Genomic DNA, 237,501 nt, shown 5'->3' with positions numbered 1-237,501 from the left:
TCTTTCTTTCTTTTTTTTTTTTTTTTTGTCTTTTTAGGGTCAAACCTGCAGCATATGGAGGTTCCTAGGCTAAGGGTCGAATCGGAGCTGTAGTCGCTGGCCTACACCACAGCCACAACAACACCAGATCAGAGCCGAGTCTGTGACCATAGCTCATGACAACACTGGATCCTTAACCCACTGAGAAAGGCCAGGAATCCAACCTGCGTCCTCATGGATGCCAGTCAAATTCGTCTCCGCTAAGCCATGACGGGAGCTCCCAGAGCTTTAATGAGATTATCAAAGGCCAACATGAAGAGCTGGCTTTTCTTTTCTTTTTTTTTTTTTTTTTTTTTTTTGTCTTTTTGCTATTTTTTTGGGCCGCTCCCACGGCAGATGGAGGTTCCCAGGCTAGGGGTCCAATCGGAGCTGTAGCCCCCGGCCTATGCCAGAGCCACAGCAACTCAGGATTCGAGCTGTGTTTGTAACCTACACCACAGCTCATGGCAACGCCGGATTGTTAACCCACTTAGCAAGGCCAGGGATTGAACCCACAACCTCATGGTTCCTAGTTGGATTCGTTAACCACTGCGCCATGACAGGAACTCCAAGTGCTGGCTTTTCTAAGATAATGGTGAATATTGAACCTGACTGAACTGCTTTTTCAAAACTGAGACCTTGTACTGCCTTCTTGAATGTTTTCAATATAAGATGTAGAATCTGCTTTCCAGCTGTCTTATATCAAATGACGTTGAACCCATGGGGATTACCATAGATAGAAAATACTGATCAAACTTTAGTTTATATCATCCTTCACGTCCCAGAAATTGTAGACCCCTTTTCCCTCCCAAGAAAGCCCTATTTCTGAGACCACAACAGAGGCTGTCCCAAGCTCTGTCACAGAGAGTGAGCTCACGGCCCTGTTGGGGACCCAGCTGTCACATGCTCTTCTCAGAGCCAGCCTCAGCAGCCCCTGTTTGTCCAGGGATGGAAAGCTGCTCATTCTGGGTGAAGAACAGGCTCTTGGGGAATTAATTCTCTGTCATGATTCCAAGGCCTCATGCAGGCTGATATTTTCCTGCTAATCCCAGGCCAGGTGCATTGTTGACACCAGATAATGTTAGTCTTCTGGTTGATACAGTGGCGGATGAGCAAACACTGGGCGGCTGGCAGAATCTCCGACTTCCTGAACATCCACAATCGTAGATTCATTGAAGTTTAAACACACAGAGACCTACTCTGCCCTTGCCCTTTGCGTTTGCCAGGAGATGAGGTTATCCGTGAGCAATTGCTGTAAATAGCCGCCCCTCATTTCCCCCTCTCACTTGCACTTTGGCTTTTAATCATGTTCAAAGCCTTGCATTTTGCTGATTTCCCCCGTTCATAACCCATGGGCTAGCCCAGGGATGCTTAGACTTTAATGTGTCCACGAATCACCCAGGGGTCTTGTTTAAATGCAGATTCCGATTCAGCCGATCTGAAGTGGGCTTGAGATCCTGCATTTCTAACATGGTCCCAGTGACACCCATGCTTCTCCAAGGTCCACACATCTCAGAGCAAAGGGCTAAGCCAATGGGTCTCAACCCTGGCTGCACACTGCAGGCACCTGGGGAGTTGTAGAAATACTGGTGCCTGAGCCCTACTTTCAGATGTTCGGATTTACTTGGTTTGAGGTAAATCACATCCCAGGTGATTCTGACATGCAGCCAGGGTTGAGAACTGCTGGGCTGACCCCTTAACCTTCAACATCTGCCTGCTACCTCTGGTCACTGCCAGCCTGGCCTGCTCACACAACCTCTCCACGGTGCTCAAGGATACCCTTCTCTGTTGTCCTTGACATTCACAGAGAGCTTGTTATGGACTAGAACTTTCCACACAACCTGATGAAGTCAGCACTACTTCTACCCGTCTCCTGCAGGCAGAGAAACTGAAGTTTGGAAAAGGATGTATCTTGCCTTATGTCATATGGCTATTAAACAGCAGCATCAAGACCCACCCAGATCTTTGGTCCCTGGAGCACAAAACCAGCAGAGTGTGGGTTTAAGAGGATGGCCTCTGGAGTCAGAAAGACCTGGGGTCTACCACCTACCCAGATTCAGCATGTTACCCGGATTCTGCCAAATGGAGGTGAGGAGGAGATACCCATTTCTCAGGGCTGGCAGGAGCATAAAATGGCATGACCTGTATAAGCCGTGCCCCTAGAACCTGGGCCCTGGGAGACATTATCATCGTTTCCCTAGCACTTCCCATGGGCCCCTCTTCTTTGGCACTAGGCAGATTTCTGAATGCAACTCATCTTTTCTGTGCTCACATCAACTCTTCAAGTGGAAAGTAATTTCCTTCAAAGCAGAAAGGTAGAAGTCTAAAAAGTGTGTGAATGTGATTTTTTAGATTCAGAGCCTCAAATGGGTTTACTTTGCCCCAAGAGTTCTTGTTATGGGAGGTAGTGGATTCACCAGTGTTTATCAATTGACAGAATTTATTTTATTTTATTTTTCTCTTTTTAGGGCCACACCTGCAGCATATGGAGGTTCCCAGGCTAGGGGTCCAATCCAAGCTGTAGCTGCCAGCCTATACCACAGCCACACCAATGCTTGATCCTTAACCCATTGAGCAAGTCCAGGGAGCAAACCTGCATCCTCATGGATGCTAGTCAGATTCATTTCCACTGAGCCACGACAGGAACTCCCAAATTGATGGAATTTAAATGTTGGTCAGTGGAAAATAATTATTGGAAACAGAACTGTCGTATAGGTAATTACCCTGTTGGAGTCATCCATTCCTTTAATTATTCATTCATTCATTGCCTCTGTTCACTCAGACCCTTTGGAGTGACTGAAGATAACTCAGCCTGAATCCCCCAAACCTAGGTCAGGCTGGCTCTGCCCCTTATTTCCCCCTATGCTGGGGGCTGGAGGGCTGAGGAGGTAGAGGCTTCATCTTGTGTGCAAGGAACTACTATTTAGAAGCTCCACACCCAGGACTTTCCCAGTTTTAACAAAATATCCCTGGGGACCCCTTAATCCCAGACGGCTGGGGTCAGTTGGTTGCCCCACCCCAACCACATGGGTCTGGGCAATGCCCTTCCTTACGCAAGCCCAATAGCTCTGTGCCTTTCAGCTTTCCTTCTTAGTGGACAGCCATTTGATGTGAGGTGGTTCCTGCTGGTTTTTCTCATCCTCTTTGCGATGGGGGCCCACATGCCCCAGGATGGGAATGTTTGCTGTCACTTGCCCCCCATGCCAGGACTCAAGGTTGTGATGGGTCTCCTGCTTGCTCCCTGCTCAGCATCTCTCTTGGCACAGCCTGAGGTCTTTCTCCTTCGATTTCAGTAGCTGAGGGAGGCTTTGTTCTATATGGGCAATAACAAGAGTGTTCATAAAAGAAAAACACCTCCTCTTCTCTCCCCCTTTCTCAGGGCTGCAAACACCCTTTGCCTCAGACAAGCACTCAGTGAGTACACAAAAAGGGGGGCTGTTTTCTTTCTGATGACATTTCAGATGTAGTTGAATATTTTTAAACTAGGCAAGCAACACCACAGCTAAAAATGCTTGGATTTGAAAATAAACGTGTGGCAGATTTACACAAATCCCTTGAATCCGTCAGAGATGCTTTCAGCAGCAAGTACAATGTGTGAATAAAGGGGGCTCACACCACAGCCCCCTTCCTTTTTCTTGCATAAGAAGAAGTCTGGAAATGGGCGGCTGTTGACAGTGATTCAGGGATCAGGAGTGTCAGGCTCTGATTTGGCATCCGTGCATCCTCTGGGTCCCTTCCTGTCAAATAATGGTAACAGAAACCCCAAACATCGTGTTTTATGGGGCTGAATACAAAGAGGAAGCAAGATGGCCTTGAACAGGACTCTCTCCTTCCTTGCCTCTCTCTTTCTGGGAGGAACTCATCCCCAGGAGCCCTCTCCCCAGCGCACCTCTCCTTACATCCTACTGGCAAGAACTGGATCATATACCTTTCTTTACAATTCAGGGGTCTCTGCCCAATACCTAAACACTAGTGAGGTCCTTTTGGGGAGGGGTGTCTTTGGCTGGATGACCAAAAATGTATTCCCAGACCTCTTTCTTTGGGCTCAGAAACCCTGAGTTCCAGTCCTGGTCTTGTTTCTGTCTTGTTCGGGTATAAATAATATGATGAACAGGATGCATCTTCCTCAAGCCTTGATATGGCCCCTATGGGCCACTCGCAAAAGAAGCAAGAAAGGTGAGCTGGCAGTGAGGGTTTCTGCCTGAGACTGGCTCCATGGCAAGAAACGCTTTTGAGAACAGGACCGTTTCAAAGGAAACTTCTACCTTTGATGTTTTTGAGTGTCTGCAGGATTGGCTGGCAAGCATATTTTCTTGTCTCCAGGCATTTTTTTTTTTCAGACACTGTACAGATATATATGCAGATATTGACACAGATACAAATGTAATTATAGATTGTGTTATCGGGTGATATCTGAGAGCAGATGGTGATCCATCTGTTGGGGAAAGCTCAGGAGAAGTCCAGCTACGCTCCCAGGACTGGGGCAAATGGAGAGGCCTCAGCCTTGGGAGAGCAGGTGAGACTCAGGGATTCAGGGGTGGCTTCCCATCCCCGAGTTAGAAATGGCAGAGGCAGGATCCAATTCAGGGATCCTGGCTCTTTAAGGGACTTGGAACTTGAAACAGCCAAATCTATCTCACTGAAAGATGGTTGACAAATGATCTCTACAAAAACTAAAACTTTGATGGAACAGCTGGCCGGGTCCCCCTTATGTGCACATCTCTGCTTTCTGGAGCCAAAGGTGACCTTCCTGTGGATGCAGGTATTCTCCACTTGTGGGAGGAGGGATCCTAGCAGCTTTGCTGTGAGACTCGAGAACAGGGACCTTAGTGATTGATGTCTCCTCTGGGGTCACCAGGCCTGAGGATAGAAGATGAGTGGCCATTGTGATATTTCATAGCTTTTTCTATAGGACATCAGAGGCATATCATGTCAGGCCATCCCACTACTGTCGGTGCTGAGCCTGAGGCCTTGGTTAAAGTGGTGCCCTCCAGATTTCTCCACACAAAGCACATTTTCCCCTCTGTAATGAATACAGGCCAGGGAGGGAAGGAGACTACATCAGGCTCGAGGACTACAGCAGAAGATGGTTGCAGCAGTGCCCCTTCCTGAGAACAAGCATGTCTCCTCCCATTCCCAGGACATGGAGAACGTCCAGATAATAATAAGCACATATAATATCAACTCCCAAGGCCACACATTTCTCCCCTCACACAAATTTGGTTCAGGTCATGGCCATTGAGGAGTGGGTGCTGATGCATCACACCTTAGAGGAAGCGTATGGCATCAGAGCTTCTGGGAATCACAGACCAGCCAGGGCTGCTCCCCTGGGAAACCAGAGGCCTCCCAGAAGCAGCCATGGCTGTCCTATAACAGAAATGAACATACTCTTATTCCTCCAGTCCAGGCCTACTGGCAGAAGTTGTTTGGGGCTAACTCATCTTCCCATGACATAAATGGGGAGATTGGAGTTTCCCATCATGGCTCAGCAGTTAATGAACCTGACTAGGATCCAAGAGGATGCAGGTTTGATCCCTGGCCTGTATCAGTGGGTTACGGATCTGGTGTTGTGGTGAGCTGTGGTGTAGGTTGCAGACGTGGCTCAGATCTGGCGTTGCTGTGGCTGTGGCATAGGCCGGCAGCAACAGCTCTTATTAGACCCCTAGCCTGGGAACCTCCATTTGCCATGGGTGTGGCCCTAAAAAGCAAAAAAAAAAAAAAAAAAGTGGGGGGGAGATTATCCTGGATTGTTGGGGTGAACCAAACTAATCACATGCGTCCTTAACACTGGGAGAGGAAGCAGAAGGTGAGTGCATGAGATACAACAGAAGGAGAGGTAGGTGAGATCCAAGGTGAGAGAGGGTTTGACACACCCTTGCTGGCTAGAGGATAGAAGAAGGGGGTAGAGCCAAGAAATGCAGATGGCCCCTCACAGCTGGGAGTGACTCTCAGCTGACAGCCGATAAAGACACAGAAATCTCAGTGCTATAGCTATAATGACCATATTCTGCCAATAACTTGGATGAGAAAGAGAATGGCTCCTCTTCTAGGGCCTGGAGAAAGGAGTACAGTTCTGTCAACACCTTGCTATTAGCCTGGTGAGGTCTATTGGACTTCTGATCCATAGAATTTGAAGAAAATACATTTGTGTTGTTTAAGCTGCTAAGTTTGAGGTAACTCGTTATAGCAGCAATAGAAAACTAATACACACATGGCGGTGACTGACCCTTCCCTGTTTCGGAATATCCTGGTGCCTGGCAACTGATGTCATAGGAAAGATTCTAGAAGAGCAGGTCCCAAAGAAGGACTTAGGGTTTAGAAGCTCTTGAGTGAAGGCAAACAGGCATCAAGGAAGTGGCATCTGAAAAGCCCAGGGAAAAGAGTTAGACAGAAGAACTTTCCTGCAATAAACGTCTAGGCTGCCAACAGTGGCTGCTCTTTCCCACCCTGGGGAGTCACCAAGGGCCTGAGGAAGGACGGTAAGTGAGAGTATGTGGGCAGGAGCTAGGACAGGCGTGACGATCTCCAGCTGCAGGAAACACTCATCAGCGGATTCACTTATTGCTCATCTGATGACAGTTCTTTTGAGAAGAGGAGGTTTCATCCATTCATTCATTCGTCAAAGATTTCCTGAGGCCCTACCATGCCCCAGGCTTTAAGTTCTGAGGATAAAGCAGAAAACAAGTGAATGTGGCAGCATGAAGGTGAACAAAGGGGAGAAAGGTGTGAAATCAAACTCCAGAAGGCTAGAGTAAGAAGGGTCTTGTATCCAGGTTGAGGAGTTAGGACCTTAAAGTGCAAGGGGAATTCATTGGAGGCAGGTGGTGTGACTGGATGCATGGTTTTTTATTTTTGTTGTAGTTTTTTTACAGCTGCACTTTCGGCATATGGAAGTTCCCAGGCTAAGGGTTGAATTGGAGCTACAGCTGTGGTCTACACCACAGCCACAACAACACTGGATCCTTAACCCACTGAGGGAGGCCAGGGATTGAACCTGCATTCTCATGAACACTATGTTGGGTTCTTAACCCACTGAGCCACAACAGAAACCCTGGATGTGTGTTTTCAGAAAGGCTTTTCTAGCTGCTAGGTGGAGAGTGGGACCAGGAGAGAAGGGTGACTTACAGGAGTATAGTTAGGAAATCTCTACAGAAGTGAGCGATGATGCTGATCTAGACAAGGGTGGTGGTGGAGGAGAAGGGGAGAGATGGATAGGATTTGGAAGAAGGGACAGAGTTCCTGATGAACTGGCTGCTGGGAAAGAGGAAAGGAGAGAGGACTCAGCCTGGCTTTTATGAGCTGAGAAAGGGGTCTGCCCTCTAGGAAACAGACACCACATGACAATACTATTGACTCTGCTGGGAAGTGTAAACATGGACTTCTCTCATGTATGGAATTCAGTCATTAAGCTAAGGCCGTGGAGCGCAACCACAGCTCAAAAAAACGAATGTCTACAGGGGATAGAGTGCATTGCAGATTTAGCTCATTTACTCTTTAAATCAACCCAATTAGATAAATAGTATTTTAACCTCTACTGTAGATGAGAAAACTGAGGCACAGAGAGGTTAACTGTCTTAGATTACTTCTGGGATCATTAAGATCCCAGCTCCTGAGGAAGCAAAGCCAGGATTTGGACCCAGGCAATCTGACTCCAAGTCTTAGCACGTAAATGCAGGCCCTCCTTGACAATAAACTTGGTGTCCTAGTCATGTCTGTAACTAATTATGCAGCTTGAAAGTTTAAACAAATGTCTGAAAGTGCAATTCTTCTAGTTCATGGAGAGACTTATTTATTTCCAACATTTTTCCAGGTTAGACATTACGTCATTGGTTCTCAATAGAAGGGAAAGTTTGTGCCCCAGGAGACATTTGGCTACATCTGGACACATTTTTGCTTGTCACAACCAAGGGGGTGGAGTTACTGGCATGTAGAAGTCAGGTTTGATCCTTAACAATCTTCAGTGCATGGAAGAGCTCTCAGAACAAGGAATTTTCCAGCCCGAGTGCTAAGGTTGAGAACGGCTGCAGGTGAATATATGGGCTGGAGCAGGTGAATATATCTGTGAAGGATGACAAACTAGCAGGTGCAATTAAATATCCAATTGATATCTTTGCAGTGTCAGGGGCTACGGGGCGTGTGAGAAAGAAGACATGTTGTGATTTCCAATTGTGATTTCCATTCTATTCTGAGAGTAGGACATAGCACAAAACTGGCTTAGGTGTTCTAGAGGTGATTCTGAAGGTAATAGGGGCTCAGAGAGGAAACGTTCCTAGAGGATTGCATTAGCTTTCAAGAAGATGGCACCTGGGGGCAGGGGAAACCTGAAGATGGAGCCCTATTTGGGTGGGGAGAGGCATGGTAGGGCCTGTGCATTGGGAAGAACCATGTGTGAAGACACCAGGTAAGAATTAGCAGGATTGTGGGTGCTGGGGAAGTGAGGGGGGGCGTGCAGAGAGGGCCTTCCCTTTTGCTGAACACACTGAATTGCTCACCTCCATCCCCACAGCACCCTTCTTTTCCCCTAGAGTCCCTGTGATCTTGGTGGAAATTATCTGTGACCCTGTCCGATCACCTGGCAGCTATCCTCCCGAGCGGGAGGAGATGAAGGCGTCTGTGGTGCTCTCCCTCATTGGGTACTTGGTGGTTCCAAGTGGTGCTGCTGTCTTGGGGCGCTGTGTCGTGGCCAAGAAGCTCCACGAAGGAGGCCTGAGTGACTATGAGGGATACAGCCTTGAAAACTGTGAGTAGGCCCTGTCAGCCCTCACCTCCTCGCCTCTTTCCCTACCGGCCCTCGCTCGGGCTTCCTCAGCTCTCCTTCAAGCCACACCCCTCCTGTTCTGTCTTAGGGGTGTGCCTGGCTTATTTTGAGAGCAAGTTCAACCCCACGGCCGTCTATGATAACCTTCGTGGTGACTACACCGGCTATGGCCTCTTTCAGATCCGCAATCATGACTGGTGTGACCATGGCAAGAACCGCTGCCATGTGTCCTGCTCTGGTAGGTCCCTCTCCCCCTCCTCCATAGGGTGCTGGGGCTGATGCCCTGGGCTCAGAGGGCTGCATTCCCAGTGGCCAGAGTTTACAAGTTTGGCCCTGGTTGGGGGGTGGGGGCGGTGCTGGCAAAGGCTGGGCTGAGCCAGATCCCAGGTGGAGCCTGGGAAGGCTAGGTGCTGCACTGCCGAGGGTTCACAAGGGAAAAGGGCTGTGGTGAGTCAGGCACAGTGGTCTGGGATGCAGCGATGGAGACCCGCATCCAAATGGGCAGAGGAGACAGGAAGGAGTCAGGAGGAGCCTGAAGGGTGAGAATGGCTGCACCTAATATAACCCACTCTTCTTCAAGGGGAACAAAGGCTGCCACTTTGACAGGCAGGAATGATCACTGGAGAAGACAGGTCCATACTTTATTTATTTATTTTATTTATTTATTTTTTCCGTCTTTTTGCCTTTTCTAGGGCTGCTCCCGCGGTATATGAAGTTCCCAGGCTAGGGGTCGAATCGGAGCTGTAGCCACTGGCCTATGCCAGAGCCACAGCAACGGGGGATCCGAGTCGCGTCCGTGACCCACACCACAGCTCACGGCCACGCTGTATCATTAACCCACTGAGCAAGGCCAGGGATCGAACCTGCAACCTCATGGTTCCTAGTCAGATTCATTATCCACTGTGCCACGACGGGAACTCCCATACTTTATATTTCATAAAAAGATTGTGTATATATCTCCCCAGAATTCAAAGGAGAAACAGACAATTATCTATCCTAGAGGTAGTATTGGGCACTGTGATGAAAATATGGTGAACTATATATTCTGAACCCCCTCAACTAGAAAAATGTAAACCCCTCCCCCCACATCTTTTAAGGTACTTGGCTGAGCTGGCAAGGAAGTAAAGAAATCCCTAGAGGCTAAAAAGAGGAGCAAGAATCCAGATAGATAAGGGAAGACTGAAGCAGATAATGACCCTGGGGGTTTGAGGTCACAGTGTAGACAGGGCCTGAGCAGGGCGAGGAGGTGCACTGGAGACCTCCACAGAGAGCCAAGACCCCTGTGAGCTGAAACGGATCAGCTAGAAAATCCTCAAAGTGAAGCTGTTATAAAGAAAGGAGGAGGACCGTCTTCCCTGGGAATTTGTAACCACAAGCCTGCCCTCTGACATGTCTTGAGTGGTGGGGTCATGGAGGAAAGCAATGAGAGTGGAAAGCCAGGTTGGACAAAGGTGGACTAAGTGAAGGATTTGAGGCTGTTCTGCAAACAACAAGGGGGCACTGAAGTGATGATTTAGGGAGAAGCAATCAGACTAGATTATGGAAGTGGGGAGACTTGTCATACGGGCAAGAAGGAGGGGGGTGTATTGCAATGGTCTCAGGTGGTAAGGCTTGGTTTCAGGTTTCAGCTTTCCAGGAGGAAATAGGAAGATGGATACTTAGACAGGTTGGTTCCTCAAGGGCACCTCTGGGCCCTCTCACCTACAGTTCCTTCTGCCTGGATCAGTTTTCCTTCTGTCATGTCCCCAATTTCCTTTCCTTACCTAATCCACTAGTTGTCATTTGGCCCAACAACCCTTCCCTGACCCTCTATTCAAGTCTGAATTAGATGCCCCCCAATTCTGCATTCCCCCATCATTCCAGGTATCCTTTGTATTATAATTATAAGATTTATCTACCCCCTTCCAGACTGTAGGCTCTATGAAGTCAGGGACAGACTGATTGTGTTTCTCACTCTGTCTCCATTGCTTCTTATATTGCCTAGCACATAATATTCACTCCAATATACAGTTTTAATGAAAATAATGTTATAAGAACTATTGGGAAAAATAATTTAATAAAAGGTGACCACATCTTGCTACTTCGCAGTGTCGTCTGAGAAAAATCGAGGGATAGATTTATTTTTGCAATCATATGGAAGCCTATCTAATGTGAACACCTGGTACCTTCCTTGATATCAATCTGACTTAGCTGCCAAGTGGTGGCATGTTATCATTCCACTTAATTTTCTTCACAGCTTTACTGAATCCGAATTTAAAGGAGACAATTAAGTGTGCCAAGAAAATTGTACAAGGAAAAAGAGGGATGGGAGCATGGTAAGTGGTACCTTTTTTTTTTTTTTTTTTTTTGCTTTTTAGGGCCACACTCATGGCATATGGAAGTTCTCAGGCTAGGGGTCTAGTTGGAGCTACAGCTGCAGGCCTACTCCACAGCCACAGCAACACCAGATCCAAGCTGGGTCTGCGACCTATATCACAGCTCATGGCAATGCCTGATCCTTAACCCACTGAGTGAGGCCAGGGATTGAACCCACAACCTCATGGTTCCTAGTCGGATTAGTTTCTGCTTCATCACAATGGGAACTCCAAATGGTACATCTTTAAATAGCCTGTATTAATGACTTTCACCTACTTATCAAGTCCCATTAGTTTGGGACTTTAGATGTGTAGCAACCAAGATTAAGCCAAGATTAAAATTAAAGACTGTAAAAAAATCAAGCCATGTTTTCCTCTGTATTAGCAAGTGCCTGGCTCAAAGTACCCTATGTTAAGCTTTTCTTAAATAAATTAAAAAATAGAATTTTCATGTTTTTATACTTAAATATTGGAACTTCTTGGAATTTATTTTGGTATAAAAAGTGAGCTAGAGTGTCCAGCTTTCTATTTTCCAAATGGCTGGTCGGTGGTTTCAACACTTACTCATTAACCCATTTTTTTTCCTCATTAATTTAAAAGATTGCATTGTAAAGTGGGAATCCTTTTGTTAATGTCAACTGTCTTCTGAGTGTTTGAAATATCTTTCATACATAGTCTTGACTTTCCAATTAATCTGGAAGCTTGGCTGGCCCCCTAGGATAAGCACTAATGAGCTAAAATCATCTTCATCATACGGCACTAAGTAGAGACATGCTGGGCCACGCTGATCAAGGCCTCTTATTTGCTCAAGATTCCCAGTGAAGTGAGCTTTTATTAAGCTAATAAGACGCCAAGGCCTTTCCAAAACTCAGATCAGGCTGGTCTGTAGAGCTGGGGTAGACAGGATGAGAGAAGACCCAGGCCCCAGCACACCCCCAGGAGTCCGTTTTGCAATGCCTGACTGAGGCTATGGAGGGCGCTGTGATTTCTGAAATATGTGTGTGTGTTTTCCTGCAGCTCTGTAGCTAAGAGGGAGGGGCCAGGGGGGCCACAGCCTCTCTTCCTGTGGTGGGACACCCTACCCTGGAAGACCTCCCCATGGAGCTTCATGCTTGGCCTAGGGATAAGATGAACTAACAGGATTTCCAATGGCCTGCAGCTGGCCTGGTGACTCCTGCAGCTTCTAGGAGGGGATAGGAGGACCTGGGGTCTGGGTGCCAGCCCACAGGCTGGGAATCTTAAAAAGGTTGTGATTTGGGACACCAGGAGAAGAGGTTAGAGAAACTCAGTCCAGTAGACTGGGGTAGGGTTGAGGAGCTGGAAAGAATTTGTGAAGGTGAGGGGTGAAGCAGGTGCATGGAAAGGTGGCAGAGGCCCTGCCTGGCCAGGGTCAAGGATTCCCATTTCAGACCTAGGGTCTGCCAAGTACTCACCATACACGTCTTAAAACTTCTCTGATGCTCACTTCAGAGAAGTTAAAAATACTTACCTTGCAGGGTTGGAGAAGGATTTCACAGCTCACAGCTCAGCCTCCCCATCTCACAGTGTGGGGTTTGGGGGAAGAGGTGGGGCTGTTGTGAGCAGGAGGATGGAGGAAGTGCCAGCACTCATGCCAGCATGTGGTGGAGACATCAAGAGAGGCATGCTTGGGATGCGCAAAAGGCTTCAGAAATGCACCCACTCAAATGCTCCAGGGCCAGGCAGGGGGTGTAAATGGGTTAGCGGGGGCTGAGCTCTCTGGAGATGCCGAGCTGTGTCTGTGGGGAGCCCCCTCCTGCTCACTCTCCCTGGCCTTCCTCTCCACAGGCCTTCCTGGACCCTGAACTGCCAGAACTCTGACACTCTGGCGCGGTGGTTGGACGGGTGCAAGCTGTAGCTGTCTGGCAGCCCTCACCACACTCGCCACTGGCATCTTCTGAATGAAGCTGCTTTCCTGTTCACTGCCTTCACTCAATCCCATTGATTAGCTCACTGCTTGACAGCTCCTGATGGAAAAGGGCAAAAGTTTGCTTCATCCAGGGATGCAGGATGCAGAATAAACCGCTAGTTATTCAACCTGAACCAAAGGTCTCCATTTGTCTTAGTCTACTGTGATTGTTACAACGATAATCATTATTTACCTCAATCATGCTTCATTATTGCTTAATCTCAGGTGGAGTATTTGAAGGAAGGAAACTATCTAGAAAACACGATGTGTCCATGAATGTCAATGTTAAATAGGGAAAGGATGAAAAGATACAGGGACGTGAAGGGGAGTCTAAGAAGGGAGGAAGATAGGCTGGTGCCAGCCCATCCCCAACACCAGCTTGTGTCCACACTGGGACACACAGGTGGCAATGAGACCACCACCTTTTCTCTTCACTTCTGTGGAGAGAATCCAGTGACAATTGCTCTTTCTTATAAAAAGTTGTTTTGTGAGTTCCTTTTGTGGAACTGGGAGTAATCTGATTAGTATCCATGAGGATGCGGGTTTGATCCCTGGCCTCGCTCAGTGGGTTAAAGGATCTGGCATTGCCCCAAGCTGAGGAGTACATCACAGAAGCACCTTGGATCTGGTATTGTTATGGCTGTGGCCTAGGCCTGCAGCCACAGCTCTGACTCCTATCCTGGGAACTTCCGTGTGCCACAGGTGTGGTTGTGGAAAAAAAAGGGGGGGGGGCAGAAATTTGACTACATTATGTACTGACTGATGAGCTTAATTAGTTTTTTTAAAATTTTATTATAGTTGATTTATAGTGTTCTGTCAATTTCTGCTGTATAGCAAAGTAACCCAGTTATACATATATATGCATTCTTTTTTTTTCACATTATCCTCCGTCATGTTCCATCACAAGTGATCAGATATAGTTTCTTGGGCTATGCAGCAGAATCTCATTGCTTATTCATCCCAAATGCAATAGTTTGCATCTACTAACCCCAAACTCCCAGTCCTTCCAGCTCCCCCGCTCCCCCTTGGCAACCACAAGTCTGTTCCCCATGTCCTGGAGTTTGTTTCTTTTCTGTAGATAGGTTCATTTGTGCCATATATTAGATTCCAGATATAAGTGATATCATATGTTATTTGTTTTTTTCCTTCATCTCTAGAGAAAAGGGTATTTGGTGGCTCCCAACCACACATGAATCATACAGTAAAATTCCTGCTGGCGGCCTCACTTGCTGCTGTGGTCAATGAGAAGGTTTTGAGACCCTGAGAGTAGCTTCCTTATTGACCTGGGAACCCACACTGTTTCCGAGGCTGGGCCTGAGTGCGATAATGTAACCAACCTCAACCCAACCTTATCTCAGACATTAATGACCACCTACAATTGATTAAAATGCTATCTCCTCAAGTGCCACATCCAGCGTGCTGCCGCCTCCTTCCAGCCCATTACTTCTGCCACGGCTCATCACCGTCCTCTAATGGCCACTTATGTCAACATGGACATGAGGCTTGAGGACAGAACAAATGTTAGTGTATTGATTGGACTGGCCTCTCTGGGGTTTCCCAACATCAGCTTCTGGCATGATGTTCTCAAAGCCACTGATAACGGGCGTTAGAATGAGCACTCATCCCAAGCCAGATCTCCCTGTCTGGTTTACAGAACGATCAAAGCTAGATTTAAAAATCTCACTAATAGTGACTTGTGTTACTACTATTTCTATAGCCAGCAGCTACCGTATCGACTCCAGTTTTACAAATATTATGCATAGGCCTTTACATACAATATTTTCAGACCTTGCAAATCTTACAAGGTAGTTATCAATCATAGCCATGTCACAGGTGGAGAAATTGAGGTCTGCAGGGGCTAAATAACTTGGCTCCTGGCTTTGCTCCAGCCTGATAAGTTATGGAGATGGAATGGGTATCTCCCCAAAACCTACAGCTTCCCCACACATCCCCTCCAACCCCTGGTACTGTATTGGTGTTACTTTTCTATTCCATTCATTAGCTGGAAAATCGGGTCTCTAGTTATTTATTTATTTTTTCTTTTAATGGCCTCTCCTGTGCAGAATGAATGTTCCCAGTATAGGGGTTGAACTGGAGTGGCAGCCGAGGCCTAGGCCATAGTCATGGGTCTGAGCCACATCTGTGACCTAGGCCACAGCTTGCTGCAACACCGGATCCTTAACCCACTGAGTGAGAGAAGCCAGGGATCAAACCCATATCCTCATGGAGACTATATTGGGTCCTTAACTCACTGAGCCACAGTGGGAACTCTGGGTCTCTAGGTTTTTAATTACAGACTTTGCATTGAAGAAGTTTTAGGCAACTAGCACAGAACAGTGGGTCACTGCCATAGTGTCCAATCTGAAGGCAAGAATTTGAAGACCTAGGAGATGAAATAACTTTCTTGGTTACAGAAGATCAATGGAGAAGGCAGTGGGGTGACTTGCAATGTTTCCACACTTCTGTCATGAAAATCACCTGGGGTGGCTGTTTTAAATGCTGATTCCCTGGCCGCGCCACTATCTACTGAGTCATGGCTGCTTCAAGAACTCTGGCCTTTGGTGTCTCGATGTGCACCAGTTTCTGCGAGATGGAGAATGTCTATTACCTCTCTCCTGCCTTCTAAATTTCTGCAAATGTAGGGAAGCTAAAACTGCACCTCCCAGGGCTCCACTTCCTCCCTCCCAGGGGACAGAAGAGAAGCAGGTGTATTGCTCTTAAAGCCATCTCTTCCTCAGTAGGAGAGTCATTTCCTTAAAAAGAGACAAAAAGGACTGTCCAAATCCTCAGAGAGGTCTGATTTAATTAGGTTAATTTGTTAAGTGAAAAACTTTGGAGTTAATGCAATTTGTTTCTTTTAATTATTCATTTTTACATCATTATATAAGCTCATAATATAGAGAGCAAAACAGGTTTTGTTGTGAAAATTAACACTCATCTTTCTCACTTTCCTCTCCTTAGGAAAAAAAACACAACCCACTCTTTCGGCTGATGCTTTTGGGAGTTCCAATTCTCTGAAGAATATCCTCTTATTTCTTAGTCTGTGTTAAAATTGAGGGTTCCCCTGGACTAAGAACGTGGAAGTTCAGCTCTTTTTTGCTCCTTTATCTCCACCGCACACATGGGCCCTGATGGCCCCCATCCTACATACAATATAGTCCAGTTCTAATTTAGGTTCTTATCAATGTGTGGTCTCCACCGTGGCTCTGAATATGCTCTTCACAGCTGAGCCTTGGAGGATCCTCTTTGATTACTTCCCTTTCCTGAACGACACAGTCTCCTCCTCCGTGAATCATTGTCTGGTTTTGCTTCTTTTTTTGCTTAGTTTCCTACATAATTATCACTCCTTTAGCCCCAAATGTTTCTCCAATTGTCCACTTCTCCTCTTAGAATATTCAGATAAGTTAGACTTTCTTCCAGTTCATTTTCTTCAAGAAGTCTCCCTTCTGATTGCTTCAGTCTTCACTGGTCTTTTGCCTCATGCGTACTTGTTGTTCTGGACTCTTCCTCTGCCACCATCACCTTTGTCTTCCTCCTGGGTTAGATCCCTTGCTGCCTAAAGTGCATACCTTACTCTTTCCTGGCTCACTCCCTTGTTTCATTGGCGTACATCCTCCACAAACTTTCTTAGAACTAGTGCATGGGAACTTTTTGAAATTTTTTGAGATTTTGTATGTCTGAAAATGTCTTTATCCCACTTAACACTTGGCTAATACTTTGGTTGGGGTATCATTTTCCAGAGTTCCCATCATCTGACATGAGGATGCAGGCTCGATCCCTGGCTCAGTGGATTAAGGATCCGGTGCTGTCATGAGCTGCGGTGTAGGTCGCAGACACAGCTGGGATCTGGCGTTGTTGTGGCTGTGGTGTAGGCAGACAGCTACAGCTCTGATTCAACCCCTAGCCTGGAAACCTCCATGCACCGCGGGTGAGGCCCTAAAAAGACCAAAACAAAACAAAAAAAAATCATTTTCCTTTAAAGAATGTTGATTACATTGCTCTTGACTAGTCTGAAGACATTCTGATTCTTTGTATATTACCTGTCTTTCCTTTCTGGAAGATTGTAGGATGACCCAGGATTCTGAAATTTCACTATAACATGCCTTAATGTGCTTAAAGTTCCAATATAATGGGAACTTTCAATCTGGAAATCTATGTTCTTCAATTCTGGGCAATTGTCTTGGATTATTCTTTTCTGATTTCTCTCTTCTCTCTCTCTCTCTCTCTTTTTTTTTTTTTTTTGTCTTTTTTTCTATTTCTTTGGGCTGCTCCCGCGGCATATGGAGGTTCCCAGGCTAGGGGTCCAGTTGGAGCTGTAGCCACCGGCCTACGCCAGAGCCACAGCAACTCGGGATCCGAGCCGCGTCTGCAACCTACACCACAGCTCACGGCAATGCCGGATTGTTAACCCACTGAGCAAGGGCAGGGACTGAACCCGAAACCTCATGGTTCCTAGTCGGATTCGTTAACCACTGCGCCACAACGGGAACTCCTCTCTTCTCTCTTTCTGGCATTCCTATTAGATGGATGCTGTGCATCTTGTTTTTCTCATTCATTCATTTAGTATTTTCTTTCTCTTAGATTTTTTTCCTTTATTTTCTGGGAAATTTGCTCACCTTTTTTTTCCTGATCTTCCATTGATTTTTTAAAAATTTCTATTTTCATGCTTTTTAACTTCTAAGGGTTTTATTTGCCCTCTGAATTTTTTTTTCTTTCCTTTTTAAAGCATCCTGTTATATGTGTTTTCTTTTCATAACGGATTTTTTGGCTGAGTCCTTGGCATGTGGAAGTTCTCAGGCCAGGGGTCAAACCGGTGCCACAGAAGTGACAACACCAGGTCTTTAACACACTGAGCCACCAGGGAACTCCTCAAGATAGGCTTTGTTGTTGGTTTCTTCTCGAAGCAGAGTCTCTCTTTAAATTTTTTTCCTTTTTGTTACTTATTTTATTTAAAATATTTTCTCAGATGTCTATTGATCCCTGCTAACTGGTATATATTTAAGAGTGGGACAGTAAGATTAGGAGCTGTAGGCCCCTGGAATAGAGATGATGGGAGAAGCTTAAAGAGACAAGGATGTCGATTTGGTGCCCAGCCCCAGCACTTCCTGCTGGACCCTGGGGACCTTACCGTTTCTGCATCTCTGGGAATAGCTCACAAATCCTGTGTGGATGAGCCCTCCTAGGTTTTGTCTACTCTTCCCTGCATATTCCCATGTCCTTGACCATCCCTGACAGGTATAAGGGAGAATGCAATTTTGGCCAAGGTCATCCATCATATCCTCTGTCCTAGCCTGGGGGCTGGAGCTTGCATTGCTGAGTCATGGACAAGTCAGTTCACAAGAAAGGCCATCAGCAAACTTACTGCTGAGTCCACAGGCCTGCCACTGGCTCCCGCCCTTCTCTAGCCTTGGTTTGGCTGTTCCTTTTTACTGTGTGAGATCCAGCAGTATTTATATGGTAAGTACTGCTTTTTATTGAAGCCAGTCAGAATGGGCTTCTCTCATTTGCCACCCTAAGAAACAATATAATTGAGATTAAAACAAAACAAAACAGAAGTTCCCATGGTGGCTCAGTGGCTGACTAATATCCATGAGGACACGGGTTTGATCCCTGGCCCTGCTCAGTGGGTTAAGGATATGAAGTTGCTGTGAGCTGTAGTGTAGGTCGAAGATGCAGCTTGGATCTGGCGTTGCTCTGGCTGTGGTGTAGGTCAGTGGCTACAGCTCCAATTTGACTCCAAGCCTGGGAACCTCCATATGCCTCAGGTGCGACCCTAAAAAGACAAAAGCCAAAAAAAAAAAAAAAAAAGAAAAAAAAAAGAAATGATTTACACTGTGACATTTCAAAGATTTGCTACTATATAGTTAAAGTTGCCAGTCCTGTGTCTGCACAAAGTAGGTCATCAGTACACACAACACACATTCCCCTCTCCCTTCCCCCTTCCCTTGGGTGCAGACTCGGGAGACACACTCATTTCCATAAGAATCCAGAATGCCCTGGACTATTGTCCTGTCGATTCAGGAGCCCACAGGCCTCTGCCTATGTCATCTACATACTAATGTAATTTCTGAGCATGATATATTGTAAGCATGGCTAAAAATCCTGGAAGATTTATTAAGTTCTCTAGTTCTTATAGATCAGGGACAATTTTTTATAACTTTTTGCTTTTGCTAAACAATTTAATAATATACCATTGTCTAGGCAACAGAATTTTCCTCAATTAGATTTTAAGGCTAATACAGGGAAGAACTTTCCCCCTTCCTCTCCAGCACTATTAGGAAAGGCCATAAGTCCTGATCAAGAACAGAATTTGCTGGTGCCTCACAGGGAACTTCAAACCTGATTCTGTTTTGCAGCAGTCCAATCTCCTGCACCAGACCTGATTTCTTGTCAAAGTGGTTGAGGCTGCCAGAAGGAGGAGGCTTTAGTCACAGTGGGTCTCTGTCCCAGCCATACAGAGAGGCCCCCTCTAGGGAACATTGACCTTGGGGAATGAATCAGTCATTCAATTCTGGCCTTCACCCATGTAAGCTCAGAATTTCAATCTTTTAAGTCCTAGAAGTTATTGATGCTTGAGTAAACATAACCGCTAAGGGAACTGAGAACAAGCCAGAAAGAAAATTACTAATTTCAAGGAGCCTGGAAGTTGACAACAGCAAGGCGAGAACATTGTCTCTCTGGAGGCATGGCTCATCAGGAAGCCAGGTTATCTGATGTTACTTTGGTGAACAGGAACTCAGAAGGTGAACTTTTAATGGCTCAGATCTCTTGGGGCGGAGGGCGGGCAGACCCCACCAAGTGTGAGCTCTGCCCCTCCTTCAGGCTTTCTGGTGTATCAGCCTTCTCTGAGGCATGCCTTCTCCCCACCAAAGTTTGAGTCCCTCGTGGGGGCGGGCCTGGGGCCTCTCTGTTCATTCGATCTCGGGCTGATTTCCTGGCTTAACTCTTCAGACATCCTTAATTCCTTCCTTTCCACATTCTTGGGGGTCTCTTTTAGTCACCATGCAGATAGAATTTTGGTTTGGACTGACCTGAGGGTGGGCAGGAGGGAGAAGTTAAGGTTGACTCAAGTTGTAGATTTGGGTGGCAGGCTGGACGGTGGCACCAACCTGAGAAGCACTACAATAGTTTCTGTGTGCAGAGCCCTGTACACAGACCTCAGAATCTTCAGCTCATGTAATCCTCCCAGTGTACCAGTATATTTCCCAACAGGCTGAATGGAAACAAAAAAAAAGAGACAAAATTCACTTGCTTTATTTAATTTTTTCTTTTTTTTCTTTCTTTTTTTTTTTTTTTTTTTTTTGGTCTTTTTAGGGCCACACCCGTGGCATATGGAGGTTACCAGGCTAGGGGTTAATGAGAGCTGTAGCTGCCGACCTACGCTAGAGCCACAGCAACAAGGGATTCGAGCCGCATCTACGACCTACACCACAGCTCAAGGCAACGTTGGATCCTTAACGCACTGAACGAGGCCAGGGATTAAACCCGCCACCTCAGGGTTCCTAGTCGGATTCATTTCTGCTGCGCCACGACGGGAACTCCTAATCATTTCATTTTGATTGAAGTTTTCGTTTTGTCTTCGAAACAACACTTAAAAGGAATACTCAGTGTATTCTTGCTCCTGTTTACTACTATTGCTGCTGGAGCCTAAGGGTGGAGAGATGGAGGGAAAGAAGAGTAACATATTCTTTATAATAAAGACAATTCTTATGAGCATATTCTTCTTTCATGCTTTCTTCACACAGATAACATATTTATGAGTCTTAAAAAAAGAGACTGCATATTCTCCTTATGCATCTGCCCCCGGCCCCACCCCAGCCTGCCTTTCTTTAGCTTCTTTTATCCCCTTCAATCTCCTTGCTTCAGTCTCCAGCCGCAACAATAGAGGGCTAGGGAAGACAAGACCTAAATATCCCGTAAAATCCTGGTATGGAGAAAAGACCAGAGCTGATCAACAAAAGCAGTTACTTTAAAGAATCACATGATTTGGTGAGTTACTCATTTGGCAGATGGCTCTCAGTGTTTTGGGTGAACTGGCCATTTGGTTTGGCCTTTGATTAACCGCCCATGTTAAGCGACCTGGAGTCCCTTCCCTTATTAAGAAAGTTGAGGCTGGGGAAGTGGAGAAAGTTGCCTGAGGTCACAGTAACAAGTATGAGATCCAGCAATAAAAAGAGAGATCCAGTGTTAAAAAGGCTTGTTAGAGGGTGTGTTGGTATCTTTGTGCCATTTACCAGGATAAGAGCACAAGAGGAAGGACACAAGGGAAAACAGGAATGGTTTCCTGGTATCTCTAAAAAATCAAACTGGAGAAGCTGATTTTCCTTTTTTTTTTTTTTTTAACTGGTGAAGAAGAATGTGTTTATTCATTTTTTTTGGCTCTGTCTGTGGCATGGCATGCAGAAGTTCCCATGCTAGGATTGATTCCATGCCACAGCAGCAACCTGAGCTGCAGCAGTGACAACACTGGATCCTTAATCTGCTAAGCCACCAAGGAAGTACAGTTTTTAAATGGCTAATAAAGAGTATCAAACAACAATTCCATTGAACTCATCTAAGGAAATCAATTTTCTTTTTTTTTTAATGGCCACACTTGCGACATACAGAAGTTCCCAGGCCAGGGATTAAATCTGAGCTACAGCTGTGACCTATGCCACAGCTGAGGCAATGCTGGATCCTTTAGCCCATTGTGCTGGGCTGGGGAATCAAACCTGCATTCTTCACAGCAACCCTGATTTTTAACCCACTGCACCATAGCAGGAACTCCAGAAATTGATTTTCAAGTGTCAAAACCTCAAAGGACTTCACAGGCCAGGAGGTAAAACAGTTGAGGGGGTAAAGGAATTAGAAGAACCTAGCTTGGAGTTCCTGTTGTGGCTCAGTGGGTTAAGAACCTGACGTGGTGTCAGGATGTGGGTTTGCATTGCTGCAAACTGCAATATAAATCACAGATGAGGCTCAGATCTAGCATTGCTGTGGCTGTGGCATAAGCCTGTGGCTGCAGCTCCAATTTGACTCTTAGCCTGGAACTTCCATGTACTGCAGGTACAGCCCTAAAAAGAAAGAAAAAAAGAAAAGAAAAACCTAGCTTACCCTAAGATAAAACACAGTGCAAAGTGTAATTCCATGTGGCTTCTGTCATTTGGCACTAATGACAGGGAGGCAATAGAGACAGGTGGGGACTGCAGTGAACAGAAGCGGGAGCCACAATCAGTGCTTTAGACACCTCAATTATTCAAAAAGAGCAGAAAATCTTGATTTTGATATCAATTCTCCCAAGTAGTAAGTGTAAATTCAAATTACTTTTAAACACTGTGTAGGCCAATGTAAGCAAATCTGCATGTAGGATCTGGTCTATAAATTTGCAGCCTTGTCAATTGCTTGTCATGGAAGTTGAATCCAAACCATGGATTCCATGTGACTGTGGGGATTCTGTAAGTTCTGTGTATGATAAACTATAGATGAAGAGGTCAAGAAATGACCTCAATGCTTATAAGAATACCATTTTACCACTAAAAGGAAATCAATTTCAAGCATATCACCTTGTACATGGAGTGAAGAATTTAAAAAGCAGGCCTTTGAACCCTGAGAAATCTGGAGTTCCCATCGTGGCACAGTCGTTAATGAATCTGACTAAGAACCATGGGGTTGCGGGTTTGGTCCCTGGCCTTGCTCCGTGTGTTAGGGATCCGGCATTGCCATGAGCTGTGGTGTGGGTCTCAGACGCTGCTCGGATCCTGCATTGCTGTGGCTCTGGAGTAGGCCGGCAGCTATAGCTTCCTAGCCTGGAAGCCTCCATATGTCATGGGTGCGGCCCTAGAAAGGGAAAAAAAAAAAAAAAGAAAAGAAAAGAAACCTGACAAATCTGGTGCTAAATCCCAGCCCAACAACGTAACCTTCTGTGCAAACTTGGGAAAATCGTTTACCTTCTTGGTGCCTTCATTTCCTCATATCTGAATTCTTGTGAGACTTCAATGAAATAAGATTTGAAAATCAAGATAACTAGTAGATGTAAGATTCTCAAGAAATGGTGCTTGCTGAAATAGCAATGGTGATCATTATTATTGATAATAATAATGATTATTCTCAGCACATGTATTTATAAACTCTCAGAAAAACTCTGATGAAACTTGTATTCTAAAAGCTCTTTTCTGGAGTTCCCGCTGTGGCGCAGTGGTTAATGAATCCAACTAGGAACCATGAGGTTGCGGGTTCGATCCCTGCCCTTGCTCAGTGGGTGAAGGATCCGGCGTTGCCGTGAGCTGTGGTGCAGGTTGCAGACGCGGCTCAGATCTCGCATTGCTGTGGCTCTGGCGTAGGCTGGCGGCTACAGCTCCAATTCGACCCCTAGCCTGGGAACCTCCATATGCCTCGAGAGCGGCACAAGAAATGCCAAAAAGAAAAATAAATAAATAAATAAATAAATAAAAGCTCTTTTCCCGGGTGATTTTTCCATGAGAATGGTGAGGCATTTTGATGTTACTCTCTCATTTCATTATACTTACATTGGGAAGTCACAAAGCCTAGCACTTTTTTGGTAAATCTATCTGCAAAGCATTCAGGGAACTCAAGTAATCCATTCAAATCCAAGCCCCGTAGGAATTTTTGACACTTGACTCACACAGCAAAAGGCATCTCCCAATACTGCTACCCACTGGCCTTTCAGGGAGGCTGTGCCTCAGAAGGAGTCACACACAACTCAGCTGCCTTCTCCAGCACAGGGCTGCTTAATTCTGTTCTCCAGCCCTTCCATGTTGCCCATCTCTATTGTGCTATTCAGCTCTGCCCAGTTTGAAATCACTTCATTTGATGAGAGAAGTGGCCGTCCCCCCACAGTCCTCCCAGGACCTGTACACACACATTCACACACCCCTGCTCTCATGTTTGGGATGAATCTAAAGAGCTGGTACTGAGTGCTGAGTGAGGGTATGTATGGGAAACAGGGACCCTTATGTTTTGAAAGAGTGAGGAAAAATCTCAACATAGTCCCAGGTCATTCTGGCAGAGCAAAAACTGATCTGCCTCACACTATGGCCAGCACCCAGGAGCATAGGGCTTGGGGCTCCAGGACAGTTTATGGACAAATGTCCAGGACCCCTTACCTCATTCCTGACTCACTCCCTACCTCCCAGGGCCACTGCACCAGCTCTTGACGTTTAGGTTTTGCATCCTAATTCTAGCACAAGCTCAGAACGGATACGACAGATTTGACTTCTCCTGTTGAGCTGTGTTCCCTTGAAGCAAATACTGTAGGTGGCCTGCCCTGACCATTCCCATGCACTTGAGCCCTGTAATATTCAGTTCCCAGCAGCTGTAACTTGCTACCCTAAGAAGGCTTTCTTTGGCTATTTATGCCCACTGGCACAAGAAGCAAGCTGTGCTGGGAAATTAGCCCCATCACTCAGAAGCCCTCAACCAATGGTGGACGGTCTTTGGAGTGAGTAAATATTTCCACTTTCTCACCCTTTGCTGGATCTGTAGTGTGTTCCACCTGTCTCCCAGAGATCCCAAAGGGCTGAACTCTGAACTTAATTGTTCACAAGGGGAGCCTACACTTTAAAACATTCCCTAACCTAATTCTCATACTGGTGTTTCCTAGGATCACCTCCTAAATAAACTTGATTTAGGGTCTGCTTCTGGGGCCTGAGTCAAAGACAGCCTCCTTCTTATCCTGTAGAGTAAGATAATACTCATTGACCACTTTTTGTGTGTGAGACACAATATTCACCTCATGTCAGCTCCCCAAGGTGGATGCTGTTTTTACTTCCACTTTACAAGTGAGAAAATGAGGCCACAGGGCCAGCAAGTGGCAGAGCCAGGATTTGAACTCAGATCTTTCTGGCTCCAAAAGTCCTGTTGGTCCCATCACATGACACTCACCTGGTTCCTTCCATCCTGGATGTCTCTCCTGCCTGTTCAAGCCTCGGCTACCAGGATAGGAGTCAGCATGGCTGACCAGTTACTGTGACACCAATTATCACCACAAGTAAAGAGCAGGAAATTGTAATTCAGGAACAGAGTGTACCAAGACAGCTGGCTCCAGCCCACAGAGGCAGGCAGCACTATTATTTTGAGAATCCTCCTGGGCACAGAATAGCAGCCTTTGTGTCTGTGGAGGTTGGCATGGGGATGCTGATGCCCTCCCCAGAGACAGGCTGTGTAGGAAGACCCAGTGGAAAAACCCAGCTCAGACCCTTTCTGGTCTTCTACCCCTTGGAAGAAATAGAGGACTAACAATTTGGAGTCTGGGCTTCTAATTCCCACCCTTCTCTTCACTGTCTGTGTGAGTTTTGGCTTCCTGCTTCCCCACAGTTGACCTCGGTATCATGGGTTACATACGCTGAAGCTATGAGCACAGGATAACACAGTCCCCTCAACAGCAGCAGGAAGTGTTGAGTGAATGTTAATTGGTGGGTACTTCATTTGGATGTTTTCCCATAACGTTTGGCCTGTGGTTGACTCCAGATCCAACTTTATCCTTGGACAGGGTAAATAAGATGGTAGCCATGTCCCATCTAAGGATTGAAGGAAACACATCATCGGCCAAAAATGCATTTCTATTACACAGTGATTCTGGCCTGAGATTCTAGAAAAGAGGGACATTTGTTCATGCCTGCATTCAAATGGTCAACAGCTCTTTAGAGTTTACCTTTGTTCTGAGCCCTGAGCTTGACACCATGGATACAAAAATAGACCCTAATCTCAAGTGTTCTGAAATGTCACTAAAAAGTGATTAACAGGGATGAGTGTGATGGAAAAGGACTTGGGCTTTCTGCTTCTGCCGAGCAATGGCCTCGGTGAGTGATGGCCTCAGTGAGTTCCCCCCACCCTGCCCCCCACATAGGGCAATAAATAGCAGCTCACAGAGGAAGGTAAGCTCCCTTCAGACTAGGGGCAACTGCTTCCGGTATTGCAGGGGGGAGAGGGGGTGTCCAGACAGCCAGGAATGGCTTCACAGAGGACATGGTGTTTGGGTGGAGTCCTGAGAGGTGCACAGGCCGTCAGCATTTGGGGATGGAAGAGGATGTTTCAGGCAAAGCAACTGTATGAAAAGCCCCTAGACATTGTCTAGGGCACGCACTATTTCAGTTGGATGCAGCAGAGGCCACTGGAAAAGAAAAGGATGGTGGGAAAAGGCTGGAATCAAGCATTTAGATCATATGAGAGAGCTTCTGAATTTAGACCAAGAAGTGGGCAGCTCTGCAGAGACTTGGCTGCTGAGCTCTACCAATCATGATTGTGTTAAAAGCCACAGAAATCAATTCCAACTAACTTTAGCAGAGAGAAGAATTTATTAGGAGGATATGATAAAGCCTGCAAAAATGAAGGAAAAGCTGACCAACCAGGTCTCAGAAAATACAGGAACCACGACACTTAGAAGTAAACAATGGTAAGAGTAATGGACAGTGTATTAGTCAGGTCTTGCTACAATAAAGTCTCTCAACAAACAGTCCTTGAATATCAGTGACTCACAACCTTTCATTTCTCTTGTTCTGGACCTGGCAGCTGGCTAGGATGCCTCTGTTTCAGGCTATAGCTAAGTTCAAGTATGTAATACCTATCTCCTCATTCTCCTTGGACCTGGGGCTACCTGGGGCTTATCTTCTTGTAGCACAGGGCAGAAGAGCAAACCAAACCACATGCAGGACATTTAAGACCTCTGCTCCTGACATGCTCAGAAATATTCCAATGGCCAGAGCAAGTCCCATGGAGAAAGAGAAGGAAAAATAAGAAAGTGGGGATCCACGAGAAATGTAGGTAAGTGTCTAGGAGAGGAGGGCTGTTGTTTCAAGGAAAGATGCTATGACTACTAAATAGGCAATTTGCCAGTAGGAATACAACACTGGGGACGAGCAGCCAGAGCCCCCTACTTGCCTCAGAACCTCAGCAGCTCCAGCTTTTCCCTATTTCTGATGCAGAGATGTAGAACACCCTGGAGTGTTAATATCATCTCCTAGCCTCATGGTGTGGGAAACCCTTGGGTGGTTTTACACATTCCTGCTCAAATTCAGACAGTAGGCCTGAAGCCTGAACCCCCAGGGAGCATCCTTCATGCCCAAAGTTTTGATGGAAGCCTTGAGCCTAGTGGCCCCCCAGTACTGACCACTGAGGAGCAGCAGGGGTTCCAAGAACCTAAGCTACCTGCATCAGATCACTCAGGAGTTGTGGCACCCAAGTTGAAAGCACCGAGCTTCTGGTCACCCCTCAGGGTGGAGAACAAAACTCCCAGAGGTCGTCGTACTTAAAGCTACCCCCCAACTCCAACTCTGCATCAGGGCTCCATGAGCCTGGGGTTCCCCTGGGACGACGCCTTGGCTCTTGCATCCCACTTGGTGCTGGGCTTCTGGCTGCTCTCGAGTTGAAAGCTAAAACTTTTCATTCCAGTGGGTGATTTTCCTCTCTTGGCTGGCCACAGCTTAGGTTTCTATAAGCAGAGAGCTCGTTGCTAGGTGACAGCCTCACTCCTGGTTCTGGAGGCAGCCAAAGCAGATACGAACCCAAGGATCTGCAACTTCCTATTTCAAGACAAAATATGAAAACTGAAAGAGGAAATAAGACCCTAAATTAATTGGAGGGTTATGTAACAGGCAGACATGGTTCTCATGCCCTTCTCACCACCCTGCTAAGACTAGTGGGATATATTTAAATGTATTTTTCAAAATAGGAAAAAAAAGTAGGAAGTTGAACTGACAAATATAGTTGCTCTTTTGATTGGGAAAGGAAACTTCTAATTACATCGCTTTTCTAAGCTCCATCAATCAGATCTACACCTTCATTAGCCTCTGAGTCATTAGTGGAACTTATTAAAACAATTAGATCTGCAGAGAACTGCAGTCATAAGCTGTTCTGACAGCTGCGTCGAGGATTTAAACTTTTCATTAAAATTGGATGGAGGCTCTTGCAAATCAATACAGAATAGACAAGCTTTGCAAGTGAAAAATTAGCAGAGAACATGAATAGGCAATTCACAAAAGAACCACAAGTGGCCAATAAACAAATCAAAATTATCCCAACTCATTAGCAACTGAGGAAATATATTAAAACAATAATGAGAAAGCATTTTTAATCTATTAAATGGCAAGTATTTTTTAAATGATATTATACACGATGGGCAATCTATAGAATAACTGCTATTTTGATACACTGTTGGAGTGTGGATAGAGAAGACCTTTCTGGAAAGCTGCTTGGCCACATATTGGAAGTGGGAAACATATTAAGTGTCTTTTGACCCAGCAGTGTGGTGTCCTTATTTACAAAGACATTCATGCAGCAATATGTATAAAAAGGGAAATTTCGAAAAAAAATCTAACAATGGGATGTTTGGTAAAAGGAAAGCATTTAATCACATGCAGAAGTATTCTCAAAATTGTGAGGGGAAAAAACAGGTTATAAAATTGCAGACACTTTATGAGTCCAGTTTCGTATAATGAAAAAGAAAATCATCTATACTGGCAAAGAATATTCTACACTGGAGGTTTCCCAGACTTTCTCAGTTCATGGAATTTTCAGTTCTCAGTAATTCTTTCACAGGTACCTAGACACTGTCCCCACCTCCCCGCAAATGAAAACCCAACAGTTTGGTTTATTAAGAAGTTGGGGGAGTTCCCTTTGTGGCTCAGTAGTTAATGAACCCTACTAGGATCCATGAGGCTATGGGTTCGATCCCTGGCCTCACTCAGTGGGTTAAGGATTGGTGTTGCTGCGAGCTGTGGTGTAGGTTGCAGACACAGCTCAGATCCCCAGTTGCTGTGGCTGTGGTGTAGGCTGGCAGCTGCTGCTCTGATCTGACGCCTAGCCTGTGGACCACCCTAAAAAGCAAAAAAAAAAAAAAAAAAGCAACAACTTAATAGTACTAGTTTGTACTGTGTCCAACAAATGTTGCTATGCACCCACAGTACCCCTGTGAGGCTATGCAGCACCCGGGGGTTCCTTAGCACATACCCTGGGCCTGCAGCAGCTATAAACCTAAAGGTTACTTGTGGTTAACTTCTGGAAGCCAGATTGCCTGTGTTGGAATGTGGGCTCTCTCGTTTGCCAATAAGTGATTCTGGGCAGATTGTTTCTTTCCTGAGCCTGAGTTTCCTCACCTATTAGATGGGAATAATAATAGTACCTACCTCTCAGGGTTCTTGTAAGGTCTGTGAGATACTGTGTGCCTGGCTCTTAGCAAGAACTCAGTCAATACTAGCCACCGTTATATATCCTCACAGGGTATACTTTTCTGCATTTTCCAAATGTTACATCTGTGAACATGTTACCTGAAGTGGCCAAAGAGACTTTGCAGATGTGATTAAATTAAGGGTCTTGTGATGAGGAGAATGCCTTGGATAATCTGGGTGGGCTCAACATAATCCAGGGGTTCTTATAAGTGAAAGAAGCCAGAGAAAGAGAAAATGGGATAAAAGGAAGCAGAGATGAAAATGATGCTATTGCCAGCTTTGAAGACTAGATGAGCCACAAGCTAAGGAATTCATATAGTCTCTAGAAAATAGAAAAGTCAAGAAAATGGACTCTAGAGCTTCCATAAAGTAATGCAGCCCTTCTGACACCTTGATTTTAGCCCAGTGACATCCATTTCAGAATTCTGACCTCCAGAATTTTAAGGTAGTAAGTGTGCATTTTTTTTTTTTTTTTTTTTGATCTTTTTGCAATTTCTTGGGCTGCTCCTGCGGTATATGGAGGTTCCCAGGCTAGGGGGCGAATCAGAGCCGTAGCCGCTGGCCTACACCAGAGCCACAGCAACGCAGGATCCGAGCCACGTCTGCAACCTACACCATAGCTCATGGCAATGCCGGATCCTTAACCCACTAAGCAAAGCCAGGGATCGAACCCACAACCCCATGGTTTCCAGTCAGATTCGTCAACCACTGAGCCACGACGGGAACTCCTGCATGGTTTTAAACCACTACCTTTGAGGTAATTTTTGCAGCAGCAATAGGAAAATAATACAGTACCTCTGCTTTATGCAGCTTCCTCCTGTGGAGGATCCCCCTGACCCCTGTCTTAAGAAAGCCTCGAGCTTCCCCCTCTGGCCATGGACTTCACTTTTCCTGCCTCTGCCTCCTGTGATCATCCTTGCCTTGGGAATTTTGCAACATAATCCCTGGCTCCCTCAGTCCCAGGCCTCAGGTTGCTCTATGACCTTCAAACACTGCAGTCGATAAAAACTGTTTGTTTTTTTCTCTTTAGCACAATCTATGCAGACTAACATTTTGAAGAATTTTACTAAAAACGAAGGGGAAAAGGAAATGAACTCTCAAAACTCCAACATGAGAAAAATTAGCGATATACTCGAGGACAGGTTTTTAACCCTCAAAATCCAGGAGAAGCAGCAAAAAGCTGCTTGAGGGTCCTGGATTTTCTGCTTGGAACAACCCCGAGGCAATATCCTGGTTTCCTGCCCTCCCCCTCCCTGCCTGGTTCTCCCAGGCAGTATCTTGCTACCAGAGGCCTCTTTCTGGGCTCACACATCCAAGACCACATTAACTCACTTAATTCCACTCTGGGGGGCTCAACCAGGGCGCAGCTCTGGAAGGCTTTCAGTGGCAGGGGGTGGCAAGTTATGTGACTCAGTGTCCAAACTGGGTCACTTTTGAGAGTGAAAGAGATGATTACAATTGTGCTTGGAAACATGGGTGTAAACCCAACTGTCTTGGACAAACCAGGCCATTTGGTCATCCTGACAATGAGCAGTCTGACTCCTCCTGGCTTGGGTTGTTTGAGGACCCACCTGGAAGCAGTCAGGGCTATAATCCTCCTCTCCCTCTGCCCATCTATTAATGCTGACAGAGGGAACCACCCCTGACCTCACAGAAACCACCCAGACATAGGAGAGTGACTGACAGCTAGACACAAACAGCAGAGTCAAGTCAGCAGAGGATTAACCAGCATTCTAGGGAAAAAATTGTCCTCTGTGCTTAGATAAGTCTGGAGAAACTGGCTGACATAAATGTGAGCACATTTTTTTTTAGATTTTTTTTTAAACTTTTTTCTTTTTGGCCATGCCCATGACATGTGGAAGTTCCTGGGCCAGGGATTGAACAGGTGCCACAGTAGCAACCCAAGCCACAGCAGTGGCAATACAGATCTTTAACCCATTGTGCCCCCAGGGAACTCCACATTTTTGTCTTTAGTTGCAGGACTTCTCAGAACCTTTAATCTCCTAATGTGGTTATGAAGCTCTAAGAAGAAAATACAGTATGCCATGCTTCCCAAATTTATTTTCCCCTGGCACATGTCCCCCTCAGAATACACATGGCTACCTTCCAGAAATCCCATATGGCTCCCTGAGGGATAGTTTGAGGCAGCTCTGAAGTATCAGAGTGGCTGGTATTCTCTGACTTGGGAAATCCCAGTTTCCCTTCACTTGGGAAGGCTCCAGAAATGGGTGGCCCATCCTTGAAGAGTCCTTAGAATCCTGCAAGCCATCCTTTTCCAGATGTGCTAGAAAAGAGTGCAGGGAAGGGGAGAGGCATCTCTGATGAGGTGAGTGCACACGTGCCCTGGGTAAACGCCCGCACAGTCAGGGTGGGGCTCCTTGCCTCCTGGGTGATGGCTGCTTTAACAGTTGCTTTTCTCTTTTGCTAAGAAACCCAGGGGATTGCCAAATGTGAGGTGATAACCCAGGGTGGGGTTCCTACCTTCAGCCTCACCCTTGGACCTGAGGCCCTGAAGATAAGCTTGCCTCTTATCTCAGATTCATTATTACCATCTTTCAAGCCCTGGACAACAGCTGTTGGTAGGTAGTGGTTGCATGGAGTGTTGATTTTGCTTTGGAGGAGCCATGTCCCTGAAGTCTGCGCATCGACAATCTTCATCCATAATGCATGAAGCTGGAGACCCAAACAAAGAGTACATTCAGGCGATGGCCTGTGGGAGTTGATTATCCATACAGAAAAATAAGGAACATTTTCTCCTGTCAGAGTTAGCATTTATCATCACTCTGTTTCTGTCATCATCCTAGGCTTTTCTTCCTATGCAATTTTGTACCTTTCAGTGCTTCATGATTAGAAACGAATCAAACTCACAGAGTTCCCTTCCTGGTGCAGCGGAAACTAATCCGAATAGGAACCATGAGGTTACGGGCTCCATCCCTGGCCTCGCTCAGTGGATTAAGAATCAGACGTTGCCTTGAGTTCGCAGACACAGCTCAGATCTGGCGTTGCTGTGGCTGTGGTGTAGGCCGGCAGCAACAGCTCCAATTAGACCCCTAGCCTGGGAACCTCCATATGCCGTGGGTGCAGCCCTAAAAGGACAAAAGACCAAACAAACAAACAAAAAAGAAAACAAATGAATCAAACTCAACACACCACATCACCCATGAACAGTGTACCCCCAAAGATTCAGAGAATGGACATGTGATGTGGTGAAGGGAGCACTGGTCAGAAAATTAGAAGATCCAGACCTGTCTCCAATTTTCTGCCCCTTAACAGCCTTGGGTCTCAGCTTATTTTTTTAAACTTATAAAATAAGATATTTCTCAGTTCCTGTTGTGGCTCAGCGGTTAACAAACACGACTAGGATCCATGAGGACACAGGTTCAATCCCGAGCCTCGCTCAATGGGTTAAGGATCCAGCATTGCCGCCAGCTGTGGTGTAGATTGCAGACGTGGCTCAGATCCCATGTTGCTGTGGCTGTGGTGTAGGCTGGCAGCTGTAGCTCTGATTCGCCCCCTAGCCTGGGAACCTCCATATGCCATGAGTGAAGCCCTAAAAAAGATGGAAAATATTAAACGAAATAAGGTATTTGAATGATATTATAATAATCAAGTGTCTGGCATATCTTTTGCATCAAATGTATCTGCATCAATATTTACCCACCAAAACTCAGACGGGCACCAAATGTAATTTTGTGTGTGTGTGTGTGGTGTGGGTGTGTGTTTGTGTGTATGTATGTATGATATGTGATTTTTTTTTTTTTGTCTTTTGTCTTATTGTTGTTGTTGTTGTTGTTGTTATTGTTGCTATTTCTTGGGCCGCTCCCGCGGCATATGGAGGTTCCCAGGCTAGGGGTTGAATCGGAGCTGTAGCCACCGGCCTACGCCAGAGCCACAGCAACGCGGGATCCGAGCCGTGTCTGCAACCTACACCACAGCTCACGGCAACGCCGGATCCTTAACCCACTGAGCAAGGGCAGGGATCGAACCCGCAACCTCATGGTTCCTAGTCGGATTCGTTAACCACTGCGCCACGACGGGAACTCCGATATGTGATGTTTTAAATGACAACATCTTGCTTTAGAGTAATTTTCCTCTGAGGGCAGAAAACATCTACATTTATCAATTAAAAGTAATTCTGTCTCTTCTGATTTGAATACCCCTTTTGTGTAAATATTCGGTTAATTCTAAGTTCAAACTTCATGTCTGAAATGATGATATTCACCACTCAAGGAGTCCCCTTACCTCCTTTCCTTCCAAGGGAAACACAGATCAAAACCTTAATGAGGTACCACTTAACACCCACTAGGGTGGCTACAATCAAAATGACAGATAATAAAAAGCTTGGCCTATCCCACTAGGCCACCAGGGAAATCCCAGGGTAAGCTGTTTAATACATGAGTTATATTTCAAGAAAGCTCTTACAAAAAGTGAAGAGTTGGTCTCTTTCCTCTGAAGTTAAGCTGTAGAATAAAAACTTGAAACAGCAAGGGGCCATAGTTGCCTATTTCTAAATGAAGTAAACACAAAAGAGAGCAAAGACAAAAAATGCAGAGAAGGTTTCTTGTAGCTATTATCTGAGCTTCTGATTCAGCCACGCCTAAAGCCATATACTCCCAGGACTTTTTGGTTATAGGAACCAATTAATTCCTCTGTATTATTCAGAGATTCGATTGTGAGTCACTCTCTCACAATTGAAAATATCCTGACTTGAATAGCAAGATGAGCAGCCTGGTTTTGTAGGGTTTACCTTGTCTATGATTTGGAACATGACTTCCAGAATTTTCTCAGCTATATAAACCCCAGGATGGGTAAGAGGTGCCCGACTCTGCCCACAGGTATGCTGGGCCCTGAAAAACACTTCTACTGAGCCCACTCCTCACCTCGGCTGAGCAGGGCTGGAACCCCAGTGTCCCCAGGGCTTGTTGTCACAGGCCAGCCTGTACATAACACAAGGCTGATTTTGCTGCAGGGGTAGCTCTTCCAATCTCCATGGCTTCTTACTTGAAAATATCTCAGATGCTCAGACAAAAACTGTAGGGTAAGAGAACTCATTAAAGCCACAGAACATTTGAACTGGGGATAAAAAGTTACACAAAAGCCAGTTTGTTTCTAAAAAGCTATGTGAAATTTATTCAAGTTATTCAATTTAGCAAAAGCAAGATGATAAAAACAAATGTTTAAGGTGGAAGAAATCTCAGGCATTATCTGGCTCAGGGGCTTCTGTTTTCCAAACTGAGTTAATAAAGAAAAGAAAAAGAAAAATACTTCCCTTCCTGTTCATTTGAAATAACAGTATTAAGCTCTGATTCCACGCCAAAGAAGACTAAGGTGGTGCAGAAAGCCAGATCCATGTGGTTGGCTGTCAAAGGCGCCATGGGTTGACCATGTGGGGACCATTCAATGAGCCCATTTTTTCATTCACACCAAACACCATCATCTGATTAAAATTGACTTTAGAGCAGATTTCATGTTAAAATGTAATTACACAGTTTGGATTTGTCAGGGAGTGAGGATGAGGTGGAAGTATGACTGCAGCCTGACAGGCAGTGGTCAGGCTCAGAGAAGACAAAAATAGAGTGAAAAGGCAAAGTGTCCGAAGCCCAGAAGGTGAGAGGAGGGGTCCGAGGCCACTCAGGGATCGAGGAGAGGAAAAAAACGGAGGAGAGGGGAGCACTCAGTCAATCAGGTCTCTATCCAGGGCTCCCACGAGCACAGGGGCCAGAGGTGAAAGGTGGGAGACTGGAGAGCAAGAACCTAGGGATTTGGACAAAAGTCTGGGTCAGCAAAAGTCAGAGAGGGGGGTGGGGCCTGAGAACCCAGTGGAACTCAAGGCCAGCAGGAAGGGCTCCCAAACCCACCACCTTGGGCTGAGGATCACCCATCAGGGCAGGCTTTCCTGGTTGGGTAGAGAATCAGGGGTTCTTTCTGCACCCCACCCTAGCTCTCTGGAGGGCTCTCTTCCCCCCTTGACCTGATCTCCTATCCCTAGTTGCTGGACTCTGCATGCTCTGACTTTGGACTTGGCTCCTGTATTCAGAAGCTGTCATCTGACCTCCAAACCGTCACTCTGCCTGCCAGAGCTCTGGTCTCCACCATAACTGTCCTCACAGCTTGGAGGCTGGAACCCACCACCTATTGCCCATCTCACTGTCGCTGTCCGTGGTGTCTGTCATCCCTCTCCTCCTCCCATGCCCTCTATGCTCCCAGCAGATGGTCCCAGACTTCTAGGCACAGTTCCCTCCTCCAGGAACCCGTCCAGTCCACTGCAGCTTGAGGGAGCAATACTTGGACCGTGATCCGAGCTGCTACTTTAGCCCCTAGATTGACCATGAGTGTTAGTCACTTTTTTGTGCAAAACTTTTAGCTCTCAACTAGAGTGGAAAGTCCCTGAAAGCACTTTCCTCACAGCCCTTATGCAATGCCAGATATGCATGTCATTGATGCCCAGTATAAGTTTCAACGGAGTGAATGAGGCCACTGGGTAGTGTTTTCTTTTCCAACTGGCTTCTCAGCCTGATCACAGGAAGCTTTTGCTAACAAGCTGTTCTAAATAATGCTGGTTTTGTATTGCAGCGTTTGGAACTGCTTATCGGGCTGTTGGTAGAAACAAAACCCAAGGGTGCTTTTTAAATAAAGGACCCAGTGTTTAAAGCTTACAGTGAAAATAAAATAATGAAGACCCTGGAGGGATCTTGAAGTCGAGGCTAGAATATCAAAATGGTTATAATTTTTTCTGTCCAGCTTGAGAGCTATGAAAGAAACTCAGAAATTTCCCTTAAATATAATAAACAACCTCAAATAAGGAAAGACAAGACTGTCCCTGGACCAGAGTCACATGGAGAGAGATGTAAATGGGGACACAGGTGTAGCTGGGTTGAGGTGGTTTACCTGAGCTACAAGGGGCTGCTTCAGGAGAGGGAAGAGAAGGATGGAAATGCAATGCTTGTTTTGTAGAAAAGTACCAATTAGCAAAATAAACAAATAAAATGTGATGGTATTAGGTCATTATTGAGAATTTTGGGGTGTTGATAACGGTATTGCGGTTATGCTTCTAATGAAAGAATCTTTATATTTTAGAGATGTCTACTGAATGATTTATTAATGAAGTGATAAGCACTCTGGGATTTGCATACAAATAAAAGATGGATGCGGGTAATGGGTAAATGGGAATTTGTTATACTATGTTCTCTACTTCTATATGTGTTCAAAAATTTCCATAATGAAAAGTGAAAATGGAGCTCCCCTGTGGTTCATCAGGTTAAGAACCAAACAGAGTGTCCATGAGGATGCAGATTGGATCCCTGGCCTTGCTCAGTGGGTTAAGGATCCAGAGTTGCCGCAAGGTGTGGCATAGGTTGAATATGTGCCTCTGATCTGGTGTTGCTGTGGCTGTGGAGTAGTCCAGCAGCTACAGCTCCAATTTGACCCCTAACCCGGTAACTTTCATATGCCGAGGGTGCAGTTGTTAAAAAAAAAAAAGTTAAAATGAACGATAAAATACTCCTGAGCCATCCCAACTTTCTAACTCCTACCATTCATTGCTGTGGCTTCAGAATTTCTCCAGGAGTTGACTCGGGTGGTGGGTGGGGAGGAAAGGGAAAAGCCAGCAATTTGGTTAGCATGTAGTAAGAGAACTTGTGTGAAGTGTATTTGCATAACCAGGTCATTCTTTTTACCTAGATGGTTTATTTGGAATGACCTGGTGAGGGGCTGGTGGCAGTTATGCGAGAGGGGAAGGTAAAGTCCCCCAAACACTGACTAATCCTGGAGACCTCTTGGTGAGTTTTTTCTTGAGGTCAGAAACCTTCTGGAACATTTGACCCGTGTCTGCAAGTTTGGAGACTTCTAAGAGGAAGAGGAGCAGCCAAACCACAGATGCCAATTCTTCCAGCTGTAGTGGGACTTGGTCTGCTCCTGTGATAGAGGCTGATCTTGTTCTATATGGCCATGCACTTGCTCTGAAATGCCATAGTGGGAACTGGGTCTTTATCTATGCTCTTTCCACTATCTTTGCAGGAGAGGGGAGGGGGCATATAATGTCCTTAGCCAAGAAAAGGGCACCATGGCACTGACCTAGACATCACAGACAAATCACCTTGGTCCTTGATTTCAGATATCCGAATGGGCAAGTTAGCTCTGTTCAAATTAGGAAATCTTGCTGCAAACAAGTCTGGGAGATGTTAGTTTTTAGTTTTCCAGAGGCGGCAGGACAAGAAGGCAAGCAGAAGAGGAAAGCCTGTGGTGGGTATTGAGTGATTCTGCCTATAGTAGCTGCCCCTATAAGAGTGGCTCCCCAGATTCTTCCAGTGAAACTTTCAAGAAAGATGGTAAGAGGGGAATCAAATAAATAGTATGTAAGTTCCCATCCTGGCTCAGTAGTTAACGAATCCGACTAGGAACCATGAGGTTGCGGGTTCGATCCCTGGCCTCACTCAGTTGGTTAAGGATCCGGCATTGCCTTGAGCTGTGGTGTAGGTCGAAGATGCGGCTCGGATCCCGCGTTGCTGTGGCTATGGTGTAGGCCAGCGGCTACAGCTCTGATTAAACCCCTGGTCTGGGAACATCCACATGCCGAGGGTATGGCCCTAGAAAAGACAAAATAAATAAATAAATAAATAAATAAATAAATAAATAAATAAATAAATAAAAGCTGTGAAGACAACGAGTCCTAAGCCACTTTCCACCATTCTAACGTCTGTCTGACATCTCTTGTTTTACCTTAAAAATTAATGGTACAATTGACTTCTACTCCATAACATGTCTACGTTTGTTTGCTTACATAAAAATGTGAAGTTTTCCCCTGAAGCTTTCTGGAAAAATTGATACTCCAGGTAAAAGCAGTACTTTCATGTAATGACTGCTCATATTGCTGGGATGCTGCAAAGCTTCATTGGGGTAGGTCCACCTGCCCTGGCCTGAGAAGCTTGAGATGAAGCCATTGTGACAAAAGTTAGAGACATGAAGGTCCCTAGAGTTCACCCAGGCCCCTCCGCCATCAGCAAATGAAGTCAGGAATTCCTTAGTGCTGTGGTTTCCACTCTTACTGTCTGTAGGGTCAGGAACCAGGCAGGAGAGGCCCATGGGTAGTGGGCAATGCCGTTTATTGCTCCTTCTCAGAGGAGCTGGGGAAGGTAGGCTAGCTTGAGCATTCTTATTACTTCTATTGCTTTCATGGGCCATTTCTCCTCTATCACAGAGGTCCCTATCACTTTGCAAATAAATTTAACCTCTTTCCACCATGACTGCTTCCCATGTGTGATTCTCAAGTTCTTACCTACAAAACATTGAATATTCTTATTAAAGTGTGTTTAGGAGTTCCCCTCATGACACAGCGAAAACGAATCTGACTAGGAACCATGAGGTTTCGGGTTCGATTCCTGGCCTTGCTCAGTGGGTTAAGGATCTGGCGTTGCTGTGAGCTGTGGTGTAGGTCACAGACGCGGCTCAGATCTGGCATTGCCGTGGCAGTGGCTTAGGCCGGCGGCTACAGCTCCGATTAGACCCCTAGCCTGGGAACCTCCATATGCTGAGGGTGCAGCCCTAAAAAAGACCAAAGAGAAGAAAAAAAAAATTTGTTTAAATATGTCTTCCTTTGATAAAGTGGCAATTACCAGGTATATGGATTTGTGCCTTGGGATCATTAATCACCTTACAATCAATGGGATTGATTTAGCTCTAAACACTATAGATCTGAATGTTTTCCAGACAACAGTAGCATCATCAAATAGTGACCAAGTCATTGTTATTACAGTGGATAATAGATAAATCCTTGACGGGAATGGGATTCGAGAACCCCATGATTCCCTAGGGTCCTTCCTTGGCAGTCTTAGGATCGTTAATAGGAAACAGTCCAGATCCTAATTTTGCAGTTTCCATTCCTGCTCTGGGAACCCAAGGACATCCTCAGCAATGCTGTCTAATTGCCTGGTTATACTTTTTCAAAAGTACATCTCTTGGATCAAGAGAATCATATATAGTCTCCCCATTTAAATCCCCAGAAATGTAAGAAAATGTATCTTTTAAAAATTCATAATCATTTTGGAAAACAAGAAATGGTACCTTTAGTGGAAATTGTGAGGGATGCCTGAAAGTCAGAAGGCAAATGGGATCAATTTGAAGGAGGAAACCAAATTCTAAAATATGAGAAGGAAAGGACTCATAAAAAGGAGGAAGGTAGTTTAGGGAAAGCTCCGAGTTTGGGAGAGGTGGGTACAGAGATCTGAAGGGGTCCGGTTGGGATATGGCAGGAGAAGCAGACAGGTGCTTCAGAACTTCTCACACCTCCCACTGTTTATGTCAGCACTAGGTGAGAAAAGTGTCAGTGTTCAGGTGGGAATAGTAAGTGTAGATGTTTAGGTCACCGGGCAGGCACCACACTTCATGGCCACTGACTCAAAAAGAAATGAGTGGTCCCCACATCCAGAAATCTGGACCCTTCCCAGGCAGCTGCCTGTTGCCCGCTGCCTGCAGCAGTGATGGTAGACTATGGTAAATAACAGCACACACACAGACAGGCTTTCAGGACCACTCGATTGCAAAAATGAACACACAACCAAGATTTACAAAACACCTGAAGAAAATCAAGATTACACAAGAGAGGCACTAATGAAACAAAGAGCAGAATTAACACCCGAGGAAGCATAGTTAACCAAGAGAGTAAAACTTCAGATGGAATAAGACAGAGTTTCACATTAAGCAAGAACAAGTTAGCTTAAAAACCAGCTTCAGGTTTTTAAAGGAATCCATCCATGAGTTCCCGTCGTGGCGCAGTGGTCAACGAATCCGACTAGGAACCATGAGGTTGTGAGTTCGATCCCTGCCCTTGCTCAGTGGGTTAACGATCCGGCGTTGCTGTGAGCTGTGGTGTAGGTTGCAGACGTGGCTTGGATCCCATGTTGCTGTGGCTCTGGCGTAGGCCGATGGCTACAGCTCCGATTCGACCCCTGGCCTGGGAACCTCCATATGCCGTGGGAGCGGCCCAAAGAAATAGCAAAAAAAAAAAAAAAAAAAAAAAAAAAAAAAAAAAAAAGACAAATAAATAAATAAATAAAGGAATCCATCCATATTATCTTTAGTACTTGTGATTTCATTTTTCACATGTAGATCTCTGATCAATTTGAAGTTTATTTCAGTATTCATTTCTTGTTCAGTTTATTTCTAGATATTTTATCTCTCTGACACTAAAGAGTAGTGGCAATAGTTTCTTCCTTGCCTTGTTCCTATCATCAGCAGGAATGTCTTCAGTATTTCCCCCTTGAATAAGAAGCTGGCCTTTGGGTTGAAACATATCTATTTTATCAGAACTTAACCTAACTTTTGAAGTACCCTTTTAGCCAGCAGGAGAATTAAAGGAAATTGTGTTCCAGGATTTTGTAAAAGAAAGGCACACTTGGAGATCCTGTTGTGGCTCAGCAGGTTAAGAACTCAACTAATATCCATGAGGATGTGGGTTCAATCCCTGGCCTCTATCAGTGGGTTAAGGATCTGGCATTGCCACAAGCTGTGGTGTAGGTCATAGATGTGGCTCAGATCCTGAGCTGCTGTGGCTCTGGTGTAGGCTGGCAGCTGCAGCTCCAATTCAGCCCCTAGGCTGGGAACATTCGTATGCTGCAGATGGAGCCCTAAAAAGGGGGAAAAAAAGAAAAAAAAAAAAGAAAGGCACACTCAGAGCACAGCCAGTAAGTAATTTTAATTGTGAGTGGCAGGAGGGTAGGTTGCCTGTCATAGAACAGGCAGGAAATGCGGATGGAGACCATTAGGGGGAGATCACGCAGACCTCACAGGCTATGTTAGAAATCCTGGACTTTCTTCCATGGTGTAAAAGACCACCAAGAGGCTTTAAGCAGGGGAATGGCATGATTAGATTTATATTTTAGTAAGATTCTTATGAAGGCAATGGCTATTGAATTACATTGACAAAACATTTCATTCCTTTTTTTTTGCCTTTTGCTTTTTAAGGCTGAACCCTCAGCCTATGGAAGTTCCCAGGCTAGGGATCAATTAGAAGCTGTAGCCTACACCACAGCCTCAGCAACGCCGTATCTGAACCCCATCTGCGAACTACGCCACAGCTTACGGCAACACCGGATCCTTAACCCACTGAGCAAGTTCAGGGATCGAATCTACATCCTTGTGGCTCCTAGTCGGGTTCGTTAAACGCTGAGCCACGAAGGGAACTCCTGACAAAACATTTCAAACACAAGTGTAAATCAGACCAGATACCACGCCACTGAATAAGCCTGGAGGATGAACAGATGAGGTCCAGAAAAGAAAAAAATTCTCAGACATATCGCTTTTTTTTTTTTTCCTTTAATGGCTTAAAAATTGGGGAGTAAGTAAATCTATTTTTGACTAAATGTGAAGGCTATTTTCTAATTTTTTTCCTCCCGCTTTCAAACCCTGAAAGTCTTGCTAAGGAGATTCAGGTTCAAGAGACTGTGCTGGGTCTTCAACCAACCTCAGTGTGAGCTAGAGGGGGCAGACCTAGTCAGGAAGTGGCCCCCCAGCACCATGGCCAGGGCCTGAAGGACACTTTTCTACCCCAGAATCATTTCCATTTGCTGAGGACATGACTCTCTTCTCTCCGTTTCTATTTTCCTGAGTGGAGTGCTGGAAATAGTCAAGCACAAAGCACGGCATAGTGGACAAAGAATATGATGTTTGTGTTCATGAAAAATTCAACTCTAATTATACCTCTGGGAGCCAGTGGGAGTTATTGAAAGAGTGTGCCCAGGATGTTCATCTTGTTAATAGATGCTGGCCAAGGGGTACTTATTTCCCATGCCGTTTATAAAGCCTTTTGACAGACAGAAAGAAGCTACTTGCGTCAGCCCATAAAATTATAAGATATGAAGGAGATTATGATAATTCTTTGGGATGATTTTCATTTAGTATCTGGTCTATGAGAATGCCTTTTCTCCCTTTAGTGCAATATTCCAGCAAATGTGATAGTCAGTTTAGCAGGAGCTCTCGAAAGTATGCACACTAACTTTGGCTCAGACACCAAGGATACATTTTGCTGCCACTTGACAGTAATTATTTTTAATGTTTGTGAAGGAAATCGTCTTTAAATTTTATTTCTGACTCTCAATTTAGGAGTGATAGCTCTAAGATTTCATCACATGGACTCACATACAGAAACCATTCAATCACATGGTTTTTGACCCAACTGAGATGGGAAAAGCTCAAAGAAAGTTTTCCAAGGATGAAGGCAGATGCATTTATTCCAACATGACAACCAGTTTTCTGAAAGCAAATAAGAAGTCAGGTAAGGTAAACACAAGCGAGTGAAAAGAAAAAACTAGCTGGTCCTTTTGTTAGAAGGACAGAGCATATACGAACAAGGGTCTTCAGCCAGAAGCCAGGTTTAGAAACTACTTTAGCAGCTCCCATTGTGGCGCAGCAGAAACGAATCCGACTAAGAACCATGAGGTTGTGGGTTTGATCCCTGGCCTCGCTCAGTGGGTTAAGGATCCAGCATTGCCGTGAGCTGTGGTGTAGTTGGCAGATGCAGCTCAGATCTGGTGCTGCTATGGCTGTGGTGTAGGCCAGTGGTTGTAGCTCTGATTAGACCCCTAGCCTGGGAACCTCCATGTGCTGCAAGTGTGGCCCTGAGAAGCAAAACTAACAAACAAGAAAACTCTACTTTAGTTGACTTCCACCGATACCTATGTAGGTTGAACCGTACAAAGCTCCTGATGTTCTACCACTTTTGACCTACAAAATCAGTCATTTCATATAGTTCACCCTAATGCTTTAAGAACATCATGTCCACATGCTAGAACTCAGCATAACCTGCCATTGCTCTAACTCTAGAGCCTTAAACTCCCTGACTGCAACCTCCTGTCCTTCTAAGCTTCTCAGGATCTGCCTTCTATCACAAATCCATGCCTGCAGCTTAGACCAGTTTGTAAGTCTTCAGGCCCCTGGAGCCAAAAGTCCCCTGGGTGTCTCCATAAGGAACTCCCACAGGTAACTCAGGGTGATTGTTTTAGAAAGACATCCACATTCTTTGAAACGCTTTCCTTTAAAGAAGGAGTCTAATTGCTCTCACAGGAGTCAGGGAACACAACATTTATGCATGATTATAAAGTCCTGATTGAAAAAATCTTTGCTAGCATAGTTTTTATCTCTTTATTTAATGACATCCACAATTTTAGATTAATATGGTCGTTCCTTTTTAAAATTTGCCTTTGGTGTTCCTTTCGTGGCTGGGCAGTTAATGATCCCGACTAGGATCCATGAGGATGTGGGTTTGATCCCTGGCCTCACTCAGTGGGTTAAGGATCCAGCGTTGCCGTGAGCTGTGGTGTGGGCCGCAGATGTGGCTTGGATCTGGTGTTGCTGTGGCTGTGGTGTAGGTTGGCAGCTGTAGCTCCTATTTGACCCCTAGCCTGGGAACCTCCATATGCCAAGAGTGCAGCCCTAAAATAGCAAAAAAGAAAAAAAAAAAAAAGAAAAGAAAAAGAAAAAAGGAAAAAAAAGAAAGAAAATTGCCTTATGTGCTAACTGGGGCCTTGCTTACATGGTCAGAGGACCGTGGAGGAGAGGGACCAGGCATCAGGGGACTGTCATGGTCATCATTATGTCCATGCCCCTCATCCATGAAGGCTGGGGTTGTCTCCTCACATGTGAAACAGCCAAGGTTAAACAGACTGTTTGAGCTTGAGGGAATCCAAAAATCGTCCTCTGCTTCCAGAAGACACGCTGGTCAAATTACAGTGGAAACCTGGGAGGTCCTTAGTGGCTCAGCAGGTTAAGGACCTGATGTTGTTTGTCACTGCTGTGGTGCAGATTTGATTCCTAGCCCAGGATCTTTTGCATGCCATGGACATGGCCAAAAAAAAAAAAAAAAAAAAAAAAGTGGAGACCTGAAGAGTGTTGCCAGATTTCTGTTTTGGAAAAGGAGGTGGTGTCTCCTCTTCAGCAGATAGAAGGCCTCCAGGGCCTGCGGGGAGGAAGCATTTCCAAGTTCCGAGCCTGGGCTTCCCACAGGTACATCTCCATGGCTACCTCTCTAACATCCCCAGAGGGCTCACCCTTGTGCATTTTCTCCTCTTAGGCATTCTGTCACTAATAGAAGCTATCCTAGTAACCCAAGACTCCATTCTTTGCCTCCCCCACCTAGCAAGACCCTTGTGTTCCATTTGAAGTCAGGTTTGCTATGCCAGTCTGGAAAGTGCTCTCAGCATAGGGCCAGGGCAAATGTGAATTTTTCTACTCTCAAGAATCAGAATTTTTCACTGGCTGCTGTCTTGTGCTAAAAGTAATTGTTTATATATTTTGTAGTTCTTAGTTTTAGAATTGTTTACAGGAGGGCAAAAGAACAGCAGTGTAGTTTTTTTGGAGGGGTTTCCATTATTTGCTAATCATTGCAAAATACTAAACATATTTTCTAGGTAATGTCAGTATTTGACACTAATGATTTTCATTTTCAACACACCATGTTTCATGGACTCTTAAGACTCTGTTGAGGGAGTTCCCCGGTGGTCCAGTGGTTAGGACTTGGTGCATTTTACCACTAGGGCATTGATTCAATCCCTGGTCTGGGAACTGAGGTCCAACATCAAGCCACAGCACACAGCAGCCAAAAAGAGAGAGAGAGAGAGAGAGAGAGAGAGAGAGAGAGAGAGAGAGATTCTGTTGTCATTTTAGGAACATTGAAAGGAAAATGTGCTGTTGGTTAAACACAATTCCTTGATAATCATCCTGTATGATCATATATCAGTCACACCCACCTCTTGCTGCTTTGAAATTTCTTTTATTCGTCTCAGAAATTTGGCCATCTTTCTTGCCTTCAGTTGCACGGCTCAGAGGGTACTGGGCAATCTTTTTGCAAGTATCTTGATTCAAAATGCAGCACAGTTTCCTCTGCTTGTGGGGATCTTCCTTTTTATGACCTATATAAAGTACCTGACTATTGTTTGCTGAGAAAATATGGAGTTACAGTCCTTTCTCCAACAATGAATGTTTGCTTCACTGACAATATCTCTAGGTTTTGCTCTGTTTCTAGGTCCTCTGCACAGAACAACCTTTCATTATGATGCCAAATTGCAGTGTAACCTTTCTAAAGACATTTTAAATAGTGTTTAAAGTCAACACACAACAACAATGCCATTATTATGGAACGAAATGATATCAATATCACCACAGCCATTTAGTCTCCAGCAATTGTAAGGTGCCTGATTTCAAGTGTTAAAAGGTGAAAAAAATTATATAAATGATGGCAAACATAAATTATATATACACACATACACTTACATGAGATAAAACCATGTCCAAAAGGAAACAATTTGTTCACGAAAGGTCTTCTAATTGCTGTTCCCATTTGACATCTTCAAGGGCTCTCCAAAGTTGCATCGCTTATTGACCTGCTCGTTGGCCTAGTTTTGCAAACAGGACTGCAATTCGAGCACACTTCTCATAAAATGAAAGTAATTACAGTGTGGGCATGCTGAAGGACACCCCTTGCTCTCACCGCACACTCCCTGCTGGGAGAGTGTCAATCATCTGTGGCCGCAGGAACTGACTTCAGCCAAGAGTCGCCCTTTCGGACTCAGTGATGAATTTGAATGCCTCGGTCTCAAGCATATGGGGGGAAGGACATTGCTCTGGACTTGTAGCCTCTCTTGGGAGCAAGACCAAGGCAGTTCCCAGACTCTATCTGTGTCCTGAGGGAGGGGTGGCACAGATGAGTGAAATACCACACCGTCCTCCCCACCCTCATCCCTGGAAACAGACGTGAGTGATACAACCTCCTTAAAACACACGAATTTTAGGAGTACATATTGTGGCTCAGCAGTTAAGAACCCAACATAGTGTCTGTGAGGATGTGGGTTTGACCCCCCGCCTCATTCAGTGGGTGAAGGGTCCAGTGTTGCCGCAAGCTGTGGTCTATGTCACAGAGGTAGCTCGGATCCCACGTTGCTGTGGCTGTGCCATAGGCTGGCAGCTGCAGCTCCGATTCTGCCCCTAGCCCTCAGAACCTCCATATGCTGCAGGTGAGACCCTAAAAATAAAAACAAACAAACAAATAAACACCCCCCCCCTTTTCAGGAGTTCCTTTGTGGTGCAGTGGGTTAAGGAGCCTGCATTGTTACTATGGTGGCTTGGGGTGCAGCTGTGGCACAAGTTTGATCCCTGGCCCAGGAACTTCCACAAGATGTGGTCACAGCCAAAAACAAAACAAACAAAAACTAAAAAACACCTGACTTATAAAGCATTTAACTTTTCTAGCATTATAAGCTACTTAGGCAGGGTAAGAGTTTATATCCCAGGGCTAATCCTGAAAATGAAACATCTTTTGTTGGTTTGTCTTTTTTTTTTTTTTTGGTCTTTTTGTCTTTTAAGGGCCATACCCTCAGCATATGGAGGTTCCCAAGCTAGGGGTCCAATCAGAGCTTAGCCGCTGGCCTACACCACAGCCACAGCAATGCAGGATCTGAGCTGTGTCTGCAACCTACACCACAGCTCATGGCAACGCCAGATCCTTAACCTACTGAGCGAGGCCAGAGATCGAACCTGCATCCTCATGGATGCTAGCTGGATTCATTAACCACTGAGCCATGACGGGAACTCCTGTTGGTGGTGGTTTTTGATTTTCCAATATTCCAAGAATTTTGTCTAAAAGATGTAGGAAATCCCAACAAGCACAAGGTATGTTTTAATCTTCAGGGTGATGGCAATAGTTGGCATATGTGATGTACCATGTATGTGTTAGGACTTCATGTGCACATAATCCTGACAGCTGTCAAGAGAAGGAGGTGCCATTGTTATGCTCCTGTTGTAGGTGAGAAAATTTAGAATCAGACAGGCAAGGTCACACGGCCGATGGGGGCAAAGCAGGGATTTAAACTTGAGATTGTCTGACACCAAATCTTATGACTCAAAGAAGATCCTCCTTAAACTCCTCAGCCTCTCCATTCAACCCCCTTCCAAGTATCACCTGCTGTCTCAATCAAAAATAGTGCTCCATCCAAAAGACTGTCTGGGAAAGTAAGTGAAGATTAAATGTTAAATCCACACCCATGACTGCACAGAAAGCCCACAATTGGCAGTAAAAGTCCTGTCCTGGAGAATGGGGGAGAGGCTCAGCCAGCATCCCGTTTTCCAAACACAACAGGCTTGGTCCACACCTGGTTTGCTAACATCCCCCAAAGTGAAGATTATCAGCTTTCCAGTACTTACTCAGTCCTTTAACTAATGTTAGCCTTAAAAGGGGGTAGGAGAATATGCCCCCAGGTATTCTTGAGCCACATTTGGCTTCAGGTGTGAAAGGTAAAACTTAGGAGGGAGAGGCTCCAGGGTAAAAATGAGGAGCCTCTGGTCAGAGAAATATTTTCCCTCAGATGCCCTTACTCTGGTTTGGTCCCAGATGTTGCCCAGACAGGGGACAGATGCAGGTGGGGAGACTGGGATATCAGGGGGATGTGGAGATCACTGCCCAAAAAACCCTTCTGTTCAGTTTGGGGAGTTATCTGTCATGCAGCGATTGATACCAGAAGGGAGGGAAGAGGAGGAGGGAGGGTGAGATCCAGAGGCTATAATAACAGCCCAGGTATGAGCCCATGAGAACCTGAACTCTAGACTGAGAGAGAGAGAGGAAAAAAAAAAAAATCACTTTCAATTTGACCCAGAAAGCTCAGAGCCTCTAAGTCCAGATAGACATGCACATAATCCAGCAGCCAGAATTTTCTCTGTCCAAACCTTCCAGATTGAATAACAAACCATCAAATAATTTCGGTCACTGCCCCAGTTAAAGTTCTACTCTAAAATTTCCCTGAAAGCAAGAATGTGTTTTCATTCGAAGTGATGATCAGGTTCTAGCCACACAGAGGCTTCATTGACCTCAATGTCAAGTCCTTCTAAAGAGTGTTCTTGAGAGGTGGCTGCTGTGGGCGACAAATAGAAAAGCATGTGAGGGTGGGGCAGGTAACGAGGTCCAGCAGCTTCTGGCACCCCCCCATCCTTTCCTAGCTATATCCACTCGTATTTCCTTCTCATCATGATACAAAAATGCATATACTTTATGTGGACATAATCCTCCGCCACCCCAAAGAAATACTAATAAGCTTGGGAAACCAGGAGAGTCCTAGTGCTTGACACCAAGGCAGCTGCTTAAAAACAACACTCAGTGAAGTGACTCTCTCCCACGTTTCAGGTAATTACACCCACCTCTGCATTGGGAAACCCCATGAGGGATTGGGGTGTCCTTTGTGGTATCTTTGGGAAGGGGAGGAACTTGGCAAAACCCTGAGGAGCCTCCTTCCCTTCCAGCAGAGAGAAGCTTCCCAACTATGATTACTAAACAACATGGGTGTGCACACGCTCGTGCACTGAAAGTTAACCATCAGACAACCAGGAAGAATGATCAGGCATGTTTGCACATCTCAGTGGTGGGGGCATGTCAAAAGGAGCTGGCTTAGAGAGCCAGGCCTACCTGGAATTGTCCAACACAAACACCCCCTACAAACCATACACACATTCACACACACACTGTCCAACCCCTACCGCCATCTCCGCTCCATGGAGTTAATTTTAGTCCAGGAGCCTGATTTCAAATAAGCATTACCAGCCTCATGGACACAGTCTGTATCCATTTTGCTTCTTCTCTGCTCCCTCCCCCAGCTTTTATTGGCTCCCACTTATGATTTTATCTAGAAGGCTGTGCTCAGGCTACTAGAGTCTCTGCCTTTACCTACAGAGAAACCAAAGTGCCAGTGAGCTCACCTGTCCAAGGCAGCTCTTAGCCAATGACTGGCGGGTGTCGGACTACAAAAGCTCAGCCCCTCTCCTCCCTCAGTCTTTGACCATTCTCCCCTGGAAACACTGCCTGGTGTATCACTCAGATGGACTTCTGGGGAGCTGAACTTGTTCAAAAGAAGACCCCTGACCCATCTCCAGAGGTTCTAAAGCAGTAGGTGTAAGAGGAAGCTAATTCCCTATTTATTTTATTTTTGCTTTTTTATGGCCATACCTGTGGCACATGGAAGTTCCCAGGCTAGGGGTCAAATTAGAGCTGCAGCTGAATGTCTGCACCACAGCCACAGCAACACTGGATCTGAGCCACCTCTGTGACCTACACCACAGCTTGTAGCAACGCCGGATCCTTAACCCATTGAGCAAGGCCAGGAATTGAACCCATATCCTCACGGATACTATGTCAGATTTCTAACCCGCTGAGCCACAGTGGGAACTCCCCATCTCTGCCTTCTTAATAGGCAACTTGATGATTGTGAAGTAGGGGATGGATCTATAGATTCCACTCTGAAAATGATTGGTTCAGAATGAGTGATTCAGATGCAAGGAAAGGTACACTTAGGGTTATCATGTGGTTTGATGATCTTAAATACACATGACAGTCTGGATTCTGAAGTGAGACCACTCCTGTGGATTAGGGGCCATGAAACATTCAGCAAATACTTTGCCAACTTATACAAAAAGAAGTTTCCACAATTTGCCTAGATAAACCCTAGTGTTCACATCCACACGTCAACCCCTGGCCACTGGGAGAAAATGACTCTTCAAAGATAACACCACATCCTACTCACCACAGCATCCTAGGACAGTGTGGGTCTTTTAGCTACATGGCCAGCAGGAGTTTATAGCCCATGCATAAGGTAATACGCAGGAGGCACACATTTAACCCTGGAATATGACCCAGGCTAAAGGAAGCCGAAGAGTCAATCATAATTTGGGTTTTTCCCAGAAGTAGACTGTAAGCAAAGGCTTTGAAGACAAGTTGTTTATTTGGGAGGTGATCCCAGGAAGCCCAGGGATGGAAAAAAGGAAGTGAGACAGGTTGGGGAAGGATCAATAAAGGGTTCATTACTGAGCACAATACCATCAAGGGCCTTTAGGGCTGAACCCTGCTAGGGACCTATGGAAGCCAGCTCCCTCCTTGACATTCATCCCTCAGCACTTGAAGCAGCCTCCCCTCTACCAGACAGAACACTCCGGCAAAGAGCCATGGGGGCTGGGAGCTGAAAGTCAGAACGACCCACACAGGAAAGTAAGTGCCAAAGAGACACGGGCAGGGCACCCCTGGCATCTGATGAAGCATCTCCACTAATATGTGGGAGTCTGCTCTGTGAAGGCAAATTCTTTCCAATCACAGTGCCTATTGCATGGGCCTGTTTAAAGCAAGAAAGCAAATTGTTATGGGCAGAAGAAAAAGAAACACAACCATAGCCAAGAAACCAGCAGCATTTTCTCAAGACAAATCCTTAAGACCCATCTGTACCTTCCCAAGGAGAGCAGATTGCCTTGTGAGTTCCAGGGCTTTGGCTGGTAACAAACCCAGCTCCTTGCTTCTGATTTCCCAGCTGTGTGTACAGCACAGGCGAATGCCTTTAGCAGCCTGGCAACTCTGGTGGCAGTTAGGGTTGCCAAGAAATAGCTGCACGTTCACTCCTGCTCTTGGGATGCATGATCTCCTGTTAAAATTAGCATCTTCTTATACAAGGGGGTGGCCTCAGGGAGCAGAGAATAAACCTCCTAAAACTTGATGGTGTCAGTGGACTTGAGCCTGAGTGTTGTTCTCTCCCCACTTTGACATCAATGGAGCCTCTCTTCTCAGAACAGAGAGCAGGTGATAAAATTCTGGAATCTTGGCCGGGATCTGTAAAACTGGAACAATCCCAAGATGCCTCTCACTTCTGCTCTCTCCTCTCAGGGGCTGTCTCCTCCTCAGTATCTCATTCTGGGATCAATCTTTTTGTTCCAAGAATTTCTGCGTGTGGAAAAGGCTGGAGGCGCAAGTTTTCTTGTCCCCAAGCCCTCACCTCACAGGCTAAGGTTTATCCCATTGAGCGTTGACAGCTTTCTAGGAAGTGATTCCTCCTTGCCTTGTTGGATGGTTGGGCAAATGCAAGGTGTTGAAACCAAAGTGGCTTGCTCTGTGTGACACAAATTGTGGGTGTGAGACCTAGGACTTAGATCTGGTATCCTTTTCACTACGAAGTTCCCAGTGTCAGAGAAGAAAGAAAACAGTGCTTGGCGTAAGAAAGACGACATGTTTCTTGAACATTACTCCCCAAACAACAAGAACAAAATAGGGAGACGTGTATTTTTACAGTTCATGAAAGCAATGGAGTCTTTCCTGAAGGCAGTCTTTGTACCAAATGATGGCTTCCCAAACCCAATACCTGTATCTCTCTTTCTCTGCTTGTATTGGGTCCCCCTCTTTTGCACCTGCCATAGTAACCCTCAAACAACAGGACATAGGAGTCATGGATAAAGACTCTAGTGAGAAAATTCTGAAGTGTTTTCTATACAGCTTCTCTAGGCTCCAGTTGCCCCAGGACTCACCTGTTCTTTAACCCACAGTGTATCAACTTTTCTCTCTTCCCCACCTGGGTTGCCCTCCCAAACATACTACCTGCAACCAGACTTTCCCAAAGGAACCAAAATATAAGCCAACGTTCCTGCTTGAAGGCTGACTGAATCTCTTTTTCCTCCCCACTCCAAGCTCCAGAAACTTACATAAGAAACACAATCTGGCAGCTACCATCATATTCTCACTCCTCTGCAAGTCTATGGCGCCCCTGGGCCCCGCACCCTGACTCTCCCTGCTCAGCTGGAGGCCTGTCTGTTGCCAGCATCTCCCGGGGAGTCTCAGAAGCTGGTAAACAAACTTGTTCCTTCTCTCATCATCCCCAGTGCCTGGAAAATCTATGCACAGATCCCTCATTTCCGGGCTGCCAGTTTCTGCACATGCTGTAAGTTTGTGCCATTCCTTAAGGAATAGATGTGAAAATCTAAATAGAACTTTTGCTTTCATGGTAAAATTCCCACTGCTTTTTAACATGAAATGATTTTCTCTGTTCCTTTTGGCTACCTTTCCATCAACATGCTCTTTGCACGTTACCCAGCCTTATCCCTAGCTAGGCAAATAGCACCAAACTCGCTTTTCCTAAAACCCCAAACCTCAGGAGCAGCTCAGCTGGCTCTGCCCACCTCTGTGCTAAAACCTGGGACATCCCTTTCCATCCTCAGGTCTCTGGAGAAGCTAGTGCAGATGGGATGGTGTGGTCAGGCCCGACAGTCAGTAGCGTGGTGAGGAGGAAGAAGAAATGTATACTCAGTGCTCTTTCTGAACCATCTCTCTTTTTTGGCAACTGCATCCTGAAACCCCTCCTCCCCCATCCCACCACACACTCTCATGCTCCATCTCATCTTTCTGGAGTCCCTGCCTTCAATCCCTGCTCCTAATGTTTGTCCTTCTACTTTCCCAGGTTGAGTTAGACTAGCAAGAGACAGGTGGAGCAGTAGTAGGCCGGAAGCATCCATGCTCTGAAGGTCTGGGTTCCCATCAACGCCTGACTCCACATCTGCTTTAGATCATAGATATTTCACATCCTCCCTTTACTGGCCTAAAATACCATTTATAACACTTGCAATATATACCTATACACATAGTATTATTTTAAAAGCAATATAATGCCCCCAATATAACATAATAAGCATATAAAATATATTCTATAATAGAAAAGGAAGGCAATTTAGAATACAATACTATGTATCTCACTATGTAAATGTCCAGGCACAGCTACTAGAAGACAGTTGTCAGATGTTTGCCTACTTAGAAGAAGTCTGGGTTTAAAACAAGCAGCACAGTTTGCAACTGAATTTTATAGATCTTTTTCTTTACATTTGATAACTTGAAATAAAGGTTAAGTAATATAAACACAGGAGTTTGTGAGTAGGACAGCTAGATACATGGACCAATAGAAGTGTGTCACAGAGGGAACTCAAATACCATAGTGTGAAAATTCCTTAAAAATCTAAATATAGAACTACCATATATGTGATCCAGCAGTTCCACTCCTGGCATCTAACCAGAGAAAATCATAATTTGAAAAGATAACATGCACGTCATGTATCTTTGGAATACCAAAGCTGTCTAGGAACCATGAGGTTGCAGGTTCCGATTACCCCAAAATTGCTCATAATTTTCCATAATGTGACCTAGAGAGCAGTACCAGCCACATTGAGAAGCATCACCCACCTTTTGCGCTCTACATGCACAGGCCACATTAATTGAAATAGAACGGTGACCCAAAGATTAACCCCAGTGGCTCAGTGAGGCCAGTGCTCTACCACTTCAGAGATAATGTTTTCAGGCTGTGAAGCTTGCTGAGCAGTCGGCCAAGTAGTTGGAGCTGAAGCATTACTAAGCAAGAGAAGATAAACATGCTGTCCTTGACAGCAGGGACCAGTCGCCCAAAGGGTAACTTGGTAATACCTAGCAAAATTTTAAGCGTACATACTCTTTAATTCAGCAACTCCACTTCTAGAAATTCATCCCAAAGGTAAACCTGTGCATGGACATAATGATATATAGTCAAGGAGCCTCATTTATAATTGGAACATGCTGGAAGCTATTTAAGTTTTTATCAATAGGGTATTGGCTAGATGAATTAAGGTACATCCCATACAATGAAGTGTTCTCTATATCTATACCTATGTCTACATCTATATCTGTATCTATATCTATATCTTTACACTGAGGTAGAATTATGCCATGACAGGGGTAAGGGGGACACTTAGTTTTAACCACATACCCTTTTCTACCTTTAAATTTTTGAATTATATTTATATTATATTTAATACCTATTCAAACCACTTTAATTTGTAAAACTAAGAACCTTCCCTGGGAGGGGGTATTTGAACAAGCCCTTCAGGTGATTCTGCTGTAATTAAATTTATGTTCTCAGACATGTCTTGGCCAAAGTCACAAAAAAAACTTGTTTCTCCCACCTAATTACATGAACAGCAGCCTCTGGGAAAACATCTAATCTGCAGCTCTGTTTCAAAAATGTTGCCTTTGGGTTGCAGAAATGCAGCCGCCTCTAGAGTTTAGAAAGGGGAGGGCAACCAGAGGCTTCTCCTGACCAAGCTCCTCTGACTCCCATAGTCCCATAGCTGATTCTGATTTTGAAAGAAGAACTTCCAAATCTTTCTCCAGAAGATAAAAAAGGGGGAGGATTAGAGGGCCTTGGGATGGGACAAGGGATGGGTAGAGACCTCCAGGTCTCAGGCTGGAAGGAGGCACCAGGGGTTTGAGGCAGAATCATGACTAGGCACTGCTCCTGTTCTGCCTCAGTTGCCCATGGTGAAATGTGGCTGCCAGTGACTTTTGCATGAAGTGGAAAACTGGAGTGAACTGGAGTACCAACCAGTGGATTCTAACGCAGATGGCTTCTGGGTGGAGGTCAGTGTAGACCCCTGTGGCCCAGTGGCTGGCGGTCTCCCCACTCCAGGGCCTAGGCACACAGTGGCCCCCATCAGGCAAATGAGTGATGAGGGGAGAGGTCCTGATTTCAACTCCGGTTTGGACTGGGCCAGGTGTGAGAGCTTGGGTACTCTGGAGAAGGTGGGAGGGGCGGATGCCAAAGCCAGAGGAGAACAGGAACCGGAGAGCTCTTTGGGATACTCGCTGGCGCCACTTGGCGACAAAGAGGGCGCCACCGCCAGGAGGTAGCTCCGCCCAGAAGAAAGCACAGCCCTTTCCCAAACTCCCAGCCAAGCTCAATGGTGTCATCCTCATTTTACAGCTAAAGAGGAAACAGGGTCCCAGGGTGCAAACTGCCAGCCCTTTCACTAACCTGGGAACCCTTGCCCTCAGGATCCTGAGGCTGAGAATAAAGTGAGGACCCCTCCTGCCACCCCCAGAGGAATCCACTCTCGGGTCAAAAGACCAGAGCAGCCTTGATGCTCCTAGAGGGGTGGACACTCTCTCCATCTCAGAATTAGACTTTACTGACACCCAGCCCTGTCTAGTTCCTTCCACTCCCGACCAAGTTTCCTCTCTGGCTGCTCTGGTCCCCAAAGCGGACTACATGTGTATGTGGGCAGCTTCTCTCCATCCCAGAAGAGAGACCCCATTCCTAGGCATCCCATCCTGGAGACCGGGAGCTCCGCACTCTGCGCTGGAATGAGCAAGGGAGAGGGGGTGCACCCAGCTGGGTGAGGAAGCTCCTCTGAAAAAGACAGAGCTGACGCCAGACACCCTGCCTGGGAGAGGTTCATCTGGCTATTGACCCCTTTGTCCTGACAGCCCCCCAATCTTTTGTCACCCCAGTGGCCGCCCTCTGAGCACGTGTCATTGCCCTTCTGCGTCAGCACTGGGTAAACAGATGACTGGCCGACGGCTCAGGCGGGGCTATTTAAGAGGCAGCCTATGCCCGCCCACCCTGAACTTGACTCCCCCACTGCTCTGGCGGAACACGAAGCCCGCTGCGTCCTATCTCGAAGGTAGGTTCTCTGCTCTTGGGGATCGGGGGTGCCAAGTGTCCTTGAAGAAGGCTGTCTTCACTTTTGCGCCACTTCCATTTCATTTTTATGTTTTCTCTGTCTTCTTTCCCACCACTCGAAAGATGTTTTTTGAAGTCAGAAAGGACATTTCGGGCTGGGTGGGTAGAGCTGCTTTACAGACTTCTACTCTCAGGCTTTGTTCTTCTCTCCTTCTCCCAGTATCTATTTGCTGGGATTAACATGCAAATTGTGATTTGCTAGATGTCACGGTGGAGCAGTGTACTTTGCAATCTTTTCAAACAAACTACCGAGAGGTTTTAAGATTTAAATGCATTTTCTAAATAATGCAGAAAAATTCAAGGCTTTGGGGACAGAAGCATGGGAATGTTTTATCTGTCCTAGGATCTAGAATGAAATGTTTGGTGGAGGCAGAGTACCAGGGCATATTTTTGACTTTTTCAAACCCTGCCCGTGTTTTGCATAGTTTATTACCATTTCCCGTGTGCACATTGAAGAAACTTGAAAATTACGGCATTTATTTGTTTCTAATCGTGCTTCTTATTTTTTTTTCCCCACCATGTGTTTCCCTATTGGAAGCTTCTTATCTCTCTGAAAAGGTGCTTCCTTCTATTTCTCCCATACAGTCTTACCTTTAGGATAATTTTCACTTACCCTTAATCTTTTGCTTTTCCGGTTAGGAGAAGAGGGACGAAGCTCTAACATTTCCTCAAACTAAAGGAAAGCAGAAGACATTCGGTCTGCTAAACAGGGCAGAAGACAGGGTCTCTTCCCCGCCTCCCCCTACTCCCCTTCCCCCTCCCCCCGCACCACTCTGAGGACTCAGGCGTGGTTCAGCCCAAAGGAAAATGCGGCGCGCTGGGATGCGAGTGCTGGAGCCACTAGCTCCCTGGTGCTTGCACCCGGCTGGCGTGTCCGGAGCCCCGTGCGTTTGGGCTGAGCCCCCTTTCTCTGTACCTCGGTGCCAGACTCTTCCATAGAGCCCTTGAATGCCCTGCCTTTTCGTTCACATCCCCTCTCCTCTGCTCCCCGCAGCCATGAACGGCGGCTTGTGCCTGTGTGTGCTGATGGCGGTCCTGGCGGCAGGCACCCTGGCGCAGCCGGTGCCTCCCGCGGACTCCGCGGTCCCCGGGGCACAGGAGGAGGAGGCGCACCGGCGGCAGCTGAGGGCGGTGCAAAAGGTAGACGGCGAGTCCCGAGCGCACCTGGGCGCGCTGCTGGCCAGATACATCCAGCAGGCTCGAAAAGGTACACATATCCCGTCCCTGCCCCTCACTTCTGCCCTCATTCCTGACCCTCTTCTTACCATCAGGCTGATGGAGGTGGGTAACCCCTTGGGAGGAAACACAGGTCACATATAAAGCTGAAAGATTTTTCACTTTCTTCTCCCGAGTTATCCTGCTCTGGACAGTGCAGTTTTCTGGGCATTCTTTGTTGCAAACTGAGAGCCAGCGTGGAGGACTTAATTTATTAAGGGAAACCTTTTTAAACAAGCTTTCTTTAAACTAACTGTTGGCACAATGTTGCTCTTTAAGTTCAACACAATATTATGAAGATATTAAAAGATAATTACTGAACAAGTTACTGACTCAAAAAGGGTTTGTAGATCTACTAAACACCCTCTACTGTAAATGCAAAGGACCCAGGAGCCACCCAGGTAACACTACCTTTGGAAAACCTCTGTCGGGCAGTGGTCAGTGCTGAGAATGCTTGAAATCTGACCACAACGGTTTAAAAAGTGACAGTTGTCAATTTCTGCGAAAGTGGGTAAGAGGAGGAAAGAATCAGGAGCAGTTCTGAGTTCTCCTTGGCAAGTAATTTAAGATGATTACCCAACAAGAGATGTGTTTGTTTTCATTTTGCTGTTGGAAAGACGGTCCCAGTTGCAGCAGGAACTAAATAAGCCACACTTTTCTCAGCGTCAAAGTCTTTCTCCAGGAATAACGTGATTCAGCATCTCAGTAGCTAAGTGGCATATGGACAGCCCTGTCCTGGGCCTGATTGCCTCATCTATAAAGATGTCATGAAGATAGGGTTCCCCTTGGCCCCTTCCAGCTCTTTTTATGATGCAGGAAGAGGTTCGTTCATCTCTACGGTCCTTGGAAATCGTGAATTAGAGCGGGATCAAAATTTTTCCTACCATTTTTATCCACAGTGACACTGATGGTGAACACATTGGCTGTGGGGCAGTGTGTTAAACTGGACCAATGCAGCTGGACAATCAGCCACAGCAAATAATGGGAAGGGTGGAAGCTGGGCTCCTTTCCCATGAGGCTCTCTCACCCTACTGTTGTGCCAGGGCCTGGATTCGAACCAGCTCTCATGGCTTGCCTAGATGGGGAGAAAATAGAGGGCTTAGCTCTCCAGAATATCCTATAATTCCCTGTGAAGGTGAGATGGGACCTTTTTGACCAGGGAATTTCAGAAGGAAAGAACAGAAGCTGATTTTTTATATTCCATCCTCTCTTTGGCAAACTGTCCCAATTACTGTCTTCTCTTTTGCTTTCCTGCTGATTAAATTGAATGATGTGGAAGTATTTGTCAGATGACAGAGAAAGTCTGAAAACTTTTGGGGTTCCTGCTGATTGTCTGAAAGTAATTTAATATCTGTCCTTGGATATGGGTTGAATTTCAGCCAGACCAGTCTGAAATATCCTAGGGTTTCCATTGACTGTAATCTGGAAATCCTTCCCCACCATCAGGAAAGTACCACCAGAAACATTGCTGGGAAAGAAGCCAGTTACCGAAAGATTTCCCCAGAACTGGCGCTCCACAGTGGCTTTATACCACAAATCTTAGCTGGAAGGTCCTTCCTGGTGCCTCTTCTCAGCCCCTTTCTCACTTTGCCTTCCGCCTGCAGTGACAAACCCATCTGGGAATAACTGCCACTTGGAACTTTAGCTGCCAACACCCAGGATCAGTGCTAGCTAGAACACAATCATGCTCTTCTATTTGACAAATATGAACTAGGAATAAATATCTACATCTATACAGTTTCTTTGAATATTTTACACATTTTGAGATTACAGCAAATATTTACTCTGCTGTAGTATATATTATGCTTAAAGAGTCTAAACAAGATAATGCACCCTTTAGGGAATGCTCAAGAGTTTATCATCAGGAACTCTCTGTGGAGCTTTCTTTCCTTTTTTCTTTTTTTTAAAGTTTTATTGAAGTATAGTTGATTTACAAGGTTGTGATAATTTCTGCCATACAACAAAAGTGGTTCACTTACACGCAGATACATGTACACATATCCATTCTCTTTTAGATTCTTTTTCCACATAGATTATCAAAAAATATTGGGTAGAGTTCTCTGTGCTATATAGCAGGTCTCTGTTGGCCAATCATTCCATGTACCTCAGTGTACATATGCCAATCCCAAACTCCCAGTCCTTCCTCCCCCTCTCCTACCTGTCCCCTTTGGTAACCATAAGTTTTTCAAAGTCTGTGAGTTTGTTTCTGTTCTGCAATTAAGTTCATTTGTGGCCTTTTAAAATAGATTCCACACATAAGTGATATCACATGTTTGTGTTTCACTGTGCGGAGCTTTCAATCATCTGAGAAGCAACTGAGGGCAAAGAGGGGTTTCTAGCATACACCTGCCCAAGCCCAGCAAAGCCCAGTGCTACATCTGTATTGTCTCTTTTCATCCTCACAACAGCCCAGCACAGTAAGGTCTATTATCCTCACTGTGCCACTGAGGCACAGTAGGTGGTCCCAATGTGGAAGCTGGGATTCCAGAAGACTGAATGACCTACATGAGGTGGCACATCTACGCAGCATCAGAGCTGAGAGTCTCTTCAAGTCCTGCCCTCCCCAGAAGGCCTGGAAGCCATCCAGCTTCCTGGCTATACTGCCCATTCAAGGTTTTAAAATTTCGAGGAGCCAGGACTTTCAATTCTATAAATTGGTTGTAAGTGCTAACTCTGTGTTCACACTGGAGAAGTGAGTGAAAACTCTGGTAAATGCACAGAACCATGTGTAGAAGGGGGAAATTATGGCTGTAACAGGTGCAGATTCCAAGGCTATACAGAGTGTCCCTACCAGCCACTGAGATTGCTGCTCACTTTGCTTTCGCTCAGTAGAACTTCTGGCTGTGCCCAGCCCTTGGAGCAGGCATTCAGCAACAACAGGCAGGAGGATGGGGCATATTTCTGTGTGACTGTGCACAGATATGCAAGTTTTGCTGAATAGGAGGACTAATATTTTCCCTGAAAGCCGTAGAACAATTAAACAGCAGGAGCGGTTTTTCTTCTGCACAGGCTGGAAATACCTGCAAAAGGGCTGGAATGTGCTGGGGTGACACTTAGTCCCAAGACTGGGAAGGGATGGGGGGATGGGAAGGGAGAGGAAGAAAGGGTGGGGACATTGTTTTGTGCGGTTGTTTCTGGTTTCTAATTTAGCCAGCTTTATTGGATTATCCAACAAGACAGAGTACCGGCTCCTGCAGTGTCATCAGTAAATAAGCCGTGATCTGACTCGATGCAGCCTATGGGCAGGAGTTGGCAAGAGCAGCCTCATACAGACGGGCTCAGTGCCAGCATCATGAGCAGTGGGGGTCCCCAATACAATAGGAATCATTGAGTGACCCTCCACCCCACCCCAGCCCCCTTTCCTTCCTCTCTGCCCCATGTAGCACCTTCTGGCCGAGTATCTATGATTAAGAATCTGCAGAGCCTGGACCCCAGCCACAGAATAAGTGACCGGGACTACATGGGCTGGATGGATTTTGGCCGGCGCAGTGCAGAGGAGTATGAATATACCTCCTAGAAGACCCCGCCTTGGTCAGCGCCACTGGAAGCCACCTCCTGACTCAGAGGAGGCAGAAGAAAACAATCACACTCACAACTCTGGTCTCTGACGTCTGACATTTAAAGTATCTATTTATTAAGTTTTCAATGTGAAAAATCTGTCTGTAACATTGTCCAATGCAACCACGCACCTCAACAAAAATGTACAAATGGAAGATAAAATGTTTCCCTCATCTGTGACCCCTGGTGTGAAAGTGTCCCTATGCTATTAAAGTGATTTTGTTCTGCCCCTTGTTCCCCTTGTCTGCCAAGGGCAAAGGATCCATGTAGTCCTCGGAACATTCAAAGAAGGGTTCCTGATGTGCCGGGCCCAGGGATGAATCCCTGTGGTACATGGTCCCAGAAAGGGCCTGAGAAATGAGGGTCGGGCATAGAGCTGGCTCCCTGCTGCAGGCCAGGTTGCCAGTGTCAGCGGCACAGCCCCCTGGCCACCCTGGGCCCCAGTGGGGCTCCATTGCAAAAAAGAACCAGGCTAGCTTGTAATGGGCACTCGTTTGTCTGGGTGAAGCCAAGAGAGGCAGTTGGGAATGGAGTCTTCTATCTGCCCATCCCCATGAGTTGTCCTCATCTGCTAACTCCATCCCATACCAGGGTTTCTTTAGGATTCTTTTGGCCTTTGAACAAATTATGGGGCGCCACTGGTCTTGAGGGCGTGTTGCTCCTAGGTTAGTGTGACCTCTGTTGGCATGTCTCAGATTCTGGAGTAGGTATGAATCACCTGGGAATCTTGTTAAACCACATGTTCTAACTCAGTGGCTCTGGGCTGTGGCCTGAGCAAGCCCCTGGGTGATGTCTGGCCCTGGACCACACTTGAAGACAGGGCAGTGTAGAGAAGAGTCTGTGATTACAACCGCTTGGATCTCATCGTATTCCAGAGATGTATTACAGGGTGTTGGGGCCAGGTGGAGGGAGAAGGGGGCCCTCTGGTAGTGAGCCAGGGCAGAAGCTCTCCTTTCATTGTCTGCACCCTCTGCTGGGTCTCCAAAGGGATCAGCAAAGAGGTCAAGTTCAAGGATGATCTAACACTAGTTACCACAGAGCAGCCTTTCTGTGCCTTGTGGCTGAGGCCTCTGGGAATCCTGGGTTCTTACATAGCAAAGGCCCCAGGTGGCTCGATGCAACAGGACCCGCAGCCCCAAAGGGGACAGACATGGGAGAGAATGGTAGTCAGTTCAGTTTTCAGAGAAGTCGTACTGTTTTTTGGTTCCACATCAGTTGTGGATCACCCAGGGACCAGTCTGGGAAGTGGATGATGGTCTGTGTATTACTTCAGTTCTCAATGTCTTTGATATGCTAATTAGGACCAGATTCATGCATGCAGGGCTGGGGGTGAGCCTCGGAGTTCGCCATCAACTATACGGGGTAGCTTTCCCAAGCTCCTCCCTCTCTGCAACCTCCCTAGTACTTTCCAGCTCCCTGGTGCTTCCCTTTTTGATCTTCCACCCCAAATCTTGGGGTTCTGATTACCCTGTTCTGCCACACAATCCTATGTTTGGGCCCAAGTGCAGGTCCAAGTAGCAGAAGAACAGAGAATAAAAAAAGCAATGGGGGTTGACTCCAGCATCTTAGGATCACAGGTCCTCTGATCCAAGAGCAAGATTCCCCTTCCTCAGAGTTTCGGCTCTGGCCAGTCTCATGACTGACTCACCACTGTGGCTATGTGTTTGCCTGGGGACTATGGCACAGAAGAAAAAGAAGAAAGAAAAACACTAGGGAAGGTTCATGGTCTCTGGCCATTAGGAATTCCTTTTTTTCACTCCTTCAGCTAGAACTTAAGCGCAGCTCCTGGAGCTCTCTGTGCCCCAGACCCCACTGCTAGTCTTCAGCCGTGTCTAGGTTCAAGGAAGGCCCCCCTGCCCCATGGCCTTTAGGATTCCCTCTTGTTTCCTCTCTGCTTGCCAGGGCCTGGTAGTTTCTGCTGGAACTCTAGAATCTTCATAAACTATTTCAAGACATGGCTAAAATTTAAAAACCCAGTCATTCATGATATCAGGCTATTCTCTAGGAGTGGGTGGCTTATTTTATTATCTTAAACTTGAATCCTTTTATATGACTCCCACCAGGCTTCTGGTTTGAAAAAATCTCAAAAGAGTGGAAGAGTGACCAAGGAGTGGGATGTTTCATTGAATCGAGCTGCAAGACTAGCAGGTTTTCTACCTTCCCTTCCCCTGGCTCACATGCACATAGAAGCAGGTAGAATTGGCAAGAGTTCAAGCCTTACCTACGCTAACACCTCTGGAGTCACAGCCAGAGCGACTCCAATGTGTTGGATCATTTTTCAAGTTCCATTCTGGAAAGCATTCATCTGCTCTCTTGTATCAACTTGTGGGGAGCCCTCCCCTGGTTCAATGACATACAGGGAAATGCACCTGAGTGTAAGGCACTGTGCTGATGCGGTGAGTATAGCCACAAAGAGCCCAAGTGGGAGATTCACAAAATCGTGGTTTGATGTTCCAAGAATGATGGCAGGTAACAGGCAGAGGCAGAGAGAGAGAACAGAGCAGCTGCCTGAATTAAGGGGCAAGGCAGCCAAGCAGCTGCCCTGGGGTGCCAGTCTCCAAGGGACACCTAAGAACCACTGCAGCTAATTGGAATCCTGGTGTCAGTGAATTTCTTCATACTTAGTAACTTACCTAACTGAAGAAATGAGCATTAATTCCTCCCCTGTAGAAGACGACAATGACCTCAAGTGAAGAGTTTTTTGCTGTTGTTTTTTAAACCACACCCCTGTGGGAGCCAGCTTCTCTGCACAGAGAAATAGCTGTGCACACATGTTCACACGTTGAAGCTGCAGGATTCAGACCCACTTCTTGCCAACCTGCTGGTTGTCCTACCCAGTCTGCTGAAATTTTAAAACCAGATAATTCAGGATCTGAGACTGTTTATTTTGAGTGGATAATTTATTTTATTTTAATGTTAGAACTTTAATATGGTTGCCAAAAGGCTCCCGGGCTTGGAAAATCATCCAATGAAACTGAAAAGAGAACAAAACTCACTGACAAGTGAAATGCTCTTTGTAGAATTAAAACCAAGAGGGAAAAAAAAGAACACTTACGTGTATTTTGAAGACAACTTGGTAACTATGGTTACCTCTAATTAGTGAACACCTTATGCTTTCTAGATTTGAGTGGAGGAAAACTGAAATGAAAAACAATTCCAAATTAGTAAAAATGTTAGGTTCCACTGAGTGCGTGTAATGTACTTTTGAAATGTAATTTAACCTCTATTGAATCTAGTAATTAAAAAGTTGGTCTTGGGAGCTCCTGCTGCGGCTCAGTGAACAAACCCGACTTGTATCCATGAAGATGTGGGGTTGATCCCTGGCCCAGCTCAGTGGGTTAAGGCTCTCATGTTGCTGTGAACTGTGGTGTAGGCCAGCAGGTACAGCTCCGATTTGACCCCTAGCCTGCGAACTTTCATATGCCTCAGGTGTGGCCCTGAAAAGCAAAACAAACAGAAAAGTTGGCCTTGCCTTTTGTATTTTTAAATTTTATTTTTTTCTGTGACTTATCATAAATATTGGTCCATGATAGATCAAGTTAAAAAACAAAACCAACCAACCAATCCTTTGCCACCAGGGGTTGAGAAATACCGTGCTGCATGTTCTTGACGTCCCAGGGGCTTGGCTGGAGGTGGACACCCGGCTAAGCTCCCTGTATTCATCCCTGTTTTATCTGCTGATCAGAACTCTGGCCTTGAACAGACAGCCTCAGAAGGGGCCAGAGACTGAATATCAGCTGAAGGGGGTGAAGGTACCTTCCCACCCAGTTCCTGAGACAGGCAACCATTTCTTCGGTGGATCGGCCACTCAGATCAGGTGAGAACACAATGAAATTGCTTCTCCAGTCAGTCACATACTAGCGGCCCAAGGGGTAGCTGGAAGTCAGGTAACCAGTAGCTGCCACTGCTACTCTGACTTAGTGTCACCGGTGACTAAGAGAGGTCCCTGGGAGGACCAAGCGTTTATGTCTTGGGAGGCTTGGGAGAACAACACGTCTCTGGCTTTTCTCTTCTGAAAAAAAAAAAAAAAAAAAAACGTCCCTGAGCTTTGGCCTGCATTTGTGAGTGTCCACTTCGAATGGCCCCCCAGTGCTGCAGCTGCCTGGCCCTAGAAAACCCTGCCGAATAATGCTCTGCCCTACATTCGTGGGATGGGGCTGCTTTCCTGTCTTGCTTTCTTTGCCTGGGTCTCTTACATCTACTCAGGCATTGCTGGGCCTCCATGCTGCTGGTCCAAGCTGAAGGCCCCCCGTTCCATCTCTGGTTTTCAGCACTTTGGGACTTTAGAACACAATCAGCCTGAACCTTAGCATTTGCTGAGGTGAGTTCCCAAGGTCCACTGGACCAGTATCTCCTCCAACCCTGAATTCAATCTAAAGAATAAGAATTATTTTTAAAGGATCCGCATTGCCGCGAGCCGTGGTGTAGGTCGCAGACGCAGCTTGAATCCCGAGTTGCTGTGGCTCTGGTGTAGGCCAGTAGCTACAGCTGCAATTAGACCCTTAGCCTGGGAACCTCTATCTGCTGCGGGTGTGGGCCTAAAAGACCAAAAAAAAAAAAAAAAAAAAAAAAAAGAAGAATTATTTTTAAAAGAAAGATGTATTAAGGGGGGGTGGATGGATTAATTTCCAAAGGTGGAAATAGCTTGATATAGAATATATTTTGTATATAATTTTTAAAGATGCTTTCCTCTGTCTGCTGGGTGTAGCAAGAGGATATCTGAGTTGGTTTCCTCCCCATTCTATGCTCAGCATTTTCACTAATACCCCAAGCCTGTGTGTATGATTCCTCCTTGGCTGTGAATGCCTCCCTCGAGTTCACCTGGTGAACATGGACCTGGCCTCAGGACTCTCCTCAAAGTGTCTACTAGGACAGCGCCTGCCTTAAATTGCTTTCCAGGGAAAAGCACACCCACCTGATTTTAGGATTGTATCACATCAGGGCAGGTTCCTTCAGGTCACCTGCTGCCTCCAAGTGCCCTCTACTGGACGTAGAAAATAAATGAAAAAAATAAATCCTCCCAGGATATGGTGTTTTCCAGCCAGAAGCCCAAATGTGCAAAAAATAATTTTATTTTTTAAAATCTTGACTTAATCCTTATTATGATCTCAAATCAATTCAGGTAGGTCAGAATAACTTTCCATTTCCAGCAGCTTCTCCCCAGGAAACATCTCAGTTCTGCATGCTGCTTCCATTAGATCCTAGGGGGAGGACCCTGTCCACTTTCTTTGTCCAGTCAGAAAGGCCCCCAGGGCATACCTGCCTGGGCTCCCAGACAATGTTTGGAAGTGAGTCCCACATTTCTCTGGTGCTAGAGACTTGGGAATCTCCTGGGGAGCTCTCCATTGAGATCCCCTTGCTGCCATTTCCTCTCTCCCTGCCCCTTGTGGTCACTGCCTTGTGATGAGAGGTAGGCTGAGGTTCTGGAACAGCTCCACTTTCTCAGGTTTTCCATGGGAAACTGGCTTATCCTCTGATCTCCAGACTCATCCAAGGCTTTTCCTAGGCCCTGGACTCGGCCAGCTCCCTCATTCCTGCACCACTTTGGTGAACTTGTTTGGGCCCTGGGAGGGGTGGAGGGGAGCATAGGGGAGGAGGGTAAGTAGTAGAAACACTGGTTCAGTAAATTTTCAATCCAAATCTTTTGGTCTTATACCAAAATGCATATACTCAGCCTTTTCTTTCTTCATAACTAAAAACCAAGACTTTGACATCTTTGCTCTCTGGTCCCATCAACCCCCTCTTTGACAACTTCCCTTTGGGCCATGGTGCCCTCTGCAAGAACTTCCTGGGCTGGGGCCAGGGCTCAGATATACATAAATTCATACATGCAAGGTTTTTCATTACAGTGTTGTGATAGCAAACGTATAGAATTAACTTAAAGCTCCATGGGAGTGTGCTTGTATTCAAACACAGTGTGTTCATGTGACAGAATAGTATACAGCCCTGAAAAGGGAGGAAGGACTTCAGGTTCTGATTGGAAGTTTATCTAAGGCACAATATTTCATTAAAAAGGGGGGACATGACAGAAGTATATGTCTCTCATTTTATTTCCCTGAAGAGTCAAGTCTTTTATGAAGAGATCATCTTCTTGATGAAAGGATAAGAACAAAATACAAATCTGAGTAGCAGTGTGGTTTCCATCATTTGAACTTATTTTATTGGTACTCATTAGCAAATAAACTTTTGTTGATTTTGGATGCATTACAACACACTTTTTGGTAGTGGTTGCACAATGTTGATCATTTATTGACTATGCTAAATACTGACACCTCCAAATTGCCAATTTTTATACAGGTATTTCCTTTGTGATGGTGGGTGGCTCCTCTTTCTGAAAACATAAAATGGTCCATTCAGTCCGTGTTTTTTATATTCCTTTGTTATTCTACTAACTGCTTTGAAATACATTCAAATAAAAAGATATAAGTCCCTTGCAGTGAGTGCACATATACCACAGCGAGGAGACTTAAAAACATAATTAACCAACACCTTCGTGTCTGGAGAATAAATAGTCTGAAATTGTGGGACCGAAGCTTGCTCCAGGGGACTTTCTCAAAGTATCTTCAGCGGACATAAGGTCACACTTACTTAATTGAAGGATACATCTTTTGCCAAGGTGGGGAGAGAAGAGGAATGGTGTGTATGTGTGTTTGTGTGTGTGCATGCATGCGTGTGTGTGTGGGCGGACACGTGCGCACACACATAAAATAATTATTTTGCTTGCATATGATGCTATCCTTCCATCAGTGTCTAGAACAAATGGCTACAGGGCACGGTGATGTGAATTGCGGTCCTCAGATCAGAATAAATTAATGACCTGCTTGGACTGGAAAACTGCAGACGCACGGTGACCAAGCTGGAGAGGACAGAGGATGTTTGTTTAAAATATGACACACACAAATAATAAATAAAAGTTCAAAACTTGGCGACAGCGATGAGACCAGGCTTCCTGTTTGTTTGTGGTTCTTCTTGCAATGCCTCTACATTTTCCTAAGGATAAAAAGTGGCACAAGGACAGAAAGGCTTTGTTGGGACCACTCTTGTTCTGAAACAAGAAGGCAAAACACATGGGCATTGAATGGCTGCAGCGGAAGACCACAGGCGTGAAAGAACACTCACCGGTTAGGACCAGAGACAGCGGATCACCAAAGCCTCATTGCTCTGTGAACCGGTTTGGTATCACCTTTGGCCGTGGTTCTTTTCTTTTCCCTTTACTGCTGACAAACTTACCACCTTTCCCCAAACCCCCTTTCCTTATGATCCTGTTGTTGAAATCGTCTTAGGTCTGATCTTAATTTGGTTATGACACTGGATCCCAGCAAAAAAAGCTGCTCTCTCATTAGCGGCTTGGTATATCTGAAACTTGTGTTTCAGTGTCACGGAACCACAGAGAGAACATCCACTGTGACGTCCCATCTAGTACCATTACCTCCCTGCATATAAAAAAAAAAAAAAATACACAAACAAAAACTGGAAAAACAAAACAAATCACACAAAACATACAGGGGCTGCCGAACAGTGCAGCAGGAGTGTAAATACATTCTCTTTTGACAGTGGATTAAAAACATGAAAGGACAACTTCGGGTTGAAGGCATGAGAAGAAAAAGTCACAGCTGAAAAAAAGAAGTGACCATCTGTTGGGGCCTAGCAGTGAAGGTCTTGAAGAAGCTGGGACCCGAGAAAGAACAGCTCTCCCACTGTGAAAGCTACAGCAGCTGCACGTGGCTGCAGACGGAGGCCCCTTATGCTCTTACAGGGCGGGCGCGGTGAGGTGTCCAGTGATACCGGGCGGCAGAGCCACTGTGCCACGTGACAGCTCGGGATGTGTGGCTCTGGCAACCGGCCACATATTCACTGGTTTCCTATCCATGGGATAAGAACACATTTTTCGGGGGAGGGGGGTTCAGTGCTTCTCAAAAGAAAGGAGAGGGAGGCGACCCGACTGCCCCTGCCCCCAGCTTACACAGGCCAAGTCCTCAAGAGAGCAAAGCCAGTGCCAGGGCGCTTCCCACGGGGGATTCGAAGGAAGAGCAGGGTGGAAACAGGTCTCCAAGTCCTATGTACACATTTTACAGAGTCTCCGTTCTGCCCCCATTAGGCACGAGGTTGATTTGTCTGTCTAGCTCAGGAGGGGATGGGCAGAGGAGGGCAGAGGGAGAGCGCGCAGTGCAGGCGAGGAGAGAGGGAGGCGGGAGCAAGGTTGGTCTTGTCTGGGGCAGGGCCCCCTCCCAGCCTCACCGTAAGCTAGTTTGTTTGGGGAGCTTAGCACCCATCAAGATGCCCGAGGTGAGTGTCACAGGGGCTTTCATCTGCATGCTGGACCCCACCATGGTGGGGAAGCTGCGATTCCGTCGGATGCCACTGTTGAGCTGGAGCCCGCCGATGGCACTGGTGACAGTGGGGCATCCGAGGGGCAGCCCCTCGGGCACCAGGCCTCCGGGGACAAGGGCCTGCGCGGGGCCTGGGGGCCCACAGAGGAGAGGTCCCTGGTCCTCAGTCAAGGTGGGGACGTGGGCTCGCCCCGAGTTCACCACTTTGGCCACGCCAAACCTCCTGACTTTGTCCACGAGGTTGAGGTTGGACACAGACACGTCGGTCTGGCTCTCACTGCTCCGGACCACCTTCTTCTCCCTCACCTCCCTCAGGATGGAGCTGGCCGGCTTGGAAGCCAGGAAGTTGTCATAGGGAGGGCTCGTGCACTTGAATTCGAAGGAGGGTGAGGAAGACGTGGGTGTCTGCATAGGCGAGTTGGGCGGGGTAGAGGGGATCACGGCCATCCTGGGAGTGCCAGAGCGCAGGAGGGAGCCCCGGCCGGCCCTATCCCAGCTCTGGGGATCGTACACAGCCGCAGAAATGCCCCGCTCCTTCAGCAGCCACACCAGCCCCAGGGATGTGCTCATGGTGGTGGTGGACTCACGGACGTTAGTGAAAGACTCTGCCAGGCTCAGTCTCCGGGGAGTGCACGGCGTGGCCACTGGTGTGGACTTCAAGTGGCTGGCGCTGCCACAAGCAGGAGTCGGGGCCGAGTTAAGGCTGATAAGGAAAGACAACAGGTCATTTATCAGAAAATGCCCACGAACACCAAGAAAAGGGTCCGTGGCCAGCCCCCTGCAGGGGCACAGGGCAGGCCTGGGACATGCTGAGGGGACTCCCCCAGACTAAGCTGAAGAAGTGGGGGGGGGCGTTTTAAATTAACAGGAAGCTGCATGTGATTCCCTTCTCTCAGCCTGGAGGATGGGTACAACTGTCCCCTTTGCAGATGAGGAAACTGAGGCTCAGATTAGGTGGCTTCCCCAACATCACAGTTATTCAGTGGAAGACGCTGGATTTGAAACCAAGTCTCAGCAACCTCAAAGGCGGGGAGGAAGCCCTTTAGCAGAGAGGCTTTACATCCCTACCAAATTTACTTAAACTCCTGTGTCCCTTCCTAAGAATCACTTCCCTGAGGCAAGAAGTTAAGCAGGACTATGGGCTATGACAGTTTATCCTGGGCATGTCTGAAGCTGGTGCAATATCCAGGTTGAGGGCCTTTGGGTGATGGGGAGACTGAGGCTGAAGGTGCACATCAAGGCAGGAACAGACCCCAGCCTCTTGACTCCCACCACAGTGCTCTTTCCTCTGCACCCCACTGCCCCTTAGTCCTCTTCCCCTGGGTGTCCAAGTCCATCCTGATGAATGGAGTTACAGGGTCAGCAGAAGACACATCATGTACTACCCATCTTCACCTAGGGAGCCACCTAGAAAGAGATCCACTGGGTGTGTGAAACCTGGCTACTAAGAAGAAGTGGCAAGATTCCTTCACCTATCCACGGCATACTGACTGAGGACCCACTATAATCCAGAATCTGGAGTCCAGTAGTGAGCGGAGTTAGGGCAGAAAGTAGAGTGGGCAGCAGTGGGGAATGCACTGCTGTCTGCCTGAGCACCAGGGGAAACTCTCTTTTCACAGCTGCTACAAGGATGGGGGCTGAGGCCACACAGCCAGCTGGCTGGTCCCCAGGAAGTGGGGCAGGCCCTCTCTCCCCAGCCTGACAGGCGTGGGGCCAGATATCCTGGGCAAAGCACCAATTTAGGGAAAGGGGAGGAAGGGGGTGGGCTCTGGAGCAGGTTCCCCCCCCCCCGCCCCGCCCCCACAGGAGGGACAGGTCGAAAGCCAAGTACAAGCTGAAGCATCCCTTGGTGCCACACTCAGGTGACCTCACCACTGGCCAGTCAGCACAGGGTGAGGAACCCCGAACAGGCCCGTTCACATAAGCTCTGGGTGAGGATGCTGGTGGGTGGGGAGCACTGCGAGGAACATGGGATTAGAAACCACAGCAGATGCCTAAGGTTCAAAGGTGGATTCTTCAAAAGACACAGGTGGAATCCTACAAAATGTTGCTGCACAAGCAATAGAGGGCCCTAAAAATCTGGACTTAAAATCTTTTCCTCAGAGCCATTCCTAGGGATATCTTCCATTTTGCTTCAAGCCACCATTCTCGCAAACTCAGGCAAAAAGCTTCTCTTGCTTTCTCATCCCTGACTCAAGGCCAGAGGACTTAGAGAGGAGGGCAGGTGTACGGTTTTGAGTCCTATGGCTACAATCAGAAGAGCACAGGGATGCCAGCCTCTCCCGGGGGGGAGCTCTGTCCCGTGGTCTCCAAACACAAGGCGAGGGATGGGGAAGCCGGGTCCTCCAGAGGCAGGAAGGGAGACAGAGAGACACTTAGAGATCCCCTTCCGGTAAGAACCTCGGTTAGGCCTGGATTAGTGCTGGTGCTCGGCTCAACTGGGGTATTTAGACAGGTTAGGGGTATCCACTGTCAAGGCCGAGTTAGCCAGGCACAACCACAGAGACACATCCAACGCCTCCGTCCCGGGTTAGTGGCGGCCACGCGTGCACACACAGCTCCTTCACGGGCCGTGCCAGGCAGACCCTGCGGGCGGCGTGCTCACCCCCTGCCTCGCCTGTGGGCTCACTCTCTGCCCTACATCTGCTCTCAGCTCAACGGGGCCTGGGGCTGCTTCGTCGTCCTCCTCACATGACCTGCGGAGAATTATTCATAGTTGAAGGTGCTCCTGGGGCGGGGGGGGGGGGGGGTGCTCCCTCCGCGCTGGCCCTGCTCGCCTCCCTCCAGTCTGCTTTACCACTCACTCAGGCACCTCGCACCACAGAGAAAAAGGCTGAGTGGGTCACGCCACCATGCCAGGGGAGACCAGGTTCCTCTTACTGGAAGCTCCGGTGGAGGCCTGACATCCAGCCACGCAGACCACCCCAGGCCTTACAAGTCCCCTAGCCAGAAGGTGCCAACTTGGATGGCTTCTTAGAGGTGCCCGAGGGAAAGTGAACACGCTGGGCATGTGGTTCCATTCAAGTTTTATCATATTGGTCATTATAGTGTGGCCGGGATGCATGGTTCCTGGGGCCATTTCCAGAGGCATAAGGGCTCAGGGACTCCACTCTGTGAAACAACTCCACACTCTCTGGCAAACTTTGGGGCAAAAAACCAACAGACTTGGCCTCAGGGCCTGTGGAAGTGTCCTAAGCTTTAGCTGGTGAAGGAGGAGCGTAAGAATTTCCACAGCCAATAAAAGGGCAACTAAAGGTGGGTCCAGGTGTCTCTATCTGTGCTGGATCTGAATCAACAGAAGTTTTGATTCCAAAAAAAACAAAAAGATGGGACTCAGAACAGGTGACTGCAATCTTGCAAGATGCCTCTGCTGGCTAGAGCTGATTTTGTTTTGTGGTTGTTGCTTGTTGCTTGTTTTTTGCTTTTTGCTTTTCTTTTTTTTTGGGGGGGGGGCCGCACCCACGGCACATGGAGGTTCCCAGGCTAGAGGTCTATTCAGAGCTACAGCTGCTGGCCACAGCCACAGCCACAGCAACACAGGATCCGAGCCGCGTCTGCCACCTACAGCACAGCTCACGGCAATGCCAGACCCTAAACCCACTGAGTGAGGCCAGGGATTGAACCCGCCACCTCATGGTTCCTAGTCAGATTTGTTTCCGCTGCATCACAACAGGAACTCCTAGAGCTGATTTTGAATGCGCTTCTCTACTTCAGCTTTCCTTGACATTAAGTCTCACAGGGATGCAACTCCACCCTCACCCCACCTTGCCCACCCCACCGGGGGAGTCCCTTACCTTGGTGTGACCCGCGTGAGCTCGTCTGAAGGATGCAGGATGCGACAGGTGGTGAAGGTGAAGGTGGAGTTGGTCTGTGACATGCACTTCCCAGGGTGGTGAGCTAAATTGGGGGGAGGGGCAGGGAAGGAACAAAACATAGTCCTTGCATCCAAGTACACCCATGAGAGAAGTCCAAATCCCATATGGCCCTCGACAGATGCAAGAAGCGATGAGCTACCTTGTGAACTGGATCTGGGCGAGGAAGGTGAAAGGCAAATGTTCTGGATCGAAGGTGGTCCCTCAAAAATAACCACACTTTTGAGCACTGGTGTGCAGAGCATCGAATTCCAGCTTCCAACCCAATCCAGACAGGGTTTCCCCATCAGCGTTCTTTGGCCAGTAGTGGATCCAGTTTGAAGGGCTAAAGGGCCCCTGGGGGTAAATTTGGGTTCCCTCCTCAGAGGTCCGAATCTGCTTCCGTCTTTTGTTGCTTTACATTTCTTTCCATTGGCAAACAGGTGCCAAACTCTGCCGCGGGGGGGGGGGGGGGGTGCGGGATGGAGAGAGGCACTTGCACCTGGAAACAGGGCAAGGCTCACAGGCTCCCTTTTCAGTTTACACAAAAAGGGGCTTGAGGAAGCTGGCTCCACTACTGCCTATCTGTGGTCGGCAGAAAGGGAGATGGGGCCTCAGCTGCCTCAGCAACAATGTGGCAGGGATCCCAGAGCCCAGGTTCTCTGCAGGGCTGAGGCTCCAAGGCCAGGGCTGGGCTGACACACAGCAGTGTGAGCAGCACCAGTCCCTCTGGGCTGCTTTCTTGCCATCTCCAGGATGTCTGGTTTCTAATGAAAACGAATCAGAACTGTCCTCAACTTATTCCCTTTGAAAGCCCTAAAGAGTTGTTAAGGCAGCTGAAGACTAGGATGTAGAGCAAAGTAAATCACAGAAGTGTTAGGACCATGCATCAGAGAGCTGGCAAGTGATAAATAGGAAGAGAGGCTACAGGAGACATCATGATTGTAGAGGTCATCCTCATTCATAACTCAAATGTAAAAAAGAAAAAAGTAAAAAAAAAAAAAAAAAAAAAAAAAAAGACGCTGCTCCCAAAAGCATGCACGGTGAAGTCCAGGATGGCCCCTCTCCACCCACTCCACCCCTGCTGCAGCTCAGCCCCCAGAGACCTCCTGGGAGAAAACGGATATCAACGGCCACGAGCACGCTGAAGATTCAGAAGGCTGGGAACTAGAATCTTCTAGCTCTTTGTGGCGAGTTTTCTCTTGGATTGGACAAAAAGGAAAAGGAAAACAAACCAGAAGAGATCCGTGCCCCAAACCTACAGATCCACACACAGGTGATAGTGTCTTTAAAAAACAAAAACAAAAACAAAAAAACCCTAGAAACCAGATGAAACAAACAAACAAAAAATATCAGAGAGACGCAAATTGAAGGCAGGCAGGACAGAGCCAGAGCACAAAAAATGGTGGCGGTGACTCAGGAGCAATGCAAGACTTGTTTGCCCTGATTACTGTCATCTGACCCATCTCTCTGTGTCAAGGAAGGCTGCCGTGGGCCCTGGTATGGCAGCCAGCACCAGGGCCACAAGAGCAAACTGCCAGCCACAGGGAGCTCCAGGCAAAGCAGGAGGAGGGTCAAAAACGCATGTAAAAATGGCCTTTAGGCATCTTTGTTTCTCAACCAATAAAGGTCATAGTTTAGGAACTCAGATAACTAAAAACTGCTGCAAGCAAAACAAAAATGGAAGAAGCTATGAAGAAAAGGCAACCAACCAATCACGATTCTCTGACTGCAATAAAATCTAAAAACAAAAACAACAAAAAACCTGAGAAAAGCATCCCAAATAACAGGTATGAAGGGTTATTTGCAAGGGAGGAAAGAAAAATGCAGGAAGTAGAAGTAATTAAGACAGAACAGGTGAAAGAGAGTATTTTTTTTTTTTAAATCAAAGGCAAGGCTGGATTTCAACTTAGAAGCATACCCCATTTAAACACAGGGCCAGAACATCAAATCAAAAGGTCACACAAGTTCACTTCCTCCTCCACCCCATTATGTACTGGATCTCCAATTGAAACAGCTAGTGTGAGATGGACATTTTAGAGACACAGTTGCATCAGCAGAAGCAAAACCCATCTTACGCAAATGGGTTTTGGGAATAGGAAAAGGCTGCTAAAATTCAGAGGTCATCATTCCCCAGAAGCAATGGACAGCTTTAGAAGACCAAAGAAGATCAACGAGTATCAAAAGTGCCAAAGCCAGAGGTTCAGCCCCTCTGAAATACCACTGGGACGCCTGGACCCGCCAGCTCTCCGAGTCACCACTGCCCGCCGGGCCGCTGCAGCATCTCCCTTCCTTGGGACACAACACAGAGAGAATGAGTCGCCCAAGGCTCCTTGTGCTGCCACAGAGCTGCCAGGGGCTGATTCCTACAGCTCTGTGTACAGGAAGAGAGCACATTCCCAAAGCACGAGGCACCAGGAGTCTTCTGGGCAGGGAGCAGGGGCTCATTGAGGGCTCACTGCCACAGTCCCCACCACACCCCAAGATCCTGCCTTAGGTGCTGTGAGTTCACCTCGTGCTGCTCACCTGGGGCCTCCAAGGACTGTGTTTCTTGAATTCAGTGCTCTGACTTACTACTTAAATCCTCATTCTTTTTCTCAGTCTGACCGAAGGACAGCAGTGTGTATTTAACACTGACAAGCGTGTTCGTCAAGTATTTTATTTAGGAATGAACTTGTACTCCCCCAATCCCTGATCCTTTATTATTTTTATTTGCTTCTCCCTCAGGTTCTTACTGTTCCACAATCCTAATCTATCAAAGAGAATACTTAAATTTAATTACTTCTGGATTATTCAAGATCTGCTACATTGGTGAACTACATACAGTATGCTATCTCGTAGATTTTTTTGTCCTGAAAATGAGCCAAGTGTAAGCACACATCCTTCAGCCAAGGTGGGGGCCTCAGAGGGCTTTGTATGGGGGAGAGTCACTCTGCTCACTTTCTCCGTGACTGACCCAGGTGCACTTGGTAAATGGTTCTAACTGGCTGTGCTCCCCTGGGGGTGTGTGGTACCTGATTCCAACTGGAAAATTGGGTGCTTGGGATCTGGCTCTGCAGCCAGTCGTGGGGGACTCCTGGGCCGGCTGCCAGTCTCCAGTGAGCAGGGGCTTCCTCCCTGGATGCCCCTGAAGATGGCGCTGCGGATTATCTGCATGTGTGCTCCGTAGGATAACTGCAGCTTAGCGGAAAGCTCCAGGGAAGATGGGCAGGAAAATCCACTGCTCTCCCCGCACCCCAAGGCTCCAAAGGTGAGAAGAGGAAAGGAACACGGTCAAGGCCAGACACACTGATGGGGACCTGCAGGATGACTGAGCTTTGCAGCCTGTCTGTCCACGTGATGAGATAGATCCGCATACACTACTCACGCATGTCACTCAATCTGAAGAGTGCCTCCCTTCCCCTATCCATGGGGAAGGCCAAGCAGGAGTGAGCTGGGGAGACCAGAAACGTTTCTCTCTAAAGGCCACTGTAGCACACAGTCCTTAAAAGGACCCTCCCCTGAGCCTGCACAGCTGTCAGGGTGCAGCTGGGCCACCGAGCTCTAGCAGGTACTGTGACACCCTCTCCCCACCCAGGCTGCTTCCCCGGGAATCAAAGAGGACAGAGGAATGCTGGACATCCAAGCTATGTTTTTGCTCACAGAAGTAATTTACTAAAATATTTTTTTAAAATTACAAAGATGACCCAAAATCTTGGAAAAAGGGTCTGTCTTTACGACACACTGAGAGCCCTCCATATTTTTTCTCATACATCATGGGAAGTGGTCACCTTGAGTAAAATAAAACAAAATGCCACTTGAACATGTCATGCGAAGCTGCTGTCACACAACTTGGATCTACTCTGCCATTTCTATAAACTCATTCACCAACACACACACACACACACACACACCCCACTGGGGAGGGGGGTGTATCTTTACCTGTCAACTATATGCCCATTCATAAAAGCAAAAAACAATGATTTAGAATTCTTCCTAAAAAACTAAACTCTCGGGGCATAGAAAATGCTCTAAAGACTTTTTCTATCACTTCTGTGCATGAACTTCTCTCAAAAAAAAAGTTCTATGATGAGTTCATGTGGGAAAAGCTCATGATCAAAGTCATTTCAACAAGAGTTCTTCTTTGGGGGGTGGGGAACCAAGCGCTATTTCAGATACAGTAGTACAGCTTTTCTTTTTAAAACAATAAGATGAAAGTGATTTTTAAACTACACAGTGTTATAAGGACATCTTTAAAGCCTTTAGTTCCAGGACTGACATGGACCTGCAACTATTTTTCTCTGCTTCTTAAGTATTTCTTCAACACAGTCCTTGTCTGCTCCTGCAGCTCTAAGGACCTCTGAATCCCCTTTGCAGACATCCAGCCCATAGGCCTTTGGGAGGTTTCTGTTACAGAGAATGTGAACCACATCACAAGATCTTTTTTCTGGTTTCTGCACAACTTATTTTTGGTTTCTGCAAAAATTTTAAAAATGAAAAGTCTACTCATCCTACTATACTAAGCTGTCTAGTCCGTTTCATCTAAAAAGTATACGAGTTACCAGAGGGACAATCTCATAGTTTTGCACAGAGAGGACAAGAAATTCCCTCAAGTGGCTGCAGGAGATAAAGGGATTTTTCAGAAGGCTGTTAAAATGTCAAAAAGGAAAAATGCAAAACAAATCTCTCTGGAGCCTTCAGATGCCAACAAAGCTGGACCACATGCTCTCTGCCTTTCTCTCAGTCTTTCTGTGGTGACACCAGGAAGGGGCCTGGCTAAGCTGCATCAAGACCATCATCCAGTGTGATCCAGGAGCCAGCTCAAAAGTGCACTGCTCCTATGAGCCACTAGGCGGCGCAACCGGAAACCGTATCTGAGCCTCTACACCCACCCGCGTACTTCCTCAGGGGCCCTCGGAGCCTGAAGAGGGGGTGGAAAATGGGCGGAGTGCAGGCGCCCACTCAACAGTCCATGTCGTGCCCCTCGGAGTGTGAGAGGGCTCTCCTGTGGTTTTCAGAGGTGAGGTTCCATAGAGAAAGTGCTTCCAGCAAGTGGGCTTGTTCTGGAAATTTTAAGCAGGGTTGACTCCAAGCTGTCTTGAAGAAGTCCGTTATCTGGTTCTTCATTTATTTTTCCACTTTGGGCTGCAGTTGGCCTGTTCCGGTTTAATATATATTTTGATGGAAGAGCACAGGGATTCCTCACCACCTCCTAATACAGGGGAGTAGGAGCAGACCCCTGCTCTGTCCATAGTGAGCCAACTCCTGTAACCGCTGCACACCGGGGCTGGCTTGAAAAGTCTCACAGAGTGGGAACTCGTTGTCAACTCTCTTTGTGGGGACCAGAAGGAAACCTTCTCAGACCCGACGGTCTCTGAATAGAAGGTGCCAGATTTTTCCTTCCAGATCCGTCAGGTTCCACAGCCAATGTTTCCTCACAAGCTCACCTGAGTCCTGCTTCTGCAGCGGGGCTGGCAGGGTAGCAGGATGCCCGTGGTGGGAGGTGGGGGGAGAGGGGGGTAAGGGGCTGTGCTTACACCCATCCTGAAAGAAGCTGGAGTAATCCTCAGCTCCTGAGCTTTTCCTCTGCCTCCTTTCATCCACCAGATGCTCCCTTCCCTTCAAGTAACTGCTCCTGAACAGAACCTAGCTAGACCCATGTATCAAAGAAAGCTACAAAAGAAGCTAGCTGTTGGCTTTTGCTTCTGGGGACCCATGTGCTGCAGCATCAGAGATTTTCAAGGGCACTGCTGACCAAATGTGATTTTTGCCTTCAACACTTACTTTAGGATCTTAGCCCTAAATATGACACAGCTTCCCTGCAGGACCACTGTCAGAAAGGCTGCCATGATTTGTAGACTATTTTAGGAGATTTTTCTTACTGGAAATGGTCTCCACATGCATGAGTATTAAACTGACTTTTGCTTTTTTCTATGTTGCTTTAATCCTGCCTCTGCCTGCCCTTTAAGAATTAAGGTACAACTATAAATGTAATAAAATTCGTTGAATAATTTAAAAAAAAACCTCTTTTTGGCTGGCCTTTTAAACTCAAAAAAAAAAAAAAAGAATTAAGGCAATAATAACTGAGATAATTCAACTGGACTGTCCATCCAGTCAACCATCTACCAGCATAACTGTGTGACTTTAAAAAAACGCTGATCTTAATCCTTCACCACATGCAGGCTCTTCTCTACACATGAAATACCTAATATTCAGAACACTGGTAGTATGAGATTATATCTATTTCTGATAAAAGTGTACTTTCTATATGAATTAAAACATAATAGTCACTGAAATAAAGTAAAACTATAATCTAAAAATTGTTTTAAATAATCCATTTTAATCATCTAAATTATTTACAAATAGAACAACAAGGATTCATCCTTCTTAAAGACATGGGATTATAAAAATCAAATGATGATAACAATAATACATTAAATATACTAATAAATTTTTTCAGTACTCAAAATTTTTTGTCCATGAGAGATCAGGCTCTAGACAAAGTGCCTAATATACAAAATTTTCCCAATTTCTTTTCATAAGACCAGTTTTTTTTTTTTTTTTAAAAAGGTTAATCACCTTCTGTTTTCAGAGTTTCTCCCAACTACTTTTTCCCAGGCACATGGCAGCTCCTGGAATTGTGCTGTTTGGCACCAGGAAAGAACAGACCAAGGCAGGGATCAGGCCATCCCAAGACAGAGGATGCCCCAGGCCTTCCCACTGAAGCCTCTCTGTCTTCCTGTGACTCCAAGATTGTGTGCATAGTGCCACTCGGGGCCTCTGAGATGTTTTATGTAGAGTGATGTGCTTCTCACATTCCAAGACTCAAAACGGCCCTGTCATTCCACATAGAGGGAAAACAGAGCCAAGTCACTGCTCGTGCCTTTCCCTCCTGTGTTGAACTTTTAATAAGTTCTACCCAGAAAACAAGCTTAAAAGAATCCAGGTCTAGTTGATCAGACCTTCCCTAAATTACCTTGAGCAATCCCTAACATTCTTTTTTTCTTCCTTCCTTTCTTTTATTTTTTATTTTATTTTGCTTTTCAGGGCTGCACCCGCAGCATTTAGAAGAGCCCTGGCTAGGGACTGAATCAGAGCTACAGCTGCCAGCCACAGCCACAGCAACTTGGGATCTGAGCCGTGTTTGTGACCTACACCACGGCTTATGGCAACACCAGATCCTTAACCCACTGAGTGAGGCCAGGCATTGAACCCGAATCCTCATGGATACTAGTCAGGCTTATTACTGCTAAGCCACAATGGGAACTTCCTATATCCATTCTTTTTGGTCATGCAGTTCCAGCATGACCCCTCCACAGTACGTTTGTGTGCCTCTCCTCAAAGTTGCTGGAATGGACTTGCTACAGGTTTGAGTAAAGAGAGAAGTGACGGATAACGCCTTTTTGTGTTGTAAGGAAAGTGATTGGGACTTAGCTCCTTGTATCTGGTACCCTCACTCCCTCTGTCCTCAGAGAGATGGTCTTAGCTGACCTGATAAGGTTTATTCCTTCTCTTCAACTTCTCAGAGAAGAACCTAATGGTGCTTCTTTAAATTTACAGGATTCACCTTCTATTCCACCTGTAGGGCTGCAGCGAAGCCTGCAATACAATGCCTGCCCCTTTGGCTATAACATCAGCAGACATGGTGTCTTCTGGAAGCACACCAGTGCTGATGACAAAGACAGGTAACAATGCTAAAGCTGGTTTCCTTTTCTTAAGTGAGAAGATCCTAAAGAATAAGGATTTTCATTCCCTTGCAAGCTTAACCTGGTAACTTAATAGCTAAAAAATAAAAATAAACCATAAATAAACCTAGGAGCTAAACAATTCTTTTTACATGATGATACCTCTAAAGTTCACTCGAAGCAAAAAGTCCCTTGGCCACAGGTGTGTGAACTTAGCCAGGGGAGGGGAGATACCACCGTGAACCTCAGCTCTCCCCTGCCCTGTACTTTGTGGGGAGTGTTGGGCTTTTCATGAATGAAAATTACCAGCCACAAAGACAAACGTCCTCTCCTCAAACCAGGTGACTTGAGAATGTCATGAAGATGATGACACTGAGTTAATTCATCTTTTTCTGGGTCTCTCCCCTCAGCCCAAGCAACCAGGAGGTCCAGGAAGTCTGGGATACACAGTAAAACCACATGACCCTGTGATCCCAGGGCCCTGATCACAAAGCTTTTCATCTCAGAGATGCCTAGGATGTGTGAGTAATTCTGCAAACTCATGGTCCTGTATTTACTATGGGGAAGAGGTAGGTGCACAGAGATCTGTCAAGGCTCTTTCCAGATTCATCTAGAGTTCTCTAAAAGAGCTGACCGACATCCTCTGAGGGCTTGTTGGATTAAGGAACATTGCTAAAACACTTTTAAAAAATCCATTTTGAACACATGTAATAAGCTGGAGCGAAAACTCATACGCCTTCACTGCAGTTAGGAAAGGGAACAGGCTGATGTATGATGTGTTGTCTGAAATCCCAAACCCTTTCTGGGCTTCTTCCAATTTTAATGCATTGTGTAGGTAACAGATTCTGCCTTTCACCTTCTGAACAATCCGGCACTCATAAAACTGCCCAAGTCGGCTCAGCTCAGTTTGGAAGCCACCAGGGGACTCGAGAAGCTGCCTGTTAGACATGGCGAGGGACCCAGACCAGGAACGGGGAGCTGATGTTCTGGGGGCGATGTGTGTGTGTGAGGGGGTAATAACCCACGTCTTTTTAGCAGCCTTTCCTGCTCCCCTTCGAGAGCCCGCTGGGCCATGCACCTCCAAGATGGGCAGGGAGCCAGACCTACTTGTTACAAAAGGAGGCATCTGACTCTATTAAAAAACAGACCCGCACGATGGGAATGCTTCATCATCACCCACACAGACGAGCGGAAGCTACAGACAGAGAGGCACTACGGATGGTGCTCGGAACAGAGGTGAGAATGGCCCGGAACTCTGCCTCCGGGAGAGGCGCCAGGTTTACAGGACTGATCGCGGTGCCCTCACCAGACCCCTCCTCCTCCTCCTCCTTCTCGGCCGCTGGCGGCTCCTGCATCTCCTCTGGGGAAGCCTGAGGCCGGCTCGGGTAACTTCTGCTGCCTGAGACAGTCACGCGTGCTCGGGACCTCTCACCTGAGGTCTCTGGGTGCTGAACTGGCGTGGAGGTAGCTAGGCCCGGGAGGGAAATGTGGTCACCTGTGTCGTCTTCCTCAAAGTCGTTAAGGCAGTACACTTCGTCCAGGTCAACGTCCAGAGTCCGGAAGCCCTTGGTGACCACACCGGGCCGGGGGTCCAGGATGCCCCCAAGGTGAGGCTGAGCCAGCTGCTGCCAGTGGTGAAGGGTGGCAGAACCTTGTGGAAGAAAGGGCAGAGGGGGCGACAGGGAGAAGAGAGGGTTAGGACGGGAGTCTGAGCCCATGGCTGTTCACCTCCCTCCAGTGTGGAGTGGGAGCCCCGAGGGCCCGGGGCACCGCAGGTGGGCTCAGGTAGGGCCACCCACACAGCTGCCCTTGCTTGCTAATCCCCCTTCCATGCCCGCAAGGGGTGTCAATGTAAGGCCAGCAATCAATTTTTTTAAAAAAAGAAAAAATTAATGTCATCCTATGTTTGGTGACAAACTATTTTAATCAACTGATGTTAATCCCCAAATCCAACGCAGGATCACTTTAGAACAGAAGAGGAAAAAATACGAGATGCAAGCACAGAAGGGGGGCGGGGGGCGGCAGGCGGTGGATATGTACAGATTCTATGCCAAGTACACACTTCCCTGCTAGGAACAGGGAAGACACAGCAGAAGCAGCATAAGATGATGTTAAACCATCTCTAGGGCCCACAACAAGAAGAGCAAAAAGAAATTAAAGTAGCACATACATAAGTAAGTGGTAGGCATGGCCTCACCTTCACCTAGGTTTTCTGTATCCTGGCAGCAACCTTGACAGGCTGCAGGTTTGGGGAGTGGGAATTGGCTTAAAGAGATGTGATTTAGGAACACGTAAGTCCACACAGAGGTCAGAAGCAGAGGAACCCATCTCCTCAGTGACACTAGGCCCCAGGACTCAGATGTCACCGTACAAGGTCTGTAATAAGACCACAGTATGTCTCTGAGGATGTGTATCAGGTGTTCATCAAGAGATGCGTTCCAAGACCAAGACCGCTTAGGAAACATGGGCCAAGAAGTGTATTCAGTGAGGAACAACATCTCAGAACCTTTAGCAGATTGCTCTGTACCAGGATTCTGCCCACTCCACCTGCCAGAGCAACCCTTTTCCTCTTGGGACACTTATTACTGCTCCCACGGCCATGGTATTGGGGGTACCCGGTCCATGAGGCTGGGCGTTCTATCCCAATTCCACAGATGAAGAAGCTAGCCACACGAACAGCAGTCCACACTCAAAAGACAGACTTTGAGAGTGGTTCCCAGCCATGAAAAAGCTCCTGCCCAACTGGCCTCCCAGACTGTCACTGCTGGTTTCCAGAGGGCGTCCTCTGAGGGGAGGACAAGAATCCCTGTGGGCTATCAGGCTGTCCTGGGGGACATCCGAAAAGGGAACCAGGGATGCCAGGAGCCAGCAGCTCAGGAGTCAGGGTGAAAGAAGGGAAAGGCAGTGGAGCGGTGGGGCCAGGAAGTGAGCCAGGAATGTGATTGAGTTCCCCAACCCTCCTCTCAGTGAGGGTACCGCCTCCACAGCACAGCTGAGAAGAAACTTCTCACGGGACAGCTCCCGCTTAAAAAGGATTTTGTAAACAGGCAATTTCGAATCCACGTAAAAGAGAAAAAACTTTGGGGTCTATCCCAGTTTGTACTGAAGGGTCACAAGTACAATAGCAACCTACTTAACCTGACTCTACTGAATGTAAATAGAAAATATTCCTAATGCAAAAAAAAAAAAAAAAAAAAAAAAAAGATGAGAAGTGCAGATAATGAAAGAGGGCCTCACATACTTGTTCTCCCACTGGGTGGGAAGATACACTCGGAGCCGTGGTTCTCAACCAGAGATGATCTGACGCTAGGTAACGCCTGGAGACATTTTTGGTTATGGAGGGAGAGGGAGGCTAATGGCATCTAGTGGGCAGAACTTGGGATGCTGAGATACATCTTGTAATACCCAGCACAGCCCCACCACAAAGAACTATCTACCCCAAGTGTCAACAGGGCCAAGACCAAGGAACCCTGATCCAGAGCTGCTCTGGTTCTTAATTCATAGATCCTTTGAGACCCCGAAAGAGTTGTGAACTCTCTCCCTAAAGGAGCTCTCATGCAATTGGGGCCGGGCGTCACTGGCCAGGGCTCTGCAGACATGTCCAAACCAGTTCCTGGGGTCCTGAGTCCCAGGCACCACAGCACCATTTTTAAAAATGCTACTCTGTATGGAAATGGGCCTGCAGGGCAGCTTGTTAACCTGTATCACCTTCACTCACGCCTCAAAACTGCCCCACCGGATAAGTATTATTACTCCTATCTCACAGAAAGAGATTCACTGAAGTTACCTAACTTCCAAAGTCAATGTAGCAGAAGCAGAGTTCCATGCTAAAGGCCCAGTGCTCTCCTTAACTTCACACTGTCTACCTCCCCCCATCACAGGTCTGAAAACAAGCAAGGCCATCAGCATCCCTTGCAGGAACCTGGACTTAGAATATGGAAGAATAAATGCTGGGCAGTGAGATTTTCCTGGGGGTGTCCAGAGCTCTCCAGGAGATGCACACATTCCCACCCCTGGGGATGTGTGCAGGCATAATCACCAGGACCAGGCAGGCAAAGAGAGGCGCTTTCATGCTCCTAGCTGACCCGGAGATGGTCTATGGAGCAGGGCGTGGACGGCACAGAAAATGCAATTGTGGTCATGGTCCCTTTCCTTCTGTTTGCTGTCCTTCTATACCCCACCGTTCTAAGTAAAAAGTTTTCATCACCAAAGAAGAAGAAAACTAAGTCTATTTATGTCGGCAGAGCACCCTGGTCCTTTTAGCACTAAACCTGCTGGATAATGTACAGTTTAGAAGTGTATACTTTCCCCCAATTACATATTAATTTATTTGGAAATACTATTTGGTTATAATTGATCAGAAAGGAAGAGAAAAATACAGGGGGGGAAATATTGCCCAATTCATCTTTTTAATGAAGATATATCTCATTCCCGTTTGGATGTTTATTCTCCCCCTGCTTAAAAGGTATGATGAAGAGACAAGAGTGCTAGCATCTTAAACATCTAGCCCGGCTATTTTGGCTGACACCAGTGAGCAGACAGCAGGATTAATTAAATAGGGAAGGAAGACATAGATGGAAGACACAGACTGGCTATCTGCTATGAACCCAGTCAACATTCTCCAGGGGCTTCACCCCAGGTACATTTACCTGGGCCATTGGAGAGCACAAAAATCCTATCAGCTTCTTAGTGGACCAATGGAAAAGTATGTTTTAAGAACATGGCCCCAGCACAATGCTGGTCCAGGTCTCAACGCTGGTAAGGCTGCCCTTTTTACCTGAGTTACTAGAATAGGGGCAAGGTCAAGGAGCCTCTGTTTTAATAAGCATCTGTTAGGTGCTGAGCTTAATACAAAATACATCATCACATTTACTCCTTGCCACAATCTCATGTGGCAGATGTGAGCCCTATTTCACAATAAGGGAAACAGGCCTCAAAAAGGTGAGGTAACTTAACCAGTACCACAGTTAGAGCTGTCCTGAACCCAGCATCAGGCAGACTTCCACGTCAGCACTCTACCAGATCAAATTAAATGTAGTAATATAAAAAAGTAATTGTGGAAGAGAGAAAGAAGGAAATATTGGTTGTATTTTAAACAGCTAAGAAGTCAGAGAACTACAAAATGGAGCCAAAGTGATAGATCTCTATCATGAGGATGCCTTACAGGCCATAGTGATGAGACATGACTTTTTTTTTTCCTTTGGCGAAGCTTAGGTATGCAGAAGTTCCCAGGCCAGGGATTGAACCCATGCCACAGAAGGAACCCAAGCCACTGCAGGGGCAACACCAGATCTTCAACCCACTGAGCCACACGAGACATGACTTTTTAATGGTAGTGGCATAAGTTCCTGGTAAGCAGGGTACTGCAGATGAAATTTATTTTGCAAATCTAATAGGATTCCCTCTTGCTCTATTAATTTATCACAATAATACTGATATCTAAGTCACCAGATTAAGAGAGAAAAAGATGAATTGGTCAAAATAATAAAAAAAAACTCTTCCTATAATATTTTGGAAAATGAATCTAAGAACATATTCTTAGATGATCTAATGAAACACAAAGTAAAATATAGAAAGCAGACAAGATAGAGATGCTAAATTCCAATGACCTTACAGAGACAAAGGAGAAAAAAAGAAAAGAAAGGCAAAAAGTAAAATTGCAGAAATGGAAGATTTTATTGAAAGAAAAACAGACATAATTGTGGATCAGAAAACAATCACCAAGCTTACAACTGAATAAACAATTAAAGAAAGGATGAGCCATCCCTTTTCTGAAATCTAAGAAGTACCTAAATTATACAATTAAAAAGTAATCATGAAAAAAGGTCCACCTTCTTCCTTCCTTTGGAGAATATGGCACCCAGCATTTCTTGGGTCTTTAACAAATACAGACTCATCTTACAGCACATATCCTAACACGGATACTGCCCCCCCCAGAATTGAAACCTGGTTATTTTGGGGTGAATAACTGGACTCTTTTTAGGCACAGATACACATACAATACATAAACAGTGTATCTGTTGGCATTAAATTTTCTGGGAGGAGGGATTAGGAATTAATGTCTAAAACGGCTTCTAAAAGGAGCCCCCCCCAAAAAAAAAGTTGAGAAATACTGCCTTGTAGAATTTCTGATTTGGCTTTGCCTTAGATATGTAATACAGAATTCTGAAATACTTTTTAAACGCTCACAGATTTCCAAACTATAGGAAGAAAAAAAATGAAAATTATAAACACTTGGAGGCTCTCGTTAGAGTGGTGGTAAATGAAAGACATTTTATAATGTCTAAAGCCAGAAGAAAGAAAGAAAAAAGCTGAGTCTTTCCAGAGTTTAATCACATAGGGTGTCCCTGAATACTAAAAGCTGAAAAATTGCCCCTGGTAAAGGTAAGCTTAAGGAGGTACACACCTCACTTTCCTCCAGAGCCACCCCCTTCCTGGCCCCGAAACTGTGAGGTCTAGAAGTCTTGCTCAGAACACACTGCAGTGAAAAAGGCCACACCCTCTTTACTTGAAGATCAACGCAGAGCTTGTGCGTCAACAAATAGCAAACCATTTTCCGTGGTGATGGAAAAACAACATTATTTGCTTTGCACCCCTTCCTCCCAGACACCGACATTTCTGAAACGTCAAAGCATTAATTCTCTACACTTAGACCCCCAGGCACGACCTAATTATCTTCAGGGGACGTTAGGAGCGCCTCTGCCTTCCCAAAAGATTTGTTCTAAATGCACTAGGAAACCGACGCCAACACATTTTCTTTTCTCTGGCTTAGTTGACGAAGGTTAGTCCCAGCTGCCGTAAGTACATTTCCAAACCTGCACCGGGAGAGGTGGAGGTCCGGACGCTCAGAGGAACTCAAACCAGCAGCGCGGGTGGCTATCTCGGAAGAAAAAGGAGTAGGCGTTACAGAGGTTGCCCGTTTTCCGGTGGTGGATCAGGGACCACAGGGAGTCGCTGAGGAGGGCAGAGAGGGGTCGAGGACCCCTGTGATCACCTTCCAGCGGCTTGACGATCTGCAGCTTCTCGGGCAGGTAGGAGCGGCTGCTGAATGACATGCCAGAGAAGCCGGTGAACTCGGAGAACCGCGAGTGGGTGCCGAGGGACATGATGCTCTCGGTGGGCGTCAGGGAGCCGCTGAGCAGCTCGCCCTTCTCCGCCAGCTCCCTGAGCTTCCGCTCCTGCTCCTCCTCGAAGAACCTCCTCTCCGAGAGGTAGTTCTCCCGGCGGAGGGACAGCCTTCGCAGCGCCGTCTCCAGATCGTGGGACCCTGGCGTTCCTGGCGTGCCTGGCTTCTTACTCCGCTCCCCGTTTCTGGAAGGAGGAAAAACAGGGGGTGAGCTCGGAGCAGCCACCAGGGGGCGCCAGACAACTACGGCCTCGCCGCCTAAGGGACACGGCTCTTAAGGAAACCAAGGGAAACCGCTGACACTTAGGCAAAAATGGGGAAACGAATGCCTGCCCAGAAGAACAATTCTCTTTGGGGCTTTTCTTTTCTTTTCTTTTTCTTTTTTTCTCTTTTTCAGGGAGGAGAGGAGAGAGTACTAAGCTGGAAGGAAAATTTGCACATACTACATAAAATCCAGCCTTTACAAACATTTCCCTCACGATGACTTAGGAAGAAACCTCGTTCAGGCTGCAGGTCCTGGTTAACAGGAGGACAGCTGGCTCAAGGGATGAACCTCTTTCTTCTTGATTTTAAGGAGCTGAGATCTCAGAAAGAGTTCTGCTCCGAACTAGTGGTTACCAGTGGAGAGAGGGGAGGGGGAGGGGGAGCATCGGGGGAGGGGATCAAGAGGTTAAAAACTATTAGATATAAAATAAGCTAAACGGTATATTGTACAACACTGGGAATATAGCCAATATTTTATAATATCTATAAATGGAGGTATAACCTTTAAAAAATTGCGAACCACTATATTGTACACTTGTAACCTATGTAATATTGTACAACAACTATAATTCAATAAAAAAAAATAATAAAGTCCAACCCCTCCCCAAGTTCTGATCAAGTAGTTTCCAACTGTCTGACCCCTCGGTCAGAAAAACCAATTTTGTTAAGTCATAGGAAAAGGATGGACAATAGGGTGGGGTTGGGGAAACTGCAGGGCTTCAGGACGAAAAGGGACAGACTACTGTTGAGGAGGATCCACCCCCCCAACACACAGTGTGACAGGCACCTGCCAGGCACCCTCCACCCCACCTTCTGAAACAAATCAGATTCTGGTCATGAGACAGAGCCTGAGTGCTCCTTAGCGTTTCAGAATCTGAGCTACAAATGTCTAGTCTGTAGCCTAACAGATAAAGCTTAACAGAAAAACATACTCATTTATCCTCCCCTCCAGCGTTTTACAGAAAAGCTGACATCCTGTTTTACTCTTTGCTGTGGTGAACACAGCAGTATCAAGGATAAGCATAAGCTCAGCAGGCTGGGACAACAGATTTGAGAACTGAAAGGGCTACACTTCTCAGGTGACTCTTATCAGCTTCCCTCGCCTCATTACTGAAGCTGTGCTCAATCCCCCTACCTGTCCCCACAACAGAAAGATAAAAGCCTCTGGCTGGCTCACCCCAGGTCAGCTGACTCTGCTTCCAGGATGATGCTGTTGGTCTTGTTGTCCAGAACGACGTTGCCGACATCGCTGCCGTAGAAGCTGGACCGGGGAGTGCTGACACAGCTAGACAGGAGGGAGTTCATGGCCGAGGACTGGTTGGAGCCGGGGATGTTCATAGGGGATGGGGTAAGAGACCTCTGCTTGACGACCTGATTGATGTTTCTCACAGTTTCAAAGACTCGCTTCTGATGACTGGGGAGAATATACAACATCATCCATGACTAAGCAGATACCAGAATGACCTTGGAGTTCAACCCTCCAAACACTATCCACTGAAGAGCCAGTTGGCAGCTGGCCCGCCATGACCCCCAAGCAACCCACCAGCTGTGCCTTCCATGTGTTTCTTAGGGTGTTGGTTAGAATTCAAGAGATGCAACACCCACAGAATTCAGGGCTCCCTGACATGGTTGTGTCCTGAAAGTGATGCTCGCAAGAATAATGCCGTGTCCTACTTCCCTTAAATTTGACCTACAAATAAAGATATGTAATAGGAACTTTTGTCTCCCAGCTAGTTTTCTTCTCTCATGATAACCTCTAGAGTGCAAATTCTGGGAGGGCAGGGTCCACTGCTCAGCCTATAACTGGGCTCAATAAGTTTTTGTAGGATGAGTCTTTGTTGACCATTCATATATATACTACAAAAGTAAGACTTAGTCTTAAGCTTCTATAATGAGATGATAAACATCAGATTAGTCTTTTTGTTTTTATTTACTTATTTATTTTATTTTATTTTTTGTCTTTTTAGGGTCACACTCTTGGCATATGGAGGTTCCCAGGCGAGGGGTTGAATTGGAACTGTAGCCACCGGCCTACGCCACAGCCATAGCAACACCAGATCTGAGCTGCGTCTGCAACCTACACCACAGCTCACGGCAATGCCAGATCCATAACCCACTGAGCGAGGCCAGGGATCGAACCTGTGTCCTCATGGACATAGTCAAGATTCATTTCCAGGAATTCCCATCATGGCGCAGTGAAAACGAATCTGAGTAAGAACCATGAGGTTGCGGTTTCGATCCCTGTCCTAGCTCAGTGGGTTAAGGATCCAGCATTGCCATGAGCTGTGGTGTAGGTGGCAGACGCGGCTCGGATCCCCTGTTGCTGTGGCTGTGGTGTAGGCCAACAGCCATAGCTCTGATTAGACCCCTAGCCTGGGAACCTCCATATGCCAAGGGTGCAGTCCTAAAAAAGCAAAACAAACAAACAAACAAACAAAAAAACACAAAAATTCGTTTCCGCTGAGCCATGACGGGAACTCCTAGTGTTCTGGTTTTTGAAAGAAACCTCTAAGAGCAGAACCACACTTTGATGCTCATTTGTTCCCTTTTAAGAAGAAGGTAAGTGTGTTATAGAAAGTGGCTTTGGAGTCCCTGTCGTGGCGCAGTGGTTAACGAATCCGACTAGGAACCATGAGGTTGAGGGTTTGATCCCTGGCCTTGCTCAGTGGGTTAAGGATCCTTGAGCTGTGGTGCAGGTTGCAGACACGGCTTGGATACCACGTTGCTGTGGCCCTGGTATAGGCCGGTGGCTGCAACTCCAATTAGACTCCTAGCCTGGGAACCTCCATATGCCGAGGGAGTGGCCCTAGAAAAGTCAAAAAAAATAAAAAAAAAGAAAAAAGAAAAAAAAATAGAGAAAGAGAAAGTGGCTGCTTCTTTCTGGGAGGCAAGGGGCTTCCCACAAGCATCGAGGCTCAGGGATACCAGTTGCTCCCATGATCCTGTTTAAGTTCTGTCTATGGGGTTCCCTTACAGAAAAAGCTTTATGAAATCACAGCCACAGGTTCCTTACACCTCCAAGCAGACCAAGTGCAAGGTTTCAAGTTAGGAAGAGAGATGGGACGGGCCTATATCCCTAAACATATCCAGAAGGATAATGGAAGCCTTGCTTACTCCTCTCCATGAGCGCTCTGTACTTCTCTTTTTCTAACAAGAAAAATTACATTTCTTAAAAGTAATATTTTCCACTGCAAAGAAATACAAATCAATGGTAGTGTCAAGACGAAGTTTGTGTGAAGAGTGATGGGAACAACATCCGTCCTTCCCTAACTTTCTGCAAGTTCACAATCAATCTATCTTTAAAACCCAACCGGAGGAGCTGGGGGGTGGAGGGAGGGGGGTTCAGCTGCCCTCCCTAATTTCCCTTAATTTGAACCATGTGCCAAAGGACCACAGTGATCACTGTCGGCGTCTGGGGCCCACCCCACAGTCTCTGGGGGAACCAAGGCCGTACGCGATATCTGGCGACTCGGGCTCTTCCAGCTGCAGCTCCTTGCGCATGGTTCCCTCGATCTCTGCCGCCAAGGAGTCCTGGGAAAAGCCGGGAGACACACATCGAGTGAGCAGCAATTCAAGGGAGCTCTGTTTCTAGAAAAGGCAGGCAGCTAGGCTGACCAAGAGGGTAAACTGAGGCCTCAAAAGCCACAGACTTCCCACTTCTCAAGGGTGACAGCATTCATCACTGGCAGAAACCCTGGCTGAGCAATATCCACGGCAAAACTCTACTACATTCCTTGGGCCAAACCATGGAGATGTGATGGTGACTATGGGAGAGGTGGAAAGCTAGGGGCAGGGGCGGGGGAGGGGAGGAGGACCTGAGTGGTGGGCACTGTCACCTGGGCCTCTGCTCTTGGGACTCCTGGCCTCCTGCAGGGAAAGCTCCTGCCCCACCAACAATCCATGGCCCACCCACCTTTAGACCGGCTCACATCTCATTTCCACCAGGAATTCGTCATCGCCTCCCCAAAGAGACACTCAGCATGTTAAGACCCTGCCAGTTCTCTCAAAAGTCCACTTGTGTCTTTCTCTAGCCAGGTCATGAATGTTGTGGGTCTGGGGAAGACCAGTCACGAGGGGACTTCTCACCTCCTGAATGGGCTGAGCCCCAAGCTGAGATTCAACAATGCAGGGCCTGATGTGAACCCCACTCCTCCCCAGGGGAGGTGGAGCTTGACAAACAAGCCCTCACACTCACACAGGAGTGTGCACAAAAGCTTAATCTGTGCTAACCAACAGAACTTCCTTTGAGGACAGGAATGTTCTCTTTCTGCACCATCTGGTTCAGGAGCCACTGGCCACAGGTGGCTATTTAGCACTTGAAATGTGATCAGTGTGACTGAAGAACTGAATTCTCAATTGCACTCTTTTTTAGGGGGGGCTGCACTTGTGGCATATGTTAGTCTCTGGGCTAGGGGTCAAATCGGAGCTGCAGTTGCCTGCTTGCCTAAGGCACAGCCACAGCAACGCCAGATCTGAGCCATATCCATCTGCAACCTACACCGCAGCTCACGGCAACACCACATCCTTAACCCACTGAGTGAGGCCAGGGATCAAACCCACATCCTCATGGATACTAGTTGGGTTCCTAACCCAATGAGCCACAATGGGAACTCCTCAACTGCATTCATTTTAACTGATGTAAATTTATATAGCCATTGTGGGCAGTGACTTCCCAGCTGACGCTGTGGGCACCCCAGGGTGTCCATTTCCAGGGCCCCACCATCCTCTGGTGTTACTCCTGTCTGGAAGCTAAAATTAAGTGGAGAAACCAGTCAGGAGCCTGGAGGAAGCTTGATCATTAACAGGTTAGTGGGTTTTTGTTCAATTGCTATTCACAAACATGCGATTTCATTTAGTGATTACTGCATACCCCTGCAGTAAAGGGCTTCACGAAGTGAGCCTGACATTTTAGGCCAGTTTATTTTTCTTAGTACTGTTTACATTCTGAGTTCTGCAAGAGGAAAGGAACGCCATACCACCTAAGATAAACAAGATACCAAACTACAGTGACACTGCCATGCTGCCCCCTGGGGCTGTCTGGGGATGAGCATAGATCCCTCCTCATAACAATATTTTGAAATGAATAAAATAATTAGGATTAAAGAGGAAGCCAGCTATATCGAGTTAATCACTAAAAGTAACAGTAAGCGTGATAGAGTAACACACAGGATCTGACTTCAGAATGAGTCATGACTGGCACTGTGAAGTAGAGATTAGCCTAGGTGGTGTTTTGGGACATCACAACAACTGACATGTGCTATGAAAATAGCTGTGATTTCAACAGATGACAAAGTCACAGGGATGCCAATGTTGCTGTGGTTTGTTACCTACCTTCCTGAGGTAAGGAAACCCCAAATAGAGCAACCCCAAATACAGCGAGGGAGTAATCAACATAAAAGATATGATCTTCCCTCGAAGTTCAAGGGCCCCCTGAATCCTGTCTGAAGATCCCAGGTTAAGAACTCTTGCCCTAAGGCAAGAGAATTTGGAACATATTTGAGCAAAAACTGCTAGTCGCTATTTTATTCAGCAGATAGAAGGGCTGGGAGCAAGAGAGGCAGATCTGGGTGTTCTGCTCCAGAAACACAGGCATGATGCAAGATTTAGATTGCCTTAAATAACCTTTCATGCATAATACACTTTAAAAACAGCCATCTTTAAAAACTGAGTTCTGCCGAAAGCAGAAAAAGGCAAACAAAATCTCCACCTCAGCAAATAAAAGCTGAGAACCAATCCCTCCATATGAAACCCCAATTCATCAACTTTTCTTATGTCATGGTTCAGTTTTAAAACACAGGTCTGTCCTTGAGAGCAGGGGACGCAGGTGAGTCAATCCAGGTGTGCAGGAAACAAGCCCGGGGAGATGCCAAGACCGGAAGGAGAAAAGTGAGGCCGGAAGTGTACAGGGCTGCGCAGCCGGGCTGTGAGCCGAGCATAGTCAGCTCTAGAAGGGGGATTCAGGAGGGTAGAAGATCTTCGCTGCCTTCACTGGGATTCCTGGAATCCACTCCTTGGAAAGCTGACTACTTATGTCTTTCTTTTGAGTTTCCCTTAGACTTCAATTAGGTCGAGAGCGAGAACAAGACAGTGAGAGAGCGAGAGAGTTCCAACCTGATTTACTCTGTGAGATTAAAGGAGAAAGGGGGACTGAGAGCGTGAGTGTGAGCGCGCGCGCGCGCGAGCGCGAATCAGAGAGCGAGTTCCAACCTGACTTAATACGTGAAATTAAGAAGAAAAGGAGGAGTTCCCGTCGTGGCGCAGTGGTTAACGAATCCGACTAGGAACCATGAGGTTGCGGGTTCGATCCCTGCCCTTGCGGGTTAACGATCCGGCGTTGCCGTGAGCTGTGGTGTAAGTCGCAGACGCGGCTCGGATCCCGCGTTGCTGTGGCTCTGGCGTAGGCCGGTGGCTGCAGCTCTGATTCAACCCCTAGCCTGGGAACCTCCATATGCCGCGGGAGCGGCCCAAGAAATAGCAAAAAGACAAAAAAAAAAAAAAAAAAAAAAAAGAAGAAGATTGAGGGCAAGAGAGCGAGAGTGAGAGAGCAAGAGCGGGAGTGAGAGCGAAATTCCAACCTGACTTAGTATGAAACTTAGTATGTGAAATTAAAGAAGAAAAGGATATTGAGGGCGAGAGAGCAAGAGCAAGGGAGAGATAGAGTTCTAACCAGATGTTACGTGTGAAATTAAAGAGGAAAAGGAGATTATGATTTAGGAAAAGTGGGTCAGACAGTGAGAGAAGGGACAGTGTTAGCAATGGGGCGGGGCGGGGGAAATAGAGCCTCCAGTAAAGGGACAAGTATACAGCCCTTCACTCCTATCTCATTTATATGAGTTTCTCTCAAAAGTTCTCTCCTCAGAGAAAAATGCTATCTCCTCAAACCCTGGAAACAGAGCCTGAAAAGTTCTTGGTGGTTTGTTTTTTAGTCTGTCAGGTCAGCCAGCCAGATCTAATATCTAGTAAGCGTCTATGACTCTAGAACATACCAAGCCCTGTGCTAGGTGCACAGTGTGAAACAGAGGGAAGGAGGGAAGAGAAAACATGACATGTCCCCATCTTCAAGGGGCCCTAACCTGACAGAAGATAAAATGAGAAAGTTTCCCCAATATTACTGGGAAATGACCAGCAGAGGCCAACCACTTATGCTGCTCAACCCCCATAGGGAGTGTTCTGCCTCCTGGAAAGCCCTCTTCCCAACCTCTAAAACTTAAACATGAATCAGATCAGGCCAGGGCTAAAGAAATAAAATTGTGAGGAAACAATAAGAAAAATATGAAAATGCCACACCCAGCATAGAGGGAAATATTTTCTCAGATCACAGATACTGAGAGCTACCAGGAAAAGGGTTAAGAAGCATACAAAGAGGAGTTTCTGCCATGGCTCAGCAGTAACGAATCCGACTGGCATCCATGAGGATACAGGTTTGATCCCTGGCCTTGCTCACTGGGTTTAGGATCTGGCATTGCTCCGGCTGTGGCATAGGCCAGCATCTGGGACCCCTAGCCTGGGAACTTCCTTATGTCACAAGCGTGGCCCTAAAAAGAAGCATAGAAAGAACCAGCAGAACCGTAAGGCAATTTAACCATAAGGCACTTGTGAGGCCAAAATAGCACATACTCTAATAAGGTCAGAAAAAATAATGTATAAATAGAATCTTCCAAATATGTGAGGTGCCTACTAAATCTGTTTCTGCTAAATTTACCTTCTAAGGGCAGGAGTAGAAAAGGCAACAGATTCAGAAGGATGGAAAGTAAAGAACCAATTTGTCTTATGTGGTTAAGGAGCCACTGGCTGGGGTTGTAAGCCCTCAACTGGGATCCAGATCTAAGGTGCAAAAGGAGAAGCCACCTGCAGAGACTCAGCTTCAGACCCGCCCTCCTCCCTGGAGCGCCTGCAGGCCTGTGAGTGGGAAGAGGGGGTCAGGTCAGATGGCAGGCAAGTACTCACCATGGGAAATAGGCCCAGGGAGTGGTAGCGACGGGACGTGGTGTTGGGCATGGTCTTGTTCCGGAGGTTCTTGAGCTCCTCCTGTGCCTCGTGGAGCATCTCCATGCACTCGGCATACTTGTCCTCCAGCTCACGCAGCTGCAGGAGACCAGGAAAGTGCAGAAGTCGTGGATGATGAGATCAGGTGCCACCTTCCCACCCGCCAGAGAGCCCGGAAGACACAGGACCACTAACAGAGGCCCCAAATCCTACAGAACCAGCTGCCTTGTGGGCTGAGGCCAAAGAGCCCTCAGGGCAGTTTTCCTTCTACTTAGGGCAAGCTTGCAGATGAAGAAATCTCCTAGAACACTACCAATGGGCAACTGAGATAAAACACAACTAAAATCAAACGAAGAGGGCAAATCATCACTCCCTTGTTTTGTGGGATCTGAGCCATGTCTGTGACCTATACCACAGCTCACAGCAACACCAGATCCTAAACCCACATACTCATGGATACTAGGCGGGTTCATAACCCACTGAGCCACAATGGAAAACCCTCATTGGAATGTTTTTCAGGAGCCCATGCATGCCAGTCTCCAGGGTGGTGGAGAGCCCAGCCTCCCAGGTGCTCACGACCAGTGTCAGAGGAGCTGGGAGTCGCCTTCGGAGTTAAGAATGACATTCAATTCAAGATCAAAATGGTTGTTAAGATGGACGGGACCCACAGTCTGTCAGAGGGAGGCTGATGCACCCCACCTGGGATCAGAGCCCCCGATGAAAGGAGGGAGAGCCACTCACCTCAGCCGTGAGCTGCCGCTGGGCATCCTTAGCGGCTCCCAAGTGCTGGACCAGTTCTTCATTTTCCACTGCACACTAGAATGTGGCAAGATTAAATCAGCTTGTCTTCTAGACTTGAAGTCTAACATTTTTCCTCTCATTACCTAATCTGTTACGATCCTATCACATGCCCACAGGGAGACTTTGATCTCAGTAAAATTTTGTCTTCTATATAGCTTTGGAGGCAACGTCTTTCCTACATCTGTATTCATTCCCCATCACCCACCTCCACCTCTGCTGTCACAGCTGCTCTCTGGAAGCGTCTCACCTCAGGCTTTTAGCAAAGGCTTAAGTGGGTAACTAAATTTTATTTTAATTAATTAGTTAATTTCTTATTTATTTTGCTGCTTCATCTTAAATCTAAAGTGGACAGACTCTCTATTTACAGTACCTCCACCTTTCTTTCTTCTTCTTCCTTTTTTTTTTTTTCCATGGCATGTAGAAGTTCCTAGGCCAGGGATTGAACCCGTACCACAGCAGTGACAACATCAGATCCTTACCTCTCTAGGCCACGAAGGAACTTCACCTTTACCTTTCTTAATGAGTTCTATTAACGTGCATCTTTTTCTTAGAAGATAAGTAGTGATAAATATGATCCCATCACTAATTTATTAGGATGACTGGTTTTATGCTACTGAATCCGCTAAACTTCTTCTCTAAAGGGGAAGCCCAAATCTCTAAAATATGAATCTAAAGGGTACTGTCTTTGGGGTAAATGCTTCTCGTAGAACTCAGAACAGCTCGTTTTGTATCAGCCAGAGACACAGAAGCCTTACCGCTTTTGCCTTCTTCTGCAAATCGACTATTTGCGAGAGCAGGTGTGTGATCTCCTCCTGCTGGCGGGCAGCATCTTCTGTCTTCTTGGCCAGTTCCTCTGAGATACTGGCAATCTGCACATTGGCGTCCCCTTTGATCAAGAAAAGGTGTTGTTATTTTAAGATCAGGGTAGGGGGAGGCGTGCAGGGCATATGAAGTTGCCTTGGCATCAGAGTCCCTGTTTCCTATATGGGCTCGACTTGCCATAAGGAGGAAGCAATCCCTCAGCTGTGGCTCCTAGGCTTCACCCACCTGACTAGAGCCACCTCCCGAGAGAAAATCAGGCAAGTGCTGGCAGTTAGCCAGAGGTGCCACACAAACAAAAGGGGCCTCTGGCCAATTCTGCACATTCCACACATGAACGTACCTCAATCGGTAACAGGAGCCTCTGCTGCACTCTGTTCCAGAAAGGAACTATCGCCAAGCACAACACACAACACAATTCCCTTGGGCATTTTCAACCCACATTCAGAGCCATAACTCATTTTACTAGATTGAAACACGAGGTGTGTTTCATTGACTTAGTATTTGGCTGACACTGTTTACTGTTTGCCCTTTTGTCTTATCTTAATGTAAACTTACAATGGAGAGGGTGGGGGGAAGGACATAATATTTGCCAGGCTGGGAACTCTGGGCTCAATGTTCATACATCAAATTACTAGAAAGTTGTTTTTCTACATCTTTAGCTCAGGACTCTGAAGCTGGACCTAACTTAGCCATTACATAACCAGTATTCCAGCAGAAAGCCAAAAATTAAAATTAAATATCCATCTCAGCGAGAGAGTAAGAATGTATGGCTGACATCCTCATGCCCAATTCTCATAAGCCAGGGTGAGGGGTGTCACATTAGATTAGAGAGGGCTCTAGTTTTCAGAAAAAAATGCTGCTGAGCCTAGGCTGGCAGGAAGACCTCATTCTATTAGGTGATGCAAATTCATTTGGTCGTAACGATGGCGGATGGGGAAAGTAAAAGAAGGGGACAGGAGCAGAGAGGTGGGGGCCAGGCCATACTCAGTTCCTTCACGCAGTCGTTGACTAGCTGCTGCTCCTTCTCTTCATAGGTGATGGTCTCTGTCTTCAGCTGGCAGGCCTGTGGACAGGACTCAGGTCAGAGGCCCCGCAGTCACATCTGGACAGGCTGGGACATGGAGCAAGGGCTAACCTGGGTCTAGAAAGCCACCCTTCATCATCTCCCCAGCTGTCATCCACTCTGTGCTCAAATGTCGAAAGTCAGTCCCAATTCCCCACTGAATGAATGAATGAATTGCAGACTCAAAGCTGAGAGAACCACACAAAGAAGTTGCTAAAACTTTGTGAGTGCCCCCTTCTGTCAGTCCACTGGTCTATGCACTTGTGTCTCCCCTGACCCCTTTTGTGACCCAAAGAGTACCTACGACACAGCCCTACCTACTGCAGACATTCTAAGGTTAACTACCACTGCAAGAATGGCTAACAAGTATCACACCTACTATATGCCAGGCATGGTCCTATGAGGTTCTGAGTTCGTGTTAGTGTACTCACCTCAGCAAAAACAAGGTACAATATGAAAGCATTAAAGTTCAGAGACCCAAGAGCTACCCCAGACTCTGGATGGCTTTGCTCCTGGCTGAAAAGTTGGGAAGATATAGAGATCTAAAGGCCCCAAGAAAATGTCCCAGTTCGAGGACATCTCTGAGCCCAGGTCCTGGCCCCAGAGAGATGCCACACTCCTGAAAGCCAGGTGGCGGAGCCAGAATCCGTGTCTGGGATCAGATTCCCTCTGCTTGCTTTAGGTGAAGATTGACAGAGGGACCGCTCTCCCTGTGCCTGGGACTAGAGCATTTACTCCCAACATGAAACTCAGAATGGGGAAAACTAGGCTGTAGTCTTGGCTCAGCACTGCTGGCAGATAAGGCTTGGGCAACCCACTTGGTCACTCTGGGTTTACATCTCCCATAAGTAAACGCGGAGCTGGAAGAGGTGGGGGCTAAGACACTTGACCCTTTTCTCAAGCATAAGAACATATCCTGTTAGGCCCAGACATGAGGCTCTTTCCAGTGTGTGGGGCAAGTTCAAGGTGACAGGTTGTCTGCCCTATTGGAAAGGACTTCGGGAGCCCTGGGCCGGCTTAGGCTACCGTGCAGCCCAAACTTGACAAACAAGGGCCTGATAAACAGGCCTGCACAGAGCATACATTCACTGATAATTAAACACAGAGTACCAAATTTGCATGCGTCTATGTTTCTAGATAGGAGCAGTGGGTGAAGGGAAATAAGGTGGGGTTTGGAGTCACAGAGACTTGCAAACCCTGGCTTTGTTGTTCACTAATTTGCAAGACCTTGGGCAATCAAAATGCCTAGCAGCCTGGGTCTTGGTTTTCCCTACTGTAAATGAGAATCAACGTAACCAGCTTCTAGCCTTGTTGTGAAGATTTTTTTTTTTTTTTTTAAAGAATGCAGGCAAAGTACACTAGCCACTCAGAACTGCTCGAAAGCATGAATTTCAAGCCACCTTAGCTCAACCTTTTTGAGATTACTGTCTAAGAAATATGTGTTCAAGTTCTCATGTACTATTCCCTTAGAGCCTACTTGACCTGCAGTAACATGAAAATGAGGCTTTCATACAAGGTCTCCAAGTCCTCTCTATGTCAGAGCTGGAGGTGGCCATGCAAGGCCCCACTTTCCATGAGCTTTTGCCCCAACTGTGGAGGAGGGGGCTTTGCTGCTCTTGCCCACCCCCACGCTGCATTATTCACCAGTCCGTCTGCCACAGCCAGGCAGTACATGCTGCTCTTGGAAGGCAATGCCCAGCTTATAAATAAGGCACACCCACTGGGCACCCGGTGTGTCTGTGACCCCAGGTTCAGGCGGGCTCTCCCACAGACCATCACCCTTGAGACCAGTGGGGCTATAATCGTGGTTCTTCTCACTGGATAAGCAAATGGGGCCACCACCCTCCGGGCGGGGGGGGGGGGGGGCGAGGCTGAGGGGGGAGGTGGTGACGAGGCAGGGAGTGCACTTCACCTCTGATCGAAGTACAACATTCTCCTCTTCCAGGTCCTTCAGCTTCTTCTGGAGAGAATCCAGGTGGAAGTAATTCTGGACGGAGGAGGACGACTCATTCCTCTTCAACCTGGGGGAGAAAGTACATTTTCTAGGGAGGTAAACACTTCCTCCCACCACCTGGAAAACCACAGGGAAGCATCAAGAGTGGCTGTCTGGAGGAAAGCTCACGAAAGGCACAGGCATGACAATGGCCTATCAGGTTGCTCCTTCACCCCTGGGAAAAGAGCACAGGCTCACAGTACCTTAGACCCACATTCCAACCCTCACTGCCATATCGCGTCAGAATTCAGGGGAATTGGAGTTCCCACTGTGGCACAGCAGAAATGAATCCAACTAGTATCCATGAGGATGTGGGTTCGATCCCTGGCCTTGCTCAGTGGGTGGGGCATCTGGTGTTGCCATGAGCTGTGGGGTAGGTAGCAGACGCAGCTTGGATCCTGCATTGCTATGGCTGTGGCGTAGGCTGGCAGCTGTCGCTCCGATTCTACCCCTAGCCTGGGAACCTCCATATGCTGCTGGTGCAGCCCTAAAAAGGAAAAAAAAAAAAAAAAAAAGAATTCAGGGGAATCAACTCTATTTGAAGCCTACACAATTCTGGGATGGCTTCTATGTGCCAAGAACTATTTTAAATACTCCATATGGATGAGCTCACTTAATGCTCATAGTCCTATGAACTAAGTACTATTTTTATTTTCCCTTTACAAATGAGGAAACAAGCACAGACAGGTTAAGTAACTTGGTCACAGCCACACAGCTGGTGAGCCACAGAGCCAAGATCTGAACTCAGGCCACTGGGCTCTGGAATTCATGTTTCTAATAGGAGACTCTGATGACTTAGAGAAGCCCCCATACCTTTTGTCCCAAGGACCACAGCACTGCTGGCTCCAGAACCCCGTATTTCTTCCAATAGTAGAGCCTTGCCTGTCACTCATTAACAGCCAGGCCAAATCAATGTAAACTGACAAATAAGCAGTAAGACCCAGGAAGAAGAAATCTAAAATCCCACCATAACAGGAAAATCAATGTGTTGGAGGCACTCGGAGATGCTTGGCCTGGAAAAGGCTGAGCGCAGCTGACCTGTGCTGCCAGTTAAGGTGACCCTGTCTAGGCCACTCCAAGGATGGGGATCACAGCCAGCCCACGTGCTGACCTCCAGAGATAGGCCCTCCCTCGGGTGACTTACGGAGTGGAGCACACGGACTCCGGCTCGCTCTCCTCCGCAGCGCTGGTGTAGAACTGAAGCAGCTCATCCTTCATGGACAGTTCATGCCGGAGCTGTGACACCTGCAAAAACACAGCCGGGACCCATCATGCTCTCTCCAAATGTGACAGCGTCCCCACATGTGCTCAAACACTGCTCAGGGACAACAAGTTTTTAATTCCTCATTATGAGAGAAGTCATGTCACTGATTTTGTGCTATGCGAGAAAAACAAAGGGCTGAGTTTGATCCCATTTAAGAAAAGTACAGTTTTGTTTTCCCCTGCTATCTATATTTGTAGAAATCCCTCTGCTTAAATGTGTGGTATTTACCTTAGTATGGAGGAGAGGCAAGAAGGGACTAGAAGGTTCTAGAATGATGGCTGGGGGGCACAAGACAGCACACGGGCTTTGTGAGCAGCCAAACGACCAGCTGGACAAACACCCAGAGAAATGGATCATGTTACCAAATGAAAGAAGACGTCTTCTGGTGGAATTAAATCCCATCTAGGACCAGGACCCTGGTGATGCCAATTCTGGGTGGGCAACTACAAGCGGCTAGCTGGTCCACCCTATTCTCCCACTGGAAAACCTCGCAGCACCATCTTGTGACTGCTACACCTTCATAGGAATCCTGGCCAAGCTTGGCCAGTCCTTTCTTTGTACTCGATGATTACAAGAGAGAAATTCTAGATGTAGGAAGAAAAGAGGCGACCCCATCAGGAAATGACCATATTGACTACTGCTAGGATGGTCCTGCACATCACACTTATTTATACTTCAGGTTTAAAATAAACCCAAGCCATAAAATTTTTCACCTGCCCTTTCACTATTCTGCACCAATGAACCGGTGCTATGGGTAAGAATTATAATTCTGTCTTAATTCCTCTTTGTTTCTAATTTGATTTGGAGTCTACACTTTATTTCAATTTCCCTACACAAAATAGTGAGTATCTTTTATCTTCCACAGAGAAGCCAGTTTTAGGTGTACAGGCTTTAGCTTCAGCACCTAGACTGATGATGTAATGAGGTGCCAAAGGGAAACAGTTTTCAAACTCAGCGCCTTTCCAAGGAAAAAAAGGCATTCCCACCCCACAGTGTAGGATGCTCTTAGTGGGAGGCAAGGAAGCCCTAAGTAATGGCAGCAACGTGGAGAAACAGCATGTGAGGGATGACAGGTGGCCACTTACTGGTTTTGATGCCATGTTCCTCTGCTCAGAAGGGGCTGAGTAGAGGGCTAGGCTGACCTTCTCTAATACTTGGGAGAAAGGGAATTCAGGTTATCATGCTAGAGGCAGAGAAAGCAGGGGTCAACTTTATTTCTCCTAGAACACAGCCGTATTCTACCTCAGCATCTTTTTTTTTTTTTTTTTTGCCTTTTCTAGGGCCGCTCCCGTGGCAAGTAGAGATTCCCAGGCTAGGGGTCTAATCGGAGCTGTAGTCTCTGGCCTACGCCAGAGCCACAGCAATGCGGGATCCGAGCCGCATCTGCAACCTACACCACAGCTCACGGCAACGCCGGATCCTTAACCCACTGAGCAAGGGCAGGGATCGAACCCGCAACCTCATGGTTCCTAGTCGGGTTTGTTAACCACTGTGCCACCATGGGAACTCCAACCTCAGCATCTTTTAAAGAAAGCCCAGGATTAAAACTTTGCTTTATATGGTGTTGTAAGTCAATTATATCTCAGTAAAAGCAGAAGGTAAAAAATCAAAAATTAAAACAAACCTTTAAAAAACCCTTTTCTTATATATGGTGACTATCTCATCGTATTAAAACCATTATGAAACCCAGACAACAATAGCTGGGAATAGCTTTAATGAGACAAAAGTCTGAATATATCTTGGGGACATAAATAAGGCTATCTCCTCCCACTAAGAAAGTTTCTTTTTTTTTTTTTTGTCTTTTTGTCTTTTTGAGAAAGTTTCTGTTATAAAATGAGAGAGAAGAAATGAGAGGAAGGAAAACAAATCAAAATCCTCATGGTTCAAATTCACCGTTCAAAGGATAGTTATCATGGGAAAGACGCTAACAAGTGAGGCCTGGCTCTAAGCTTCTAACTTTTTTTTTTAAATGATTTTTATTTTTTCCATTATAGCTGGTTTACAGTGTTCTGTCAATTTTCTTCTGTACAGTAAGATGACCCAGTCACACATACATATATACATTCTTTTTCTCATATTATCCTCCATCATGCGTCATCATAAGTGACTAGATATAGTTCCCAGTGCTATATAGCAGGACTAACTTTTTTTTTTTTTGGCCATACCAGCAGCATGCAGAAATTCCCATGCCAGGGATTGAACCCACATCGCTACAACAGTGATACCACCAGATCCTTTAAACAATACACTGCCAGGAATTCCAGATTCAACTCTTGTTCTAGCAACCCTGCCGGACACCACAGCCTTCCTCCAGTCCACACCACATCCCCCCACCCCAGAACATCAGTGGTGCTCCTCTGAAACCTCAGCCCCTAAGTTATGCCTAAAACATACATCCCCTGCTCCTCCCACAAGGCTATTCATCAGCCAAGACCTGTATCATGAAAACAGTAAAGTTTCTATTATGAGAACAACAGGTTATTTTTGGGTTTACATTATGAACACAAAATTATTTTGGTAGGATGAAGATGCAGTCACTGCCTCACTCTGCAGCATGGTTGACCTCTGGGTATGGTTCCTTCTCCACCTGCCCATACCCACCCCTGTTCAGGAATCTCTGCTCATTGTTGGAATAGCCTGTGTGCACTTTTCCAAGCACTGAATGTCCTTCTCAGCCGATGTGATGTTCTGGACTCTTGGAGGACAGGGACTGTGGCTGATCCACCACACCCAGGCACCTACAGACGCCTCTGCTGCCAGCTCCTCACCTCCTCCCTAATGTGTTCCACCTGCTCCTCCAGTAGCTCGTTCCTCTCGGTTAGGGTCTTGTTCTTCTTCAGCAACGACTGGCCGATCCGAGCAGCCAACTCTAAATCCCGCTCTTTCTGTGAAAAGCAGAAGCGAGAGCAGACGTTCAGAAAACCGGTGCTTCCTGCAGGAGCCCACAGGATTCAGTGCCAACCCAGGAAAACAAGGGTATCCAGCAAAAGCAAAGGAATTACTGATTCACCATCCACTCCCCAGCATCTCGCACCCATCCAAAGAGGAGCACGCTCAGCCCACATGATGTGCAAGAGTTACTTGGACCCCAAGCCATGAAAGAGAACCTTTCAAACTCATCAAAACAAGCTTCTTCCCATAAGAGAAACATGGTTCCAAAAATCCTTCTCTGCAACTGCTTTTGGTCCTTATGTAATCATTTGATAACCTTTCTCTCCACCCCAGGGCTAGGCTATTGCATTGCCAGTGTGCAACACAAGTAAATGCAGTAATGCATCCAGAAATTCCCACGTGCGTGTAAAGCCAAGGCAGCCTCCTTGGCGCACGTTAAGCTGTAATTTACTGAGTTCCTTGTATTTACCTCATATGAAACAAAAATGTTTAAAGTTACTCTAAAATAGAATATAGTTACATGTTTCTTTTACTTACAGTAAGTAGGCTACTTAGGCTTTATTTGTAAAGAAATGGCCTTTAAAATGGAGAAAGAATGCATAAAATTGCCCTACTTCAGAGACAAAGACTGTGCTGCAGACACAGAATTTTTCTCTTAGCTCCACTGCTGACATTTAGAGTACAGCAGTGCACAGAGGGAATTCTTTAGTGGCATATAAAAGTACAGCTGCCTCTATGGGACGAAAGCTGTCCCCTGACAGCGCAGACCGTGGGGGGGACGCCATCACTAAATGCAGACTCACTGATCCTTGACAGCGAAACTGCTGGCCACCATGTATTTGCTCGCTTTTAGGTTGGGGTTGGCATGGGAAGGGGAACCCTGAAAAATGAAATCCTTTTAGGAGCCTATGCTAATTATTCTGTTCACCTGGTGTAAAAAGCAAAAGAACAGGAACTCGTAGTTTTAGACAGAAAAAAGCTGGGGAGAAATCCTAGCTGCTGATAACCACGTGACCTTATGGCTTCCACTTAACAAGGATCGAGTACCCTCCAGATTCGTTGCTTCCAAACTCAGATTATTTTTATTTTTAATTTAAGTATAGTTGATTTACAATGTTGTGCCAATTTCTGCTGTGCAGCAAAGTAACCTAGTCATATATATATATGTGTGTGTGTATGTGTATATATACACATATCATATGTATGTGTGTGTACACACACATATATATATACACATTTCTTTTTCTCATACTGTCTTCCAACATGTTCTATCCTAAGAGACTGGATATAGTTCCCTGTGCCAAGCACAGATTATAAACCATCAGTAGGCTGAGAATTATTTTAGTCATGGCAACTGACATTTTGTTTCAAATGAAATTCAAGAGCACAAAACTGAAATACCAAAGTGCATTCCATTTTATAAGGTTATAATTCCATGATTAAATTTTGCTTGTCACATATCTACTTAGGTGAGTACTGGGTCACAACCTAAGATGCACTTCTTACAGGGAGTGAGTACCCAATAGAATTTTAACTGCTCCAGGTGAACTGTTCTACTCTAAAACTTGAGAGTCTGGGTTCTGACTGAACATCTTGGAGCCCAGTGCCCTCACCTAGGAGATGAGGTAGGGTGGAGGGGGGTACTGGCTGAGATACCCTGGAAAGAATTGGCTTTATGATTCATTGAGTTCTATGATTGGTTTTTGTTGTTGTTGTTGTTTTGTCTTTTTGCCATTTCTTGGGCCGCTCCCACGGCATATGGAGGTTCCCAGGCTAGGGGTCTAATCGGAGCTGTAGCTGCCAGCCTATGCCAGAGCCACAGCAACATGGGATCCGAGCTGCATCTGCAACCTACACCACAGCTCACGGCAACACTGGATCGTTAACCCACTGAGCAAGGGCAGGGATCGAACCCGCAACCTCATGGTTCCTAGTCAGATTCGTTAACCACTGCACCACGACGGGAACTCCTATGACTGTTTTTTTAAAGCAGCTTTTATTTCTGACTTCTTATGTACTCACCAAATTATTCCATGCAGTAGTAGTACACCTCCTATTGCTTACCACAGGAGTTTCACTGAATTACAGACAGTGCACGGGAGGTCAAAGCATAATTTGGAAAGACTGGATTTGCCAGCAATTTGGCTTCCTGGAGCTCTTGCATGATCTGTAACTGCTGTCACTACTGTCCCAGAAGCCAGCCGGGTGTCATGTCAAGTGAGCCATAAATAAATAGCCATTCTCACAATTTGTGCCTCCCCCTCATGCCCTCCCAGGAAACAAAGGGGACCAATGAGTCTGCCCAACCAACCGAGATGCCCATCTCTGTGCATTCATCCGTACCGGCTACTGGCTACCGGCTACCATGTCTACCAAGCAGGGTCCTTATCTCAGTGGCGCTTTGTCTCTTCTTAGATAAAACAGTTGCATGAATTTGGCACCTGGAGGAAAGGACCCACAGGGATTGTGTGGGGGAACCCGCCTCTCTAGGGAGTCACTCAAAATTAGCATAAATGCAGGTGGTTTCAGCTGGCTAGCCCTCAGTTAAAACTGTAGTACCATTGTTCATTTCCCTATGGAAGTGTGGTCTCTGCAAATCTCACTCGAGTCTACTAAATCTCTCTACTAGAACAAGGCCTCAGACTGAACACCCAGCAGGTTCTTTATGCTCATCAGCTCGCTGCCTACTGACTGCTCTGCGTTGCTTGCCATCGTGCACCCAAGCCGCTGAGTTCTAGCACGCACAGACATGCCATACACCTTACCTGTGTTTTTGTTTCACTGTGAACAAATCAAGCCAAAATCACAATAATGAAGACAGGCCGGACAAGGCACTGCCAGCACATGAAGGATGCTGAAGGCTTCCCATGGCGCATGGGAGCCAGAGCTCAAGGGGAATGGGAAGCAGGCAGGGGAAGGAAACAAGTGGGATGGGGGTGGGCTCAACAACAAAGCCCCTCACCCCTCCCACTATGCTTTAATACACCCCAAACCTCAGACCCGAGAACCTCCTGGCCCTAATGAGGTGGCAACTCTCACCCTGTCTACACCAAAAATCTAATCTTTATAGTAACGTGAATGCTCTGCTGGGGAAAGAAAAAAAAAAGGCAAGAAATTAAAGTAAAAGTATTCAGAGAGGAAATTAAAACCTTAAACAAAAAACTTATCAGAATGTCTCCGGTTTCTCTAACTTATTAAGGCGTAAGGCCGGTTGAGTTTCTCTTTGAGAATTTCAGGAATGAAGAGTCTCGTTTCTTACAAACAGCCAACATATGATAAAACATTCACTTCTAAAAATAGGAAAACAGCTAGGAAATGACCACTGGATCAAAGTACAGTGAGAAAATGAGACCACGAAGAAATGGACGCCCTTTGAAATAAGCTATTAAAAGAACTGGTTCTTTTATTCCCTGGGAGATGTGGCCAGGTGGGGCTCTACTAGTTTCCTCTCTGCAGTCTGAAACCTTAAAAGACTGTGACCTGTGTCTCAGCGTCTTTTACCAATGAATACTCATGCCACCTGGCACAGCCCTGGAGATGGAGAGCAGCCTGCCTCCCACACTGAGCAGCTGACTCATCTCATTCACCAATTTCAAGATAAAAAGCATGACTAAGGGGCCCCCGGAATAACCCTCTCTGTAATGGGGAGGAGACAGCTTTGCCCGAAGGTAGATTCCAAACAGCAGCAAGCCAGGGCAAGCAGCAGAATCCTTTTCCCCTTCAATCCAGAAGCAAACTCTTCACCCCAGCCAAGAGCTACACACTGGCATCCTGTGCAAATCCCGCCAGCACCCCGCCTGCATGTGCCAGGCATGCAAAACCAAAGCAACGACCAGAGGAAATGGAACCAAAGCCAAGAAAAGCACAGCACAGTCACATGACGGGGGCAGTGAGACTTTAACCAGGAAACCCGCCTAGTTCCAAAGAAAGGCGGCAACTCAGATGTGATTATCAGGACAAAGAGACAAATGGCATCATATACCAAACATACAGATACACACAGACCTCGCCCATGGTGAGCTGCTAAAAATAAAACAGAAGGCACAGCAAACAGCTGCTGAAGAAACTGTCCCACAAATATTCTTTTCAGCAAAGCAATTTTTTTTTTAAGACAACAGCATACTTTTTATATAGTGACACTTTTTAGGAAATTATCTGTGAAGTGTTGAAGGATTTGCACACAGAGCTGGAGTCCCAGGCACCTCTGAAAGTGATCCTCAAACATCCAAGCACTTGCCCTGCAGAGGCCTCACTCAGCCCTGCCAGCTCACACTCAGCAGGAGCCAGTGGGCCACGCACTCTCACTGAAGTTAGCCCACATAAAAGTTGGCCCATTCATGTTTTTAAGTAAAAGTATCCCGTGGACAATCAACTGACCATATTCCTCAAAGTGAAATAAAGAGGGCAGTAAACGCTATAGCCAAAAGCAACAGGGCCACATGCACAGTGGTTAAGGGCCCAAGTTTGAAAGCATCGGTGTGTTCTGGGCATCTTCTGTCTTCTCAGATTCAGTCGTCTCAGATGATGCACAGACAACACCCAGCTCTCAGTGCAAGTTTACCCTTAATAATAAGCATGACCACAGACATAGGCATTTATGCAAGGCCTGTCATTTCCAAGATTAAAAGGCGGAAAGATATCATCCATCAGGGTCCCTATCTTGGAAAAACTTCTAACCAGTCCAGCTGGATGAACAAAACAAACAGAAGGAGAGGATGGCTCTCGTGCTCGGGCTGGCAGGGGCACGCACCACCTGGGGCTGGGGGAGGGTGTGACAGCTTCAGAGGTCCCCAGTGAGCCCTGTGGTATGACATTCAAAGGCAAGAAAAGACAGAGGAGGCCAAACAGTGCAAAAGGTCACGAATGGGAGAGAGGAGGCAGGTCCTGGTGATGAGTGAGAGGAGGATTCAGGAACGGGATCAAGCCTGTGGCCTTGAATGCCATGTCGGGGAGTTCTGAGTGTTGGGGGTGGGTAAGGTCATGACAGGGAGCTTGGGAGTATGGCAGCTACAGGGAAGAACAGAGTAAAGAGAAACTCAGATCTCACTGCAGGGGGCTCTAGGAGCTGGAGTGGTGGGTTTGGAAGAAAAACTAAAGGTACAGGAGTTCCCGTCATGGCGCAGCGGACTAGGAACCATGAAGTTTTGGGTTCGATCCTGGGCCTCGCTCAGTGTTGCCGGGAGCTGTGGTGTAGGTCGCCGATGCGGCTCGGATCTGGTGTTGCTGTGGCTGTGGTATAGGCCGGCGGCTACAGCTTCGATTAGACCCCTAGGCTGAGAACCTCCACATGCCTTGGGTACAGCCCTAAAAAGACAAAAAAAAAAAAAAAAAAACTAAAGGTACAGACGTAGGCCCTCCTCTGAAAACTTGATGACTAACTGGGTACAAGGTGAGGACTGGATCTAGAAACACTGCATTCTTGGTGAAAAAGACAGCAGGAAGGGGTCCGTAAAAACCATTTTCAAACATCACTGGTGTCAACCGAGCTAGTCTATGAGGGAGCTAATGCCAGCTGCCAAGGTGGCTGCAACTGGACAGACACCAGGAGGCTAGTGCCCTAAAATGCCGTGCTAACAGCCCTGTCACCCAGCCAAAAAGTCTAATCTCATTTATTTGGGGCTGATAAGTTCATAGCTTCCCAGACAAGCAAGTCTCAGCCCCTGCCCTGTCTCAGCTCTGCCAGTGGGTGACCTTCAGTAGAGTAGGAGGGGAGCGGGCAGCAGGGCAGGTGAGCAGGGATTGAAAGGGTCCAGCCCTCAGAGAAGGTAGGAGAACCCTGGATGTACAGAAAGGAACAGAAAGGAAAAGAGACATAAAAATGGGGTGAAAAGATACCCTCCAGGTCCCACACTCCTGCCTGGTCCTGCTTCAAGTTTGTCCTGCCCCTGGCTGAAAATGGTCATTTCTGTGTCTCCCAAATCTTTCTACTCCTCTCCTCTTCAGGAAGGGCTAAGGAATAGTCATATGACCCCCTGATCATTCTGGATTCTAGAGCAGAAACCGGGGTCTGAAAGTAACCACCCCTGCCCTCGAGGCCTGATTTGGGGAGAGAGTAGAAGGGACTCTTGAAGGATGGGCACATGGTCAATAAATACTGTGACCCTACCATGTTCTGGCCTGTCCCTGGCAGGAGGATACACATATTATACTCACCTACTTCTAGAGGCCACCACAGCACCTCAATTCTCAATTGTCAACAGAATGCTAAGAGATTGAGAAAACCTTAGTCTCTCAAATACCCACAGTTCCTCTAGGCACAAGCAAGTTTCCTAAATTTCTCATGTGATGGTTATTTTCGTTATTTCCATGCTGACACTCCCTTACCCTGATGTAAGTGAAAGCAAAACAAAACAGAACAAAAACATTACAAAGACATGGATAATGATGTATTTTCTGACATTTTTTGTATACTCTTGAAATGCATGTATACATTTTAAAGGTTTTTAAATCTTAAACCGGGTATTCTACAGCAAGTATTTAAATGCTACTCTACTTTGTATCACCATTATAGTCCTTTTAAAACCCCAAATACCTTGTACAAAGTGACAGTGACAAAGGCCTCCAGAGGTACCGGTTCAAAAAATAACATAAAGCCTCTGATTTATATCCTGAGAGGGCCCAACTTCTGAGATTCTTCACTGAGAAAGACAGCGATGTATGCTTTAATCAACACAAATTATAATCAGTCAATAATAAACCACTCTTTGCTTTCCCCAGAATCACTTACCTCCTCAAGAAGCCGAGTTACAGCATCTATGTCATTATATGTCTTAGTCATCTGGCCAACTCTTTCAGCACATAAAACTGCAAGAAATAAAAATGACAGTGAAACAATGGATGCTGTTTCAAATAAACAACCCACCTAAAAAAGTACGTCTCAAGTTGTGCCTGCATATGGGACACGAAGGGTGGTTGGTTTTTGTCAGGTTTCAGTCCCTAGTTCCAGAGAAAAGCTCTAAGCTCTGGGAGACAAGGGGGCAGGGGGACTGCGAATCACTGCAAAGCCTTGACACTGCATGTGTGTGTGTGTGCGTGCGTGTGCGTGCATGCACATATGCACGTGCACACTGGTGGGTGGTGCTCAGGGCGGGGCACTGGAGTGGAATGGGGTCTGGCCTCACACACGCTGAGCAACCAAAGTGGGTCAGTAGCACAGCCACTGATGTACCAACTGTCAGAAAGACCCACAGAATCTAGACCCCACTAACTGCAGAGACCCATGTGGATCCTTTCAAAAGCAGCTCTTAGTATGATTATTAAACGACAGTCTTAGCTGATAATTTTATAATGGCACAGAGCCCTCTTCCCTGAACGGCCTAAATTCTAAGGCTATGTAACCAGTTTCCAGACCATGAAAACTGGGTGACAGATTTTTTTTTTTTTTTAATCCATTCTCTTCCCCTTCCCCCACAATGCACACAGTATTTCCTGACGTATGCCATTGGCTGAGGTCTTAAGAGGCTGTCTGCAGGCCACTTTAGGAGTGTGTTTTTGTTCTATTGGAGGAAAAGGGTGTGTACTGAAAGAAAGCCTTCATTTCCAGAAAAATCTGAGTCGTTTCACTTTAAATCAATGGCAAGGAATCAATTTGCAGTTCAAATACCATGAGGGTAGGTGGGGTTTATTGTGAAGAGAAAGGAGGGGGATGGATTTAGGGCCAAAGTGTAACATTGTTTTAAACCTGCCACTTTGGGGCTAAATAATATCTTCTTAGCAACTCCTCAAAATTAAGACTCTAGAAAATGATTCTTTTAAGAGTAGAAGACTTCAGCTTTCACAATGACCCACTTGCCCAAGCATGGCCTTTGGGAATTGAAGTATATCCCTAAACCAAACTCAGCAGCCTTCCTAATGGCCCTCTGCAACTGGAAAGCAATAGGTCTCTAAATATTTTATAAATGCAAGTAGAGATCATCCTAGTGGGTGAGCTCAGAGAAATCTGATCTGTGAGAATGATTTTCTAGTTTAAGGAGGAGACCTGAAATCTGGTTCCAAATCTGAAATCCTCCCAACACTGGGCCCTCAGAGCCAGAACAGCGAGCTCCTCTGCCGGCCTCTCCCCTACTGAGCACTTGATGGCAGGAACCCTCTGGCCACAGGCTGGAGGAAAAAACTCTGCCTTGGGCACTTTCCTTCTCTCCTCGTCCCACAGGAAAAGCAAAGGAAATGTACAGGATTGGTTTAAAACAGAATTTAATTTAATGGAGATGAAGTTCAGCTCAAATTGCTCTAAGCAGTCCATTGGCTCGAGGTCACAAGAAATCTTTAAGTGAAGATTCCTATGCTGCGGACAGGAGTTGCTTTTCACAATGCACGGCTGTGATGCTCTGCAACAGGGCAGACAAGATAGCGGAGCCCTCCAGCCAGCTCCCTCTAGGACAGCACAGCCTGCCCGTGTCACCAACGGAAAACGGACCACAACAGCTACAAAGGCATCTGTGTTCAAGCTTGTGCTGTGAAGCCAAGGCCAGCTAATGTCCCCCTTGCTCTCCTCAAAGGACCAAGTCCTCTGCTCTCCTGGAAAAAAAAAGACAACTAGGCTACCTTTTAAACTAAACTTAGCTCTCTGTAACCCTAACATAACAAGATTCAGAGCTGCTTTTTTCTCTGGAGTTGTTTTAAGCAGAAACTACACTGACATTTGGACATAATAATAAATTTGAATTTTTTTGTGCTTAAAAAATTTTGGGGGGAGATACCGTAGTGGCACAGCGAAAACAAATCCGACTAGGAACCATGAGGTTTCGGGTTCGATCCCTGGCCTCAATCAGTGGGTTAAGGATCTGGCATTGCTGTGGCTGTGGTGTAGGTTGGCAGCTACAGCTCCAATTAGACACCCTAACCTGGGAACCTCCATATGCCTTGGGTGTGGCCCTCAAAAAGAGACAAAAAAAAAAAAAAAAAAAGACAAAAAAATTTTTTTGGAGTGATCATGTGCTGATAAGGAAAACATTAGTTAAAATATTTTTCAGAAAGTATAAGGTTAACTGCAATACAGGGTCCTCCCTGAGGTAGCTTTTAAGGGAAATTAGTAACAGCAGCAGCCTACTTTTACCAAGCATGCTGACTACAGCCTGGCCCTGTTCCTAGCTCCTCTAAATGGATTATCTCAAACCTTGGAGCAGGGTAGACACTCACTCAAGCCCAATTTACAAATGAGAAAATGAGGCCCAGAGAGGTTAATTAACTCATCCAATGCCACACAGCTAGCAAAAGGCAAATTTAAAGGTAAAAGGAGACTCCTAGCAAGGGCAGCAGCTAATATTCATGGAGTCCCTACTGTGTCTGGGGATTTATTTATTTATTTATTTATGTATTTATTTATTTTTGTCTTTTTGCCTTTTTCTAGGGCCGTTCCTGTGGCATATGGAGGTTCCCAGGCTAGGGGTCTAATCGGAGCTGTAGCCACCGGCCTATGCCAGAGCCACAGCAACGCGGGATCCGAGCCATGTCTGCAACCTACACCACAGCTCACAGCAACGCCAGATCCTTAACCCACTAAGCAAGGGCAGGGATCGAACCCGGAACCTCATGGTTCCTAGTCGGATTCGTTAACCACTGCGCCACAGTAAAGACGGGAACTCCCGTGTCTGGGGATTTAAAGTGCTTCTTTTGTTTATTCCTCAGAACAACCCTGCAGGGTAAGCCTGTTCTGATGACTACTCCACAGATGAGGAAACCGAGGCACAGAGAAGTTAAGGACCTGACCAAGGTCACTGCAAATGAGGCAGGGACTGAGACCAGTCTGGCTCCAGTACTAAACTAGGGAGCCATAGAGGGTGCAAGGCCTGCACAAATCAAGAATGTTTAGGAAGCATAAAGAAAGAAAAAACCACCTGGGGTATAGGTCAGATCTCTGACCCTGGGGCCCTGAGGCTTAGGTTTTCGTAGGAGACTCTATCAAGATGATGAGGCCCTGGGTAAACCCAGTAATCGTGTGTCTTGGGTTTCCTCTTACAAGAAATGAGGACTAACAAATGACGCTTTAAAGGCCATATAGGCTGCACTTCGCAAGCACCAATTTTCAGACACTCAGTCTACAATAAACAGTCTCAAGTTTCTCTCTCCATGGGAACAGTATTTCAAATAAAGGTTCCACTTCTGACCAAGGAAGCCCTACCAAATATATCCACTTCCCCCCAAAAGGGGTCCAAAACAAACAAAAACTTTATGCTCAATAAAGGCCATATATTATAGAGATTTTGGGACAAGATGGTAGAGTAGAAGGACTTAAGTTCACCTTCTCTCACGAAAACACCAATATTACAACGAACTACAGAACAACCATCAGTAAAATAGACAGGGAACCAACCACCAAAAAAGATATCCTACCCCCAAAGACAAAGAAGAAGCCACATCAAGATGAAAATAATTGGTTTTGGGGAACGCAAAAGATTCTGCTCACTCATTGTCAAGATCTAACATGCGGAGTGGGAGATGATGTCAATTTTCCCACTGTTGGTAGGACAGAAAGTCAATAAATGTGACTGGCAGCTTTGCATAACATTAAAAAAAAAAAAGGAAAGGAGAAAACCCCTGTATATTATAGGACTCGGTTCATATAAAGTATCCAGAATAAGCACCTTATAGAGACAGAAAGCAGATCCGTAATTCCCTGAATTCACAAGTAGGAATGGGGTTTAACTGTAAACAGGTACCAAGGATCTTACAGTGGGAGGAGAGATGTGTATGTTCAGAAACTGAATTCTGTTGCTGGCCACCAACTCAGTAAATTTACTGAAGCACATTAAATTGTTCACTTATGGTATGTAAATTACACCTCACTATTTTAAGTTACCACCAAATAACATTCAAATAAGCATCTCTGAACTACATTGCCCTATTGCAACCCCTTCCCCATAACATGACAAGGTAAACATATTCTTTCATGCTCTCATGACTGAGCCTTGGGCCTCAAGGATGTTCTTGGACAGCAAGACTGTTGGGAATAGCTAATCGCCCACTAGAAAATCAGCAGTGATAAATGCCACATAAATGTACCAATCTAACCCCACACAGGCTATTTTTAACTAGATAATTGTCATAAATATTTGCTCAGATGGCAGAAAAATTTCATGATACATCCATAAGCCGTCTCCTGTTTTCACCCCCTTTTTCTTGTTATGGCTGCATGCAAGGCATATGGAAGTTCCTGGGCTAAGGACTGAATCAGAGCTGTAGTTGCCAGCCTACGCCGCAGCATGGCAACATCTCATCCTTAACCCCTTGATCAAGGGCAGTGATCAGACCCATATCCTCAGAGAGATAACATCAGGTCCTTAACCCACTAAGCCACAAAAGAAACCCCGTTTTCACTTTTCCACCTTCCTCTAAGTTATAGCCACTTCTCAGAGATCCAGCCACCCCCTTCTATCTTCAAAATAATTTAGACTTGGAGTTCCTGTTGTGGCTTAGTGGTAACAAACGGGGCTGGTACCCATGAAGACGTGGGTTTGACCCCTGGCCTCGCTCACAGGGTTAAAGTATGCTGCATTGTTGTGCCTGTGGCGTAGGCCAGTGGCTACCGCTCTGGTCAGACCCCTAGCCTGGGAACTTCCATATGCTGTGGGTGTGGCCCTAAAAGGACCAATAATAATAACAATAATAATAATAACCCAAGTGTATTAACTACTAGGACCCATAAGATATGCATGATTTGGTTTAAAAATAAATAAAACCTAACTATTTTGATGCAGCCCTTGAAGTGTGCACAGGAATAGGATGAGGCCCACAGTCTTTGGTAATAATGCTTATTTGTCAGTAATGAGAATAAAATGAAAAAAGGCAGAACGAAGTCTTTGTTTTCTTGTCTCAATGGCTTCATGTCAAAAATGGCGTGTCCAAAGTCAGGCAGGACATAACCATGGACTTGAACCTGGTCTGCTGGATGCCATAATCATCTACTGGCCCCAGCCTGGAATACTCAGAGTTGACCTATGGTGGCTGCTCATCACCAGGGTATTTAATGAGGATCTCCTTGGTAATAACCCAATGACTCACTTATGGACTGCTCATGGTGTGCTCAGCACTCTGCTAGGTACTGGATGTTGACCGTCTCATTCAGTGTCTACATTCACCCTACGAAGATAGTACTACTATTGCCCACATTTTAGACATAAAGAAATTACACAAGATCACAGAGCTATAATGGGAGGGCCTGATCTTTTTGCCCCTCAAGTTGGTACTCTAGATCACAGCTGAGTAAATAAATGAGTCCTACCCTCAAGGCATTCCAGGCCTCATTGAGAAAGTAAGACCCATGTATGAATTGGCATAACACAGAGGAACAGGCAGGAAGTGGCAGGTGAGAAATGCTCTTGGGGACTAGGGAACAGGTGCCTGAAGTGGGGAGAACAGCAAGGGGACCCCAAAATGCACAGACTGTGGGTCAGCTTTGCCCCTGGCCAGCCCTGGAGTGATGCTGGTACCCCCCACTCCAGTAAGAGGATCATCCTGAGCAAGGAACATCATTGGATGCCTGCATGGGGTAGCCATGGATACTAACAAACAACCCCAGGCTGAAATCAAGGCAATGAAAAGGAGCAGAGAGACCTTTGTAACAGTGCTGAGGTCCATGCTGATAAGATAGGTCAGCGAGAGTCCTACACAGCAGTGTTGCTGTCAATACAGACCTTGGGCTGGACTCCATGGCTCCTCTGGGGTGAATGCTCCCACCCCACACGACCTCACAACCACTTGTGGACACCTGGATCCAGCCATTCTCCACGTGGCCCAACTTTCCCCTGCAGCCCAGGACATCCTCTCAAACTGGAGAAATGCCCCCTTTATGCTGCTCTTTGTGCTTCACCTTGGAACCCACTGGAGAATTAGGACTCGAGAGGCTGGCCCGAGGCACTCCCTCAGGCTCTGGGTTCCCGCTGTCAATGGCATTGTTTTTATCTTGGGCTTTGCAGACAATAATTACTGCTTAGTGCTGAAAACTGCCTTTTGTGCTAAAGACTGACATGCTGACCATCAGCAGCCACCTCTGAGGGGATGCCCACTCTGCTGCAGTCTCAGGAACAGAAAATGTAAACATCCTGAGAGCATTCAGCAAACCCCAGACCATCCCACACACGCTTTCCAAATCCTGCCACCTAAGGGAAATCCTGAATGACACCTGCCAGGAACTGACTGACCAATCTTGCAATTGGGAACAGCCTGAGAAAACATTACAAAGTCAGGCTTCATTAAGAAAGCAGTGGGAAGTGGCCTCGCAAGAGACCACAAGGGCGTGGTGACAAAATTCCACTTTTCACCAGTGTTTTCCTGGTGCCAGCACTGCCACTCAGGCAGAGAGGGCATGACCACCACTTCACACACAGCAGCACCGTGATTCCCCCTGCTCCATCTCACCCTGAGCAGAAGGGATGGGGCCGCACAAGCAAAGCCCTCCTTCACCAATGCCACTCAGCAAGAAATCACTTGATATCAATGCAGTTTCTGTATGGTGCAAGTCTCCAGCGACCAGAGGACAGAGTCTAGGTATTTTCTCTCCTGAAGGCAGTAAATGGAATGCTGCCTCCAACAGCTGTGTGATCTGAGCAAGCTGCTTCTCCAGGTGCCCAGTCTCCCCATGAGCACCCACGCCATGGGTTACGAGGATTACATGAGACCACGTGAAACAAAGGCCCATGCTCTGTTAACTGAGAGCCTGGGTGTGGCGGGGGGGTGGGGGTGGGGGAAAGACCCCAAGGCAGGGTGAGGGCCCTGTGCTCACAGCCCTTGGACTCTGGACAACCTATCCGAGCCTCAGTCGCTTTGACTGCAAAGTGGGAATAATGCTTATTTCAAAGGCTGTTTTGAAAATCAGGCAAGGGACACCAGGAAGTACCTGTCACCCCCAAGAGGTGACTTGGGAGGGAACAACAAATGTCTCCTGTATCCATGGCTATTAATATTAGTGTTACCTCAAACTGATTTTGTCCTTCAGTTTTCAATCAAAGCATTTGTTCTAGAACTGTTAACAGTCTAGAAAACCATCCAGCCCACCTCAGCATCCAGCAAACACAGTTACAGCCCTATCCTTCACATATTTTCAACTCTCCACAGAGCATTTCTCTTGCACATATGGCAGTGTGACAGTGTCAGAGCAAAACGTGGTCCAGACACCCAGAGGGTGTCCTAAAACCCAGATTGCTGAGCCCCACCCCAGTGTGATTCAGCAGGTCTGGGCGGGACCCAAGAAGGTGCATCTCTAATATAGGTGATACTGATGCCGCCTTGAGAACTGCCAGCACAGTAGTTAAGAGCTGTCTATGTAGGGCCCTAGAGCCAGTCTTTTAGATGAGCTGCTTAAGTTTCCTCTTATAAGCCTATGAAATGGAAAATCATAACAGTCCTTAACCTCCTATGGTTATTATAAGGATTAAATGTGTGAATCCACTTAAAGTACTTGGAATGGTGCCTGGCACACAGTAAGTACATAATCAACATTGACTATCATCGTTAAAAACTAGCTCTCAGGTTTTAGGGCCGCACCCGGGTCACATGGAGGTTCCCAGGCTAGGGGTCCAATCGGAGCCTTAGCTGCCGGCCTATACCACAGCCACAGCAACGTCTGATCCGAGCCACGTCTGTGACCTACAACACAGCTCACGGCAACGCCAGATCCTTAACCCACTGAGTGAGGCCAGGAATTGAACCCACAACCTCATGGTTACTAGTTAGGTTCGTTAAACACTGAGCCATGATGGGAACTCCAGTTTTAATTTTTTATTCTATTTTATTTCTTTTTATGGTCGCACTTGAGGCATATGGAATTCCCAGGCCAGGGGTCAGATAAGAGTTGCAGCAAGTACCTATGCTACAGCCACAGCAACACCGCATCTTCGATTTATGCTGAACCTTTCAGCAATGCCAGATCCTTAACGCACTGTGGCCAGGGATCAAACCCACATCCTCGTGGAGACTACATCGGGTCCTTAACCCCCTGAGCCACAGTGGAACTCCTGGCTCTCAGGGTTTTTTTTTTTTTTAATATTTAAATATATATATGAAATCTTTATATAAAATATGTGCAATATAATTTTTTCCTCTCTTGACTAGGGTATGACATTGCTCTAGAACCTAGTACAACCTTCATTTAGAATCACTATAGTTCAATAATTGATTTTAAAAATCATCTTATTATGCTTTAAGGCAGCAGCTCAATCTTACTTTCATGCGCACAGGAATCCCCTGTGGATCTTGTTAAACTGCAGATTCTGATTCAGTGGGTCAGAGTGGGGCCTGAGAGTCTGCATTTCAATCAGCCTCCAGGTGATGTGAGTACCCAGGCCGCATGCTGAGTAGCCTGTGTTTAAGGAACACAAGCTAATTCAGTGAAATGTGGACTGGCCCTAGTTCTCTAAGAGCAGGCAGATGTCTTTCTCTCTTGATCACTTCCAAGAACCCAACAAATGTTCCGTCCCTGTTGGTCTGTGGCTCCCTTTTCCTTTCACCTCCACCATTGCGATCATGAAAGGACCAGGCAGGACCGGCCTTCAGCCCTGTTCCCCCCGCCTCCACTCCTCGGTTAAACCCTTTTAACTGTCCTATAGGTGAACGATTAATATTTTCAGGACAATAACCTCCAAATAAAAACAGTGGTCAGATACAAATCTTTTAAAAGATAAAAGTTATTCTGAGACATGAAAATAGGCCATCGCAGAGCAGAATTTTGAAAAAGTTTTCCACTTGCTTTTACTCAAGACCTAAAGAACTTCCTGCAGTCACTCTTCAAACATCCTCTTTCAGGAGTTCCCAGGCAGCCTAGCAGTTAAGGATCCAGCACTGTCATTGCTGTTAGCATGGGTTTGATCCCTGACCTGGGAACTTTTGCAGGCTGTGGGCACAGCCAAAAAAAAAAAAAAAAAAAATCCTGTTTTACTCCAAAAAAAAGTCCCCTCTTCTGGGCTGTTGAGTGAAAGCCCCAAAAGCCCAACTAGGAAATTTACACGCAGCATTTGGGTGTATCTTTATTTAATACTCTCCCTCTTCTCCAAAAAACAGCACCCCTCTGATACAGCCCAGTATTGGATTCCTAGGTGATTTCAATGTCAGCTCTTGTACTTTCCTATGTAAAATATTTCTACATTAAAAAAAAAAAAAAAAAATCGGAGTTCCCGTCGTGGTGCAGTGGTTAGCGAATCCGACAAGGAACCATGAGGTTGCGGGTTCGGTCCCTGCCCTTGCTCAGTGGGTTAACGATCTGGCGTTGCCGTGAGCTGTGGTGTAGGTTGCAGACGTGGCTCGGATCCCGAGTTGCTGTGGCTCTGGTGTAGGCCGGTGGCTACAGCTCCGATTTGACCCCTAGCCTGGGAACCTCCATATGCTGAGGGAGTGGCCCAAGAAATAGCAAAAAAAAAAAATCGGAGATCCCATCGTGGCTCAGTGGTTGGTTAACGAATCCAACTAGGAACCATGAGGTTGCGGGTTCGATCCCTGGCCTCGTTCAGTGGGTTAAGGATCCAGTGTTGCCGTGAGCTGTGGTGTAGGTTGCAGAGGAGGCTCGGATCCCCCGTTGCTGTGGCTCTGGCATAGGCCGGTGGCTACAGCTCTGATTGGACCCCTAGCCTGGGAACCTCCATGTGCCGCAGGTATGGCCCTAAAAAGACAAAAAAAAAAAAAAAAAATCCCTATTTCAAATTGATGATAAATACTTTTTAAACAATTTTTCTAAAATAAACAAAAATATACTATTTAATAATGACTCAGTCTCTTGTCCATTAACACGCCAAAATCCATTTAGTCAAAAGAAAACAAAACCCTTAAAACTAGTGCTGGAATGCCACAGAGTGGGGGGGCAGGGGGGGGACTACTGATATTTGCAACCATGATGATGAATTTCAAAGATCTTAGTTAAGCAAAAGAAGCTAGACAAAAGAATATATGCTGTTTGATTCCATTTACATAGATTGAGAACAGGCACAGTATATCCAAGGTGATACAAGTCAGAACACTGGTCACCCAGGAGGAAGGCATAAACCAGAAAGGGGGGGGCAAGGGGACTTCCCAGCGTGCTGAAAATGCAGCTTCTCTCCTGGTGGCTTTATATTCACCACATAAGACAGGTGGACTTGACCTCATACCCCATCAAGAAAATAAAAGACTGCTGTGAGATCAGTAAACAATCCAGGCCTAAACAGACACTAACAGGGAAAGAATCAGACTGGAGCAAAGAACAGAATTTACCCTCCTCCAAGAGGTCCAGGGTTTCAGGCTGCTCATGGGTGGGCTTCGTCTCTTCATCCTGGCAGTCGTACTCAAAACATTCTTCTTCCCCTCCCAGATCTCTTAGGGACATTGCTGAAGTCACCCCAAAGCCAAAACATCCCCTAAGGGGCTGCCCTTGAGGGAGCTCCTGGCTGCCTGCCCGGAGGAGGCATTGGGGCCGGAGCCCGTGGGGCGCACACTTGGCCCAGCTGGGGCTGTGGACATGCCCTGGCTCAGCTGGAGTGGAGGGTGTACACAGAGCCACTGGCCCATCGTCACCCAGGTGGACCCGGAAGAGGGTGGCCCCAAAACCAGGAGGCGGGGTGGAGGAGGAGAAGCACCTATCAGGCTGGGAAAGCCCTGCCCAGCCCCAGGGTGACTCTGCCAGGTGCTGTGGAGTCAGAGGGGAGGCAGGCAGGTGCACAGCCTTGGGCCAGCTCTCTGCAGCCAGATTCTTTGCCCGCTTTTCCTCCCCCAGAAGCAGCGAGGAATGGTAGCTTCCTGGAAGTTTCACTGCAACTGCACAGAGCCATACCAACCATGCCTCAGGCAGGTATACCTATCTAAAGGTGGGGCTCTGGTGGAAGAGGCGCCCTGGCCGATGATTGCCCAATGCCCTCAGATGAGAGAGTTCCTGTGGGCGTGCCTCAAAAATTAAGACAAATTTGATTGTGACAACAGCCTGACACAGTGCTGAACAGGGAAGGAAAAGATCATTCTGGTTTCTAGCAAGAGGAAAAGAAAAAACTGCAGTAACCATTACTTGTGTTAAGCTTAATTCATCCCAGTCCTTCTTTGGTAATAATATATTGCATTTGCTCTTTTTTAAACTGTATTTTATAAACCCCATTCTCTCTCGACATCTGTGGATTCACAGCCAAATTTATAAAGATCTTTTCTAACTTCAGAATAAGGAAAGAAAAAAATCTATAGCCTAATAGTTTGTGATGTTACCTGGAAAGAGAATCCAGCTTCATTGCCTATCTCACTATGAATTCCTCTGCACTGTTTGATTCTGCCTGTTACAGTGAAATGGCAGGTCCTTCCATCAAACCCACTGACAGGTGGCCTGAAGCACTGGTGTCTCGGAGAATCATGGCACATTTTACAATTTCTGTGCTACAGCTGCCTTCCTGCTACACTGGGGCAGGTCTCCCTGCTCCCGAGAGCTCCACCAGGAGACCTAGCCCACCTTGCCGCCAGGTCACCTCCCTCGGATAACCAAGGGGGCTTTTAGCAGAGGCAAGACTGTCCCCAAGAATCCTCTGCACAAGTTCAGGGGCAAGGTCTCATCCATCTTTGAATCCTAAGGGCTTCAGTTCCTCCTTGGGCAGTTAAAATATCTGCTAAAGTGAATCGCTACCTCCATAAAAATGAATAGAAGACCACAGATCAGTGCCTATAAATAGAAAAGCAGAACAAAGATTTTTATTAAAAAATTAAAACCTAGAGGTAATATGTGGTGTCAGGTACTTTTCTGGAACCTGAAAATGATTGCTGCATTTTATAATGTTAAAAAATGTGAGAGTAAAAATTTGGAAAAAGTAGAGTCAATAGAAATTCAGTCAAGGAGTGCAAAATCACATTTTGAAAATCTTCATAAGCTTTAAATACAAAGTTTATAAAGATGCACACTCAGGGGAAAAAATCTTTCTTTAATCTCAGTAAACATTATCAAATTGGGCTTGTTAATTCAATTCAAATGACAGTGAGTCTGGAGCCCTGGGAAGGGAGGGAGGGAAAAATCCCCACCTCATGCATTATTCATTCGGCAAGTATCAGATTGACTATAAGATGTGTAGGATACTGGGCGGTGCTGTGGTGTATAGAAATGAAAACAAAAGCTGAGTTCTTGTATTTGAAAACACTTTTTTTTTTTTTTTTTTTAAGGGCCTCCTGCGGCATATGGAGGTTCCCAGGCTAGGTGTCTAATCAGAACTATAGCTGCTGGCCTACACCACAGCCACGGCAATGTCACAGCAACAGCCACACCAGATCCGAGCCGCATCTGTAATCTACACCATGGCTCATGGCAATGCCCGATCCTTAACCCACTGAGCAAGGCCAGGGATCGAATCTACAACCTCATGGTTCCTAGTTGGATTCGTTTCTACTGCACCACAACAGGAGTTCCTGAAAATATTTTTAAGTGATGTTACTCATAACTAGTTGGTCATCCTCATCTTTTAACTCATATTCTAGGCTACCCTTAGTAAATGATGACCAAGTCTCTATGTATTATATTATAAAAATAAAAACATATACAAACTTTAAAGAGACATGGTATTATGAACACAAGACCAGACCAGCCTCCCCACATCACCCTATTTCTGTCAGTTTCTTCACTCTTCAGGATACTTCCCACCCCACTCAAACCCTCCTCCTACCCTCACTCCCTCTGCGGAGGGGAGGAGCCAACCTCATCCACATCTGCATTCACTTCAAGGTGAAAGGCAGAGATGGGCCAAAGTGTATCTTCTCTACGAAAGCAGTTTTTACAAAAGACAAAGAAAGCAGAATGTGACCACTAAAGACCAGCAAGAAAGCCCGGGAAGCCCTGTGCCAGGGAAGAGATGGGCCAGTGGACACTGACACGGGACATAGAACTGAGGTTGGCCCGACCCTGCTTTGGAGAAGCTGCTCACCCCTGGACAGTCCAGCAGCTGCAGTTCGTGCTGTCCCAGCGGCCAGGACCAACACCGAGGCCCAGAGCAGGGAGACAGGGAGTGGGTTCGGACCCAGGTCTGGGAAAGTTGAAGGCCACATGAGGGAAGTGTCTCCCCTCCCTTCCTGTGCCTGTCCTCCCCAAATCTACTCCACATACCACCACAGAAGTCATCTTCCACAGTCCAAAGAGCAGTCATGAGCCACTGGGGCTATTTACACTGAAATCTCAATGGATTAAAATGAAATACAGTCCAAAATTCAGTTGCACTGGCCGCCTCTTAGGTGCTCCGTAGCCACACGGGGCTAGTGACTACCATTCAGGACAGCACAACACAGAACGTTTCCATCATCACACAAAATCCCATTGGACAGACGCTCCAAGGATGCCCTTCATCTTCAGATGTGAGCTTGGTGCTCCTTGGCCTCCTCAGCCTGTGTCTCCCCTGCATCTGGCTCCCACTGACCCCCACCCCCATACCCTCTGCCATGAGGTACCTTCCTCTCTGTACCCCATGCTCCTCTCTCCACACATCTTCCCATCCTTTTATTTCATACAGAACAGGGTGGCCCATCCTTGAGGGTCATGTCCCCAAGGCCCTCTCTTATGCTATTTTAAAAAATCAGAAACACAAAGCTATAAAAAACTTGGGCTCTAAGCTCCCCCTGGCCCTCTCTCAGCTCTCCAGTCCTCCTCTTCTACATCTGAGGAAAGACCTTACCTCTGCTTTTCCAAAGCTGGTGGTAAAGAGGTACAGTCACATTACACATTTACTTTTAATTCCTTTTTTAAAAATTGCCTGAACAGCCATTCTGAAGAGTGTTGTGTCTAGAAAGGGAAAATCAGCCTCTACCTCCAATGACACATCCCACAATAAACACAGATGTCAAAGACACAAGTGCAGGAAAGCTAGAAAATCCATCTGCAGGGGGTTCCCTGCTTTCTCAGCTGGTTCAGGATCCAGCATTGCCACCGCTGTGGCACGGGTTCGATCCCTGGCCCAGGAACTTCCGCATGCCACGGGCGCAGCCAAAAAGAGAAACTCATCTCAAAAGTTTAGTAGCAGGAGTTCCCGTCTTGGCGCAGTGGTTAACGAATCCAACGAGGAACCATGAGGTTGCGGGTTCGGTCCCTGCCCTTGCTCAGTGGGTTAACGATCCGGTGTTGCCGTGAGCTGTGGTGTAGGTTGCAGACGCGGCTCGGATCCCACGTTGCTGTGGCTCTGGCGTAGGCCGGTGGCTACAGCTCCGATTTGACCCCTAGCCTGGGAACCTCCATATGCTGTAGGAGCGGCCCAAAGAAATAGCAAAAAGACCAAAAAAAAAAAAAAAAAAAAAAAAAAAAGTTTAGTAGCAGCTTTTCAACTAATGCTTAAAATACACCTGACAAAACTTCACTCACAAACCAGCCACCTCGACCCTGGGTGACATTTTAGAGGTCACTTCAATCAAGGAACAACACACGTGCTACCTGTGTGGAATGCCACAGATTTTCGTTATGAAATAAGAAGGCTCAAGAACAACCCCTGTGCAATCTACCTGAGTGCCTTCATGTAAAAAATCAGTGTGAACTAGACCACAGCCTGCCCCACCATTCAAATCTGTAATGTTGTAAAACAGGAAATGACAGTGGACGATTATAAAAGAGATGGCTGCAAGAAACAGTGGTCAAAATACTATACCTTGTTCAAAATACCAGTTACCTCTTCAAAGGGATTTTTAAAAAGAAGTTAATAACTAGTATTATTTCTGAAAAAATAAAATCAAGCACTGTGATCTGGCACACGGTAGGTAACAAAGAGCTTTAACATTATTTACATGTTTTACCTGCCTTCAAGATGGTTCTGGTCAGTGTGGTTATCCCCATTTTCTAGATGGGGAATCTGTTGACAGAGGCTCACCAAGGTCCCAGGATGTGCCCAACTACTTGGTAAAAAGAAACAACAGGCCCACAATGGAGTCACTTGTGCTAAGCCCCAGGGCAGCCAACCAAGGCTTAATACCTAATCTAATTGCAACTTCAGCCTCTGTCAGGAATGGAGCCTTAACCAGTCAGTCTGCAATTTCCCAGTCAGCAGGGATGAAATAATTCACCTGACAGACCCCATCCATCCCCCAAAGAAAGGTGAGAAAATTTGCTTTCTGCTTATCCCTGTCCCCTTCTGTCTATTAAAGCCTCCCATTATATCAGCTCCTCCAAACTCCTTTCTACTTGCTAGATGGGATTCTGCTCAGTTCACGGATTATTAAGGACAGCCAATTTGATCCTTAAGTTTATCAGCTGAATTTTGTTTTTTAGCACCACACAGCCACACAGAATGCAAAACAGGCCTCAGAGGCAGACTCCAGGCCAGTGTTCTTTCTGCTGTTCTACCTATTTCTAGAATAACCACAAAAGTACACTGTTTCTTTAACTTAGGGACATATTCTTGAACCCAAGCCCTTCTGAAAATTAAAAAGGCCTCACACTCTTTCTAAGCATACATTTTTAAAGTGACTGGTGTAGCCAAGAAACAACATAAGAAAAAAACAACATAAGATTGCATTGCAGAATCACTGGGTTCTCATCTTTCTTTGGGGGGTGGGTAGGGTCCATCAGGAGAGGATGAACTATGTCTGGGAATGGTCCACTCACACTGGTACAGTTTTCCAAACACACCTGCTATAAAGAGTCACCTGAAGCACACACTAAAGGTTCAGATTTCTCAGGGCCTCTCCTGGTCTAGAGTGAGTCTAAGCATCTGCTTTAACAAGCAGATGATTGTCATGATTTGCCAAGTCTTAGAGCTTCGTGCAATGAGAGGTGGGGCACAGACAACCCTGCTTCACACCAGGGTTTAAACTGTGAACACTGAGTATGCGTGTGCAAGTCTGCGAGAACCACTGCTACACTGTGTTGACCCCTGGCTATTTCAAACTTCTAAGAATTACTTCAAGGTATTAATTAGGTAATTAGCCCCTCCAATTTCTTACTCTTCTAAGGCCCTGCCCCATGCCCCTTGTTAGACCCTCTGGGGCCTGTCTATAAGTTTGGGGGGCTGGAAGGAACAGAGGATTTATTAGACTCCACAACTAAAACTAATTAAAGGGGAAGGATGCATTAGATTGAATAAAGCTCTCCTGAACCTCAAAGATAAAAGAGAACAGCAGCCATTTCTTAATTCCATGGTTAAAAGAGTCCCTAATCGTCCTGCAGTCTATAGTTCCAGTCACTTGTATTACTTTTTCAGTGCTAACCCTGCAATTTAACTTTGACATAAATGATGATTTTGCATCTTTTCCAAAACATTTGACTCATCTTTTGTTATTAGTATCGAAAGTTCCCTAGAAGTTACCCTCTTTAAAGATTCGAATGGCAAATAAGAGAGACAAAGCAACGCGGTGTGTCTAACCCCTACCTGGCCTCCAGAGCAGGAAGTTCAGCACCAGGAGATGAAAGGGCTATTCAAAGGCTGATTTGCAATTTTAAAGATGCATATAAACAGAGGCAAATTGTCTTTGTTTCCAGACTAACCTGCCAGGTCAGGAAAGAATCCAACTAGTTAGACAAGCAGAAACAAGTAACTGCAACATTTAACATATTCTTGAATTCCCTCCCTTTCGTGGGGTTTCCTAAACCAGATTAGTTCTGGGCTTCCATTCCTTTTAGTCTCTTGTTTTGCTAACCGTTTTAAAAATGGGACTATGAAAATGTCACTCGTTCCAGTAAAGTCCATCCCAATGGCCTTCTCCACTTCACCCAAATTGGGATGGGGGATCAAGGCTTTTTGCTCAACACACATTCTGACAGTAACGGCAATCAACATGTATTTACCCTTGGACAGATGAGCCGCCTCTTCTATTTTCCTTTTCTGTTGGAAGGAGAGATCTGGCTGCCTCGGGGGCCAAAAGACTCAACTGAGAAATGGGCTGGGTGAGAAAATCATTCTGATAGACACCCAGATAAGAGCAAGCCGCCACCGCTCACCCTTCAGATTGACCACCGAGAGTGACTGGCTTCATTTCCTCAGACAAGGGTGTAAAGAGAGCTGGATGGTGTAGCAACTGGGTCAAAACAGTAAGAACCCTTCCACCCCCACTTCCCACGGAGCCACAGCCACACCCAACACATCCACAGGGCATGGGACAGGTCCTCTGCTATAACCAGTGCTCCATGACCCAGTGGTACAGACTTAAAAAAGTTACGAAGGGTTCAGTGAGTCACAAATCACCAAAGAAACTTCAAGAGTTCAATGATGGTTTCTGAAAAAGAAGCATCCTGATAACTGCTCCTGGCATTGGGTAACAGGATGGGAACTTGCTTCAAGAATAATATATCCAAAAGAAAAAAACGGAGTCATCTTTTCCCCTCAAGACCCTGAGAGCTGCCCACCACCATCATTAATCAAGATGTTTAAAGATGCACAGGGACTCAGCATGACACTGTCTTCATGTAATGCTAGGGGACAGCAGGATTCAGCTGGGGATGTTTCTCAATCATTTAAATATTCCCCCCACCCCAAGAAAGCCTCTTGGCCCTTCTCCTGGAACCCATGGTTAAGGCAGAAATCCGCTGATAGAGAGATAATTATGGAGTTCTTTAGCTTACTAATGAGGCCAGGTCCCAGCCTGTTACATCATTCAGGTTAATCAAATGTGGTCATGTCAGAATGATCTGAAACTCTCGATTCAATTAAAAAGCAGTTACCTTACCTATTAGTGGCTTGTGAGGGGCTGGGAGCATAACATCACTGGGGAACGGACCTTCTAAGTGTATATATTAATTGTGTGTGTGTGTGTGTGTGTGCGTGTGTGTGTGAAGGCATGAGATGGAGGTCACTTTAAAGAAGAAATTGAAGAAGACATGTTAACTATGTCGTATACTATTTGATGCCCAACACCACAGGAACCAGAAGCCCCACCCCAGTGTCCTGAGAATGCACCTCAGTGCCATTTCCTGGTGCCTGGGCCTCCCCGGTCCAGGCACACAAACTCCACCCAGTCTCCTCTGGAATGTGCCACACCCTCCTTGCACAAACGGTGGCAGCGGCGAAGGATACAGGCTCTTCCAGCCCCTGCCAACATCTCCCCACCCCCGTCCCTGTGGGATCCCACAAGGAAAATTCATTTGACTCGCTTGCCAGGTGGGAGGCGCTTCTGCCTTTTCTCCCTACAGCCCCCACGTCTGGCCTCAGGAAAAGGTGGATTCTCCCAGGTCTGCTGCTGATAGTCCTGAGAACCACCTCCTAAAGATACTGGTTCCTGGATACTAAGGACCACATCTCTGCTTGCACACACACACACACACACACACACACACACACACATCACCTGAAGAGAATTCAATCCCACAGAAGTGCAATGCTTGCAAGCCCTGCATACCAACACCATCTCCTGTTCAGACAAACTGCCAAAGATCCTCCCAGGGTCACGAGCCCTGCCCACCTGCCCTGCCCACCTGCCGTCTCCTCCACCATGTCTTATCAACAGTCAGAGCCATGTAGTGCTGGTCCTGGGGCCCCTCCTTCCATCGGCGTCCCCAGGATGGCTCCAGGGCACCCCCTCCCCCAGAAGAAGACAATGGCCCTGCACATCCCCGCTCTCTTTTGCTGGAGTCATAATTACCGTCTGAGCATTCTTCATAATACCAGTCTAGTTCATAATAATCCGCTTCGATAAATTTCTGCATAGTCAGTATTCTTGCAGAGGAAAGAATGGACTTCACGGCGCCATCGACGTCAAGTGAAACGCTGCCATGCCTCCCTGCCCTTCCAGAACACTGGGCAGAATAGCGTCCCCAAACATGCCAGAATTAAGCTATGCATTCTTAATGACAGTCTGGAGCCAAAAGAGAAAAGGGGCAGTGGAAAGAAAAATTGCAGCGGGGGAGGAAGAGAAGCAGAAGGAGGCGATTTGCACAGCGATCAGACCCAGGCAGCCCTGCTAATAAAGCAGCACCGGCCAGCAGCCCTGAATGGGAGTAGCCAGAATCGTCCTATCCGGAAGCACAGAAGGTGACGTCAGGGACACACACCACCACCCTGAGGTCTCACTCCAGCCTCGCCTCCCGCTCCCGCTCATCTTTCAATCTAACAGTTGCCATAGAAACTGGCTGGATCTGAAAAATGATGCGGAGGTAGAGGAAATGTCTTCGAAGGATGCTGGGAGCAGCGGCTGAGAGATGCCACGTTGGGAGAAGGGAGGGTGCAGGTAGATGGGCGGGGACTTTACCACCATCATCACCTCCAACAAATGTCAGGACAAGTTCATTTGCTTAATTCTGGGTCACTACAGACTCCGCATTTGAAAAATGCCACCTTTAAAAATCTACCACTGTTACTTCTTTCCTCAACCTGATTTTAAACATTAACCATCTTCCCTTAAAAATGTGGATCAGCACCTAAAGAAGTCTGTTTTCATTCAGATACAGTCCTGTTCTCTGCTCAGGCCTCTGCTCAAACTCCTGGAAAAAAAGCCTGCAGCATACAAACAGAGGAGAACGCCATTACAAAGGGCCCGTGCAATATGATATAGTGTTTTATCTATGTAACCAAAGTACCAACATACATACTAGAAGGAAACAGCCCACCTTCAGGACGGTGGGTCCCTCTGGGACAGGAGTGAGAGAATGGGACTGAAATAGTCCTTACAAATGCATCAGTAATGTTTTATTTCCTACAAAAAAGTGAAGTTAATGTTTATTGGTCCTAAGTGTTCAGCATGTAAGAAATATTTCATTTAGGAGTTCCCATCGTGGCTCAGTGGTTAACGAATCCGACTAGGAACCATGAGTTTTCAGGTTCGATCCCTGGCCTGGCTCAGTGGGTTAAGGATCCAGCGTTGCCGTGAGCTGTGGTGTAGGTCGAAGACGCGGCTCGGATCCCGCGTTGCTATGGCTCTGGCATAGGCTGGTGGCTACAGCTCCGATTCGACCCCTAGCCTGGGAACCTCCATATGCTGCGGGTGCGGCCCTAGAGAAGGCAAAAAGACAAAAAAATTTTTTTTTCATTTAAATGAGTAATGGATAATTAAACAGAATTAAACAGACCTCAGACTTACAATAGGTTAAACTCTGTCCCCGAAAGCAGGGCTTCTCAACCTCAGCACTACTGACATCTAAGGTCAGATCATTCTGTGTTGTGGGGCGCTGTCCTGGGCACTGCAGGATGTTTAGCAGCACCCCTGGCCTCTATTCATTTAGATGCCAGAAACATCACCCTCTCTCTGTAGATGTGATGTGTAAAAATATCTCCAGATGCTGCCAAATGACACAGGGAGGAAATCTCCCTTGAAAACCACTGCCCTGAAGCGAAACTACCCACAGAACCTCACCAGCCTATTGGTCAGGTACTGTAACCATCTGCTGGTGTCAACAAGTTGGGGGGCTCTGGTCATGGCTCAGTGATAATGAACCCAACTAGTGTCCATGAGGATTCGGGTTTGATCCCTGGCCTTGCTCAGTGGGTTAAGGATCCGGCATTGCCATGAGCTGTGGTGTAGGTTGCAGACGCGGATTGGATCCTGTGTTGCTGTGGCCGTGGTGTAGGCCAGCAGCTACATCTCTGATTCGACCACTAGCCTGGGAACTTCCATATGCTGCAAGTGCGGCCCTAAAAAGACCCCCCAAAATTTAAACAAACAAACAAATGTGGCCTTAGTTCAGTTTTCCTCTTAATTTTCTACTCAAGGCTATATAATTTGCAGATGAGTCATGTTAAAAGGACTCTTTACCAGTGCTGGGAAAGCAAGCTTCTTTGCTTCCGCAGTGATCAAACAGGGATGATTTCCCTTTATTCTTCCAACGGCGTATGACGCTCCAGTTAATGAACTTGGAGGAGAAGGCATTTATTCCTCTAGGGCAGGGCTTCCCAGGCTTTAATGTACATGTGAATTATCTGGAGCTCTTGCTAAAGCGCAGATTCTAATGCAGCAGGTCTGCAGTGGGGCCCAGGATTCGGCATGTCTAACAAGTTCCCACATGATACCAATGCTGCTGGTCTCCCAGCCACGCTGGATGTGGAGGGGTGGAGCCACAATGGAGGCTCTTGCATAGGATGGATAGATTGGGAGTGAGTGGATTTTATAGTTTATGTGTGTCTATCTGCTATTTGTGTGAGTAGTAGAAAATTTAGAAGAGAACTATGTGTGTGTGTGTTTGTGTGTATGAGGCCCTTCCCTCTCCTTGACCCCAACTTAGATACACATTGAAAATTTTCTAGGACGTTCACCTATTTAAAATCAGCAGCCAATGATTTTAATTCCTGCTGTAACTGCCCCCATTATCTGAACCCATCTCATCTCTCCCCTTAGTCCTTATCATGGACTGGCAGTGACGGTCCCTCAAGAGCCTCACAGCACACCACCAGGTGGCCTTCTCAGATGTCATCGCTTAGGACAGGAGAGCTGAGGCTGGTGTCCTAAGGTTTTACAACATTACGTTTGTTAAAGTTCCTTAAGCTGTTTCTAAAAAGATGATTATAGGCCTTATAAGTTAACCAATCAACAGTTAACAGGTTCCTCAAAATCAGCACATTCACTAGCTTCAATCCCGTGTGTGTGTGTGTGTGTGTGTGTGTGTGTGTGTGTGTGTGTGTGTGTGTGTGCTGGGGGGGAGTTTCTAATATGAATTTGCAAAATGAAGATACAATAAAGGAATAGGAAATGCAAATTCTGCAAAACATCACAGAAGAGTCCAGGGCAATTAGAAACCCAAGACTTGATACATTTACCTCAAGGGCTATGAACGAAAAAAAAATATTTTTTATTCATCCCACCTGGCCATAAAATCAAAAAATACAGATAGATGAAAGGATGGGTAATAGATGGATGGACTATGGCAGGCAGTTTAATATCACAGCTAAGAGCAATGGCTTTTGGAGTCAGATGGCCTGAGGTTTGGTCCAGGATCCTCATTTGCCATCTCTGGGCTCTTCTTAGACACCTGAGTCTTATCTGCTAAATGGGGTGACTATAATACCTGCCGCATAGATGGGGTGAGGCATTAATTAATTAATGCATGGCAGAGCACTTAGCACAGTGCCTGGGACAAAGTGAGTTTGCACTAAATGTTAGTTGCGATCATCTTCATCACCCTAATTCTTTACAAAAGGAAACAAGCCAGCATGAGCAATTAAAAAGAGAGGACAGTATTCTAAGCTATAATTAGGGAAGTGAGATAGAATCATCATTTATTAGCTTTCCCCAGCATAATTAATTAAAAGGCGTTGAGTTCACAAAAACAAGGAGTGGAAGTCTGGGGGGTGGGGTGGGGCCATATCTAGACAGTAACATATTACTGAACACAACTTAGATCAAGTCCAAACACTGCATATACCCAAATTACTTTTTAAGAAAATAGGAAAGAAAGAAAACCAAGTGTATATAAATAAGGAAATAGTATCATTTATGGGTGAACTTTACAGGCCTTGAGCAAGTCTTAAATTGAATTTTGACACCAAAATTCCTGTGTGAAAGGCTCAGAAGAATAAAGTAATCCATCCACAACTCTACAGAGATGGTGCCATGGTTAAAACTTAGATGTATCTGCCTTCAAATCCACACTTGCCTCCAATGTCCCATGACTCCTGAGGGTCAGCCCTCCCTCCACCCAGGCTTACTGCAGCTGAAAAAGCACCTCCTTCTCTGATGATCCTGGGCTCCTCCATCACTGCCCCACACCAGGAGGATCAGGAATCAGGACAGGTCCCAGGAGCAGCCTCAGAGAAGCTCCCCCTCACTTACTCTCATGTTCATCCAACACCATTTGAGAAGTGCTGGCTGCACAGCAGCCATCAGCCCTTTGCATCTCACTCACTCCTCAGACTGCTGCTACCTAATACCCTCCCCTCAAGGGGTAGACGAGGAAAGGGGCTCAGAAAGCTTAAGTTGCTTGCCTAGGATCACACAGCAAAAACCAAGAGCATCTGGATACAAACCCAGCACCGACCACCTCCAAAGCCTTTTCTGTCAATAATTTAAAAAAATCCAAAGATTATTTACAAATAGAATTTGAAAGAAAAAAAAAAGGGGGGTTAGAATAATGGAGATAAAATGTCAAGTTGGCATCACACAGAGAAAGCAACTGAAAAGTTATTTAAAGGATGAAATAAAAAATAAGTAAGAGTTAAGTTAAAATTATCAATGTGGGAGTTCCTGCTGTGACACAGCAGGTAAAGGATCTGATGTTGCCACAGCTGTGGTGTAGGTCGAAGCTGTGGCTTAGATTCGGCCCCAGGCCTGGGAACTTCCATATGCCATGGGTGTGGCCAAAAGAGAAAAAAAAAATTATCAGTGTGACTTTTGTGATACTAAGAAAAAATTCTACAGGCCTACCTCAGAGATAGCATGTTTTCAGTCCTAGGCCACTGTTTTGACAAAGCAAACATTGCAATAAAATGAGTCACATGAATTTTTTTGGTTTCAAAGTGCATATAAAATTATGTTTACCGTATACTATAGTCTATTAAGTGTGCAATAGCATCATGTCTTAAAAATATGTACATACCTTCACTTAAAAATAACATTGCTGGAGTTCCCGTCATGGCTTGGCAGAAACGAATCTGACTAGCATCCACGAGGATGTAGGTTTAATCCCTGGCATCGTTCAATGGATTAAGGATCTGGCGATGCCATGGGCTGTAGTGTAGGTCGCAGACAGGGCTCGGATCCCGAATTGCTGTGGCTGTGGTGTCAGCTGGCAGCTGCAGCTCTGATTCGACCCCTAGCCTGGGAACTTCCATATGTCAAATAAAAAAATAAAAATATATTATGGCTAAAAAAAATGCTAACTGTCATCTGAACCTTCAGCAAGTGGTAATCTTTTGGCAATAGTGATATCAAAGATCATTCCTCACATCACCGTAATAAATATAATAATAATTTAAAAATTTGAAATACTGAGAGAATTCTCAAAATGTGACGCAGACACACAAAGTGAATAAAGGCTGTTGGAAAAATGGTGCCAATAGAGCTGCTCATTACAAACCTCCAATTTGTAGAAAATGTAGTTTTTTAACTGCAGTGAAGCATGGCACAATAAAGGGAGGTAGGGCTGTATTTCCAGCTCTGTCAAGAAAGTGGCCCCACAAGGACATCGCTATACCCATCACCAGAAGGTCAACATTCCGGTGCCCAGATTTGGGTTGAATCTTAACAGGTCTCCCTGGAGAGTTGCTGATTTCATGTCTTAGGACAGGAAAAATCAGGATGGGCCTGTAACAGCATGTTGCATGAAAGCAAAAGGCCACTCCCAAAGGTCTGGGGTAGAAGTGAGAAGTCTGCTTAAATGGATGCTCACTGGCCAGCTTGTGATCATTTGAACATCAAAAAGAAAGTACAGTTAAAGGAAATAGGCAAACTCTGTAAAGGCCATGACTATCCCTGAATATATATATAAAAAAACGGCAACCAAGTGAATAAGGCAACTGGTATATAAAGGAAAGGGGAATATAATAGGAAGATATTTTTAATTCATCTTAAGAAGTAGGGGAGGGTAGGTGTGTGTGACTGTTCTGTTTCTGCCAATAATATCTTTTATTAAGCATTGCATGAACATCTCTAGGTAGGGTGCCTATGAATAAGCCAACCGGATATGAAATGAGGAGGCAGGTGGATTGGACCCTGGGCTGCAAAGTTAGCTGTATATTCTCTTTTGTAAGCATTTAAGAGAATCTAATAGATTTGGTCTGCAAGGTTAAGAAGACTCTAACTAAATAAACTTGGAATCAAATGTAAATGTTTATAAGAATTTAATAAAGTTTCTAAGTTTCTAATCATTAGTTGTGTGAATACATATTCGCAATCACATATACAATTATATATATATACACACACATATGTATACAGTAAGAATTTTAAATAGTTATTTAATACATTTTAAAAATGAATAAACATTAAAATTTTGGATTAAAGTACTAACGATGCATTTATGAGTTTGCCCCAAGGTGTCTCAGATGTTATAAGCCACATGCCACCTTCCTCCATGCCCCAGATGATCAGCACAGGCCATGTCCGGGTGCTAGCACAGCTGACTGAACAAGCAGATCGTAGGAGGATGGCTCCCTGTGCTTCTCCCTCCTGCCCCAACCCTGCTCTGCAACACGCCCCCAGTCTCCAGTGCTTTCCTCCCTTCAGGAAGTACTGCCCGCCTCCTACCTGCACTCAAGGGCAGCCGGGAGCCTAAGACAGAAGAGGGGAAGGTCCCAAAGGGGCTTCCTAACTTTCCTTTCTTGATGGGGCGGTGGGGCTCATAGCCTCACAAGCAGGCCTTCCCTCCACTTGCTACAAAAAAATTAACTAACAGGATGCTTCTGCAGAGTTCTCTTTCTGATCTTTATTTTTTAAAACACTGTCACTGCCAGTCACTGAGCTCCCGTGGCAGAAGGCAGGCTGCTAACAAACAGCTTGCTGTCAATCACCCCCCTCCCAAACCATCTCCACCTCATTTCAGGCACAGGAAAAGCGGGAGCCCAGGCCACCTCCATGGGGAAGGTGGGGACCGAACAAAGGCCAGAGATGGCACCCAACAGAGCAGCCCAAGAGCCGAAGTACACCCTGGCCTGGATGCAGTCCTCGTTAAAACCACCCGTGCATCTGAGAAGGAAACAGAGAAGAAAGAGAGTTGGGATGTGTTGTGTGATTCCAAGTTTCCCCTGGGAGGACTGCACAGGCATCTCACTCCCGGGACTAGCAGGTCATGTGGCCTATGTCACAGGCTTCAAAATACAAACCAGAAGCTCAGAGTACAAACTGTAACTCGAAACCGCTATGGTCTGTCTGAGCCCATCACCCAGGAGGGGCCGCCAGGCTGCAAGCTGAGCCATCATGTCAATTTCCCACCTGAGTCCGTTCCAGCTTTGTCTTAGACATGCTGGATTCACAAGAAAGGGAGAACAGTCAATCTGTACAGAATTGCTTGCCAAGCATTTTTATTCTTAAAGGAAAAAGCAAAGATAAATCAACACTGGAATCTGAATTGATGAGAAGGAGTGCAAGCTGACAGGTGGCAGGTAATGAAGTAGGCTTAAGGGTCCCAGGATAATCTGCCCACAGGGTTGAGTACCCGGTTGCCCTGCTCGCCAGACACTGTGCCCAGGGCTCCTGATGCTGTCAGCACTCTGCATGCCTATGGTTGCTTCGGACCTTCAGAGATAATAGCACCTCCAGGGAGTTCCCGTCGTGGCGCAGTGGTTAACGAATCCGACTAGGAACCATGAGGTTGCGGGTTCGGTCCCTGCCCTTGCTCAGTGGGTTAACGATCCGGCGTTGCCGTGAGCTGTGGTGTAGGTTGCAGACGCGGCTCGGATCCCGCGTTGCTGTGGCTCTGGCGTAGGCCGGTGGCTACAGCTCCGATTGGACCCCTAGCCTGGGAACCTCCATATGCCGCGGGAGCGGCCCAAGAAATAGCAACAACAACAACAACAAAAAAAAAAATAAAAAAAATAAAAAAAAAAATAAAAAAAAAAAATAAAAATAGCACCTCCAATTCCCCCCAACGCCTGGCACCCAGGCACACACCTGGGAGGTGGGGGGGGGGTCATGACCATGTGACTGAGACGTGGGGAGAAACTGTGCAGCCAGAGCTTCTCTGCTTCCACCTTTGACCCTGTAGACTTCTAAAAGCAGGGAAAATGGCCCCAAGGAAGAGGCCCGTCACAGGAGGAGTGAGCAAGAGAGGGGAGAAGGTCAGGTCCTCACCCGGAAACAAAATGGCCCCAGGACTTGGGAACAGCAGAAAGGACACAACCAGTACGTGGGCATTTCCAAGAGAGAAACTTGTGGCAACTATTTATAAATCCATTATAATGTATACATTTTAGTATGATTTTTGTCAGCACAGATAATGCAAAGTTTTCTCTGGTCCCGTCCCCATCCCTCGCACAACCTCTCCTCACTTCCTTCATATATTTTTCCTTCCTTCCTTCAACCCCACCCACCACAATGTTTGGCAGTGCTCCATGTGGCACCTCCCCCCAACCCACCACACACACATTAGGTCATCACCTCATATAGCTGTGTTTTTTGTTGTTGTTTTTTTGTTTTTTTTAGGGCCGCAAGTGCAGCATATGGAGGTTCCCAGGCTAGGGGTTGAATCGGAGCTACAGCTGCCAGCCTACACCACAGCCATAGCAACCTGAGATCCGAGCCTCGTCTGCAACCTACGTGACAGCTCACGGCAACTCTGGATCTTAAACCCACTGAGCAAGGCCAGGGGTCAAACCTGCATCCTTGTGGATCCTAGTAGGGTTCACCACCCTTGAGCCACGATGGGAACTCCCTCATGCAGCTTTTGACCCCTCCCTTCAGAAGGTAAGCACTGTGTGTTATCTATCCCTTTAATTTGCAAAGACTTAGTGCATACTATGGTGCCTCTATTTTTGTTTCATTTAGGATTTTAGTTAGATGAAGGCAATCTTTGGAAGGTGGGAACAAATAAAATGATTTTTCTATTCTGTATGTGGGTTTTAATTTGGCTTGGTTTTTACAAAAAAGATAAGAAAGGGGAAAAACTTGTTTTTAATTTAAAAAGACGTTTTACCTATTGCATTTAGAGTGGATAAGCAAGGGGATCCTGCCGTACAGAACAGGGAATTACATTCAGTCACTTGCGATGGAACATAATGTGAAAAAACATATATACATATGTATGACTGGGTCACTTTGCTGTACAATAGAAATTGACAGAACACTGTAAATCAACTATAATGGGAAAAATAAAAATCATAAAAATAAATAAATGAAATTTAAAAATATCGAAGTTCCCATTGTGGTGCAGTGGAAACAAATCCGACTAGTAACCATGAGGTTTCAAGTTCGATGCCTGGCCTTGCTCAGTGGGTTAAGGATTTGGCATTGCCATGAGCTATGCTGGGTCCCAGACTCGCCTCAGATCCTATGTTGCTGTGGCTGTGGTGTAGGCCAGCAGCGGTAGCTCCAATTTGACCCCTAGCCTGGGAAACTCCATATGTCACAGGTGTGGCCCTAAAAAGCAAAAAAGAAAAAAAAGATGTTTTGCATTTTCTCTAATTTCAGAAGCACTTATTAAGCACCTATGTAATGCTAGGCGCTGGCCTGAAGACTTGGGCCTATTCAAACATGAAGCAGACATGGGCTGTGTAATTATGGTTGGACTAGATCTTTGATCTTTGATTTTTGCGTTGTTTAAATTAAATTTTACAAATATAAAATGGGACAGGGAGCTGGTATAATATGCAGGTTTCTACACCCCACTCACTCCTCCTACACAAGCAAGGTAGACAACTAGGTACAGAATGTCAGCCAAGAGCCTCAATCGAGTGTCCTGTGCAGCCCAACCCAGTGCAAAGTCCCTAGTTAGATAATGAAAGAAAATGAATAATCAGATATTGTCACTTACTTAGCCACAAAATATCCGCTGGAACTCAAAACAGTCAAGCTCACAAAAGATTATGGGTTCACGCCAGGCACTCAATAAATACTTGTTGACTGATTCATTAATAATACTTTACAGCAAAGGCAAACAAGAGAATGATGACTTGAAACTCCTAATTTGCTTCATAACCTTCTCTTCTCCTTAGGAAAAGGATTGTGCCAGGTATATTCAGAGGTGAAGTGGTCAGTAGATTATTTGCACTTGAGCCAGAGAGATTTCTTTTCTTGACAAATGCCCCTTAACCAAAAAGTTACCAATAAGCATGGCCCCTGGAAAAGGAACCATAGCCACCCACATACCAACATAGCAACGCTCATGGCTAGTGTCTGCTGAATGTTAAGTGATAAGAAGAATCTATATCACACAGAGTCATTTCCACTTGAATCTGAGGAAGCATGATATATAGACCAATGGACACAGGGGCAAAAATCACAAGGAAGAAGGAAACCTCATCTTGAAATTAAGCTACCTGGAGGAGTTCCCGTCGTGGCTCAGAGGTTAACAAATCTGACTAGGAACCATGAGGTTGCGTGTTTGATCCCTGGCCTTGTTCAGTGGGTTGAGGATCCGGTGTTGCCGTGAGCTGTGGTGTGGGTTGCAGACGCAGCTTGGATCCCCGCATTGCTGTGGCTCTGGTGTAGGCTGGCGGCTACATCTCCGATTCGACCCCTAGCCTGGGAACCTCCATATGCCGTGGGAAGGGCCCTAGAAAAGGCAGGGGAAAAAAAAAAAAAGCTACCTAGAACTGTGACCTTGAGTGAAAAAAAAAAGGATTCTGAATATGTCAGACACATTTATAAATAAAGAAGCTACAGACATATATGAAAACTGAGGGTTTGCTTTTATTCAAGTTTACCAAATGAGCTTTCTTCTTAAGTATAATTTTCTTTTTCTCATTTAGCTCCTCTGAGAGAATGGTTAACTAAGACATAAAGTTAGACCAGACAACCTAGTTTTGAAACTCAGTATCCCACCTTACTAATTGTGCGATTTGGGGCAAGCTTCTTAACTTCCCTGAGCCTTGGTGTTCTCATCTGTGGAATGGGGATAGCAAGACTATTTCAGTCAGAGGTCACTGTGAGAATTAAATGAGATACATGTTAAAGCACTGAAAACCATGCCCAGTACACAAGAAACACTCAAGGTTAACTACTCTTTCTTCTTGTTGGACAAATGAATCCTAAATGTCCCATATTTGTGGATATACTTGCTCTGTGGGTCATTTTAATTTTCTGTGTTTCTTAGACTCAACAGGAATGAAGAAAATCCACTTCAGAATTCCCATTGCGGCTCAGCGGTTAGTGAACCCAACTAGGATCCATGAGGATGTGAGTTTGATCCCTGGCCTCGCTCAGTGGGTTAAGGATCTGGTGTTTCTGTGAGCTGTGGTGTAGGTCAAAGACTCGGCTCAGATCCCAAGTTGCTGTGGCTGTGGCATAGGCTGGCAGCTGTAGCTCCTATTTGCCCCTAGGCTGGAAACCTCCATATGCTGAGGGCGCGGCCCCCAAAAAGACACATACACAAAAAAAAAATCCACTTGATTGTTGAAATTTGTCTGAAAAAGGTCATTCGACAACCTGGTAAAGGCAGACATACCCAAAGTTCTTGCCTCTTCTTACCAAGTCAGGTGACAGCCAGATTATCTTTCAGGGCACCTACAGCATATGGAAGTTCGTAGGCTAGGGGTCAAATCTGAGCTGCAGCTGGCAGCCTATGCCACAGCTACAGCAAAGCAAGATCTGAGCCACATCCTCAGCCTACACCAGAGTTCACGACAGCGCTGAATCCTTTACCCACTGAGTGAGACCGGAGTTAGAATCTGCATCCTCATGGATACGAGTCAGGTTCATTTCCACTGAGCTGCAGTGGGAACTCCAATATGCTGCAGTTATTAAAACCTCAAAAAAGTCTGTGTATAAGTGCTGCTTTATCAATGCACACTAAACAAGATCTATCAAAATATCTAATGATGAATGTAATTTCAAAGCAGATTAGTAAAGATTTTATTTCAAAGTGTTTGCTTCCCCTGTAGCATAACATGAAAATATCTGCAATTTCTACTGGTGACTAAGTCACAGGTCCTAGTAATACCACTGTGCTTTGCTTTCTACGTTCATGATGAAAGAAAATGCTGCGTTTCAGTTAGAAGTTCATACAATTAAAGATGTAATTTTTTTCCTTTACAAATTAATAGAACCTCCAATTTCTCTCTACAGACCTCAGTTTGAAAACCCTGCTCTAGAAGGTGCTATATTTAAGAGTTAATGCTTGATCATTTATTTAATTGATATTTAGCTCTAAGCACCGGTACCTCTGAAGAGAATACAGAATCAGGGTAAGACTTGGATGCAACCATACTGTAAGAACTTTCAGAATCTCTGCTTAACATTTTTTTGTTTTTTGTTATTCTTCCAGTTTTATTATAATTTGTGTTACACACTGCCAAATCTACCAGGATTTTTTTTTCCCTCACCTTTAAATACATCCCTAGAAGCAAAACAAATAAACCAAGAAGTAATAATAGGCCACAGTGTCTGTTCAAGTCTACTGTTTTTTTGTTTTTTTGTCTTTTTGCTATTTCTTGGGCCGCTTCCGTGGCAAATGGAGATTCCCAGGCTAGGGGTCCAATCGGAGCTGTAGCTACCGGCTTACACCAGAGCCACAGCAATGCGGGATCCGAGCCGCGTCTGCAACCTACACCACAGCTCACAGCAACGCCGGATCGTTAACCCACTGAGCAAGGCCAGGAGTCAAACCCGCAACCTCATGGTTCCTAGTCGGATTCGTTAACCACTGCGCCACGACGGGAACTCCCAAGTCTACTGTTAAAAGGATTTTAGAAGCTGTATACTGGAGCTATGGAATAAATACCATGAGTTCACACCTCAATTTCCTTGCTAATAAAACCAGCCTGGCCCAAACTGTAGACATTTTACGGGGAGGAAATGAGGCAATTCATATGAAAGGTCTCTGACAACAATGACGTATTACCCTTGGGTGGTGTTCCAATCGCGCTGTGAATGTGTGCGATTAATCAGTGTGTAGGAGAAGGGACCTGGGAAACTCCCTCCATAGAAATGGCCAAGTGAGGTCCTGCAGAATCTTAGGAGGATCTATTAAGGAAGAGTAAATAACACTCAGGATTTCAGGACAAATAGTTCTGCTGTGAATCCTACTGTGAAGCAGTCCGAAGGCACCAAATATGAAACCTGGCAGGGAGGTCATCCAGGACGAGGCTTTCCACCCAATACCACACCTCCCTGGGCGTACAGATACCACGAGTAAACAAAGGTGACTTGTAAAGAGCCTACTGTCGTCTCCAAGACACACTGGAAGTTCTAAAGTGTCAACTTGAACATTACTACGAGTCTAATGCCTTCGTATCTACCCTGTTTTAGATTATTCTATTTTTATTTCTATTGAAACTGAATATCTGCCCTGCTCACAAAAGAGACTGAGGGGTTTACACTACATATAAAAATAGAGGCCAATTTTAAATAAAATTCCTTTCTTATTAATAATGTCTAATAGAGAAAATGTGAAAACAGATAGCACTATAAAGAAAAAATTTAACAGTTCTGACATGTTTATATTAACGACTTCACAAATTCAAGAATACTGGAGACTGGTTTGTATTAGAGAAAATAATTACAGAAAACCTTACAGGTGCATGATAAGCTGGGTTTGCTTTCTACTTACAAGTAGAAGCAGGACTGCTGTACTTTTTTTTAAAGGTGACACAATGATACACAGATTTTTTTTTTTTTTTTTTGTCTTTTTAGGGCTGTACCCTTAGCATATGGAGGTTGAATATGCCAGGCTAGGGGCTGAATTGGAACTATAGGTGCTAGCCGACGCCACAGCCACAGCAACGCCAGATCTGAGCCGCGTCTGCTACCTATACCATAGCTCATGGCAACGTGAGATCCTTAACCCACTGAGCCAGGCCAGGGATTGAACCTGTGTCCTCATGGATGCTAGTCAGATTCATTAACTGCTGAGCTATGACAGGAAGTCCAGATATGTAAATGATGTCACTTTTTGAATGATGTCACTAGTTTAGAAATTAAAGTCGGAGGTGTTGTCAAAATAAGAGGTCTTACCAATCTCATAGGGCTGCCGTGAATCTCTAAAGAGAAGAATGACATCTAAAAAGCACCTCTTGAATGAACATCAGAAATTTATTGGTATGTTATAAATCAACTATATCTCAATTTTTTAAAAAAGAAAAAATATCATTGGTGTGAATTTTTTTAAATTACTTTTTTCAAGTCTGCAAAATCAGGTTTATGCTTTTGGATGCAATGCTAAGTGGGATTGCTTCCCTAATTTCTTTCTGATCTTTCATTGTTAGTGTATAGAAATGCCGTCGATTTCTGTGTATTAATTTTGTGTCCTTTGGCTTTGCCAGATTTGTTGATGAGCTCTAGCAGTTTTCTGGTAGAGTCTTTAGGATTCTCTAGGTATAATATCGTGTCTTCTGCAAATAGTGATAGTTTTACTTCTTTTCCACTTATTTCTTTTTCTTCTCTGATTGCCGTGGCTTGGGCTTCCAAAACTAGCTGAATAGTAGTGGCGAGAGTGGGTATCCTTGTTCCTGATCTCAGAGGGAATTCTTTCAACTTTTCACCATTGAGAATGATGTTAGCTCGGGGTTTGTCATATGTGGCCTTTATTATGTTGAGTAGGTTCCCTCCATGCCCACTTTCTGAAGGGTTTTTATCAGAAATGGGTGTTGGATTTTAGTAACCGTAAGTTGGTACAAGGCTGGAATTTGGTTTTCTCTTTAAGAGAACAAAGTTTTCCTGGACTAGTAAGCTGCTTTTTTTTTTTTTTTTTTTTTTGAAAAAAAAAATCAATGAATTTTATTACATTTACAGTTGTACAACCATCATCACAACCCGATTTCACATTATTTCTACCCCAAACCACCATCCCATTCCCCTCCAATCTGTCCCCTTTGGTAACCATAAGCTTTTCAAAGTCTGAGGGTCAGTTTCTGTTCCACAAAGAAGTTCACTGTGTCCTTTTTTAAGATTCTGCATATAATTGATAGCATATGACGGTTTCTCACTGACTAACTTCTCCTAGCATGATAATTTCTAGGTCCATCCAAGTTGCTGCAAATGCCATTATTTCATTCCTTTTTATGGCTGAGTAATATTTCATTGTGTATATGTACCACATCTTCTTTAGCCACTCCTCTGTTGATGGACATTGAGGTTGCTTCCATATCTTGGCTATTGTATATACTGCTGCAATGAACACTGGAGTACATGTATCTTTTCAAGTCATGGTTTTCTCTGGGTAGATGCCCAGGAGTGGGATTGCTGGATCAAATGGTAGTTCTATGTTTAGTTTTCTGAGGAATCTCCATACTCTTTTCCACAGTGGTTGCACCAATTTACATTCCTACCAACGGTGTACTAGGGTTCCCTTTTCTCCACACCGTCTCTAGCACTTATTGTTTGTAGACTTTTTGATGATGGCCATTCTGGCCGGTTTACGGAGGTACCTCATAGTACTTTTGATTTGCATTGCTCCAATAATTAGTGATGTTGAACATCTTTTCATGTGTGTGTTTTTTTTTTTTTTTTTTTTTTTGGCCATTTTGTCTTTTTAGGGCCGCACTCGCTGCATATGGAGGTTCCCAGGCTAGGGGTCATGTCTGCGACCTACACCACAGCTCATGGCAACAATGGATCCTTAACCCACTGAGCGAGGCCAGGGATCAAACCTGCAGCGTCATGGATCCTAGTCGGGTTTGTTAACCACTTAGCCACAATGACAACTCCTTTTCACGTGTTTTTGGCCATCTGTTAGTAAGCTGCTTTTGATTACAGTTTGTAAGTTTCTTTGTCTAGGTAACTTTGAGTTTTCCAGAGGGCCCCTGGGGCATTTTAGAGAGAAATATTGGCAAGAAATGTAAAGAATTCTAGTTTTACTTCTGACCATACCTTTGATTCCAATATTCAGGATGGGAAAATACTGTATAATGAAGCTGTCTGAGTATAAATACTCATGTATGTCACTGCTGGCTTTAAGTTTACTGCTTGAAGCACATGTATAAGGTTTGTGTGATGACTGGGTGTAACTGATAAAATGTGTATGTAGCTTATAAAATGTTTCCCTGTCAGCATACCTATGCTTGTCTTTTATGTCTGATTTGTTTTGCCCCAAAATAGAGAATGAGGCCAAAAAGAGGCTTAACTCCAATGGACATAAATGCACCCAGAGCAGGAAACTGAGCCGCTCTGGCAATGTTGGAAAAATGTAGATTGTCAATGCTTTCTATGAAGAGATTTGCAGTTAAAAGGGGAATAATGAATTTTTCACATACTGAGGTGTGGGGAAGTCAGTCTAGCTTATACATTATTGAATTTGAACTTCAGGCTAACCAAAACAGCCTGTTTATTGCCTTGTACATTGTACATGGCATTGTACATCTGCTTTAATCATTAAAGAAAAAAATACATTCAGAGAATAGTACGAAGATGCATTTTGATTATTATCCTCATTGTAATATGCCTGATAATTTTCAACTGTTTGTCCAAGTGCTATGGCAAAGCAATCAAAGACAGAGGTAATATTTTCATTGATGTAATATTTACTATTACAAAATACTCATGCCTGGAACCCAAGTTTATTTCTAACTCTGTGTCCACTCCCCAAATTAGGCAGGACTACGCCCCATTTCAGCACGAAGTAGCCACAGCAGTCATTTCCCCATTCTCTCAAAGAGCTGGGGAAAATTGAAAGAGAAATGGAACTAAACCCAAGTTCCCCTGCTGAGTTTATGATTAATTTCTCTATCCAAAGCTTTATTCCATTTCTTGTTCTGTACCTGTTCCTCCTCAAGATTGAGGAGCATCAGGGAAAAGGGAGGATTGAAACAGAGCAGAACCTTACCCCAGTTCCTTACCCTACCTTATGTCTTCCACCTGCCTATTGTCTGTAGAAAAACTTCAGCCAAAGAATAAGTTTAATCAGAGAGGTAAGAAAATGTAGAAGCAAAGGAAGACAATCAAACAGGACAAAACAATAGCAGTTTAGTCAGTAAGCAAAGTCAAGGACCTTTAGTTCCTCCTCAAGGGCTATAGATCATATTCTTAGCTGAATCCTTTAAGCTGTTTTATAGAAACTGAAAACCCCCACCGGGTGCAAGAAGTTAACTACAAGATGACCAGACTATAGTCACAACTTAAGTTGCCACAATTCTAAGAATTGGCCTCAAGGAAATTGGGAACAAACCAACTCCGGAACTGTACTTAAAACAATCAAGATGACACTGGTCAGACCACCAGATGACCAGATGACCCATTTCAAGATGACTATTAGAGCTGACTGCTGTTTCTGCATATATCCCTTCCACCTATAAAAGCTTTTGCCCATTGACTGTGAGTGGAGGAGAGTCAGCCTTTAGACAGGAGATCCCCCTTTCAAGCCCCCTGGGTTGCTGGCCTCTGAAATAAAGCGAACTTTCCTTTCCATCAACTTTGCCTCTTTATTGGCTTTAGATCAGTGAATAGCCACACCTCACTTTTGGTAACATCCCTCCTACTCCAACATTTCTATTCAGAAGACTCAAGGTCGAGGCCTTTCATGGGTGAACTCCCACAGCTGCATTTCCTTTGCACGGATGGCAGGCCGCAAGATGCAGCAGCCTGGAGAGTGCGCACGTGAGGCTGTGGCTAAGGAGGATGGGACATCCCAGGAAGGGGGAACTACTCACGGAAGTATTTCAGCGTCTCCTCAATCTGCTCGGTTGTGAGGTCGATGTTGGCATCTGGAGAAATGACGGGGGTGTGCAGCCAGTCGTCGTGGTCATAACCGTAGATGGTGTCAGCTCTTAGCTTGTAATGGGGCAGCTGCTCTTCCAGCAGGCTGATGATCTCGACTTCTGGAAGGTCGGTGCTGTTGCACACGTCTGGAGGGAAGAGGAAGGAGAGATGAGAGCGCAGATCTGGTGCTCAGGATGCTCTGCCTCACATGGGAAATGGCACAGCGAGTGCACGTGGCAGTTCAGCCAGCCCCAGCCAGGCCAGAGCTGCCCCGCCACTTTGCAAAGGTCTGTGGAGGACGGAGTGATGTCCTCCCCTTGGCCAGAGCCAACAGCCCACCCTCCAGGCAGAAGACGCCTCATATTCCTTCATCATGTCCCACTGATTGACAAAACACCATCCAAAAGGCTCCAGAGGGGCTCCTAACTAAGCAAATATTGCCTTGTCTTGCAATCCAGTGGGGAATCAATTCTCACAAAGCTCATCTCAAGGAAAGGCCTCACAGCCATAAAATCACCACCATCTCGCTGAGGGGATGGGAGTCAGGGAGGGCTGACACCCCACTGACAGCAGCTCTTGGCTAAACACAGATCTACTCCACAAAAGGCCACACCAGCCTGTCTCTAGGAGAACGGGCCTGGTACCAACACATTCTGGGATGATGCGCCCACACAACAGGCTAGAATCTTCTGGTGTCATTGCCATTTGGTGGTGGGAAAGGCAACGGACTCCAAAAAGTAAAAATAAAGTCCCTTCTAAGAATACTGTGTCACTTGTGAGGGCACCGGCAGCTGCTCAAATGCTGAGACTCCCCTGTCCTTCCACATTCCCAGGGCTGAAGGTCAACCTATTTACAGTGTGGGTCCTTGTGCCCAAGACATATCAGTTTCCTTAAAGCATGTGATGACCACAGAGATAAGGTATCAAAAGGTTAGGCTGTGCCAAAAAGCCTTTTTAAAAAACTCGGTATATTTGATTTTTCCGTAATGTGATCAGTCATGTAAATATCAGCAAGTTTTCAGCTGCCTGGCAGGCCCAGAGAATTAGGACATAGGAGAGGGTTGTAGAGAGTGCCCCAGGAGTGCTCCTTGACCTTGGCTGCAGGGCCAGGGCCCCAAGGACCTCCTGTGGAGGGGGACACCACCTTTGCCACACAGAGTAGACACAACTGGGGCCTGAGGTTGGGTAAACACGGGAGCCTGGCACGCTTTCACCATGCCAAGCACCTCCAGTGCGTTCTCTGACCCTCCCGGCGACCGGAGACGTAGATGATATTTGCTCTGACTTAGAGGTGAGGAAGCTGAGATTCACAGAGCCTGTGGAATATCTTGCTGGTCAAGGTCACACAGCTAAGTAAGTGGCAGATCAGGTATGAGAAGCCTCAGCCGTCTGACTAAAAGCTGTGCCCCTCCCTCTGCCATCTGCTGCCCATCTCCCAGGCGGGCACACTAGAAATGCTCGGGAATTCCCAGGCTGTTCTCATCAGGAAGTTTTTGTTCTACACAGGTGGAAGGTTTCCTAAGTGTGAGAGAGGTGCTCATCAAAACACACTGACAAATTAGGGAGGTGTCCAGATGATTTTCCTTTCCAGAGCACAGGAAGCAGAGCCAAGAACCAAAGTAATTTGTTCACAGACCTGCCCCCTTCTTGGCACTTACTCAGGCTCATTGTGTGAAGGGACGCTGCTGGTCCAGCCTACAGGAAAGGAGCCTTAACGCTCTCCACAGTCATCATTTCTCCACAGCTCTAACTTACACTCTTAACAAGCTGTAAAATGTAGTCTCAGGTTAACTCTCAAATGAAGGGCATCCACCTAATTGAACCCAGACCCCAAGAAGTCCACAGCTTCTGGCAGATCTACAGCAATTGCAGTTTGGATCCAACCCAGGGACTCCCAGGCCTGTCAAATTGTCAAAAGGCCAAGCTCACCCAGGCAGTCCAGTGGACTTAACCTCAGCATCTCCCCCTCCCCAATTACAACAGCCCCCATGAGTGTGGCCACGTAGCTGCTAGCCCCATCTATGGAAAGACACTTTTAAAATCACAGTTACTGCCCTGCAGGACAGGATCCTGAACACTCCCCCAGGCTCCTGGAGATCCTAGGAAAAACAGCAGGAGGAAGAAAGAATAAAAGGAGAAAAAGGGTGCAGTGCTGGACAAAGAGGAAAAGCTTCTTGGCCAGAGAAAAACTGGCAAAATCAAAGGAAGGGAGGAACGGGAGGGCACAGGAAAAGGGGGGAAGAAGAAAACTGGAGTGGGAGGCAGATCAGCCTCACCACAACTGCCACCTGCTGGCAAACACCAGGGACCTTCGTGTAGCCCGGGAGCTGCTCCAAGAGTCTGGAGAAAGGGCTCCCAGCCCTGGCCCTGCACCCAGCTTCTCCATGTCACCCCGCAAGTCATATCTTGGTTTGTCTGGGACCCAGTCTCTCCATCCGTAGAATAAAGGCATCAGGTTACAGAAAAGTCTCTTGCTACCCAAAATGTCTCTGAGCCACCAGACCCCAAAGGTCACTGAGCTGCCAGAGCAAGGGCTGTGTCTGGGGGTGGCAGCTGCTCCTGGTAGTACAGCCCTTTTCCACTGAGAAGGCCCCATAGCACCTGGATATGCCGACTTCTTTTGAGAGGCCAGGGATCTGTATTTTTACATGAGATACCCTGACTTTTAAACACTGGATGCTAGTATAGAATTCCGTAAACATCTGAGGGCCAGATTAAACACCTGTGCCTCCAGTTTGTATGCCAGGATTTCTCATCCTGGTGTCTCACCCTGGGCCTTGGGAGAAAGTCCTAGACTACGTTAAAGACAACAATCAAAAAATGAGAAAAGGAATATTAACACATCCAAACTGGCCATATTCTAAGGGCCCACTTTTTTTCTGTTTTTCTTTTTTTTTTTTTTCCTCCCCAGCCCAATGCTACTCCATTTACACACCAAGGAGCCTGACCCCAGACTGTGCAAGAGGAAGCTGTGGCTGGGGGCAGTAAGCTCCCCTCACCACCCATTACCCTTGGCCATGACCGCAAACTTAGGGCCGTGTTTTGAAGTCTGTTTAAGACGAGAGCCGCTCACAAAGCATTCTGTACAGACTTGGAAACAGTGCCTTTTTCTTGAGTTATTAAGATTAAAGGGCATTGACTCAGAGACTCATACACAGACCATGCTGGTGATGCACGTGATACTTTGTAACTGGTGTCTGCCAAACTTCCTTCTGGAATGGCAGCAGCACACTACAAACCTTGCACTTCTGTAGCAGGGTCTTTAGATGCTCCTTTGGCTCCACCCCAGACCTCATGCACCAGGATCTACGAGGGTGGGACCTGGGAGCTGCCTTTTACATCAAGTCCTCCTCCTCCAAGGGGATCTTGCCCATCAACATTTGAGAGTTGACAGCCCCTTCATGACTTTAATGAACTAAATCTGCTTTCTTAAAAAAACAATGCCTTCTCCTAATTCTATACACCCTTTTGAGTGTGTTGATAAATTAATATGCAAGTCATTTTGAGGTCTATATACTAGCTACAGATTTTTCTTTTTAGTAAATATGATTTATTTATTATTTTTTTAAATCAATGAATAAGGCATATGGCAGTTTCAGACAGAATAAAAGGGCAAGCTGGTCCCCCTGCTATCCCCCCCACCCACCTGCCCTCTCCCCACCTCCACACGGGATTTCTCAGACTCCTCCCCAGAGCCAGTATAAGCTTACCCATGAGCCAGCCCTCTCCCATCTGTTACAGAAGGGGACCCTGAGGCCCCGAGGTGCAGGGACCTGGGTCAGGTCTCATGGCTGAACAGTGCTGGGACTGAATGCCAGGACCCCTGATGCCCTCCTATCCTCCCATCCTGAACTCACCTCTGCATGCACAATCTCCCGGTCACGGTCCAGCCCCACAGGGACAGGGGACAGGGATAAGTGCCAGCTTTCTCTTCTCTTCCTTGCTGCCTCGCCCCACTGCACCATGAGCAGAAACCAGGGTCTCCAGGAGGGAGAAGGACAAACAAAGGCACCCACAGAGAAGTAGAAAGAAAAGACCAAGGAAACCAAGATTCAGAGACAGAAACAAAACTCGACACTGGATGGCCGTGGCCTTTCGTGCCACCAGAAGCGACTCTTTCTAAGAAAAAGGATAAATAATGACCTGGTTCAGTTCCATGCAGATGGGGTGTCAGGTTCTGAGCTGTTGTTTGATCAGACACAACACCAGCACAGGCAGAGGTGGCTGAGCCACCCGGCAGCTGCCTTCACAAGCAGGGTCTCCAACACAAGGCCAAAGTGCCACGTTGTGCAACCAAAGGTGGCTCCATCCACTCACACAGGCCGGGGTGTTGTGCAATGAGAGGGCAGGAAGAGGCGGGACAAAGCCAAGCCAGAAGGACCCAGCTATGGAGGCCCCAGGATGTCAAAACTAGATGCAGTGCTCTGCAGAAATATTTACTCCAATAGGCTTTGCACAGAAATCTATGCCACACTACAGGTTAGGCTGATTCTAATCCTAAAACATAAAGCCAGAACTGCACAGACATTTTTTTAAAGGAAAAATTAATGTGTTAATTTTAAGAGTTAAACCTCCCGGAAAATGTTCAAAAAATGGGAGGGAGATGTTAATGTTCATTTGAATTTGTTCTACTAGGAAATAAACAGAAACAATACTTTGGTTTTCCAGTTTTCTTGATAATTGCTCTTAAAAGTGTATCTATTTCTATATCTTATCAATATTAAATTGCTGGGGGAAAGAATTTTACACGAAAATAGCCAGTGTGTGATTATAATTAAAATGCTCACAGATGAATTTAATTTTTGGCAGTCAAATTTTTCCACCAGTTTTATTGAGATATAATTGCCAATACAACACTGTATAAAGTTAAACTGTACAGCATACTGATTAGACTTACATACATCACGAAATGATTATCACAATAAGTTTAGTGCACGTTCATCATCTCATATAGATACAAAATTAAAGAAAAACATCTTTCCCATGTGATGAACTCTTAGGATTTACTCTCTTAACAACTTTCATACATAACATACAGCAGTGTTGTGTTGATTATATTTATCAGGTTGTACATTACATCCTTGTACTTGTTTAGCTTATAACTGGAACTGTGTACCTTTTCTCTGCCTCCATCGAGCTCCCATTCTCCCAATCCCCCACCTCCACAAATCTGATCTCTTTCTTTATGAATTTGTCTGCTTTTGAAGTATAATTGACCAACAACAGTATGTTAGTTCCTGTTACCCAAAACAGTAATTCCATATTTCTCTACACCTCAAAATGATCACCAGGATAGTTCTAGTTACAACCTGTCACCATACAAAGACACTGTAAGTATAAACTATACTCCCCCACATTATACATTCCATACCATGGCTCATTTATTTTGCAGCTGGAAGTTTGTATCTCTTAATCCCCCTCACTGTGGAGTCAAACTGATCAGTCATTTTCTTTATAATTCTAGACTTTGGGTCATGCTTAGGATGGCCTCCCACTTCTCAAGATTATTAAACTATCCAGCCATACTTATGTCTAACATTTTCTCTTTGAGCCACCTGGATTTTATTGGGTTTGAAGGAGTTATTTAGGGATCCGCCTGTACTTTTATTTATTTATTTATATTTATTTATTTTTGTCTTTTTGTTGTTGTTGTTGTTGCTATTTCTTGGGCCGCTCCCGCGGCATATGGAGGTTCCCAGGCTAGGGGTTGAATCGGAGCTGTAGCCACCGGCCTATGCCAGAGCCACAGCAACGCGGGATCTGAGCCGCGTCTGCAACCTACACCACAGCTCACGGCAACGCCTGATAGTTAACCCACTGAGCAAGGGCAGGGACCGAACCCGCAACCTCATGGTTCCCGCAACCTCATGGTTCCTAGTCGGAATCGTTAACCACTGCGCCACGGCGGGAACTCCCGCCTGTACTTTTATAATGATAACAAACAACAGTGACAATCAGGGCAAATATTTATGGAGTGCTGCCATCTCTCAGCATTTACCTCCACTAATTTGTTTAAACTTCCCAACACCCTAAAGGTGGAGACGGTTATCATCCCCATTTTGCAGAAAGAGAAACTAAGGCACGGATAGGTTGAATGACTGGTCGCACATCACAGAGTCAAGAGTGGGCTTGGTTTTCTGATGCAGAGTCTGGAACTGGCAACCATGGCCACAGCTGCCACCCATGCTGCTTCTGGCCCTTTACCCTCACTGATAAAAAATTCCTCCTTTTAAAGATATTCCATGTTCCTGGATTGGAAAAATCAATATTGTGAAAATGGCCATCCTACCCAAAGCAATCTACAGATTCAATGCAATCCCTATCAAATTACCCATGACATTGTTCACAGAACTAGAAGAAACAATCCAAACATTTATATGGAACCACAAAAGACCCAGAATCGCCAAAGCAATCCTGAGAAACAAAAACCAAGCAGGAGGCATAACTCTCCCAGACTTCAAGAAATACTACAAAGCCACAGTCATCAAAACAGTGTGGTACTGGTATCAAAACAGACAGACAGACCAATGGAACAGAATAGAGAATCCGGAAATAAACCCTGACACCTATGGTCAATTAATCTTTGACAAGGGAGGCAAGAACATCAAATGGGAAAAGGAAAGTCTATTCAGCAAGCATTGCTGGGAAACCTGGACAGCTGCATGCAAAGCAATGACACTAGAACACACCCTCACACCATGCACAAAAATAAACTCCAAATGGCTGAAAGACTTAAATATACGACAGGACACCATCAAACTCCTAGAAGAAAACATAGGCAAGACTCTCTCTGACATCAACAGCATGAATATTTTCTCAGGTCAGTCTCCCAAAGCAATAGAAATTAGAGCAAAAATAAACCCATGGGACCTCATCAAACTGAAAAGCTTTTGCACAGCAAAGGAAACCCAAAAGAAAACAAAAAGACAACTTACAGAATGGGAGAAAATAGTTTCAAATGATGCAACTGACAAGGGCTTAATCTCTAGAATATATAAGCAACTTATACAACTCAACAGCAAAAAAACCAATCAATCAATGGAAAAATGGGCAAAAGACCTGAATAGACATTTCTCCAAAGAAGATATACAGATGGCCAACAAACACATGAAAAAATGCTCCACATCGCTGATTATAAGAGAAATGCAAATCAAAACTACCATGAGATACCACCTCACACCAGTCAGAATGGCCATCATTAATAAATTCACAAATAACAAGTGCTGGAGGGGCTGTGGAGAAAAGGGAACCCTCCTGCACTGCTGGTGGGAATGTAAACTGGTACAGCCACTATGGAGAACAGTTTGGAGATACCTTAGAAATCTATACATAGAACTTCCATATGACCCCGCAATCCCACTCTTGGGCATCTATCCAGACAAAACTCTACTTAAAAGAGACACATGCACCCGCATGTTCATTGCAGCACTATTCACAATAGCCAGGACATGGAAACAATCCAAATGTCCATCGACAGAGGATTGGATTCGGAAGATGTGGTATATATACACAATGGAATACTACTCAGCCATAAAAACGGATGACATAATGCCATTTGCAGCAACATGGATGGAACTAGAGAATTTCATACTGAGTGAAATGAGCCAGAAAGACAAAGACAAATACCATATGATATCACTTATAACTGGAATCTAATATCCAGCACAAATGAACATCTCCTCAGAAAAGAAAATCATGGACTTGGAGAAGAGACTTGTGGTTGCCTGATGGGAGGGGGAGGGAGTGGGAGGGATCGGGAGCTTGGGCTTATCAGTCACAACCTAGAATAGATTTACAAGGAGATCCCGCTGAATAGCATTGAGAACTATGTCTAGATACTCATGTTGCAACAGAAGAAATGGTGGGGGAAAAACTGTAATTGTAATGTATACATGTAAGGATAACCTGACCCCCTTGCTGTACAGTGGGAAAATAAATTAAAAAAAAAAAATTCCTCCTTTATAACTCTTCTTTCTCTAAAATTTCCTCCTCTTCAACTTTCAGCCCCTTGAGTACTTTACTGTGAGATATCCTGAAACACAGCACATTGCTAAAGCTTCACTTTTTGACCCATTCAGAGACTTTGTCTTCGAATAGGAGCATGTCAGACATGACCGATCTCACTTCTGTCCTGTCTCCTGGTGGTGCCACTCTCCTGAGGTTTCATTAGTTAGCTGTCTTTTGTTTTATAGAATATGTGCCACCAGATTCTTTTTTTCCCCTAGTGATTCAGGGCGGAGCTTCCTCCAAGTATTGGGAATGGATGGTGCCTGGCACTGTGGAGGGTGGCCTCCAGCTATGAGTTACCATCACCGTTTACCCCTTGAGCTATGCAAACATCATCATTTTCTTGGGGGGGGGGTTATGACGTGAAAGATGAGGACACACTAATTTGGAAGGTTCACATTCTATCTTTAAGATACAACATCTTGGGAGTTCCTGTTACGGCTCAGTGTGTTAAGGACCCAATGTCTCTGTGAAGATGTGGGTTCAATCCCTGGCCTCACTCAGTGGGTTAAGGATCTGGCATTGCTGCAAGATGCAGTGTAGGTTGCAGATGCAGCTCAGATCCGGTGCTACCATGGCTGTGGTATAGGCCTGCAGCTGTAGCTCTGATTTGACCCCTAATCCAGGAACTTCCATATGCTGCAGGTGTGGTCGTAAAAAGAAAAAAAAGATAAGACATCTTATGATATTACATCAAAGAGGCATGGTAGACACTGTTAGTGGTTTCCCAACCACTCATATTCTCCCACTTGCCTTAGTATCAAAGACCTGGGAAGACTACATTTCTCAAGCTCCCTCGTAGCAAGATGTGACCAAGAGTGCTAAGTTCTGGCCATTGAGATTTAAGCAGTGGTACACTGAGGCTTTCCCAAAGGCTGCCTTCCTATAGCCTGGAACTTGGATGTGATAGCTGGAGCTTCAGCAGCCTTCTGAGACCATGAGGTGTCCTTAAAGATAGAAACCACAGCAAGCATGGTAGAACTGAAGTCAGAAGGGTTACACCAGCACTGCAGAGCCTCCCTCTAAACTTCTTTTATGTGAAAGAAAAATAAATCCTATCAGGTGAAAGCACTGTTCTATGCATCTAAGCCTAAGCCTTACTGATATAGGTAGTTACCTTGAAATTACTAGAAGGTAAATCTATTATTTCTTTCATCATCCATAGCAAAAATAGGATAACTTGCTTATATTTCATCTCACTAACCTCCCTCCCCTGGGGTTTTCCCACTCTAATCTGGGATTTCAGATCCAATTTCTTGTCTTCAAATTGTTAACTCTTTATACTTACATTTGCTTTCTTTCTTTTTTTTTTTTTTTTTTTTTTTTTTTGTCTTTTTGCCATTTCTTGGGCCGCTCCTGCGGTATATGGAGGTTCCCAGGCTAGGGGTTGAATTGGAGCTGTAGCCACCAGCCTATGCCAGAGCCACAGCAACGTAGGATCCCAGCTGTGTCTATGGCCCACACCACAGCTCATGGCAACGCCAGATCGTTAACCCACTGAGCAAGGGCAAGGATCAAATCCACAACCTCCATGGTTCCTAGTCGGATTCATTAACCACTGTGCCACAACGGGAACTCCAACATTTGCTTTCTGTTTTCCAAAAACACTTATATCTATTATTTATAGTTAGAGTCTCTAAGACCTTAAAGGCAGCCTGAGCAGCTACCAGATTTCAGGCCCAATCCTTCTGCCTCTTCTCTCCTTCCCAAAGTTTGCCCTTGCTAGGGGATACTGGAAGTCAGTAAGCATAAAGGGTAAACTTTGAGATAAAGAGTTATGTGCCAAGTTACAGAAACTTTATTAATAGAACAAAATTTTGTGAACCCATAATACCTACTGTGCCTCTACTATTCAATGTAGTCAACGTTTTATTGTAAATTTAAATTAACTTCCTGAACAGGAAATTCTGTTTACAAATGAACAATGGTTACTTTTTCAAAACATCACATGAGATCATCTGGATATTAAAAGATTTCAAACTCATCAAAAACAAAAAGTCACCACAGCCTAATAAACAGTTAAACAAAACAGATAAAAGAATAAAATCTGAGCATGAAATAATTTCACATTATTTGAACCAGGTTTCAAACCAATACAAACATACATTCAAAATGTAGAAAACTACAAAGGATAACCTCCTACAAAGCACAATACAAATGAAGAAATACAAAGCTATAATAAAGGAAAAATATGTTATCTCATCAGGTGATGTAGCGTCAGGATCAGTTAATTAGGTCTGCACTTGAACAGCCTGGGTGACCTCCCAAGAACATCCCTTGCTCAGCTCTCCAAGGCCAGGAATGGACCTGTTAGAGCCAAGAAAAAGAAGGGCAGCGGAAACCAAGAGGTAACTTACTGAAAGCTTATTAAGAACGCAGCCACGTAGGGGGACAGGTGAATATATTGATGGGTGATAGCTAAAGGGCCTGGAGTATCTTTTTGGGGTGATGATAATCTTCCAAAATTTGATTGAGCTGATAATTGCACAACCCTGTGAACATACTGACAACCATCAAATCATACACTATAAATGGACGCATTATATGGTATTCTATCTCAATGAAGCGGTTACTCACACATACAAAATGCAACCATAAGGAATGTGGAAAAAGGTTGCCCGCACACCTACCACCCTTGGGCACATCTCCAAACCTCCCGCCAAACACTGTGCATGAAAGATGCAGCTGAGTCCACCTGAAAGGTTAAACTGTCTTCTCCATCGTCCTTGGAAAGCCCAAGGAATTTCTAATACCTTTCACAGCCGTATCTACTGAAAATGAGTTAAGCAAAATGACATTCCATGCTTAGAAACAAAAAGCTCTGGCTGCCCGGAGAATCCAATGAGATGGAACAACTCCTCACGGCCTAGCAATGCTGCGTGGATAGGGTATTACTGGACTCAACAGCCCTTTGAATTTTTTTTTTTTTCTTTTTTTGGCTTCCCAGCTAAAAAGGAATATTTCTCTCTTACCGTTAAGTTGATGTCCTGATACAGATCAGGGCTCGAAGGTCTAGACCAGGGGGCTACCAACTACAGCCCACAGTAAAATTCAGCCCTCCCCACGCCCCTGCCTGTTTTCACAAATAAAAACGGCACTGGAACAGAGCTATGCGCATTCCTTTACCTATCGTCTGCAAATGCTGTCAGCTACAACACCAGAGATCATGGAACCCACAAACCTAAAATATTTACTCTCCGGCCCTTTAGGGAGCAGTCCCTGCTCTAGGCCTCTGGAGCCCATGTCCCTCCTCCACCCACCCCCACCCAGTCCCCTGGCCAGCAGAGCAAAGGGCCTAGAGTCACTGACGTGAGGCTTCTCTGAAGACCATCTGTGCCCGTGAGCTACTCAAGGCCACTTCTGCTCCTTAAGGATCTCCTAAAATGCAGGCTGTTTGTTCATTTTATTCACAGTTCTTCCCTCACTCCCCACCCTGGCTATGCCTCACTGGGAACAAACTATTTCACCACTCTGTGACCTTGAGCCGGGCCATGCAACTTCCCTTGCTTGGCCAATGTAATATGAGCTGACATCACTTACTGCATGTCCAACCAGACACGTAGGCTGTGAATGTGCCCGTGTGGCTGCATTTGTCCCCTTGAGCTCCTGTCCTCTGCCAGGAGAAGAGCACGGTCCCAGACAGCTGCATCCGTCAGCCCAAATCTTCAAATGAGACAAGTGCAGCAAGTTCAAGACCTGAACTGAAGCCCAGGCACTGTAACTCATGACCAGGAGCACGGAATTAGCATTGCAGTAGCCACTGTGGATTTGGGAGTCATTTGTTACCCAGCATTTCTACAGTAAAACCTGACACACGCCTTTTTTTTTTTTTTTTTTTTTTGTCTTTTTAGGGCTGCCTGTGGCATATGGAGGTTCTCAGGCTAGAGGCTGAATCAGAGCTGTAGCCACTGGCCTATGCCACAGCAAAGTCAGATCCGAGCCGCATCTGTGACCTACACCTCAGTTCATGGCAACGCTGGATCCTTAACCCACTGAGTGAGGCCAGGGATGGAACCAGCAACCTCATGGTTCCTAGTCTGATTCATTTCTACTGCACCACAGCAGGAACTCCAGTTTCTAAACACACTTTCTTAGCATATTTTTAAATATAGGCAAAGAACTTACAATCAGTTAATATGTGTATCAGTGCCAACCTTCATCTTAATCTCATTCAACCTAAAGGGCAAATGTAACTATAAAGTTCACCACATAAGACTAAAATCCCATCACCGTCAGAATCTCCTAGCAGGTATTCTAAACAAAAAAGATGTGACCACACTTGGCTTTCATAATACCCTCCCTTACAAAAACAACTTCCGGAATTAACTCTAGCAAACAACCGATGGGAACAAAGGTGGGATGGAACTAGGCAAGAGAGGGGATGGGAAGAGATTTCTTTTGTTCCACACATCTGAAGTTGCCTGCCTTACCTCTCAAGACTCCCTAGACAATTAACTCCTCTTTCTTCCATTCCACTTCAAAAGTTGCAAACCCAGGGCACTGCAGGTGTCTGGTCTCTAGGTTAAGGCTGCCAGTCCTGCTGCTAGTGCTTCCCTGGCCCACTAGGTGGTGCTGCAGCCGTGCCTGGGGAAGGCCCACTCCCTCCCTCCATGCCTGGGACAAAGGGAGAAGAGGCAACCAGAAGACTCCCAGGCCCTTCTCAAATTCAGACTTGCTCCTTCCCATTTCTTCTCACCACAAATCCCCACTTAAATAGGGAAAAAAACAGCATTGAGCAATGGAGTTCAAGCCTGCAGTTATGACAGCCTGAGTTACCCGAAAAAAAAGTAGAGTTATATTTATCAGATTCGAAACCTAACATGTTGGGTTGGAGTGTGTTGACAGAAGAAAGAATAAGCCCAGAAGATGTAAGAGCAGCCATGGGACAGTTACAGAGACAGAAGGAAGACAGAAGATGGAGTAGGGGCTTGTAAACAGAGGGCAAATTAAGGGGCAACAGACAAGAACTGAAAGGACATGTACCTCAGGGTAATCCATGCTTGTCTCTGGGTGGTGAGATTGTAAAGAATTATTACTTTATTTTTGAAAAAAATAATAACATAAAACAACTATGCCAACTGCTGTCCCCTGCCTTTACCCTATACCTACTCACCCAGCACCAGGAATCCCAGTTTTCCTCCAGGCCAAATACGGAGAGGTGGATGGATATGACAGTGAGATAGGCAGACAGACAGATGAGAGATCGACTGACTGATAGCTAGCTAGCTCACTAGAAATAATAACAGCAAAGAAAACATTAATTGAACACATACTATGTGCCAAAAACACATTAAGTACTCTGTATGCATTCACTCATGCAATTCTCACACAATCTCATAGCAATCCAGTGCAGTGGGTGCTACAGTGAGATCCTCTCTAGAGTTAGTAAAAAGGAAAGTATAAACAGTAATTATTATATTTAGAATTATGGGGGCAAAGAATTATGGAGGTAATACCTCCCTTCATGAGCTATATCAGAAACCCTTAAGAAGCTTCTATCTCGAATCACAGAAAATGAAAATAAAAATTCCTCTAGGAAATAGTGAAAGATGTGTAGCCTCTTCCCACTAAGAGGAAGATGAGTCAAGACCACACTTGAATGCAGTTTGATGCACCTCAAGTGGCAAAGAGCGAGATGTTTGCTGATCCCGGGGTGCAGAGGGTGTGGGCCCGGCAGTCCCACCGTATCTGAATAACACAAAAAGCACAACCTCTCTGGCCACATCCATAAGAACTAAAGTCCCCACTCTAGCACTTCTCACAAGTACTTCATCACTTATTTGCTCAAACATGTGGGGGCAGACCTCTCACCTGCAGCCTCATTCGTATGTGCAAACTACATGCCTGTCAATAGGGAAGAGTAGTAAAACAACATTGGGGCTTGCACACAGTGAATATTAGGCACCAACAAAAACAATGTGACAGATATGACTGCTAGAAAGGTCTCCAATATACATTACTGAGCAGAAAAATTAAGGCACAAATATGTTTAGTGTATGTTCCCAGTTAGAGACAAATTTTAAAAGGAGAAGGAGGCAAACAGTAGGCACAGAATAAAATTTTTCAAGCAAGGTGATAGGCAAACAATATGATGAATTACAATTGGCATTTGTTTTCTGGGAGAAATAGAACAGAAAATATCCAAGTGACTCCCAAGTAATAAGGAAGGTCCTTAGTGGAACTTCTGTTTTAGGTCTATGTATGAGGGTGCTGGGTCATGGTATAAATGAAGATTTTTCTTTCTTTCTTTCTTTTTTCTTTTCTTTCTTTTCTTTTCTTTTTTTTTTTTTTAATGTGGGTCACAGTCAAGACTCATAAAAGTGGTTAGGAAAGTGGGCTCTAATGGCAAACTGCCTGGATTCAAACCCTAACTCCACCACCAATAAGTTGTGTGACACTGCACAGGTTACTTAAGCTCTCTGTGCCTCAGTTTCTTCATCTGTAAAAGGGAGATAAGATGCGCTTCACAGGTGGTGTGACTGCCAGCCTCTGAGATGGGCCCCAGTTGCCTCATCTGCCTTATGGTACCCACCCACAATGAACCATGGTGAGCCTGCGAGCCCAACAGCATATGAAGGAAATAACTATATCTGACTTCTGGGGCTAGGTCATGCAAGACACTGGAGTTTCACGTTGGTCCTGCTCTTGGGTTGCTCATTCTTTAAGAAGCCAGCTGCAAACTGTCATTATAACTCTGAAGTGGCCCTTTGGAGAGACCTATGTGGTGAACAGCCCAGCTGCACCACCCCCCAAGGGCCAGCACCAACTTGCCAGGCAAGTAAGTAAACCATCTTGGAAGCCACAGCTAAGCTTTTACTTTTTGTAAGTAAAAGCTTTATTGAGACATTATTTGCATACCATAAAATTCACCTTTTAAATGTACAATTTAGTAAATATCAGTATATTCACAGAACTGTGCAACCATCAATATTACCTAATTTTAGAAAATTTTCATCATCTCCCAAAAGTAACTGCTCCCATTAGCAGTCACTGCCCATCTTCTCCACCTCCAGTCTCTGGCAACCACTTATGGACTTTCTAGCTCTATGGATTTGCCTATTCTGGATATTTCACATGTAATCACATGTGTCTGGCTTCTTTAACTCAGCATACTGCTTTCAAGGGTCATCCACACTGTAGCATGTATCAGTACTCCATTCCTTTTTATTCCTGAACCATATTCCATAGTATGAATATACCTCTTTTTGTTGATCTGTTCATCAGTTGATAGACAGGTGGGTTGCTTCTATTTTTTGGCTATTGTGAATAATGCTGCTTGGAACACTCACATATAAGGTTTTGTGTGGACTTATGTTTTCATTTCTCTTAGGTACATACCTAGGAGTAGAACTGATAAGTCAAATAGTAACTAGCATGTTTAACCTTTTGAGGGACTACCAGACTGTCTTCCATGGTGCAAACTGTTACCTTGACTGTAGCATCATTAAGGACCCTGAGCCAGAACCACCCAGCCAGAAGGGAGACTATCAGTGTTTGTTGTTTTAAGCTGCCAGGGTTTAGGGAAATTTGTTACACAGCAGTAGATAACTAATAGATGAGAATTAAATGGAGTTAGACATAAAAGGCATTTAGGACAGTGTCTAGCACATAGTAAGTGCTCTATCAATGTTAGCTACTCTTATCACAGTATCTTCCCACCACAGGGCCTTTGCTTATGCTATTTTCACTGCTTGGAATGCTCTTTCCCTCCTCCCTTCCTCCCTGCTAACTCCTACATATCTTTCAGATTTCTGCTTTTTTCACAGAAGGCTTCTTGGAAATGCCACTTCAGAAATCCCCTTTACACAATCTCTTAGAACCCTAAACTTTTGTGAATGTCAAATGTAGTCATAGTTAAAAAGTAATTTGTGTAACTATTTTCAAGACTTTTTTCTCTCCTGAAATATAAAAGAATCTCAAACCTGGCACATTGCCTTATCCTCTGTACATACAACAGAATCTCAAGAATACCACTTAAAGGCCAACAACCCACGAGAAAAATGAGCAAAGACAAAAAAACAGGCTGTTTGCAGAAAATAGGACAGAAAGGAGGCACAGACTCATTCATAATTTAAAAGAAACAAAATAAAATGAAACACCATTTTTTGTGACTGATTAACCATGATGAAAAAGGCTGATCATTCCCAGAGTTGGCAAGAAACTGCTGGGAACTGCCCCTTCCCCACACGGGTGTTGGGCACTTGATGGGCACAGGCTCTCTGGAGGGCCTTGTTGTGAGCTGCATCATTCCCTGTTCACCTACAGACATACAAGATAACTGACTCAAGATGTATATGCAAGAACACTGTTCCTTGGAGCACTGTTACAAACACTGGAAACAACTTAAAGCATCCATCTAGAGGGGACTGATAAAAACAGCAGCTCTTTCTTGGCCATGGAGTGGCCAGTAAGCTTAGTTGCTCTTGTAGCTGCCACCTGCACCGCAGCCCTATCTGCAGGGGTGGGGTCTGCCACCCTAATGAGGCCAGCCAGGTCCACACAGCTACAACCAGAATCCAGGCTCCATCATTTTACATTAGTTTCTCCTTTACGTTACTGTAAGGCATTACATGGGTTCTTCTAAAATTATGTCTTTAGGAGGATTCGTTACCTATTAATTTCTGATTAATAAAGTAGGAATGACACAATGTTATAAATATTATATCAGAGGAGTTCCCGTTGTGGCTCAGTGGTTAGCGAACCCGACTAGCAGCCATTAGGATGCAGGTTCGATCCCTGGCTTTGCTCAGTGGGTTAAAGATCTAAAGTTGTCATGAGCTGTGGTGTAGGTCGCAGATGTGCTTCGGATCCTGAGTTGCTGTGGCTCTGACATAGGCTGGCGGCTACAGCTCTGATTGGACCCCTAGCCTGGGAACCTCTGTATGCGAGCACAGCCCTAAAAAGACTAAAAAAAAAAAAAAAGAAAGAAAGAAAGAAATATTATATCTGAGAACTGCTGGTTCCAATAAATGGAAGATGATGATGATAAATTCAAATAATGGGCAACTATAGAGCTACTTCAAGGAATAAGCAACACTCTATGTACTATAATGAAACAATCCTAAGTAATACGTTAATTTTTTAAATGCAGCTTAGGGTATACAGTATGGCCCCATGTGCATAGCTTTAGGGAAAAAAATTACATAAAAACTTCTGGAATGATTTTTTTTAAAAATGGTTAAATTGTACAGATAGAAAGGTGATTGTTACTATGCTTTGGTACAATTTCAACTTTTACCATTTGCATATTGTTATTTTTTAAATTTAAACCCTAGTTAGGAGTTCCCACCATGGCGCAGTGGGAGGGATCAGCAGTGTCTCTGCCTTGCCAAGGATGCTGGTTCAATCCCTCAGCCAGCACATGGCTTAAAGGATCCAGTGTTACCACAGCTGCAGTGTAGGTCACAACTGCAGTTCAAATCTGATCCCCGGCCCAGGAACTCCATCTGCCAAAGGGCAGCCAAAAACCAAAACAAAACAAAACCCAAAAAATCCCCCCAAAAAACCTAGGTAAAGGACATCATTGGAAGAGAGAAATCCACAATGAAGGATGTTAAAATAGGGTCAGAAAACAACATTGCTGGGTCTAATCCCCAAGGATACTTGGTTTACATGGGAAGACAGGTCACCCCACTCCGCACCTCCTCAAAGGTGAGGGTGGAAACAGTTCCCACCTGGCAGGGTAGCGCTGAGAAAAAGGTGAGTTTCCAGGGCAGTGCCTGGAGGCCTGCCAGGCACAGAGCAACTACTCAGTAAGTGCTTTCCTTTAAGATCTGTGGCGGCTAATTATCAACTTGATTGAGCCGCAGGGTACCCAGATATCTGGCCAAACATTGTGCTGGATGTTTCTGTGAGGGTGTTTGAGAATGAGATTAAGATTTAAATTGGTAGACTGAGTGAAGCAGATTCCCCTCAGTGATGTGGGCAGGCTTCACCCAATCCACTGAAGGTCTGAATAGAACAAAAAGGCTGACTGCCCCTCAAGGAAGACAGAATTCTTCCTTCCTGACTGCCCTCCAGCTGACATCAGAATTTTCCTACCTTTGGACTCCAACTGAAACATCAGCTCTTCCTACAATGGCGAGCCTGCAGATCTTTGGATGGTGATTACATCACTGGTTTTCCAGCTTGCTACCTACAGATCTTAGGACTTGTCAGTCTCCATAACTGTGGAAGCCAATTCCTTATAACACACCTCTTGATTTATATATATATATATATATGTGTATATATATATATATATACACACACACACACATATATATACATATATATCCTGTCGGTTCTGTTCTTCTGGAGAGCCCTGACTAATACAAGATTTATGAAATTTGATTTGTTCCAGGTCTAATTATACTTATAAAGTTCCTGTTCTCATAGTTTCAGCTTGATTTGCTCAAGTTTGTCAGTGTTCACACAAGATCAGACAAGATCAGAGGTCAGAGAACAAAGACAGGTTTCTCTGGGCCAGGAGTCCCCAGAGTTACCTGTGAACTATGTGGCTGGGAGAACACCCAAACACACCTGCAAGGTTCACCCAGCACCCTCTTTCAGTGAATCCCTGGAAAGGCCCTGCAGCAAACCTTAGCTGAGTGGGACAAAGTGCTGAGGCCCATGCCGCCCCTCCACCAGCAACTGCCTTCGAACCCTGGTCCAGTCCAGTCCCACCAAAGAGCGCCTTGAACAAAGTATGTGTGAAGTGACACTCTGACACTTGCAAAACAAATTTATGTAAATCCAATATGAAAACTTGGCACCTAAAAGAACACCCTCAAGAATGCTATTTGTAGTTGGGATGGATATCGTGAAGCCCCCGCAAAGCACCTCTGATCAAATCTTTAATGAGATTACGCTTTATTTTTTATCATAATTTATTATTTGCCAGCTTCCCAAAACTGAAGTGGGCAAAGTCAAAGTACGTTAGATACATGGAAAAACTGTTTCAAATTCAGAATGAAAACCAATTAGGAAGACAAAAATACGTCAAGCCTCTGGAACAGGGCCTCCCAATCACATGTCAAGAATCTTACACATTTTAACTAAATTTTACAGTATACATCAAAACCTTGTCTGATAAACAGTCTATTCCCTCACCTAAGGATGAGGAACAGAGAGGAAGTAAAGCCACCTGGTGCCCCCCGCCCCCAAATCATTTGCAGCATGTTTAAAAAACAAATGGGAATGTTTTTGTGCTCGGCTGAAGATTAAGCATCAGTTCTAAGAGCCACCGAAAAGGGCCCTCCTCCTGCACTGCATTTAAGAAAACGAACCGACCACTAAATAGGGGCCATTCCACCAAGAGAAGAAGCAAAGGACATTTCTAAGCTATGAATCTGAAGAAAGATTTATAATTCCCTAGATCCTAGTTCTCACTCTGTGAAAGAAGGGATGTTTCACAGTCTATTCTTTTCTCTTTCACTTAGCCAAGTAAGCACCATGTACATTCTACATGTTCAATGGAAAACACCATAAAAATATCACACTAGTCAGGGACTGATAAGTTAAACTTTACATTTATACATTCAAGAAAGAATTCCATGATATTTTATTTCAACATATTTTCAGAGGATAGATCATCAAGTCTGAGGGTGGCCCTGTGATGATGAGGGTGCTTAGACAAGGCAGCTTTAAGCACAGTGGGAACAATCCTGGCCAGGGTCACAGCAGGTCATTTCTACCTCTCCCGCCTCTGGGGCTCTGCATGGAGATCTCATCTATGGATCCCACCAAAAAGCTGGCCTCAGACAGATGCTAATTGAACAGAATTATTGAATAAGCATGAAGACACTTTAAATGTGCACACACATACGTACACATTTATAGCACAATGTCTCCATAATCTCCCATCCAGTCTCATATATCTTGAAACCTAAAATTGAGTGGGAAGGGCTAAGAAGAGCTCCGGCGTCTGAGGAATTTACTGGTTTGTGGCCCAGACAGCTCGTGGGTAGCAGCATACAGACAGGACAGAAACCAGATGGGTCATCACCCATCGGACTCTGATGAGCTTAGAGGAAGTGAGGAGAAACAAAAGCCCATAGCAAGAGACAAGCCAGAGCAGAACGGATTAGCAAGCTTGCCATCACCACCACCACTGCCATCACCTGGGTGTGGATGGGAGGTCGAGGGCCAAGCCCATTGAGTACAGAAAAAAAAAAAAGATAGAAAAGTGAGGGCAGAAAAGAGGGATGGAGGGAGGCAGTCACTGTCTGACTCTGTTCTTTACCTTCTGAAAAATTCCTTGCTGACCTAGACAGCAGGTGAAGCTCTACGAAACCAGGATAAAGACACAGGACACCAGGTGAGGCTCTAAGAAACCAGGATAAAGACACAGGACACCAAGTGAAGCTCTAAGAAACCAGGATAAAGAGATGGAGCAGGAAAATCACAGAGTTGGAGAGGCAGAAGGGGCCTTAGAAACCTCGGTCAGTCACTACACAGAACTTGGAAGGGCGAGATGGTGAGAGTCCGGAAGCCTGGTCCCAACTCAGACCTGCTGCTCACGGCCTCACAGGGGTCACTTGATTCTACTGAGGCTGGATCAGGGGCTGAGCAGCTTCCACGGTCCCTCCTCTGCCTGTCAATAACTCAGTATTGCCATTTCCCACCCCAGGTCCAAGGACAACTGTCTAAGTAGAACAGAGCAGGAGAGAAATGACTTCTCCTGTGGCCTCTTCACCCTTCCGGCCACAACTTTTACAAACAAGAGCAACAGCAAAAATACCAGGCAAACACACTTACCACATGAGCCTGTCCGAATGAGGCTGCCTGGGCAGAGTCCTGGCAGAGGCTGGGCCCTCGCGGGCTGCCCAAACTGGAATACCAATGCCATGTGCAGAAGGAAAGTCCAAAGGCAGTTCAGAAAGCGGAGCGATCCTCCATGAGCACCCAGCCTGAGTAGCACCTCGGCACAGCCACCTCCAGCACCTACTCAGCAGTTCTCTGAGTTTGCTTGTTGGGGCAAATCCTAAGACTGTGCACAGCCTTGGAAGCACAATGGGTTACGTAACTCCAGGCAGTCTGGGCACCCTATCGGCTCATCTCGTTAAACCGCCCCAAACAGAAAATGCCGCACCCCAAAATATGATATCCCTGAGCTGGGGGTAGGGGGAGGAAGAGGGGAGCAGGGCTTTGTGATGGGCATTTGGCTTTGCCTAAAAATTACAGAGGAACAAAAGGCCTGCTGTTCAACTCAGCACTCCCTGGGAACAGGGGGTGGCACAGATTTATCAGAGGCTGGATGCCAAGCGGTCTCCCAGGACTGCACTTGGCAAAGCCCTTGAAGTTCACATACGCATTCTCGGGGAGAAGCCAGGTCTCTCGAGAATGTTTTCTATCCTGTGTCTTCTTCTCAGCAACAATCAAACAAGACTTGAACCTGAGCATGTTCTGCATTGCCTGGCTGCCTAGCACTTAAACGGATAATAGTGCCTACGTTTTACACTCCTGTTTACCAAGCCACTGCCAAAAGTGACAGCCCTGAGCTGTTTCTCAGCTGCCCTACAGTGCTTGCTACAGATGTCCCAGCAAAAAACCCCCTGTTACCACACCCCACAGGGTTTGAAGTTAGTACTGCGTTCTGCCATTAATTTGCCCTCAGCTGTCACGTTCAACGTGAAACAACTTTAATAGGCTAGATGTTTCCTGGATTTCACTGGCACAGACGCCGCTGGAATCCAAGTGATTAGTTGATGTGTCTGGACAAATGAAGACGTAGTTGAGACACTGCCTCCTCTGAGGAGCCCTCCTGATCTCCTCGGCCAGGCACCCTCCTTGGTGGTCTCCCATGGCCTGTGCTTATCACTGTGCTAACCATGCTGCATGGTGGGGTCACAAGTCTGCTCACACTGGACACAGGAGTGAACAGGAGAGGAAAACAAAGAAACAGTCGCAAACAAAAGAGCAGAGACATGGGCCCTGGCTGCAAGGAAAGTGGGAGGAAGAAGGATTCTTTTTAAGAAGGGAGCTATCAGACCATATTTTTGTGCTAATAGGAAGCAAGGGGAAACATGTCATAGTAGGGAAAGGGCAGGTGCTGAAACCATGTCCTTCCTGGGTTAGGCAAAGCAGCACTGCCAGGCTGGGATCCCAGGCACCTCAGTGCCCCTCATACCCAGGACGCTCTTGACACAAGGGGTATTCTCAATGCTTAACTGGTAAGAGAAAACAGTAAAAAGCTACTGGATGGAGTTCCCCTGTGGCACAGCAGATTAAGGATCCAGCCATTGTCACTGTAGTGGCTCTGGTCACTGCTGTGGCATAGAGTTGATTCCAAGCCACAGGAGTGGCCAAAAACCAAAACAAAAAAACCTACTGCAAGCAAATCTGCACATTTTAAACTGTCACTGTGCAGTGATGCAGACAAGATGAGAATGGACAAATTCTGATATGAATGCAGTTGGATTTAGTTATCATTATGCTCCTCACTGCTGTTCCACACACCAACCCACACCATTCCCACTCAGAGCCCGCTCTTTTGCTGGCTCCAAGTACCTGTCTCAATAATTCCTTGAGGGAGTTCCTGTTGTGGATCAGTGGTAACAAACCCGATTAGTATCCATGAGGCTGGGGGTTTGATCCCTGGCCTCATTCAGTGGGTTAAGGACCCAGTGTTGCCAGGAGCTATGGTGTAAGTTGCAGATTCAACTCAGATCCCGAGTTGCTATGGCTGTGGTATAGGCCAGCAGCTGCAGCTCTCATTCGACCCCTAGCCTGGGAACCCCCATAAGCCGCTGGTGCAGCCCTAAAACACACACAAAAGCTGTGACTCTTTGCCGTTTGGTGGTCTCCCCCAGCTCACCAACTCTCCACATCCCTCCCCCAGACCCAGTCCTGTGGCCCCAGTCTTCCCTGGTCCTCACTGACTGTCTCCATCCATGACAGGGAGAGGTGCCCTTACCGGTGATGGTGCAGGCATCCCGGTACCCTCTGGAGCTGGGAGCATCTTCCACAGCCTCGCTTACATAGTGCTCCTCAGGGATGCCCGGGCTGCAGGCTAGGACTGCATGGTTGCACGCCTCCGAAGGGGGCACAGAGTTGGCCAAAGCGTCGTCGTGCAGAGCTGTGGCGTCCAGCTTGGCAGGTTTCACGGGGAGGTGCCCACTGCCATCGGAGGCCCCGCTGCCGGAGTCTGGAGCAGTCGGGCGGACAGCCCCCCAGAGGTCTGGCACACCAGCAGGGGCTCCTCACTGGGACTCTGTGGGACAATCCAGAGAGAGGAGCACAGTTACCTAGAGTCTCTTAAAAACGAACAAAATCTTAATAAATTGTGATCTAAAGAAAATCTATCAGACTGACAAAGATTTTAAAATGATAACAATGCTCAATCTGACAAGAGTTTTTTTTTTTTATTAAAATTTTTTTTTTTTATTTTCCCACTGTACAGCAAGGGTGACAAGAGTTTTAAACAACCCATGAGGGGAAGGGTAATACATTCCGAAGGACAGCCTGGATAAATACATGTGGCTCTTGGTCCCTAGGATACATGGGCCAAGGGTGTTGACCACAATGAAAGGCTAAGAACAAGCTAACACGTAACAGAGAGGATGGAGCCAATTATGACGCAGCCATGGAGAAGTGAAGGCTGCAGCTGCGAAAAGGAAGTCTCAGAGCAAATATGAATTTATCAGCGTGGAAGGATGCTCTACACAGAGACGTGATAGATAATGAACATGGACTCTAAAAGGTTTTAAGACCCATTAAGAGATTGAAACCTCATTCAAATCTTCTTTAATCTGTACTTAGATGAATCCTCTATGTGATCCTCATGCACAAGTTTGAAATAGTTTTTCCCTTTGCAAAATGTCATTGTTCTACTGAAATTGATTGAGCTCTTTTTAATTGAAATAGAGCTCATGTACAATGTTCTGTTAGTTTCAAGTGTACTACAGTGATCGGACAATTGCATACATTTTGAAATGATCACCATGATAAGTCTGCCAACCATCCGTCCCCATCAATCAGTATTTTTTTTTTAAACAAAAGGTCCTAAACATAAAGATTTCTTAAAGAGGACTACCACTATGGATTTTATAAAATAATTCATGCAAGACACATCCAAGCTAGGTACATATCAAATTCTCAAAATAATCATTATCACTGACAGTGTAATTTCCAGATTTTTGCAATTAGGCACCTTTCTTGGTCTCCCCACAATATTCATATGTCAACACTTCCAAGCCTATTTCACCATGAAACCTTTCACCACAGGGTACCTGGTCCCATGGTATATATTTCATGGTATAGACTTTGGGTAAAGCTTCTCTGTATTTGGCAAACCTCTATATCTTTGTCACCCCTTGCTGAGAACTCATCTCACCCACAGGTTGTGAGCTCCTGGAAAGCATGGGCTGGCCCTGGCTTCTGTTATGTACTGAGTAAATATTTGCAGAATAAACAATAATGAATGAAACAAGGGATTTGGTCCATATTGCCTTGAGGATTTCCTGAAGCTATGAGGCTGTGGTTCTATGATCCATACAGGAACCAAAGGGTGGAAACTCCTAAATCACACACAGCTAACCTTGAAGATTCACAGAAATCAATGGGAAAACTTTCTAAAGCACTCCTGAGATGTTCCAAGGATGCAGCCCATCCCCCATGGACCCTCCAGGATGGCTTCCATGGAACCTCACCTCATCCTTTCCAACACAGACCAATATACACCAAATGTGATGTCATGATTAAATGGGGTAAGGTCACTCACATACAATTCAGGAATCAGGAAGCCTCATTGTATAGACCATTCAAAACCCGGGCTGCAGGTCCCTCACTCAATTAGAAGAAAGAGTCACAGGAGACCCAGGGACCTTGGAGTGGTGAGTGGTGCTGAGGAGGACACCATAATGAGTTGATTTCTCAGAACAACTGTTTGTCAGTGTTTGCATTCATAATGCATTTTTTTTTTCCTGCTGATAACTAAGGATCTCTAACAGCTCAAGGAGTGAAAATAAACAGAGCCATGGAGTTCTCTTGTGCAGTGAGTAAGGATCTGGCATTGTCACTGCAGCGGCTTGGGTTCGATCCCTGGCCTGAGTACTTTCACATTCCACAGGAACAACCAAAAAAAGAAAGAAGGAAGGAAGGAAGGAAAGAAGGAAGGAAGGAAGAAAGAGAAAAAGAAAGAAAGAAAGAAAAAAAGAAAGAAAGAAAGAAAGAAAGAAAGAAAGAAAGAAAGAAAGAAAGAAAGAAACGAACGAACGAACGAGCCAGATATTTGATCAGACTCGTAGAAGGCAAGCAGCCACTACTGCCAGGGGGAGGTCACCCAGCACATGGCCCCAACAACCCCAAAACACTGGGGAGAAGAGGACAGAGATGAGCTCCTGCAGGTCTCCAGCCTGTTTCCTCCTCTCTGGGGTAATGATACCCACAACCTCTCAGACTGTTAAAAGGATTACAAACATGGAGGCAAACAAAGGTGCTAAGTACAGAGCTAACCCTCCAATTTTACACACTTTTAAACTGGTCACCTCCCCCTCAAAATTATTCATTTACTGTCTAGGAGACATGATCCTTGCATGTTCCTAAATTTATACAGTTTGCACTCCAGTACTCTATAAAGCAGTGCACATCTGTAAAATCCTAACAATATCAACTTTTATTGAGACTCATGGTGTACACCAGACACTGTGCCAAGTGTTTTGGAATCTCTAATTTCTACCGCCCACTGCTGGGTCACCTCCCTCATAGCTGGGCACCGTTAACCAGTCCCGTTTTACAGCTGAGAACAAGAATGCTCGGAGAGGTTCAGTAACTTTCCAAAGGTCACAGAGCCAGCAAAAGGGGTAATCTGGGTCTGATTTAGACAAGTGATGGGAACCCAGTGGGAAAATAATCCTTGGCACCTGGTTATTGCCCCTCACTCTAATGTAGGCAGTCATTTCTGAGGCCTCACACGGGGCTCAGGAACAAAGCAGCCGCAGCACTGGACACTCTCTGGATCCAGCCAACCCTAGCACACCAAGCAAAAAGCTTCTTTCAGGCAGAGGAAACAAACAAGGCTTAAGCAAAGTGAGAGTGGACAGCCCTGAAAGATGAAAGCGCCTCTGTCTCACTGGGTTGTGTTTGGGGAGCCTGCGGGAAAGAGGGATTTTTCTTAGCAGAGGAGTGAGAAATTCTGCAACCTGGTCAATTTTTCAGCAAAAGAGGTGCTGGGAAAAGAAGCAGAAAAAAGTGCACATGGAGGCCGTTTTGCATTTGAGCTGAGAGTGTTTTCCTGCCTCTCGCCTGGAGTGCTTGGCCCAGGTTGCCTGCCTCATTCTTCTCCTAGACTCCACAGTTCACAGTTCCCCCAGGCTGTCAAAGGGCACTGGCCAGGCTGCTCAAGCCTAGTCCGGTTTGTTGCTGAAAAAATACACGTATGCATGTTCCTATGCCTTCCTTCCTCTCCAGCATGGTGCTTTTGTGGCTCAGAATCTTAGCTAAAACCTCCAGAGCTGTGTGACACTGAGGGGGTGGTCTCACTCCTCTGGGCTTCAGCCTCCTCCCCTAAACAAAGTAGGGATGAAATGAGCATTAGCAAGCCAGTGGCCTTGCAGCTAAGCCATGCCAGGATCCCCCAAAGCGGGCAGGTGGAGCTACAAGGAGGGCCTCTGTGTCCCAGTCAGCCCTTCCCCCACTCCCTCAGTGCTATGAGCATGAACCCTCTGCCACCCACACGTAAGTGGCTTCTGGCAGGAGAGCCAAGTGATACAGCTGTCCTTTGTGAATACAGATCACCTGTTTCCCAAGTGCTAAAGGAGGAGCTTTCTCTAGGACAAACTCAGAGGTGGTAGGAGAGAACCAGGCTCAACAGGTGACAAGGAGAAGCTGGTGCTGGGTGATTCCTCTCCATGGTCAGCCAGATGCTTGGACTTTCACAGTTTATGATGTGAGGGCAAAGGCAGCTGGTATATCTGGGGACTGACTTATTGCCCCAGTTCAGCAATTTTGAACAAATGTGTCCCAATACAGCAAAAGTTTGCAAAAAGGGACAAATTGTTCACCGGGATTAATAAGGTCTCTATTGCTGCTGTGACAAATTGCCATAAATTTAGTGGCCTGAAATGACCATTTATCAAGTCACAGTCCTGTAGGTTAGCACCAACACGCTCATTGGGCTCCAGCTGAGGCATCAGCAGGGCTGTACTCCTTCCCGGGGCTCTGGGGGAAGAAAGAACCTATATCCAAGTTTATTCAGGTTGTTGGCAAAAATCAGTTCGTTATGGTTGCAGGACCGTAAGTCCATATTTCCTTGCTGGCTGTTAGCCAGAGGCTGGTTTTTGTCCCTAGAGGCTGCTCATGTTCCTTCTCATGCTTGCCATGTTCCCCTAGAGGCCTCTCCCTGGTGCCTGCACATGGCCCCACACCTCAAAGGCAAGAATTTCTCTATCTTTTCCTTCTGCTACATCTTTCTAGCAGCCTGTCCTTTTCTGTCTGTAAGCATTTGTGTAATTACACTCAGATAAATTTAGGATCGTCTCCCTACCTTAAAGTCATGTGATCAATAACCTTAATTCCATCTGCAAAGTATCATCATAGCAGTAGCTACGTTACTGCTTGACCGAATAACCAGGAGACACAAATCCTGAGGGAACAACTTAAGAATTTTGCCTCCCACAAGGGTCTTAGGTTCTGTGTGCCTTAGGCTTAAAGCCCCTGTGTTGCTCCAAGCCCCGTGAGAAGGTAAACCAAGGTCAGCCTTAGACCCTTCTGGCTCCAGAGGAAGATGATTTAGATGCAATCATGGGCACCACGCAGGCTGGGGTTTAATCCCAGCTCAGCCACCGCCTACTGACCACACTCCTGGGTCAGGTTCCAGGATGTCTCATCTATAAAATGTCAGTACCACCAACTGGCTGTCAAGTTGGTGGAAGAAGCAGACACAATGAAAGCAGATGGCCTGCCAGGCCTAGGACAGCAGGGTTGAGACTGAATCAGAAGTCTGGAGACCTGCCATAGGGATCATAAGCATTTAGCGCCTGAACATGCAATGGAGGCACTTTTTCCACACATTGTTTCTATCTCAGGAATAATCACATGAGGCCAGGGAACTTGCAGGCTGTGGATGGCCCTAAAGAAAAAGAGCCATTTGAAGTTGGAGTGAGCACTCCTCGACACCTGCTTGAGGCAGACTGGCTAGCAAAGGATCTTGGTTAAGGCATGACTGGCAGCAGGGTCTCCTCCTCTCTGGCCAGGACCATTTGTTATGCTGCCACCTTACACTTACTTCTCTGAGCAAACTGCTGCCTGCTCAGAAGGTGATAAGACCAATGTGTGCTTTTTGAAAGGGCAGACAGCTCCAGCACTCCTTGCCCAAGGAGCTACAGGTCTGGCACTGGGCTTGGTCATTTATACACATGATCTGATTTCAGGCTCACAACCTATAAAAATAATATCAGAATCTGCTTTTCGACAGGAGAGAAAACAGGCTCAGAGGGATGAAGTAACCTGCTTAGGATGTGAGTGGCTTCAAAGGTGCTACGCTCTCTGTTGCAGTTGTGAGCGTATTGTGTTTGTGCTTAAAATTGTTCACAGTCCAGTGGAGAATCATACATTCCATGTGATCCTTGACCAATGACCATTCTCCTACATCTGTCTACTGGCTCTCAAAATAGCCCACTTGCCATAACAGGGGCAAAGGAACTCAGAGAGAAAATCCCACTGAGACAAGTCTTTACAAGAAATATGCACACCCTGGGAGTTCCCATTGTGGCACAGCAGAAATGAATCGGACTAGTATCCATGGGGATGCGGGTTCTATCCCTGGCCTCACTCAGTGGGTCGGGGATCTGGCATTGCTGTGGGGCAGCTGCAGCTCCAATTTGACCCCTAGCCTGGGATCATTCATATGCCATGGGTGAGGCCCTAAAAAAAAAAAAAAAAAAAAAAGATATATGCATACCCCAGCCAGCCCAAAGAGGGGTATCTGACCTCCGGGGCCAAGCTGGGCTGGCAGACAGCTGACGGGCACCCATGAAGGTCTGTTCCTCTTCTCCTTCATCATACTGCACCTCCTCTGACCTTTTTGGCCCTCCCATCAGTCCAGGCCAGTTCCTTCAATACTGAGACAAGGGCCTAAGGAGTGGAAAACATCATGTAAGAGTTGAACAGCTGGAGGAGAAGATGCACTGCAGTTTTGCATCAACGGTGCCAAGTGGGAGGAAAAGCAGGGCAACCAGGAAGCAGCCACTGGCCCTGCAGGACGATGCTGCTCACTGAGGGCTTTCACATCATAATGCCGTTTGTCTCCTGAAATAAATCTATGTTATAGTTTGGTAGAACCATTCTCATTCTTCAAGGTAGGGTGAGGGGAAAGGTTAAGTGACTTGCTCAAAGTTTTATCTCAAAAAAGGGCAGAAGCAGACCTGGAAGCATTTCTTATTTACTCAAAAATTTCAACTACTGCTATCCCACCCTGCCAAAGGCAGGAAGATCTTGGGAGAGGGCATGTGTGAGCCCCACAGAACAAGGAAGAATACTTGGAGGAGCAGATGTCGGCAACTATAGCCAGAAAGTCAGAGCCACGTGGGGTAACGAGAGGCACAGGAAAGGAGACGCCATATGGTTTTCAAGGTGGCTATCAGGGCCTTCTATGAAGTCCCATAAGAGTCCCTAAGTGTCCCTAGAAAAGGAGAGGCCAAGACAGCTGGAGATTAAGGCAGGTGCTGCCAAGGTTTCCACTGACTGCAGGGAGAACTTGAGCGTGAAATGGGGGCTGCACACATGCGCCCGTCAGGTGCGCCTGTCACATAATGCAGGTCACGTGTGTCTTTCTGCCTTTGTTCTCTCTTTCCCCATGCTCTCATCCTAAGACACACATAAACACACAGGTACACTGACATACACATGTGAAATAAATGCCATTCTTAAGGCTATACCATTCTCCAGCTCTGAAGGTGAATTTTCCCCACTGCCCAATTTTTTTTTTTTTTTTTTGTCTTTTGTCTTTTTGTTGTTGTTGTTATTGTTGCTATTTCTTGGGCCGCTCCCGCGGCATATGGAGATTCCCAGGCTAGGGGTTGAATCGGAGCTGCAGCCACCGGCCTACGCCAGAACCACAGCAACGCGGGATCCGAGCCGCGTCTGCAACCTACACCACAGCTCACGGCAACGCCGGATAGTTAACCCACTGAGCAAGGGCAGGGACCGAACCCGCAACCTCATGGTTCCTAGTCGGATTCATTAACCACTGCGCCACGACAGGAACTCCTTTTTTTTTTTTTTAATCAAGAATCACCCAAAGAAAATTTTCATCACTCAAGGCAAGTGGAGAAAAATGACTCTGACCCAGCGAGGTCTCCTAACTCAGCATTCTGTTTCTAAACTGTGCTGAGGACAGAAGCAAACCCACCAACACAAGGCACTGCCCCCTGCAGAAGCCTAAGAAGTAAGGTCAATTTCATCACATCGTTTGGGTCTCATGAATGAAAACTGCTACCATGTGACCAAATTCACCAGTTTCCAAAAATAATTCTGCTGCAACCAGGAGAACAGAAATGCCCAGGCACGCTACCTTCTGCAAGCCCAGCCCTGTCTCCCAAAATAAGAAAGAAAGGAGAATAAAAAGGCAGCACACTCGGACAGCCTTACGTAACAGTCCCCATCTCTCGCGCTGGCAGCAGCAGATTTATAACGTGCCATAAATAGCTCCCTCTCTGGGGAAAGGAGACCAGGCTGAGAGGCTGAGCTGCAGAGCCACACTGACAGCCTGCCTCTCCTCTTTTGTCCCCAGTGGAACCTTCATGTGTCTTTCAGCAGAAAGCGAGTTCAGTGAGAGCATCTGGCCCAGGCCCAGAACGGACTTGTGTCACCTAAGAGACCCTAAAAGCTGAACAAGACATTCAGGGAGCACTGTCTCCCACGCCAGCATAGAAACTATACCCACAGCCCAGTGCTCTGCAGCCTAACCCACCCACAGCACGCCAGGCAGATAGGGTTGCTCTGTGCTCCGAGATCAAGTCAGGACAAATAGTGGCCTTTGGACATTTCAGCCGGCCGGCCAGGGAGTGTGAGGCCAGCCGGGCGGGTGGTGGGCACTTCTTGGTGGAGCATCCAGGCCCTATGCTCCCTGCCCCACTTCTAACCCCCATCAGAAAATCCAGACCTGCAGCAGTGTTCTTTCCACATTCCCAGGTCAGGGGAGGAATCTTGGAGGCTGGCCCAAGCCGGGCAGGGTGACAGGAGCAGGAAACTCATCCCAAATCCCTGTGGGGTGGCTTGTTGGACATCTCTATGATTCTGGGTTAAATAGCCGTTGCTCTGAAGAGGAAAACTTTGCCTGAGAAGACCCAGATGCCATAAATGAGGAAGCCCTGCAGGTCACACTGTGGGTGCCGTCAGTTCAAAGTGGTGTGGAGTCTCTGCAGGGGAGGGGGAGAGTTGTACCTGAAGCCGGAGTTAGTGACAAATCTCACCCGGCCAGCACAGCGGCTGCCCAGCTGTCATGCTCAAGGATAAAGTTAAAATAATAACCAGAGTGAGCAAGAGGCTCAGGAATGTGGGACAAGGATTGGAGAGGGAAAGAGGGGAAGAGAACATTTCTCTGTACATGACCCCCTCCTTGGGTCCCGGCTTTTACTGCACTCACTCCCAAGGTGGAGTTTGGTTCTTAAAAAACCATAATGACTCCAACAAGCAAAGAATATGAATGGTTTGCAGTAACCTCAGTGACCGTGAGTCCAACCGGGCCTGGGTGCATTACCTCAGGGAACTGAAACTCACAGAAACTCTGCTGGCCTGCCTCATGGCCTCTTCCAGTTGCCAATGGGGAAATCAGTGCTGGGACTGGTGTTGAACCCAAACGTGTTTAAGGCCTTAAGGCACGGCAATCACGCCAAAAAATGCTTAAGCTCAACAGCACGCTAAGGTCATGGTATTCTCTTACCATTAATGTAGATCTGAATTTTTTCAAAAACAGTTGGGACACAAAAAAGAGAAATCCTCTGTGAAAAAAAAGTTTAAAGATTATAAGATAATGTCAATTTCAAGACAAATACATTGAAAAAATCATGATGATCATTTTACACTGAAAAATGTTAACACTCCCAATAGAGATGCTCATGTAGGAATCATTTTCAGAGAAAATTCAATAGTAGTTTTGGAGGAGTTTCCGTCGTGGTTCAGTGGAAATGAATCTGACTCGCATCCACGAGGACCCAGGTTCAATCCCTGGCCTCACTCAGTGGGTTTGGGATCCAGTATTGCCGTGAGCTGTGGTGTAGGCTGCAGACGTGGCTTGGATCTGGCATTGCTATGGCTGTGGCATAGGCTGTCAGCTACACCTCTCATTCTACCCCTAGCCTGGGAACCTCCATGTGCTGAGGGTGCAGCCCTAAAAAGACAAAAAAAAAAAAAAAAAAAAAAAAAAAAAAAAGTAGTTTTGGAGTTCCTGTTGTGGCTCAGGGGGTTAAGAACCCAACACAATGTTGGGTTAAGGATCTGGTGTTGCCACTAGCTGTGGGTTAGGTCACAGATGTGGGTGGGACCTGGTGTTGCTGTAGCTGTAGTGTAGGCCAGCAGCGGGAGCTCCAATTCGACCCCTAGTCCAGGAACTTCCATATGCCACAGGTATGGCCAAAAAATGAAAAAAAAAAAAGTTTTCAAGAGAAAAATCACAAGTAATCAGAGAAATGAAAATGAAGACAGGTATGACATACTGTCTTGTTATCTATCCAACCTGCAAGCTTTTTCCCCTAGTTATAACCTGGGCCACTGATCGTGTGGGTAACAAAGTCATTCACACCAGGGAGCATGCAGCAAAAGCAGTTCCACTTCTAAAATTATTTCCTAAGAAAAAATCAGAACTGTATACAGAAGGTGAACGTTCCTCTTTCAGCACTGCATCACAGAGAAAAACTGGAAAATTAAAATGTCTAATACTACAGATTTCAATGAAATAAAGCATGACCCATCTATATAACAGGTCTACATACATCTCCCCACAGCACCATTTCTAATGATGCTGTAGAGAAACCCATGGAAGCCAAGAAGAGATGCATATGAAAGAGTGAATGGGAAAAAGGCAGGCCATAAAACAGGGCCTAGAATATACCGTCTCTGTTTTAATAAAAATGAGACACATATAATACAATTAAAGAGTGTAATTTCATCCTTGCAGGCATCCTTTTCCCACCCACAGGACTATGCCCAGCAGTCCTGTTACCCTCTCCTTATTAGGCCCTTGGCTATCCTCCAGCACCACAATCCAGCCCTCACCTCCCCATGGTGGGGTGAGCGGCAGCACTGCTGCACCATCCTACCAGCCCCCATGTTCAAACAACCTGGATATGAACACATTTCCTCACCACGGCCACACAGGCACAAATCCACTTCCTAAAGCATATCCACTACAAGCTCAACCCCTGTGGGGAGAGACAGGCACAGTCACCATTAGTCACTATAGGATGTTGGGTAAGTGAAAGTCAGTTAACTTCTACAAGCTTCAGTTTTCTCATCTGTACAATGGGCAGTAACATTAATACCTAACCGTGCAGGACTCTCAATGGGGATTAAAGGAGATAATAGTGTCAAGTCAAATGTACTCTAAGCCCTTAGTAAATGCTCAATAAATAACAGCTCTGCTCAGAACGCTGAGAAAAATCCCCAGAAATGGGGGTTAACCTGTTGAAGAAATGGGGACCCTATTTCAATATACATTTTCCTACAATTGGGCTTTATAAAAAAGTCCAAGCACACACAATTTATATTCCATGCCTCATATGATATGGGCAGAAACCGAATAAAATATTCATTTCTGTCTGTTTTGTTCACTGTTGTGCCTGGAACACTGTGAAAGCTCAAGTGTAGAATGAATTCAATGACTCGCCCGCTATGCTCAAACCTACTCAAGACAACCAAGCCAAGGGTCCTGTCTTAACCACAACTATACAACTGCAGTGTCTGTGAAAAACAATGGATTTCCACTGAGCCATCTGTTATATTAGGACATGAGAAGGAAATATCTCAGGGGCTTCCTGAATGACAAAAAGATCATTTCGAAGTCAGCCTCTGAAATGAACCCACAAAACTTGAAAGGCGGGATCTCATCTACGCATCAAAGAAGGACCGGAAGTTCTTGTTTTAAATTGTGTTTTGAAGAAAGCTGCATTTCCATATCGCCTTCTCAATGAGCACTGACCATCAGTGCAATCATGGCCTTGTGTTTTTGAAAACAGATTCCGCAGCCATGGAAACAGACGTTGTCACTGTATACTGACTTCACTGTAGGATCAAGGGAGAAGAAACATCTCAGCTTCGACACAGAGGCTTAGCTACAAATATTTTTCTTTTCAATAAAATGTGCTTTACCATAATCATTAAATGAGGCCCTTAAATTCTTAATTCTCCAGACAAACTGTACCATGTAAAAGTTCCTTCAGCTAACAATTCATACTGCAGGCACATGCGTGGGAAAAAAAAAAAAAAAGGGTCCCGTTCCTGATTCTACTAATTCTCAATAATCCCCCAAGAGGCAAGTGGGTTTCACTCGGCCCACATTCAAAGTCGTCAGATTCTAGACTTAACCCAGCTTGATGGCAAAGAAGAAATTCTCTACAAAGCGGTAAAGCAGGCATCTTGAAAAGACGAGAAAGGAATGGGAAATCTTAGTTCAATTTTTATCATCACTTTCGGTAAGTAATCCAAAGCAGACCTTGGAATTACTTGTGAAGTAGCAGAAATAATTAGGAATGTGTGGTATTGAGAGCAGAAGCCCCAAGTCTCTAGATAAGAATATCCCAGGAAGCAGTGAGGTCAGAGAATAGAGCCACCAAGGGGATGAAGGAAGCATATTTTCCCCCAGAAAAAAAGCACCTAATTAGTCTTTCTGACTGACATTAGCGGGGCTGTTACTAGGGAACTGGTCAAAACAGCCATGTACACACCGAGCCAATACTGACAGCTGGGCCTCAGTCACAGAACTTCTGGGATGGCAGGATCTCCCTTGGGTGAGGGGCCATGATAAGCACGAGGCACAAAGGCCACAGCAGGACAGGAAGTGAAAGGAGGAAACACACCAGCTAGGAAGTGGATGGCGGGGGGCAGGGGGACCTAGTCATCCCCAAGCAAAAGAGGGCTGGCGCTCACTGGTCCCTGCCAGCCACCACCCCGAGGGTGCCAACAGTGGGAGGCCCTGCAGAGGCACCACTTCCTGTCGATGACCTTGCTCAGAGGAACCAAGACAGGCAGCTTTATTTAGCAAAGCTGGGCCATCGCTTTCTCTCTCCAACATCTTTCCAACACAGAAAAACCATGTCCCTCCACTGCTTTGGTGGGTCTTACACACCTCCCAACTTCAATTCACAAGTGAAAGGTGATTGGCAGACCCAGCAAAGACAGCTTGCCCACAGCGTCAAAACTACACCACCCACAGGGCCTCAGGGGAACTAATGGGGTCACATTTTTTCAACTGTGTTATGTTTTGCCAACAGTTTTTTTTTTTTTTTTTTAATTTTTGAACTTACTGGCAATTCTTAAAAATCCTAAGTTTTCAGATTTAAAAAAAAATCTGGATTTCTCAGCCCCTCTTGATAAATTTGGAGATCTGGCAACTTCAGACTCACATTCCTAAGATATTACTGAAAAATAATACTTGGGCAGGAGCTAGAAAGCAGTTGCCCTCCAATTTGCCACAGTCCTAGCATCTGGTACCCAGTTGGTCTCATCCCTTTGTCTTATCCACCTGGGTTATCCCTTTGTGTTATCTATTAGCATGTTATATAGAAAAAAGGGCAACATTCTGGAATAGTTTTGCTTCCACTAATACAGAATAAGTCCAGTCTAGGCAGGTCCTCTTTTTTTATATCAGGGTCATTTTGCAAAATTCCAATTAAAGACTCTTTGGAAAGGGGGGTTGATTTAAGATAAAGCTCTGACTAGCTTATTGTTTATACTTATAATCGTGACATATAACCCAACTTAAAAAGTTTTCTATTAAGAAATCCTTAAACTTCACATAATGAGAATTTTCTCCAACAAATTCTACTATATTACAATCAGAATTTCATAGGAGAATTCTGTTAGACCTTCAAAGACTAGATAATTCTAATTACACTTAAATTATTCTAGAGCATAGGAAACGGGGAAAAAAAAAAGTCCATTTCTTTTCATGAAGTAAATATAATACTGACACCTAAAACAGATAAATACAGCACAAAAAAAAAAAAAAAGTAAAGCCTAATCTCACGAACAGCAACAAAAAAACTTAATGTGACATAAGCAACAACATCTGCTACCACATTAAAACACACACACACATGTACAGACACCATGGGACCTATTCCAGGTACATAAGGATGGTTCCACATCTAAAAATCCATTGTCGGAGTTCCCGTAATGGCTCAGCGGTTAATGAATCCAACTAGGAACCATGAGGTTGTGGGTTCAATCCCTGGCCTCACTCAGTGGGTTACCGATCTGGTGTTGCCGTGAGCTGTGGTGTAGGTCGCAGACACAGCTCGGATCCAGCATTGCTGTGGCCCTGGCGTAGGCCAGCAGCTACAGCTCCGATTAGACCCCTAGCCTGGGAACCTCCACGTGCCATGGGTGTGGCCCTAGAAAAGACAAAAACAAACAAACAAACAGACAAACACTTCACAAAATAGGAATTAATGGACACTGCCGTAACATGAATACAAGACATCAGACAGTACTAGGGCCAACATCTTATTCCACAGGGAAGCGCCAGCAGCATTCTCATTATGTTTAGGAGCAAAGGTATAAGCACTATTCCAGTATCTTCAAGATGATATAACAAAGTATTGGTGTTATTAGCTAATACAATTAGATGAAAGAAAATAGTTAGTGGCAGAAGAATGGGAAAAGAAGAAGTAAAATGACTTTGCTGATACGATCATATACCTCTCAGGGAAAATCCAAGAGAAATAATTACAAAACAAATCCAAACAATAAAGGAACTCAGTAAAGTAGCAGGATATATGAGCACAACAATCAACAGCCCTTATATCCCTGAACAATAACCAGTTAGCAGATACAATGAAAGATAAAACGCCACATAGGACAGTAAAATAAAATATGCAGAAATAAACTGAACCAGAAATATGGAAAACACAAGAAAACAGTTTTTAAAAATTACACAGTAACTCATTATGACATGAATTACTTGTAAGAACAAATTATTGGAAGCAACCTCAACATTCACATACAGGAGTTTGTTCAACCAAACAAAGGAATACTTCACAAGAGTAAAAAAAAAAAATATGGGCGTTCCTATTGTGGCTCAGCGGAAACGAATCTGACTAGGAACCATGGCCTTGCTCAGTGGGTTAAGAATCTGGCTTTGCCGTGAGCTGTGGTGTAGGTGGCAGACTCGGCTATGATCCCGCATTGCTCCGGCTGTGGTGTAGGCCAGCAGCTACAGCTCCAATTGGACCCCTAGCCTAGGAACCTCTATATATCCTGGGTGCGGCCCTAGAAAAAAGACAAAAAAAAAAAAAAAAAAAAGGGGGGGAGTTCCCGTTGTGGCGCAGTGGTTAACGAATCCGACTAGGAACCATGAGGTTGCGGGTTCGGTCCCTTCCCTTGCTCAGTGGGTTAAGGATCCAGCGTTGCCGTGAGCTGTGGTGTAGGTTGCAGACGCGGCTCGGATCCCGAGTTGCTGTGGCTCTGGCATAGGCTGGCAGCTACAGCTCCGATTCGACCCCTAGCCTGGGAACCTCCATATGCCGTGGGAGCGGCCCAAGAAATAGCAAAAAAAAAAAAAAAAAAAAAAAAAAAAAAAGTATCAGGAAGATCTCCATAAACTAATTCTAGAACAGTCTCTGGAATATACTGCTAAGTGAAAAAGAAAGGTATGAAAGGTTACTACTTTCTTTCCAAGGAAGAAGAGGAAATAAAATATTCATACATAAGTAGCTATTTATTTTTACAAAAAGAGAAACGGGATAAACTAGCAACTAGAAATGGACTACCTTTGGGGTGGGTAGGAAGAAGGTGAAAGAATTAAGAAAGTAAGAGCCACCCTTGGGTACAGCTTTTCCTGCACTTTGGACTTTATGTTAATGTTTTACATAATCTAAAAATTCAATTAAGTCAATGAAGATGGAGACTAATACAGCTTGTGAGCAGAAAAAAATGAACATAACCATAGAGCAAACAATAACAACCTTGGCAACCTTAGCACTCAAAGAAAAGAAAGCATCTGTCAAAAAGAAAAAAGAAAGGAAGCACCAATCCATGTCACTCTTGCACACAATACTCTGTACTCAACGAGGGATATGTTCTGAGGTCAGAAAGATCTACAAAAAGTAAATCTTTTTTTTGTTTGTTTGTTTTTTCTAGGGCCGCACCCGCGGCATATGGAGGTTTCCAGGCTAGGGGGCCAATTGGAGGTATAGCTGCCAGGCTACACCACAGCCACAGCAAGGTCAGATCGGAGCCACATCTGTGACCTATACACCACAGCTCACAGCAATGCCACATCCTTAACCCACTCAAGGCCAGGGATTGAACCCACAACCTCATGGTTCCTAGTTGGATTTGTTTCTGCTGTGCCACGACGGAAACTCCCAAAAAGTAAATCTTGAATTTTATTTAGTAGCTTTCTTAATGGTAGTGGTATGAGTATAGCCAATTTTTAAATTATTTGGGGTGCAATGTAAATAGATAGGTTTGTGACAAGGTTTGGGGTTGTTAGTTGGGTTGGAAGGGCAGGGAAGGCATTTTTCGCAAAAGTTGCAAGAAAACCCTAAAAAGGTTCAACATAGGCGGAATTTAAGCTTCAAGCTGGCGAGGCAGGACCAGATGCAGGCCACTTCAGCACACAATTCAGGGGCTCCTACTTACACTGTAATCTATGTAATTGTATACGAAGGTGGACCTGGCCTCACACTCTGTGCTAAAAAGAGCTTGGCCTTTGTCCAATAGGCAAATAATCCACCATGGCAGACGCTCTCTCTGCTGCAGAGTTCACTCTGAGATGCTCAATGAGTTAAAGGAGTCATGGGTGTTGACATGAGAGAGCTACATGGCCTGGAGGTGTGGAATATTCACTCAGTACAAACGAGTCTGACCAATTCAGACCCACAGAAAGAAAGGCATGTGTTTTAATTTGCGCAATTCTCTGATTAGAATCAAACAATATCAAAGTGAATGGCCTTTACCTAATATAACTACTTATCCATTGAAAATATATCCTGGAGTTTCCATTGTGGCTCAGTGGTAATGCACCTAACTAGGATCCATGAGGACACAGGTTCAATACCTGGCCTCACTCAGTGGGTTAAGGATCAGGTGTCACCATGAGCTGTGGTGTAGGTTGCAGATGTGGTTTGGATCTGGCGTTGCTGTGGCAGTGAGGTAGTCCGGCAGCTGCAGCTCTGATTCGACCCCTAGCCTAGCAACTTCCATATGCCACGGACACGCCCCTAAAAAGCAAATCAAAACAAAAAAAGAAAATATATCCTTAATAGTCTATGGTAAAAATCAATTTATAGATCATTTTCAGAAAAGCTTTTTCATCTTTAAGAAGTCATCTAGCACCAAGATTTTAACTTCAGTACTTTAGGAAATATTCTGTAAGCTGCTTAAAATGTGTATTTTTTATTTGCTTTTCCCTGATAAGTTAATAATAAAGCAAGATTCATTCTATTCTTATGAGTCTAGAGTCACATGATTCCAATTGACAACTGTGTAAGAGTTCTTAGGAATCACATTTGCATAAGTCAGCAAGTTCATAACTGTTTCATAATTCAAAGTTTTGTGATGTGTCACCATCACCCAATCCCGAAGGTTTCTGCAGCATGTGCCCCAAATTCCCCCTCACCTTGATCTTGGAGTGTTTCAGTTATCTCCTGTTATGCAGCAAACCACCCCAAAACACAGTTGCTACAAAGAGCCATGACAGACTCACAGATGTCTGTGGGTGTGGCAGAGACTTAGCTGGGTGGTCCTTCTGGCTGGTCTCACTTGGGGTCTCTCAGGAAGTTCGTCAGATGACAACAAGGGCTAGAGCATTTTAAATGAGTTCTCCACATGTCTGGCACCTTGGAAGGAATGGCTGCAAGTCTAGGACCTCTCTGTCATGTGGAAACCTGTTACTTCTATGGGGCTACTTGGGCTTCTCCAGTGGAGGTGGGACTGACTCCAAGAAGGAGTGTTCACAGTACTAGACAGAAACTGCAGATCTCTTTATTTTAAACTCGGTCTTGAGAGTTACACAGTGTCACTTCTGCCACAATCTATTGGTGAAAGTCCCAAGGCCAGCCCCAGATTCAGGGAGAAAAGATACACACTCCCACTCTCCACCACTGTGTGGCAAGACGCTGTGGCCAAGCCCAGGGCAAGACTGCCTCACTACCTTCAGACAATAAGGCAGAGCTGTGCTGCCCCTGCTGACTTTTTCTTTGTTCACCGTGTGGTTCATACTCTTTCAAAAGAACAAGAACTTGGAGAGACACAAAGCCTTTCTTGGATGAAACGTCTGACAACACAAAGAAACTGAATGCTTCTTCAGCTATGGTCAAGGACAGGAGTTGGCAAACTTTTTCTATAAAGGAAAAGAGAATAAATATGTCATGCTTTGAGGGCCGTATGGTCTCTGTCACCACAATCCAGCTCTGCCACAGTGGCAGGAAAGCAGCCATAGGTAATACACAAATGCATGGATGTGCCTGTGTCCCAAGAAGACTTTATTTACACCAGGTGGTGAGACAGAACTGGCCTACAAGACAGAATTTGTTGAGCTTTGGTCTGGGAGAAGGAGTGCTGGATTTGTGACTGGAAAATCAGACCTGGAATTCTGACTTTACTACTCACTACCCATGTGCCCTGAGTTGAGGTTCTTAAACTTTCTGATGTTTCCTTCTGTATCTAAAACATAGAGTTAATGCCATTCATTTTCCAAGGTGGTTGTAGGAAGGGATACACGTGAAAGTGTACAACCCTCCTGCCTCAGTAAGGCACACAAGCCTTGGTTCTAGCCTGCAGGGCCTGGAGAACAACTCCTCTGGAGGGGGTCACAGGGAAATCTAGTGGGCAGGACAGAGGGACTGTCCCCACTGTTGCCCAATGAAATGGAACCTTTGCTGATGAAAATTCTATTTCCCAGCAGACCGAATAGTCTTTCTGAGAGACCTGGCCTGTTTTGCTCTTTCTCAATAGCAAAATACTTTGTTTTAAGGCTTATGGACAGCGTTGACACGACTGGTTTTTCACAAATAAGTAGCTTACATGGTCAGTGAAAAGAAAATAAAAGAAAAAAAAAAAAAAGCAAGCCTCAGAAGTGTGATTACTCAAATAGAACGTTTGTTCAGAGGTGCAGCACAATAATCATACTGTATTTAAGCTGGTTTTGTAGCTCCTGAAAGGTTAAACAAAAATTAGCCTCTGTGACAAGTTTTGTTTTGTCTGGATTAGGTGCATTTATACATATTTAATGCTAAAGACATAACTGGAATTTTTCAAACATCTGAGTGCACGCTTTACTTTTCTAAAATTGGCCCTGATAGAAAAAAAAAAAAAAGTATTCAAAATTAAAAAAAAAAAAAAACCTATCCTTAGCCAAGAGGAATTTAAAGCATTAAAGTATTTTGTTTGCATCTCCACTATTAGGCAGCCCTTTGTAATACCAGTAGTCCTCTAAGAAAATAAGATTTCTACATGAATAACTGGCAGCATTCTACTCCCGCTTTTGGAAAATTCCATTCATCCACAGGAAGGTGGATATATTAGAAGTTAAAGTGGTTTGTGCACTGTCAAAACCTTGTTCGCCACAGAATTTTCTTGCTTACCCACATAAGCAGGAACTCAGCTATGACTCCTCTTGCATTTCAAGGTCCCCTGCTCCCACAGCTGGGCAGCCCTGGCCAGAACAGTGTCCAGGAGAGACAGCTGCATTCTGGTGGGATGGTGTTAGAAGGGCATGGGCTCTTTCCTAAGCTCCAGAGTGAGTGCCAACAGCTGTCATCATTTGGATTGAATGTCCCCTTCCAATGCAATCTCGACCACTTCCAGACCAACAAACTACTGAATAAAGTTAAAATCCAGGAAAATGGATGGATGGATGGATGGTTGGATGGATGGATGGACTTGTTGCTCCTGATTCAAAATTAATAAACTGATACATATTGCTGGTCTTCTGACTCAGAAATTACATGGGAAAGAAGTGAGATGACTTAGCATGAGATAAGCAAAAGCAAACATTCCCAAATTCCCTTGCATTTGTACTTGAGCAGAATGGAATTCTCACATGATAGCGGGATGTCTATATTAAGGATCTCAGGCCAATCATCTACTAAATAAAGTTCAAGTGGCGTTGAGTTCACATGATACCCAGAGCTCTCTAGACAGCTGATTGTTCTCCTAGTATCTCCTGCTTTGGAACTTCAGCTTCAAAGTAGCTCCTTGCCTGCTCCTGCCATGGCCAGAGTCCATGTTGTACCCAGGAGGTGTGAGGGTGACGAGCTATCAAAGGACTCACAGATAACAAAGCTGCCTCTCTCACTCTGTGGGTGTGTGTGTGTCTGCCTGGACATGTACACACAAACCCCTCACTGAAGGTCAATGGTTATGTAAGATGTTAACATCAGGGGAAGCTGGGTCAAGGGTGTGTGGGAACTGTCTGCACTCTCTTTGCAACTGTTCTGTAAATCTAAAATTACACCATAATAAAGAATTTAAAAATAAATAAATAAACTTTAGGTCAACTTGAAGACTTGAAGTATATCCTTCTAGTTTCCAAAGGCTGCTTCTGCATAAGTCATCAAATCCCTCAGAGGGTCAATTTATTTAGGCCCACGATGACGCCGAAATGAAGTCCCCAAAGGACTGCAAAACACACTGTGAGCGTTTAATCTCAACATGAAGACATTTTCCCCCTCCCCATGACAGGCTGCAACTATACCCCAGGGAGACTGTTGAGTGAAACCATGGCTGCAGGACAGGCAGTCAGTCAGTTATTATGCTCCTAAGCCTTCCCACCTCATCAGTGCCTCTCTGCCTCCACTCTCCCACATGCAAAGGGACAACAAGTGCCCAGGGGAAGGAGAGGGGCAGTCTTCACATGTCTCCTTCTTACCCACAAGAACCTTCCTCAGGAGACCGAAGTAGATTCGTCCTAATTGCAACCCCACCATGGTTTTGACAGACACATGTACATATACACACCACTATATATAAAATAGATAATCAACAAGGAACTGCTGTATAGTGCAGATACCTCAATATTCTGTAATAATCTCTATGGAAAAGAATCTGAAAAAGAATGGATATTATGTGTAACTGAATCACTTTGCTGTACCCCGGATATTAATACAACATTGTAAATCAACTATACTTTGATAAAAATGAGTTAAAGAAAAAACTGTGGTGGGGTGGGTGGGGTGGGGGGTTGGGGGAAGTGGAGTGGGAGGAATGGTGGGGGTGGGACCACAGTGATGGCTCTGGACCAATCAATGCCTGCCGTGCCTCCCCCGCTTCAAATCTGGATTCTATTACTAAAGCACAAAGTGTGGTAGAAGACGGGTACGTGGGTTGGCAAAGAGTTTCAGCAGCTCCCATCATTCATTCACTCGTTTGTTCATTCATTCATTCAAGAAGCACCACTGTGAGCCCGCTGACAGTCTTTGTGTACAAAACTCTCGCCCAGAACTGGATTGGGGCCCTGCAGGAGCTCAGAGTACAGCCATATTTACATAAGAATATTCCATTTCCATGACAGTCAAAGCAGCACTGGACACCCCAGGCAGTCTACCTATCAAAGAGTAATTTATCGGTTTCAGAGTGATTTTAATTACTACACCTTAAAATGCAGCAGCGCTCCACTTCCCATCTCCATGATCACTGCTGGCTGGGAAGCTGCTTGATCTGAACGGGCTGAGGCAGCAGAAGGTGCCCTTCCCAAGGCCCCATCCTATTAACAGCAACTGTGCGTGACTCAGGTTACAGGTTGGTTCTTCAAATCTATATAAAATTAGCTCCAACGACTGAGGCAACTCTAGTCCTTAACTTTGTCTCTCACATGAGATTCTTATTTTTAAAACCCTAGTCCTGGCAACAGAAGAATCGATGTTGAACTATATTAGAAAGGATATAGAGCAGTCTACTACTACTATCAAGGCCAGAAAAAAGTAAGGACTTGTGATTTTCAAAAAAAAACAGCAACAACAAAAAATCCCAAGTACTCAATGTCGTATCCTCACATGGCACACATTTAAAGTTTCAGCTATGAAAAAAATGCATACTATTCCATTGCAACTGGGACAGTAAAAAGCAGGATTTCTCACCTCGTTTCTACAAGATTTCTGAGTGAATGGAACAAAAAAAGGATTGCTTTTGATGTGTGTGTGTGTGCACGCGCGCGCAACTCAATAATGTTTTTCTTTGTTCTTTTTTTTTAAATTGTTATTTCCACAACACAATTTTTTTTCTATGTGCAGCGTGATGACCCAGTTACACATACATGTATACATACTATTTTCTCACATTATCATGCTCCATCATAAGTGACTGTACATAGTTCCCAGTGCTACACAGCAGGATCTCACTGCTAATCCATTCCAAGGGCAATAGTTTCCACCTACTAACCCCAAGGTCCTAATCCACCCCACTCCTTCCCCCTCCCCCTTGGCAACTACAAGTCTATTCTCCAAGTCCATGAGTTTCTTTTCTGTGGAAAGGTTCATTTGTGCCTTATATTAGATTCCAGATATAAGTGATATCACATGGTATTTGTCTTTCTCTTTCTGACTTACTTCATTCAGGATGAGAGTCTCTAGTTCCATCCATGTTGCTGCAAATGGCATTATGTTGTTCTTTTTTGGCTGAGTAGTATTCCATTGTGTATATATACCACTTCTTCCTAATCCAATCATCTGTTGATGGACATTTGGGTTGTTTCCATGTCTTGGCTATTGTGAATAGTGCTGCAATGAACATGTAGGTGCATGTGTCTTTGTTAAGGAAAGTTTTGTCTGGATATATGCCCAAGAGTGTGATGGCTGGCTCATATGGTAGTTCTATGCATAGTTTTCTAAGATATTGCCATACTGTTCTCCATAGTGGTTGTACCAATTTACATTCCCACCAACAGTGCAGGAGGGTTCCCTTTTCTCCACACCCCCTCCAGCATTTGTTATTTGTGGACTTATTAATGACGGCCATTCTGACTGGTGTGAGGTGGTACCTCATGGTAGTTTTGATTTGCATTTCTCTAATAATCAGGGGTGTTGAGCATTTTTTCATGTGCTTGTTGGCCATCTGTATATCTTCCTTGGAGAGCTGTCTATTCAGGTCTTCTGCCCACTTTTCAATTGGGTTGTTGGCTTTTTTGCTGTTGAGTTGTAGAAGTTGTCTGTATATTTTAGAGATTAAGCCCTTGTCAGTTGCATTGTTTGAAACTATTTTCTCCCATTCTGTAAGTTGTCTTTTTGTTTTCTTTTTGGTTTCCTTTGCTGTGCAAAAGTTTGTCAGTTTGATTGGGTCCCATTGGTTTATATTTGCTCTTATTTCTGTTGCTTTGGGAGAATGACCTGAGAAAATATTCATGAGGTTGATGTCAGAGAGTGTTTTGCCTATATTCTCTTCCAGGAGTTTGATGGTGTCTTGTCTTATATTTAAGTCTTTCAGCCATTTTGAGTTTATTTTCATGCATGGTGTGAGGGTGGGTTCTAGTTTCATTGATTTGCATGCAGCTGTCCAGGTTTCCCAGCAATACTTGCTGAAAAGACTGTCCCATTTTGTGTTCTTGCCTCCTTTGTCAAAGATTAATTGACCATAGTTGTCTGGGTTTATTTCTGGGTCCTCTATTCTGTTCCATTGGTCTGTATGTCTGTTTTGGTACCAATACCACACTGTCTTGATGACTGTGGCTTTGTAATATTGCCTGGGAGAGTTATGCCTCCTGCTTGGTTTTGTTCCTCCAGATAAGATTGCTTTTGATTTTACAATTTCTAATATTCATCTGAGTGAAATAACCCATTTCATGTCAGTTAATAAGTATACTCTCTCCGGAGTAACTTTCATGGCTCAGTGGTTAACAAAACTGACTAGGATCCATGAGGATGTGGGTTCAATCCCTAGCCTTGCTCAGTGGGTTAAGGATCTGGCGTGGCCATGAGCTGTGGAGTAGGTCACAGGTGCAGCTCAGATCCTGAGTTGCTGTGGCAGTGGTGCAGACCAGCAGCTATAGCTCTGATTCAACCCTTAGCCTGAGAACTTCCCTATGCCATGGGTGCAGCCCTAAAAAGCCAAAAAAAAAAAGGAGTTCCCGTCGTGGTGCAGTGGTTAATGAATCTGACTAGGAACCATGAGGTTGTGGGTTCGATCCCTGCCCTTGCTCAGTGGCTTAACGATCCGGCGTTGCCGTGAGCTATGGTGTAGGTTGCAGACGCAGCTCGGATCCAGCATTGCTGTGGCTCTGGTGTAGGCCAGTGGCTACAGCTCCAATTGGACCCCTAGCCTGGGAACCTCCATATGCCACAGGAGCAGCCCTAGAAAAGGCAAAAAGACAAAAAAAAAAAAAAAAAAAAAAAAAAAAGAGTATACTATCTCTAGTTTTTAAAATCAGTGATTCAAGAGAAAAGGGTGTATTTTTATTTCTGTTGAAATATTTTAAGCATTTATTGCAGGATACCTAACCCAAGATATATTTCAATTAAACAAAATGATTTCAAAAGTTTGTGTGACACAAACGGCCAGTAGTCACATGAAAAGATGTCCAATAGCAGCAGCCATCAGGTAAATGCAAATCAAAACTGGAGTGAGACACCAATTCACACCCTCTGGGATAACTAAATCAAAAGATAATAGCAAGTGTTGGTAAGGACATGGACACACTGAAATCTTAATACACTGCTTGTAGGAAAATGTAAAAGGGTGCAGCTACTTTGGAAAACAGTCTGGCAGTTCTCCAAAAGGTCACCATATGATCCAGCAATTCCACTCCTTCCAGTCTACCCAAGAGAAATGAAACAGATGTCCACACAAAATCTTGTCTCTAAATGTTTGTAGCAGCTTTACTCATAGAAATTAAAAAGTACAAACAATCCCAAAGTTCATGAACTGATACATGGATAAACAAAATGTGGTCTATATCCACACATGGAATATTATTTGGCAATAAAAAGGGAATGAAGTAATGATACCTGCTACATCATGGAAGAACCCCCAAAACATCATGCTGGATTTCCCACCGTGACTCAGCAGTTAATGAACCTGACTAGGATCCATGAGGACACAGGTTCCCTCCCTGGCCTCGCTCAGTGGGTTGAGGACCCGGCGTTGCCATGAGCTGTGACATAGGTCACAGACTGCCATTTGCCCCTAGCCTGGGAACCTCCATATGCCTCGGGTGTGGCTCTAAAAAGACAGACAAACAAACAAACAAAAATCATGCTGAGTCAAAGGAGCCAGAACAGAGGACACTATTATATGATTCCATTTAGGTGACATGTCCAGAACAGGCAAATCTAAAGAAGCAAAGTAGATGAGTGGTTGCCTGGGGCTGGATGATTGGGGAAATACGGAGGAAGTGCTAATGCGTAAGGGGGTCCTTTTGAGGGTGATGAACGTGTTTAAAATTGATTATGGTGATGGTTATGCAACTCTGTGAATACACTAAAAACCAGTGAATTCTACACTTTAAAGGAGTGAACTGTATGGTATGTGAAATATCGCAATAGAGCCATTTTTTAAAAACTTATGAAAAAAGTCTGTGGAAGGGAGTGACAATAAAGGGATAGGCACAGGGCAGTTCCTTTGGAGTGATGGAACTATTCTGTATCCTGGTGCTGGTTACATAATTCTATACATGTGTTAAAATTCATGTAAGTGGATGCCAAAAGATAAAAAGTCTATTTCACTTTATGGCAATTTGAAAAACAAACATTTTTCACCAAGTCTATGGCTTGGGGCATCCACAGCTAATGTATTATGAACAAATGCTCAAAGATAATCACATCAGTGATTGGTTTATAAGACAGGGAACAGGAGTTCCAGTTGTGGCTCATCGGAAAGGAATCTGACTAGCATCCATGAGGATGCAGGTTCAATCCCTGGCCTGGCTCAGTGGGTTAAGGCTCAGGCATTGCTGTGAGCTATGGTATAGGTCACAGACACGGCTCAGATCCTGAGTTGCTGTAGCTGTGGAGTAGGCTGGCAGCTACAGCTCCAATTCGACCTCTAGCCTGGGAACCTCCATATGCCACAGGTGCGGCCCTTAAAAAAAAAAAAAAAAGACAGGGAATGACCTACCTCTTTTGACTTGGCTGTATTTGCTTCCGTGAATGAAATAACGAAGTCACCTCCACTTACCATCCTATATAAATTGTAACATCCCCTCCAAATATTTCAATCATGATGGGAACAAGCACGATGGTAATAAAAGAGCAGAAGGCCATTTTGACAGGAAATAATGGAGTCTCCCAACATAATGCTGCTGCTTCTAGCCGCTAGGCAAGAAGCGGGGCTGGCTATGCATCTGGCTAGATGGTGAGGTGATGACCTGGAGTGAGTTATTTCGGATCCTCCTGCTTAAACCTACTGGAGCTTCCCATCATTGCTACAATAAAATCTGAGCTCTTGATGCTGGCCTGCAAGGCTCTCTCTGTGCAGCATGCATCTGGCTGTACCAGGCTGGAGGCCAGGACAAGGCAGGACAGCAGGGGCCATGAAACCAGCCAGGCCTGGCTCTGCAGCCAAAGGCAAGAGTGAAGGAGGTCATTCACTCCACAGGGTTTATTGATCATGTTGACTCAGTGCCAAGCCCAGTAACTAGCACCTATAAGCCCTCAATAACCAAGAGCTACTGTTATAGACACACAAGTTACACACACACACAAAGACAGGCACACATACACCAATGTCAGCTTCCTAAGGACAGGTCTCTGCCGACCCTGTATCCTCAACATCCACCAAACTGGTCTTAGAAGTCAGAGGGAAGATTCAAGAAGAATATAGGTGGGTAGAGAAAATTCTACTAAAATTGAAAATAGAACTTGTGTGTGTCTTTTGTCACAGCTAACCTAAGTATCAGGGTGGGGTAGGCTGTCTGCAGGGAGAGAGATTTTTGTTCCCGACTGTGTGAGATGAGCAGTAAATCCATCACTGGTTGTGGAAACCCTCAGCAGACAGGGGTCTCAGTCTCAGGCACGTCAAGGAGGGAGGGAAGGCAGTGTCCCTGGATACAGAAATCCTTTCTGCTCCGGCCAGTTCGGGCCTATTCTACCTGACCAGCCAGGCCAAGCAGGGTTAATGTGAACTTGGCTCGGACCAGGCTTTTAGCACAGGCTCCTCTGGGCCTGGATCCTGGGGGCGGGGGTGGGGGAGGCAGTGGCTCCTCTGGCAAGGATTTCTCCAGGCTTCCTTTGGGTCCAGGAAGAAAGGTACCAAACCACACACAGAATGGGAGCCTAAGTAGAGTGCACCCAGCTCCCTCACAAAGAGGAGACACTCCCCAGTGCCCCCAACAAAAGGAGCTGCTTGCCCCAAGTGTCCTCTTTTATCCTCTTCCTTTGATACCAACTTGATCTCTAATTCTGAATGGGGGTGTGGTATTTTCTCCCTCATAGTGGGTTCGGTTTTTTGTTTTGTTTTATTTTCCTCCCAAGGAAATAGGGGGTGTCATCCACCTTTTCCTTTGCTTCATGCAAAGAGTGAGCTCAGCTATCACACTATGCAAACTGTAAACGTTTGCTAAAAGTCAATCAGACAGGGTCCATAAGGTCTAGCAGCTTAAACAAATGAAAAAGAAAAGATTTCATTGTGTGGGGCATTGCCTGGGAGAAGCAAGAACTCATAAAAACAGCCATTGTTCAGGAGGAAAGAATCCGACGGCTTTATTCCAGGCAGCACATGAAAAAGCAACATTCAGCCAGCTTGCAGAGTCAGGGAATCTAAATGGCAGTGGAGTGGCCGGTCAGCCAGCTCCCCCATCCCTATCCCCCTTAACAGAAGCTCTAGAGGAGCCAGGAGCACCAACAACTCCAAATGCCATGGGAACATGACTTTTTGAGGGCCTATGCACCCAGCCCCCAGTTTTCTCAGGGTTCAGGGTCTTCTGATAAGCAGAATTCAAAGCCTGGGGCCCCTCACCACCCTTGTCCTAAGCACATTGGTATCTAGGGCTCTTTTGTGACGGGGGCAGAGAGGGTTAGAGGAGAACAATGCATATAGTGTGACGTCAGCCAGGTTAAATGCACATCCTAGACCCATATGCACACAGAATAAAGACTGGAAGGAACCCAAGGAATGCCAACTGCTGTTATCACCAGCATCCACACACAGACCTTGTTAGTTCTTCACATGATGTACAATAAGACAAGTTATTTTTTCCTTCAAGATTTAATCATGCTTTGGGTCCAGCTGGCTACTTTCCCACATCAGAGGATGAAACTCTCAACAATGGCCTAAGAAGCCATAGACAGTGATGCTCCATGGATATTTCCCTCAGGAAGCCCCAAATGAGATCACCGCTCCCTGGGGGAAGAGCTTTCCAGGCTTTCTGGGACTAAACCCCAAGCCCACAACAACTGTCTTCTCTGTGTGTCTACAAGTTCATCTAAACCAGTTCATGTGCACGAGAACCATCTAGAGGCCTGTGACAGCACAGATTGCTGGGCCCCGAGCCTGAGTTTCTGTGGTCTTGGAGTAAGGCCCAAGAATTTGCATTTCAGACAAGCTCACAGGTGAGGCTGATGTGGCTGGTTGGGGACCCTAATGAGGGACCACTGTTCTCAACCAACAAGTAATTTCAAGCCGAACGTATCCCGAAGATACGTACATGCTGAACTCCAGCACAGGGCTGATGCCATGCCCTGCGGAGCCCTACCGGGGATGGGGTGTTTCTGATCTGTAACCTCCTTTATATTCTTTGTGAATCTGGGTTTCATTGACGATTCCTTGCTTCCAAGGGAACCTGCAGAAGTCATCATTCACAAGCTGGGCACAAGCTAAGTAAACTATCATATCATGAGGCCATGGGGCAGCTGCAAATCACACAATGAGTCACCAGGGTGTCTCTGGGCCATGGAGGACACTCTTAGAAGGGGGAAAAGGCAATCCTAATGAACAAGAAATAAAGTTATTGCAGGCCCCTCCGAAAATACCAAAACTCGTGGTGTTCAGAATCAATAACCAAAAAGCACACATTTACTGGAAAGGAGGAGAAAGCTACTTAATAGCACCAGAAATAAGACCCATTAGTGCTTTATGGGTTAATGACTGGCAGCGAGTCTTAGGGGAAAACGTTTCCATTTCCCCCTCCCCAAATGAGTATTGTAAATTCCAGCAGACCAGGTACCTTCCAGCCTAAATCCAAATGTTAACAACTATGAACACATTGATCCATCTTCCCCCCGTCAGACAGGCTCTAAGCACGCAGTAGACATCCTCTGAATTCCATCTTCCCAGGAGTGGGAACTCCAGGGACGAGCTGGTGTATCCTCCCAGCCAGCAGATGAGCCAGAAGAGGAAGGTCTTTTACCAGCAACCACGCAAGGCAGCACAGGGGCCACAGACAGAACCCACATCTGCCCACAGTTGGCTAACTCCCCCTGCCTGCCCACACTTATGGCCATCTGAGGGGCTCTTAGGAGTTCTGGAATGGTGCAGAAATTATATGTGAATTTTTTTTTTTTTTGCAAATGTGCTGGATGGCAGACCTGAATCAATATAAAGAATAAAATAGTTGCTCAGTCAAAACACAATGCTTCCAGTTTCAAATGTGGTATCTCCCCCCAAGTGAGACCCCAGTAGTTCTATTTGCCATTCAGTTGGGAGACCACTGCCCAGAATACACATTACTGACTTAGATGCTGGCCTGGCACAAGAGCAAGGGCGACGGGGAAAGAAAGCCAACCTCTGTAGGCACAAGGCTATATAGGATAGACTAAATCGTTTACTTACCTAAAGTTCACATAACCAAAAAGTTCAAATAAACAGACTTTTAAAATTACCATTATATGTAATGGGTGATTATAACAATGGCCCTGGAGTATGGGGCTGATTCAGAAGGACCTCTAAGGGAATTCCAGTCAGGGCTCAGTGGAAACGAATCTCACTAGTACCAGTGAGGACTCAGGTTCAATCCCTGGCCTTGCTCAGTAGGTTAAGGATACAGTGTTGCCGTGAACTGTGGATGTAGGTTGCAGATGTGGCTTGGATCTGGCGTTGCTGTGGCTCTGGTGTAGGCCGGCGGCTACAGCTCCGACTAGACCCCTAGCTTGGGAACCTCCATATGCCATAGGTGTGGCCCTAAAAAGACAAAAAAAGTCAGAAGGACCTCTGAATAAAGAGTACACTAGGCAGTGCTTCAATTTACTAAACACAAGGGCCTGCTTTCTACCGCTCCCAGGTGAAGGAGTCTTGGCTAAGGGTGAAAGACAAGGGCAAGGCCTCAGGATCACAGGACAACCACAGGCTGGGGTGAGAAATGGGTCCAGTCTGGGGCCCAACCATGGCAGTAAATGGAGAGTCCAGGGGCCTCTGAGGCCCAATCTTCAAATATTAGCATTAGACAAAGGGTGTCTAATCTCCCTTATCCCACCCAGATTGGACCCACAGCTACCCCCAACCTCACAGAGAGCCTTCAGTTTTTGTTTTTGTTTTTTCTTTTCGGTTGCCCCCAAACATATGGAGTTCCCAGGCCAGGGATGAGATCCAAACCACACTTGCAACCTATGCCTCAGTTGCAGCAACGCCAATCCTTAAACCACTGTACCGGGCTGGGGATCAAACCTGTGTCCCAGCACTGCAGAGACACTGCCATTGATCCCATTGAACCACAGTGGGAACTCTGACCTTCTGTTTTTGTTTAAGTGAATCAAATAACAATGTGATTCCACCTTTATAACTTCTAAAATGGAACAGTTTCCACACTGGGTTTCCTTTAAATGAAGATGAGTCTAGTTTCTTAATAAGATTATAAAATGAAGAGGTATATATTTATAGATATAATATGCTATAAAGCGTGTCCTCACGAACAGAAGTTTATGGTACCAATAGGTTTCTGCTTTGAGAAATTTTAATCATCACATTTTAAAACTGCCACATCTTCTAAGAAGCACGCAGGCATCAGCTGGTAAAGATTTTATTTTCTTCAAGGAAATTGGTTTTACGGCTTTAATTTCTTAAACTGGGCTAACCTAAAAATCCAGAGAAATCATGTAACTCAGTGAAAAAACAGAGTTGCAGAAAGAAAAAAAAGAAAATGGACAGCAGGCTCATGGTTGTTTCATGGGCTGACCTTTGCTACTATTTGTAATAACTAATAGATAGCTTTTATTAATAAACACTTCACCCATACCACCTGTCCTCACCCTCACCACCTGATGAAAGAGGCATCTCATCTCAGTTCTACTGAGGAGGAGAATGCAACTTTAGAAACTTAGGAAACGGGAGTTCCCGTCGTGGCTCAGTGGTTAATGAACCCGACTTGCATCCATGAGGACGGGTTCGATCCCTGGCCTTGCTCAGTGGGTTAAGGATCTGGCATTGCCATGAGCTGAAGTGTAGGTCGCAGACGTGGCTTGGATCCGGCATTGCTGTGGCTGTGGTGTAGGCCAGCGGCTACAGCTCCGATTAGACCCCTAGCCTGGGAACCTCCATATGCCGCGGGAGCAGCCCTAGAAAAGACAAAAAGACAAAAAAAAAAAAAGAAAGAAAGAAAAGAAACTTGGGAAATGGCCACAGAGCTGGCAAGTGGCACAGAGGTAGACAGAACCTGGGCGGTCTGGCTCTGGACTCTTGGCACGGCAAGACAAAACTTGTACTGGCAAATCCAATTTATTGGCTCCACCTTCTAGGAAAGTTGCCCTCTTATACAGAGAAAGCTCCTTCTACATAACACAATGTCCAAAATGGCCTTTGGGGAAAAAAAAAAACCTAAAGGGTACATGGGAGTAAGAGAGTACTGAAGTAATACTGAAAAAACAATATTTAAAAACTCCAAACAATAAAAACAAAAGAAGTAAAAAAAAGAGAGAGAGAAAGAAACTTCCAACATCACTTTTATGGTCCACAAGCTAAGACAACCAAGTGCTTGAAGCTACCTGAAAGGTGGGGTTGTACCCAGACCAGGGGACAGGGGCACATGGGTTCCAGCAAGTCGAGAGAACTAGCTGGTCACAGGCCACACTTTCCATCCCAAACCAATCGACTTCTGGAGAGCAAGACAAAGAATCCCAATCAGACAGCAAACACTTGGGTTTCCATTTTCAAAATACTATACTATTATCAAAATCATCATTTTGTTTTATTTAAACTATACTGCCTCCTGCGAACCAAAGCATTTTTAAAGTGCCAGGAAGAAAGCTGTCCATCAAGTCAACACGAGCTTTAAGAGGCCAAATCATTGTCCTCTTCCAAATCCCAGGCCCCTGGGGAGGGAGGGGGGAAGGGCTCCTGCTCCCTCAACAGGCCACTGTGACAACTGGGGACACCAAGGAGCCAAGCCACAGACTGGCTCAGAAATGGCCAGACTCTGCCGACACAGCCTGTCTGGGACCATGAACGCTGGCATCCCCTTAACTCCCCATCTCCAGGGAGGAAACAGGACATGGGGTCTTGAGTTGGAGAAACCCAGAGGCAAGGAGCCAAAGACAACTTCCATCTAAAGCTGGGGGGCTGGGGTCAGAGTAAGGACAAAGGATTCCCTAGACAAAGGGGGAAAGGGGACGGCAGGGGTCAGGAGGAGGGGACTAGAAAAAGAAAAGAAGTGATCAGGAGAGAAGCGGGGGCGAGGAGGAGGGAGGAAGGGACAGGAGGAAGAGAAGGGGGGGGAAGGACGTGAGAAGAGGGGGCAAGGTGGAGAAGGGGAGGGGAGTGGGGAGGGGGCAGGACAGGCAGCAGGAGAACTAAAAGCAGAGACAAACTGAGACAGCTGAGCGCCATGAAACGGTTGCTAAGCTCCTGCCCATAAACCCACAATAACGGTCACAGATACGCTAATCCTTACCCAGAAAAGGGGAGGAAAGGTCAGCAAGAACTGTAAAGCAGAGTTCCCGGATCAAATTCCACATAAGCATCCTTCCTAATGTACTCTTTACAAAGGAGACCAATATCCTCCGGTAATAAGAACCCAGGATCATCATTCTTTTTAAAAGATGAGACGAAGCGATCAGTATAATTAGCAGCACTTCCAGACCATGACAGGTCAGGGACTACTTCAGTGTTAGAGACAGTAATCGGAGCAGTAGCAACAATACATAATCAGCCCTAGAGAGTGAAGCTGCCCATTCATCATCCAAATTAAGAATTGCATTTCTTCTCTGGGACATATACTATGAAGTGATCACTCTTATGGGTTCATTTTCCAAAAGAAAAAAGGACAAAGAACTTTTAGTTCAATAAAAAGCAATTTGCAAGCACCAGCAATTTCTACTGAGAAGTCTGTATTTCATTGAAAAGAAAAGGTAATTTCCCTCAATGGCAGTTCTGAAAAATAATATTTAAAAGAGTATTGAGGCCACTTCTGAAAATCATTTATTGTAATATACCGTATTAATAAAGGACCAAAGCCCCATGGCTAGCTCAGGAGATTAAGAAAATGCATATTTCACAAAATTCAACAATCTTTCATGATAAAAACATTCAAAAGGAGTTCCTGCTGTGGGGCAGTGGGTTAAGAATCCAACTGCAGGAGTTCCCATTGTGGCTCAGTGGTTAACGAACCCAACTAGTATCCATGAGGACGTGGGTTCTATCCCTGGCCTTGTTCAGTGGGTTAAGGATCTGGCATTGCTGTGAGCTGTGGTATAGGTCGCAGACACAGCTCTGATCCTGTGTTGCTATGGCTGTGGCTATGGCTGGCATCTGTAAGCTCTGATTGGACCCCTAGCCTGGGAACCTCCATATGCCACCAGTGAGGCCCTAAAAAGACAAAAAAAAAAAAAGAATCCACGGGCAGCATCTCAGGGGTTGCTGCAGAGGTGCAGGTTTGATCCCCAACCTGGGGCAGTGGGTTAAAAGATCAGGCATTGCTGAAGCGTGGTGTAGGTTGCAGCTGTGGCTCTGATTCAGCCTTTGGCCTATGAACTTCCATATGCCACTGAGTGCAGCCATTAAAAAAATAAAATAAAAATAAAAATTCAACAAACTAAGAATAAAAGGAAACATCTTCAACTTGATAAGGAGCATCTATGACAAACTCACAGATATCATCAAACTTAATAGTGAAATACTGAATGTTTTCTCCCAATGATCAGGAACGAGACAAGGATGTCCACTCTTACCACCTCCATTCAACACTGTCCTGGAGGTTCTACAATATGACCAGCAACTCCACCAGGTATATAACAGGTAAAATGAAAACACGGGTCACACATCTATATAAAAACATGTAACACAAATATTCATGGAAGCATTACTTATAAAAGCCAAAAAGTGGAAACAAGAGTTTCTATCATGGCTCAGCAGGTTAAGAACTCGACTAGTTTCTATCAGGATGCGAGTTCGATCCCTAGCCTCACTCAGTGGGTTAAGGATCCAGTGTTGCCACAAGCTGTGGTGTAGGTCGAAGATGTACTTGGATCTGGGTTGCTGTGGTTGTGGTGTAGGCCAGCAGCTATGGCTCAGATTTGACCCCTAGTCTAGAAACTTCCATATGCCAACAAGGGTATGGCCCTAAAAAGAAAAAAAGGAAAAAAAAAAAAAAAAAGGTGGGGACAACCTAACATCCATCAACTAACTGATGAATACATAAATAAAACATGTATCTGTATAATGGAATATCCCAACACTCATGCATGACCCCTAGAAGGAGACTCTACTTGAAAGATTTTAGCTCTTGTATTATCCAGTGGGTCATAACCCTCTGTGAAGCCCTAATCTGCTGCCTCCCTGCATTTGAAGTCCCCCATCAGAAAAAGGCAACAGAGCTCCCTGATCCACACTGTGTCAGGCCAGTTGCTGAGGATATTATAACTGTATCTTTCACTTATTCATGATCCAGCAGCTCTCCCTGCAGCATCCCCCTGAATCACCTCTTAGGGATCCAGGACTGATGGCATCGGCGGCACATCACACCATACACAATCACATCAGAAGTGTGGGCTGTGCAGTGAGGTTGCCTGGATGTGAACCTTTCACCCACACGGCTATGAACCTATCTCACAGGGGTTACTGGGAGGATAAATGCTATAATCCATGTAAATGCTCAATAAAAGTTACCTATTGTGATCATTAAGGAAGGAGAGGTACGTATTACAGCCCGGTTTTAGAAACTGAAAGTGATCTTGCTCAGGTTGGCTCCTCTAACACACTCTCCCAACACAGACCATGATGCTCCCTCCATCTGAATGGTCTTGCCCCCTCCCTTTGACTGGATACTTTTCCTCTAGCGCTCGGCTCCTCGGGGGAGCCTTCCTGAACTCCCTAAGCCAAAAGCTCCTACGATGGCCCTCCAAGCACAGTGGCCTCTTGGTCACAGCTACAACTTTCCATTTGCTTATGAAATTGCATTGTGTCCATCTACAAAACCCTACTATAAACTCCAAGGGACAGGGCTGAGTGTCTGTCTGCTCACCATTCCAAGTACCCTGCCTGCCATTCATTCAAAAACAAAAAACAAAAACAAACAAACAAAAAAACCCCACTCTGCTAATTATCTAGAATAATCTTTACTTAAAACCAGCTGATTAGGGACCTTAATCATGTTTGCAGAATCTCTTCACAATAACAACTAGATTAGTGTTTGCATAACACCATGGCCTAGCCCCAATGATACAATGAAGTAACCATCACACCCTCTAAGGTCAGAAATAAGGCAAGTGTGTACCCTTCTACCACTCACTCAACACAATGCTGGAAGTTCTGGCCAGTGCAATTGGGCAGGAAATGGAAATGAAAGGCATATGGATAGGAAAGGAAAAAACAATACTGTCTCTATTTGAAAACACAGAAAGCAGGCACCGTGCTAGGTCCTGAGCATCCCCAGTACACACGACATATGAGGCCCCTCACCTCCAGCAGCTGCCATTCTATTCAGGGGAAAGGCTGAAAATAAAACTCATAAACCCATAAAACAATGAGAAAGATTGTAAAAGAAAAGGGGCAAAAGATGAACATGCCATAAGTATTTGCCCAATAAAAGAATGACAAAAGAACCTTCTCCAATTAGTTACTTGACTCCTAAAATTATCAAAGCAGCTTCCATTTGTATCAGGTCCCAACAGCACTGTTCTGTTCCTTAGTTCTGCAGCGCTATCTGCTGTGCTCTGCCAGGTTAATTTCAAAGGAGTATAAACTCCCCAGAAGGTTTAAAAAGCACTTCAACAGACAGAGACAGATCTGGCCTGAAAGTAAGGAGATTCTGCATCTAATCCTCAGAACAAGAAACACATCAATTTTCCCCAGTTGTGACATGAGTCAGAGCCGCCACGGCTATCTCATGACCCAGGAATTCTGTTACATGGCTGTGGTGATTACAACTTGTGATTTTAAAAAGGTTCACAAATGTGTGATAAAAGAGAGCACAGGGAGGCTGTGGAGAAAGTTGGCTCCTGTGAGGCTGGCTCCTATTTCCAAATCCGTGCCCTTCGAGCACCCTGGCAGAGGGACAGAGCAACTTAAATTAGCATCATGAAAACTGACCGAGTTAAGATCAAAAAGCTCACTTCTGCTCTTCAGTCTTCTGACAAATATTTATTGAGTGTCTACTACATGCCAAGCACCACCATGTGCCCTTACTGGTACTGGGAATACAGCAGAAAATGAGTCTGACCAAAAAAAAAAATCCCCGTTCTCATGGAACCTGCAGTCTGTGAGGAGTAATTATCTCAACAAGTTCTGTACCACACAGACAAGAAGGGCCCTTTGGGTCAATGACTGAATGCCTGGTCAGATGTCTACATGCCCTCCACCATCCAACTGAAGCCTCTCACGATGTTTTTGACCCTCAAGGAGCCAAATATTTTTTTGCAGACAAAAATATCAGCAGTGACGGGGGGAAAAAAAATTGCTGATACAGATGGGTAACCTGGTGTCAGGGAAGGCTTTCAAGGCCAACCTCAGGTCAGAACTAAAAGGTGAGCAGGAATTAGCCAGGCTGCCAGGAAGCTGTGCAGAGAAGGGAGGTGGGGAGTGGGGGCTGCTTCCACAGGCAGAGGTAAGGGCAGAGGCCAAGTCCCAGAGGAGGAAGGAAGCATGGCCCAGTTAGGGAACTGAAAAAGCTCTGAATGGCTTCAGCAAGGGAAGAAGGGGCAGCCGCCTCTTTGGCCCCGTGGGGAGTTCCTGAAAGGGTTTTAAGCAAGAGAGATTGATGGGGTTCGATTTGCACTTTAGAAAGGTCATCTTAGCAGCAGAGTAGAGAAAATATTGGAGTAGCCAAGCCCAGCAGGGCGTTCGGGGAGATCTGGGAGGCAACCACCCAGAAGGGAGGGAATGACAGAAATGGCAGTTCACGAAAAGGTCCAGGATCCTGCCTGGGCAGCTGAGAACAGTGATGCCCTCCATGTGACTAGGCAGACCCCTTCTTCAGTGGGGAGGAGGAGGAGGTGAGGGGGGTACACAGTGGCAGTAATGTAATGAGCTGGGCAGGGTTCATGCATCTTAAAACAGAGGTGTGCAGAGGGCAAGAGGGTAGGTGAAAGGGTCCTGAGCTCAGGAGACAAGATTTGGGCAGTGATGGCGACAGACGACACTGGCATTGTGGTTTCCAGGGGCACAGCAGACGGCAAGGTGCTCACCTGAAGTGACACGTCCCGAGGACACCACCATTCAAAGGCTACATGGGGGCAGAGGAGGCTCCAGCCTGCCAAGGCAGGGTGGTAGGAGGAGGAGGAGGGAAGTCAGCCGGGTGTAGCTTTCCAGAAGCCAAGGGAAAAGAGCATTTCAGGATAGAAAGGATGCAATAAGATAGCCTGTGCTGTCAAAGGTCAAGAACGCCAGGACTGGAGGCTGTGCCTTGGACTTAGGACCAAATTCACTGGGCTAGCGGCAGTGGAATCATAGGCTTGGGTGCCTCATGGCAACAGGGCCAGGGAGAGGAGGAGAGGCCATTCCGTGAGCCTGGCAGCCAAGGGGAGGAAAGAACTACATGGGCTCTAGAAAGACGGTAGAGAACTGAGTATGGTATAGGATACTGGGGGTGAGGTGCGGGTAGGCGTCCACAGATAGGATGGGGCGCTCCTAAGAGACAGAAAGGAGGGCTGATGGACCAACCACCAGCCCTGATTGGGTGGGAAAAGATGGGATCCAACAAGATGGTGCAGATTAAGCTCAGGCAGGAGTATGGCTTCACAGGAGGTAGGGTATTCCTCCCATCTAGAAAGCTGGGCAGAAAGGCTGGAGGGCAATTAGTCCGATGGCTCTGGTTCACTTTGTTAAGAGTATCTACTGAAGGCAAGCGGTTAGGCATCTGAGAAAGACATGGGAAGTCTAGAATAGTCACTGTGGCAAAAAGGCAAAGAGAGAAGCCCAAGGAAACACAAGGGAACCACTGGCCAGAGCCCAAGAGCCAGCTAAAGCTGCTTTACAGGGTCATCACGCTGGGTGACAGGTGATTAAATAATTTCTCCAAGCACCTCTGTCTTTTGTCTTTTTGTTGTTGTTGTTGTTGTTGCTATTTCTTGGGCCGCTCCCGCGGCATATGGAGGTTCCCAGGCTAGGGGTTGAATCGGAGCTGTAGCCACCGGCCTACGCCAGAGCCACAGCAACGCGGGATCCGAGCCGCGTCTGCAACCTACACCACAGCTCACGGCAACGCCGGATCGTTAACCCACTGAGCAAGGGCAGGGACCGAACCCGCAACCTCATGGTTCCTAGTCGGATTCGTTAACCACTGCGCCACGACGGGAACTCCCAAGCACGTCTGAAAGGCAGGGGCAGAGTCCTGCCAGGTGGCAAGGAAGGGCAGCAGGTACTCAGTGAGGACAAGATGGGGTGGAGGGGAGAAGCCGGAACCTGGATGGGCAAAGAATGTGTGCAAAAAGGCCAGAAGGACTGGGGTTCAGAGAGCAGGGTGGTTACGCCTAGGATCTCAGAGGTGAAACTTCTAACTCCAAGAGATGACACAGTCCAGCCGTGACTGGGGCCATGGGTAAAGCAGGGCTGAGAGGCCACTGCTGGAGTGGGGACAGGCAAGGTGCTAGGTGAGTCATCGGAATCCAGAATGATTCAGAAGTAGATCAGGGGAAGATGACCTTAAATCAAATGCTTAAGTCTTCCCTGGTGGCAGCAGCGAGGTGGGGAGCAAAAGGAGGAAGGAGGTGATAATACGCTGAAATTCACTAGCCCGGAAGGAACAAGCTCAGTGCTCCTTCACTAAGTGCCTACTGTGTGCTGCCAACAAGAACAAGGCAAACAAACCTTTCTGTACGTCCCCACCTTCAATCTACACAATCACACTATACAGTCTTTCTCTTTGGATAGAAAAATAGAGGCTCATTGGCTAAGAACTTGCCCAAGGTCACAGAGCCTGAGCCATGCTGGACCCAGAATAGGAAGTTCAGGTTTCTGAACATCAAATCAGTTCACCCCCACCACATTCACAGAGAGATAGCGTAGATTGCATTATTTATGCCCCAGCAATCAGTTATGCCCATGCAAGGCCTCTCTAATTGTGCCTTACACCATCTCCAAGGAGGAGGGGTCGGAGGCCACCCGCTGGTGGCTAATAAGCAACCAGATGTCCTCCTGAATGGCTGACTGTACTGGCTGAGATGAGAGGCGACAGTAATTACCCAGAGCCCATTAAAAAGAACCAGATTGCGATGTGCTAATCATTCCGGAATAAACATACGGAAATATTATTTTTTAAGGAAAACACTAGGCTGGAATTCATATTTCTAAAAGAGCTGACCTGATCCAACTCAAAAGAAAAAATTTCTTCCTCCCCACGTTTCCAACCAAATCAGTCAGCCAGTGTTTTAATTCCAATGACAATGGAGTTTCATTTTAAGGAGGACAGCAGCCTACCACACTTGTTTTAAGAAGTTAAGAAAGATTGGTGTCACAGTCTCAGGGTGATTAAAAAAAAAAAAAAAAAACTTGAGGAAATAAAACAGGACAACGGTCGTGTAGCCAGTAGTAAAAAATGAAATGGCCGAAAGAATTAGTGTGATTCTTAATCGTTTTGATATCTATTCAGATGCCAGTAAGGCATACTGGAAAGGCCTAGAAGAGCTCAATGGTTGGGAAGAAATCTTTCCAGGTTGATACACTTGAGGTACATGAGAGCAATATACTGGGGCTTCACAGCGTACCTGGCACGACTCTCCTGGCCTTAAACAGCACAGGGCAATGGGCAGCCCCTTCATGCTGCACACACTGAAAACACAAGCCCCACGGCCACTGCCTAGGAAGCAAAAGCTCATTCCGGAATAACCAGGCATGTCCCACTCATCCTCACTTCCTGCAGTCCCCAAATAAGCTCAGCTCTTGTGTTGATTACTCTGACCATCCTCTGCCAGAAAGCAGCGTGTTTTCTGTCCTCACATACTTCAGATTCTGAGAGAATGCACCCTCCAAATTCTTTACCCAAAACCTCAGCCTCTCACCCACCCGAAGCATCAGCACCTGCTTTACAAGGGAACCTGCTAAGCGTTTTTAACTCAGAACTCAGACCCTCCAAGGCGACAGGTAGACCCAGCCACATCCCGTCACTTCTCAGGAGCTGTGACTGTCTCATTTCCCGCCAGTGCCATGCCTCAAGGCCAGCCTTACGGGAAGGGAAATAATCTCAGATTGCTGAGGTGAGCAACAGTGATAATGATAAACCTTGGATCAGCTGTTTAATCTCTTTAATCTCCCTGGTCCCTGAAATTCTGATCTTCCTGGGGCGGGGTGGGGGGAAATACTGTCAACCACATGCATTGTGAGGAAACCGGAAATGCACCCAGACAGCCCCACTCTAGTTTATAAGAGAAGCATTTTTGAAATAGCCAATTTCCTAATGCCATTTGCAGTAACATGGAGGGACCTGGAGATTATCATATTAGGCAAAGTAAGTCAGAGAAAGGTAAATGTCATATGATAACACTTATATGTGGAATCTAAAAAATGATAAAAATGAACTTATTTACAAAACAGAAACAGATTCACAGACATAGAAAACAAACTTATGGTGACCAAAGGGGAAAGGGTAGGGGAAGGGATAAATTAGGAGTTTGGGATTAGCTGATACAAACTACTATATATAATACATATATATAAACAAAGTCCTGCTGTATATCACAGGGAACTATATTAAATATCTTGTAATAAACTGTAATGGAAAAGAATCAAAAAAGAATATATATATGTATATATACATATATACACACATACATACTTATATACATATATATATAAAACCAGAATCACTTTGCTGTATATCAGAAACACAACATTGTAAGTCAATTATGTTTCAATAAGAAATAAAAATAACTGTATAAAATAGTCAATACCCACTATTGGCACTATTTCCTGACACCGGCTAAGCAAATGTGCATACTTATACTGGGACAATATCATCAATTTCCTTTAAGACTCTTTGGGAATTTTTCTATTTTGAAAATCCTCATTGCTAAGGTTAACTATCATCAATTGTTACTGTGCTCTGAGGCATATGGCTCCTCTTTCTCAGTAATCTGTTCAATGGTTACTTCATGCTTGTTGAATTGGGGTGAAGTTTGAGCTGTACCTTGTACTTCTTCCAAGAGTCATTTCTCAGCCGTAAAAGAAAACCACATTCTTGTCCCTCTCACTCCTTCACTCCAGCTTGAGATGATGACTCTATTCATTTCTTTAGTGTTGGGAAAACTTAAACCCCAGTGTCCCTACCAACTGCCTGACCAATAAATTACCTGTAATGATTTCTAACACCAGGATTTTAAAACTGTGTAAATTGCTTTGCAATGTTAAAAATTCCATTTAGGGAGTTCCCTGGTGGCGCAGCAGGTTAAGGATCTAGCATTTTCACTGCTGTAGCTCAGGTCTGATGCCTGGCCTGGGAATTTCTATAGGCCCCAGGGAGTGGACCAAAAAATTCCACTTAGAATTTGTGTTAAGATCCAAGCCATTACACTCAATTTTCTCTGCCTATGGCTTCTCACACCCACAGCCAACTGTCCTGAGCCTCCAGCCCCTGGGCCACATCACAACCTTCCACTGGCCTTGAGCTGTGACAACCTCTCCTCTCTCCCTGTTTCTACCACTAGCCCCATATCCTGCAGGCTCTCCACACTGTAGCTGGGGGAATCTGTGAAAAAAATCAGTCAATTCATGTCACTTCCCTGTGCAAAATCCTCCAGCAGCATCCTTCCAATCCTACTCAGATTAAAATTTCAACTCCCAACCATGGTCTGGAAAGCCAGTGGGATGCAGGCCTGCCCTGACCACCCCCCTGTGTCCATCTGCCTGGGGGCTCCTGCCCTTCAGCCGAACTGGCCTTCTTGCAGAGGTCTGGGCACTTGCTGTCTGCCCTGCCAGGGACTCTGGGCCTCCATATTTTTCCAAGGCTCATTCCCCTACCCCCACGGTGACTGGGCCTCTACTCACTCACAACCTCCCTAAACAAGCCTGCGCAGCCACTCCACCGTCTCTCCATTACCCCTAGTTGCTTGCTACCTGACACTACAGAGAACATCTGTTACTCTTTTGTGTCCCTCTTGCCGGCCCCCAGACCAGGATTGTGAAATTTACCAGCAATTCTCAATGCCTGGTGCAGGGAAGCCACTCCACACACACTTAGCAATTTTTCTTCTAAGTAGATCCCAGCTCCCTACTCTCCCAAGAATGCACTGACTCCAACCAAAGGTGACTCTCACCTCCTGAAGACTTAAGAAATCAGAACCAACCACATTTCTGGAATAAGCATAAACCACTCAGCAAATATAAGGCATTGGGCACGTATATATCTCTGCCCCGCAGCCCAGAGCTCAGGCACCCTCACCTACCAGTCTGTAAGATTCTCCTTCTACAGACAGAGTTAGGAAAATGAAAAAAGGCTACTCCTATTTTTCTTTCCCAATCTCTCAATCAGCAGAGAAATCAGTGGGAATAATTAGTTGCCCAGTTCCTTATCACTTTTCTCATACTTAACGCACTCTATAGTTTAGGTTTGGGGTGTTTTTATTTTTATCTTTTTTACAACTAAATAATTTTAAATTCAAAAAAGTGTTTTTCTAAATTCAAAAAAGTGTTTTCAAAAAAGTTATATTTTCTCTAGAAGAAAAATGCCTAGATTTCAGAAGCTTTTTTATTTCCCTGCTTTTTAGGGCCACACCTGTGGCATATGGAGGTTCCCAGGCTAGGGATCAAATCAGAGCTATAGCTGCTGGCCTACAGCACAGCCACAGCAACGCAGGAGCTGAGCCACATCTTCAATCTACACCACAGCTCACGGCATCGCCAGATCCTGAACCCACTGAGCAAGGCCAGGGATCAAACCCGAAACCTCATGGTTCCTAGTCAGATTCATTAGAATATGAAATAAAGCTAATATATGCATGTATTATTTCCTTTTTTTTTTGAAATAAGCATATAATGTTGTATAATAGCTACAAAATTAATGTAAATATATCAAAACATCAGCACTGATATAAACAGTAGGAAACTTGTATAATGAAGCTTGCATCACTCTGAACTTTAAAGAATATAAACTGAGGTCGTATTACATAATAGCACATAACCTGCAGAAATCCAGTCCCCTAAAACAAGAACGGAAGTCAATTTGATATTGATTCTCTCTTGTGAGTCCAAGCTGAGATGTAAGTTACTATAAAAGGGGGAGGGGGGAGCCCTGAGGAAGTGGACTGAGAAAAGTTGGTCAATGAGATGCAGGACAACAGTGGGAGGAGAGGTTATCGGCAGAACCAACAACACACAAACTGTGAGCCAAACTAAACAGAAATTACCACTGCCCTGGGCCGTCTCATCGGCCTGTTGGGTTTAGAGTGACCTTGTAGCCACCAGGGCACCAGAGGAGTGAAGAAGGCATTTGAAACAGGTGCATAGCCAAACAACTGCCAGGGTAGGATCACTCTGATTTACCTCCACTCCTTATACTTTCTTGAAATGCTGAGATTCACTTTTCACCTAAAATGGGCAAATTTTCTTCATGTCCTATTGTGTCTTTTTCTAGTTCCACCCAGGATTAACAAAAAGGGCCTACTGGGATTAGCAAACACAAACTATAGGATGGATAAACAACAAGATCCTACTGTATAGCACAGGAAACTATATTCAATATCCTGTGATAAACCATAATGGAAAAAAAAGTGTATGAAAAAGAATGTTTATATAGGGAGTTCCCGCTGCGGCACAATGGGTTAAGAATCTGACTGCAGTGGCTTGGCTGGCTGAGGAAGTATGGGTTCAATCCCCAGCCTGAAGCAGTGCATTAAAGGATTCAGCGTTGCAGCAGCTGCAGCTGTGGCTCAGATTCAATCCCTGGCGTGGGAATTTCCATATGCTATGGGTACAGTCATAAAAAATAAAATAAAAAGTTTTAGGAAAAGAATGTACATATATGTATAACTGAATCACTTTGCTGTAGAGCAGAAATCAACTATACTTCAACACAATAATTTTTTTAAAAAGTCCGAAGAGGAGAAAATAAGGAAGTATGGAAGAAGACTGGGGGAGTGACGGGAGTGAAAATACAGGAACACAAACGAAGGAGAGGGGAGGGGAGGGGAAGGGAGGAGAGGCGAGAGGAGGGGAGGGGAGCCGAGGGGAGCCGAGGGGAGGTGACAAGAGGAGAAAAGAGAAAGTGTGTGGGGGGAGAGAGAGAACAACAGCAGAGAGAGAAACAAAGAGGGAAAAAGAAGAAACACGCAGAGAAAAGGAGAGAAAGACAAAAGGAACAGCAGAGAGAGAAAATGACACCAAGAGAGTGACAGAGAAAGAAAGAAAAGGAAAAAGTTCATGGGAAAAAAGGAATGATGTGTTTCATGGAAAAGCTATTTGTTTCCGAGTCGCTCTTTTTCCATGTACTGTATTATGCCATATGTGGGATGTGAACGAGGCTGGAACTCCGCCTAAGCACATCTGCCAGGGACTTTTAAAGCCCTAATAATAGCACAGCTGGTGTCCCCTGCCTAATGAGCTCACCGTCCACGTGACCGCCCTTCCTCCACGGCTCCTCCAGAGAGAGGAGGTGCCAAGGGCAGCCCAGGCCCCGCCCCCCGCCCTCCCCCACGTCCAAGCTCTTTTCCTCCACCGCCTCCGTCCACCCTTTCCTGAAACCACTCCCACCCATTTTCCTGAGCTAACTTACTCTGATCCAGCAGTTCCTTAGAAAAGAGAAATAAAAGATGGGGGGACATCCCAAAAGATCTTCCGGATGTTAAAAAGACAATAATTCAACAGCTTAGATGAAATGGACCTGCTCCTTGAAATATGCAACTGACCAAAACTAATACTAGAGGAAAGAAAAGATCTGAAAAGCCCAATATCTATTAAAGAAGGCCTAATGAAAAACCTTTCCACATCCAAGGAAAGGCCAGGATGCCACCACGTGGGCTTTGCTGACAGGGTACGGGCTCCTCCAGGAACCAAGGAGATTCACTGTCTCTTGACAGGGAGGCTCTCAGCCAGCTTGACTTTCCCACCGATCACTGCCTGTTACTAGGAGGAAACCATGCACAGCAAAATTGGAAAGGAAGGCGCTGGGGGAACAAAGAAGTGAGGTTTTACAAGTTTGGGAAGTTGTAACCCTCTCTGGTATAATTTTTTGAAACCAATTCTCATCACAGTACACTTTTAAAAGCCTTCTGGCATTTGAAAAAAATGCACCTTACTATCAGGATGGGCAAGAATTTCAGCTTCTAAGGGGAAACCTAGGAAATTGATGGAGAGGAAACTCCACTTGGCACTGACGCCGTATCCATAGCAATTGGAAAAGAAGCTGAAAAACCTGGAATCGCTCTCTCTCTCTCCATGCAACACATCTCGGTCGCAATGAAGAGCCAAATGGACATGAATCTTGGGGACTATTCACTAGTAAAAGACAAAGAAGCCCACGTTTCAGAAACCAAGCTTGGTGACACACAATAGCATGGATGTTTGTAAGCATCCAGAACCAAGGCTAGCAAATTACATGAGTCTAACCCTGCCTACCAAGTAATTATAGCAACAGCAATCACATGATTAGCTGAAAGGTGGACAATCATTAACTTTTTCTACTGTTAAACACTGTTACACACCAAAAGACAGTGTTTTATAACTTGTTAATGCCATGAATAAGTTATCTAAGCCTTGACGACCTCCTGTTTTGATTTATAACTCCTATGCCATCCTTGCCGTAAATTAACATAGCAAAATTCACAAAAATTCAAGGAACAATCGTGGTATTTTAAAGGCTATCATAAGTACTTTTAGACATTATTCCCTTTGTTAAAATGTTTACTATACTGAGAATCCTTCCCAAGAATAACAGTTGCTTCCATTCACAAAACACTAAAAGCATAACAGAATCAATTCAGTCTTTAGCAATTCTGTCCTTTCACTTTCACTCTTTTAAAATCATGCATTCAGGACAAGTCTATGTTTCGCAAGTCTTAGAGATTCCTCTTGGCTCCATTTTCAGCCCACAACCGTACACCTGACCAAGCCATGTTGGGGCATCAGGTAAAAGGAAAAAATCAGTAATACCAATTCTGCCTTTTTAAAAATTTTTTATTTTTTCATCTTAGATTTCTTTGCATTATTTTAGATTTTTTTTAGAAATGCTGCACTAAAATAGAATTGATCTTGAGTACTTAAATTTTTTGGCAACTTATGACCTGGCCTTAAATTTTGTACCTTATAAAAGAGACTCAGTCACTTCACCTTAGCCTAGGTCCTAGCCCACAATAATAACAATACACCCTGGGGAAACCAATGAAAAAGAAAAAAATATTCCGGCTTCATTAACTACCCCAAAGACTGGACAAGAGCTGCCTTAAGGACCATCTTCTAAGGGTATGTGTGGGCGTGTGTTCTAAATGATTCCAAGGACCAGGGGAAATGGTATGAAAATCACAAGTTCAAGCACAGTTAAATTCTATGGAGCAACTATTTTACATCACATTGCATTAAAATCTAATAGTCACCAAATTAACTAGAACTTTTAATAATCTCATGCATTCAGCTCCATTCATTTTTATTTACATATGTACCTTGTAGAATCAATACCTTCTCAGAGGTAACCACTGTTCTGACCCTTATTACAGGATGGTTTTGCCTGTTTTTGAACCACCTGAAAATGGAATCTTATAGTGTATATACTTTTGTACCTTTTCTCTTTTGCTCAACATTTTGCCTCAAACTTTCATTCATTTGTTGCAAAGATTGGTATTCCACTTCTTTTTATTGCTGAGTAGTATTCCATTGTGTAGTTATACCAATTTGTGTATAAAGTCGCCAGTGAATGGACACTTGGGCTTTTTTCCAGTTTGGAGCTATTGTTAGTAAAGTTGCTATGAACTAAGTAAAGAGCATGGGTTTCTGCTGCATATTTGCCCAAAAGTAAATCACTGGGTCATAATGTATACGCTCAGCTTTAGTAAACATTGCTGATGTTCCAAGTGTTTGATCTTTGTATGTGGTGTATGAGGCTTCAAGCTGTTCCACATTCTCACCAGAAGTTTATAATGTCCAATTTCTTATTCCATCCATTCTGATGGGGCTGCAGAACATCTTTGCTAAAACAAGCAGTTTCTGATTCTCTTCAGTTTTTACCATGATTCAATAGCCGAGAGTACAAACTATAAAACCACAAGTAAGAAGTATAAGAGTCACAAGAAAGCACAGAAAAATATCTAACTCAGGGCTCATTATTTCAGGAATTCATAAAAATATGGACACAGCAATATGTGAGACAAACACACATGATGCTTGGCAAGGAAACCTGCAAATGTTCACAAATACCACAAGAATTTTTAGTCAATGTGTTACTATAAGATGTTTACAAGACTAAGCCAGTATCTCTTCAGAACCATGGAGAACTGAGTGATACAAATCTACAAATATTTGTACACCTACTATGTATAAATGAACCCAAAGGACGTTTTAGCCTTTATCCTACTTGGCCTCTCACAGCAGAGTGACACTACGAACCCCACCTATAGCCGCAAGAACACGTTCCCCTAGCACTTTGGTTTCCCCCTGGTCAGCCTCTGGGCAGGCCTCTCTAAGTGCTTCTACACATGGTATCACCCACTGGCCACCCAGGAATGGCCACCAGAGCCTTACCTCACACTCGGATCTCTCTTCCCAGCATCAGCCCCAGATGTCCCGCTGTTCTAAATATCTCCCCTTGGAAATCTCATGAGCACATCAAACTTAGCACATTCAAAATAGGATCCTCGGAGTTCCCATAGTGGCTCAGTGGTTAATGAATCTGACTAGGAACCATGAGGAACCATTTGATCCCTGGCCTCGATCAGTGGATTAAGGATCTGGCATTGCCATGAGCTGTGGTGTAAGTCTCAGACACAGCTCGGATCCCAAGTTGCTGTGGCTGTGGTGTAGGCCGGCAGCTGCAGCTCCAATTCGACCCCTAGCCTGGGAACCTCCATATGCCATGTGTGCGGCCCTAGAAAAGACAAAAAAAGACAAAAAACAAAAACAAAACCAAAATAGGCTCCTCACCTTCACCCCCTGCACAATGGAGTGATATGAATCCAATTTGGAAATTTCAGCCCCATCCTTGACTCCGCTCCTCCCGACCCTACCACCATCTCTTCAAAGAGCAGGCTCACCCCCAAACAGCACTCACAGGAATCCACTTCCTTCCAGCAGGATCACTTAGAAGCCCAGGCAGGTCTCCATCCTGTCTCTCTTTGGGTAAAGCCAGAGCTTTCAGTCCTGGTCTTAGTCAACCCCAGACGTGGATGAGTCCCGGGACCCCATGCCAGCCAGGGCACGTTCACCAAGGGAAAGCCAGCCGCCTGTCCTAACGAGGCCCCTGCCTTGCCATAGCTTTCTCTTAGGAAAGTCTACAGACTGCTTCCCTTTTGCACCCTTGCAAACAAATGTAGCTGCAGCTTCTGAGTTTGTGAGGGAAATTTTCAGACTTGATTATCCTGTCACGCTGCCTCTAGCCAAATTGAGAATTCAGTGTATCATAAATGACACACGTGTGTATAAGATAACCATACTCCCAGGAATATTTATTTTCTTTATTCCCTTCCATATGCATATCGTTTCTCTTCCAGTATCAAGAGATTTAGCCCAGCTAAAAGTTTTTCAAGTTAACATTCAATAATTGCTATGACAGTCCTCTTGGACTTATCAAGTAGTTCCTTGTTTAATAATACACACAATTTCCCTACCTCGCAAGTACCTCGCTCCGATTGGACCCCTAGCCTGGGAACCTCCATATGCCTCGGGTATGGCCCTAAAAAGACAAAAAACAAAAACCAAAAAATGGCTAACACAAAATGATGAGTCCAACATACATATCAATTCATGTAACCCTCTTAATAACCATATGAGGTTCTCATGTAAGGTAATAATTTAGGAACTGACTGTCATAAACAGTTCTTTGCTGGGTTCAATACTTCTAGCCCTGACAAAGCACCAATCTTGAAGGGAAAAAAAAGAACATGGCTTCAAACACATCAACAATATGCTAGTCTATCCAGACAGATTGTTAAATCACGGGGAGGGGGGGTAGTATTTTTTAACAAATGAAAAAACACTCCCACTCAGGTCCATAAAGCAGAACTATACAATTCCCATAATACTCAGTATTTTATTTAAAACATTCTAGATGCAAGGTGGGAATAAAATACCCACTGGCTGAATGACACCCTTTTCTTCTCCTCAATGAAAGCCAGTAAGCCAATTGTCTCAGAAATTCTACACCCAAATGTAACATTCACAGGCACAACCCCAGTGAGTCAGACCTGTAACAAATTGCTCCTTTTCCTGTTCCCCACCTTTCCTCTAAATCATTACACTGCTATTCCAGAATCATAGGTTTGGGTCATCATTTGTTTAGTTGGTGTTTTTAATCCCCCAGTACAAAGCTTACCAGTTCCAACTTCATTCAACTCTGTAACTCAACAAGAATCGCCCTTTAGGTGAAATAAACCTCCAGTTTTCTTTCCAGGCTTGAAATTTTCCAAGGTACACATCTCTGGACCCCTCTTTTCATTTTTGCTAAAAAGGTCCTTGACATGTTCTTTGCCAGATCTCTGCCAATGTCACACCACCAACCCCTCCACTGGAAAGTCAAGGCCCAAAAGGCAAACCAAATTCATTGTTAGAACTCAGAATCACAAAATGTAATGGATCGTCTTATTCAGTTGCCCTTCTCTTCTCATCCTCTTTGATCCCTCAATTCACACACTCCAATTTCCATTCAAAATAAAAAAGGCGAGGCAAGAATGGAGATAAAGACCATAAACGCACAGACCCTAAAACACCAGCAGCCTCTAGAAACCTTATTAACCTGAGTCCCACTGCACTTACTAAATAAATTAAATGTGATGTCCTCAGAGTTAAACAGCAATTGGCAGCAAGGGTTAAAGCAAGCGCTTCTAGTATCGACCACTTTTCAGGAATTCCCCACAACTTAAAGCAAGGCAAAGACCATGGCTCGTGTCGGGAGAATAATGAAATGAACGGAGAAAAGTGACTTGAAATAACCACGTCACATCCAGTTATCAAAACAGAAAATCACATGGTTGGCGAGGATGCTGAGAAATTGGAACCCTGTGCATTGTTGGCAGGAATACAAAATAGTGCAGTCTGTGAGGATAACAGTGTGGTGATTCTTCAAGAGTTAACAACAGAATTACTACAGTATCCAGCAATTCCACTTCTGGATGTATACCCAAAAGAAGTGAAAGCTGGGACTCAAATAGATGTCACACCCACGTTCACAGCAGCATTATTCATCAGAGTCAAAAGATGGAAGCAACCCAAGTGTCCACAGGTGGATGAATAGATAAACAAAGTATGGTACATTCAGCTTTAAAAAGGAAGGAAATTCTGATATGCTACAACCTGGATGAATCTTAAAGACATTATACCGTATGATTGCTCTTACATGAGGTTCCTAGAATATTCAAATTCATAGGGACAGAAAGTAGAATGGTGTCAACTGTGGGTTGAAGGGATGGGGGAAATGGGAAGTCAGTGTTTATTCAGTATAGACTTTCATTGGCATAAGAGAAAGTTCAGGAGATGATAGTGGTGATATTTGCACAACAATGTACTTAATGCCATAAAACTGCACTTGAAAATCACTAAAATGGTCAATTTCATGTTACATTTACCTTACCATGATTTTGTTAAAAAAAAAAAAAAAGAAAAGAAATAAAAGGCAGTCACTGCATTAGGAATTTCCCTTCACCTCTGAGACTGGGGCACTTGGGCACCTCTGGGGCAAAAAAAAAAAAAGAAAGAAAAGAATTTGGCAAAGATAGGCCACCTGCCTACTCGCACATGAGGTTATGGAAAGAGCATGGCAGCCCTATAGCTCTGCACCTGCTGCATATACTGGGTCAGGTCCACTTACCAACCAATGGCTCCCTTTCTGTCATTCTTGTGGTCTCCCATATTCACAGTGCACATGACCCAGGACTGAAGATTTACTCTTCAAAGAGTAGGTGAGTGTATAGGTGGATGGATGAATGGACGGATGTTTTAACTACTTAGCTAAAATGTGGGGAGAACTGCCTGTTGACTGCTCTGGCATATTTTTACTCGAAACGCCTCCCAATGTTAGGGTAGGGAGAGTAAACCACTGGCTAAATTTGGGGCTGTTTTTCCTCACTACTGACTTAGAATGAGTTTGTCCCTTCCCTCTTGGGTCCTCCCATTTGACAACATCTTGCATACAAGCGAGGGAAGGGAAGAGATGGGCAATGGGAAGGGAAATGGGTTCAGCGATCTTCTGAAAAACCCCAGCCCCTTTCCTTTTTGTGGTGGAGAGTGAGAGGTTGAACCCAGCTTTGAGCACCAACTCTCCCCAGCAATGTAGGGAGCAAGTGTGTGCTGGTCACTTCCTTTTCCTTGTGCATCTGAAAAGAATATTCTATGTAACCATGAAGGAATGCCTGACAATTAATACCACTTGGGGACATGTTTAAAATGAAGATTTAGGAGTTCCCATCGTGGCGCAGTGGTTAACGAATCCGACTAGGAACCATGAGGTTGTGGGTTTGGTCCCTGCCCTTGCTCAGTGGGTTAACGTTGCCGTGAGCTGTGGTGTAGGTTGCAGATGTGGCTCGGATCCCGCGTTGCTGTGGCTCTGGCGTAGGCCGACAGCTACAGCTCCGATTCGACCTCTAGCTTGGGAACCTCCATATGCCGCAGGAGTGGCCCAAGAAATAGCAAAAAGATAAATAAATAAATAAATAAATAAATAAATAAACAATTTTTAAAATAATAAATAAATAAATAAAATGATTTAGATTAGAAGGACCAGACTTCCCTTTGTGGCTCGGTGGAAATGAATCTGACTAGTATCCAGGAGGATGCAGGTTCGATTCCTGGCTTTGCTCAGTGGATTACGGATCTGTCGCAGGTCGCAGATGTGGCTTGGATCCCGCGTTGCTGTGGCTGTGGCGTAAGCTGGTGGCTACAGCTCCCATTCAGTCCCTAGTCTGGGAACCTCCATATGCCTCGGGTGCAGCCCTAAAAAGACAAAAATCAAAACAAACCAAAAAAAATTTAGCAGGACTGGGGCAGGGTCTGCCATTCTGCAGGCCTAACAAGCTCCAAAGTGATGCTGCAGGCCCACCCACCACACACTACACAGCAGAGGCCTGACATTCCTGCAATCAGCAGGGACCAAGGTCAGACAGAAATGGCATCAGGCAGGATCTCCCGATCAAGAGTTTCGCCTTCTTCCCACTGCCATTCTCTGCCCAGGCCACAGCCATTTGGTTCCACCATGAATCTGGACCCTTAACCACACTGGCATAAATAACTGAGCTGTCTGCAGTCACTCACTTCCTGCCTTTCTCATCAGAATGAGGACACCCGATGCTCCTAGAGGTCAAAGAAAGTTTTCCTCCCCACTGAGCAAGGAAAGTGTCCCCATTGTCTTCAAACAGAAACTCAAGGATGGCTTCTGCACTCATTGCTGACCTGCTCCTCCTGGTTAAAATACATGATTCAGTAAGACAAGTGAGGCCAAACGTATTTCCAAAACTCTAGGAAGACAACTGATCCCTGACAACATCTTAAGCTGGAAATTAGGTGTTAAAGACCATAGTAAAAGGAGGTGAGCCTACACCAGATCATGCCTCCTCTATTTTATACAAAACTTAAACGGAGAGCTTGCAGAATGCTACCATCAAATCAAAACAAAAGCTTCAGGCCCACCCAAAGCATGTGCTGTTGATATTAAAGAACTGCCTGGAAGGACTTTTTGCTTTTACCAAAACATCAGAGGACCTGATGGAGAACCTCTAAAATCCCCAGGTTCTCCATATGCATGGGTGCTTCTTCTCTTCAAATGTGCTGAGAGAAGAAAGAATAAAATCTCACATCCCTATTCTAATATCTATTTTAAGAGCTGCAAATACACTTGAATCTATGTTATAAAATGTAGGATGTACCAATAGCTAATCTGCGTAAACGCAAGTCAGGAAACAGCAGCTTTTTTTTAGTGAGTGTAATCACACTATCTAGTACCTAAGTCTAGGCATTAAGGAGGAGTACAAAAAACAAAAAGAGTGAAGCTCACTGAATGGTGTGCTAAAGGGTACTTGTCAGAAAAACTCAAACCACTTACTCCACCTCTTCATGGTTATTTTCAACTAATTCTTTGAAGAAAAAAAGGAAAAAAAAAAAGATTTCAAAGTCCCCTGAATAGGAGTTCCCGTCGTGGCGCAGTGGTTAACGAATCCGACTAGGAACCATGAGGTTGCGGGTTCGGTCCCTGCCCTTGCTCAGGGGGTTAAGGATCCGGCGTTGCCGTGAGCTGTGGTGTAGGTTGCAGATGCGGCTCGGATCCCTCGTTGCTGTGGCTCTGGCATAGGCCAGTGGCTACAGCTCCGATTCAACCCCTAGCCTGGGAACCTCCATATGCCGCGGGAGCGGCCCAAGAAATAGCAACAACAACAACAACAACAAAAAAAGACAAAAGACCAAAAAAAAAAAAAAAAAAAAAAGAAATCTCAAAGTCCCCTGAATACCCACAGCAGGGTTTTTGTTAACTTTCACATCCAGATAATTTATATTGTGGTAGTTCTTTAATTTACTCATATACTTATTTCGTCTAAATAATGGAGCATCCTTTTCAGATGTCAGTACAAAATGCATTTCTTCTGGGAAGCTCACCTTCTGCTTTTCAATGTCCTGGCATATCATCAAGTCTGGAACTAGAAAAGACCCTAGAAATACTCCAGCTCCAAGACTGTCAAACTGGAATACACATATTTGCGCTTCTGTGAGCCCCCAGAACCCCCAGGAAAAGAAGGTACATCTTCCTTGAGTGCTTTTTGGCTCAAGGCAGTAATTTAGAACGTTTTCCTATTAAACAAGATGAATCCTGCACTCTATTCTTCATCAAAGGAATCACTGACGTAACACTGAAAATTCACTGAGAAGTATCAGAAACCTCAGGCTGAGCTCCCCCATTTCCTTTCCAGGGTACCTTTGCCCTGAAGGTTTATGAGGGCAAGTTGCAGCAGCATCAAGAGAATCCATTTCCCAGCTGGAGACATGGAGATCAAAAAAGATTATCCCAAGGCTGTGTGTGAATGGCCACTGAGAAGTCACTGCTCCTTGTTAGTCTTCAGGGAGATTTACAGTGCTTCTCACCGCCACCCAGGTGAGGCTGGGAGCAGTCCTTCCTAGAATGCTGGAGCAGAAGCCCAAGCAAGGATTTTAAGAGCTCACGTCCACTCTGTTCCACCCTCTTCTACCTCAGGTGCACCATGAACAAACACATAATTAAATATGCTTCTCAATGAATAATGAAGCCACACAGCCCTTCATAAACACACGTCAAATCCTTTCTTTAACCAGCTGCGCATCATTTGGTCTTACACTTAGCTCAGAGGCACCCAATTGACACATATGCTATTATGTACTGTCTCTTCCCTAAAACTTTAAACTTTTCAACGCTGCAGGTGGCCTCCATTTGGATACACTTAATAGGAAGGCAAGTCAAAATAGGGAATATTTGTTCAGAAAGAAGTAAAAAGAATGGGGGAGGGACCAGAAGACCCACTCAATGGTGTATCTCTATACAACAGAAACCCACCCAAGACCATAAAATAAAATCTAAGAACCCACAAGAGCCCTGGGGTTGGTGGAAACAGTTCTCCTCCTAACATCTTCATCTCTTAAAAAGGAGCATCCCTTGGTCCTTCCACAAAAATCATGCTGCATACCAAATACAGATGGGTTAAAGAGATCAGAGTCCACTTTGAAAACCAACATCATATAATCATATACCTGAAGAGGCTGGCCTTTCTAACATTATCTCCAAGTTTATCAAACTTGCAAGACAGGTGAAAGGCCTGATTTCATATCTGCAATCCTCAGTGAGTTTAAATGAACTCTTCACCCTCCAATGCCTTTCTTGCTGGAGCCCTAAAGGAGAAATAAATAACCTGCCCCTTTAGGAAAAGCAGCCACCGGCCCACTTGCCCTCCTGGGCTGCCTTCCAGGATGTACAGTGCAACAGTCAAGTCTGAATGGCTGATGGGACAGAGAAAGCCCAAGGTCTGTTCTCCACTTTGGGAACTGGCAGTCAAGAGGGGCTCCCATAGGGTTAATTCCAGACTCATCTAACAATTACAGAGACATACTCTGTGCAAGGTCAGAAAAAGAGGCTCAGAAGGAAAAAAAATCCACATCAGATGGCAAAGTGTAAAGTGCTGCTCATGGAAACAAAGTTTAGGAACTCCTCTCAAAGCGAATAATTCTGTTTTATGTGTTTTATTTTCAAAGCTCTTTTACAAAATCTGATTTGACCCTCACAGTAAACCTATAAGAAGAATAACAATTGCTGTTATATCTGCTCTTTTATCTCCATTAGGGCTCAAAAAGGTTACCAAGTCACAAATCTATGTTGGAATGAGACCTGAAAATCCTCCCAGGTCATTCAAACTTTTATAGACGCTTTCATTCAAAACACTCTTGAAGGATTTTCTGCTGTGGCACCTAAGGGTCTTGAGCATTCGGATGTAGGTTTGATTCCTGGCCCAGCACAGTGGGTTAAGCATCTGGTATTACCACAGCTGCGGCATAGGTTGCAACTACAGCGTGGATCTGATGCCTGGCCCGGGAGTCAGCCAAAAAAGAAAAAAACAAAAACAAACAAATAAAAAAACACTCTTGGAGCTCCCTTGTGGCTCTGCAGATTAAGCATCTAGTGTTGTCACTGCTGCAGTTCAGGTCAGTGCTATGGTACAGGTTTGATCCCTGGCCCAGGAACTTCTGCATGCCATGGGCGCAGCCAAAAAAGAACCAAACAACACACTCCTTAATCTTTACAATAGTCCAATGAGGTTTGTTTGGGTTTTATTTGGGGATTTTTTTTGGTGGGGGGCATGCAATCCAAGAGAGGGGAGAGCCAAGTCAGAGGTTTAAATAAGGGCCCAAGGTCACACAGCCAGTAAAGAAAGAGAGAAGCTGGAATGTGCATCCAAGTTTCCCATTCCAAGGCCAAAGTTCTTTTTTAACACACCAGAGAGAAGGAGCCTGAGCAACAGAGCCAGAGCGGAGGCACCCTCTTTGGAGAGCTAGGGATGGGAAACCAAATCCCACAGGTCCCCAGGGCATCAAACAGGAAATGGCTGGTGCTGGGGCCAAGCTGAAATCCAACTCCTGCCAAACCTGCTGCGCATAGACATGGGCTTTCTAATCCAGCACAGCATCTCCAAGCCCATCTCAGTGTTCCTGGTAGCTCAAGCCGCAATTGTCTAGGCACCTCTGTGATAAAGCTGGGGCCAGAGATCAAAGGGCACACGAGTGCGAGCTTTCCAAATCAAGAGAGAGAGGAAGGTTCCATCCGTCACTCCAGGCCCAATTCTGAACCTGCCAGCCAACCTGTCATCCTTTATTGGGACTTGGGACACCCTCCCTGCCACAGACTGCCCAGCAGTGTGGCCACCTCCCTCTCTGCTGCTCTTGCATCTGGAAACTGGAAGGACCCTGTTCCTAGCTTGTTTCCCTGGGGTGTATGTGTCCCCACCACCGATAACCAAAAGATGCTCCAGCAAAAGGGCACCCACCTACCTTCACACTTGCACTGACAACATTCACACACTTGTTTGAAGCAAAGTTCTGGTGAAGCATATCAGAAAAAAAAATTTTTTTTTTTAATCAGAGGCCTAGACACATACTCAGAAGGTGCTCAAAGTGGACGCTAATTTCAGTTTCTGAACAAGTGCAGCCAAAGGTTCTAAAACACTTAGGCTTGGGTAGGTGGCATCCAGCCCCAGCCTCAACAGCAGGCTTTTGACTGCTGCTTCCCTAAACACAACGTAACAAAAGAAGCAACACATTTCACTAAGTTTGTTACCTGCAGGAGGCTGACCTTGGAGATTCGAAAAGAATTGAAAAAAACTCAGGTCAAAACAAAAAAGTGACGAAGCGAACTTGTTAACTTTCAGGATGGAAAGGAGGGGTCCTGAAAGCCATTTGTCTCGTCCCAAACACTCTCAGAAGATGTAATTTACATTCATTTTGCGGGTGAGTGGGAATCTGGGTGCGCTCGCACTCTGGCCTTGCTCAGCTCTGGGCTCTTTGAAGGTCGCCTCACTGTCACTTCGGAGTGCCGGAGCCCAGAATCCAGGCCACGCGGCGTGACCAACACGGTACACAATGGGCACCAGGTGCGGCCGATGCGGGAGGAGTGCTGCCCTAGCAGGATCTCCGCGCCCGGCCCTTCCCGCCGCCACCACATCAAGCACCGACACTCTTAGAACACTCGTGTCCTTCTCCACCCATCCCCGGGGCCGATGCGCCGGAACAAGTCAGCGGTCCACGGGCTTACCCTCTAGAGGCGCGCGGAGTGCAGCCCCGTAGCAGGCGCGGCCCCGGGAGCCTCCGGCGCAGGGCTGCCCGGGCGATCGACACTCCTGGCTGCCTCCTCCTCGGTGTCCTCGGCCCGGCCCGGGCCGCCCGGCGGCTCTGGTTCCCTCCACAGCAGGCGGCCGGGCGGCACCAGGGCGCACACGGCGGGCTGGGCTTTGGCGTCTCCTCCTCCTGATGCTGCCCGGCCGCCGACTTCGCGCTCCCAGCTAGAGATCCGGGGTTCCGGGACGCGGGGGTCGTCGGGGCGCTCGGGCTCCCGCGCGCTCCCTCCCGTGCCGCCCTCCCGCGCGCGGCCCCTCTCCCGGGGCGCCTGGCTCACAGCGCGCAGCGATCAGGGGCTTGGGGTGCACGGGGGCGGCGGCCGGGTGGGCCCGGGGGCGGCGGGCGGGGGCGCTGCTGCGGACCGGGGTACTGAAGCGGGCGCCGCTGCGCGGCCTCTCGCCATGGCTCTCAGCGGGCGGGCGCTTCGCACCTCCCCTCCGCGCTGCCGTCACCAACCGACGCGCGTCTAGCCCTCCCCTTCCCCGGCCCCGCCCGCAGGCCAGCGCCGCCACCTGCGGGTGGCCCTCCAGGACGCCCGCCGGGAGTGTGCCCCAGCCTTCCGGAGCCGCGCCCCTCCTACCTCTCCGGTCGCGGCAGGTGGCCCGCTCCAGAGCCTTTACCCGATCTAGGCCTGGAGAAGCCCCTGGAAAAATACCTGGTTCGTGACAAGCTATCGCACTCCACCACCCGCGCCCCAAACGAGAGCTTATATACTTCTAGCCCGTCTCGATGTCAGTCCAGCCAGTCTTAGGGAACTCACGCGGATACTTTGCCACGAACGCAGTGTAAGTCCAGGCGTTCCGTTCCTGCAGGCCAGGCCGTCCCCTAGGAAGGCAACCCTTAGACTTAAGCCGGGGTGGAACTGAGCCAGGAGATGAGGGGAATATGGATGAGCAGTCTGAACAAAATGCCACCAAAGAGGGAGGGGGACAGAGGTGTGGGGGATCAGGAAATGATCCAGGAAGTAAGTGCTCACAGGCTACTTACTCTATTATGCAAATCACCGCTGGACGGTTTAACTGGGAACACATGACCTCATTTCCAGTTGAGGCTGCTGAGTCTACAGCGTTGACCTCGTCCCTGCCCAAAGGTCACAGAGGACATTGGGAAGACCTGGAGAAGACGCAGACCAGAACCGAAGACCCAAGGAAACCAAACCTGAGAAAACCTGATTTCCAGTACCCCAAGACTTGAAGAGACAAAAGTACACAGTAAAGATTGGTTCAGGCAAGAATCATCAATGGATGCTAACCCTAGGGAGGATTTATTGGGGGAGCAGGTATTTGCCTGGGTTAATGTGTCTCCCTATAGTTGGTTTAGGCTTATTAGTAGAAAGAGAAATATTTAATATACAAAGGGGCAGAGGGACAGCACCTTGACCTGCAGCAAAATCCACATCATCAGTAAAAGCAGGTCATGCTGGGAGAACACATCACCTATGCAGTATTTCCAGGGAAAATGTATAACCCGAATCTAAGGATAATGAAACCCCAGGCAAACCCCAAATGAGGAAATATCTATTAAAAATGGGCAACGGCTGTATTCTTCAAGAATGTCAATGTCGCAGAAGAAGGCTTGGGAAATGTTCCAGATTAAAGAGTGCTAAAAAGTCATAACAACTCAGTGTGATACCTGGTCCTAACCTGGATTCTGGAGGAGGTGGGGAGAAGGATGCTATAAAGGACATTCTAATGGATAAAATTGGAATCGGAATCCTGATAGTTGATTAAAGTTTTAAATCAATGTTAGATTTGCTGATGCTGATGACTTGTACTGTGGTCATGTACAAGAATATCCCTATTCTTGGAAATACACAGTGAAGTATTGTAAAGAGGAAAAGAGGCATGATGTATGCAACCTGTCTTCAGGCCATTCAGGAAAAAATATGCTGCTAAGGAAAAAACGATAAAGTAAATGGGCAACATGTTAACACTTAGTGAATCTGGTTGTAGGATGTATTGGAACATTTCTGTAAGTTTGAAATTATTTCCAAATAAAAGGATTTTGAAAAGTCACCAAGTAGGGGATGAGGTGAGATGGGAGGAAGGCAAGAAGTGGTATAAATGGACAACACAGGTCTATTTCTGCTTTTAGTACTTGTGACTTTAGAAACAGGTGATAAAATTCATACAGAACTTACACATAAGTACAAGTAAACCTGGGGAAATTGAGTAAGATAGGTGGATTGTATGAATGTCAATATCATAGTTGTGATACCATATTAAGTTTTGCAAAACGTTATCAGGGGAAGTTGGGCAAAGTGTATTATTAGTAAGTGTATTATTTCTCATGACTGATGTGAATCTATAATTATCTCCTTAAAGTTTCAATTACAAAAAAAAAAAAAAAAAATGGTCAAGGAGTTCCCTTTGTGGTACAGTGGAAATGAATCTGACTAGTATCTATGTGGATGTGGGTTTGATCCCTGGCCTCACTCAGGTGAGCTGTGATAGAGGTCGCAGACATGGCTCGGATCCTGAGTTGTTGTGGCTGTGGCATAGGCTGGCAGCTGTAGCTCTGATTTGACCCCTAACCTGGGAACTTCCTTATGCCAAGCATGTGGAGCTAAAAAAAAAAAGCAACAACAAATGATCAAGATGACCAAGTACATGCCAGGTTCATATGTAAATGAGCATGGCTGCCTGGGAGTTAGAAGAGCAAATGTGCTGGAGCTGACTTCTAGTAGGTTTAGAGCAGGTATGGAGCTGTTCCCAACACCGAGGAGTTTTTTAAGAAGAAGAAAAAGAAGAAGGAGAAAAAAAAGACTATTTGAAGTATAACTGACAGATCAGGTTCCTTCCAGTTCTGTAATTTAAGAATGCTAGAGCTGGGGGATCTTTGAGATCATCTAGTCCAACCTTCTCATTTTCAGGAAACTGCGGGCAGAAAAGTGGTACATGACCAGAGCAGCATCAAATTAGTGGTAGACCCATAACTACAAGTCTTGTCTGCTGAATATGACCGATACGCTTTGCACCTTTACCAGCTGCCTGTCACTCTCTATATCCCTGAGATTCAGTCAAAGTTGGTACACAATTTTGAAGTCATTCATTCAGTCATTTGGAGTCGCTGACCTTGTGGGACCAGGGGCTTGACATTTGGTTTCCAGCACCAGATGACAGACTGTGTATCCCACATGTGAGGAAGAGAGGCTGATCTCCCTCTGGTGTCCCCAGCTTGGAAGAAGCAGGTGGCAGGTGGAACCTCTGGAGTGAACCAGCCTCCCCAGCTATGGCCCCTGAGCTACTTGGAACTGCTGATAATCTGCTGCTGCTGCTGCTGCTGCTGCTGCAAGCCAAGAGTGCAGGGCCATGGGAGGGAGGGACAGGCACACAGAAGAGAAAACACTAATTGCCCTAGCAGGTCCCAGCCTCATCCAACATCAGGCAGAGGCCTCTGCACCAGAAGCGGCTTAAGCCTACCCTGGGCCACAGATAGCCACTGCATTCTTTTTTCTTTTACTTTTTAGGGCCACACTCGTGGTATGTGGAGGTTCCCAGGCTAGGGGTCAAATCAGAGCTACAGCTGCCAGTCTACACCACAGCCACAGCAATATGGGATCCAGGCCACGTTTGCAACCTACACTGCAGCTCATGGCAACACCAGATCCTTAACCCACTGAATGAGGCCAGGGATGAAACCCACATCCTCATGGATACTGGTCAGATTTGTTTCCACTGCGCCACGATGAGAACTTCCTAGCCACTGCATTTTTCCTTTTGTCAAATAAGATCAGAATCAACATATGTTTATTGATATTTATTTGAATTAGTAGCTGTGGGAAAATACAAAAACAAGCAAAGAAACAAAGAAACTCTCATATCTGATCCCTGCCTTCTAGGGAATCCAAAATATAGCCAGGGACCCAAGATAGAAATGTACAAAATGACCTGATGAAAGAAAGCTTTTCTGGTGCAGGTTCTCCCCAAAAGCAGTGTTGGAGAAGGACTTGAGGGCAGTGATCACTTTTGAGAATTGATCCCTTGGACTATTGGTAGTAAAACAAATCAGGACTGGAAAAGCACAAAACAAGGAGGCAGAGAAAACCCATCCAAGGGTGAGTCATCTAGGTGATCATTTCTGTGAGCAACTGGGCTCCGTCCTACTGGCAGGCTCTCTCTGGGGAATTGCATAAAATGCAAGAAGAGGAGGGGGCGTTTATCCACCAGATCCTATCTCCCTTTGGTCAAGTGGATGCTGAGCAAAAAAAGTGAACCAAGAAAGTATGACAATGGACATACGTACAGAAAACGATGCCTGACTCACCAGTAAAAAAGCAGCCAGAGGGCAGGGAGTTTTGTCTGCTTTGTTCATTGTTGCTTTCCCAGCAACCAGAACAGTGCCTGATTCATCGTAGATGCCCGATCAATAGAGAGAGAATGAATGAAATTCCAGCTTAGGTCAATAATAAGAGAAATTACAAAAAATAGGTGTAGGGAGTTCCCGTCACGGTGCAGTGGTTAACGAATCCGACTAGGAACCATGAGGTTGCGGGTTCGATCCCTGCCCTTGCTCAGTGGACTAAGGATCCGGCGTTGCTGTGAGCTGTGGTGTAGTTTGCAGACGTGGCTCGGATCCTGCGTTGCTGTGGCTCTGGCATAGGCCAGCAGCAACAGCTCCAATTGGACCCCTAGCCTGGGAACCTCCATATGCCACAGGAGTGGCCCTAGAAAAGGCAAAAAGACAAAAAAAAAAAAAAAAAAAAAGGCGTATAAGTCATTTTTCAACAATTTTTTTTGGGTGTGTTTGCCTGCTTGTGCCAAGTATTGGAGAGGCTAGTGTGATGGTATAGTAAATAAAACAGGTACAGTCCTGGCCCTGTTGGACCTTTCAGTCCAGGAGAGGAGTCAGATAATATGATACATTTACACATATTCAATTAGCTTGTAACAAGGGCTACAAAGAAAGGGATGGAGGGAGTTCCTATTGTGGCTGGGAGGGTTAAGAACTCAACATAGTATCCAAGAGGCCCCCTCAGTAGGGTAAGAACCTGGTGTTGCCACAAGCTGTGGCATAGGTCACAGATGCGGCTCAGATCCTGCATTGCTGTGGCTGTGGTGTAGGCCAGCAGCTGCAAGCTCTGATTTGATCCCCTAGCCTGGAACTTATATATGCCACAGGTGCAGCCCTAAAAAGAAAAAAAAGGGGGGAGAGAATGCAGGCACCAGAAGTAGGTAATAGGCAAATTTATGATAGATTAGTTGGTCTGGGAGGACCTATCTAAGGAGATGATACTGAAGTTGAGACCAGAAGAGGAACAGGAGCCAACCATGCAAAGGAGAGGAGGCAGCATGAGATAAAGACCCAGAGGTAGCAAAGACTCTCAGTGGCTGGAACTGTGGGGAGGAGCCAGATCATGGGCCTATCATAGTTTGGGTAAGGAGAAAAGAATTTTAGGTAAAGGAGTGATGTGGTGATGTGGTTAAATGCAGATTCTTTTTTCTTTTCTTTTTAGTGCCACACCTGTGACATATGGAAGGTCCCAGGCTAGGGGTTGAATCGGAGCTGTAGCTGCCGGCCTATGCCACAGCCACAGCAACTCGGGATCCAAGTCTCATCTGCAAACTATGGCGCAGCCTGCAGCAACACTGGATCCTTAACCCACTGAGTGAGGCCAAGGCGGGAACCCGCACCTGCTGAGCCACAAGAGGAACTCCTCAAGTGCAGATTTTTAAAAGCCCCCTCCAGCTGCTGTATGGAGGATGGACTCAAGTGGACAACCAAGAACAGCCTGTGGCTCTTGAGAGTGTAAAGAGGACCAACCGGGGAGGTATAACTTCCGTGGCATCTACCTCCACCACCGCTATTACCCACCAGTAATACTTCAGTGATATACATACCACGCACAGTACTAGGTGCTTTAATAACATCAGCTCACTGAATATTCAGTGATATGCTATTACCCACTGAAATGTAAGTGGGCCCCCTAAGTTCAACTGGTAAAGTGTAGTGTTGCATAACTGAAGGTTAATTAAAATCAATATTTCTCAGAGTTCCCGTTGTGGTGCATCAGAAAGGAATCTGACTAGTATCCATGAGGATGTGTGTTCCATCCCTGCCCTTGTTCAGTGGGTCGGGGATCTGGTGTTGCCATGAGCTATGGTGTAGGTCGCAGACACGGCTTGGATCCCGCATTGCTGTGGCTGTGGTATCGACTGGCAGCTGTAGCTCCAATTTAGCTCCCAGCCTGGGAACTTCCATATGCTGTGGGTGTGGCCCTAAAAAGCAAATTAATTAATTAATTAAAATCAGTATTTTTCAGACAACCTTACAATTACTATGTGGGGAAAAATATTTTCTATTCATTTAGTAAATATGTAGGAAATGGACCAGTTATCACAAACAATGCATCAGCTTAAACTGAGCAGAGAATACCCTAAATGATTGTGGGGTTCTCATCTATAACCACCTCTTCCAAGAAAAGAACTTGAACCTGCCACTATCCTAGAACAAGAGCAAAGGTCCAACTACATTAGATCCACATTCACGTTATCATTCAATATCTTATCCTGGAGTTTTAATCTTATATTTATTGAGCACATATACATACCACGCACAGTACTAGGTGCTTTAATAACATCAGCTCACTGAATATTCACAGCAACTCTGTGAGATAACTGTTATCTCCTGCAGTTTATAGATAAGGAACTGAGCCTCAGAGAAGTTATTTACCCAGAGTCACATGCTATTGACAAGGTCAGAATCCAATCCAGCCTTCTAGCCCCATGTGACTAATTAAACACATTGCTTTTGTTCCCCTGCAAAGTAAAGGAGAACCAACCTCAGTCTTGAAAGATGGGAAGAAGGGATAAGTAAAGATTGAAATAGGAAAAGAATCCTGATATTAAGACACATAGCCTTTACGTTTAAAATGCTGACCCATGGCTCACGGATTCCTTAGAAGAAAAAAAAATTAATACCAGTAACTTCTTTATTGCATCTGCTGCTAATCTTGAGATTTTAAACCCCATCTATGCGTGGATAATTTCCACATTTATGCTTCTAAACCTGACTTTCCCTCCTGAACTCCCACCTCATGTAAACAAGCTTCCTACTTGACCCTGTCATGTGGATGTCTAATGGACATGTCAGCCTTCTCTGCCCTAACCCGAACTGCTGGTCTTTCCCAAGTTCTGCTCGTCCAAGTTCCTGGATTTCAGTTGCTCAGGGCAAAAACCTCCTCCTCATTTTTGGATTTCTGTCTTTTTTCCACCCCATATCCAATCTATTAGCAAGTCTGTTGATTCTACCTTCAAAATATAATCCAGGAGTTCCCACTGTGGTGCAGTGGAAACAAATCCAACTAGTATCCATGAGGATGTGAGTTCAATCCCTGTCCTTGCTCAGTGGGTCAGGGTTCCAGCATTGCCATGAGCTAGGGTGTAGGTTGCAGACCCAGCTTGGATCCCATGTTGCCTTGGCTGTGGTGTAGGCCAGCAGCTCTAGTTCTGACTCGAGCCCTAGACTTGGAACTTCCATATGCTGCCGGTGTGGCCCTAAAAGGCAAATAATCCAGAATCTACTTCTCACCACCTTCACTGCTTCCATCGTATTCCAAAGCACTGTCATATCTCCCAGATTCCTGTAAGAGCCATCTAAATACTGCTTGCTCCCCTGGCCCCCAGCTTCTCCACAGCCCATTGTCAACACAGAAGCCAATGTAAGTCATATCATGGCCTTCCTCTCTTAAAGGTCTAATGTCTCCTCACTTCTCCCAGAATATAAGAAAAAGTCTTCCCAATGGCCCATAAGACCTTCTTGGTCTGTCCCCTGTCCTTATTTTCCTCTTCCCTCAAACTCACTGACTCCACAGACACAATGGTCTCATTGTGGTTCCATGAACATGCCAGGGACACACTCACTCCAGCACTTTTGCTCTGTTCCCTTTGCCTGGAATACCCTTCCCCTCACCTTCTCAAAGAGGGCTCCTTGAACCATCTCATTTCATAATGCCATTTCTTCCCCCCTGGCATCCTAATACCCTGCCCTTCTCTATTTTTTTTCTTATTTAGCATGTTTTATAATCTTATAAAAATTATTATTTTCCGGAGTTCCCGTCGTGGCGCAGTGGTTAGCGAATCTGACTAGGAACCACAAGGTTGCAGGTTCGATCCCTGGCCTTGCTCAGTGGGTTAAGGATCCGGCATTGCCGTGAGCTGTGATATAGGTCGCAGACGTGGCTTGGATCCCGCGTTGCTGTGGCTGTGGTGTAGGCCAGTGTCTACAGCTCCAGTTAGACCCCTAGCCTGGGAACCTCCATATGCCGTGGGAGTGGCCCTAGAAAAGGCAAAAAGATGAAAACAAGTTATTATTTTCCATCTCCTCCTTCTTGATTCACAAGGTATTCTCAGCACAATATCTAGAACATAGTAGTTGCTCAATAAATACTTGTGGCATGATCAAGCCTTCAGAATTTAAACAGAGATCAACAATTTTATTGTTTAGTGGGTGGAGACTGTAGTAATTTTTTATATCAAGGTTAAAAGAGCTTGAGATTACATCCTGAACATTAACATCCTTTTCACAGACCATTGACGTGGCCATCTGTCAAAAACCTGCTGGATCCTATTTGTTTTCAAGATCAACAGTATTATTCTTGGGGTAAAAGATGTCCCATATTACTTTCTGATTATAGCATAAGGGAACTTCTTATCTCCAGTTCCAGGATTCCATGTTTCATTGGATGACTCTGTTGACACCAGCTAAACCTCAAGCTTTCATGGACTTTGTGCTCATCTAATCCTCTTCCTAAGCTAGAGTCCTAATCTCAGTTTAGCCTGATGGAAAACTACCTCTGTCATTTTAATTCTCTAGTTTCTTCTAACTAAATCTTTTCAAATGTATATGCCTTTCTGAGTTTCTGGTACATATTTTAAGTGTGGCCAATGTTATCCTAGTAGCCAGTTTCCTTGTGTTGTATGTCCATGTTTTACTCTATTTTCCCCTGAACAAGGATTCTTCATCCAGGGTCAGTGGAGGTCCAAGGATGGGTGTTTGGGTGTACTAATTAGAGTAGACCAAAGTGATATAACAGGTTACTCTAAAATGTAATGGCTGAAAACAATGGCTTGTTTTTTGCTCAAGCAAAAGTTGAGAGTAATTCCAGATTGTTTCACACACTTATTAAAGGATGTGGGCTAACTTTGATTTTACCATTTTCGGTGGTCCTGTGTCTCGCCATCGCATTTAGGGTCTAGGGTAAAGAGCATGGAGGAGTTTGTATGGGAGGTTTTCTTTTCTTTTTTTCTTTTTTTAAATGATTTTTGTTTTTTCCATTGTAGCTGGTTTACAGTATTCTGTCAATTTTCTACTGTACAGCAAGGTGACCCAGTTACACATACATGTATATATTCTTTTTTTTCCCATTATCATGCTCCATCATAAGTGACTGGCCATGGTTCCCAGTGCTACACAGCAGGATCCCATTGCTGATCCATTCCAAAGGCGATAGTTTGCATCTATTAACCCCAAATTCCCAATCCATCCCACTCCCTCTGTATGGAAGGTTTTATGAGTCAGACCTGGCAGGGCCACACATGTCACTTCTGCTCAAATTTCACTGGCTAGAGGTCTTAGTGTTATGGCCACACTTAACTTCAAGGGAGGCAGAAATATGGTCTGGTTGAATAACCAGGAAGAAAAGCAGAATAGATTTTGGTTCTCAGCTAGCATTTTCTGCTGAAGTGGGTTTGAAAACTGGATACATATACTATACACACACACACACATATAGTTTATTTATAATGTGTTAATTTCTGTTGTACAGCAAAATGATTCAGATATATATATATGTATATATACACACACACAGATACACTTTTAAAAAATATTCTTTTCCATTATGATTTATCATAGGATACTGGATATAGTTCTCTGTGCTATATTGTAAGATCTTGTTGTTTAACCCTTCCATGTATAATGGCTTAGATCTGCTGACCTCAGCCTCTGACTCCATCCTTCCGGCAACCTCCTCCCCCTTGGCAACCACAAGTCTGTTCTCCTTGTCCATGAATCTGTTTCTGTTTTGTAGACAGATTCATTTGTGTCATATTTTTTTTTCTTTTTACTGCCGCACCTGTGGCATATGGAAGTTCCTGGTCCAGGAGTCCAATCTGAGCTGCAGCTGCCAGCCTACACCACAACCACAAGACCAGATCTGAACCGCATCTGTGACCTACGCAGCAACACCAGATCTTAAATGCACTGAGTAAGGCC

At 45.6% G+C, this 237,501-nt stretch overlaps 4 protein-coding genes and 1 long non-coding RNA gene across 50 annotated transcripts; 3 read left to right on the top strand and 2 right to left on the bottom strand.

Annotated features, from left to right (window-relative positions):
* Positions 1 to 6,295: 6,295 nt before the first annotated feature.
* On the top strand, positions 6,296 to 13,191 carry LYZL4 (lysozyme like 4). 2 transcript variants are annotated; one of them, XM_021071120.2, is made up of 5 exons: positions 6,296 to 6,497; positions 8,525 to 8,758; positions 8,865 to 9,014; positions 11,013 to 11,091; positions 12,937 to 13,191. In XM_021071120.2, the coding sequence occupies exons 2-5, from the start codon at positions 8,620 to 8,622 to the stop codon at positions 13,004 to 13,006; spliced, it is 438 nt and encodes a 145-aa protein (XP_020926779.1). In that variant the 5' UTR covers positions 6,296 to 6,497; positions 8,525 to 8,619; the 3' UTR covers positions 13,007 to 13,191. The 2 variants fall into 2 exon arrangements, with proteins under 2 accessions (XP_020926779.1, XP_084845160.1); XM_084989034.1 differs by having other exon boundaries at positions 6,310 to 6,497; positions 8,544 to 8,758.
* Positions 13,192 to 26,330: 13,139 nt separating this feature from the next.
* On the bottom strand, positions 26,331 to 50,583 carry LOC110256272 (uncharacterized). 2 transcript variants are annotated; one of them, XR_014822818.1, is made up of 4 exons: positions 50,459 to 50,583; positions 34,098 to 34,248; positions 31,699 to 31,890; positions 26,331 to 27,573 (listed from the first exon to the last, which is right to left on the bottom strand). It is a non-coding gene; the product is annotated as an uncharacterized LOC110256272 (long non-coding RNA). The 2 variants fall into 2 exon arrangements; XR_014822817.1 differs by lacking the exon at positions 26,331 to 27,573 and having other exon boundaries at positions 28,378 to 31,890.
* A 4,831-nt stretch (positions 50,584 to 55,414) lies between these two features.
* On the top strand, positions 55,415 to 60,534 carry CCK (cholecystokinin). Of its 2 annotated transcripts, none has more exons than NM_214237.2 (3): positions 55,415 to 55,473; positions 56,527 to 56,739; positions 60,131 to 60,534. In NM_214237.2, exons 2-3 carry the CDS (start codon positions 56,529 to 56,531, stop codon positions 60,262 to 60,264), a joined length of 345 nt encoding a protein of 114 aa, NP_999402.1. In that variant the 5' UTR covers positions 55,415 to 55,473; positions 56,527 to 56,528; the 3' UTR covers positions 60,265 to 60,534. The 2 variants fall into 2 exon arrangements, with proteins under 2 accessions (NP_999402.1, XP_005669459.4); XM_005669402.4 differs by having other exon boundaries at positions 60,101 to 60,534.
* Positions 60,535 to 66,437: 5,903 nt separating this feature from the next.
* TRAK1 (trafficking kinesin protein 1) lies at positions 66,438 to 227,719 on the bottom strand. Of its 43 annotated transcripts, none has more exons than XR_014822812.1 (18): positions 227,204 to 227,719; positions 170,294 to 170,590; positions 147,342 to 147,536; positions 111,089 to 111,165; positions 104,238 to 104,354; positions 101,350 to 101,450; positions 100,125 to 100,233; positions 98,134 to 98,212; positions 97,083 to 97,213; positions 96,268 to 96,342; positions 95,488 to 95,625; positions 90,995 to 91,071; positions 88,718 to 88,954; positions 87,145 to 87,461; positions 81,583 to 81,801; positions 74,708 to 74,778; positions 72,430 to 72,532; positions 66,438 to 69,338 (listed from the first exon to the last, which is right to left on the bottom strand). XR_014822812.1 is itself a non-coding variant. In XM_084987874.1 (18 exons), exons 4-18 carry the CDS (start codon positions 111,137 to 111,139, stop codon positions 69,333 to 69,335), a joined length of 1,977 nt encoding a protein of 658 aa, XP_084844000.1. In that variant the 5' UTR covers positions 111,140 to 111,165; positions 147,342 to 147,536; positions 170,294 to 170,590; positions 227,204 to 227,719; the 3' UTR covers positions 66,438 to 69,332. The 43 variants fall into 43 exon arrangements, 34 of the variants coding, with proteins under 34 accessions (XP_084844000.1, XP_084844003.1, XP_084844006.1 ...); XR_014822814.1 differs by having other exon boundaries at positions 81,646 to 81,801; XM_084987874.1 differs by lacking the exon at positions 74,708 to 74,778 and adding an exon at positions 71,241 to 71,331 and having other exon boundaries at positions 81,457 to 81,801.
* On the top strand, positions 223,918 to 229,034 carry LOC146397274 (uncharacterized). Its single transcript, XM_084987507.1, has 4 exons — positions 223,918 to 224,026; positions 226,960 to 227,042; positions 227,211 to 228,071; positions 228,332 to 229,034. The coding sequence occupies exons 1-3, from the start codon at positions 223,918 to 223,920 to the stop codon at positions 227,754 to 227,756; spliced, it is 738 nt and encodes a 245-aa protein (XP_084843633.1). The 3' UTR covers positions 227,757 to 228,071; positions 228,332 to 229,034.
* Positions 229,035 to 237,501: the final 8,467 nt, after the last annotated feature.

Source organism: Sus scrofa, chromosome 13, assembly GCF_054392235.1.
Source record: "Sus scrofa isolate SSC_HxYL_T2T_F1_AM1 chromosome 13, Sscrofa_HxYL_maternal_Yorkshire_Landrace_v2.0, whole genome shotgun sequence".
Classification (NCBI taxonomy): domain Eukaryota; kingdom Metazoa; phylum Chordata; class Mammalia; order Artiodactyla; family Suidae; genus Sus; species Sus scrofa.
The sequence above is the reverse complement of the archived record's forward strand: the minus strand, read 5'-3'. Positions and strand labels throughout refer to the sequence as shown.

What these genes read in the sequence shown, in the direction of transcription:
- LYZL4 (XM_021071120.2), top strand. Translation starts at nt 8,620, where the DNA reads ATGAAGGCGTCTGTGGTGCTCTCCCTCATTGGGTACTTGGTGGTTCCA. An exon ending in CTGCCATGTGTCCTGCTCTG is followed by an intron (nt 9,015 to 11,012) that starts GTAGGTCCCTCT and finishes TTTTCTTCACAG; the next exon opens with CTTTACTGAATCCGAATTTA. An exon ending in AAAAGAGGGATGGGAGCATG is followed by an intron (nt 11,092 to 12,936) that starts GTAAGTGGTACC and finishes TCCTCTCCACAG; the next exon opens with GCCTTCCTGGACCCTGAACT.
- CCK (XM_005669402.4), top strand. Translation starts at nt 56,529, where the DNA reads ATGAACGGCGGCTTGTGCCTGTGTGTGCTGATGGCGGTCCTGGCGGCA. An exon ending in CATCCAGCAGGCTCGAAAAG is followed by an intron (nt 56,740 to 60,100) that starts GTACACATATCC and finishes ACCCCACCCCAG; the next exon opens with CCCCCTTTCCTTCCTCTCTG.
- TRAK1 (XM_021071685.2), bottom strand. Translation starts at nt 168,226, where the DNA reads ATGGCATTGGTATTCCAGTTTGGGCAGCCCGCGAGGGCCCAGCCTCTG. An exon ending in TAACTCGGCTTCTTGAGGAG is followed by an intron (nt 104,355 to 111,088) that starts GTAAGTGATTCT and finishes TGCTTTTCACAG; the next exon opens with AAAGAGCGGGATTTAGAGTT. An exon ending in GCAGAGTCAGCTGACCTGGG is followed by an intron (nt 87,462 to 88,717) that starts GTGAGCCAGCCA and finishes TCCTCCTTCCAG; the next exon opens with AAACGGGGAGCGGAGTAAGA.
- LOC146397274 (XM_084987507.1), top strand. Translation starts at nt 223,918, where the DNA reads ATGGAGATCAAAAAAGATTATCCCAAGGCTGTGTGTGAATGGCCACTG. An exon ending in TGCTTCTCACCGCCACCCAG is followed by an intron (nt 224,027 to 226,959) that starts GTGAGGCTGGGA and finishes GGCTCTTTGAAG; the next exon opens with GTCGCCTCACTGTCACTTCG. An exon ending in CGGTACACAATGGGCACCAG is followed by an intron (nt 227,043 to 227,210) that starts GTGCGGCCGATG and finishes CTTACCCTCTAG; the next exon opens with AGGCGCGCGGAGTGCAGCCC.